The following is a 288358-nucleotide window of genomic DNA, read 5'->3' as shown; positions in this document are numbered from 1 at the left end:
TAAGATCGCTGACTGCTTCCAGGTGGACGGCCTTAGTTGCAAAGCAGACAAAAATGTTTAAATAGCATTTTGTTATGCGGTTACCCTTTCCCTTTTTGCTGGAAATCATGAAGGGTCCCGCAAAATCAAGGCCGCATACCTGGAAGGGGTAAAACGAAGTAACCCTATCTGCAGGTAGATTGCCCATCAGTGGCTTCATAGCTTCACCTCGAAGTCGTACGCATGTTACGCATTTATGAACAACGCTACGCGCTAAAGCCCGACCGCCTACTGGCCAGAATTCATCGCGTATGGAGCTAAGGAGCAACTGAGGGCCAGCATGTAGTAGACGTAGGTGTTCGCCTTCCATCAAGAGCCGTGTGAAGTGATGCTTACCGTCCAATAGGATCGGGTGCTTTTTTTCGTAATCGCAATCGGCATTTTGTAAGCGACCACCTGCTCTAATTACGCTGTCACCGTCAACAAAGGCAGCTAACTGCAACAGATATGATTTAGTTTTAAGCTTCTTTCCCTGTAAAAGTGTAGTTAATTCTGTAGCATAAGTTTGATTTTGTGATAGTTTTACTAAGTAGGTTAATGCGTTGTTTATTTCTTCTAATGTTAAGGTTCCTTTTGTTTTAGTTTTAGGGTTTTTACAGTTGTGAATAAAGCGAAAGATGTATGCTACAATTCGTTTTAATTTATTTGCCTTCGAATAGTTTTCAAATCTTATCAAGGGCGATTGCTCAATATTAATCATGGCAAATATTGAGTTATCGCTCTGCTCTTTCCTTTCAGGTAAATTGGTATATATAGAACCTATATTCTGTGGCCAGTTACTCTCATCATGTAATAAAAAGGATGGGCCATGCCACCATAAATTCAGTTCTGGCAATTGGCCAGGTTCGACTCCTCGCGAGGCCAAGTCCGCAGGGTTTAAGGCGGTTGGCACATGCCGCCAGGAATCTCTGGTAGTTAATTCATGTATATCATTAACACGATTCGATACAAAAGCCTTAAATAGTTTTGGTCTGTTGCGTATCTAGCCCAACGCCACGGAACTGTCAGTCCAGAAAACCTTGCGGTCCAGAGAACAGCGCAATGCATTGGTGACCTTGGCTGCTAGTCGCGCGCCTAGCAGCGCTCCCGATAATTCAAGTTTTGGGATCGTTAATAGTGCCCTAATTGGGGCCACGCGCGTTTTGGCACATACAAGATTAATAGTCACATTGCCAGCGCCATCTGTCGACCGCAAGTAGATACACGCCGCATAAGCGGCTTGAGAAGCATCCACAAAACAATGCATCTCAATTGAAGTTGGGCTAGAACACAAAACGTGTCTAGGTACCTTTAGGCTCGCCAGAACATGCACGTTTGATAAAAATTTAAGCCAGATTTTTTTTACGTCCATTGGTACTTCATCTTCCCAAGATAATTTAAGAATCCATAAATTTTGAAGTAATATTTTTAGCCTTATTGTGCATGCGCTGAGCAAGCCCAGTGGGTCAAATATTTTGCAAGTATTGGACAAAATTACCCGCTTTGTTATGGCACAAGTACTTTTGTCCAATTTTACTGAAAACTGTAGGTTATCATGATCAGGAAACCAAATTAAGCCTAAGACGCTGGCCTGTTTATTTAAATCTAATGACTGAGTTGAAGTACAGTCATCTTCGAAAATTTGTGGACAATTTGTTCGAAATTTGTGAATAGGAAAGCAAGCTGAGGCAAGCGTTTCTTTAACTATCTCGTAAATGTACCTTAGCTCGTTTTCACTCTCAGCGCCACTCAGGAAATCATCATAATAAAAATCATGTTTAATTATTTCTGACACTACTTTGTCGGGACATTCATTTGTCAACTGTACTATGCACCTCGCGCTTAAGAAAGGCGCTGAGCTGGTACCATAAGTCACCGTATTTAGCCTAAGTACATCAAGCGGTTTGGTTTTATCGTCCCTCCAAAGGATTAATTGTAGATGGCGCTGCGATTCGTCCAAGACAATCTGCCGGTACATTTTTTGTATGTCCCCGGACAAAACAAATTTATGTTGGCGAAACCTAATCAAGATATCGAATAATTCATCCTGTATAACGGGTCCTATATGCTGTATATCATTAAGGGATATTTGTGTGCTTGATTTAGCACTACAGTCAAAAACTACCCGCAATTTTGTAGTTTCGCTGTCACGAATAATTGGGTGGTGGGGGGCGTAATAACCGAAGTCGGGTTTATCAATTTTACTCAAGTGACCTAGTTCTTCGTACTCCTTGATAAAGTCGCAATACTGTTTTTTAAGTCCTTGATTTTTTTCCAATCTAGTTTCTAAGTTCAAGAATCGTTTTTTCGCCATATTAAAACTATCGCCAAGTGCGGTTTCCGGATTTTCACGTAACGGCATTTTAACTAAGAATCGACCGTTATCTAAACGCCGCGTATTATCTAAAAAGTGTTTTTCGCAAATATTATCCTCCTCGCTATTAGTGACGTTCGGTAATGAAATTTCTTCAAGTTCCCAAAACCGTGTGAGATCTTGTGAGATTTGTTTCGTAAAGCAACAACGCACAATCTCGTCCTCATCCGACTCAACGTCACCCGTGGGCCCCGCGACCAACCAGCCTAGTTTTGAAGATTGAAGAATAGGCTTGTTTGGTCCAAGTTCTATTTTCTCCGACGTTGTGATATTGAAGAAAAATTCAGCACTAAGTAGCAAATCGATTTCAGAAGGACGATAAAACCCAGGATCCGCCAGCTGAATGTCCGCAGGTATGTTCAATTCTGAGGTATCTACATAATTGTTAGGTAGGCTGTCTACAAGATGCTCCACGACGAAACAACGAATATTAACTTCATAAGGACTCGTTAACGAACTTACAGTGAGCTCACATCGATCTGAGACCGTAAATGATAATTTATTTAAGCCGTAATACACGCAAGCTGACTTTTTGTTATTGTCCGAACATCCTAACTTATTTTTCATGCGTTCAGTTAAGAAACATTTCTGCGAACCGGGATCTAACATAGCTCGAACAATGTGAGATTTGTTATTTTTGACATTCGTTATTTTAACTAAAGCTGTGCATAACAATATCTCCGGATCAGCTGACGCGTTCGCGGCGCACGCGCTGGCCGCGCTAATGACGGGCGCCGGACCAGCTGTTTTATTATCTGCCTGTAAGGATAATGATTTATTATAATTATGTAATAATGTGTTATGTTTTTCCTTACAGACCTGACACGAACCGAGCCGGCATTGTTCGACGTTATGGCCACGCCTCAAGCAGTTCAAGCAAAGATGTAACTTCAAGGCTTCGCTTGACCTACTTTCGACGTTCATGTCCTTGAACTTGACACACTCCGAGATCTTATGCGCGCCGTGGCACACTGGACACGTCGGCGGCGCCTTACTAGAGTGTGTTTGTTGTTTACGAGATGCAGTTGCAGCAGCGACAAACGCCTTACTAGCCTTAGGCTGTAGGTATTTATTTTCGGCTGGTTTATCGCTCCTGCAAGCTACCATTGTTTCGAGTACATCGGCCCGACTGCGCAAGAATTTCAAGAACTCGGATAATGCAGGTAAGTCTGTTAAATCAGCCTTATGTTCTTCCCACTTTCTTGACGTAGTGGGGTCGTTTACTCGCGACTAAGTAGATGATTACGTCATCCCATGAATCAGTCGGGCGGCCTAAAGATTTAAGGGCGCTTAAGTTTTTTGTGACGTGATCAATAAGAAATCGAATTGACCTATGAGACTCTCGAGTCTGCTGATCTATGTTAAATAATGCCTTCATGTGATTATTTATAAGTAGATTTTTATTATCAAATCGTTCGCATAGTAATTCCCATGCCGTTTTGTAGTTTTTAGCTGTAAATTCAAGTGATTTTATTACGACACTGGCGCTGCCCTCAAGAGAGGAGCGTAAATAATGATATTTATTTATGTCCGGAATGGACTCGTTCACATGGATCATGGCTTCGAAGGTGTCGCGAAACTCCAACCATTTTAAGTAGTTTCCATCAAAAGACGGCAGCGAAATGGTCGGTAAACGGATTTTACTAACAGGGCCCGTTTCGTAAGTCGATTGGGCTGTGCGTGCACCTTCGGAACCCCGGTCATCATTGTTCTGATGATAATCAATTATCTCTTGCGTGGCTGAGATGAGAGAAATGAACTGCGTTTCTATGGCATCCCTTTCTTCCATCTGTTCATCTAACTTAACACTATTCATTTCAATCTGTGTTTGAATTGAGTCAAATTCCGAAAATAACGTTTGTAATCTAGCCAAACGAAGAGACAATTCTTTAATTTGTAATGAAGTTATGTTTGAACGATCCATTTTTTGTATATTAGAAAGATAATCCTTATATCTCGTTACATGATATCTTAAAGTTTGAATCGAAATTCCTAACGGAGTTCTTGTTATTCTGGTTTTAGGTTACTGAAATTGTATTAAAGCAATAATTTGTTATAAATTTATTAACTAAATAAAAATAGCTTAAAGCAAGATATGAAGTGAAGAAGAAAGAATTAAGCCGAATAAATGCTGTTGCTATGCAAAGCTGATGCAACACAAAATGGACGCCGCTTATCGCACTGAGTAGATACACCTATTTAATGTTTGCAATTTACGTAGTTCATGAATGCAAGTAGGCTATCCTTAACTTTATGCACAAGAACGAATAAGCAGCTTTTTTAATAGCTATAGCACTGATTAATTAATATTTTATCACGAATTATGAGCACTTCAAGGTCTAGACAAAGCTGAGGGCTGAGCACTATATTCACACAAATTAAGGGGAATGGATGGATCACAGGTGTTAAGGAAAATATAGGATGGGCTACTTTCCTGAATAATTGCGATGACGATCACTGGATGCAGGTGCAATTGTTGCAATCCGTCTGGAATATTCCGCTCGCCCGTCGATGTCCCGTTAGATTGGAATGTGGACTTTGGTACCAAGTCCTGTCACGGTCGCCACTTGTCGGAGCTGATATTGATGAACAGCTCAGCTGAGGGGTTGACTTTTCAAGAAAACTCCTGCTTCACGTTAACTTATTTTAATTTGCTTATACAAAGGTTTAGGTATCAAGTAGGTACATATGAGACGGTAGTCGAGAGCCGTGTGTGGTATGCGCGGTTAGTGCTCGCCGCGGTCGTGACGTCATCATGCCCCTTGGCCCTCACCCCTCGGGGACTGGTTTGACCGCTGGTGCGTTAACAACATATAATGATGAATTTTAAATTACTCTCTATTACCACTACCGACGAATTGTCTGAAACGTTTTAAGCTTTTATAATATTTAATTTACTTATCCTCTTATTGAGCAGACCTTTGTTTTTGAAGTTATTATAAACATGTTGTTGAGTTTTTAAAATAAGATTACCTATTAATATTAGAAAGACTGCATTAATAAAATATCTTCATACTACCTAATTTAAGCCAGTTCTCGAAACAATCTTTAACGATTTTTTTTTGCAACACTTGATAATCGGAAAAATTGTAGCTAAGTCTTATCCTCGAAAGAATACACCTGAGTTTTCTCGGGTAGCCGGATCGAATAGTAACTGTTATAATAACTTATTTAATACTCCAAATCGATAACTGTATTGAATCAAAAAATAGCATACCTTCAGATCCACAGCACAGGCTTCGTCATCTTACAAAAAGCTCATCCACCTTAGGTTTCGTCAAAATTATTAATTCATTTAATTCATTTAAAACGTATTTTGGTTAATGGAAATTTTGGGGCGTAATCATAATACGCAACCCTGATAATATTACTGGCTGCATAGATCCATTTTCCCTTTGACACGAAACAGCTCTCATAAATTCCATTAACTCCAACAGTGTTCTATGGAGAAGGATAAATTGAGTCAGATAAATCACATTTCAGCTGACTCTACCGATCAATAAGGATTAGACCCTAATTAGTGCGCCAAGATGGGATGAATCGTGACTTGTAATGAACTTACATTAAATGTCAGACCAGTCATGTTGAAAAAAGATACTAAGCGCCGGCACCGCGATCATAAAACAGCCCTTATTCCTTTTATAATAAAACATATTAATATACCTATTACATACTTACTAAATAACTCAACCTTACAACTGATATAGTCCAGTTAAATAAACGTCTTTGTTTACCAAATTATAAGGTTGAAATTGCGTTACAAGAGATGTTAAGGTATAGCAAGTATGTTGACTGATATCGTTTAAAGGGTCGCGTAATTACAGAAGATTACATCGAGGCTAATAAGGAGAACATTATATTTGATTATATTAATGTCCCGCGCCGTTTAGGCTGGGCACTGTTTCAAGCCATGATCAGAAAATTTATTATTAACACTAAAATCCAAAATGCTAAGCGCAGGGATTTTCAATGTCGTAGGTACTTGCTGGCTTAGATAAAAAGTGTAAAAACGTGTTCACTTTTGTAAAAAGATGACGTCGTTTGTAAACGGCGGATTCTCACAATTTGCCTGCGACATATAAACTACATTATTTGCAGCACTGTATGTCCACAGGACAGGTATGCCCGAGATTCCCCTAAAGGATTTCTCTCGGTACGGTATACTGGTAATACAACTTCTCAAGCCCCAGGGAACCAAATGCACTGTAGGTACATTTGTTTTACATTGTAATGCGAAAGCGTTGAGATGTTTTTCTGAAAACACGTACCTACTGCTATTGAAAAAAAACCTTGGTAAAATAGGCGAGCGATTCTGTCAGAAGTCAGAACAGTTTTAAACATCTATATAGATATAAAACTCCCGTGAGACTCGAACATATTAAAATTATTTTAAACGGGTTACTCTTCCTCTAAAATTGGATCAAAACATGTCGAGCGTTTATTTGACTCAATAATATGTCAGATTAAACTTGAAATCAATATTGTTAATTTCAAATTAGCCTGGACCAGCAAAATTAATACAAGAAAGTTGTAAGGGATAGCTAGGGAGAGCACAAAGGGATAAACAGCCGGCTATCAGCAAGACATTATGACAATGAAATAAAAAAGTAAAACAGCATTAAAAAAAAGACACTAGGAGACCAATTGAAATACATTTTGATAACCAAATGATGCCATTTTGTTATGTATATGATCAATCAGCTGTAAACAGTGACAATTCTACATTTTCTACAACCAGAAATCGGGGGGCACGGCAGTGCCCCCGCCAAGTCGAGCGCGAAGCAAACACTGCCGTACCATCCTTTACTGGGACCATTTCGCCGCATTTTCAGGTCCCTATTTGAGAACCTCTGGATAAGACCAGAACGCAGAAATTTTCGTCATCCAGTAAGCTATAATCACGTACTTAAAATCCAAAATTTCAAGTCTGTAGGTCATTTAGTTCCGAAGTTAAGCGAAAGCAAAGTTTCGCATTTATGACACACACTCACTCACTTATGATCATCAGAATAGAACTAGTACTTCCCATAAACTCAGAGAGCTGAAATTTGGTACAGAGTTAGGGTTTAATGGCTACATAAAGGGAAAACTATAAAAACTAGGATAATCGAAGATCTGGAGTACCTGGTCTGGTAACCCTGATTAGAAAACACAAGACCCCAACCAAACTATTGGAGATCGACATACCGCCTTTACAAAAAATATTCAAATTGGTGGGCCGCTTCATTTGATGTCAAAAATCGAAGGTCTGAAGTATCTGATGAAGAACCCTCAGCTGTATTAAGGCTCCGTCAGACATAGGCGTTTTGCTTGGTGCAACATATGTACACACTGTTTCGGTCATCCGACACGCCTTGATGAGCCTTTGGGAAAGTAGTACCCAAGATGGAGCTGATGCTGAACCCTGGCTGTACCTAGTGGAACTCGGGCTTGGTGCAACATATGCACACACTGTTTTGGTCATCCGACACGCCTTGATGAGCCTTTGGGAGAGTAGTACCCAAGATGGAGCTGATGCTGAACCCTGGCTGTACCTAGTGGAACTCGGGTTGGGGCAACATAGGCCCACGCTATTTTGGTCATCCGTCACATCTTGATGAGCACTTGGGAGAGCAGTACCTGAAATAGAGCTGATGCTGAACGCTAGCTGTACCTAGTGGAACTCAGGTTTTGTGCAACATAGCCAACGCTATTTTGGTCATCCGTCATATCTTGATGAGCACTTGGGAGAGCAGTACCCAAGATAGAGCTAATGCTGAACCCTGGCTGTACCTACTGGAACTTAGGTTTGGTGTAACATAGGCCAACGCTAGTTTGGTCATCCATCACATCTTGATGAGCACTTGGGAGAGCAGTACCTGAAATAGAGCTGATGCTGAACCCTGGCTGTACCTAGTGGAACTTAGGTTTGGTGCAACATAGCCCCACGCTATTTTGGTCATCCGTTACATCTTGATGACCGCCTAGTGGAACTCTGCAACAGGCACACGACGACAAGTCGGTTAACCAAAACAAAGTGTGCCTATGTTGTACCAAACATGAGTTCCACTAGGTACAGCCAGGGTTCAGCATCAGCTCTGTCTAAGGTACTGCTCTCCCAAGTGTTCATTAAGATGTGACGGATGACCAAAATAGCGTGGGCTTATGTTGCACCAAACCTGAGTTCCACTAGGTACAACCAGGGTTCAGCATCAGCTCAGATCTATGTATACTAAAACCTTTACCAGAATGTAACAAACACTTTTCTGAAAACCGCATCAAAATCGGTTCAGCCAAACGCGAGATAATCACGAACAAACATACATAAGGGTCAAACTGAGAACCTTTATTTTAAGGCGGTTAAAAATACATCAACTTTGACATTTTTGGCAGTAATGCAGTCGGCAGCTATACTGCAGCAGGATTGCAGCATGCACTACTGCCGACTGAATTACTGAGGTAAATATCAAAAATTCGGTCAGCATCATCGTATTTGACATTTGCTGCAGTAATGCAGTCGGCAGTATTGTCGCAATATACTGCTGCAGGCTACAAAACGCTCGTGAAACTATTCAACGTCCATGATCATGCTTTCCAACGTCCAACGTTCAGTAATCGAGTGACCGCTTGCAACACTGGCTGTGTTGAGTGTGACTGCGCGGGCGTGATCAAAGCGGGTCGCGCGCGCAGCGCGCCGGCGGGCCGCTGCGTCCAAGCGCAGATCGCGAGCGCCACGCGCTCGCGTCACGCTCGCATCGTGCCCCGCTCACGCCGCGCTTTGAAAACGCTCTTGTGTGACGGAGCCTTTAGAGATATGGGAATAAAAAAACTACTCCTAAAAAAAAAAAGGCCAAATAAGAAAATCTAATAAATTAAATCAATATGCCCACGTTTCTACAAAAAGAAGTGAAATCCCACCAAAAACATTCTGTAAAAAACTAGCCAAGTCTCGATGGAGCTGCTTGTTTATCTCTAAAAAGTAATGAAATCTAGACAAAGTCGTGCCAAGTCTAAGGTTCCTTACTGCGATTTCTTTATTATTATAGTTAACGTTGTGTGACTTGGCCGTTGAAGGGTACACAAGGGTACAAAACCAGGTGCTCCATGACACCAAACATACAGTATAAAAAATTATATCCAGTACAGACGGACTTCTAATCATTGATAAAGTCCGTCTGTACGCCTATTTTATGTTAGATCGATGGTCGATTTGACGCTTCAAAAAGAAGTGTTTGTTTCAGGCTCGCCTATACATAAGTATTATTGAAATTACGCAGCTTTATCAAGCCTACAATTGACTGGTTATTGAATCAACGTTTTCCAAGTGGCAATTTTCCATCGTCAATGGATAGCGGTTCTGGCGACAGATTGGTGCAATGGTGTCATGGAGCACCTGGTATTGTACCCTTGTGTACCCTTCAACGGCCAAGTCACACAACGTTAACTATAATAATAAAGAAATCGCAGTAAGGAACCTTAGACTTGGCACGACTTTGTCTAGATTTCATTACTTTTTAGAGATAAACAAGCAGCTCCATCGAGACTTGGCTAGTTTTTTACAGAATGTTTTTGGTGGGATCGGATCTACCAAAAACCAGAATCGGATGTTTTTATTGACAGGTCATTATCCATAATAACCGCTTGATTATAAAGTTCGAATCGCTCTCCTGAAAATAAACATTTATTTAGTCGTATGGCACAAGTACATAATATAGGCAATAAATTAACAATTAAAATTACAACAAAACAAATTATTAAGTCAGATGTCAACATTCAGTGTGTTCAGCCATGCGGCCGCATGGGTTGTGAGATGAAGTAGGTCTTCCGGTGGTCCAGAGTATGAATGCAGAGGGCAGCGTTGGATAATGTATTCCATGGTTTGCGCCTCTTCACCACATTCACACAAGGCTGAGTCCTTCCATCCCCACCTGTGCAAGAGGTAGTTGCATCGGCCGTGTCCCGTTCTAAGTCTGTTCAAGCGACACCACTGCTGTCTAGGAAGATCAAAACCGGCAAGTCGATGTGCTGGGTTAACAACTCTCGAGTCTACATCTGCGGCGCACCATTCATTTTCCCAGGCTTCACAGACGTCAAATCCTTGCACATTCTGAGCATAAGGAGGGCGTCGGGACTTCAAGCGCTGATGTGGTGGGCAGCAGAACTCTCGGTGGATTGGTAAAGAGCTATTTGATCTGATTTTCTCAGCCTCTCTCGATAGCGCTTGCCTCCTACGCAAAATAAACATAGGAAATATAAACTGGATTAAACCTACATGTAGACCTCGACAGTAGGTACAGTTTCAACTTCGATTTATACCGATAGTTACTAATGGAATAAAAGTAAGTTATTTACCGGATTTTAAATACATCCCAACTTTCGAACTCCTAAAAGCTTTGGTATTGTTTGAGTAGAAATTTCCCGCCACCTCTTATGAATGAACCTTTATAAGTATGGACTATGGATAATAGGACAGGGCAGTGTATGTTTTATATATTATGTCACTGCTTTGTAGACATTGATAGCATCCTTTTTGATTAACATTACTATAATTATTAATAAAAATTTAATCAATAAGCTGTAGCTTGTAGAGTCTCTGCGGAAAGAGAAGGGTCGTGAATTATAATATAGGAACCAATACAAACTACGACTCTGCTCTTTCCGCACAGACTAACGGCCGTATTTGAACAATGCTTCTGAGACCACTGCGGTACAATAACGAGCTGTCAGTGTCAAGAGTGTCATTCCTTCAACCAAAAAAGTCACTTTTGACACTGACAGACCGGTACTTATCGTACCGCAGTGATCTCTTAGAAGCATTTTTCGAATTGGCCCGTAAGACTGTAAGTCTTTGGATTTTAATTATCATTTAGTGCTATTTCTGTTCACTGGGAGTCCATAATAGCAATCGCGTAGCCGGAATTCGGTTTCGACTCTCATGCATATTTATCACAATCGGTGGAGTAATGTAATGTGGAGCTGGATAGTTCTGTATTTTCTCCACTTTATACGGCACGACCGAGGTTTACCCATGAATTTTGACCACACACATACGAAATTCTAAGCCGTACTTGGGGTAATTTACGTTCATTATCATCTATGCATACAAACCATTTATGCATTATATTTATATAAAAGTTTATATAAATATAATGCATTATATTTATATTATATATAAGTTTATGTTAACACAGAGATGTGTTACTCAATTTGTCTATTGTGAGCCTAAAGGGGCCCACTGATTAACAGTCCGCCGGACGGTATCGGCCTGTCAGTTTTGTTCGGAACTGTCAAAATTTTGTTCTAACTGACAGGCCGATACAAAGAATATATACTAGGAGAAAAACGGTAACTCCATACAAAATGTCCCCAACCGTTTATACGTTTATACTAGTGGCGCCGTCGTTGTGTACCAAGAACTAAAGTTGACAACCGGTTTAGCCTGGCGGGTATTGGTAGGTAGTAATTCTGTTGATAAACATATTTGTTATCTTTATATCACGAAATATATGAAAGACGCAAATATTACCCCTTGTTTGTGGTATTATCAATTGATTTAAATAAAAGGCATATTTATGTTTATAATATTGTATTATTTTATTTATTAAAAAAATGTATTACGTATAGAAATATACACTGAAAATTAAACCCTGACAACTTAATAAAAAAATAGACATTAATAAAGCGCATTCACAAAGTTTTCAGTAGTTCACTTCCTAAGAAAGTTATGCCTGAACCTTCTATGTGTGCTTTGGCCTCCTAGAAAAAGTTGCCAGTAATCAAAATAAAAACATTTTTCTACAGCAACATTGCTCCCAACTAAGATTTAAATATTCACGATTTTTTTACATTATTAATCATAAAACGGGACTTAAAAAACTTAATACTTAACTACACGCGATTAAGTTTTATAATGAACTAGCTGTGCCCGCGGCTCCCCCCGCGTGGAATTCGGTCTGTGTCAGTAAGCGGCTAATTTCTAATCCTAATTTCCCCGCCCCTGGAGGCGAACTTGAAGTAAAGTTGACAGATGGATATGCTAGACCTAGAGGACTGTAGTCCAGATAAAATATTTTACAATTAGGCACCACTAAATAAAACCACACTCCAAAATCAATAGTTTTTTTCGCCCTTATTCAAATTTTACACGTGATTTAAACGACAGAGTAGTAGGTGTATATCGGAAGTTACAGTAAGGTATACGCGCGCGAGCGAAAGCGAAGCGGCCTGCCTGGCTAGAGCGCCACTCACCGTGGTCTTCTTCAGACTCCTGAGGAAGACCACGTGCCCCATGTAACCTCAATGGGTTGCGAGACTTTCGCGAATGAGTCGATTTTTTTCGGGAAGGCCTGGTAATGCATATAAAATGCGAGTCCCAAATCGTTTGACTCCGCAAACGACCAGCGCCGGATAAAGATATTTTGATGCCCTAAGCATTTCTAGACCATGGTGCCCGCTCTCTTGGTGCCTCCTGCTATAGGATCATCAAGATTACATTGATATTTTTTGGTAAATTGAGTGACGTTCATTGCCGCATTACAGCTGAGAATGGAAATCAGTCACATCATTTTATCACGAAAATTGACAGTGCCGCAGCAGTAACGTTGCAACTGAGTACCTAATGCTGCTGCAGTCGCCACCCGAATGTCACCTTTATCATATCTTAGAATGTTATCGAAAACGCGAGCGTAGCGAGCGCGAAAATTTTTCGATATTAAAAACGCAATTTGATAGACACTTGTACATTTTTACTTTTAGTATGGAAATCAGTCACATAATTTTATCACGAAAATTGACAGTGCTACAGCAGTAACGTTGCAACAGAGTAATGCTGCTGCAGTCGCCACCAATGTCAACTTTATCATATTATCTTAGAATGTTATCGAAAACGCTAGCGAAGCGAGCGCGAAAATTTTTCGATATAAAAAACGCAATTTGATAGACAGTTGTACCTACATTTTTACTTTTAGTATGGAAATCAGTCACATCATTTTATCACGAAAATTGACAGTGCTGCAGCAGTAACGTTGCAAAAGAGTAATGCTGCTGCTCCAGTCGCCGATATAAAAAACGCAATTTGATAGACAGTTGTACATTTTTACTTTTAGTCCCAAAGATGCAAGAAAGCAGAGCTTGGAATTGACCAAGTGAATTGAATTGGCGAAGTGTGAGCAAGGCAGAAGGCCCAACTGCGAAAGAGGAAAGCTTGGATTTGGATCCACGCCCAAGTGTAATTAAGGCAGAAGATCAACTTTGCCGTAAAGCAGAAGGCCTCGCATAAGACCTAACGCCGAACTGCAAAAGAGTGGCTTGAAATCAAATCTATGCATGTAATCACGACTCTTCTACTGCTCGCTCTTTGGCTTCACTCGAAAGCGCTACTTGATGGGATGCTTTTAGTTTTCGGCTTTCACGGGGCCCCTTATAACACTTTGACAGTTAGGTCTCAGGATCGCGGCTAAGGAGCATCTCGGTTTGGCCGCCAAATCTGGCGTGCAAGAGAGCAAAATTCGCTATAAAATCGGTAACCTATGTCGAAAAAATCGGTTGGCCGCAAGCCCGAAAGCAAGATTTTTTTTCCATGACTTTAAGGGCCTCCGCATAAGGTCAAATCGAAAGCCTTGGAGATGTTCTTACGTACCCTCACTCTCTTACTTGATCCCTACGACCCTTCGTTATTAGATGGGTACTTGTACACGTATAAAAGTTTCATGTAGGTACCTACTTCACGACGACTGCAATGCTGATGCAATCTGCGTGTTTTTTTGCCTGCGGTTTTGGTGCTCCCTAGACGTGGTGCCCTAAGCACGTGCTTATTTTGCTTATAAGGGTTCATCCGGCACTGCAAATGACAGAGGTCAATGTTTTTTTTTTCAAAGTACCCACCTTCGTGGCCATTATTAAGTGCTTAAAGGAGGCCATACGTATGAATATGGATTTGATATGGATGCGATACCTATAATTACGATTAGGTATAAGTCATGACGGAGAAAACTAATAATTTTAAATAATTATACACGCGTGTTGATATGTGTGTTTATTTAACCACTACGTAACTATGTAAACTCATTTTTATTTTTCTTGATAACTTAATGTTTACTCAGTTCCCCAAAAGATGGCACTGTGCAATGTGTGGCAATTAATTTATTGTCGTTTAATTTTGTTGTATTATTAAATCAACACAATTATTCAATTAAATATGTTGATATCCGTACCCCCTCTTCTAAACTTAGAGTTAATTTGGCAAAATCCTTCCTCGGTGGCTTACTCATGTCATAACGTATTAAATTCAGCGCCATCTGTTAGTTTACCAGGGTACTCCATAGTGGTAGCACATATTTGAAAAAAGTTTGACCCTCCTTCCTAAGTAGCGCCTTAAGATTCAGGGGCAAACTTAAGTCAATCGAGTGTTGTGGCTTTCCCCCCTTTTATGGGTTGAATTTTTATAGCCTATAACCTGGCCGGGGATTTTCTCGATAGATTAGTAGAGTTTTCATCAAAATCCGTTGAGCCGTTTTCACGTGATGCGCGGTCAAATAAACAGACAAACTGACAAAAATTCTAAAAACTGTTGGAACGTGTTCTGTTATTTAAGTATCCCCAGCCAACTTTTTTTTGAATATCTTTCATGTGCAGGCGTTCGACCCTCTTCAGCTTTATTATATGTATAGATATTTGCTTCCAACTGTCTTTATCAATGTTCATAAAATATATGGAGGGTAGGTACGTCTACCCACCATAATAAAAAATATATTTGTCAATGACTCTGTCCAACTGCTGTGGTTAAAGTTCATAACGAAAATTTTATTTATTAAATCTTTAATTAATAAATACAATGTAGCGGTACTACCACTTAAGACTCTGTAAGTCTGTACCTACATAGATTACAGCAATGCACATAGAAAATGTGCTAAATACGGAGCAACGGCTGTTGAAGATACATATTTGAGTGAAATTCACAGCTTTAGTGGGTTCAGAAGGAACCGCGTCATAACGCATCTGGAAAGCGTATTAATTAACCGTGAAGAAATGTATGAATACAAGTTGGAAATCTGTGTAAAATGCCGTGTGTATAGTGGAGTGTATCTGTGTATGTAAAGTGTAATAGGTAGGCATGCCTAAAGTTATTTGTATTATACTGAAAACTTTGTGAATGCGCTTTATTAATGTCTATTTTTTTATTAAGTTGTCAGGGTTTAATTTTCAGTGTATATTTCTATATGTAAAACATTTTTTTAATAAATAAAATAATACAATGTTATAAACATAAATATGCCTTTTATTTAAATCAATTGATAATACCACAAACAAGGGGTAATATTTGCATTTTTCATGTATTTCGTGATATGAAGATAACAAATATGTTTATCAACAAAATTACTACCTACCAATACCCGCCAGGCTAAACCGGTTGTCAACTTTAGTTCCATTGGTACACAACGACGGCGCCACTAGTATAAACGTATAAACGGTTGGGGACATTTTTAACCGGTTGTCAACTTTAGTTCCATTGGTACACAACGACGGCGCCACTAGTATAAACGTATAAACGGTTGGGGACATTTTTAACCGGTTGTCAACTTTAGTTCCATTGGTACACAACGACGGCGTCACTAGTATAAACGTATAAACGGTTGGGGACATTTTTTTGTATGGAGTTACTGTTCTTCTCCTAGTGAGTATTATATTGTTTGTTCTGAGCCGAGATTCTTAAAATGTACCTTTCCATAATGTTGTTTTGGAAAACAGCACTCACTGTTTTTACTGTGTTACTGGGATAACTTAAAAACTAAAGATCGTGCCAACACTGGTGTTTGAACAACTTCTCGATTTGCACACGTCCTCGATAGCTCGGTTGAGGATTCTACAAAGTAGTCTTTAAAGCTTAAACTAGATGTCACTACGTCTTGGCAGCATTTCAAGAGATACATTCTGTGAAAGCTATCTGTGGAATAGTAAGTAGGGAGCTATAATATTGTAAAGGTACCATAGGCATTCTAAAAAGAAGTCAGATTTTATTTATATTATGATATTTATGATGTAAATTTCTGAGGTCGAAGTACCTAACTTGTACTTATACTGTGGTTTGATTGCTGCGTCTTAATAACGCTGAGTGTTAAGTGATACATGTAATAATATACGAGTAATACACGAGTGTGTAAAATGATTAGTAGACATTAGTGCGATAAACATACAGCTATAGAGGCAATGCTATTTTTAATTATTTAAATACTGTGAAACGATATCCATACCCGATTTTATGAAAAGTGGCTATTTTATCGACTACTTATTACTACTATTTTTGAAGTGTTCTATTTTAATTTTACATCAATTCGGACGACACTAATATAAATACTCCTTCAGTTGCGTAAACTTTAAGTAAAAGGCTTGGCGGTAGACATCCTATAGGTAAATCAATAATGTTGGCGCCTACATATGTAGTTTAATCATGAGCGGTAATTTTCTTTTATTAGAGACACATTTTTCGTTTAAGTATAAATGCTTTCAATAATGATAACAGTTGTATTAACAGTTGATGCGTACTTAAATAACTTCACGGTGCTTAATATTCTCTACATTCAAATGTCACTGAATGTATAATTTATTTGGCTGCATAGCCGATTGAGTATACTAACGCAGGGTGGAGACACCCCCAGCTAGATGGACTGATGATCTAGCCAATGTAGCGTACATTGCATCCCTCACAAGCATCGTACCGGGTATTAGCTACACCGTTTCTACGTTTCGTTTTCTGGTAGAGTAAATCGGAGTCAATTGAACAATGGAACCATCGAACCGGGGATTAAAGCACCGCACGGTGGGCTGAAAATCGGCCTCCATAGAAATAGAAACCGAAGTCTTAAATTTGAACTTTTTTTTATTGATATAGCTTTTGTTAGGTTTTATTATGTACCAAAATTAATCTTAGCTAATTTGGTTGGAAAAATAATTAATTATATTTTTTTTTCAAAATCTTTGTATGGCGCGTATCAGAAAAATCGAGTTTTCTCCGAAAATAATAAGTTAACCGTAATATCCTGACAGATGATTTTAAAACCAATTATTATTGATTTTTCCACATAATTAGAATTTTCCTACGGGGTGCACTTTTTTTTTTAAAAATCGATATATTTTTTTATATATTTTTTTTTGTTTTAATACGGTTATACTCGTTATTTTGACTACAAAAAATTAATTTGAGTTTGATCGAACCAATAACTTACGCGTAGTGAATTTTTGTTCTAAGCAAATGTATGGAGCGTACGAGTAAAACGGTTTTTTTTTTAATTAAAGGTATACCGTAATATCCTTGCAGATGATTTAAGTACCAATTATTAAGGATATTTTAATATAACGCGAACTTTTCTACCGTATGCACTTATTTAATAAAAGATATAAAACTTATTTTTTCATGCTGAAATAGCTTTTTCTCATTGTTTTAATCAAATAAATAATAAACATACAAGAGTTACAAGTAGAAAACTGAAAATAAAACCATTACATCCTTTACATTATTACCCTTGTATCCTCTTTATTACATTATCTTTGTACTTAATGAAACAGTATTTAACAAATGACACATTGACAACTGATGAGTCTAAAATTAATGATCATTAATGAGGTCTGGTTACAATCGTTACTAGATACTATGAATGCAGTTTAATCATTAAGGTTTTAATCATTATGCTTATAATTAGACGTAGAACTAATTACAATAACAATGATATAGAATGGTGGTGTTCATTAGTACTTGCAATAAATAGGTAAGGGGTACATTTTATATTTTAGTTCATCTTGAGCTTCTTAACCGCTAACTTATACGACCATAAACCATGGACAGTCTTATTAGAATAGAATAGAATAGAATAGAAAAACGTTTATTGCAAAAACCATCTACATACAGCACCACACATATAAATTTAAAAAAAAAAAGAGGATCTTATACACTAAACAGTTTAAACTATTATTAGCTTAACTAACATGCAATAATAATCGTAGTATTGATGCTGCTATAGAGGCTACAAATGGACACCACTCAGCATATGCTCTAACATAATATATATGCTATAGCGCTGGTCTTCCGTGGAGCCCAGGGCAAGAAGATAGCTCAGAACAGTAAAGGCAGTGTCAAAATGTGATTCGGTACTTAATATTTAACACAAATTAGAAACTTATACATGAAGAAAAAGGAAAAGAAAAAAAAAAATTGAAATTTGATATGGAAGTGAGTGGGTTGGGAATATGTAAATATATATAAAAGAAGTCAGGCAAGGCATGTATTTAGTATAATATTAAATATAGTGGATCATATATACATAAAAAAGGGAACTCGAATAAATAAAGAATTAAAATAATATAAAATTTGTGAGTTGGTAGTTGTAAATCGGTTTATAGAAAAGGCAACGATCGACGGTTTTAACCAACAAAAAATATACATTATGCACAATATCACGCCGGAAGTAAGTAAAATATACCTATGAAATGATTTAACTAAGATGCATGGAACGCTAAGAACACGGCAGTTGCAAGCTGAAAAGATATTGTTTAAATTTAAGTTTAAAAGTGTGTAATGTTTTTGAGTTACGTATTGGAGGGGGTATGTTGTTCCAGCATTTCGTGGCAGAATAGCGAAAACTGCCACGAAACGCTGCACAACCGCCGTGCCTCGGACAGAGAAGTCGAATGGCATCTCTCATTGGGCGGGAGGAGAACGACAACTTGTTAAAAAGGTATTGGGGCTGCTGAAATTTTACTACACCGAAAAGTAGGGTCGCAAAATGCAACGATCGACGTGCTTCCATTTTCAAAATCTTACCACTGTTAAGATAAGGGGTGACATGAGTACGTGGAGGGATGGGGAAACAGAAACGGGCACAAGCATTCTGGATGCGTTGAAGGAGTGCCTTCGAACGAGCCAGTAAGCAACCATTAATCACAGTATCGACATAGTTGAGTTTGGATAATATTAAAGTGTCGCATAGTTTTATTCTAAGGTCGACACTGAGATATTGACGAACCTGGTATAGTACTTTCAATCTATAGTAGCAGTTTTTAGCGACATCGAGTACATTTTGTTCAAAACGCAAGCCCTCGTCTAAGAGTAGGCCAAGGTTACGTGCTGCAGAGACTCGTTCGAGGCGTTCCCTCCCGAGCATAACATTAATATCAAAGCTGGTGACTTTGTCAACTTGGCCTTTAGTGCCAAGCACTAGAAACTTTGACTTGTTGGGGTTAAGGACTAAGTCACACTGTCCAGACCAAATGTCGATACGATCAAGATCCTGATTCAACAGCTCCACAGCAGTTTGTGTCTCCCGGGGATGGAACGTTTTATAAATTTGTAGGTCATCTGCATACATGTGATAGTGACAGTTCTTTATACAACTCGCAATGTCTGCCACGTACAAAATAAACAAAACGGGACCCAGGATCGACCCCTGAGGGACTCCGCAGTTTACAGATTCATTTAAAGAGTAGTCTGTTAGTCCAGAATAATTACGAAGCCCAATTTTCTGCGAACGACCAGAGAGATAGCTATCAAACCATTTTACGGTTCCGACGTCGAAACCATAGTAAGCAAGTTTAGACAGCAATAGCGAAATATTTATAGTGTCGAAGGCACGGGAAAAGTCTAGGAGGACTAGGATAGATGCCTCTCCTTTATCCTGCGCTGTTAGTATGTCATCGATCACGTCCAGGAGTGCCGTGGCTGTGCTGCGCCCTTTCCGAAATCCAGACTGCTTATTTGGTAATATGTTATTTGCTTCTAAAAAATCTGTTAATTGCCGACATACCACTTTTTCTAGAATTTTCGACACGAAACACAGAATGCTAATAGGCCTGAGGTCCTTTAAGTTAGTAGGTTGAGGTGTTTTGGGTATAGGCCTAACTATCGCCGATTTCCAGTCATCTGGGAAAACACCAGTACAGATGGATTGGTTGATGATGCTTGTGATGATAAATAGGGTTCTAGGCAAGGTAAGTTCAACCATATCCAGCGTGATGTTGTCAGTGCCTACTGCATTGCTTGTAAAGGATTTAATGATCCTCAAAACGGTGCTTTCATCTACTGGTTTTAACATGAACTTCGCAGAACCAAATCGAAAATTACGAACTTGGACTTGTTTGTTATCCTAAAATCTCAAGGATCTAGTTTAAATCACGAAGCTTTGTTTGAAATAGTGCTAACTAAATCAAACCTTATCAGAAGAAGATCGTGACACCTTGAAATAATTTTGCCGAAGATTTACAAGAGCTGCTACTGACAGATGGAAGAAAAGCCAACGGAACACAGAAAAATTTAGAACAATGTATGGATCTTGGTTGAGATTTTAGGATAACAAACAAGTCCAAGTTCGTAATAAGCCTGTCCATGGTTTATGGTCGTATAAGTTAGCGGTTAAGAAGCTCAAGATGAACTAAAATATAAAATGTACTCCTTAGGTACCTATTTATTGCAAGTACTAATGAACACCACCATTCTATATCATTGTTATTGTAATTTGTTTTTACGTCTAATTATAAGCATAATGATTAAACTGCATTCATAGTATCTAGTAACGATTGTAGCCAGACCTCATTAATGATCATTAATTTTAGACTCATCAGTTGTCAATGTGTCATTTGTTAAATACTGTTTCATTAAGTACAAAGATAATGTAATAAAGAGGATACAAGGGTAATAATGTAAAGGATGTAATGGTTTTATTTTCAATTTTCTACTTGTAACTCTTGTATGTTTATTATTTATTTGATTAAAACAATGAGAAAAAGCTATTTCAGCATGAAAAAATAAGTTTTTTATTTTTTATTAAATAAGTGCATACGGTAGAAATGTTCGCGTTATGTCAAAATATCCTCAATAATTAGTACTTAAATCATCTGCAAGGATATTACGGTATACCTTTAATTTTTCAAAAAACAACCGTTTTACTCGTACGCTCCATTCATTTGCTTAGAACAAAAATTCACTACGCGTAAGTTATTGGTTCGATCAAACTCAAATTCATTTTTTGTAGTCAAAATAACGAGTATAACCGTATTAAAATAAAAAAAATACATAAAAAAAAATAAAAAATATATATCGATTTTTCAAAAAAAAAGTGCACCCGTAGTAAAATTCGAATTATGTGGAAAAATCAACAATAATTGGTTTTAAAATCATCTGTCAGGATATTACGGTTAACTTATTATTTTCGGAGAAAACTCGATTTTTCTGATACGCGCCATACATTAATTTTGAAAAAAAAAATATAATTAATTATTTTTCCAACCAAATTAGCTAAGATTAATTTTGGTACATAATAAAACCTAACAAAAGCTATTCCAATAAAAAAAGTTCAAATTTAAGACTTCGGTTTCTATTTCTATGGAGGCCGATTTTCAGCCCACCGTGCACCGTGGCATCATAGTATTACTAGGTAGATATTGGAATCAGTTAAGTATAAATCGAAGTTTTGATTGTCATTTGGAAGTAATTGTTAAAGGGGTGCTACAAATGAGTAGTAGGTAACAATCTTTGAATGTTTGTTGTGACTTGATGATGAGTAGACATTTGGCTGTTTATAAAAGTGAGATGAAATTTGTGAATTTCAGCTTACGTTAAATTACCTTTTAGGTTAAAAATAAATATATTTTAGACTAATGTATGTCAAAACTGACTTGTTAATATACCATTCGATTAACATTATGTTTGGTTATGTCGCCTTCGTAATGTTTCATACAATTTTATTGGCCCTTGCGCGTAACAGGCAACTGTATCGATCACGATACAATATTCTACGCTCAATTAAGGGTCAGTTCAAACTTGTTTTAACAAGGAATCGATTTAATATTGTTTTTAATTTTCTGATGATATCAAACCAAAAAGTTAAATGAAATAAAACTTACGATGATTTAGTCAATATTAAGATTCCAATCTCGTAACGTTTCTATTCTGATTTATAAGCGGTTATTCCAAATGTGGTTTGATTGATCCCGTTCTACTCTTCGCCGTCGCCATTCGAAAATCTTTCTGTTTTAGTGGTCATCGAAAATGTTACACTTAAGCCATTGCACTAAATTGCTGACTCTTGGGTCCGCTGCAATAACAATGTACCCGCTCGAAAACAGCTTTTGTTTAGATTATACATATTAAACTTACTTCGCTTAAGGAACTTCTGTTACTAACTGTACTTACCAACTGTCTTTGTTTTGCTTTTGGCGTTTGTTAAAACTTGCTTACTTTTCTTATCTTTTGTATGTATGGTAACATTGGTAACTCTTGTATTCACACAAAGACACAAATGTGCCACAGTATAGACAAAGACTAGAGCAAAGTCATAAAAGAGGATGAAAAAAGCAAAAGTAACAAAATGAAAAAAAAAAAAGAATTATATATATACATATAATAAACACGTCAACTTCGGTCCTAAAGGCACAGCTTCTTTAATTGCCCTTTAAATGAAAAATTACTTAAGTCCTGCAATCTCATTTTAATGTTGTTTCAGATACCTACCTACCTAATGATGTCACGGACAAATTTTAGTATTGTATCGCAGACAACGTTTTCATTTTATGCCCACTGACTAATTTAAAAAACGACTAATTGGCATAATGGAATTTTGCTTAACGTGCCAAAGAAACCATCTGCGAGTTGTGTTGTCTGCGAAACGAAAATCAGTGAAATTAAGAGTACGCTGGTTTCCTCGAGGAATCTAGTCGCCAGCACACGCGCTAATCTTGGAAATACACGGTCTGCTCAGCTGTGATAATAAAGGCAAACTTTCTGTACCAAGTATTCCATTATGTTGCTATCTCTATTTTGTCCATTGTCTACATGTTTTAGTAAAACGACTGCAATGAAAACTAACAAGAAGCAAAAAGATTACGAAATAATTGATTTCCATATGTAGTTGAAAAACTGGTTCTTGTAATTTGACTCACAAATTTTTACCATGAGCTACTAAACAAACTGTTCAATGTCAAAATTATTTACAAACATTAAGGCCTAACATTAAATTTACCTACAAAATGAAATACATCATAACATAAATAAAAGCTATTTTTGATCGGCTATGGTGACTGCTTACCATCAGGCGGGCCGTATGCTTGTTTGTCACCGACGTGGTATTAAAAAAAGAGTTGTAGTCAAAGTACATTCATAAACATATTACATGCACACATACACACACACATAAGAGTATTATTTCACATTTAAAATACAAGCAGCTAAAAAATCCGTTATCCTTTCCGATGGTACCTCATAATATTTATTAGGGTAGCTGATGTTCTTCGATGTTTATTCAATTATTTACGAGCATGAAATATGAAGAGTTGGACAAATGGACAATGCATTTTTCCAGCGATCTAAACAGGACATCACACCATTGATGCCCTAAGGACACCTAGCGAGTGTTCCCTAACACAGCCAGGCACAAATGAAGATAATTGATCATCTGCAGTTTCCCGGCTCGTCCTGGCACGAGTACGTCGTCCCCTGTTAAAGGAACTCATGAATATAGATGGCAGCACTGACAGCGTATTTCCTGTATTTACCTCGGGGGCGGTGACGTGTGGCTCTGTAAATGGTTACGGGCATAGGGCCCGTATTGGATTCCGATATTTTTTATCGCAATCGAATTTACAGTGGGATCGAGGGTGTGAACCGATCGGAATATTTCCCTTTTATTATTTCGGGTGTATAATTTTGAGATATCGGGCATTTTATGAACTTGGTCGATAAAATTAATAACACCATTCTGTATTAAAATTAATGGATATTTAATTTATTTTTAAATAAACATACTTTTGGTTTATTAGAATCACTTTATGTTGTCTCTTTAACTGTACTCCTTGAATTATATACTTAACTATAATACAAATGCGTGAATGTTTAATAGTTTTGATGAAGAACATTCGTTTTTAAAGCCTGTGTTATTACACGACTGCCCAAAAGGGGTGTATTGTTTTCAGGTTTCATGTTTTTACTATTGGTTAATATCAGGTAAATAGTCCTCTTTTATTAAATCACTTGCACGTTCTGCTATCATTATTGTCGGTCCATTTGTATTACCACTTGTTAACGTTGGCATTATACTAGCATCTATTACTCGAAGTTTACTAACACCGTATACTTTAAGCCGACTATCAACTACTGAAGTTTTATGAGAAGTACCCATTCGGGCAGTGCCTACAGGATGATAAATAGTCAACACCATATTAATAGCTATGCACTTCCAATACTCTTCACTGTCAAGGTCGAAACTATTACAAGCTGGCCATTTCAGTCTGCCCAAAAAGCCGTTGATGGATGTGAAAAATGAAGTCTTAACTATTTTAGTCAACATTCGAATACCATCAGATGTAGCCTGCAAATCTCTTGGGTCATCAAAATAGTTAGCGTAAATAAGAGGGGCATCCTTTGGATCACTTGTACTTAGAGAAATATTTCCTTTCGAATATGGATGCAAATTATGAAAAAGATACAAATAAAGAGCGTTATATTTACTATTTTCGACGATGGAATCAACTACCGCCGATTTGTAAAGACTTTTAAAATAAGGTTCTACTTTTTCGGATTTTTTAGGAAATACACCTACAAGGTTTTGAAATTGTGGAAATTTTGAATCTTTAGAACGGCCATACAGCGAAAGTACATTTTGTATTGTATTTGTTGCGAAGTAACCAGTGCTATTTTTTAGATAAGTTTGATACTGAAGCTCGTCATATGTCGAGTCTTCTTCTCCAGGTTGGTTTCCGAAGATTATAATTGGTATGTAAATATGATCTTGGAGATTTTGACCTACAGCCGGTAAATTTATAAGACTAGTGATTCCCTTGGATTTTAAGTGGTTTCTAGGACCAATACCAGACAACATCAGTAATTGAGGAGTATTAATTGCTCCAGCGCTCAATATTACTTCATGATTTGCATAAAAAGTAATTTCTTTTTTATTAATTTCTACCTTCACTCCTATAGCTTCTAAAGTTATTTCGTCTATTATTATTTTTGTAACTAAGGTATTTTTTAATAATTTGAAATTGTCTCTGTTCTGTATTGGATTTAAATAGGCCTTTGCTGTACTTTCTCTACGTCCGTTTACGGCTGTCCCTCCATAAGGGCCGGCTCCCAATACGTTTCGTTCATTAATATCGGCAACTGCCTTAAAACCAATTTCATCCCATGCACCTAATATTGCTTGCGTAAGCTCTTCAGATGTACTGTTAAAATAATTAATACCTAAAGGCCCATTTTGTCCATAAGCCTTTTTAACGGCAGGATTCCTCAATCCATTTATGTTCTGAAAAGATTCAGCTTTCTTGTAGTATTCACGAACAATTTTTGGATGCCACTCCTTATTTCCTCGGTCATACCATCTTTGGAAGTCAGCGTCGTTGCCTTTGACATAGATCATCACGTTCATGCTGCTACATCCCCCTAACATTTTTGCTCGTGGCCAATGCACTGTCTCATTCACATTGGCTTGACTAGTTTTTCCAGTATTAACTGTAGTATAGTTCCAATCGTATTCCGTATTTAGTAACTTGTTATATAATGCAGGGACCTGGAAACAAAAATACAAAAAATATTTAAAATCTTGTAAAACTAGAATTTCATATCTTCTCTTTAGTTATAAAACAACTTACAGTGCTCTCCACCGGTGGATCACCTCCAGCCTCGATGAGCAATATTTTCCATTGCTCCACCTCGCTGAGTCGGTTTGCGACTACACTGCCGGCTGATCCCGCGCCGATTATAATGAAGTCAAATTGCTCGAAATCTGGAAAAACCCACATTGCAGTCAGTTTACATTGTGTATTAGGTAAGGAAACGCTTGGAACACATCTTTTCATTAAAAAGTAATAAAAAAACTTGAAAAGCAGATTTAATTGAATCACAAACCTAGCTCATTAAAACAAATGTATCTTTGACAGAAGTCGACCACGACACGAGGTCTAAATCACGGCTAAAAGTGTATATACTCGTACACGTTTGTCAAACATTGTATTACCATGAACTATTGCGTTTGGTGGCCAGTCTTCGGTGATCTCGCAGTTGGCAGCAGCAACAATAGCAGCAAAGACTAATATTTTAAGAACTACCGCCATGTTGTACTGCATGTTATTGCTGGAACAAAAAGGTAACATGAGGTTTGTATTTATACCTACTGTACCTATAATGTAAATATAAATTACATCAGTAGGTACAATACTTATAGTTACAAACAAGACACATTAAAAAAATTAACTGTAATAAAACTAAACTAAGCCACAACTTAGTCAAACAACTCGTCCCGTGCCCTTCTAGACGCAAAGGTGCCCATCACGCTCGCCGCGTTGTCGCGCTGAATCGCGATAGACAACCTCTGTATCAGGAATAACCCGGAACGAGGGTCATGACCTCTCTCCCTCAAACACCGCCCCAATCCCAATTCGCTCAAAAAATATTACGTATTTACATTATATCTTTTACGGGTATATTATATAAATAAAAAACTGTAAAATAATTTCTACCGTCAATGAAAGCACTGTGTCATCGAGACGTTTTTATTAGAAGTGGGGTTTATTAGATATGCATTATAAAATATAACTTCTTTGAAGAAATAAATATTAGGTTGATAAACAACCAATAATACTTTTAAAAGTACCTAATACATTTTAGGTCGACTCATTATAACTAATAGAAACTCTATAAATATAAACCAATAATAAATACATTGCTACTTTTATATAAGTAATATTGGTAGTAAATAAGTCACTGGTAACTGAGGAGTTGTTAATAATAATGTAAACGCGCTCTAAAAGTTTATTAGGTAATAAGTAGTGTTACATTGTAATGTTCATGAAATGACTTACCGTAGAACTCTCACAATTATTAAAAAGATGAACAAAAACACACACATTAATATAACTTAATCTAAACTATTACTGTTTAGAGCACAACTATAAAATATCAACTTATATGGTTCTTAAAAAACAACGATTAAATGCAACATAAAGTAATATGATTGACGTGTTATTCCTACTTATTCACTAGTAATTATGCTCTTGAGAACCAAAAGATGCCGTGCCAGAAGTTAAAGGCGCCAATGCCAAGTGATTAAAGTTTAAGGTTACCCGGATTTAGCATATTGGGTATAATGCGTATGCATTTTAATTCATGGATAATTAGTGCCTACATAAAATAACACTTAAGTCCGCTTCATACGATCAAGTACCTATTAGACGTATGTTCTATAATGACCTTGACTTTGACTGTGGGCTCTGAGGATCATCTATTCATCCACTTTGAAATTGATATAGTAATAGGTGCCTACCTGCTACATTAAAGGCTGAATTATAATCAGTGATCGTAAATTTTCCAGCAATTTTGGTGCAGCATTGTTGGTTAAAAGCATATGTATGCCCTACTCTAGGTGGAATAGATAATTAGGGTTAATAACAGTAATATTAACCTTAGCCAATCCTCTCTCTAGAATTTTTTTTATGAACATCCTTTATTTTTACTATGCGGCACCAACATTGCTGGAAAATTAACGATCACTGATTATAATATGTACATATAAACAAAAAAAAACAAAGTCATAACGTGTTTGTTCTGGTTTTGACATTTTTCGCCCGTGCATCTTGCTTATTTATTGGTACGAACGTGCTGCGCTGCAAGTGGTGACATATCACTGTCAGTAACAAATTAAAAACCAACTGCTAATGTTCTATTGTCTCTCTGTCCAACAGTAACACAAACAGAAATCGCGATGTGACACGTATAAGTTTTTATCACATAGCTTGCGACCGTGACAGCTGTCATTTCCATAAAATGATTTATAATTTAAAAACGCAAAATAGGCAAAATATGGATTGAGATGACAGCTGTCACCGCAGCTCTGTTTTTGATATTTTATGATGTTAATTTCCTTTGTTAGTTATCCTCTCTTACTTTACTATTTTATTTAAGTATAGCCGATGAACTTGACTTGACTGATGAATATAATAAATTATCAATTAGACTTATATAACTTTCTCAAGCTAGCAATCGAAATGCAAATATCTTAGACGAACAAATCAAATTAAAAACAACAAAGATAAGCCCTAATAAGTTATGAATTCAGACTTGTTGTTGTTGTAAGAATTGTAAGTTTCCAACAACTTATATTTAGGTAGAAAGATTAAAATACAATAACGCTTTTATCGTAATTCAATATTATTCATAATCAACATTTAGTGCGATTAAGGTAATCAGGCGCTATGTCGGGAGTCGTGGAAGACAAGGGGAGAGGCCTTTGCCCAGCAGTGGGACACCTTAATAGGCTAGCAGAAAAAAAAAGGTAATTACAAATTAAATTTTCAAGCTGCGTATTATTATTTATCTGTCCCGATGAGCAGTTAAACTTTTTTTATAAGGGTAAAATTTTAATAATGGGGGTTTTCAGCAAACATTGTATCAAATAAAGTAATTTTGCCAGTCTGTGTTTACTTGAGCGCTCCATGAAAAGCAGTGAACCTTTTTTATTAGCAATGTACACATTTTTTATTAATATTAAAGAGCTTGTTAAGTGTCTGCGAAGTATTTTTTCCAAACTGTTTTAAATTCGGCCGTTGTGATGTTTATGTGTACAGTTTTAAATTGAACTTTTATTGGCTAGAGCTTTAGTGATATTTTAAATTAAAAACACAATTTCCAATAAATAAAAACCCATTGGAAATATTAACTCCTTAACTTAAACAATTTCACTTTAATAATTAAGGTTTAATTTTTTTTTAAGTTATTTTTATTCATTATTCGATAGCGTGACGGGACGTACGCTTTTGCCTTAAGTGTCATTTTGTATGGGATTTTGAGTTTCCAATACGTCCCGCTTGGCGTGCTGTTCAATATCCCATACAAAAATAGACGTACAAACGCTAACGCTCGTCACGCTATCGAATAAAATTTACACCTAAGGGTTCTCAAATTCCTATACAAAATGACACTTAACACAAACGCGAACGTCACGTCACTCACGTCACGCTATTGAATGAAATTACAAAAGGGGTACTGTTCGCAAGTTACCTTTACGATAACGAATTAAAAAGTTTTCCGTCGGTGCAGAGTAAATAATATTAGAAACAGTAACATAAGAGCGTTATGCAAGCTAAGGTTTTTTAAGTAAGGCTTTTTTATTTATGTTCACTTTCACCAGCTTACAACTTTGATTAAAATTATTGCTGTCTATAGTTATGTATTACGATTACACACCATTCATCATCATCATCATAGGCCTTTTCGTTTATAGCAGACGATTTATGGTGTAACACCGGAGAAACACCGTTTTTGGTGGCTGAATAGACCGATGCGAGACCGACATGGTCTACCACAGGTCTGACAAGAGAAGTTTGCCACACACCATTATTAACTAAAATATTTAGATGACTTATACGAAACAAATATCCACCAAGCCTTCCCGTACTATCGTTCGTTTTTTTTAACATTAGAAAAAGACTACGCGATCTTGACGTGTCTTTTAATTAAAAAACGCTTTTTAAAAATCAGAAACTATTACTTATGAAAGCAAATGAATGTAACTAATCGTATATGATTCATAATTGTTATATATTTGCCGTGACTTAAGTATTTTTAAAAAGTGTTTTTCAATAAAAAGACACATCAAGATTGTTTACCTTTTTTCTAATGCTAAAAAAACGAACTATAATGGTAGCACGTTGTGGACACGCCGCCTCAAGTTTTATTAATGTGTTTCTGGCTTGATTACGCACAACAAAATGTTCTAGTTTATCATTGATTTATGATATTTTTTATTTACTAATTGGCACGCGCTTTGGACCAACTTGAAAAAAAAAATGATGGCATAATTCCGTACTGATAAATACTGAGCACTGTTTCTCAAAGGTTGAAATTCAAACGCTGTATGTTAAGTACCTAATTCAGTTTATACTGCCTTCGTTACAGTAAGGCGAAACACGACTTTGAACGTCAACCAATGTTGCCATGCTGCGAAGGAGAGGGGGTCGATCGAGGAATTTATTTGCATATACAGGATGATTCAGGAGACGTGAGCAGGACTAACAATGCGCATTTAGTAAATTATAAGCAACTTTTTCGTATCAGTATTAGTGAGGTTAATTTTCTAGTCGTGTTGAAAAAAAAATTAATTTATTTATTTACGACATATATGGTCACCCTAAAATTAGAATACTAACTAAACTACCGATATTCTGTGTCAAATTGAATGTCATCACCGTCTGGTTACATTTGAAAACTCGTATTTCACTCAAGTTGTACAGTAGTTTATTTTCTTCGTAATCAAAATGCTGTCATTACGGTTAAGGAGGTTTTATGTTTATTAATTAGGTCTTGTTGGGTGACCATGATTGTCTCTCTTCAATCGGTCCCTCATTGCTGAGGATCGTGACTCCGTTTGATTCCGTCAACTAGTTGTCTCCATCGGTCCCGTTCTGTAGCTTGGTGGAGTGCGTCGCTGACAGGTATTTTTAGTTCCTCCGCTATTTGGTCCGACCATCGTTTGGGACTTCTACCCCTAGGCCTTTTTCCCTCTATTTTACCGGTCACGATAAGGCGTTCCAAATTGCTGGTATCCCTGCATGCAACATGGCCAAAGTACCGCAATATAATATATAACAAACAACATACAATACAAATTACACATTATTAGCGACACTGGGTAAAAATCATCACTTTGTCTGGCCAGTGATGATTTCTACCCAGTGCTTTGTCATGGGGCAGTCCAAGCGCTCAGCGAACATGCTCAGGATGGTGTTGGAGCTGCCGCGCACTCTGTTCAGCAGAGACGCTACTCTCTTCCTTCTGACGGCGTGGAAGCCATCAGTGCGCGCCTCTGCGAACATACTTGACGCACTACAGCGTCGCGGCAGCTTCATCAGCACCCTGAATATGTTATTGTACTGTACCCTGAGCGCATTGTATGTGCGTTGTGTATGACTCACCCACAGGCTGCCAGTGTAGAAGGTTTGGCAATAAGCCCTAAATAATGTTATTTTTACTTCCTTCGTACACTGAGCGAACCTGCGAGCAATCATGTTACCTCGCACAGACAAGGCCCTCCTCTCCCTCTCTATATCCGCATCATCTCGCAAGTCCGGCGTGACCATGTGCCCCAGATATTTAAACTGGTCCGCTACTTTTAGTGGAACGCCACCCAACACTACCGGAGGTACAACTGTAGGGTTATATTTATTCGATTTGAATATCATAACTTCACTCTTTTTTGAGTTGTATCTCAGGCCATGTTGTTCGGCATAGTTCTCACATTTATTAACCAGTTGCCTAATTGCATTGATTGAGGGCCCCAGCAGCACCATGTCATCAGCATAGCTAATGTTATTGATGCTGACACCGTCAATATGACATCCTACATGCGTGCTGCTGAGCTCCTCGATCAACTGGTTTACATAAAGGTTGAACAGAATCGGCGACGACAACCCCCCTTGTCTGACACCACACCCAAGCCTATACTCATCGGACATGGTGTTCACCCATCTCACCTGGTTGACCTGGTTGCCATACCAATATTTTAAAAGGGTAATACATTCTACTGGCACGGTAGTACGGCTTAGCTTTTCCCACAGTAGGTGGTAAGCAACCAGGTCAAAAGCCTTGGACAAGTCCAAGAAGCAGGCGTAGACCGGTGTTTTTCTGTCCTTATAGTATCCGATAGTCCGCTTAAGACACACAATTGCCGTTTCCGTGGATGATCCAGCTCGAAAACCAAATTGTGCGTCATGCAGCTTGACGTGTTTTTTAAGCTGTTCATTAAGCAGGCTATCGAGTACCTTTGAGGTTACAGTAGCTAAAGATATAGGCCTATAGTTTGTGATGTCGGACACGTCGCCCGTTCTGTTCTTGATAATGGGCACAACCACCGTTCTCATTAGACGATCCGGCAGATACGCATGTTGCAGACATAACGTAAAGAACATAGCCAACACTCGAGGAAGATGAACTCCAGCATATTTGAGGTGTTCAATGCTGAGACCATCGTGCCCCGGAGACTTACCGCGCTGCATGGCCTTTATGGCTCCTGCCACATCTTTGGCAGAGAATTTAATGGTACTGTCTCCCACAATGGTCTCACCATCGAAAATCCCCGCCTCCTGGCCATTTGCAAGAGGTGACTTTACAGTGAACACCTCCCTGAAGTTGTTGGCTATGTCCCTGGAATCGACTACGCCTCCGATGCTCACAGGGACTCCGGGCACTACGTTGAGTTTCTTGGTATTCTTCCAGAAGCCTTTAAAGTCCTTCGCAGCGTGGTTCATAGCGAGAATGTCCCTTTTTACCTGCTCTTGCCTGTCCTGACACCATTTAAGCTTGGACTTAAAGACCCGCCTACTCCGACACATGCCTTCGTAGACAGGTCCTGAGGACGGCCTCCCAGCCTCAACCCACCTTAAAAACGTTTGCCGAGCCTCCCTGTGAGCACAAGATACGTGTCTACTCCACCCTGCAATATATCCTCTCTTTTTCTTACATTTCTTTTTCTTACTCGACTGTTCGGCTGCTTTTATTAATATATCAATTATTTCATTATACATTTTGTCCAAAACTAATCTATGTTCTAATGTACTATATCCATACTAATATTATAAATGCGAAAGTGTGTCTAGTCTCTCTGTCTGTTACCTCTTCACGCGTAAACCGCTGAACGGATTTAGTTTAAAGGCATAGAGATAGCTTGAGTCCCGGGGAAGGACATAGGATAGTTTTCATGTCGGAAATCATCCCTAAAGAGAGTGAAAAGGGGGGTGGAATTGAGAGAGTTAATAAATTGCCTGATAATTGATGTAGGCAATTAAGCTTATCAAATTGAATGATTGCTATTACACTTTATCCAGGCGCTACACTTTAACTACTGTTACTGGTTCCACGCAGACAAAGTCGCGGGCAAAACCTAGTTAAATATAATCCCTAACAGAAGCTGGTTTTAAATTGAATGTTTATTAGCTACACTTTCGGTAATAATACGTATGTAGGTAATTTAAATAGGTAAGTACCTACGTATATTTTTTTGTAAGTATGTCGGGGTGAAATATAATATATTTGTTATGTACTGTAAGTTTTATAAAGAGATATTTACTCACGTTTGACTGCGATTTACCGGTCATGTAATATTTAGCCTCATGTAGCTGCGTCGTACGTTGGCTGAAAAACGAGACTTCCGTAAAATTGCCACATATAATATAATTTCAAATCAAAACAAATTGGGAATCAACACTCAATACATAATCACACTCCAATAATACATTGTTAAAATATTTCACATGTAGGTAATTAAATGTGACACACGTCAAGAAAGTAAAGTAAGTACTTACCTACTGAAACTAGAAAAACAAAAATGGTTGTTGCGTGCTTTATGATTGTTTACATTTAATTAATAAGCATACTTACCTAAATCTTACAATTGCGTTGTATTTAGAAACGACACCTCAATATCAATATAGGTAATATCAATTAATTATGAAAATTAATGCATCTAAGTCACATCACACGTCTGCGTTGCCGCTTTCATATTATTGAGATAGGAGACTGAAAATATGTATAAATCAAATTATTATCATAGCTTTAAATTCTAAATACAGGAGGTCAATTCGAACTTACATTCCGATATCAAAATGATGTCATTTTGTTATCATTCGTGCGTACATGGTATTGTTCGTAAATTAATGAAATCCAACAAACTAACTCACGTGATGGGCCCCGCAATCTATAATAAATTACCCCAAAATATAATTGAAGCGCCTAGTTTGTCCAGCTTTAAATACCGCCAAAAAACTGGCTGAGCGCCCGTTCTACAATCACGAGGAATTCTTATTGAATAATTATGAGTATTAATTATTATTTACCCACTGTAATGTTGACTTTTAACCGTAATAATTACCTAATTTGTTTTAACCATACTTATATTATTTATTGATTATTCTTAATGTTATTCCTTCCTTATTTTTCTTCCTTGACGTGTAAAATGACTTTTATGACGAAGATTTATTGGTACGAGCGTAATGCCCAGGCGAATGATAACAAAATTGTTGCATAATTTTGACATCGGAATGTCAGTTGGAATTACCCTCCTGCTTATTATGATTATTCGTGCGAAGGTCGGGTTTTTATCTTAAGTAAACTGCTCATAGTTATACCTACTTATTGTTCAAGGTAACGTGGATATTCAGAGAAATACGACAGTATATATCGCTACTCTTACCACTGAGTAACTATTTTAAAATACTAAATATAGGTAACGTTCTAAAATATAATACACAAACACTAACAACCGCGTGGGTTTCAAACCCTGCATTACACTACAATATATAGACAAATATAAGAAAGAAAACCGGACAAGTGCGAGTCGGACTCGCCCACCGAGGGTTCCGTACTTTTTAGTGTTTGTTGTTATAGCGGCAACAGCAATACATCATCTGTGAAAATTTCAACTGTCTAGCTATCACGGTTCGTGAGATACAGCCTGGTGACAGACGGACGGACAGCGGAGTCTTAGTAATAGAGTCCCGTTTTACCCTTTGGGTACGGAACCCTAAAAATAACATGTTTGTCCAGTACCTAATGTATATGCAAAGAGAATAGAGTGTATAGAAGCGGATTGACAAAGTAAATTATTTAGCCACTGTACATTTACTGCCATCTTTCGACAGAAAATAGAACGCCATTTGACTTTGATCATTATTCTTTCACTGATATGTGTTAATTTGTTAAATATTGAAATTAACGCCATCTACTCGACTATAGGCCAGAGGTTATGGTGCCATCGCTCGAAAAGATTGCACCATACCTTTTGCCGACTCTCGAGTAGATGGCGTTAATATTAATATTTAACAAGTTAATACATATCAGTGAAAGAATAATGATCAAAGTCAAATGGCATTCTAAAAGGTTTAATCTTCTGTCGAAAGATGGCAGCAAATTTACAGTGGCTACATAATTTACTTTGACAGTAACTCTCTATTTCAAATTCTCTTTGGTATAGGTATAGGCCCCGTGCATGAACTATAGGGGGCAGCATAGGAGCCGTCAGATTTTTGGCGCGAGGCGTAAATGTGTCGTTTATGCTTCCGATGTAGCCCACAAGATGGCAGAACCTACTATGCACAAGGAAACGTACCGACAAGAACGGTAGATGGTAGTACTTGCTTTGGCAATGTACATGTGCACATATGTTTCCGATTCAGGTCACAAGATGGCAGACCCTCCAACGCGCACGGTGCCTATACAATCCAAGCACGATATCCTCTTCTAAGATCAAAGATAAAACGTCCGTCTAAAAGTTAAGCTGGTGAGCAAAGCAAAGTTTAAAACCAGTTGTAAAAGAAAAGAATCCTTTTACACTCAGATAGAATAAAATACAGTACAGAAATCGCAGTACCGAATGCAGTGATTCTCGAGACGTGGTGAAAGAACGGACCGTTCAACGTGAATAAAGCAGCTTTGTTTAATGCAAACAATGCATTTTTGCGTGCAGTGGGTAAGTATATACGTTCAGAGCTATAACCGCGAAAATCGAAGTTCTTCAATTGCGGGCATTTTTCTCTGTCATTCTAATAACGTTTTAATGAGAGTAAAAGAGAAAGATCCCCGCAATTGGCGCATTTCCGTTTTCGCGGTAGGCCCCCTGATTAAATTCGGTTAGATGAAAAAAGATACGGCCGTTACGAGTATGCTTCAATCAAAATTTATAGGGTAAAGTGAGCATCAATAGCAGCGGATGAAACAAAGCACCAAAAGTATCTGACATCCCAGAGATTTATTGTGACAGTGCCTTCAAAATGGTAATACAAAATACATGTTTAAACACACATCTTCGCTTAAACTTAGCCCCTTAATTAGGTACGTCTCATGCTTTTAAAAGAATCAAAAGTAATTTTTTTAAAGTGTTAATTTACTCCATTTTTTAGGCTTAATATGGTTATCCTAACATAATGATTAACAAAGAAGTTTAAATAATTTAAAATGAACACTTTCCTCTTTGGTTATCAATCACCTGCCACAGTATTTATGAAGTAAACGTGTTTTGATTAGTAATTGTCACATGTCAAGGAAAATAAGAATCCCAGGTATTATATGACAGTAAGGTATTTAATGTGGGGTAACCACACTTCGGGACTCTAATTAATTGTATTGTTTTATTAGAAAATTAGCGATAACTAAATACCTACAGCTAATTTTAACACCGAGGTTAATGTAGTATACTACGAGTATTAGGCATTAACTAGCCACAATCAAGTGTTTTGTATTATCAATTTGAAGTCACTCTGTAGGTATATATTTTTTAAATTACCTAACTAATTAAACTCATAACTTGATACGGACGTCAATCTCTTCAAAGAAGTAAATCCCCAGTAAGTAAGTCCCCGGAATGAAATTTATGGTACGTTACTGCAAAGACATATGTAACTTCGTATAAGACGAATAAAGTCTAAGGAAAAAACGTGCCTCGGAATTCAAGTAAAAGTCATTCTCGAATAGATGGCGCACACACCTTTAGCCTATCCTCGGCTAGATGGCGTGACGACACCGTTTCATATTTAACAATTTTAACACATAGATATCAGTGAATGAACATGGATCAAAATGATATAAAAATAATAAAATCATTTATCCATATATATACATTTTTTGATAACTTTATACGTTTTCATTTTGAGTTTTAGTCGTGTGTCGATAGATGGCAGTAAATTTACAGTGACTACAAAATTTACAATGACAGGACCCCTCTATACTATCTATTCTTTTTGGTTACTGTAAACTTTAGACTCTTATTACCAATAACAAGGTTTAATACAACATAAATAAGTACACTCTTATATTTTTAACTATCAGGTTTTTGATCAGCGTTGCATACCTACCTACAGATAATGACTGGCTTCTAGTTACCAGAAGCTTGGGCCAAGCTCGGGATATTTGTTTACAACGGTGCTTTTTTTTGCAGATATTTAACGTTTGTTTTACTTTAGCAAATTTTCCCGAGCCGTGTACTGAGTCATAATATATTTTTAATATTATATGTAATCTTTTTTGCTCGCGAATTACCTTTCAGTTTTTCTTCAGCGCAGAGTAAATATTATTAGAAACAGTAATTAGATGGACATTTATTTTTCTAACTGTAATGCTGCTGCGGCCTTGACACGGGCGCTGCTCTGTCAGTTTTTATTACTTTGATAAACTGAGTGACGTTCGTAGACGCAGCCGCGATTAATAAGTTTAATCCATAATTACAATTATATTTTATAGTTTTTAGTGATTTTGAGTTGTGAATTTTTATTAAAACAACAGCTTATCGTGTAATAAGTCTCCTTGAGGTCAAATATTTAGGCTAAATAAATGTTTGAGTTTTTGTTTGATAAATAACATGTGTTATCGAACTCAAAGATCTTAATCCTTGTACTTTATAGATGCCGAGGCTTTATTAAACACTGACAACTGTTTCTCAACTTCTAAGCTTAGTAACTCAGTTTATGTACTTACTGCCTTCGTTACAGTAAAGCGAAACACGATTTCGAACTTCAACCAATGTTGCGTGGGAGAGGGGTCGATTGAGGAATTTATTTACATATATGTAGATTAACCAATTCCACGTTCCCTTATGAGGTGAAGGAACGACCTAGTTAATGTTTACTTTTCTTTGAGAGAATTATCTGAAGTTTATATTGAATCCCTTGAGAAGCTGATGAGCATAACTCGGGCAAACAATTGAAACTCGAAAATAGAACAAGGTGATGTTTTTGTAACGGTGCGTGTAACGAAACGTTACACTATCAACCTTCATGCTATTCTAAATTCCATTCAATGATTTTTATTTTCAGTTCGATCACACACTCCGATCGATAAACATCATTTTAATCTAACAAACTGTACTTCCAAAGTTCCTAAACACGACCGTTAAAGTGTGATTTTTTATTAGTGAAACGTAAACATAATACATAAGTGCGTGCAGTACAGTATAGTGCTCGTTTTGTGGCCCTGCACACCTTCCAGATATATATCTACATCATCACCAAGGTACAGTCACCTGCAATAATATATTACTCTTAGAAGGGTGCAAAAATATCTGACACGATCTTATTTGTGGAGCCATAAGAGCCTGTCACATATTTTTGCGGCCTTTCAAGAATAATATATTAGTACTATGAAGTATTTGAACAAATTAAATTATTTTTCAGAAAATATTTTAATTTGTTTTTATCAAGTAGAAACACTACTATATAAATTATAAACTGAAATAAATGTCATATACTAAGAAAAACCTCTAGCCTGGGGCACTGGTGGCCTTGGTCACTTTTTCTTAGTATATGACATTTATTTCAGTTTATAATAATATATTAGTGCAGGTGACTGTACATATTGTAAGTTATTTGATTTCTAACCTTCTGAATTACGAAAGTGTTTTTATACATACCTATCTGTTAACACGTAACCTGTATTGTTACAGGTGCCTTTATATTTAAATAATAAATACCCACTCGTCCTGGATCCTGTCTTTGGTTTACCTTCATCCCTGTGAGGCCCTCCATCTGCCCCCTCACAGTTTTAGTATCGCAACCCAAAAATGTCCAAAAGTTTGCGCCTTTTTCTATTACTTACCGTATTTGTTTTGCGAAAACTTTATAAAAATTTTATTGTGTGATATAAAGAAGTGCAAATCGAGGAGGAGTATTATTTGTTGCCACACAACCATTGGGCAGAAAGGAATTTGTCAGAGGCAGGATCAAAGTTAACAGAACGTAAACAATTCAGCTCAGGTAAATATTGGATACCGTATGTTTTCTTCGCGTCAAAGTATTTCAATGAAAGGTATTTTATTCCAACAGAAAACACTTAATAAATAACAAAATCAGTATAAAATGTAACCTAAAATAAAAACTAAGTACTACATATGAGTAACACTTAAAAAAATAAGTACATGGGTGACTTAGCTCAATGTCAAAGGTTATCTTTTTAAACCAGAGCGAAATATGAATTTTACTTCCAAAAGAAAATTTTGAATATTACTGGGAGATTTCCCAGTGCTACCGGAATTATTAAATTTATCTACAAAACTTGGAACATGAGTCTATTTTGTTGTCGCAGGTATTAAAGCAAAAGGCCAGAGTATCCCCAGTATAAGCAAGACTTTGCAGTCCGTCATAGCTAAGTAATTAAAAAGGTGGAGCAAGACTTACTTATCCTTTTGCCGCGTCTAAGGGATTTGGGGCTGGAGGTGAATACCTCTAAATGTGAGTTCTTCCCCTGTGGGCCAGAGTCTTCTTGTCTTTTCCCTCATTTCTCTTCTTTACTTCCTGGCCTCAGGCAGCTAGACACCAACTCTTTTTATTTATTGGGGGCTCCGATATTTCCGTCCGCAGTTCCTGAAGCGCTACGGGTGAGCAGAGATCTTCTTCAGCTCGCTAGCGAGCGTCTCAAAGAAATAAGTCCGCATATAGCTTTGGTCCTAATGCAAAAGTGCTTTGCCGTCCCGAAAATGACGTACCTGCTACGTACATCCCCAGTTTGGCAGTTCCCGGACGAAATAACTTCCTTCGACGACACCATTAAAGCCACGTTCGAGGCGGTTGTCAACGTCTCTCTCAGCGATGACCAATGGAGGCAGGCGGCTTTGCCGGTCCGGCATGGGGGCATAGGTGTGCGACGTATCCAGGACGTTAGTCTGCCGGCCTTCTTGGCGTCGGCCCATGGGGTGGCGGACCTTGTTGCTGATATTTTATCCTTGAACGGCGACAGGGCGAGCATACCTTTCGTGGCCGACGCGCTGAGGGAGTGGTTGGCTCTCAATCCTGGAGCAAACGTGCCGGAAAACCCGAAGGTTCAGCGGGCGTGGGATGACGTGGGGTGTAAGGACACGCTGAACGGACTTATTGGGAATGCTGTGGGCACGGATCACGCAAGACTTCTGGGTATCGCAGTCAGAATCCGGGGCATGGTTGCATGCGCTGCCTTCTCCACAATTAGGCACCCTGCTGGATAGTGACTCATTGCGGGTGTCCGTTGCTCTCCGCCTGGGCTGCAAGGTATGTGAACCACATATATGCATTTGCGGTACCATGGTGGGGGCCGACGGCCACCACGCTCTGAGTTGCCGGCGTTGTGCTGGCAGGCACCCGCGTCACCATGCCCTCAACGATATAGTTCAGAGGGCTCTCAGGTCGGCGGGCATTCCGTCGGTACTCGAGCCTCCAGGCCTTAGTCGCACGGATGGCAAAAGGCCTGATGGGCTAACGCTCGTACCGTGGGAGAGAGGGCGGTGCTTGGTGTGGGACGCTACGTGTGTCAGCACCTTCGCCGCCTCGCATATCAGTCGCACGGTGCGCGCGGCTGGAGCGGCGGCCGAGTCTCAGGCTGCAGTGAAGCGGCAGAAGTATGCCCCCCTGGGAGCAGGTTACATTTTTGTCCCTTTCGCGGTAGAAACGGCGGGCTGCTGGGGGGCGGACGCGAAAAACATGGTGCGCGACATAGGCCGTCGACTTAGGCAGAAGGGGGAGGACCCCCGCTCCGAGTCGTTTCTGGTGCAAAGGCTATCCATAGCCATTCAGCGCGGCAATGCCGCGAGTATTATGGGCACTTTTGCACTGGAAGCGTCTAGGAGCGGCAGCAATGTTTAGTTAGTAACTTGTGTGTGTTTAGTTTGTAAGTATGACTAACTGTATGTATGTTTTGATATAAATAAATCTTTCCTTTTTTTTATTAGTGGAATCAAAATTAAAAATTAACTTTATTTACCTACACTAAACCGCTGACTTATAATCTACGGAAACGTTCGTATTTGTCAATGTCATGCTACTTCTGTCAACATGAGACCGACTGAAAACGCATAACACTTTCGTGCGTTTCCGTGAAAACACGATGGCAAACAATTATGCACTACATCTATTCTGTACTCATTCTCTCGAGACGATCACTGGCCTGCACTCGGTAACCAACTGGAAATATAGTTCTCACAACAATATACCTTATAGCAATCGCTTGCCGAACGTAAGATGGGACCTCTGGAATTGTAACCGAAATAAGAGCATTCTTAGAATATACGTACAATGTTACGGATTTGAAGCTCACATTACATTGGGTCGCTCTAGAACCACGAGTCCGAGTATATTCACTCAAGTTTCATCAATAAGAATACATGAAGAGGTCGAACTTTGACCAAGTAGAGTCTTTTGTAAGAAACTTCCATGTTTTCCCTGAACGTCCAAGTTATGATAAACCTTCATACCTTTGTTCTTCTTATTGTTCAGTTAATAGGGTTGTTAACAGTTGTTGTCGATTCATTATAAGTAAAAGTTGAGTGGGTATTGCAAGTATTTGCTCGTTAGAGGAGTTTAGAAGAAACACGGAAGTTGTGTTATTTGTACTTTCAAAGAGTTACCTTTCTTTTATAAGTAAACCACCAGATTTTCACCAGATGAATTTTTTAAAAGACTTGAGACAAATTTCATATTAATTATAAAAGTTGATTAATTGTCGCTTATTACTATCTAATTTTTTAAAATTATAACTAATTAATTATTATGTAGGGTACTTATGTTGTAGGTACTCGTAGTTTCTTCCATTATAAACTTTGTGTATATTTTGAGATACACAGTATGTATCTGAACGAAAGGCAATTACTCAAACCCGTTAACGTTTAGGTCATACTGAGCAACTTTTACTATGGGACCAACCCCGAAAAGTAGATTAGAGTCTGTGCGGAAAGAGAAGAGTCATATAATGTATTTATTGCTTAGCTTGTATATTTCACGACTCTTCTCTTTCCGCATATACTCTATAAGTTGCTCGATTGAGTGCAGTGGTAGATAATCGATTTCTATAAGCGTCCCACCACGTCTAGTTGGTGACATATTGAAAAAAATCTATATTATCACAGAAACCCATTCAAACCCGAATAATACAATGTTTATTCTAACAGGCAAAAAATGACAATAAATCTTTGGATATCTGTATAGTGCGCCTCAATCTCGCTAACCGCCTCGTCGACACATTTCCGTCAAGAACAGCAAGTACCTACTTACATACATAATATAATAAGTCATTTACAACTATATTTATATTTAGCGGTAACCTTTACGATGATATTTTTGAACATCTAATTTGTAACAGGTCATTTACGCCCCTTGAGCTAAGCTGTTTTTGCAAGTTCATAGTGTAAAAATTGGGTCGTAAAGGCCACTTTTTAAGAGATCGAAATTTTAACTATACAGAACGATAGCGCTTGGAATTCTGAACAAAACTGTATATTCAAAAAAAAAAAAAATTCAAAATTATTTATTTGGTATCTAGGTGGATTTATACAATAATTTGTGGTGGATACCTCCTGTTAAGTATAGCAATACTTGTGTTAGGAGGTACCGCTCCTTCCAAACGGAGTGATTCAGGTTTAATACCAGATACATATTATAATTGGTACATAGTTGTTATTTTTACAATAACTATAACTATACCTATAGCTAATTCATATAAGTTTTTTTATTTATTATATTTTTACAATTCAATATTCAGAGATTTATAATAAATTTTACATACAGGGAAAAATATTGTTCAAGTTAGTTTGTTATAATTACAATTACAAATTCATAATTTAAATTTTTAATTTATAATTACAATCAAGAATTAATTCGTAGGTATACTTTATCCTTAAACTATTTTACTAACTCTAGTCTTACATAGGGTGTAAGTTTGTGTGTGTGTCTCTCTCGGTGTGTGTGTGTGTGTGTGTGTGTGTGTGTGTGTGTGTGTGTGTGTGTGTGTGTGTGTGTGTGTGTGTGTGTGTGTGTGTGTGTGTGTGTGTGTGTGTGTGTGTGTGTGTGTGTGTGTGTGTGTGTGTGTGTGTGTGTGTGCATTTATGTTTATCATTTAAGGCATTAAGCCTTAAGAAGCGATTCAGTCTCATCATAGGTAAGTGTCAGTAACCATTCTGTGATTTTTCTTTTACAATTTATCCGTTGCATTGGATAGATGTTGAGCGCTTTGTTAATTTTATTATACATCTGTGATGATATTGCATTAAATTGTCTTTTAGCAAATAAAGATTTTGTTGGCCATTTAGGGGCTACTGCGTGACTTCGCCTACGATTTAATAGGGATGGATTAAAATTTAATGTCTTATGCAGTTTTAGTACAGTGAGAAGCACATATAATTTCCTCATGCTCAGGATATCACTCTTTTTATATAAATCACTAGTTGGATATTTTCTAGGGAGTTTATGCATGACCTTAAGCAACGACCTCTGTCCTCTCTCAACCTGCAAGAATTTTGTTTTTGTAGCTCCACCCCAGGCGACAATACAATAGCTCATTACTGACTGCGCAAGTGCATTGTATAATTGTTCCAGCAATTTTTTGTCGGCTACATGCCGAAGGATTTTAAATAAATATCCATATAAGTTTTCTTATGCGGTTGTTAATGTACTCAATATGTGGATGCCAGCTCAGTCGCTGGTCTAATATGACCCCGAGTATATACTTTATTAAACCTTAAAATAAATATTATTTATTTTAAGGTTTAATAAAGTAAGTGTGAAGTAAAGGTTGTCTGAAAGAGATTACTTAAACTGTATGAGGTGTGTAATAAACATGTAGTACTTACCTATTGTATTGTATTGTCTGCATACTTATGCACCTTATCCAAAATAGGAGTGATTGGCGTAAAACACGAAAATAATTATTTACCTAATGGTTTTCTTCTGCGTCTCTCTGTTATATGTTCTTTTGATCTCTAGATTACTAATTCATTCTACCAAGGTGACTACCAACTCAGAGTCTAGCTCGCCCTAATTGCCCTTAGATCATGAAAAATGAAAAACCTACGTATATATTTTTTAAAATTGATTGATAGACAAACATAAAATAAATTAAATTGATCGTTAAATATGTATAAATTAAAATGATTAACGTAACATGATACTTATTTTATGTTAATGAGTAGTAACCCATCTGATCATTCTATTTAATGAGTTGTGTTCGATTACGATCAAATTCGCCTCCAGCTATTCACGCTGCCTGATTTGTCCATATTACGGCCTTGTATATAAAAGTGCGAGTCGGACTCGCGTTCCAAGGGTTCCGTACATTAAGTCCGACTCACGCTTGACTGCACATTTCTTATAGGTTTTCCGGTCATCTATAGATAAAGAACTATTATGTGTATTTTATTCAAAATTTTAGACCCAGTAGTTTCGGAGATAAAGGAGGAGAATGGTCATTATTTGGCTATTTTCTTAAATAAATTCTAACTTATGTATTTTAAAATTAAAAAAAATATATATATTTGAAATTCTTAAAATGAGCTCTTTCATTTGATATACCGGGTGTGGCCTGTAATATGAGCAAAAAATTAAACTGTAGACTGTACTCCTCATACTGACCAACATTTGTTCTGCGACTTTTAAAAATAAATTGTGGTTTGATTTTTAATACACTTTAAAGTTTATTTTAAGACGCAATGTATTGCGAATTTTGTCATGTTTAAGGCGTGACAAGCAACGTCAATCACAATGATATGGCGTGGCGATGGCGTCCATTGAAGATAATATTTATTTTGTATGAAAAATAGGGAGTCCAAATATTTCATAATTTTTAAAAGTTGTTGAACAAAAGTGTCACCGTTTGAGGAGTACAAACTATGTTTTAATTATTTGCTCGTGTTACATGCCACACCCGGTATAACACGATATAGTTTGATAAACTTTATTTTTTAACTTTCTCATTTACCCCCCAAAAGTGGGCCCCATGTTTAAAATTCATTTGTTTACGTTACATGTCCATCTTTGGGTCACTAATTTACATATGTGTACCAAATTTCAACTTAATTGGTCCAGTAGTTTCCGAGAAAATAGGCTGTGACAGACGGACAGACAGACGCACGAGTGATCCTAATTATAAGGGTTCCGTTTTTTCCTTTTAAGGTACGGAACCCTAAAAATAGTACTAATAACTAACAATAATATATTATGTTTTTTTATTTGCTGCAAGCCGAAGCTGTATGTTTCAATGGATAAGCGTAAAAACTTCCTCGGCGGGTACGCATGGCGAAGCGACATTTACAAATCGTCCCATTTCTCACACGCATCTGATTAAAGTTTTCGCCAAGATCTGTGGATGGGTTGTGTTTTCCTTACACGCCCCAAATGTCCAAGAAAGGGATGCCATAGACGGAATTTGGGCATCACGACGCAAATGACCTCTTTCAATCAGAAAATTCCAATCGTCATCTTTTGACATAATTACAATCTATAAGTTCTATAACAATCACGACAACAATACTTTATCATCAGTGCTCTAAACTAAATTATGTGAACATGCACTTGCACGGGTTTGTACCTACGGGTAGGTATATTAGTATAAACTGGGCAAAATACTCGATCGGAATTCGGATGTCGATGAAATATTTAAACCAAAGGCAAGCTCAGGACAATTTGAGGGACTATTTTAACTAATAAAGAACGCTACTGTAACGTCAGTCTACATATATATTACTTATAGAACGATCATTTTCTTTTCTCTACCAATTCAGAACCATTTTATATTACGTAATTATTTCCAATGACCAGTCCACAATCCACAACGCCGGTTTCATCCAAATTACTTTAATGAAATTGTATGACTATGCCATAAGCGCGACTTGAGTTTTAATATAGACTCTATATTTCAAATTCGTCGTACCTCGCTATTTATCAAGTGTAAAGTTAGTCAAAATATTTTATAATCAACTCGACAAAATCCCAAAAAACAGTACCTACCCGTGAAAAGATTTGAAATTCAACGCTAATAACCATAAGGTTCATGAGATCACGAGTTTATTGTCAGCTTTATTCATAAACTTGCCGATCGCGTCCCCTCAATCTAACCAGAATAAGTTTGGTCTTTGATTACTCACAGTTATAACGGATCTACAGCTCCAGTTATACACGGCTAAATTTGTGACAAAATGTGTCGTTTTCAAGAAAGGGACCCGATTTTTAAATACATATATTGATAATTCACGATACAGGGCTATAACCGCGAAAATCGAAGTTCGCAAATTGCGGGCATTTTTCTCTGTCACTCTAATTACGCCTTCATTGGAGTAAAAGAGAAAGATCCCCGCAATTTGCAAATTTCGGTTTTCGCGGTAGCCCCACAGGATTCTACCGCGCTAAGGTCTCTTTTAGCAAAGACGACCCAAATGTCTCGTGAATTACGTAGAGGGACGAAGGGCCGCTTACTGCCGTATTTGTTGCTGGAAGGGTTTTGGGACGGCTTACATTATTTGCCTACGTTATATAAAGGGACACAATATTGTCAAATATACTTACGGTCAACTAAACATGTATCTACACAATTTTTATAGTGATAAGTTTCGAAACTAATGCATTATAAGTACATGGCAAATAGTACAACTTTTACTCATAATACATCGTCCTATAAAATTTTATATTAGGAACTATAATATTACAAGTACATATAATGGATAATCTTTGTAGGTACCTACTTAACGTAGGTTACTTATTGGATTTAAGGAATTTATAATATAGATGCTTATTAGTGCTTACGATTGTGTAAATCTGAAATATTTTTATTCTCAAAATATTCGATTCGGCCCAAAAAACAAAAAGCGGCCAAATGCGAGTCGGACTCGCCCATGATGGGTTCCGTAGCAGCCAGTAACATAATAAAATTGCGGTTTACGATTAATGACGTATTAAAAAAAACTACTTACTAGATCTCGTTCAAACCAATTTTCGGTGGAAGTTTGCATGGTAATGTTACATTACCTAACAAAACCAAAAAAATATATGATGTACATTACTAATGTACATCATATATTTTTTTAGTTTTATCATTCTCTTATTTTAGAAGTTACGGGGTGGGGTGGGGTGGGGGGGGGGGGGGGCACATTTTACCACTTTGGAAGTGTCTCTCGCGAAAAATGTTATTAGAAACCTCAATATCATTTTTGAAGACCTATCCATACATAGATACCCCACACCCACACGGTATGGGTTTGATGAAAAATTTTTTTTTGAGTTTAGTTCTAAGTATGGGGAACCCCCAAATTTATTGTTTTTTTTTTTCTATTTTTGTGTTAATCTTAAAGCGGTTCACAGAATACATCTACTTATCAAGTTTCAACAGTACAGTTCTTATAGTTTCGGAAAAAAGTGGCTGTGACATACGGACGGACAGACAGACAGACAGACATGACGAATCCATAAGGGTTCCGTTTTTTTTTCATTTGGCTACGGAACCCTAAAAAGCGCCTATAAATTTTATACTAGCACAAGTTTTGTAATTAATGTAATTTTTATCCAAAGTCAGTTTGTTCCGCAGCGACTAAATAATTTAAGTGCATAATATATTTTGTTTAAAATAATGCATTGATACTAGATGATAAATAATTTACTGGTTACATAACTGGTAATTCGCTCTTCAGCTTAAGTAGAACATGTCTGGCAACGTCGCGCAACACATACAATTTAAGAACCAGCGACGTTGCCAGTCATATCCAGCGAAGTCGCGCAATTACATACCTACAAGCGAGACATGCAAAATATTTGATCAATATTTGCACCAAAATCGTCTGTCGACCACATCGTAGTACAGTCGAGTTCACAAAATCGTCTGTCGACCACATCGTAGTACAGTCGAGTTCATAAAATCGTCTGTCGACCACATCGTAGTACAGTCGAGTTCACAAAAATCGTTACAAGCCAACGTTCCAAAAAATTTTTACCCGCCTCTAAGACACTAACCTTTATATGGTTGATAAATAATTTTGCATACTGTGAAATATTTGACAAATATGAACTGTATGAACACAGCTGCCGCAGGATACTGGAAATCGGCTTTCATAGGAATAGAAACTCAATTTTTAGTGTTAGTTTTTTTATTGAAAGAGCTTATTTTGCCGCCACCATAGTTAAAGTTTATTATACCTGTGCGTACTTGCGTAGTGCAACCTATCCTTAGTTTTGCGAAAATTAGGAATAAGAATACAGTTTATTTGTATTCATATAAGTATCTGTCCGTATCTCCGCGATCTCTAAGGGTCTCCGTATAAAGTACAGTCAGATATGCTCTGTTTGTTTTAACAAGGAGTCGTTGTTATGATATCACTGTTATGTATGTTTTCAACTGAACTACTTAAGATATCCTCGAGATTCAGACAACACCGTTATTACTGCAGCAGTATTTGCAGCATTACTGCTGACTGCATTGCTGCCGCAAATATCAAAAAATCCGGCAGCAACATCGATTCATGATAATATGTCGGTTTAACAGTTGGCTGTAATGTAGTGCTGCAGTAAAGTTGGCGATCGGAACGGTACCTTTATAAACATTCTATGTCATTCCAAAGCCACAAAGCTTCATGTCTATTTTCAAGTATAAAATAAGTAAATAACATCGCATACAAAGTTCTTCCAAAAGGACCAAGTGCTGTGTCTATTTTCATCCGCACAGCTGCTCACGTTGGGCATGAAGTATTTTAGACCAGTCTACAAAGAAGTTCACATACAGGGTAATTTGAACGCTGACACCAGAATGATATTAGAATCATGTTATTTAGAATATTTAGTTATCGTGCGTCTCGCCCGCGCGAATACGTGTGCGGGACAAGTACGAGCTAAATGCACGTAAACTAAATGATTCAAATTATATCGTTCTCTCGTTCTGATGTCAGTCACTGACACTGACAGTCAGTGTATGTTCCAATTGGCTAGTTAAAGTGTTGATCTACAGCTTTATTAGCAACATTTCAATAAACGGCATTTTAATTTGAATGGAATACATTCATAAAGTCGCCATGCACTTTTGCTATTAGGTGTAAATACTATTGCAATCAGGCCTGATCAAAAACAAAAATGCTTGCCTGCTTTAGATACATACCATGCAGATTAGGTGTTTAAGACGAAAGTGGAGGACCGCGCGAAATCGCATTTTCATATGTTATTATGGAATAATATTAACATCAATAAATTGCTCTGATAATTAGATTAAGATTAATTACGATTCATAAGAGCTTGTTGCTAGCAACAAGCCTACATGAATAAAGTATATTTTGAGTTTGAGTTTGAGTTTGAGCATACAAACGGAGTCCTCATTTTCGTCTCTGGATATTAATATTATTGAAAATATTTTGACACAATTTGTTGTATGTCAAACACAGCTAGAGCTATGCCCCTACCTGCCCCTACGTTTAATTTTTTTCGAATTTTCAATTATTGTAAGAGTTAGGAGCATTTAAAAATTTGTATGAAATCTGGGTTTGGCTCCTAATTTTTACTATAATCAAATAATCGAAAATAGTCAAACGTAGGGGCATAGTTATGCCCTACCTATTGCCCCTAGGTTAATGTACATTAAATTATGCAAAAATATTTTCCATATTGTCAATATCCAGAGAGGAAAATGGGGACTACGTTTGTATGGAGAAACGACGGCCCCTTTCCTCTTAAGGCACTTTCTTCTATGTGAAAATAATCTATCTAAAATTGCTGTTAAACTTTTACTTACTCTAAAATTTGTGTAGTTTTCTAAAACAAAAAAAATGTATCTTATATAGTTACCGAAACTTAGGTATCAAAAGAGATAATTACTTACACTCTACTTATATTAAAATTTTAACTAAAGTTGTAAGTTTTGGCACAACATTTCCCAGTGAAGTTAGTGAGAAGTAACTAGAGTCAAAGTCTCTATACCGGGTGTGGCCTGTAATATGACCAAAAAATTAAACAGTAGGCTGTACTCCTCATACTGAGCAACATTTGTTCATCGACTTTTAAAAATAACTTGTGGTTTGATTTTTAATACACTTTAAAGTTTATTCTAAGACGCAATGTATTGCGAATTTTGTTATGTTTGAGGCGTGACAAGCAACGTCAATCACAATGATATGGCGTGGCGATGGTGTCCATGGAAGATAATATTTATTTTGTATGAAAAATAGGGAGTCTAAATACTTCATAATTTTTAAAAGTTGTTGAACAAAAGTGTCACCATTTGAGGACCTGTTTTAATTATTTGCTCGTGTTACAGGCCACACCGTGTATACCTACTGAAATTTCACTTGTTGATCGGGCTATATCGTTCATTATGTATAGGGCTCAAGCGACCGTGTATCGAGCAGTGACCGCAACTAAGTTTTCGGATTTTCAGTGCTGTGCGTGGTTTATTCCGGAAATGACTGAGCACAGTGAGTGGTTCCATGGGACATTTGGTAAAACTAGCTGCAACAAAACCTTTAAAATTACTACAGGTGTAAGTGTATCTGGAATAGTATTTTGCGAATGCGAAAACGCAAATAAAATAGCAACCAACACTGAGATGTCTGCTTCTTGTCACTTAAGGTGACGTTCGTGTAGCAATTGCAGCTTCATTACTAATGCGACATTACTGCTACGGCCTTGACGCGGGCCCTGTATCTTGAAACCACTTAATTATTTATTATATTCTGTTTTTAGTATTTGTTGTTATAGCGGCAACAGAAATACATCATCTGTGATAATTTCAATTGCCTAGCTATCACGGTTCGTGAGATACAGCCTGGTGACAGACAGACGGACAGCGGAGTCTTATTAATAGGGTCCCGTTTTTACCCTTTGGGTACGGAACCCTAAAAACAGTTATTCGGTGAATAACAATCTGAAAGAAAATACACATCAGCGTTTTCGAAAATATAAAGAGAAAGTTCTATAAGCACAAGGAATAATTTAATATTTTAGAGCACATTATGTACTACATATCATTAACATCATTAATAAAATAGCAATCCGCGCGCCTTACTGTGCGGCGTGCGGCGTCGGTACGCCCGGATTTAACTCCAGGGTTAATATTAGCGAGACCCAGCTGCCACGTGAGAATTTCTGCCACTAAATCCTTATAGTTATGTAGATTTGAATTCCATAAACCAACAGCGATAATAACATAGATTTACATTTCCGACATTGGAATGTCAAAACTAAGATTTATATTTAGGTAGGTATTAGAGTCTGGCTACTGAAATATTACACGAATGTTTGGCGGGAAATTCAAAAAATCTTGGGCTGGTCACACTTTGAAATTATACTAGTTAGTTTTGATACTAGAAAATATTTTTGATTTTATGTGCACACGTAAGGTACCTAAGGATATAAGTTAAATATACGTTGACGTGCACTCAAAGTCAGCTCACATAATTTCTACCACTATGTAAAGTACAGTCAACGATAAACACATATGTTAACACTTTCTCACCATATACCATTTTAACAAGGCGAAAAATGAAATGTAGTGTAAGTAAGACCTAGCTCGATAATACCGTAATATTAATCCATCACCAAAAAAATACATATGTACTATGCCAAATATGCTAAATGCTAAGTATCAAAATATTTATAGAGCACCAACCTCCTAATTTGTTTACATTTGTTAAGGAGTTGTAAACATTGCAGTTTTTCGTTATACAACGCTACACGTCGACTTCGCACATTGTCGTAATTATTTACGAGCTTAAATAATAGTTTGCGAACCTCACTCAGTATAGACATTATTAATATTATTTAAAATAAACCCATTATAAACCGCAAACAATTTGAATGAATGACATAAATTGACAACTGACGCTTAGCTTTTTTTTAAATCATAGACAATTGGTGATACAACAACGAAATATCTGTCAACAATTTTTGGCTAGCCAGACTCTATCTTTGATTAAATGTTTGATGGAAATTTTCTACTTTCTACTTAGTTATTCCTTTTCAGACGGCAAAGGGTTTAATATCTAAAACTTTCGCGTTTTCAACACATATTAACTCACATTTATAGACGCCACCACGACCAGTGATACCTGTGTCAAAACGTCGGTAAATAAAGGTGTTCGTGACTAGGCGCTGCGTATTTTGAGAGTTCGACTTTTTCTTGGATGGTGAAATAAAAAATCCGAAATTTAACGTGCTTACTCTTATAATTCTAAAAGCTTAATCTACGTGTCCATGATTCGAGGATATTGGGGTAGAGGGGGACAATATGTCGTGACGTAGGGTGACGAAGGCGTATATAGAGCTCCGTATTGGCCGCGATATGTGTGACGCGACATACGCAACTGAGTCGCTCCTACCAGAGATGTCGCTGTGGGTCTCGTACGGAACATGCCCCCGGCCTTGAAAGATCTGGCTTTCAAGAGGATTCTTGGCCTTCTCTCCTCTCTTCATCAGGCTGAGACACCAAGGGGCAGATTTTGGTGTAGGCGCGTCTTATGATGCCAGATGCGGTATGGATGTCTGCCACTCTTGACACACCGTCTCGCCCAGGGATAGTCTTGACGACGCGTCCTAGATGCCATTTTAGCGGAGGCAGGTTGTCGTCCTTTATGAGAACCAGTGTGTTCGGCTTCAGGTCTTCGCAGTGGCTTCTCCATTTGGATCGCGTCTGTAATTCGGAGACGTACTCCTTGGACCACCGGGTCCAAAAATGCTGCCGTATCTTCTCCACCATCTGGTACCGGTTGAGTCGATGAGCAGGCGCGTGCTGAAGGTCCTCTAAGGCGGGCGATGTCAAAGTGCGACCGACGAGAAAGTGCGCAGGGCTCAGAGGAAGGAAGTCGTGCGGATCCGATGACATGGCGTACAAAGGACGGGAATTCAGGACGGCTTCAATTTGGCTTAACGCCGTGCTAAATTCCTCGAATGTGAGGTGAGCGTTTCCAATAACACGGCGTATATGAAATTTGCAAGATTTTACTCCAGCTTCCCATAGGGAACCAAAATGGGGCGCGTAAGGTGGAATAAAATGAAATTTAATATTACAACTAGTAGCGTAATCTATGATGTCGGGACTACATTGAGACAAAAACTTGGCAAAATCGTGCATTAAACCCACAAAGTTCCTGCCATTATCCGAAAATATTTCGTTAGGCTTGCCGCGTCTAGCTATAAAGCGTTTGAGAGCTAGAAGGTAAGCATCGGTGGTCAGATCACTGACAAGCTCTAAGTGGATGGCTCGCGTAACAAAACATACAAACAAACAAATATATGCTTTAACAGTTTGAGCACCTCTGCCTTTGCGATTTAATATGAAAACTGGCCCTGCATAGTCCACACCACAAGTTAAGAAGGGATATGTAGGCGTAATTCTCTCCTCGGGTAAATTTCCCATGAAAGGAGTAAGGGTTTTCCCTCTTAATCGCTTGCAAACAACACAATCATAAAAGATCTTTCGCGCAAGATTCCTACCACCTAGTGGCCACCAAGCATCATGCAGTTCAAAAAGAAGGGCTTGAGGCGCAGCGTGTAAAAGTTTCTTATGTTCGTGGCGAAATAATAAAAGCGTAAAGTGATGTTTGCTTGTAATTAATATAGGGTGCCTTTTTTCATACGTAAAGTATTGCGAATAACCAATGCGACCGCCGACTCGCATGACACGATCTTCATCGATAAACAAATTTAATTTACTTAAATTATGCTTAGATTTAACTGTTTGTTTATTAGTCAATAGCTTGTACTCATCTGGGAACGATTCAAATTGAGACAGCCTGACTAATAAATTTGTTGATTCCCGCAGTTCCTCGACGCTAATACTGCCCGCACGCTTATTATTTTTATTGCGCGCGTTGTAAATAAAGCGTAAAACGTAAGATGCGGCGTGTATCATGCGCGAGAACTGAGAAAACCGTTCGAAAGGGAATAATGACACTTCAGTGGTAGCGGTAAGCGCTAATTCTACGTTAGATTTGACCTCCGGCAGTATGTCGTGCGTATCATTCGAACTCGGTAATTTTGGCATGTTTTTAGGGTCAAAGTTAGAATCCTGCAGAAATTCAGGTCCTTTCCACCATAAACTGGATCCAGCCAGGTCTTCCAATCGAACGCCTCTCGAAACTAAGTCAGCCGGGTTAACTTTACCGCTGACGTGGCGCCATGGAAGCCCTTTGGTCAGTTCATGGATCTCAGTCACCCGATTCTGCACGAAAGTTTTTAATAAATTAGGTGCCATGCGCAACCACCCTAAAACACAAGTCGAATCGGAGTAAAATATGACGTCATCAAATTTGCAGTGAAGACTATTTATGACCTTGTCATATAATTTAGCGCCTAGAAGTGCACTGCAAAGTTCTAATCGGGGCGTACTTAGGACTTTAATGGGAGATAATTTTCCTTTTGAACATAACAATCGTGAGCATACTTCATCATCATCATTTATTGTGCGAATATAAATGCAAGTGCCATAAGCAACCTGTGACGCGTCTGTAAAGATATGCATTTCTATGCGCGTATAATTATTGCTACCCATTACATAACGCGGCACACGGATAGTACTTATGGCAAGTGATAATGATTTAGTAAAATCATTCCAGGTGCGCATGACGTCAGAAGGGACTTCGTCGTCCCAATCAAGTTTAAGAAGCCATAAACGCTTGAGTAAGACCTTGGCTAGCATAATGGTTGGACTTAGTAAACCTAAAGGGTCATAAATTTGCGAAATATGTGATAAAATAATACGCTTGGTTACTTTGTCATTGGGTTTCATCAAATCAAGTTGCGAGTTAAAATAAAATTGATCATAGTAATTATTCCAACCTATGCCCAATGTCTTTGAATTGCAGTCTTTATCGAACGTTAGTTTAGTTTGCGCGTCAGACAGCAGTGCGAAATTAGACTCTAACGACGGCTCGCTAAAGTTAAATACCCACTTTCGTAACGGAAAACAACCTGATTGCAATGTTCGCGCGGTTTCATTGCATAATCGTAACAATTCAAGTTTATCCTGTGACCCAGTTATCATGTCGTCTACGTAAAAATCTTCGTTAATTATTCTTTTAACTTCGGGATCGGTGCATTCAGTGGCTAACTGTTTTAAACAACGGACACTTAAGAAAGCCGCCGACGCCATACCGTAAGTGACACGATTTAAACGATAAATTTGAATCGGTTCGTCGGGGCTGTCGCGCCAAAGGATCAGCTGAAGGTCGCGTTGATTTTCTGCCATCAGTACCTGACGATACATTTTAGCTACGTCCGCGCAGGCCACGTAACGATGCTGCCTAAAGCGTAAAAGAATCGACAGAAGGTCGCCCTGGATCGCGGGACCTACCATTTGAAGATCGTTCAGTGATGTACCACTACTAGATGCCGCACTAGCATCAAAGACTGCTCTTAATCGTGTAGTTGTGGATTCACGAAAAACTCCATGATGTGGCAAGAAGAAATGCGGTGAGTCATATGACGTAACTTTACTCATGTGCCCTAAATCGAGGTATTCATGCATAAAGTCAGTATATAATTTTTTACACGTTTCTGAACGCTGTAATCGTTTTTCCAGCGCCAGCAAACGACGTTCAGCTTGAGGATAAGTTTCTCCTAGCATTTCGGGTGGCTGCTTGAGTGGCATGCTAACACAGAACCTTCCTTCGCTGTCGCGCGTAGTGGTGCGAACGAAATGCTCCTCGCAAGCCTTCTCTTCGTCAGACAATGCGTCCCGAGTGGTAGGTACCTCCTCAATCTCCCAGAACCGCCGTAATAGCGAATCTGTTGTTTGCGTAAAATTACATTGGATGTGGCCTTCAATGCGTGCGTTTAAATTGATAGGACCTGCTACTACCCATCCAAATTCGGTGTTTAATAAGTAAGGACCGTTACGTAATTTTAATTTTTCCATTGTAAACAAATCCCAAAACTTTTCACCACCTATTAAGATATCGAAATCTTTGTATTCTAAAAATTGCGGATCTGCCAGTTGTATATTTTCTGGAATATCGAATTTTGCGCAATGTTCATATACAACTGGCATTGATGTGTTTATTTCCGATAAAACAAAACAATGTAAATTTGTTGTGTAGTCGCTAATGCGCGATTTTATTTGGACATTGCAGGTTTGCGTACACTGCGTCACAGTGCGACCTACACCGCTTATTTCGTGAGTGGACTGTACTAATTGTGCGCCTAATAAATCACGTAAGGATTCTTTTATAAAAGATCGTTGTGAGCCGTTATCAATAAGAGCGATAACAGTATGCGGTTTATTATTTTTATCAATCACGTCGATAAGCGCAGTTGACAACAAGACCGGCCTCAAGGTCGGCGGCTGCGAAGGAATTCGCTGACAATGCACATTGACCGACACGGCGGCGGCCGAACTAGATGCAGCGGCGGCCGAAGTGGATGCAGCGGGGGCCGTGACGTCAGCGGGGGCAGGGACGGGAGTGCACTCATCACTAGGAGGATGGATGATTGAATTATGTTTATTATTACACTTGCGACACGGACCGAATACGCATGACTCCACGGAATGACCCGCTCGTAGGCAGTTAGTGCATAACTTGTTGTCGGCAACAAACTTAAGTTTAGATTCGTAGTTAGTATCAAGAAATTTGACACAGGAATAAAGTGGATGATTCATTTTACACATAGGGCACGCGAATTTTGGTTTATGCTGTGATTTTTGTGGTTTGCTGTTGGTAGAAACATTGCAGTGCACTTTGTTATTATTGTAGTTATGAGTGGAGCTAGGAGTGATATGTTTTTTGTTCACTTCGTGCTTATCGCGTAAACTCGAACCTTGTGAATGTGATGCCTGCAATGTTTCTAACATATCTGCACGGTTTCGTAAAAATTGCAATAAATCATCCAATTTAATCTTCATCTGAGTGTCGCCGCTCGTAAGGCTACTTTTATGTTGTTCCCACTCGCGTTCAGTGGTTTTATCGAGCTTTGACACTAAGATGTAAATAATCAGAGTATCCCATGACGATGTAGGTTCGCCTAGGACTTTTAAAGCGCGTAAATTTTTTAGTGTTGTGTCAATTAACTTTCTAATAAGTATACGCGATTCTTTAGGCAACGACTGAAGAGTAAATAGTGCCTTGACGTGATTGTGGATTAATAACCTGTTGTTATTGTAGCGATTAAGAAGGAGATCCCATGCCACCGCGTAGTTACTTGACGTTAGTTCGAGCGCTTCTATTACTAACAAAGCACTACCAGTCAGCGATGATTTTAGGTAGTGGAACCTTTGGATGTCACAGAGATCCTTCGAATTGTGAACTAGTGATAAATAAATATCTCTAAATGCGAGCCAGTTTTCATACGTGCCGTCAAAAGAGGGAAGTGATAAAACTGGCAGTTTAATTGCCTTCATTGTTGTGTTTTGCGTAACAGTGGGACTTTTGCTTTCTGTACTATTAAATTGACTTAGAATAGACTCGGCGAGGGCCTGCGCTGTGAAATAACTATCCTCAAACTGTTCTCGTTGCGTTAACTGGTCATCGAGACTCGATTCGAACACATACGCTTCGATTTGAGTTTGAAGATCGTTAAATTCAGTGTACAGGGTCTCTGCTCCGTGTATGCGTAGTTTTAAATTTATTCTACAAGGCTCAGTTAAAGCGTCTAAATTATCGCTACAGCTTTGAATGTGGGTTGCGAACTTTGTGAGTCTAGCCTTTATGATGCCACGTTTTTTCACCAATTCGCGAACTTGAGGTTCAATCGCGGCATCGCAGATGGCCCTAGCTGGCGATTTATCGCGTGGTTTACTAGTATTTGGTACTACAATATCATCTAGCCCCATTTTGGTTAGGTTTAGTATAGAAAGCTGGAGTACTCACGTGTGGACTTTGGACCCTGATGCAACTCCGCGTTGTGTAGCGGCGAAAAGGAGTCCCAATACCGGTCACGCAAAGATTACTCGTCACGGGCTCACTGGAATTGATTAAGCACGGTATTAAGCAACTGAAGACAAAGGGTTAGGTATAGGGTGGCTGGATGTCCGTACCGAAATATGCGCGTTTGAAATCGTTGGATGTCCAGTTCTCGTATCCGCAGTTTCCCAAATTAGCGCGTCCTTGGGTGTCTTCGTGCTGCATACGCGCCTTCCGTCCAAGAAGAAATGTCGATGCGCTTTCTCTTCCAAAGGTGCTGCTTCTCAATGGCCTCTCAATTCGTACTCGACGATTGGCGAAGAAACCGTTGATTATATTTGGCGAAGAAGGACCAATATGTTCGTGACTAGGCGCTGCGTATTTTGAGAGTTCGACTTTTTCTTGGATGGTGAAATAAAAAATCCGAAATTTAACGTGCTTACTCTTATAATTCTAAAAGCTTAATCTACGTGTCCATGATTCGAGGATATTGGGGTAGAGGGGGACAATATGTCGTGACGTAGGGTGACGAAGGCGTATATAGAGCTCCGTATTGGCCGCGATATGTGTGACGCGACATACGCAACTGAGTCGCTCCTACCAGAGATGTCGCTGTGGGTCTCGTACGGAACAAAAGGTAATAAAATATATTAGTGATACCTGTGTCGAAACGTCGCGTCGGTAAATAAAGGTAATAAAATAAATTCGCGATAGACCCGTCTATAAATGTGAGTGAGTGTGGCAAAGTGTTTCTACGAAAAAGTATGAAAATGTTGGTGATTAAAATTATTATGGTTTATATTCCTAGAGAAAGACCCGGGTCTCTCGATCTTTTATTTTAGTATGTAATTCCTTCAATTACTTTTAAATAAATCTATAATATTATTGCTTTAATGTATCGTATTTATAATGATTAATGTATGTTTTTTGGAGCAAACATTTGTAAAATTTAAATACTTTATCTAAGCAATATTATTATATAAATCAAATTAAATAATATGAATTTTATGTAGGTACCTATTCATAAAAACATATAGAAAAATGTTTATTTTTGAGAAAATAAATAATTATTTTACCCGAATTAAGTATCAATACTAATCTTTTTTACGTGTTGGCTTCTTTTTTTCTTCTTGTTATAAAATATTTTGGCTTTAAACTGCGACATTCAAATAATAGTCGTACCTGAACAAAGATATTCGTGTTAATAAGGACCAGAGTTGTAAGCTATTGGAATAATATATTATGTAGTTGAAGGGTGGTTCTACTTCAATTGCAAATACTACAAAAGGCAAAAAGACAATTTAAAATGAATGAAAAAAAAAAATATTTACAAATTGTAGTAAAAGTATTAAATTTGATGATAACCAAAACAACAAAAAATTATGACTACACGGAAAATTGAACACTAGAATATATTTTAACTAATAGTTAATTGAAGCAGTAGTAAACATAATAAATATAAATTGGACCTAAATTGTTTGTCTGTGAAGACCGAGATTAAAACGGATGTTTGGTGTGTTTGTTGGTAATCGTGGCTTATATTTTACAAAATGTGGTATAGTACACCTATGTGTTACAAGTTACAAATTAAAGGACTATTATTAAATTATCTCACAGACTACGCTATTGATGATTTATTGATTAGAGATATTGATTAATTTAGTAATACAGCAATAACTATTGGGTTACCTAATGCGTGATAATGTGCAACGTTAAGCCATCATTGAATTAAATCCATTTGTAATAGTTTGTGCTGATCATAGTATATTTTTTGTGGGCAGAAACGTCACTGATTAAAAATCGGCATTACTTCATTATTTGTCAATTCACATGTTTTCAACGTTTAGTAAATTAATCTTAGCATTTTACTCGGAACATTTAATTTGAGACATCCATTCATACTTAATTTAGATTGTATAAGTCTCATTTATAAGAATATTAACCTCGTATATTTAATTTTACTCGTACAAAAACAAATTCGAACTCTGAAAGAAATAAAAGAAAGTTCCAAATGCTAAAGCACATAAATTGCCTTGGGTCTTACGGGCTTTTAGGTGAAGAAAAATGGTGGAAAAAATATGCGATTTGTATTTTTTTACTCGACTTTCAAACGAAGAGAATTTTGGCTAATCGCGCAATCACAGGGAGCCTGCCTAACTTGATAGAAACCAAGCCTAGTCTGTGGATTGCAAAAACTCACTTAAATCGAGTAATCGATGACAAATAGGTTCGCTCGCTCGATCTAATCGTTCCTTTCGAAACACTCCTTTGATGTTGAAATGACTTTTTCACGATACATCCGGGTCCCAAGATTCTTTTGATGTATAGAGACTCTTGTTAATTAAGATAAAAAGGATACGAGTATACCCTAATGTTATATGAGTCTACTGTATTTCAGCGCGCGTGTCTAATATCATTGAACGTAGTCGATTTTCGTATAAATCTGTGGTTTATATTGTCATTAATTCCCTGTGATACTTGATACGGTATTCATTATGAAAGGATTTCTTGTGTACCTAACACATCGGGTAGTTATACGATAATTTGGACGTAAACGTGGTTGCCTTTTACTCATAAGGCCGTATTCGAACAATGGTCAATGAACAATGACCGTGTCAAATGTGACATTTCTTCAACCAAAAACGTCACTTTTGACACTGACAAATCGGTATCGTGTCGTAGTGACATCTTAGAAGCATTGTTCGAATACGGCCGACATTGCTTGTTCTGGTTATACCTACACACGTTACTATTTATAGCATATGCATGACGATGGTGTTTATGATTATATTTGAGTTATTACCTATAATATTTATATCTGAGTGATATAAGTGTCGCCATGATCAGCCTAGATTAATAGGTACATTATTCTATGAATGTTTTTTTTTATTTAAAACTTTAAAAATACTTTTACTAAAATATACTCTAAGGAGGTGTGGTATAAATATCAGAAAAGCATTTAAAAAGGTCCGTTTTTATACAACTTATCTAAAAATTGCAATATTTGTCCCTCCGTCTTACGGCATCAGTTATCGGCCAAGCCTTTTGCAAACAGAAATCCATTAAAACCACCGCGAAATCTACATTATTTCACTCCGATCCCGCATTTCGTTTGTAAAAGGCTATTCCGGCCGATTTTCCTTTATTTAACCGGAGCAAAATGTCCGAGCACAATTGTTTAATTGAGAGAAACCAGTCTCGAATTATCTTAGGTCATTCGTTCGCCAGCTGTGTTATTTTTTTATTCGTTTTGGGGCCGCCTTTAATTGCTTCCGACGCCGTTGCTGACACCGGATCCATCTTGACTTTGAATAAACAATGCGGCACAGTTGTGGCACGTACTGATGTAGTGCACACCGAACTACACTGGATCATAGGATACCCACAAACGTAACGGTCATTAGACTCATTAGTACAGAAAGTTACAGTCTGTCCGTTTTGCTAAGATCAAGTACGCCATACTGCCGTCATAGTCTAAAAGGCAGTTTTTCGACATTTTGCCAAAATTGACTTTTTGTGATATTCGTAATATAGAGATCGAGATGCATCGACCACTTTGGCCCGTTTTCCGATAAGTGGCTTAGTTTTCGAGAAAAATATCGTAAAAAGACCGTATTTGCACTAATGTTCTAAGCTTGACAAAGCCAGGCTAAAACAACGTATATGCAGCTATACGTTTTTTTAAGCTCTGGTTTGCGTAAAATCTTATCCACCATGTCTAGCCTAAAATAACGTATAAGCCAAAAACTAGGCTAAAAATACGTAAAAGACGCTATACGCGTTTTAAGATTAGAATCTCTAGCAAAATTTTAGATCTGATACTAGTCTAAAAAATCGTATAATTTTTTTTTTGTTTAAATGTCTCATACGTTATTTAAGCCTAGTATCACTTAACTTTTTTACGTCACCATAATAGTCTTTAGAAACGTATAAATGTTATACGTTCTTCTTATTTTGTATGGACGTCGTATTAAACGCTATCAAACTTTTATAAAGGTTGAAAGTGCGTCTAACTAGTCTATAACGCAGTATATGCTCCAACTTTCGTCATCCTCTCCGCGCGCCGGAAGACACCCTTATGCTAAGTAAAAGCTGTCAACCGCAAGCGCAGGCTTGTGGCTGCCGGTATGCGAGCGGAGGTGGCATTTTGCGCGCGAAATATTGTCCGAATGCCAAAGTAAGTAAAATACTTTATTATTGCATTACCATCATATGCTATCGATAATATGTAGTGTTTACAATTAGTACCTTCGAGTATTATCATTTTTATCAAGGTATATACTTTAAAATTGCCTCGCAAATACTTACAGTCGACAGCAAATACGTCTTTCTAGCGTAGTTTGTGATGGTGAAATTGTTCATACGTACTTTTCTACAGCAAACGTTGTTTAAGTTTTATTTTTTCATTCGACGGTTTGACTGCTTTTATTTAAATCAAATCAAATTGATATTAGAGCTAATCGTATCGGGTTTAATTCCCTATAAGCCAAGTAGGTATTCGTTATTATGAAGAGTTTAAAAGTGAAATTTAATGAGAATTCTTATGGACAGAATAACATTTTCCGCCTATTTAGATAACCAGGACAAAGGACCATGGGCATCTTTGTATGGAACCTGGGTCCATCCAAAAACCAACTGAGAGTTATATATATATTAGGCCATTAAATACCTAAGTGGGTTTTATCTAGTTCATATCGCACCATGGGCCCCAAGCAATGCCTCAAGCGGAATTGAATTATTTTTATTGTAGTTTGTCAATATCTAACCACTCACTTGCTTTTGGTAGCCTCGTAAGTCACCTGACGTCACTCTTATTATCTAGGCAATAGATTTCGATAAGAAATATCGTAAATTAATTACTGCAAATTATATTACGTTTTATTTATCATAGTATTTATATATTACAGTATTATCTATTACGTTTTATAAAAAAACAATATGGATCTTAAAATAAGTTGGTGTGTTTGTGTATTAGGTAATAGTTGTATGTTAAAATAGTAAAAGGTATGAGTTTGTAATCTAATAGAAAAATAATTTTATTAAAATTTGAATCTGATTTTTAATTACAAGCGCTAAAAGGCGTTTTAGAATTAAATAAATGACAGAGTATGTGCACGAATTAATACGAGTTTAATTTTATTGCTAATGTAGACTACATAGCTCGCTAACGTCTTAAATAAATCAATAGTAATAGTCGTTTAAATAAGGTCCTACATAAATGCTTTGCATCTTATTATCCGATACATTTCTTAACCATAAGTAACTATTGTTGCTATAGCTAACAGGCTTTGAATGGGAGTCATATTGCTCCTTCCTTTTAAGTTTGCTGTTTATTAAATTAGTACGAGCATCTGCCTGTGCTAGCTCTAATCTATACTTTAATTCTAAAGGATAACTACCGTGATTATATAAGGGATTAACGTTACCATTTCTTAAGTTACTAGGAAGCATGCATAACTTACCGAAAACTAATTCATGAGGCGTATACTTCGTCTCCGTGTGCACGGTGTTGTTATACGTAAAGCACCAGTAAGGCAACCAGTCGCTCCAAGAATTCGGTTTATTTTCGCATTGTATCCTTAAATAAGCACCCATAGTTTTATGCGAATTCTCTAGAGCACCGATTGACTCATGGTGATACGCTGTAGAGGGCAAATGAGTAATTTTTAGTAAATCACATACCTCTTTCATAGTGCTACTGATGAACTCGGTTCCTCGATCGGTGGCTAATTCTAATGGAATTCCATACCTTAGTACAAAGTTCTCTACGAATGATCGAGCTACAGTAACTGTATCTTTGGATCGTAAAGGATACGCTTCTACGAACTTTGACAGTTCGCACTGTAGGGTCAGCACGTAACAATAACCATGTTCATCTTTTGGTAAAGGACCCACTGTGTCTAAATAAACTTTTTCTAAAGCGCTATTGGCAGTAGTTGTTATTTCCATTGGCTGTTTAGTCGGTGCACAATATTTTTTGTTTTTGGCATTGAGTACATTTTGACACAAAATCTCGTATATCTTTTTCCATACTAGGCCAATAATAGTGCTTTTTAATGTTATTAGACATTCTCCTAATCCCCGCGTGGCCACTTGTGGGAAGTAGGTGAAAGTCATTAATTATTACGCGTCTATCATGTAAATTATTTATTCTTTGTACATTACTTAACACACATATTCGCGGTCCGGACCAAACGTCATAGCTATTTATTTCTTGTATTAAGCCCGCAATAAAATCTTTATTAAATTCATTTCTTATTATGCATAACTCTTTTACATTTATTTTCTTGCAAATTGAATCCAAATCTCTCGCTAATTCGGCTCGCGACAGTAGCGATTGAGATGTTGAATTGAAATACACACATGATTTGCTGGGCACGTAACTAAAATATTTAGACGTCTCTTTCACGAAATTCTCTCTCATAGCTTTTTTGTAATCCCTACATGACGTAACACATAACTCAGTAAAATTGTCCGGTTTTTTAATGATATCCACAATTCTTGGGTGATCAGGCCTCGAATTAGTGGGTATATTAACAACCGAAGAACTTGTACTGTCTGTACCTTGCATACTCTCAATCTTTCGTCTTTGCGCTCGTGTCATCACATTTATAACTTGCTCATTCATTTGTTTCAAATCCTCTGACGTAATATTTATGCGAGACAGAGCGTCTGCCACGGAATTCTTAGAACCTTTCAAGTACTCGACCGTAAAATTATACTCCTCTAATTGTAATCGGAACTTTAGTAATCTACTGGTAGGGTCTTTCATAGTAAACAAATACACTAGTGGTCGGTGGTCCGTTTGTACTTTAAATTTTCTGCCGTATAAATAGGGTCTAAAATAGCGAATGCTCCACACTAGCGCTAATAACTCTTTTTCAACTGTAGGGTAATTTAATTCTGCCTTATTAAGACTTCGACTAGCGTAAGCTACAGGTCGACCATCACCGTTGCATAAAACTGATCCTAAAGCTTTTCCTGACGCATCACATTGTAAAAGAAATTGGTTTTCCTCCGAAAAATTTGGATATTGAAGTACTGGTGGTTTAACTAAAGCAGACTTTAATATTTGAAAAGATTGTTCACACTCTTGGGTCCATATAAATGGTACATCTTTACAGCACAACTTATTGAGCGGATATGCTTTATCTGCGAAATTGACAATGAATTTACGGTAGTAACTAGCAAATGCCACGAAACGTTTAACTTCGTCGGCGTTCTGAGGAGTAGGATAATTATTTAAAACTTTAGTTTTTTCGGGATCTGGTAAAATGCCCTTTTCTGAAACTACATGACCCAGATATAGTATTTCTTTTTGTAAAAATTGGCATTTGGCAGGGTTGAGTTTTAAATTTACTTTCCTTAATCTACTGAAAACGTCTAATAAGTTTTGATTGTGTATAGCTAAACTTCTTCCGAAAACAACTAGGTCATCCTGATATACTAGACACTGTTCGTAATTTAGGCCGGACATGGCCACGGTCATCATCCGTGAAAAAGCGTTAGGGGAGGTTTTACAGCCTTGGGGAAGTCTGGTCATTTGATACTGGTTTTTACTAGTTTGAAAAGCTGTAAGTGGGCGGCTTGATTTATCTAAATTTATTTGATAAAATCCCTGATACAAGTCTAGATGCGAAAAATATATAGAGCCTGATAAGGAGTCTAAAACCTCAGTTATATTAGGAAGTGGGAATTTATCGTCTTTTATTTGATTATTTAACTTTCTGTAGTCGATGACCACGCGCCATTTCTTCTGTTTCGAGGAATCTAATTTTTTGGGAACTAACAATAACGGACTCGACCACGCGCTTCTCGCCTCTTCAATTATTCCATCATCTAACATTCCTTTAATCTGCCTATCAATTTCAGCCTTTTGCGAGTAAGGTAATCTGTAAGGTTTTACATAAACTGGTGAACTACCCGGTTTTAATTCTATCGTCTGGTTATAAAGCATTGTGGTGGTTAATTTATCACCCGGTAGGAAAAAGACATCCGGATATTTTGCGCATATATTCTCAATGGATTTCTGTTCCTCTTCGTTTAATTTACTCAAATCTAATGCAGAAAACAACGACTTCACCCTTTCGGCATTCATAGTTGGCTTACTGAATTCACAAATAAAGAAATCGCTCAATCTACTCTTATTAATTGTAAAACGGCTTAAATTTACGTCGCTATCCCTTGTATTTAATATTTTAATGGGTATTTTACCCTGAATTGGTTTAACTATAGCGCTCGCAACATATATTCCCTCGCATAATTCCTGACTATTTACTACAAAATCCTCCGTAATACTAGTATCCATGTAATGTATTATTTCACTACGAGCGGGTATTGTTAAATAACTATTTGCCGATTCTGATGAGCTTCTAAACCCTATTTTAGCTAACTGTCCGTATTGCGATAGTAATCGTAAAGTGTTTGTTTCAAAATCAATATTGGCTTTATGCTTTGCAAAGAAATCTTGACCTAAAATACCATCTGCGCTACATGATAAATTCTCAAAAACAAAAAATGAATGTTCGAACTCACAGCCATTGTAATTTAATTTTAACATAACATATCCGTTAGATGTTACTTGTCCGCCTATACCTGTGACACATAATCTCTTATTATGGAACGGAATGTCCCAATTTTGTATGATTTCATACTTTATCGCGCATAAAGATGCTCCCGTATCCAATAGCCAATTGTAAGCGGTTTTCCCTATATTTAAGGTTACCCTATTTAAATCATTACACGTGTAAATAACATCAGTCTCGAAAAAAATGATTCAGCGATTCCGTATTTGGTGCACTCGGGTGTTGACCGGCCGAGCCATTCTCGGCGTGCCGTATCACGTGCAGGCTGCCACGAGCGGTGACCCCTCGGGCACGGGACCCGAAATACGAACCCCCTCGTGCCGGCCTGCCTCGTGACTTGTATCCACGGCTGCCTCCTCGCGAGTTGCCTTGTTGGGGTTGAGGATATCGACCATAGGAGTACTGTCGCGGACCCCTTTGATTACGATGTCGATGACCTCTGTACGAGTTGTGAGCAAAGCCTCTGTGGTACCTGTTAAATGAGTTTTGTGAGCGGTACATACCCATGACCTCCGGTTGGCTGGACTTTGTCGGCCTCGATACATCTTCGTCCTGCGCAGCCTGGATAGCATCCTTCAAGCTGCTGAAGTTCCGCGCCGCAATGATGGTGCTGAGCCTTGGATCCTTCAAACCATCTGTGAACTTTTTAATGCACATTTTTTCGTTCAGCGGCTTAAGCACATCATAACTCGACGAATTACCTTCTGCCTGAGTTATAGTCAACTCAGAAAAAAGTTTCTCTATTTCGGATCCATACTGATCTATACTACGCCAGCCCTGACTTATATTTTGAAGTCGGGAATGGATTGCTGTAAAAGATTTTTTCGGTAAAAGTGAGTTACGTAAATCCCTTATAAGTAGCTCTACGGTCGTATATGTATCTGACATACGTAATTTCGCACTTTCAGACAACCTTCCTTTTAACACAAATGTAATTAGCGACTTTTTACCTGGCTCGTTCAACATACCCGAATACATGTCAACAGCATCTATTAATCTCTTTGTTGTTTCCTCAGTACCATCCATAAGTGGTATAAGACTACACGCTGACTTTAAATCGAACTCCATGGTGTCAAATTCACTATATTCGCTATCGCTACTTGTATTTCCTTCTACCTCAGGCTTTGAACATAACTCTAATATTTCGTTATGCAAACTAGTAATATTAGCATACAATTTATTGGTCTCCTCAATAACTCCTGATTTTACGTCCTTTAGTTGGGAAAACTGTGCAATAAAATTATTACACCTATTGATAATATCATTAACTTTTGACAGTTGATTTTTTGTTATGTTACCTTCAAACCTTGATTTCCCTTTTTTAACTAAATATTTTCTTATTACGACTAACTCTTCGTAACATTTCAATAATTCATCTGCCATCACAAAATTATAACTACTAGTTTAATATACCTATTTTAACTTACATTGGCGTCACATTACTGTCCTTAGATTCCTTCATATGAAACTTTGTTCACTATATCACTTAGTAGCAATTGTTTTTCTGTCCGTTGAAACTCTATCACAAAAAAAAAAAATCCGATACACACACTTCACGATACCCGCTATCCGTTAACACTTCACTCAAACACTTATAGGAGCCGTACGAGCAGCACGCTGCAGTTCAGCTAGAGCGACCTCCTGGCGCATCCATTTCTTGTGGGTTTTCTTACACCTTCTGTACAGGGCGTAGCCTCCTCCAATGACGAATATGACGAGCATTATACCCAGGATAATATTAGTGGTACTTGCGTGGAATCGAAGTTCGTCGGTGCCCGCAGAAGCCTTATTGTCACCTCCGGCCGCAGTTTGTGCGATGATAACCTCTTCTTTTGATTTTGTAGCCCCCATGATGAAACTTTGGCTCAGCAACAGCATAACCACTTAACCGTGAGAAACAGCATTACGTTATTTAATTGTTCTATTAATCCTCCACTTGAGCTATGTTTACATTGTAATTAATTGAGCTCTCAATATCACTCGGTGACTGACCGCACGCGCGACACCGTATATGGCAGGATCGCCATGTAAGGTGAGGATTCGGAGTCGAGTAGAAACAAGTGTTCAGCTTCAATGATGATTTATTACTGCGCTAAATACATGAGTACATGGTCCTTATATATATCCTATGAACTACGTACATAACTATATCTAGTATACACTACAGTACGATGAAACTCTCGATGATTCGATGCCTATTGATAACAAACTAAAATAACTATTAGAGATGCCACGAATTCGGTAAAACATTATGTATTATTTTGAGTTACGTGTATGCGAAAACTGGTCACCTACAAAGATAAGTGGTTGCTAAGATTTAAGTCAGCAGCAAGCTGGGTTCTCCATACAAACGTAGTTACGCTCTCATTTTAAAACGATTAGCTAGATTGCTCTAAAACTTTGTACTCACTAAAGAATAAGGTATATCTATGCCTGTAATTAATGTGTAGCTTCAGATACCATAGTTAAAAAAATAAAAACTTATTTTTCCTCTATTTTATTAGTTTTGTTGGAATATAAACTAATTAGGTACTAGTATAGATATACCTCATGTTATTGTATGTGCAATTTATTACAATCCAACACGTTGTTTTAAAATGAGTACGAATCTCCGTTTTAATGGGAAGTAAAAATTCTGCTGAGCTTATTGCGGACTCTTTTAAGTTTCGTTGCACATGCTCATTAGAAGTACATGTAATGTCATTAGTAGAGTCAAGTAAATCTAGCCTATGATACAAATAAAATCAGCAAGACCGTACACTTTAAAAATTTGTTACATATTATGGGGTTAGTCCCACTAGTTAGGTATCTACCACCAAGTTGTTACCAGTGGTAACTACTGGGAATTTATTTCCCACCTTTCTCCCCAGTAGCTACCACCAACTCAGTTTTGTGGTAACTACTGGGAACTTTTTTCCAGTAGTTACCACTGGTAAAAGGTGGGATTGTTTTCCTAGTAGTTACCACCAACATTTTTTTACAGTACCTACAGTTTAAATGTCTTTTATTATATAAACAAAATACACTATACTACTAGGCTATTATTAAAAAAACGAGGTCCAGCGATTACTTTTTGGATTATAATCTTAATTACCATACAAAATTAACACATAAATCGGGTTATTCCCACTACTTACCATCAAGTTGTTACAGTTCAATAGTAATAAAAAGAGTATAAGTAGAATACTATAAAAATAGAGGCTTTATTGAACCCTAACAAAATTGTAGTGGTAACTACTGGGAAAAATATCCCACCTTTTACCAGTGGTAACTACTGGGAAATAAATCCCATTAGTTACCACTGGTAACAAGTTGATGGTAACTAGTGGGAATAACCCAACTTATGTGTTAATTTTGTATGGTACCTAATTAAGATTATAATCCAAAAAGTAATCGCTGGATCACGTTTTTTTGATAATAGCCTAGTAGTATGGCGTTTTTTGTTCGTATATAAATAAACATTTAAACTACGTGGCAGTTTTTTATTCTCATTTCTTCCATAAATACTAATCTATAAAACCGTATATTCGGTGTTTTTGGTGGTATACGTTTTTTAGGGTTCCGTACCCAAAGGGTAAAACGTGACCCTATTACTAAGACTTCGCTGTCCGTCCGTCCGTCCATCCGTCCGTCCGTCCGTCCGTCCGTCCGTCCGTCCGTCCGTCCGTCCGTCCGTCTGTCACCAGGCTGTATCTCACGAACCGTGATAGCTAGACAGTTGAAATTTTCACAGATGATGTATTTCTGTTGCCGCTATAACAACAAATATTAAAAACAGAATAAAATAAAGATTTAAATGGGGCTCCCATACAACAAACGTGATTTTTGACCAAAGTTAAGCAACGTCGGGAGTGGTCAGTACTTGGATGGGTGACCGTTTTTTTTTGTTTTTTTTTTTTATATGGTACGGAACCCTTCGTGCGCGAGTCCGACTCGCACTTGCCCGATTTTTTACACTAGCACGCTAGTCGAAAATCTGGACAAAATCTTAATTTTTCCTAGTATACTAACCAAAAAGGCCGAATAGCTGCTATAAGGTCTTTTAACTTAGGATTTCAAGTGCGAATTATACATTGTTGCTAAGCAAAAAGGCAGCATGTGACATATACGGCGTTTTTACCTAGTTTCTACTTCGTAACTAAGTTAGAACGCCGCATAACGCATGTTTACCGCCTTCTTGACTAGTACGACCTACACATTTTTAAGCTTAGTACTAATCTAAAGTGTTTTTTATAAAATTAAAAAAAACTGAACTATTTAGAAACATACTATAAATACCTAAAATAAGTACATATATATACCTACCACATACAAAAAGAAAAAATGGAAAAAGTTTTTCCGTTTCGTAGAAATTCAAGAAAGATGTTTGGGTTGGTTTTTTGCGATTATCTCGAAACTAGCTATTGTCGAAAAACTGCCTTTTAGACTAGGACGGCAGCATACTAAATGTACGGCGCACTTGGTCTTAGAAATTGGACAGGCTATACTATATATGTAGTTAAAAAAGTGATTTCGTGGCTGATTTACCCACAGTTCATAGCACGTTATTTGTCGCCTTTCGAGTTTGCGCATCTTACATCGTCTAAATTTTCCTATTTCTATTTCGATTATCGTGAAATGTTGTGACCCGGTTTAATAATAGCATTGTATTTTTTTGCGAATTAGTTTTTGGAAATGTTTAAAAATGGCGGAGCGAAGGGGTTGGGGTCATATGTCATTGATTACAAGTAGTTTGACTTGACTGAGGAGTTTCGAACGCACAATGCTCAAATCAACGGACTCCATGAAAATGTAAGTTACTTTTCCTTAATTACCTATTCATAAATCTCATCAGATTCAAATTAGGGTTCACACTTCAAACTCTTGCCGAACAGTATAGTGCTTAATGGGGTCAAATTTCTTTTCGTTGCCTTGTTTCTGACCACGTCACGCTTCTATTTTTGTCTTTTATCAAATAAAAAAAAGTTTGTGCTAGCTGTAAATTATAATTTTTCTTCTTCTTCGTCGCGGTATCCCGGCATTTTGCCACGGCTCATGGGAGCCTGGGGTCCGCTTGACAACTATTGTGATAAATTAAAAACTTAATTTCACCCCATACACTCAGTCACATTTTTGGTGACAACAAAACTAGAGTTATTTTTATTTGTCCTAACTATAATTATTTCTCTACTTGCAGGATCAGCATTGGGAAGAACAGCGACAGTCCCACTCAATCATCATTGGAGCTTGGCTTTTCAATTGATGCACTAGAACAAGGCACCCATGTAAGCCAAGACTTTGATATTTATAATGTAGTAGACATACAATTTCTTCTCAAACAACATGAAGACAATACAATCAAATATTACATCTGCACAAAAAAAGCGGAATCAGCCAGCGCAAGCAATTTAAAAATTATGATTCAAAGAGCCTGTGAGGATACTCGCACCTGCCATTTCACATGTAGTGATGACTGGAGCCAATGGCAATTAATAGGAACAGACTTATCAAATGATTCAAAGAGATACCTTAATCTCTATTGCACTGTCTCTATCACTTCTAATAGAAACAATGAAGTTACAAAGGGCCTTCATGAAGACGAACATCTTACCGACTTTCAATTAAGCGCCACTGACGGGAATGTTGCAGTACACAAAGCAGTCCTAGCTGCAAATAGTCCGATATTCAAGACTATGTTTGACGAAGAATGGAAGGAGACAACTGAAGGCTGCCTACAAGTGAAAGGTATTACTCTCCGGACACTTAACCATCTCAAAGACTACATGTATTTGGGAATTATGCCTAACAGTGAATACAATGACATTCGTTCACTTCTCTTAGTAGCACACTGCTACCTAATTGACACTTTAAAGAAAGAATGCATCATTAACCTTGCTCAAAGTGTGACCTCTGAGAACTTGTGCAAATTATTAGAATGTTCTACACTTAATCGGATCCCAGAATTAACATATGCAATACTTGAAGCTGTGCCAAAATATATGGTAAAAATTTGCCAGAAAAAAATGAAGGTCCCAAAAGCTAACCATTGACATAATTATAGACATAGAAAATCAGTTAATGATCGAAGATTAAGCATTATTGATTTGCTTAAATATTTGTATGATGAAGATGTTGATTTAATCCACCAAAGTAATATTAAACAATATTCTTAGATGACTATTGTTTAAGTAGAAAGAATATTTATTTTAGAGACAAGGAAATATACAAAGTTGTTTATATCTATTTTATGATACATAGATGGTGCTTATGGCAAATAGCACTTCATCTTCCAAAAATTAGAAAAAAAAATCGTGCAAGTAAACCATAGTAAATACTTTCAATGAAAACTATAGCGATCAAGATTGGTTAATCCATTTTTGAGTTTTAGCAAAAAGTCATCCCTTCTGTTTTTGTAAAAGTGCTGCTAAGGTACTTCCTTTTGCTCGTTACCACAGAATAAATAATAGTACTAGGTACAGAAGACTCACTCTCTAACAAAACGCGTCTGTTACGATCAGCACAGATATGGCCGCTAGGTGGCGACAGCGCCACGCGCGGCATATGGCAAACCCCAAAATTGGGGCCGAACGGATGTACTTTTAACGACCTGTAGCAAAGCGACGAAATCGCGGAGTGAGCCACGCCTGTCGTTACATAGGTACAGGATACCCACAAAATATCACCTGTTTTTGGCAGTCTATTATGAGTCATTGCAAAACACATTTTCACAAACACGCTTTGGCAGTGACATGTACTTAATTCGTAGGTACCTATATTTTGTCGCGTGTTTCACTCCAGTTGAGTTGAGATAATCACTATCTTCGCTAGAAAAATGGTAACGCACATAAGCTAGCTATTGATGTAATAGTTTCATGTAAGTATTCAACAATTTTATATACCTAAACCTGCCTGCTGTTCCTTTACCCAAACGTATTGTCCTCAGTCGACTGAATTTATATTGGTTGGTATAACAACTAAGCGAGAGCCAGACGAACTATTTCTGATCGCATTAGTATTTGAGGCCACTACACATTGGGGTTAAACGCGCGGTAAAACGTACGAAAATTCCGAACATCCGGGATTCAGCGGTTTTTCAATATTAATAAATAGTGCAGATATCTTTTAACATTTATGTCTCGCGTTTTGAGCACATATTTTATCATAATCATGTCCAACGCCATTTTTTTCATAGCGTTACGTCGGGTAGTTACATAAATTTACCCGTATCTCTGTTTTGACATTTTCATCATTCACCAGGACATCAGTCATCCGCGAACACCAGTGTAAACTGCTTCGCCGATACGTTGGAAATAAAGGTAAACAAAATAAATTCGCGATAGATTTTCGAATCTGTATCGACAAATTGTGATTTAATAACAGTGCAGAAAGCCAACATAGTTTACCACTGAAAATGTTCAGTCCAGGAAGTATTCCAATTATTAAAAACCGAAGGCAAAAAATATGCTTTGCGCCGACCTAAAAATTTCATTCAATTACATACTTTAATAAAATAATATTTTACGAGCTCTGCATAAATGTATGAAACCTAACCATAGAAATACAGCAAATATTTATGACAAAGTATGGTACATGAATGCATTATTTAAATATATTCAGTTGTGGTTACAAAATAACCACAAAAACTGCATTAAGTAATTACATACATAGGCATATCTATCATATTCAGTTTTGCCTGTGTTTTTACTTTGGTTATTTAACGATTATAATTAAACGCTTAATGTTTCATTACTTCTCAAAAACAAACGACGCATCATGAAATAACAATAAATTTAAAGAAAACATTCTTATACGAGCCCCTAATCTTAGTTTAAAAAAGGTAAATCCGTCTTTGATCCGTTACAACAAAGTACATATTTGCCTGTTTGCTTGTGATTTAAGGGGAGATGGCTGTCGATGTTTAAGCCGCTGAAACGCGTTCGTGTGGCCTCCGTCGTGATTTTAAAACGAAATTTTGAAGTCGTATTTAAGTTAACGGCTTTAACTCACTTTGTATCTGGCTCATAAACTCTTCTTAACCTTACACTTAGGTAAGTGTCAAAAAGCTTGTTAAGGTGCAGTGAGTTCAAGTCCTGCTCCGAATGCAGCTCGCTTAGCACTGAGCGGACGGCCATGCGTGACCGCGGGATGGCGAAATCATTGTTATTGACTTGTTATTTTTAATCTTACTACAGATATCCATAAATTTGGCAACCGTATAGTGATCTAAAAAATAAGGGCTACGATTTTTCAAAAACTGCTGGCCGAACGCACTGCACCTTAAAAGTGGTCATCAAAATATAATACTCTATTTTATTTACAATCTTTTTATTAACTTGCAATGTACCTACAATTATGTTTGTACGGGTCAAATCTTGCAAGTTAAATTTGACCCACTTCCTAACTTCCAATGAGGATGAAAATTTGCATACATATATATGTAAGTCGGATGACAATGCAATATTATGGTACCATCCAGCTGATCTGATGACGGAGACACGAGGTGGCCATAGGAACTTTGTGATAAAACAACGTAACCTAATTGTGTTTAGGGATTTTTGAATTGTCGCGATGAGTATTTATTAGTTGCCTGTGGAAAGAAAAGTACTGTCAGCGATAAAAGCTTGTACTAAAAATTAACTGTTCCTGAAAATTTTGTAAACACCAATCTCTTCGGCAAAAGGTAGTTAGAGCCACTTAGAGATTAATTGTTTGCCAAAAACTTATATACTTATAAACACACCAGCAGCACACTCACCTGTTGCTGTTCCGCCGCGAAAGTTATAAATGTTTTCTTTTGTTTGTTTGTTTTGTCTCAATTTTAATACTAATTCTAGATAAATGTAAGTTATTGTAATACTTAACCCTATAGGTATATGGACTTCATGTTCGAAATAATAGTACATTACTACAGAGGCCGGGACGAAAGGGGTTGCCGGCCGAAGACATGCGAGGCCGGATAGGTCTGAGCGCGGGCAACCCCATTTCCCGCCGAGGTATGTATAGTGCTTTTCTCAAACATGCAATGAAATAAATAAAATAAAAAATCCACGAAACCCAAGTTTTATTTATAGAAAAAACTAAAAGTAAACTACACCCAAAATATAACCAACACGTACCTATATCATTATCACGCGTATGTTTTACACGAGTCGTGTATTTTTACTACCCGTATATTTTCATGTATCTTTGATTTTTTCGCCTTGTATCCGTCTGACTGTCGTTTTCGTCACATAAGTTTACATAGTCTTTCATGTTGATATCATGTTTCACATATACATCGTTGCTTTATGCATGGAGTAAATAAGTATAATTTCCGCAGTGTTGACGAATTTGTAGTTACATTCATTTAAAATATGCCACAAAACTGTTTCTAATAAACTCATTTTTCTTAGTTTCTCAAATAATAAAATTGCCATAAGCAACCATATACATACTTCGTCTTTGACTTGGCGGTAGAGGCAGCAAGTTATTAAAATCAATTCTGCTTACGCTGCCAATTCCAACACCTACGATTACAATTAATATTAATTTCATTATTTCGTCGATACTCATATTAAAGTCAAAAAATCAACAACGCACCATAAATCCAATAAAACAGAATGAATATTTTTCAACTTTACCTCCATAACAATTTAAAAAATATAACTACGCGTGTTTGAGTAGACCTTTTTACCGCTAACGTTTAGATGAAATATTTTAAATGTTTTTATTTGTGTAGTTAAATTTATAATTTAAAATTATAAAATTATAGAATGTATTATTTATTAAGTTCATGTTGATTTTATACTAATAAAACTGCAAATTATAGCAAACATTGTTTTTTGTTTTTTTTTGTATAGGCGTAGTGGCAGAGTGTCATTACGAACCATAAAGCAAATACTGCCTCTAGTTTTTTTTAATGGATGAATGCCACGATGCTGTGTCACAAATATCTGTGAAATGAAAATTAAAAAAGAGGACTTTGCCGGCCTAGGCCTGCAAGATGTGTATGAAATTCCATTAACGACCTTTTGTCCTAGCCGCACCTGAAACGTCATACTTCGCAGCCTATTATAAGGAACATAACATCAATATTTCATTGCATGTTTGAGAAAAAGTATTTTATTTCATAAATGTAGGCAAGAATTTAGATTGGGCTTCTTCACACTTTAAATTAAACACGTAAAACGTCAGTTGCTATACAAAATAGCACTCTGTTTCTTCGTTATAAGGAAAAGGATTAAAATGCACTGTTAAGAACTTAGGCGGCACATACTACAGGTGTAAAGGATATCTAAAATCTTTTGGAGTGCAGCCAAAAACCGAGCTTTCTCCTTGTTGATAGCGTGTCTAAGTTACGTGGTCTTTCTGGTTATTTACAGACAGTTTGGCTACTTTGGTTCGATAAGCTTTAGAGATTTTGTTTTAACATCCATATTGATTCATTATTATTTAAATTGCGTTTGAGATAATTTTAGTCTATTTATAAACATTCTAATACTATTATTAGGCTAGCCTTCAAAGAGACATTTTTAGGGTACCATACCTCAAAATGAAGAAACGAAACTCTTGTATATTGTATCACTCGTGCGTCGGTCTACGGCGTTTAGTACACTATGTATGTACCTTTATACAAATATCTATCTCATACGCAATGTCTATTTAGTTCTATTTTGTTTCTCTATTCATTTCAGAATATATTTCTAACCATCTAGCGCAACATCTACCAAACAACCCGTATAATGTCATTGGGAAGCCAGGCAAACATAAGTACTATGAACATCTACGTCGGCACACATATCTCACGAACTGGTTCCAAGTCGTATGTTACTCCTAAAAGCTCGGCATCGAAAAGGCGTCCATATAAATGGGAGAACCGGCTTTGCCCATCCCAATCGGTGTATGTATTGTATCGGGAAGCTTGAACGATTTTTACAAGTTTTAACAGATTCTCTATCCAAAGGGGCACATCTAGAACCGTAAAACATAATAGCAATTATACATGCAACGGCGCAGTTTCTCACATTACAACTGCTTATTAGAATTTCATCTATTAAATTTGGGGTTTTTTTATTTTTTTTTATTTATTTATTGAGAAGGGGTTCTGAAGATGCTCGTTTACGTTTTCCTAATGAGAACACGATACAGATTTTTGACACCTTTGTATGTTTCTATACAAATACAAATACAAATACAAATACAAATATTTATTAATAACACCAAAGTTACAGGTCAAAATGTCTAAATAGGTACAATTTCAATGTCGCAGTATATCATTTCATATAGTACAGATTTAATTTATATTAATTAATCATTTACATTTCGTATAAAAACAATAATTACATTAAGTATATGTTAATACAACGTATGAGTATTAATAAGTTATAACCTATAACCTATTACCTATGTATACGGTAATTTAAAAAACTCCTCGACGTCATACAAAGATAAGGTTAGTAGCCACTTTCGCAGTCTACATTTAAATACATCGGTGGAGGCTGCATCTCTGACCGCTGCGGGTAGTCTGTTATAAACGGACGGACCCATAATGTATGGAGAACTATAATATCAGTATGTGGTAAATTAATGACTACGACTATGGTCTGTTTAACTTAACTGTGTTTATAAAGTCGCTAACTCTTAGTGTGCTAATGTTAATTACTTTGGTTACAAATGTGTAAGTGTGTATAGATAGACATAGAGAAATGTAGTAAGAATAGAGTGCTTACTCGAATCACTCCATACATCAGTTTTGGTAGCAAAACGACTATTATTATCGCAGTCGACATCTAGCATTGAGTAGCGGAATTATCAGTACCGCTACTCGATACTGGAATTCTCTAGTGTCGCGACTCACGAAAATTGTATTGAGCAACAATTTACAACTATTATTAAAAGCAGAAGTCGTTTAAAATAGAGTTCCGGTTAATCCGGTTATAATATTAGCTGAAAATTGTTGAGCATTAGACTTTTCGGTCGGTGCTACATCTATTGTCAAGTAGCAGTACTGATAATTCCGCTACTCGATGCTATATGTCGACTACGAAAGTAATAGTCTTTCTGGTATTAAAACTGAAGTATGGAGTGAGCACTCTATGTACTTTTTGTTCTCTATCGTATAGATCAATTATATCATTTTGGCGGGTCTGACACATACGAAATTCCTAACGTAGAACATGCTCGTTTCGAAGAGCTTATACCTATTTTTAACGTATGTATATCCAAAATAAGACGAAGTTTTATAACGTGCACATTTTTTGTTTCAATTCAACTGTTTTATGCGTTTGCCATTTTAAGCAATTGAATGTAAAATAAGCAACTTTGGGTTTTTATTATTTAATAAGTATGATGACATAGGTATAGGTAGGTACGTGCTTGCGGCGTGCTTGAATAAAAACCCTAAAAAGCGGTGTAGGTATAGGTTTTTAGGGTTCCGTACCCAAAAGGTAAAACGGGACCCTATTACTAAGACTTCGCTGTCCGTCCGTCCGTCCGTCCGTCTGTCTGTCACCAGGCTGTATCTCATCAGAACCGTGATAGCTAGACAGTAGAAATTTTCACAGATGATGTATTTCTGTTGCCGCTATAACAACAAATACTAAAAACAGAATAAAATAAAGATTTAAACGGGGCTCCCATACAACAAACGTGATTTTTGACCAAAGTTAAGCAACGTCGGGCGTGGTCAGTACTTGGATGGGTGACCGTTTTTTTTTTTGCATTTTTTTCCCGTTTTTTTTTTCATTATGGTACGGAACCCTTCGTGCGCGAGTCCGACTCGCACTTGCCCGGTTTTTGAAAGGTCGACAACGAGCATGTAACAGTCGCAGGCGTCCATAGGATACAGTGGCCGCTTAACATCAGGTGAACTATATGCTTATTTTCCACTAACTTGGTAAAACAAGAATAAGAATAAAGATCATTTATAACTAATGGTTACAGACATACTAGAGGTCTCCGTACTAGGCAACGCCAGTAATATCGAATTTAATTATAATTTAAATATCAGAACTAGTTATATTTACCTAAGTCTAACATTTAGTAAGAAACTACTTACTGCTAGTACTATCTAAACTACAAAGTAAGGTGAAATAATATAAAATCATTTATTTACAAACAAGATATATACAGTGGTATTACTAAAATAAATTAATAACTAGCTTAAATCTAAAATAGGCCCTTGAGGCATTGTACCAAGAATGTTGGCGGCATTTCCTCGCTGTATCGCAATGCTGATACGTTGTGCGAGGTACCCGCCTGCTCTTCGGTCACCAGTTACGTCAACCAGACGCTTCACGATTTCTGCGAACAACAAAGTAAGGTTACAACAATATTGATACTAAATTTTATCAATTATGTCTTCTGTCCTGTCTAACAAAAATATATGATCAAAAATCTTTTATGTCTTTTCTTATAATTTGATATCGAGACAGACCAAAGGACTTGTGTTCGTTAAACAATATGAAATCGAAGAAGCAGCGAAGATCGGAAAGCTTCTACTGGTAAAGTCAACTCTAAACATAAAGCAAATGAATCCAATAGACAAGACAAGTCTCGAGTGGATAAATGGTATTACTATTCAAGGGCCGTAAATTAAATAAGTGACCCAGATCTTTCTTCCCACTACTTTCTTCGAGACTGTTGTATAAGTTAGGTTTCGATGTTAGTTGTAGTCAGTTATTATTCCTCTTTTATCGTTTTCAATATTTTATTCTATTCGTTTTGTGATGTAAACAGCCGAGAATATATTTTTAATCAAAATAAACCAACGTAAATCATGGTATTGTATAAAAAATATAGTAAACCGCAAACGTAGAAGATAAGAAACCAATACAGAAAAAGTTGAGATATATAATAATATTTATAAAAGACACAGATTAAAAACGGGTGAATTTTATTTAAAATAAGACAATGTATCTTGGGAGTTAGCAGAGCTGCTGGGTAAACACGGACGTTAACGTTACTGACAACGTCTTAGACCTACTTGTACTAGTTATTTAAGTTCCAAGCTGGTTTTACCATGTAGGGAAAAGCGAAAGCTCGCTCACAACTGGGGAAGTACAACTTAATTGCCATTTCCATTACCGTAGTCTTATTGCGTCTCAACGCTTGATCACTAATTTCAAATTAGATTTACCTACACCTTAATAAAAGTAAGAATTAATATTTTATGCAGAACGGCGGCATTTAGACCGAGACTTAGCTCGATCAATAACGCGACGACGACGTGAAAGTATGTGCTCCATTGGGTCTAAGTTCATCTTTTTTTGCCACGCACTTTAAGTATAATTATGATACACAATAAAATTATAATTTCGCGTGTCCACCCTAAAACCTTACCAGTTCTTCGACTTATTACAACTAGGTAAGTCTTAAATACGTGCTTGAACATTGCCAACACTATTCTAAGATTCTTGGCTCCAAGTCTTAGGTACCACTAAGGAAACTGTATTAAGGTCACAGACATGTATCACGTAAACGTCATATACCCAAAGTGTACTTTGTGCGTTTTGCAAAGCGTATTGGTGTAGGTATTCCCATTTGTCCTCTGGGACAGATGGGAATTATTTATATGAATGCACATGTTCCCATCTGTGGCCAGCGGGACAAATGGGAATACACCGCATATTCCATACTTTTACCGTAGGTAGTTAGTACTGTTAGTAGGTACCCATCGTACACGCTTTGATTAGTTTGGGGCTAAGTCGATATGTGTAAGATAGTCCCCAAATATTAATTAATGAATTGCAGTTAAATTTGCCTTAGTCATTTTTAGGGTTCCGTACCCAAAGGGTAAAACGGGACCCTATTACTAAGACTTCGCTGTCCGTCCGTCCGTCCGTCCGTCCGTCCGTCCGTCCGTCCGTCCGTCTGTCACCAGGCTGTATCTCACGAACCGTGATAGCTAGACAGTTGAAATTTTCACAGATGATGTATTTCTGTTGCCGCTATAACAACAAATACTAAAAACAGAATAAAATAAAGATTTAAATGGGGCTCCCATACAACAAACGTGATTTTTGACCAAAGTTAAGCAACGTCGGGAGTGGTCAGTACTTGGATGGGTGACCGTTTTTTTTTTTGCTTTTTTTTTTGTTTTTTTTTTATATGGTACGGAACCCTTCGTGCGCGAGTCCGACTCGCACTTGCCCGATTTTTTATGACTGTTTTTAAATGAATGACAATATATTTGTAAATAGTTTTTAGATTTAACTAAAACTTAAACATAAAAAAATGAGTTATGCACAAATAACATGAGAGTATCTTACGTTTGTTCCTGACGAAATATTAAATCATCATAATATACGTATAAAGAGCAACGGCATTTGATTATTTCTAGGTGGACCGTGCGCTTGTTGGCTATCGTATAAAATGTGGTACGTACATACGACATCTACGTACTCTGTCTCTGTAAGCATATATATCTGTGGTCTAGATCCCCGTCAGGTCCCTGTACAACAAACTTGCTAAGCCGAGGTATCAAAACTGATGCGTTTTTGTACATTCGTGTCACGCGCGGCGACATGCGCCATGTAGAATAAGCTAACAAGCTAACACTTTATTCGCATTCTGAAATAATAAAGCGAATGTGCTGCGTTCAAGACGCGAGGCTGTCGGAGAGATAATTCAGGCGATGTATTCAATGCGTCGTGAAAAGTGCGTGGAAAGATTTTTTTTCATGTAATAAGGTTTATAAAGACATAGTTTTCGAATCTGGGTAGGTGGGCATTTTCACTTAAAATTGTACGATTTACTTTTCTTTCGGATATACATTAACTTTTGGGTTATTTCTACTCAGAACGACTAGGACTATCGATTTACAAAAAAAAAATGTGTCCGAAAAAATTACTGTTTTGTGACGTGTGTTTCAAAGTTGCTATTAGCATATTTTTATATACATTTTGTATGTACCGTCACAAAACTAATAATCCAAAATGTGTATGAAAAACTGGGGACACTTTTACCTTTGTTTCATTCAATAGTACTCGTGATCCTGAGTCTAAATAACTCAAATGTTGATGATTTTTCGAAATAAAGTAAATGGTACCATTTGTTCTAAAAACACCCAGGTATGAAATAAAAATGAGAACGGTTGGCAGATGGAGCGATACGTGTTGGTTATAGAGCGGCTGACGTGATAATATATGGTCATAGGTCATACTTGTGGCATTTGGCTCAAAAACCTGGATGAGCAGGATGACTAGAGCTGATGCAGAACTGCAGAACCGCGGGGCGAACGAAGTGGCGTGAGAATAAAGATACCTTTGCTCAGTGGGTACGAGTCGGAGCTGTAAAAACAAGAAAGAGAAAAATAGGGCTATAACCCCTATAACTATCAAAAAGCATAGGAGATACAGTGTCGAATTAACATGTTAATGCTGTAAACTATGCGGTAAATGCACAAATTTTTAGTTAATACTAAAACAAAACTAGCACGGCACGATACCTACCTACCAAATAGGTAGCCTAAAAATAAGGAAAATTAAAAGAGGAGAGTTAGACCAAGAAAAGTCTGCTGCGATTTTGATAGCCCACGCAGTGTAAGTGTTATTTTAAACGTCAAACTTCTATGAAATTATAACGTATAAATAACACTTGCACTGCGTGGGCTATCAAAATTACTGCAGACTATTCTTGGTCTAACTCTAGTTGTATTATCTTATCGCTTCCCTGTGCCTTGATTCGAACTATAAGATACGTCAAAAATTAGCTAAAGATACGATATGGATACCAAACGTGTCGTTTTTGTTTGAAGAAACGTGACTTTTGACACGGACATATCCGATCCATATCGTACCTTAGCAAACATTTGACGTAACTTAAAGTTCGAATCAGTCCGCTGGTTGCATTCTAAAATATTCCGTTGTTCGCTCAGTAACTTATTACTAGCGCAAGCATCCATCAAAAGATTGCAGCCAGTTTTTACGGAAGCGACTTCCAGAACCTCTACTGAAGAAACTGGTAAATATATAAAAAACTCACCGACTGGGATCAGGTTGAGAACCCGTAGGTACACCTTATTTCTGGGCTAGCCATGCTCCACCTAACCGAGATAATTATTATGTTGTGCCTTAATTACTTACAATGTAATAACATAAATCAAAACAAAATAATTACACCTTTAAAGTTAATTGCACGGTAATTACAAGGCTTTAATACCGTAATTATACCTAAATCTTGCTTCATTTATGTAGGTAAGGAAAGATTTACGATTGTGACCTCAGGGTGTTTTGGCAAACGGGGAAAGAGTCAAGGTCGGTATATAGGTAGGTATAGAGGGTGTTTTTGATGGATAACTTCGGCATAGTGTTTTCACATAAAAAGAAAATACTTAGTAATTATTTCAGATTTTAGGATTATGTTGCTTGTAAACTCTTGTGTAGGGTGTAGGTATATAGAGGGTGGCTAAAAAATAACTGCATTCCCGTTGTCGGGGAGGTTATGTGATTATACTGAGCAACTTTTACTATGGGACTAATGGGACCAACACCGAAATCGCGAAAAAAGAATTTGGCTGTTCCATACATTTTGCCTGGTCCATTTTCTATGGGAGGGTAATTTTTTTTTCGCGATTTCGGGGTTGGTCCCATAGTAAAAGTTGCTCAGTATAATCCAAAACCTTGCTGGCAACGGGCATGCAGTTATTTTTTAGCCACCGAGTATTTAAGCTACTGAATAAAATTTTTATACAAATAATAGATTGCATTCGCAGCACACGAAAATGTTATCTCAATTAAGTTGTATATGAGAGAAACTTAAACTTAAAACTTAACAGATTACTTTCAGGTTTATTCTACTATTACTTTCGGATAGATATAAAAAAATATATGTCAATACTTTTTACAGTAAGCATATAATAATATGTAGATATTAAAAAAAAATATTTTGAATTTTGCTAAACTGCTTATCATAAAGACTGTTCGCCTTTCGGTAATGGCTTTAAAAGTGCAAATACCGGGAATTCTTTCTTCCAAATTATCCGAATCCTGCAAAAAACACAATGTATTCGCAAATGATTTCCAGTGTTTCCTTTTGAGTTATCATTTAAATTTGGCACCACGCCAACGTCGATGTATCTCGCTCCCCCATCAATGGCATAGAGAAAAAAGTACATAGAGTGCTCACTCCATACTTCAGTTTTAGTACCAAAAAGACTATTATTTTCGTAGTCGACATGATGCTAGCATCGAGTAGCGGAATTATCAGTACTGGTACTTGACAATAGATGTTGCACCGACCGAAAAGTCTAATGCTCAACAATTTTCAGCTAATATTACAACCGGATTTACCGGAACTCTATTTTCAATTCCTTCTGCTTTTAATATTAGTTGTAAATTGGTGTTCAATACAATTTCATGAGGCGCGACACTAGAGAATTCAGTATCAAGTAGCGGTATTGATAATTCCGCTACTCGATGCTAGATGTCGACTGCGAAAATAATAGTACCGTTTTGGTATCAAAACTGATGTATGGAGTGAGTACTCTATTCTTACTATATTTCTCTATGTCAATGGTTTACGCATCATAAACCTTTTGTATTACGTGGCTGAGGAAAATCGAGAATGACCTGTTCATTATATTGGCATGGGGTCAACCGCGTTTTGTAGGTTTATTATTATCTTTTGCTGGAGAAACCCCTTAGGTACTAAACCTCTATTGTAGCCCAGTGGAAACTATTGTATATGTATTCGTTGGAGCAGAAATTTGAATGCTTTGGGTGTCGAGTTTCACTGTCGAATTTGGTCACTAGGATTGACATATTAAGGATGACTCACGCTAGACCGGGCCGAGGCCAGACCGGAGCTTCCGGCGCTTAATTTTCTATGGAAAGCACCACGTGATGATCGATCTTCGTTAGATATTAGTCTCGAAGCGGCCGTCTCTGCTCGGCTTGCACAAAAATAGAATCGATCACAACAGAAGATTTGTTCTCTTAACTTTGGTGGTGACATGCATGCGCGGGTTTTTTCTGGCCGATTTGAATGCGGAATTGACAAATGACATTAGATCGACCCACTTTGGCATACCATTGTTCTTAATACAACCAACGGTCGATCAACGACCGCCAGCGGCTGCCGCCAGGTTGCGATCCCCTTTAGGGATGTACCTAACGCAACACTCGCACATATATTAGGAAGGCAAGGTGATCTAGGTCTAGGCAAAACGAAATTTCAATTAATATAAATGAAATTTTAATAATAAAGACTCCTTTTCAAGAATGAACTTTGTATAACCTTCTTCCAATCTTCCTGATCTGGGTTACGAGGTTAAAAAGTTTCTCTAGGTTACCCAGTTCATAGTTTTATGCTTTCTTGTATTAACTTATGTAAATTGTTCATCAGCTACAATGAACAGCGTACCCACAAAGACAATCAGGGAAAATTTGACGAATGTACAAAGGCAAATCTATTTAATAAAAGGATCTTTAATTAAGTAGTACGCATAAACAAAGGATTGGCAAGAGAAATGGCGATGTTAGAAATAATACCTGTTGTATGCAAATTACATTAGCGACGCAAAGTTACGTGGAAAGCCACGTTGGATTGTTACTGTTTTGAATGTAGAGAATGAATGCAATTTTATAATTGGCATTGTTTTCTGTGAACCTTTTAAAAACGTTGTAAATACGTGTAATGCCATGTCTTGCACACGTCACGGTGGCTGTTATACCTCGTGTTAAAGAATAATCCAATATATTTTCACACTCTCAAGTAAAACGCTGTCGCTAAGCATTTCAACCGGCAGACGGACAAAGCCTTTGTCTTATTCCATGAGTTCAAATAACACATTTTGGAGTAGCGAATTGCTATTTAATGGAAATACCTAATAAACTAGGAGTATAAGTATGTAGGTGAATACCATTCAGTTGGTTTCATTGGCAGGAATTTTTTTTACTATTAAAACAAGAAACTCCATTAAATATTATTCAGCATTTTTCTTTTTAGTTATAGCAGAACATAAGCCTAGCTTATTCTGATAAAATTTATATGACAAACTCGTGGACAAAACCTAGTGCTTAATATAATGAAAACTATTATGTATTGAAACATATTAATCTAGTCGTTAGTAAATAATATCTGGAGTGGTGGACTATTTGTGTAACGGATACACTACATAATTCCGAAATATTTTATGCCGAATTTTAAAATATCGAATATTATTATTCCGATTTTTAAGTGCTCGACCCATCAAAATTCCGATTGTCGCAATTACCGAACGATTAAAATCAAGAAGTTTTATATTTCCGAATAGTAAAACTGACGTTTTTTTTAAATTCCGAACATCATAATTCCGAATAAAACAATTCCGATAGGGAGAAACACCGAATTTAACATTTACGATTTTTGATATCACGAATTCCGAATTGTCATAATTCCGAAATTTTGAATTCCGATTTGACGTGATTCCTATTTTATTAATTCCGAATAACGATATTCCGAATTTGTTGTTAATAAATAAAGGTACCTACCTACGTTTCTACGGGGGGTAGCAGTTCTAACGTAACCTAAACCTACTTTTTTTAAAACAGTTATTTACTGTAGGGGTCGCAGTTCTAACCTAACCTATACCTACTTTTCTGTAAGCAGTAAGTTTCTAGGGGAGGGAGGGTCGCAGTTCTAACCTAACCTACACCTACTTTTATAGTAGCAGTTGGTTTCTGTAAAGGTCGCAGTTCTAACCTAACCTAACCCACTTTTCTAGTAGCAGTTGGTTTCTGTGAAGGTCGCAGTTCTAACCTAACCCACTTTTCTAGTAGCAGTTGGTTTCTGAGAAGGTCGCAGTTCTATCCTAACCCACTGTTCTAGTAGCAGTTGGTTTCTGTAAAGGTCGCAGTTCTCACCTAACCTAACCTACTTTTCTAGTAGCGGTTGGCATCTGTGAAGGTCACAGTTCTAACCTAACCTAATCCACTTTTCTAGTTGCAGTTGGTTTCTGTAAAGGTCGCAGTTCTAACCTAACCTAACCCACTTTTCTGGTAGCAGTTGGTTTCTGTGAAGGTCGCTGTTCTAACCTAACCTAACCCATTTTTATAGTAGGAGTTGGTTTCTGTGGAGGTCGCAGTTCTAACCTAACTTAACCCACTTTTCTAGTAGCAGTTGATTTCCGTAAAGGTCGCAGTTCTAACTTAAGCCACTTTTCTAGTAGCAGTTGGCTTCTGTGAAGGTCGCAGTTCTAACCTAACCTAAACTAACCCACTTTTCTAGTAGCAGTTGGTTTTTTGTAAAGGCCGCAGTTCTTACCTAACCTAACCCACTTTTCTAGTAGCAGTTGGTTTCTGTGAAGGTTGCAGTTCTAACCTCACCTAACCCACTTTTCTAGTAGAAGTTGGTTTCTGTAAAGATCGCAGTTCTAACCTAACCTAACCCACTTTTCTAGTAGCAGTTGGTTTCTGTGAAGGTCGCAGTTCTAACCTCACCTAACCCACTTTCCTAGTAGAAGTTGGTTTCTGTAAAGATCGCAGTTCTAACCTAACTCACTTTTCTAGTAGCAGTAGGTTTCTGTGAAGGTCGCAGTTCTAACCTAACCTAACCCACTTTTCTGGTAGCAGTTGGTTTCTGTGAAGGTCGCAGTTCTAACCTAACCTAACCCATTTTTCTAGTAGGAGTTGGTTTCTGTGAAGGTCGCAGTTCTAACCTAACTTAACCCACTTTTCTAGTAGCAGTTGGAGTCCGTAAAGGTCGTAGTTCTAACCTAAGCCACTTTTCTAGTAGCAGTTGGCTTCTGTGAAGGTTGCAGTTCTATACTAACCCACTTTTCTAGTAGCAGTTGGTTTCTGTAAAGGTAGCAGTTCTATCATGTCCAAATGATTTAAATGCATTTTTTTTGCAGATAAATTTTAAAAACGGCTGACCTTTTAATTACTTCCCTTTTGAAAATTACGAATTTCATTATTCTGAGTTTACAAAAGATCGAATTTCTGAATTCCGAATTATTTTATTTCCGATCGGTCAATGATTTTTCGGAATAGACAAATTAGGAAAAAAAATTCGGATTTTTAAAAAATCTGAACTTTAAGCTTTCGTTCATATGACAATCGGATTTTAAGAGCGCTATTACATTTCGGCGTTGAGCGAGTTTAGGTATTTTACGCGCTGCGGCAGGCCGTGCGAGCTCAGTATGCCGATCCCTTCTACCACACTCGCACTACAATGATGGATTAAACATTCTTGATCCTTCGCGAAGCATATTGAAATCAACCATAACAACACTAACTGTACTTAACTTTTAAAGTTCTAAAACTGTTATTTGGTAAGTACGAAAATACTAAATGCAGTGCAAATGTACATAGGGGCTGTTCATAAATTACGTCATCTATTTTTGACGATTTTTGACCTTCCCCACCCCTCAAATCATCCAAAAATCAAGCTTCGGATGAATCTGTTTCCTCCTACGTCATGTTACCATCATCCGATGTCCAGACCCCCCCCCCCCCCCCCCCCCCACTCCTCCCATTTGAAACGACGTAATTTATGAATAGCCCCATACTCGTACTTATGAAGGTATATTACTCGAAAGAAATTATAGGTACCTACTCGCTTATTTACATGTTTCGTCATTGCATTTGGTACCTATACTATAGGTTGTAAAGTTTGTATCAACGAGGGTTTAAAAACGAACTGGTACTGAGGATCTGATGATGATTAAGGTGGTCACGGATACCAATCAACCATGTAGTAACATGATTAGGCTCGTTTGATTCGTCTCAACAAGATCTTTGACACTGAAGATACACAGGGTCTGATGATGGAACTGGAAGGTGGCCACGGGTACCAGTCTATCATGTAACTAAACAACTTCGTGTTTGGGCTCGTTTGATTCGTCTCAACAAGATCTTTGACACTAGGTGATACTCAGAGTCTGATGATGGAGCTGGAAGGTGGTCACCGGTACCAATCAACCATGCAACTAAACCACTTCGTGTTTAGGCTCGTTTTATTCGTTTCAACAAGATCTTTGACACAAGATAGTACTCAGGGTCTGATGTTGGAGCCGGAAGGTGGTCACCGGTACCAATCAACCATGCAACTAAACCACTTCGTGTTTGGCTTCGTTCGATTCGTCGCAACAAGATCTTTGACACAAGGTAGTACTCAGGGTCTGATGATGGAGCGCGAAGGTGGCGACGGGTACCTGTCTATCATCATCAGCTCCATCATCAGACCCTGAGTAGTATCTTGTGTCAAACATCTTATTGCGACGAATCAAACGAGCCCAAACACGAAGTAGTTCAGTTACATGGTAGACTGGTACCCGTGGCCACAGTCCAGCTCCATCATCAGACTCTGAGTACTAACTTGTGTCAAAGATCTTGTTGCGACGAATCGAACGAAGCCAAACACGAAGTGGTTTAGTTGCATGGTTGATTGGTACCTGTGACCACCTTCCGGATCCATCATCAGACCCTCAGTACTACCTTGTGTCAAACATCTTGTTGCGACAAATCGAACGAAGCCAAACACGAAGTGGTTTAGTTGCATGGTTGATTGGTACCGGTCACCACCTTCCGGATCCATCATCAGACCCTCAGTACTACCTTGTGTCAAAGATCTTGTTGCGACAAATCAAACGAGCCCAAACACGAAGTGGTTCAGTTGGGTCTCTATTGGTTCCCATAATTTTTTTGTTCCGATTTATTCAGTCCATAACGTTTTCCATCATAATTTTTATTAGTCATATTGTCAATAGTCATAAATTTTAACAATATAAATTGCAGTTCCGATTTTTGCAGGTCACTATTATTGTTAGTCATAAAATTTGTTACTCATAATCTTCAAAGTCCAGAAGGTATACCACTACATAATATTGAAGGCAATAAACTTGCTTACAATAATCGTTGTAAGGTCTTTTATTGCAGGTTATAATGATAAGTAGGGGATCTATTGAATTCTCTAAATTTTAAGTTCCTATTTTTTTTAGACCATATCGTTTTCCATCACAATTTTTATTAGTCATATTGTCAATAGTTATAAAATTAAACAAAACAAATTGCATGCTTGTCTACCTACCTGGGGATTTTTTTTATTTGGCTTACTGATTTCCCCTCCATTTCTTATTTTTCATGTAGTTTATTAAGCCATTTCATCCCGCCAACGAGTCGACGGAGCCCCGCTTCGCGGGGCTCCTATTTCCGCTCTGAGGGACACAAGGTAACTAACGAACCTACCTGAGGAATCAGATGTTTTATTGTTTGGTTTACTGATTTCCCGCCATTTCTTATTTTTCATGTAGTTTATTAAGCCATTTCATCCCGCCAACGAGTCGACGGAGCCCCGCTTCGCGGGGCTCCTATTTCCGCTCTGAGGGACACAAGGTAACTAACGAACCTACCTGAGGAATCAGATGTTTTATTGTTCGGTTTACTGATTTCCCGCCATTTCTTATTTTTCATGTAGTTTATTAAGCCATTTCATCCCGCCAAAGAGTCGACGGAGCCCCGCTTAGCGGGGCTCCTATTTCCGCTCTAAGGGACACAAGGTAACTAACGAACCTACCTGAGGAAACAGATTTCATTTTTCTTTATATGAAGGATGTCATTAAAATGGCCCTTTGTTTGACATAATTATTGAAAGTCATAATGTTTAATATTATATCCTCTAATATCCTAAATATTAGAATATTAGAGGATATCATTTTATGACTATCGAAATTCGAAACAGTAAGTTTATGGGAAACAAAGAGACGACATTAAAACGATATGATTAACGACCATTAGTCCGATAAAATATATGCCTTAAAATATTTCTTAATAATTATTGATATACCTTTGAATGTTATACTCAACAATTTTATAACTTTTGTGATTATAGCGTTTACTATTATAGATGTTTAACATTAGAACTATGAAACGTTATACTTAACAAAAATTATGACTATTGATGTTTATGTCCATAAATTATATGGATATCAATTTCTGACTATCGAAATTCGAAACAATAAGTTTATGGGAAACAAAGGGATCCCGGTTCAGTTACATGGTAGACTGGTACCCGTGGCCACCTTCCAGCTCCATCATCAGATCCTGAGTACTATCTTGTGTCCAAGGTCTTGTTGAGACGAATCAAACGAGCCTAAACACGAAGTGGTTTAGTTGCATGGTTGATTGGTACCGGTGACCACCTTCCGGCTCCAACATCAGACCCTGAGTACTATCTTGTGTCAAAGATCTTATAGAAACGAATAAAACGAGCCTAAACACGAAGTGGTTTAGTGGCATGGTTGATTGGTACCGGTGACCACCTGCCGGCTCCATCATCAGACCCTGAGTACTATCTTGTGTCAAAGATCTTGTTGAGACGAATCAAACGAGCCTAAACACGAAGTGGTTTAGTTGCATGGTTGATTGGTACCGGTGACCACCTTCCGGCTCCATCATCAGACCCTGAGTATTATCTTGTGCCAAAGATCTTGTTGAGACGAATCAAACGAGCCCAAACACGAAGTGGTTTAGTTGCATGGTTGATTGGTACCGGTGACCACCTGCCGGCTCCATCATCAGACCCTGAGTACTATCTTGTGTCAAAGATCTTGTTGAGACGAATCAAACGAGCCTAAACACGAAGTGGTTTAGTTGCATGGTTGATTGGTACCGGTGACCACCTTCCGGCTCCATCATCAGACCCTGAGTATTATCTTGTGCCAAAGATCTTGTTGAGACGAATCAAACGAGCCCAAACACGAAGTGGTTTAGTTGCATGGTTGATTGGTACCGGTGACCACCTTCCGACTCCATCATCAGACCCTGAGTACTATCTTAAGTCAAAGATCTTGTTGAGACGAATAAAACGAGCCTAAACACGAAGTGGTTTAGTTGCATTGTTGATTGGTACTGGTGACCACCTTCCGGCTCCATCATCAGACCCTGAGTACTATCTTAAGTCAAAGATCTTGTTGAGCCGAATCAAACGAGCCCAAACACGAAGTGGTTTAGTTGCATGGTTGATTGGTACCGGTGACCACCTTCCGGCTCCATCATCAGACCCTGAGTACTATCTTGTGTCAAAGATCTTGTTGAGATGAATAAAACGAGCCTAAACACGAAGTGGTTTAGTTGCATGGTTGATTGGTACCGGTGACCACCTTCCGGCTCCATCATCAGACCCTGAGTACTATCTTGAGTCAAATAAATACATATAGAATGTCAGGTCGTTTCAAATATTTTTAATCCTGTCCGGTAGTTTATTAAACTGTACCATTATAAATTATAATACTATAAAAACAGTGCTAGGATCAAAGTCTCTCGTTGCGGTTTACACGCACACAGTATAGCGTTTTACACGGCGCCCGCCGCACACAATGATAAAAAACCTCGTCGTCGCCGTTGAAAATGTGCGGAGCCGACCGACACACGTCCTGCCTCTACAAGCTCTGCCGCGGCACTGAGCTGGCGCAGCGCGCGTCATCGGTAATATAGAGTAGTTTTCAAAAAATTGCCAAAAAATTATAGTAGAATTTCATAAACACTAATGTATACCAACAGTATAAGCAAACGTTGCAGATTGCTTGAGTATGAAAATGACTTCGATATTAAGTAGATTTTCGTAGGAATTGACACTTGTTTCGGAGAGAAAATCGAGTTCGTTTTACTTTGATTTTCTCTTTCTCAAAGGTATGTAGGAAAAATATAGTTTGATATGCCTAAAGTACAGGGTATTAGTAATACAAAATAGCCAGGTTTAGCAGAGTAAAATTCTCAACATTTCCAAATAAGAGCTCGCCATTCAGTGCTTCACGGGGTTTTTCGGAAACGACCATCAGAAAAAAAATCATTACTAATTTAATAAGTCCTTTTTCTAATATTTACAACGATATTTATAAAGATAAGAAGACGCTTTTACTGGAACAAGTACTCATTGTTTCTAATAATGAGCGCAAAGTCCTGAATTTCGTCGACTAGTATCATCAATTTTGCATTATTTCGACTTTTCTTGTAAGAGCGCTCAGTATTCGGAAATAGCGCAGTCGTGATTTTCTTCTTTCGTGGGTTTCAAAGTCGTGATTTCGATATTTCGGACGTATAAAAAATCGTGATCATGAAAATCGAGGTTATGAAAGTCGGAAAAACATATTTCGGAATATTTGGGTGTTCCCCTGTGTAACATAATTTTGTAGCTATTAGTAGGTAGGTATACTTTTTATAAAGATCAGACGATTCGCCTGATGGTTAGGCAATTACCTACCGTCGCTATGGACACCCGTACCACCATCATTCTGCTTTGATAATTAATACCGACTGAATTAATAGGTAAACAACATTTAATGAAGCCATGTATTAAACACCAAATTCTCAGTAATATTAAATTCAAACCACATTTCATACTTGCTTTGCTATACATTTCTCAGAGCACCAAATAGTATACGCTCCTCGAGCGCATATTTCCTACACAAAATTGTGCAGTCATAACTGGTGCGAAATCAGACTTATTCGTCTAGCATTAGCAACAGGAAAATAGTGGAACATTTGTCAAAATATAAATTTTCAGCCTTTTCTTATAACATTTTCTTATAGGAGGTTGAAATGAAGTGGTGCGTAATTAAATTAGGACGTTATGTGAAAATTTAAAAAAGCAAATTGGGGTTTTTATTTGAATGTTTCAATCAATGCCTTAGCATGAGTGCGCCGCGACAGTATTGCACACGCGACAGACTAACTGGCGCTTTCCTCCTCCTCCTTTAAACATTGTTAATGTATGCTGAAACGCAAACAAAACTTGGCTACTAAAATATTCAGTAGGTGTTTTTCTCACTGTTTTTTCGTCGATAATACCTACAATCTCCTCCTCAATTTCTGAGGAATACCTAACTACTAGCGGAATTTAGTTACTAATGATGTTACCAGCCAGCCTAAAATAGGTACTGTTGATTGTAGTTCTGCTGTTTATTTTCTAGCACATTTAGACACCATACTTCCATTTTTGTTACTACTGAAGCAATGGAAAGCGTTAAGTTTGTGCCGATGTAAAAAAATAATATAAACATGATACTTGTATAAGGTAGATAATGAAGGTATCGAATCGTGTGTGTTATAATTTTGCTAGCTAACATAATAAAGATGCAGTTAATTTTGCTAGCTAACATAGTAAATGTTATAGACAAATATTTACGATACAGCCGTGCTTTCATAAAGTTTTGCAGAAAAACCGTCGTACGTGTTCAGAACTCAAGCCAACAAATAAAATTAAGTTGATTTTAAAACATTGCATGCTGCGAACTTTTGTACAATATTGGGTTTAAAAATCGTTTAAAACTGCATTTTATAACAAGCAAAGAATTTTTGCAGGCCTAAAATAGTAGGTAACTTCTCCAATGTCCAATTGTATTTAATATTTTTGAACATTGACATAGAGGCAATTTGTTTGTAATAACAGGTTATGAATTTGATCTGGATTTGTAATGGATATGGTCAGAGTCAAAAGTAACGTTACTGATTGAAGAAATGTCACTTTTGAAATTGACAGATCATATGACAAATCTAGATCAAATTCATAACTTGTTGGTTTCTATTCTTGTTCAACTTCAAATTGGCATCTCGAGTATTTTTTTGTTTTTTGCTCACGTTATTTAAAATGTAAGTAAGTTAATTGTTTAAAAAGCAGTGAACTAATGTGGAAGTCAGTATGCATCTAATGAAGAATTAATCTTGAAACGCGTTTAACAATTCTTCAGTCAACTCTCGGCAATCTATTCGAGGCTAATTCCAGCAATCACTTTGACGCATCTCACTCGCACTTATTTATAGGTATGAAAATAATAAGAGGTTTTTAAAATGTGATGCCAATGCCGCTCGTACCACCCGTACCTACCTTTGGTTTTAAGTAGGTTGGTAGGTAGGAAATATTTAAAACCATAACACCCTAACACATAACGTTAGGGTGTTAATATGGTTTTAAATATTTCCAAAGTCCGTTAGTAGAACTTCTGTATATGAATGGGTGTTAAGGGGCCCACTGATTAACAGCCCGCCGGACGGTATCGGCCTGTCAGTTGTTCGGAACTGTCAACATTTTGTTCTAACTGACAGGCCGATACCGTCCGGCGGACTGTTAGTCAGTGCGCCCCTTTATGGATCTTCTCAGCAGAATATAAATCAGAATTTTGCGTCTCTAACCGGAGCTTTAAACAAAGGTTTATTATTACTCATGGTTTATTAAATTACTTCGTCTGCTAAAATACTTGCCTTTATTTCCAAAACGAATCGGTAAATTACAATGAAAATGTTCATCTAAATTAGAACTGATGTTCGATAAAATGTTGTTTAAAGCTCGTTGATTTAAACGCTAAACGAAAAACGTATGTTGGTGTAGCATTACGGCAAAGACGAACTAATAATAATAACTGTCAATTCCAGTAATTGATTGCGTTCCTTGTCATTGTTGTCATATTTCAACGTTATTTCAAAATTCGTTGAAATTATATTTTCTACTTTTTTTTTTTTTCCTTTTTAATCATTTATTTACAATATATATACAGTGGTACTACTAAACGAAATTAATAACTAGCTTAAATCTAAAATAGGCCCTTGAGGCATTGTACCAAGGATGCTGGCGGCATTTCCTCGCTGTATCGCAATGCTGATACGTTGTGCGAGGTAGCCGCCAGCTCTTCGGTCACCAGTTACGTCAACGTCATTTTCTACTTAGTTACCAAAATTGATCTTACCGCTGTCGCAACTAGCATTAAAAGCAATTATTCAAAATTTAAACAACATTGAAAGTATGAAAAATCGAAGCAATAATTAATAATAATTTTCTGTAGTTACAAACTATCAATAACTAATTTACTCGTTTGAAAAATACAACACATTATTTTCCAGGCATTATAGGCATTAAACTAGAGGCGTGTGGTACTCTGGTGAATTACTACTGTTCAAAGCGACCTACAAGTAAAATACATTACCAGACTTTATTAACTACTTGTCTACGGTTAAGGAAATAATCTAAAAGATATCGTTTTCGTGGCTGAAATTGTGAAAATGCCGTCCATTAGTACATTATCAATTAATTGTGTTATTAGGTGAATATTGTAAATGGAATACGGGAGATAAATTAAACGGAAATGGGTCAAACAGATCACTGTGTTATGTCTTTCCTGTAGACATACACAAGAGTTAAAAGGGCTATAAAGGTTAATTTTCTTATTTAACCCTTATCCACGTGAAAAGGTCCTCCTTTTATTTAGAGAACTATGATAAAATCATGCTTACATGCCCACAAGCTGTTAACTATTGCCCACAGGAGAGCAAAATGTACTGTTCGCGATAACACACTAGTTTTAACCTTTATAGCCCTTAACTCTTGTGTATGTCTACAGGAAAGACATAACACAGTGATCTGTTTGACCCAAATACGAGTAGTACCTACTAAATTAATTGGTACCGAATTAAACAATACGTAAGGTTTATAGACACAAGTTAAGAATTCGTTACATTCGTCGCCTAGCATACCCATCTCGTACAAGCTTTGCTTAGTTTGGGGCTAGATTGATCTGTGTAAGATGTCCCCTAATATTTATTTTATATTTATTTATTTTACTAATTTAAGTGTCAAATTGTACTGGAAACCATGGTAACTCCAGGTTTAACCGGTCAACCCCGCGTTAGTGAACGGTGCAATTGGCCCTTAGTCTGTCGTAGCTAACTTTGCACAGACTTGAACAGAACAAAGTGAGGGTGTCATTATAAACGTCATATTTTCATAGATATTTCTTGAGAAATTACTTTGACATGATACTTGGGTATACCTATCTCACAGCCGTATTCGTACAATGAGATAGGTACGTCAGTGTCAAACAAGTGTCAAAAGTGACGTTTTTGTTTGAAGAAACCTCAATTTTGATATCTAGTATTTGACGTACCTCATTGTTCGAATACGGCTGTTGGAGTTTACTTTGTTAAGATATTCCATAGCTTTTGATTTAGCTGTATTTAGGGGATAGTTTTGTATTTCATCAATTTAATTATTAAGTACTATTTTTACAGTAAATCTAATTGTTTTCAGTTGATTTAATTTTATTAGTACAAAGACTGTGAGTCAGTAAGTGTAAAACGAAGATAAGACTATTCATGTCTAGTGAAACGGAATGACCTTAACCACAGATTACATCAAAGTGTAACAGACTCCACTCTGTGAGAAATAACGTTTAGGTTAATATATAAATAATTAACTGTAAGAAATGTCATATACGAAAGAAAAAGTAAGCCAGGCCTCCAGTGCCCGAGGTGGGAATCGAACTTGCGTCCTCTGCCAGCGCGGCCGACATCAGTTTTTTTTATAGCAATAATGGCATTCCTAATACTCGTCCTATCTGTACCCCTAGTGTACATTTCATTTGATAGCGTGACGTGAAGTACACGTTTGCGTTAAGTGTCATTTTGTATGGTATTTTCATACAAAAATCTCTCATACAAAATATCTCATACAAAAATAGACATAGGTATAACGCAATCGCGAACACTCGTCATGCTATCGAATATAGGGGTTCAGGCCTCCAGTGCCCAAGGCTGGAATCGAACCAGCGTCCTCTGTAATCGCGGCAGGCATCTGTTTTTTTTAGCAATAATGGCATACCTAATACTTATACTATCTGTGCTATAAGTTTACGGTCACGCTCACGGAGCGTTCTCTAGGAAAGCCACTAACCGAATTGGTGCCAAAATTCAAGCTTCACGGCTCACATCGAATCTTGCAGTGAATAGTGTCACGTTTACGTCATTTGTACCGCTGCACATGATCTGGCTCTTGGAAAAGGTTGGTCTTTTACCAGAATGTCGGTTCAACGAACGATATTTGCAACATGTTCAGCAAGACAGCTTTAATAAATGATTAAATATACCTACGAGTATATGCAACATTTCCGACTAAGTATACGGCAACTTTAGTTAACGTTATTAAATTGTAGGTACACGAATTGTCTTTATCTATGTAGGTATTTTGTTTTTTTAGAATATTGTCAGCTCAAATACACTGTAGACAACAAACAGAAGATCGAAGTCGAAGATCGAGGTTATAATTAAATTTGGAAAAAATCGAGCTACATTAAACATGACCAGCAACATGCTTAGGGAAAAGGTCAAACCTACAAGAGTTTGTTAATACAGACAAGTAGGCCCGAGAATACGATGGCAATTTTTTTAAGTGCATATTTTTGATAATTTTAATAAAGGTTTGCGTTTGTGTGTGTGCCAAAGGAGGGTATTTTGAAAGATAGATAATATTGAATAATTTCACGGTTTAGACTCACTTGTTTTTAGCCACTCGCGTGACATGTTTCGGAGAGCCTAGGTCTCTTTTCTCAAGCACTAACAGTACTAAAAACAAGTGAGTCTAATAAGCCGTAAAATTATTCAATGTTATTATGTCTCACAACAGTTTAAATTAGATAGATAATACTTTTTTTCCAGTTAAATGATTGTAATTTAAATTTTTAAAATCATTTTGGAGATGTATAAGTAAGATTTTTTTTCCTTAAAACCTTTTGTCCTCGTATTTTTGGGCCAGCCTGTGTATGCAAACTTGCAAAGCAAGCAATTCAATAAAAAAATCTTGCATTCAGACCCTTTTTGCTAAACTACGTCAGATCCATTGAAATTTAATTCGATTTCTGCAGATTTTTTTTAAACGGAGTAAGTACACAAACATATACTACATAATTATTTCAAAAATCGAGCTAAAATCTGAAAATCGAGTCTAAATTTATCATCTCAACGGACTTCTCAAATAGGGCTGCCTAGTTTGACGGCTAGGAAAAAATAGAGGCATTGTACTGTCCCGGCACTGAGCCAAATGGTTCCAAGCTCAGGTGTCTCTTTATAATGGACGTCCGTTAATGGTTCGTGTTCGACACAGCGCTGCGGCAAAGTTCTAAATTAAAAATTTTAACTTGACACCTGGGATAACTCGAGCCACTAGCTTTTTTCTGTGCCTGGAAAATTGCTTTTCTACCTTTTCATAGATTAGATACGACATTCCATAATTAATATTTTTTTAATGTAACTGTGTTTCTCGTGTTTCATTTTCTATGTGCAATAAAGAATTAATACATACATACATAATTATATTGTAGATTGTACTTGATTGTAGGTACTATATGGGTGTGGTGGACCCATTGTTGAATTGCTGTTTCTACTCTTCTACTAACTATTAGTACTGAGCTAAGCCGCGGACAGGTTTAAAAAGTAAGAAACCTTAAAATGTAGGTAAATAATAAATTGGGGTGAATCTTAATATTATGTATGTAGGTGTTAATTGATATATTTTAATTTATCATCATAAGTGTTTAATTAGTCTTGATGACAATGGAATAGATAATGAGGAATATCAGAAAGCTTTCATAATAATTACTTGAAAAAAAAAAACTGCTTTGATGTTCAATTCCCATAGTTCACCCTTTATTTTTATACGATAGTTATCGAGATATCAGTTTATAAGTAAATTGTTACATTCATCACCATTCTCCCAAACTCATCAAAAGATAGGTACTTCATAAGAATTTAAAAATGTTAACAAAATATGTAGGGGAGCCGGGGGTTTAGTGTAACAAGGAGAAGTAGTAACGCTCAATTTTGACGGGGAATTAAAAACATTTTTTTTTTTTTTTGCTGAATGACTTTCTTATAACTCGAGGAATAACGTAAACACCGCCATTGCCCCGCCAGACATCGAAGCGAGTGGATGTGCATACGAGCTCTGTTTCGACCAGGTATTGAAAAAAAAAAATACGGGGTAAGTTGTAACAACTCCCAGTTTTTCAAAAACTGTCTGGTGTAAAAGATGCGTAAACATTTAAAATTATTTTGTAATCGTAATTAATGCTTAGATAAATACTTTACAAACCATGAGGGTTCTCAGAATCATAAAATTATACATATTTTAGACAATACAGGCCTTTTTCCTAAAACTGTTACAACAAGCCCCCCGCTCCTCTACCTGTCATTTTATTCTCCTTACACACACTCTAGTATGAGCAATTGAGCAGGCACTTTATATTTAAATCATGTTGTTATATAATATTTATATCCGAGGAGAGTCTTTTCAAAAAGGCTTATTTCTCTATGGATACCATCCAAAAATAAGCCCTTTGAAAAGACACTCCTCATCTTAGGTACCTACGTTTCTGAACACACCCCAGAACTTCAAATTATACGTTCCAAGTTCTCACCAATTTGTGTTAACTGATGTTAGACGTTGTTGTTGTAAACAAAGGTCCCAAACATATAGATACCGTACGTAGAAATTATATTTATTATGGACATGGCAGTAAACATTCAAATTATATTTCGGTCCCGTCGTTTATTGCCAAATCTTGCCGCAAAAGGTCGGCCCGAATTATGCCTTTCATGAATATTTTCACTATTGGCTCTCTGTGCACGTTCTCTCATAAATGGTAAGCCAGAAATTTTTAAAATTGGACATCACCTGTGTATTTTTAAATTAAGAACATTATTTTGTTCTTCTAATGGTGTTTTAATGTGTGTTTCGAGTGTGAGAAGTGGTAGGTCTCACGGAGATGACGACGAGCTTGACTGTGTTGACAAAGACTGGTGGGAGACTTAACAGGTTAGGGATACGTGGGAGTATAAGAGAGAGGCCTTTGTTCACCAGTAAAACACTACTAAATAAATAAATAATACCTAATTAGGTTAGTTCTAAATTGTTAGGGTGCATTGAAATAACTGTGGCAATTCAGCGGAGAAAAGGGTTGATTTATTACGACTACATTGGCCATTTTGATATATCTGATGGCCAATGTACATTATATAAATTTAATGAACCTTATAGTATCAAAAAGCTATGCCAGTCCTTCTTGTCAATCAGCCCGACGACGGTTGTCTGGTAGATAATGCTGTTATTCATTAGGTCCACCATTTGTACATTATGTTTCTATTTTTTAAATAAAAACGAGTACTTACCAGACATTTTCAAGTAGGTATGAGCATTATCAGATTTATTAGTTTCAAGTAACTAAATACACACTATACGGACCAACGTAAATCATGGTATTGTATAAAAAATATAGTAAACCGCAAACCTAGAAGATAAGAACCAATACAGAAAAAAGTTAAGATATACATATAATGTATCTTGGGAGTTAGCAGAGCTGCTGGGTAAACACGGTCGCCACATTGCCGCCCGCAGGTGACCCGGAGCGGTCAAGCGCGACCCTTCATTTAATGATTTTTATTACTATTCCCTTCCTGTAAGAAAGGACCGGGAAATTTACCTGCCCGTGGAAATCCCGGTCACGTAGAATCACGATATTGAACGTTTATTGGGTAACACATTAAAAGTTACGACGCTTGGGTGCGTAAATTTTAATTTCTTTATATTGACCGAGAATTTTGTTTGATAAAGGATAAGGCCAGATGTGTTATTATTGCCTAAACAAACCGTATGTAAGATTGGGTAGTAATACTCGTATTTATTTATCTGAATGGCCGCTTTGCCTAGTTGGTAGTAACTTTGCCTATTATACGAAGCTGGAAGGCTCTGTGATTGAATATCGATAAAAGCTTTAATATGTGTGAAAAGCAGGATTTCGATTAAGGGATGCGAAGGTCGCGATATCGCGTGTGTCAGTGAAGGATGGCAATTTTCGGGACTACCTACTTGCCATGCCAAGCGGACTTACAGGCAGGTAAAGTTTTATAATAATATATGTAATCACACACTCGGATTAAAACAAGTGAATTTTTAATTTTTACGAATATATCACCTTTTTATTAATTAAATAAATCTTAAGACGAAACAGGAGCTGAGTTTTAAATATTTTAGGTAAATATACCCGTCTCGCTAACGGAACCACCTAAAAGTAGTGCGATAAAGACAAGGCGAAAAATCCTGCGTAAAAATCTCAAAAATCGAGGTTTCGTACACCTCTGTTTCCTCCTCCAAAACTTAACCAATCGTAACCAAATTTGGAAATCTAAATGATTATGAAATTATCTGTGTCGGACCGTTTTGCTTTTTTGGCTAATTGATATCAGTTTTGAATGCCACGCCTCTCATTGCGGCGTAGTCAATTAGGCCATTTTGGCCATTTTTGAAGAGCTCTAGCGCCTTAAAAAACAAAAATATCAAAAAAAACAAAACGGTCCGACACAGATATTGACAATATTAATCTGTGTTGAAAAAATCATTGCTCTAGCTTCAAAAACCACGGAGGAAAACGAGGAGTACGTTTGTATGGAGAAATGACCACTCCCGTTGGCTCTTAACCTTCAATATGTGTTAGCACATAATTAGGTTACGTTAGCATACAAAATCCTCGCACATTACACCTAAAGTAACAAAAAACATGAATATCACCACTTCATTTCGCTGACTTCCTACATTTACATATTTAAATTAAAACACCCTGTTACCGTGTTATTCAAAACAATGTGGGGAGGGTTGCCCTTAATTAAACGTAAACAAATGGCTGAAGTAAAAAACATTTTGGCTAATAATAACGTGAAGAGCCTCTTTGCGTACATATGTTTTTTATACCACGTCGCGTTAGTAGCAAACAAGCATACGGGCCGCCTGATGATAAGCGGTCACCGTAGCCTATGGACATACATATGGCGCATGATGCGCATTGTGGCTGAAGTAAAAACAGCTGATAATAAGTAGCGTTGAAAATGTCAGAAATAATCAAATGTTTTTTTCGGGAATTTATGAAATTTTCGTTTTTTTCGGATTTTTAAAGAAAAAGAAACAATATGTCATTAAAGTAAATGACACGACTGTGACAACTGAACTGAACTGACACCGATCCGATGTCAAGGGCAAAGTAAGTCTATATAATCAAAATAATCATTCACCTACGTCACGAGCCTTTTGGCGTATAAATATACATAACATAATCATAACCTCAACGTGTAATAAGACTAATAAGTATAAGAGAAGCTATCAAATAATAATTTGTAACTTAATTTTACTTACCTCACCACCATATGCAAGAATGAAGACCTCTCCTCAGGGTCCTCGACGATGATCGGTAGCTCACGAAGATGATGCTGGTTCGCTAAAAATTTAACCGGGGCCCGTTTTCAAAAGCTTGTAACTTGTAATACAAGTGGAAGTCCCTTTCTAACAAAAGCTGTCAAAAAGTGAAATCCGCTTGTATTACAAGTTACAAGCTCTTGAGAAACGGACCCCAGATAGTCGGTCGATCCTGAGGGGCTACCGCGAAAACCGAAATTCGTAAATTGCGGGGATCTTTCTCTTTTACTCCAATGAAGGCGAAATTAGAGTGACAGAGAAAAATGCCCGCAATTTGCGAACTTTGATTTTCGCGGTTATAGCCCTGTTGTCCCAAGCTAAAACTTTTGGCTTGTACCATCGCCCGCACTGTTAACTGTACATCGGTGGACCTTAAAACAGTCCGCCGGACGGTATCGGCCTGTCAGTTATTCGGAATTGTCAAAATTTTGTTCTAACTGACAGGCCGATACCGTCCGGCGGACTGTTAATCAGTGGGCCCCTTTATGCCTTTTGTAATAAAGTCCACCGATGTATAGTTAGGAGTGTTGCTGTTTGTACTCGCCACTCTAAAACCTTTTTGTCCAGCGGTATACAATGGACAAATCCCTACTATACAGTCTCACTGCCTAAAGTCTGGCAAGCTGGTATATTAGGGATTATTAGATGCGGAATTTTAACTAAAGCATGCAATTTATACCTCTATGAAATAAATTTGTGGTAAGTGATAACTGATTGGTTGTGAGATTTATAGTGATAACTATGCAGATATCAGTTTTAACGTCAACGCATACGCATCATTGTGACTAGCACCATGCCTTGTATTGGCTCTTTCATTCAACCGTAAATCGTTGCCTTGGCATCTAGCTAATGTCATGCCTTTAGATATTCACAGCACTTTCATTAGTGAAATGTTGGATTCGAGTCGATTTCGAAATTTGAATTGATTATATGATTTTATACTCGTTTACTGTTAAAAAAATATTATGCAATTTTGTTGAAATTTGTACTACCTGCCACATGTGGCTGTGGATGACGTGTTGTTAATAACTTTTTAAATTGATTACATTTCAGCATCCTTTGATCTCTTTTCTACAGTTGAATAGGTACAAAATCCTTAAAAACGTTTGCATTCGCTATTGAAATTTAAGCGATTATCACTGGTAGCGAAATATAATAATACATATTATAATAAAGCAAAAATTCATTTTTACACCCATTCCCTGAACTGCAATAAATCAAGACGGTGCGTACCCTGAGTTACGTATGAACGTAGGTCTAGCGTTAAATTTTTGAACCATTTAAATTTTATCTTCACTTGCTTCCAGAAGTTTGGGGAGTTATCTTGTATTTTTATTATACAATTAGTTTAGTGGGGTTACTTTGATAGATTTAAAACGGCCATAGAATTACCATTATTCATTATTTACTGAAAATGTTCCTGTAACTAGTTAGATTACTATATATTCATATTCACCTACTGTAAAAAATCTCGCATAAATATATATAATGGCTTAAAAACTAGAATTTTAAAGTCGCCCCTACATTTGAAAGTCACCCCGGTCAATGGTACCTAAATAAAGTTTGTTAGATATACATTTTGTTTAATTCTTTCTCCTCCTAATAGCTTTCCTTCAGCAAGGTTCAGACACCGTAATGATTAATTTATATTCGATTTACTTATTTTCTTTGTTATCATGGCTGTACCAATTTTGAACAAGCCGGAACTTTCCATCTCATTTAAAATCCATCTCTTTTTGCCCTTTAAAAACTGCATATGTTACAATAAATGTCAGAAATCCGGGCAGCAACGTTGATTTTGACATTTAAGGCAATAATGCCGCACTGCAATGCTGGTTCAGTCTGGAATCCGAACAGTTTACCTTTAAGTTAGTTCTGTTTGAAGTTTTCTATACACGATCGTCCATGACAAAGCAGTAGGTAATACGCGTTGGTTCGAATGATGCGGTCTGACATTGGCTGATAAGCGAACCGGTTTGTTATCAGCCGATGTCAGATCGCATCATTCGTAACAAGAGACGGTGAGCGGAGGTAGCACTCTAAGTTTGCTTATTTCTCTATGATTTTTATAAGGCTTTCATCATAGAACTTTGAAGAAATATAAGGTTTGAATATGCCATAGGGATATAGCAAGTACATTAAGCTTTAAAGTATTTTACAATTACGAATATACACAGTAAAAACGCATAACATTAACTCACACTAAAAAGTGATTGACCTCCCAATCTTAGTAAAGCATACATTTCATGAAGTATTTAACGATCAATTTACGTTACACATTTATCCACTTTCCTTGTTTCTGTGCTCTATCAGCCATTTTGTGACGTGATTAGAACGTACAATGCGTCACTACCGTTGCAGCAGTAACCCTGCAGCAGCAAAACTGCTGCTGTCGCCATCTGAAAGTAACCTTAATAGTAAAAATAAAACAAAATACTTTGTGCATATAATTTAATGTTTAATCGATGTAACACATAAAAAGTTTTCTGTACAGACCTTAATTATTTTCTTAAAATATCAAATAATGTATTCTAAACAGTAATTTAAATGTCAGTCATTTTTTTTTTAAATAGAGCCTTTGTGCACCACATGACGATACGTTTTACAAATAACTGGTACTTTACTATATTTTCATAGAACTGATATTTTTAGTAGGGATGTAAAGTAAACCCAAGTTACAAATAAATTAATTAAATTAAAGGTGACAGTCCATTTCTAACGACAGCAGCACTACCATTCATTTTACTATGGAAATTGACAATAACACCGACGCGTTCGTACTAGTAGTGCAGCTGCGGTCAGAAATGGAATGTTACCCTTAGTGTGTCCACTACCTAAAGAGCTGACTTTTCATTTAGATATGAATTATATCGAGCATCTTAAAAAACGCGTTTTCCTTTTTTTAACAATGTAAGATAATGATTTAAATATTTTAAATAGATAATACCTGTCCAAATCGACCTTGGAGTCAATTTAGTTGAAGAGCCCTGGCGTTTGTAAATAAGAGCATTTGAGGACTGTTGAAATTTTTTTTATGATGTAAATGCGTACTCTGTTTCAAGCCTTTATGTTTCTATGGAACAAATGGAAAGCATTATCTAAACCGATTCATGTATTCACGTGGCACAGTTGGCTAAATACAGGATGTTTTTTTAATGTCTGACCATAGACACTCCGCGAGGTAATTAAATAAACAGATGTCGTATGGCGGAGCATTAAAAAAACTGTCTTTACTGAGACGACTACATTAAACGTATTACTTGTATTTACTTAGATAGAATATACATGTGAAGAGCGGTGGGAGTATAGGATATGACCAAACGGCGACCATCATAAAGGCTAGTAAAAAAATATAATATCTAATTTCGATATTATATTTTGTGATAATATTCTCAGTTAACCGTAACCACTTCAAATTAAATAGCAGAATCTAATTTCGGATGTGTCTGCATCTAACAACATACTGATACAGTCTACATAAACATAAAAACCAGTTAAACGCATAAACTCTTGGTTAATATAATCAAATCCATTTGCTAGCAAACAATTTCGGGCCGGGAATTTCAATTTCTTATGAGTAGGGTCGATACAATATTATAAGCAAAGCTTCGCCATACCTAGTAGAACCGTATTAACCGGTCGAGTACATTTCCATACAAATTGATAACCTCGGGCACGATAGGGAAAGGTTAGTAAGGAAATATTCAAGGGGGTGAAGTGGTTGACGCTTTGTGGCTAATAATTGTATTTACTTGAGTTTGTATCGATCAAATGTCATCCCAAACCCAGGAACCGATACTGATTTTATTTCTTGTTCTGAAATAGTTTTGAATTTGATCTGTCAACTGTCAAAAGTGACATTTCTGGACCAGGCAGCAGACAGATGAAATCCATAAAAGTTGCAGAATAAGAAATTTATATCAGAACCCGGCTCCTGGCCGTTGCTCCTTAGTGCACAAAAGTTCTTTAGTATGTCATCCGCGCCTGACTGTGACAGGTTCCACATTTTGGCTACGCTTGAGAATTCTAGCATAAAAGTACAATAAAATGCAGTCTCCTTATTTCGGTTGGGTCTCCTTAATCCGATCGTTTTGCCCAATTATTCTTACACACGTCTGCAGGGTGTTTGACGGTGACTTTCAATAATCGATAAAGTTATACACTAAAGATAAAGAAAATTAGAAACAAACCCGCAACAAAATTCTTAGGCAAAGTAATTTGAAAAAAAAAAAAAAAAGATAACAAAATGTGAAACGAATCAGGAATGACCGTAGCTTTAAGTTATTTATTAAAACACTTTCACGCCTGATATTTCTGCGGCGAAGCGTATCATTGAATATTTACCTTATCTGCTTGCAAGAAAATTTTGTTTCTGAAAACAACAATATTTAAATAGGCGCGCCAAAGTTTTAATTGAAAATTGGCGAAGTTTGTTATTGAACGTAAAATAGAAGGTAGTCGAGTAATACATATTTAATGTCATCGATCAGTAAAGTGTAAATGTATATGTATCATCAATAAACTCAATTCACAACTACAACTTCAAATCCTCAACTAAGTATAAGAATTAATTTCACAACAAGTAAACTCTCCATATTGATTATTTAACTAGACAGAATTCTCTCAGACATAATGTATTTCATATTCCTAAAATCTAATAGAATTCTGTAGCGTTCATTACGAAAGATCTTCTATTAATATCACAGTATCACAGTGTTAAAAGTAGGACATTGTTCATAATCCACTAAGTCCTATATTCACTTCACTACATTGCACTAAAAACAATAAGTTCTAGATACGTCCGTACCTTGGTGTTCTTGTTGTCACCCAAAGTAGTACTGGGCGTTGGAATATCGATATAAACTCCTGGTGTTAGGGTCCGTCTCGTTTTGCACTTGGACGCGAGGCAGTGTTTTGACCGCTACACCGCGACCTAACGTGCCGTGGGGCATAGTTCGGAGCGGTATTTCTATGGGGAATTCGGCAACCTGCCCGTACATGTTAGTGCTGACGTGAGGGTAGGTATTGGGCACAGGTCGGCCGACGTACCGATTGATTTTCGGACTGAGAGCGACGTCGGTGAATTGCATTTCTGGCTTCAAGCCAGAATCAACGGTATCGACCGGGACAGATAAACTGGTGATGTTGATGTCGTTATCGACCTCTGATATGCTGTCGTTGAAGCCGTTGGGGATCTCAGTGCTGGCGGAGACGTCGGGGCCCTTGGGGCGGTCGCGGCTTCTCTTGCGGATCACGCACCGCGCTACCACTGCGATGATGCACAGAAACATGGCTCCGGCCACTCCAGCAATGATATACGCATACATTGTGGTGAATATATCTGAAAAGTAAATCTTGATCATTTTCTGTTTGACACATGCTAACTAAGAAATACGCTGCTTCAATTAACTTTACAAAGGAAAAAGTAATGAACTAACACAATGTTATTAATTGGCTAAAATTTACTTTATAAAGGCAAAACAATAAATTGGAACCTATCTGCGTTTACTTAAGTTTCCCATCTAAACAGAGAGCTGCATAGCATTGTCTGTTCTCTTTACAGGAACAACATAAATATCAAGATTTTCTTAAGCGACGTTTAAAATAGTCGACTTTCTCTGCGCTGAGCGTAATGCATTATTTATAGCCACTTTTAAGTTAGAAACTGTTTATTTTTTACCACTAATGTCAGTTTCATACCAGCTTATGCTGCGCTGAATGCGAAATATTCATTTCCGCTATACCAAGTGTTTTAATCGTGATTTCACGTAATTTCATTTAACGTTAGATACCAAATAGCAACTAACCCATCAAGTGGCATTTTTGAGTTGTTGGAATTTCGATTTTTAATCAAATTTCAAATTTAATTGGCATATTTTCCGGGAGCCGGTTCCCTGCCACCAAAGGGTCGTACGTTTGTTTAAATAAAAATGACTTGTATAAAAAAATAAAAAAAAACAATCATCATTAAAGTGTTTTCACATTTCTTGCTACCCACGTATAATATGAAAGAGTTTGAAGGACTAATACAATCTGTTACATCGAAACCTCTTAAAATAATTAAAATTAACGGCAACATTTTATAATTTCCGACGGTCTATTTTAGTGCAAATTTACAGATCACGTGTCTTATCCGCTAAGTGAAGCATAAAAATTCGACTCATAGTCGCTATACATCGGGGTTTCTTTAAAAGTTTAGGGAAAACGCTAATTTCAGTGACTTTCACTTTTACGATGTACCTTTTCATATATAAATAAATAAAAAGTTGTTCGCGGTAAACGTGGAATGTTGAGTAAATATGGTGTAGAATGCAACGAAAGCCCACTTGCACCATTCCACTAGCCCGGGATTAAGCGGTTAAACCGTTAACCTAGTGTCAAATTGTACTGGTAACCATGGTAACGCCAGGTTTAACCGGTTAACCCCGCGTTAGTGGAATGGTGCAAGTGGGCCTAAGTGTTGTAGCTTGCAGCGTAGAACTAATAAAATAGCGTTGTTGAATTTCGGCAAACGTGGCATGATGTGGAATTTAAGGAAGGTACCTACCTAATCTATGACATTCGTGATTCCTCAAATTCTTTCCCACCCACAGCTTTTTATTGAACATAAGCACAATCCCGGAAGCGTTAAATCTAAGCCCAATCACGAGATAGGAATTAATTTCTTACTCTTCTGAATAAAAACATCTTATTGAAAAAAATTATAATTCAAAACTCGTGTTCAATTCAAATATGTAGGAGTCTTGAAAAAAAGCTTATTTTTTTGTTATTCTAGTCCCGGTCTACCCTACTTCATGAGCCAATTAATTATTTTACCCTAAATACACTCTTCCTAATTATAAAATGTCAGCCCCGATATTAAGATTTCAGAAAATGAAGCTCATTAGATTCTAATAAATCATTAAACTGATCTCAAACAACAGACACGACTGTTTGAACTTGGAAATCACTTGAAATGATGAATAATTGCCATGATGGTGCTATTTAATTGATAAATATTGGTTTTATAATTTTACGGCACTTTCAAATATCATATTGCGGTGTACGATTGAAATTTGAAACATAATACCTATTACGAGGTTTTATTTTCATTTGTTCTTTATTACAATTAATACATATTTAATTGTACCTAATGGGACCTATTGCACACTTTTCTGGTCGTAATGAAAACTTTTATTTTTACCCGACTGCCGAAGGAGGCTTATATTTTTCGAGCATATAACAAAATAAGTATGTAAGGTGTATTCGGGTAATACCGAATGTCGGATAATTCCGAAATTCAGATGAAAATCACCCTTAATTCCATCATAATAAAAGTCTCTTTTCGGAATTATCCGACAGTTTTCGACATTCGGAATTACCCGAGTAAACCTTACTAACATAATAATAAAGCTAGCTAATTTATATTTAGATATGGAAAACTAGCTTGTAACACTGACAGCCGAGTTAAAGCGTTCGGCATCTCGTATACCGTGAGGTTTTTGAACTACACGAAGTATCATTTTTGATATTTAGCAGTATTTCTTTGGTGACGAAGAACAAGCCTTGTTAAATAACACTTTAAACTCTCGCGTTTTGTACACATATTTAATTACACAAACGGGTCTACCGCGATATAATTTCATTGTTTTTACCTTTAATTCCGACGTTTCAGCTGAGTTGCACCAGCTGTGGTCACGGAAAGACCACAACTGGGAAGATCTTTCCGTGACCACAGCTGGTGCAACTCAGCTGAAACGTCGGAATTAAAGGTAAAAACAATGAAATTATATCGCGGTAGACCCGTTTGTGTAATTAAATATAAGCCTTGTTAATTTTCTGAGTTATAGAGGTCAAATGTCACTTTCTAAATTTAATTCCATATTAGGAAAGCCTTACCATCATTGGTACCATCTCTCTCAGGTCTAGGTGAAGGTGCGGGTTCGCTTCTGACGATGCTAGTGACATTGGCAGCAGTGGCTACGGAAGGGCGAGGAGGCACGGCTGCGACCGCCGGCGCGGGCGGAACTGCGGACTCCCCCCACCATCGGTCGTTGGATTCATCTGCAATTGTGATTGTATGAGACTGGGGTTGCAAACTATGTAGTGGATCGATCGACTATATTGTGTTCAGCCCTGATTAGGAAGCCGGCGATGCCGGATTAGCAAATGTGCTAAGCGAATAGTATTGCTGGCTGTACATAAAACACAATTCTTCATAAGCCAATTTACTCCATTTGAATAGTTACTTATTTAATTTATTGAATAATATATTACGGGCTACGAACTTTGATATAATATATCAATTTACAGTAGGTTAATATATTCACATTTGAATCCTATTATTAATAAAACAGAGTTACTACAGGTCAATGCATTTTAACACAATCTCAATTTACAAGTGCTGTAATGAATTCGGATTTAGCGAATGAATGTTCGTGGTCTCAACATTTTGTAGACAATCTAAAGCACAGTTCTGTTACTACTGAGGGCCCGATTCGGATTTTGAAATAGACATCTATTAGACATCTTTTAGACATCACCAAGATAGGATAACGATATGTTTAAGATCTAACTGTCAAATTTGACATTTGCGCGATTCTGGAGATACTGTTGAACGATTTCCACAGGATATGACTTAGAGATCCAATTCACATCTAATAGATATCTTACTCTATCTAACGTAAAAGTGACATTGGTTGCCCGAATCGCGCTTCAAAAGAGAACTAGTTGATATCTAAACTATAACGTATCTAGAATGGATCTAGTACGTGTCGTCTCTTGTGAATATCTTGAAGTTCGAATACGGCAGTGAGTGCTTTCCTATATACAGCCAGCGACGTCGGGTGAAGTGGCGCGACGTTGCATGACTTGGCTCGACATATGTGGCGACATGGCGCGTAGTTTCTAATATTTATGGCCCGATTCCAGAGTTGGGCAAAAATTAACTTAAATAAGAATAAGAATAATAACAGAAATTTTATTCTTATTCAAATCGATTTGAATTAGAATAATTCTTGCACTAGTTATTTTAGAATAAAATTAAGGGAAATAAATCATGTGACTTTTATTTTAAATGCGGAATAAAAACCAGAATAATTATTCTAGAAGTGGGACTATTCTAACTAAGGTTTTATTCAATTAAAATGTTATTTAGAATTAAGTTAATTTAGACTGGAGGAAACCGGCCTGTTTCGAAAAAAGTCGTCGACATCTCTTCTAAATACCTAAAACTGGTATGGTTGTGTTCCTCGTGATCTCTAGGATACGAATTGACCGGTTTTAGTTTATGGAGGGGGGGACGGGTCGAAAAAAAGGGGGGCAAAGATGGCGGCCGACCATCATTGATATTTGTTCACATCTTGAGTCCTATGGGACCGATCGGTTCGTGTGATGTGTCGTTTGAAAGAGTATTAAACGTGCTATTATTGTTTCATAATAACCGTAGTCATAACTGTAGTCGTTAACAAAATATTTTAAATTTTTTGATTTTTTACCGTGCATGGATGGCATAAGTACTGATTATATATGCGTCTAACTTAATAAATTACAACTATACCGCAATTATTTTATTACAAAATATACGACACATTTCATTAGCTTACCAAAAACATAAGTTTTATTGGTGTATGATAGTATATAACCAAGTAATACCGAATTTTGTTCAGCATGGGTCACTACGCACGGTCACGTAAATGGCGGGCGACCGACGTCAACTTTTCATTATTTCTCGGGTTCTAATTTATTTATCAATTGCTGATAGGTACCATTTGAAAGGTTATTAAACGTACTATAATTGGTTTCAAATAACTGTAGTCATAACTTTAGTAATTTACAAAATATTTTAAAATATATGATTTTTTTACCGTGCATGGATGGCATAAGTACTGATAACATATGCGTCTAACTCAAAAAATTATAACTTTACTCCAATAATGTTCGTACAAAATGGACGTGAAATTTAATTAGCTTTCCAAAAATATAAGTTTTATTGGTGTATGATATTATATAACCAAGTAATTACGAATTTTGTTCAGCATGGGTCACTAAGCGCTGTCACGTAAATGGCGGGCGACCGGCGTCAACTTTTCATTGTTTCTCGGGTTCTATTTTATTGATTAGTTGGTAATAGATACCATTTGAAAGAATATTATACGTACTATAACTGGTTTCAATAACTGTAGTCATAACTTTAGTCATTTTCAAAATAATTGAAAACATATGATTTTTTACCGTGGATGCACATGAGTACTGCTAAAACATGCTTCTAACTCAATAAATTATAACTTTACCGTAATTAATGTAATTACAAAATATACGAGACATTTCATAAGCTTTCCAAAAACATAAGTTTTATTGGTGTATGACATTATATAAGCAAGTAATAATGAATTTTGTTCAGCATGGGTCACTGCGCACCGTCATATAAATCCCAACAAACAATTAGGCAACACTTAGCACCTATTTTCTTACCTAAAGACATAGCCTTGCTCTAGAATAGCTACATATTTAGTCTTAGTTTACAGTTTGCAGGCTCTGGTGACATAAAAGTGTTTAAAAGGTTCATAGTCTATAGATTTAAGATCTACAGTAGCTGTTTAGGGCGCTATAATGCATGTTAAGCTGCTAGTGTTATAGCTTATAGCTCAAAGTGAATTGAACAACCTTAACATCTATATGAGTAATAAACTAATAATCTGCAATTTGCACTTAAGGTTCTAAACGTGTGATAAAGTCTTCTACTTATAGCTTTTTATATTGCAATCGTTACTTAACTCTCTTGTATGGCTTACAGTCGAACAGAGATGTTATGAGTCGGACGAGCGTTATTTAAATATCGTAGTACTCTCTAATCTCATAACTGTCAATACAGTCATATTTATAAGCTAAAACTACAATGCCAAACGTCAATGAATCAATAGGTAAGCAAAACCTATAACACTGTGACTGTGAAATAAAATAGTAAATAAATGTAGATATTTTACTATATTGGCCTAATGTTACTATTACTATACTTAAAACCGGACTTCACGGATAGTTATTGTTCACTGTTTCCAAAATTAACCAAATAACAACACAGATATTAAGTACTTTATATGCAGTGGTCTTGCAATCATGAAAGCTACGAACTTAAGGATGTTATGAGTTATGAACCTAGAACTGGGCTTTTGTCAAAACATATTTAAGTTTCCTGTGATAAAAGACAAAACGAATAAACCATCATTTATATCGATATTTCATAACAGAACCTCACATTTTGGATAGGTACCTACATTATAAAATGTACTGTCAAACAATAATAGATTGCTACTGGTCTACCAGGCGCTCGCCGCTTGCTTGCTTGGCGAAATTGGTCCTGGCTTACATATATGTTTATAATTGTACGGTAACTAAACAATATTTATGGAAAGTTAATAAAAAGTTTGTTGATTTTATTCTAAAAATTTCACGCTATATTTACTACAATATCTCTTTCTCAAATTATTACAGTCACTAAGCGAACCTCTTAGGTAAAAATTAAACATTTTCTTTAATTGTTTTAAAATTGTTAATTTTGGGCCTCAGATTTCAAACAATCGAGTATTCACAGAAAATTTAATATGCTTGCAAATGGTATCCACCAAGTATCAGAAAAATAGGACCGGAAATATAATGAAAACTCAACGATGGCCGGGCTCTATTTACGTGACGGTGCACAGTACCCATGCTGAACAAAATTCATGATTACTTACTTAGTTATACAACATTATACAGCAATAAAACTTATATTTTTGGATAGCTCATAAAACTTCCCGTATATTTTGAAAACATTTATTGCGGTAATGTTATAATCTATTGAGTTAGAAGCATGTTTTACCAGTACTTATGTCCATGCACGGTAAAAATCATATATTTTCAATTATTTTGTAAATGACCTACAGTTATGACTACAGTCATTTGAACCCAATTATAGTACGTTTAATAACCATACATCGTTATCGCGGGAGCAAATATAAATTTATTAAAGAAGTGGTAAAACAGACTGCCCGTTTAGTAAAAACAGACCTTTCTGCCTACACATTATAAGCCTCCAAGAAGTTCATCATACATAGCACGAAGTTTTTGTTGCATAATGTTCATAAATCTTGCTTTACACTCTGTTAGTAAATAATGACCCGGAATCGACATATCAAATAAATATTCATGATTTATTTTGTACAACATTATTTAATTTTTGTTGATCTTAAGTGATTTTCGTAATATACGACATAAATTTTCTCTATGTTTTCTACTCTTAATCTGCGGCGTCGTGCAGTAAATATCCATTTTAATTGGCTAAATGATCTTTCGACTGCTACTGTTGTAATGGGTGCGTTTTTAAAACGACGGAAGTAATCAAATGTAGAACGATATATCGTTGAATCTAGTACTATCTCCTTCTCCGATATCAGTTCACACATTTTTTTCATAACTTCATATCCGGCATTTTTCTGCAAAACCACTTTGAACTTTTTTAAAATCTGTTTTCCATCTTTATTCAAAATTAATTTGGATATATGTTTGTATGTATTTTGTACTATGGTCAAACTTTCACTAAGAGATAGATTTTGGCACTGCAGTTTATTTATAGCATCTGGTATTACTTGCAGATACTTTGCTATGAAATTTACATCTTTTCGAACTTTTGCACTGAGTAAAGATTTTTTTGCTTTGACGATGCACTGTGCGTCTGAATTACGAAATGTGTCTATAACGCTTTTTATTTCATCAAAATACTTGTTGTAGTAAGTGGTAGCCTCGATCCATGTTCCCCAGCGAATAATTGTTGGGTTTGGAGGCAAAGGAATTCCATTAAACATTTCTCTTAATGCTTTTACTCTTTTCGGAGATTTGCGAAATACTTTCTTTACATTTGAAATTAATAGGTTAACTTCTGGAAAAAGAACACGAACTTGATCGGCAACTCTGTTAAGAGCATGGGCTAAACATGTAACATGGACAATGTTCGGAAAAAGTGTTTTCAAATTTCTGCCAGCTTTCAACATATACCCCACACCATCAGTCAATAACAACAACACCTTGTCATGCTTATTGTGACCAGGGCCCCACAAATCATCCAGGGCATTTTTTACAGTATTAGTTATACTGATATTGTTCGTTTCATTTAAACATTTGCTTGACAGCACGTGTGGAGTTCCAACATCATCTTCAAGCATAGCACCTACTATAACGTTAGCGATTTGACGACCTATAGCATCTGTGGTTTCATCAACACTTACATATATATACGCGTCTTTTAATTCGTCTCTAATTATATCCATCTCTTTGTCGTATAATTCATTCACGCAAGTCTGCCTCAGCAAACATTCTGAAGGGACCTGAACAGTTTTTTCAAATTTTCCAGATACACAATCTTCAATGAAATTTTTAAATACAGGGTTCTCTATTTGAGACCACGGTATGTTACAGCTTACTAGAAATTTTGTCAGTTCCAACCTAAAATCTTTTTTGAGAGAAGTGTGTCTTTCAGAGTTAAAATGACGTTTCACGGAAGATTTAGTTTTACAAAAACTAATATTGCACTTCGAGCAAAATAGATTTGTATCGCGAGCCTCTAGCTCAGGATAATCCTGTATAAACAACCCCACAAATTCATCACATGTTATTTTCCTTCGAGGCATTTTAAAGGCAACTTCTATTTGATTATGTTGTTACAAATAAAGATCAGTCAAGATTGACAAATGTCTAAATTGACTGATAAGGTTGCGTACCTAATAGGTAATCTTTTTAAGTACCAATCAAGTCAAGTATGGAGGTAAGATAGCATTGATATTCAATAAAATAATTATACATTTTAAGGTCGTAGGTATAAACGTTTCTCTATACGAATGTCATTTCTGTTTTTGACTGTTTTTTATAATCTTTCAGTATTGTCAAATCGTATTTGCTCCCGCGATAACGATGTATGTTAATAACCTTTTAAATGGTACCTATCACCAATTTATCAATAAATTAGAACCCGAGAAATAATGAAAAGTTGACGTCGGTCGCCCGCCATTTACGTGACCGTGCGTAGTGACCCATGCTGAACAAAATTCGTTATTACTTGGTTATATAATATTATACACCAATAAAACTTTTCTGGACAGCTAATAAAATTTCTCGTATATATTGTAATAACGTTAATTGCGGTAAAGTTATAATTTATTGAGTTAGACGCATGTTTTGTCAGTACTTATTTCATCCATGCACGGTAAAAAATCATATTTTTTAAAATATTTTGTAAACGACTACAATTATGACTACGGTTATTATGAAACAATAATAGCACGTTTAACACTCTTTCAAATGACACCTCACATGAACCGATCGGTCCCATAGGACTCAAGATGTGAACAAATATCAATGCTGGTCGGCCTACCACTTTCTCCCCCTTTTTTTCGACACGTCCCCCCCTCCATAAACTAAAACCGGTCAATTGGTATTCTAGAGACCACGAGGAACACATCCATACCAGTTTTAGGTATTTAGAAGAGATGTCGACGAAAATCGTGAAGGAGAGGACTTTTGTTTAATTTTCCTATAGTCTAATTTTTGTAGTTGGTTATATTTTGTAAGTTGATTTTCACCCTTCTATTTAAAAGTCGGATTGATTTGATATTTGTCACTTTAGTTTAGGTATTGTACACATTGAAGAGTTCGGCTATACACTATCTAGTTCTATCATCCGATCAGGGTGCTTAGCCAACATGCCAAACGTTGACGCTCCGTAGAGTTGCGCATAGTCTTTCTCTATCACTCTTACATATTAGTGCGATGGAGAGACAGATAGCGTTTTGTTGTCGTAGCACTCGTAGCGCAAACGATTGGGTGCCTAGCTAAGATGCCAATTTTTGTTTTTAATTTAATAACCAAATCATTAGGTACAATTTAGCTGTTTTTAGCGCTTTCTGTCTCTATCACTCTTACATATTAGTGCGATAGAGAGACAGAGATAGCGCTTCGTTATCGTAGCGCAAACGATTGGCATGTTGGCTACGCACCCAAGGTGCCTAGCCAAGATGTCAATTTTTGTTTTTAATTTAATAACCAAATCATTAGGTAAATTTAGCTGTTCAGGAGCCTAGGCAAGATGCCAATTGGTTGTGCTCCGACAACGAAGCACTTTCTGTCTCTATCACTCTTACATATTAGTGCGATAGAGAGACAGAGATACCGTTTCGTTCTCGTAGCGCAAACGATTGGCATATTGGCTACGCACCCAAGGTGCCTAGCCAAGATGTCAATTTTTGTTTTTAATTTAATAACCAAATCTTTGGGTACAATTTAGCTGTTCAGGGGACCTAGCCAATATGCCAATCGCTTGGGCTCCGACAACGAAGCGCTTTCTGTCTCTATCACTCTTACATATTAGTGCGATAGAGAGATGGAGAATTTACCAAATGATTTGGTTATTAAAATAAAAATAAAAATTGGCATCTTGGCTAGGCACCTTGAGTGCGTAGCCAACATGCCAATGGTTTGCGCTACGACAACGAAACGCTACATCCGTCGCTCTATCGCACTAGTATGTAAGAGTGATAGAGACAAAGCACTTCGTTGTCGGAGCGCAAACGATTGGCATCTTGGTTATGCCCCTAGACCAGCTAAATTGAACCTAATGATTTGGTTAGTAAATTAAAAATAATACGGTTACTGAAACTATGCGATATGTGACAGTCAATTTGAAAGATTTTATTCCATAAAATAGGTATAAATTAGACAAGAGACTAACCACTATTACATCTACCTAACTATACGTAATTAGTACCTATACGGTACCCGGACTACATTTTTATTCGTGGAATATTATTTCGAATAAAAATCATGATTATATTTATTTGATTAAGAATAAGTTATTCTCATTAAATTTTTCTCATACGAATTATTCCCGACCAAAATTATTTGAATATTTTTGACGGGAATAAAATCGAGATGATTTTATTCCTACGAATTCTTATTCAAATAATGATTTTATTCTTGAATGCCCAACACTGCCCGATTCAATCAATGCTTATAAAAGTCACAGCGGTACGTTATCGATCTGTCAGTGTCAAAAGTGACATTTCTTCAAACAAAAAACGTCACATTTGACATTGACAGATGGGTATCGTACCTACCGCTGATTTCTTATACTTAAGCATTGTTCGCATCGGGCCGTTATCAGCAGCGGGCGTTATCGGCAGGCGGGTTGATACCCGCCCGCCGATAACGCACTGCACCGCACTGATGTGCGCGTATGTATATTATAAGTACCTGCCGTATTCGAACTTCAAGATATTCACAAGAGACGACACGTACTAGATCCATTCTAGATACGTTATAGTTTAGATATCAACTAGTTCTCTTTTGCAGCGCAATTCGGGCAACCAATGTCACTTTTACGTTAGATAGAGTAAGATATCTATTAGATGTGAATTGGATCTCTAAGTCATATCCTGTGGAAATCGTTCAAGAGTATCTCCAGAATCGCGCAAATGTCAAATTTGACAGGTTAGATCTTAAACATATCGTTATCGTATCTTGGTGATGTCTAAAAGACGGCTATTTCAAAATCCGAATCGGGTCCTACGACGAAAAATATGTACCTATTACAGCGCGATTATAAAATCGTGTCGCAAAAATTGAAATCGTAGTGCGCGCTTGGCCTAATACAAAGATACCGTTTAAGATACCGTTAGTTTTAATTGTAATTTAATTTTAAGTTGTATAATTTATCTTTTAATTATTTTTTTTGATTTGATTTGTTATAATATTTGACATGTATTAACAAAATGTACAAACAAGTAGATACCGTTATTAAACTTATTAATAAAAACTGTAGTACAATACGTAGTACCATTGACCGGGGTGACTTTCAAATGCAGGGGCGACTTTAAAATTCTAGTAAGCTTTTAAGACATAATATATATTTATGCGAGATTTTTTACAGTAGGTGAAAATGAATATACATATATTAATCTAACTAGTTACAGGAACATCATCAAAGTAACCCCAAATTTTCCAAAGTCACCCCGGTCTACAGCATACAAAAGTGTTTATGTTCGAGTTATTATTTTATCGTTATCCGACAGTAGATGATGTCATATTTTGTGTAGACGACAAACAAAACATGTAATTTATCAGGAATACCAAGTTCTCGCATCTTCACAAAATAGGGTTTAAAACGATAGTCAGATTTAAAAATCTTCTCGAAAATGTAGCTTGTTTGTATGTTCCATCAGTGACGCATTTAATACAAATATACTGGTGATGTTGGTTTGATGGTATTGGTGGTAATGATTTTTTTATCAGACCATCTAACTTAAAAATTGTAAAACAAAATTTAGAACTTTTTCCATCGTTTAACAACTTGACCAATAGATCACTCAGGCAATATCAAATGACGCTACCTCCATGCAAGTTAAAAATAAGGCAAAAAAGTGCATATTACGAGTATATGTGTATTAGAATTTTCAATAATATTCCCGCATCTATTAAGACACTTCCAGATGCCGAGTTTAAAAATACATTCAAAAACATATTATGTAACGCATGCTTCTACACGCTTGACGAATATTTTAGTTATAAGTTTTAGTATACAGGGTGGAAAGGCACGACGATCCTTCCCGGAAGTATTAGGTCGTTTAAGTGATACAGAGACTATTGGTAATGGTAAGAATCGTTAATTGAGTAAAAAATAAAAATTGCAAAAATACTACTTTTTAACTGTGGTGATAACCCTATAGCATGTGCACATGACGGCTAGATTAAGGATCTCCGTCGGGAAAGCTCGGGACTTTACACTTTTTTCCGATCGTTGACAGTATCGCCAGGGGTGCGAAACTCCTGACTTCGGTCAAACTCGGCTCCGCTCGGCTCAGCATTGCTCCGAGCAATTATTAGGGTTGGCACCACTTGACTTCCTTTTGCGTGCACGACCACAGATAAGATATTCACTTGATTTTTGACAACCCTAAATAGCCGAAAGGGATAGTGCCATATATTAGAAAGGGCCATCATGATTCGACCCTGAACCGCTGTCAAACTTCGTTTTTGTAGGAAGTTTCCTTTCTGTACGGTAGTACTATTAATTATTCTGTGGTATCGCAATGATGTATGAATGACGCATAAATGTCAAATAAATCAAATGCATGCAAAAATATTACAAACAATTTTATTACTTTCTTAGATAATTACTTTTTTCCAATATTTAATACTATCTTCTTTTCACATACGGTGTTCAAATGTACCTCCGTGTATTACAACGCCGCCGCAGCCCGTACCCGAGTATGTCGATGCACATGCGATATAGTGTATGCTCTTCGTCATTTATCCTCCGCAGAAAGCACCAATTAGCCTTTGTCTCATTTCGTCCGCAGTTTCACATTCCGTTTGGTTTGGTACACCATATCTTTTACACAGCCCCACAAATTTAAATAGCCACGAGCATCTAACATTTTTATTTGAAGAATATGACATTCAATAAGTATAGTTCAATGAAAATTTAATTTCAAACATCAGACGTCTTGTCTATTTCCTACCACGCAAGAAGGTTTGTTAGTTTGGTATTGAAGAAGTATTTATTCTTGATTTATTCTTAGTATTTCATTTTTGCAAGTTCATTTGGTGCAACTAACACAACCTACATGTAATTTTTTATTATTTTAAATAGTTTCCAACTTCGAGCAACACCGGCTTCCGACACATCGGAAGGGAGGAGCCCAAGCGATATCTCACCGTACAAATCTTTCTGCCATTTTTCGCGGGGGGAAAGGTGCACACAGTCGCACTTCTCACACACTTACATACAAAATCCAATCTGTAATGACGACACAAATACATAGAAAATGACACACGTCAAAGACAAATCTTGCAAATCTCGATCTCTTTTTGTGTACTGAGATGGTAACATAGGATTGCATCATAAATATTTATCCGATTTAAAGACATTGTTAAGTAATTTGAGACGGAACTAAAAACGACGGGAGAGTGATAAATTTAAACGAACGTATTCTGAGAACGAGAAAACCAAACGCTCGAAAGTAATAAATTAATAAAACAAAGAAACATAAAAACAATACGATTTATGTTTCTAGTTAGGGTCTAAGGAAGTAAAACAAATGCAAAATGGACAAGTGTGCGATAAGACAGTTCAAGGAAAATAATAAAGAAATTTACTAACCCTTAAAGTTGAATACGACCTAATATGAAGCCTATCGCTGACATATACAAGCGATTATACAATGCAGGCAACTACTCTGGTTCTTTCAAATCATTGCAGAATAAGTCTACACGTGCAACACAACGGGTTGCCACTCAAAAGGCGACATCGCCACTTCCACGAACTCCGGCGCCGCCGAAGGAGCGAGCGAGACAGCGCAGTGCGAAGGAGCGAGACGGAGCATTTGCTAGGAGGGGCTGCAAAGACACTGGACCAGAGACGAGCGAAAATCTTCCCTGTTACATTGTATTTAGGTTAAGATAATATGTAAATAATAAAGTTGTAGTAATTAAGTTTGGTTAAGGTTGTCGCAGGAAGTTGAGGACATTTATTCGAAAGACGCAGAAGAGATAGGTTGTCTGACTTAATTCACCATTTTGACGATCAACAAGTATCTCAATACTATACCAAATAGAGAGTTGTAGAGTCAGTGTCGAGTGGCAGACGAGCAGCTAATACAAAGCTAAGTACTCTGTTAATGTGAGGTGACAAATCGGATATAAATACCAATCAATTTATCTCACCATATTTTCATAGCATTGTAGAGCAAGGCCGTAGGGCTTTGTAGAATAGTCTTTGTAGAAACTTATCCGATTAGTCACTGAAGATTGACCTCATTGTGTGTACTACTATACTGTGTTGGCCTGACGTATTGGTTGAGAAGAAATAAAGTAGTAATTACGTTCTTCTCTATAGACCGCGGGTTATTTCGCTGTCACTTCGCTTCACCCCTTGTTATTGCCGAAACATATCAACCAATACTAGGCTAATATATTCTGATTGTGTATTTGTCTTATGGAAGTTTAGCTATACTCTCGTTCAACCTTAATAAAGACAGCGTATGTTAGTTGGCTAGGTTAGCTATATTGGTAATATAGATCTGATTAGGGTTCTTTATAAGTAACTTTGTTAACTTTAGTTTGAAAAGAGACCAAAAGAATAAACTGAAGGGGTTTCTTAGGCGGTTCTTCCTCTTTACAGTGTCCACCTTTCCGAATCGCTGGTACAAATAAATATCTATAAATTTGACTTGCTTTTAATTCAGTGTTTCCTCTCATACTCTAGTTTGGCCCTAAGCCTTCATAGTTACCTTGTAGTTAGGTTGGACAGACAAGAAGGTATTTAGTTAGAAACTGAGGTAATATCCATCATACCTTACATACCTGGCTTTAATAAGCGACTAGAACCGATTTCAGGTAGAAAAGCTTTGATGTGTATTGGTAGTTTTGACGCGGCTAGAGGAAATAAACGACGACGCCAATCGGCCTGACTGTTGACGGCCTCTAGCCGTCGATTGGGCTCATTATAACTTACGAAATATCTAATTTCTGTCACTCGTTTTGATCAAGGGTTTATTTGCTATTAAATTACGGGGAATAAGCCGTTACCATTGTGACCGCAGGTCTAGGGACTAGATTAATTACTAGTACACATCGAGGTTATACGACTTGCGTAGAGCAACCTGTGTCTACCTTATACGAGGCGCCGAGGGTTAGCTTAGTGGCCACTCCCAAGTAATACTAAAGGTATACCGCTTAACACCAAATAAATCCGACATCACATAGTGCACCTGTGCACCTGCTAACCCTCCATACGAAATGCTAGCTAGCTTACACACATAGTAGACACAGGCCTCTACGTGGGTAGCGCAAACGGAATCAGTCCTAGAAGCTTTGGTATCTCAGAGACTGCCGTGCTCAGTACTTTTCACTTACGCTCAGGAAGAACTGTTCCGCGCCTCCACTGGCGTCGGACGCGATACCGGTCGAGAATTAATTACTTTCGTCCCAGACGAACACGAATTATAGTGGTTCAGGCTCGTTCCGTGAGGAAGTGGCTCTGAGGTGTGTGGCCAAGGTTATTGTTTGTCCAAGCTTTATTTTACAGGCCCACAATACCACTTCACGTGGTGCCGCATGACGCAGGATTCTAGACTTTGTGTCAAGATACTATAAAAACAAATAGACACAACTAGAAGGACTTGATTAGTTACTCAAACTTACTATAAAATAAATAAACACAACGTAGCCATTTAAACTAAAATTGACGATCACTTTTAAAGAAATACAATTTAAAGCAAATACATTAAGAAGAGAGATTTCGATTGAGGCAAGTCATTAATACCAGTAACTTTAGTCTAAAGATTGGAGAGGGGTATCTACAATATAGTTTTCTCTAATTCAGATTTAAAAGGTTGAACGAGGGTACATCTGAGCGTATTATAATTACTTACAGTCCCTACAGATAATTAATTTTAATATAGCGCTTGGGTTTTTCGTTCCTTGAACCGTCTAATCGTAGCAAGATGTCAGGGCGTGGTAGTAAAGTTCGTGGCGCAAAACGTAGCGCAGTGTTAACGAATAGAAGCGAACCAAGTAAACAACGACGAATTGAAACCGACAATGACGAGGGACAGCAGGCTAGTGTAGATTTGTTTGCTTTACAGCAGCGTAGTTTTGAGTCTCTTTTAACTAGGTTTGACGAGCTAGTAAAGCGTGTGGACTCTATGTCGTCAACCGCAAGTGGGAGTAGTGAGAGTGCAGTCTCGCGGACCGAATCCGAGGCGGCGCAGAACATAGAGGCGGACGGGAACGCGTGCAGTAATAAGAGGACTAGCGTTTATGTGATGCCACCGTTCGCGAAGCCCAGCTTTAATGGAAATAACGACCCAAACCCGATGAAATTTATTGAAAAATTACGTAGATACGTTAATTCGATTAACGCGCAAGATAGGGTCTTAGATGTAGTGACCGAGTGCCTGACGGGGTCCGCGCGTACCGTCTTGGGATTAGATAGTAAAAATTGGCGAAATTTCGAAGATTTTGAGATGGATTTTAAAAATAGATACTGGACCAAACAACATCAAGAGGCTGCGAAAATTAGACTTATCAAAGGAAGGTTCGATGCTAAAGGAAAACTGAGTATGGGGGAACATTTCGCGGAACAAGTCGATACGGTTAGTGCATTAACTATACCGTTAGAGGAGAGTGACTTAGTAGGGTATATTATGCGTCACTATCCCAGGGATGTACAACAAATGTGGTACACATATACACGGGTAGGGAAAGTTAGCGTACGGGCAGCGACGGACTTCTTGTTCGATTACGACCAGAATATTAGTTCCGATAGTGTTAATAGTAGTGTGGCAGGCCAGGGAACTAGTAGGGACAATTTTTCGCATAGACAATCGTTTAATAGGAGAGGAATAGGACATACGCGTGGTAATACACCCTTAGTCGCAATACTAGAGGGAAGGCAAGATGGCGAAAATCAAAGGTCGTATAGAGGCAGGTGGCGCGGACGAGGTAGAAATAATTATAACAGGCGCAATTTCCCGGCAATCAAATGGGAACCGGCTTCTTCGTCGTCAACAAGTAGGCCTAGTTTTTCACAGGAGTCTTCAACTCCAGGAATCGCGGGAAATAATCAATCCACATGCACAGGGGTAGGTTCGGATCAGGGAAACGGGACTCAGTCGAACAAATAAGTCCCGTTTGTAAGACTGCTGTAGATAGAGAGGTAAAACGGGACGCGGTAGTCAGTAAAATAGGAGTAGCTTATAAGTTAATGAATCGCTGGGGCTGGCGTGCGGGTCAAGGTTTAGGCAAGCTAGGAGATGGGGACAGAAAACCGATAGGTTGTAATGCGCGTTTAGGGTTAGATAAATTTAGGACGTTAGAATGCGTAGGTAGACTTTTTAGCGATAAGAACGAGCGTGCTATGTTATGTGAAGAATGGGGTAGACCGTGCGTTGCGTGTTATAACAGGAAAGGGGAATTATATACCATACTTGACGACTTAGATGAAAGTATAGACGAACAAGAGGGGAACGTAGATCCGACGTTGCCAAGATTACCTGAGGTAGAAATTAAAGTAGGTAGTCGTGTGATAAAGGCACTGATAGACACAGGGAGTCAGATAACGGCTATTTCCGGTGAATTATATGTTAATTTGAGATCGGAGCTAGGACCATTACCCGAAGTACCTATACCCGCGATACATCTTACGGGAGCTTTTGGGTCTAGAAGCGAAAATGTTAGGAGTCTTTATCTAATTACTGTAGAAATTGCAAAAACACAAGTCGAGACTCCCGCGCTAGTACTACAAAAGATACGACGGTCAGTTATTTTAGGCTGGGATTGGTTAAGGAGAGTGAAAGGGACTATTGATTGTGAGGATCAAAGTTTAACAATAAAACATTTAGGAGTGACGGCGAATGCGACGTTCAACGATCAGACTGAAGAAGATCGTCTAGCTAAAGTCATGTATTCCTTGGAGGCCTTGGCCGAGCCATCAGGAACACAAACGAACGATGTTAGGACGTTTGGCGAAGGTGCAGGTTCCGAACTAATTGATAGGTATGTAGCGATTATGGACGTCGATGAACAGCATAGGACCTTACTGTTGCGGACATTGAAGAAACACCAAAATGTATTTTCACAAAAGTTAGGGCTGACAAATAAATATACGCACGAGATTAAAATGCTAGATGGGACCCCATTTATAAAGCGTAGTTACCCGATACCGTTTGCACATAGGGAATTAGTAAAGGCAAAAATAGACGAATTAGAGAGTTTAGGCGTTATCAAACGTGAGGCCACTGCGTATTGTAGTCCACTTATAGTGTGAATCAAGCGATCTGAGCTAGTTTACTCAAAGAGTCTCAAGAATACAATACCATTGAGTGGTAAACCACAAATTAGGATAATCCCCTCGTAGTAAAAGCAGATTATAACCGCCTTGAAATGTTAGTATAGATTAACGACTCTATTTCTTTAAACAATAGACTACAAAATACACTAACTAAATAATGGCTAACCCGACTTTTTTTGCATTTAACAACCATCGACACCTGTCGTGGCTAAGATGCATGTGACTTTCCAAAAGATTGAATATGATATTATCTTTTTAGACCATTTTAACCCCCATTCAACAAGAAATAAGGTTTAGAATTCAATATACATGCAATGTACTTCTAACTTATTTTGTAAGTAAATTGGTTGGCGCCTACGAGAACAAAAGCAGATAATAGGATTGTAATAGAACAATGCCATTGTTAGTACAGGTAAGTGAACAAGCTCAGTTGAAAGAATTTTATCTATACCTATACGAAGAAGAAGGACGGCTCCGTTAGATTGTTACTAGATGCGCGAGAACTTAACAAAAGGATGTTAGGGGACGCGGAGGCACCACCAATTACATCAGAGATTCTACAATCGTTCCACGGGGTAAATTACATTAGTTTGATTGATCTCAATAATGCATACTTCCAAATACCGATTCATAAAGACTCAACCAAGTATACTGGTTTCACGTTCATGGGCAAAAGTTATACATACGCCGTATTGCCTCAAGGTTTGAAGACATCAGTAGCTAGCTTCTCTCGAGCAATGGACATAATATTGGGCGGAGTTAGGGCATTTTGTGTGAATTATCTAGACGATTTAATTGTATATACGATTGGGGACTTTGATTTACATCTATCACATATTGATCAGGTTCTTGAGAAGCTACATGACGCAAATATGACTTGTAATATAGAGAAATGTAAATTCCTGCAAGTGGAGGTAAAGCTGCTAGGGCATATAGTTAGCACTAAAGGGATTCAGATGGACCCAGACAAGACAAAAGCTATCCAGGACTTCCCCGTTCCTAAAAACGTGAAGCAAGTTAGGGCGTTTCTAGGACTAATAAATTACTTTAGAAGGTTTATAGAACGGTACGGAGAGGAGACTAGGCCATTGTGTGATCTTCTTAAAGGGGAAATCAAATTCAAATGGACGCATGTAGAAAATGAATGTTTTGAACGCGTTAAAACGCTGTTTTTAAAATCAGTGATGTTGGTGCATCCTGATATAAATAAGACTTATTATCTACAAACGGATAGTAGCGCCATAGGTATTGCGGGGTGCGCATATCAACTGTCGGATACAGGTGAGAAACAAGTGATAGGGTTTTGTAGCAAAGGGCTCACCGAAGCGGAAATGAGATGGACAGTCACGGAACAAGAATTGTGGGCTATTATATACAGTTTATCTAAATTCGAGACTTATTTACGGGGAGCAAAATTAGTAATACGAACCGATCATAAAAGTCTTACGTTTCTAAATTCATGCAAGTTACTGAGTGCACGCATGATTCGTTGGGTACACTACATAGGACATTTTGACTACAGCATAGAATACGTAAAGGGTAGTGACAACGTAATTGCTGATGTTCTATCACGTCATATACAGGGGGTTACGGATATCAACACCGCGAAAGTTCAGCACCCAGAAATAAACTTATTTGAAACTACGAATTCGCGGATAATTAGGCAACAGCTAGCGGAAATAGGGCGACACCAGGTAGAAGACGGGGATCTGAAAATAATAATAGATAGTCTGTCTAACAAAGAAAACATAGCTAATAGGGACAAGGTAGGTCGGTACTATGAGTTGGAAGACAATGTCCTCTATCACGTAAATCCTAAGTCAGGGGGACGCGTGCCAGTTGTCCCAAAGAAATTACAAACGGATTTGATAATAAATATCCACGAAGAAATAGGCCATTATGGCAGGTTCAAGGTTTTAGCGTTGATGAAGAAAAGATATTACTTCCCCGGTATGTCGCGCGAAATAGCAAATGTCTTGCGTCAATGCGACGTCTGTCAAAAATCTAAACATGCGTTAGATAATCATTCTGGGCCATGTAAGCCAGTGATTGTTAAAGAAGTAGGAGAAATAGTCTTTGGGGACTTTTATGGGCCACTACCTCCAGGGCGGTTTGGTAAAACATATATTTTTGTGATGCAGGATGCATTTAGCAAGTACATACAGCTATACCCATTAAGAAAGGCAACAGGTAGTGGCGCATTAGGCTGCGTGAAGAAGTTTCACAAATTGATCAAAATAGGACGAATCATAACGGATAATGGATCACAGTTCATTTCAAATACTTGGGAGAAAGGGATAGCACAGTTAGGTATACAACTAGGGCATACCTCAGTACGTAATCCAAGGATGTTTAGGACGTATTGCAGTAAATCACACAAATCATGGGTTGACGTAGTCTCACAGATCGAAGATTGCTATAACCATGTTATCCAGGTCTCAACCGGGTTTACTCCATTAGAGATACTACGCAGAGAGGACACAAAGCTCTCTAGTGATTTGACAATAGGTCACCAGGTCACGAGACCTATCGGTATGGCAATTAGTGAAATTCGCGAAAGGGCTAGGGAAAATTTAGCAAAGGCGGCAGAAGATAGGAAACAGTCATATGATAGAACACATCGGCTGATACAATTTAATATTGGGGATTATGTAAAGCTTAAGGCTTTTCCCAAATCTGAAGCTGACAAAAAGTTAACTAAAAAGTTTTCACAATTATATAGAGGACCGTTCAGGATAGGAGCTATACCGTATGATAATGTCTATACGTTGGTTTGTCCGGATACAGGTGAATTTAAAGGAAATTACAATGCCGTATACCTTTTCCGTTATTATACAGATCGTACCAGTAGTAGAGATTAACAGGTTGACGGTCAGTGGGTCAGAGCAGGTAGAAATGGAGAAGACAATAGATATAGCGCCGGCGCTAAGTAGTTATTGTTCGGGTTTATGACACACTTAGCATAGTAGAACCGCAGTAAATGGTGTGCTTAAAGCTATTGTATAGGAAATAATAGTTGAGAGTTTTTCGTTCGGCGGTGTATAAATTCCAATAGGTTTATGATAGGGTTACGGGAGTAGGTTAAGTAGCTAGTTAACCGTATTTTGTTGTAGACGACCAAAAGAATGGTTATACGTTTTGATCGACCACAAGAGAGGGGGGTGAGATGGTAACATAGGATTGCATCATAAATATTTATCCGATTTAAAGACATTGTTAAGTAATTTGAGACGGAACTAAAAACGACGGGAGAGTGATAAATTTAAACGAACGTATTCTGAGAACGAGAAAACCAAACGCTCGAAAGTAATAAATTAATAAAACAAAGAAACATAAAAACAATACGATTTATGTTTCTAGTTAGGGTCTAAGGAAGTAAAACAAATGCAAAATGGACAAGTGTGCGATAAGACAGTTCAAGGAAAATAATAAAGAAATTTACTAACCCTTAAAGTTGAATACGACCTAATATGAAGCCTATCGCTGACATATACAAGCGATTATACAATGCAGGCAACTACTCTGGTTCTTTCAAATCATTGCAGAATAAGTCTACACGTGCAACACAACGGGTTGCCACTCAAAAGGCGACATCGCCACTTCCACGAACTCCGGCGCCGCCGAAGGAGCGAGCGAGACAGCGCAGTGCGAAGGAGCGAGACGGAGCATTTGCTAGGAGGGGCTGCAAAGACACTGGACCAGAGACGAGCGAAAATCTTCCCTGTTACATTGTATTTAGGTTAAGATAATATGTAAATAATAAAGTTGTAGTAATTAAGTTTGGTTAAGGTTGTCGCAGGAAGTTGAGGACATTTATTCGAAAGACGCAGAAGAGATAGGTTGTCTGACTTAATTCACCATTTTGACGATCAACAAGTATCTCAATACTATACCAAATAGAGAGTTGTAGAGTCAGTGTCGAGTGGCAGACGAGCAGCTAATACAAAGCTAAGTACTCTGTTAATGTGAGGTGACAAATCGGATATAAATACCAATCAATTTATCTCACCATATTTTCATAGCATTGTAGAGCAAGGCCGTAGGGCTTTGTAGAATAGTCTTTGTAGAAACTTATCCGATTAGTCACTGAAGATTGACCTCATTGTGTGTACTACTATACTGTGTTGGCCTGACGTATTGGTTGAGAAGAAATAAAGTAGTAATTACGTTCTTCTCTATAGACCGCGGGTTATTTCGCTGTCACTTCGCTTCACCCCTTGTTATTGCCGAAACATATCAACCAATACTAGGCTAATATATTCTGATTGTGTATTTGTCTTATGGAAGTTTAGCTATACTCTCGTTCAACCTTAATAAAGACAGCGTATGTTAGTTGGCTAGGTTAGCTATATTGGTAATATAGATCTGATTAGGGTTCTTTATAAGTAACTTTGTTAACTTTAGTTTGAAAAGAGACCAAAAGAATAAACTGAAGGGGTTTCTTAGGCGGTTCTTCCTCTTTACAGTGTCCACCTTTCCGAATCGCTGGTACAAATAAATATCTATAAATTTGACTTGCTTTTAATTCAGTGTTTCCTCTCATACTCTAGTTTGGCCCTAAGCCTTCATAGTTACCTTGTAGTTAGGTTGGACAGACAAGAAGGTATTTAGTTAGAAACTGAGGTAATATCCATCATACCTTACATACCTGGCTTTAATAAGCGACTAGAACCGATTTCAGGTAGAAAAGCTTTGATGTGTATTGGTAGTTTTGACGCGGCTAGAGGAAATAAACGACGACGCCAATCGGCCTGACTGTTGACGGCCTCTAGCCGTCGATTGGGCTCATTATAACTTACGAAATATCTAATTTCTGTCACTCGTTTTGATCAAGGGTTTATTTGCTATTAAATTACGGGGAATAAGCCGTTACCATTGTGACCGCAGGTCTAGGGACTAGATTAATTACTAGTACACATCGAGGTTATACGACTTGCGTAGAGCAACCTGTGTCTACCTTATACGAGGCGCCGAGGGTTAGCTTAGTGGCCACTCCCAAGTAATACTAAAGGTATACCGCTTAACACCAAATAAATCCGACATCACATAGTGCACCTGTGCACCTGCTAACCCTCCATACGAAATGCTAGCTAGCTTACACACATAGTAGACACAGGCCTCTACGTGGGTAGCGCAAACGGAATCAGTCCTAGAAGCTTTGGTATCTCAGAGACTGCCGTGCTCAGTACTTTTCACTTACGCTCAGGAAGAACTGTTCCGCGCCTCCACTGGCGTCGGACGCGATACCGGTCGAGAATTAATTACTTTCGTCCCAGACGAACACGAATTATAGTGGTTCAGGCTCGTTCCGTGAGGAAGTGGCTCTGAGGTGTGTGGCCAAGGTTATTGTTTGTCCAAGCTTTATTTTACAGGCCCACAATACCACTTCAGTACGGACGAGTGACAAGTGTCACAACACGCACACTAACACATTTTCGTTGAAGTATGTTATTGTATTCTGAGAGATGAGAAGTCGGATTTGTCGCTCGACCGATCCGCAATTTGTACTGAGCGAGCAAAATCGATAAATCCAACAATTACATGAGACTAAAATATAATAATTGTGTTTGAATGTAATTAAACGTATGATATGTTAAAAAAAATATTACATGTGAAATGTAACACTTTCTTTTTGTAAATTTGATGTCCCCGACCTCTTTTTATAACAATAAACCGAGCAAACAGGCATTTTTGTGCAGCAGTGTTCACGCGCGCGTCTGGACTTGGTCTAGTGAAAAATCCAAGTGCAACTAGTTTTATTACCCGCGCTAGATTAGATTGACGCGCTAATCTTGTAGCTCGGCAGAGGGGAAATAGTGCGAATGCCGGCTCCCTTCCGTGTTGCTCGAAGGTTTCCAATTATTCGAAAATAATTTTGTGAAACGTGTTAAGAAACTAAAACCTTTTTATCAGTCAAGGAAACCAGAGATATTTATAAGACGATTGCGTACTTTTGAGTGGTTGTCAATGTCACCATTTGAACTGTCGTTGTAAACAATGTTGTGGTTAGTATTATTAATATTAAGGAATAACATAACTATTTCATTCAAGTATTGAACAAGTGGAACCACTAAGAAAGCGAAAATCTTGCAATGATTCTTACCGTGCTGTAAGCAGACCTAAAAATGGTTAGATGGCAACAAATTAGCATAATTTCCTGTCGAATACTGATTGTTTACAAGTAAGTTCATTGACCCTGTCACCTGTTAGGGTTAGAACAAAGTAGTTTTTTGCGTGGATGTTTAAAAGGTCATAATTTAGAAACGGTTGCCCATATTAACATAGTTTCTATGGAGAAAATATAGAGCTTAGGCTAAACTATCTCCCATTTCCGGAAAGGATCGTCGTGCCTTTCCACCCTGTATAATTACCCATATAATTTTATACCTATATAGAACCGTTGACATTCGACAATTGTAATTTGAAATTTAATGTACTTAATAATAATATGCATGACTTGCAACATTTACTATTTAGATATTAAAGAATTACATTAGCATAATATGCTTAGTACTTAAGATCTTGCATGCACGCAGTTAATGTTCACATACATGGCTTTGTCATGTCATGGAAAAACAATTTTCACATGCCATATGGCAGAACGTATTAAGGGTCAACATTGTAAATTTATAACATCCACTGTACTGTACCATATGTTCTTGTGAATAAACGTTCATTCATTCATTCATTCATAAACGTTCATTCATTCATTCATTCATTCATTCAATATTTTACCTAATGTAACTATTCAACGGACAATTATTACAAACTAGCCATTATCTAATCAGTCTCCATTATGTATTTTTGGACCTCATTACTTAGTTCCCGATAAACCTTAAGAAAAACAGCAAGTATCTTAAGTAACCTGGTAAACTATAAACTCATTGATGTTTTACAGACAGCAATCCAGTAAATCGCTTCAGGTCGAAGCGAGGAGTTTTACGGTGAGGCAATAAAGGTGTGCTACCCGCAATAAACTCTGCGGATGAAATTACTCGGGTCTGTATTGTCTTCAGTGGCTGTAGTCGTTTCGAAGTTTGTAATGTATGGTTTTACGATGAGGCAACATCTACTGCTATTTGTGGAATTATGTAGTTGCAAAACATTATCAAACATAATAACTCCACGGCCGACTTCGGCCACGGCAACTGCTGTCAACTCCGTTGCTCTCATAAGGGAGCACAATGAGTTATCGTTATTAAAAAATAATTATGAAACCTGGTTTAAGTACATTGATTGAATTTAATAAATAATACAGGTGCTTATCCTGATGGACTAATATAGGATTTGAATGGAACCTGATATTGGTTTATCATTATAATTATATCCTGCTAACAAACAGTCCCGGGTTCAAATCCTATAGTAGCCTAAGGACATTTATTTGTGGGTTTATCACGGATATTAAACCCCGGCTCGTACCAATGAGTTTTTCGGAACTTATTTTTTATATATATTTACCAGTTGCTTTTCGGTGAAAGAAAGCATCGTGAGGAAACCGGACTAATCCTAATAAGGCCTAGTTTCCTCTCCGGTTTGGAAGGTCAGATGGCAGTCGCTTTCGTAAAAACTAGTGCCTACGTCAATTCATGGGATTAGTTGTCAAGCGGACCCAGGCATGGGCCGTGGCAAAATAACGGGGCCGGGATAACGCGAGGAAGAAGAAGAAGAATAAATTTTGTTCCTAGGTTATGGATGTCTCCTATGTGATATTTATTTATTATTTGATTATAATTCTTGATAACGTCAAACGCTAAATCTTTGTTACGAGTAACAATAGGTACATTTTTACGTTTTCTCCTGGCAAGGTTTCAAATTTTTCTGCACCGTAGTAAACAACTACACTAGGTACCTACTTAAATACGTGCCGAGACCACGTAAAACTCCAGACGAGGTTCTCACTCAACCTCTCACGTGTAGCGGAATGTGTGGAAGCCAGACGCAAGTTGCCAATTTAATCAACATATGACTTTGACATAAGTATATAAGAGTGGCTTTAGATGGAGGAATTCAGTGTATTTACTTCGCTAACTAGGCCACGTTCGTAATTATCACTTCTGTTCTGATTATCAAGAAAATAGGAGTTCGGCTCAGTTCCAAACTACAAAGGTATGCTTTAAGCACAGGTTTATATATATTTCGGATAAAAAAGATCAATTCCAGCAAAGCGTCGAGTCGCTCACTTTAACTGTTGTCTTTTCGGCTAATGATATACCTATCATTTCCAAGGTTCCAGTTTATAATACAATGAGAAGCATGTATGTAATCTGTACTCATCTCTCAGACGACGCAAGCACTTTAGCATTCTCTTTGAGCTTATGTTCCAAGTTCGGGGTACATTTATATTGTTTAACTAACGGCCCGTTTTATAACATAAATATAGGTAACAGCATAACAGGATCATATCAGATACCTTAACCCTTTAATTCGCAATGTTAAGTATGCCCAACATTAGAATCAAAAAAATATTGCAACGTAATTTTCACTTAAACTCAGTACTTTTTTTAATGAAATGATACTTTAAAACCTAACGCATCTTCGACGAGTGAGATTATTGCCCAGGCGCACGTATTTTGACAGTTAATGGCAAAATGGTGCCACGACAGCAATTGACCTCAGGACGCAAGTTAATTAAAAAATATTTATACCTGTAATGTCGATTGAAATACTATTACAATGTGTTCTTGAGGGTGTGTGCTTTGTGTTTTTATGTTTTTATAACACAATAGAAGCCTAATTAACACAGGACTGGGTTCCCATTATGCGTGTTGAGAATGCTCAACATTGCGAGATTCTTAGAAATATACTTAGTGTAACGCATGTTGAGCATTCTTAACACTGCTACGCTATGAATAAAGTACATTCTTGTTAGTCTGTTAAGTAATTTTAACAGTGCGAAGATAAGGTTAATATAAAGGAAGATGCAACATCCACGACTTGATGAATTCAAAGGTGGTGGACAGCCAAGATGACCGTTTTGCAGCGAGCTCTTCCCATCCCAACGTGCAGGATCGATATCACACACGTTTAGGTGACGCTTGAGCATGTCCGCCGTGCTTCCGTTTGCCCTCTGCTAATTCTGAGTAGAATATAGCTTTAGGCAGGCGGCGATCGTCCATCCGAAGAACATGCCCACACCACCTCAGCTGACGCTGCATCAATAGTGCCTCCATGCCGTACATCCCGGAACGACGCAGAACCTCAGAGTTTGGAATACGGTCCTGCCATTTAATTCTGAGTACCTAAACATTAGACATCTTAGGTGGTGCGTGTCTAGTCTTTTGATATCTGGCTTGTACAGGTATCGTGTCTCTGCGCCATACAGGACTGGGATTATTACGGCCTTATAGATGCTTATCTTAGTCTCAAACTTGATATCATGGGAGCGGCTTTGGCGATGCGAGATGGTATTTCTGAAGCCAGGGTGTTGTCATGTCGTATAGGGATCCCAAGATATTTAAAATAACACTTCATCTAGTGGTTTCCCATCTAGATTCAGTGGTTTTGAATCAGATTCAACTCCACAGGGTGGTTGTTGCGGATTTGTGTCTTGGAAATACTTATTACCAGCCCGAATTGTTGGCAAGAGCGGTTTAATGCATCAACGTAGCTTTGGAGATGCGCCATACTGCCAGACATAAGGCATACGTCGTCAGCATAGAGTATCTCTAATGTGGAGACTCGTCGCACTTTAGACTTCGCCCTGAACCTTTAAGACACCTTTCTCAGGCCCCTCACATTTAGTTGTCTCCACTGCGAAGCATGTATATGGCAAATAGTTAGTGTGGGTGCCATGACACATCCCTGCTTCACTCAAACTCAAAGAGTTCGTTTTCCTGTTGAACCTGCTCTTTCATACCATCGTGGAATTGGCGAATGAGGTTTACAAACTTCTTTGGATATCCAGATTTTATAGATAAAAGTAAACTAGTGGCTCTGTGAGCTGTAGACCTCGCGAGCTGAGCTTAAAACTGAGTAAATGTATGGCTTCGTTGTTTAGAAGAATTTAGAGAATCTAATTTGACAATTAAAACCCTAACTATCGAACCTGCTTACAAAATTCAGGAATTGGTTTAGAAATGCGACCAGTAGAGTAGAACAGATGGACATACGAAACAATTTTTGGGTAACAGGCCAATTCAAACGTACACTGATATCAGAATGACGTCTAACTGATGTCATTTAGTTATCGTGCATTTCGCTGGTTCTACTCCGTACATGTATTGGCGCAAGCGAGACGCACGATGACTACTAAATGACATGATAAAAATATCATTCCGATGTCAGTGTACGGTCGGTGCCCCAACTTAAGTATCCACGTCGCCATACTAATTGTATAGAAAAGTGGATAGAGTTAGACCAAGAAAAGTCTGCAGAGATTTTGACAGCACACGCAGTGCCAATGTTATTTGTGCCAGTGTCAAAATCTCTGCAGACTTTTCTTGGTCTAACTCTACTTATGTTAGGGAACCAACATTACCTTTTAATTAGCCTGTAAACTGCAACTGAGAAGCTTCGTGCGCGTTTGGTTTGCCAGTCTTTTCAGTCTTTGTTCCTCCTCGAGTCGCAATAGAAGGAGTTTCATGCTTTTAATTTTAGTCGAGTAAGAATTTAAATATCTAACTAATCTAAATTCTAAAGAGAATAGATTGTATAGGGGACGTGCATGAACTATAGGGGGCAGCACAGGAGCCGTCAGATCTTTGGCGCGAAGCGTAGATGTGTAGTTTATGATTCCGATGTAGCCCACAAGATGGCAGAACCTACTATGCACAAGAAAACGTACCTACGAGAACGGTTGATGGTAGCACTTGCTTTGGCAATGTACATGTGCACATATGTTTCCGATTCAGGCCACAAGATGGCAGGCCCTCCAACGCGCACGGTCCCTATATGGGGCGTGCGTGAACTATAGGGGGCGGCATAGGAGCCGTCAGATTTTTGGCGTGAGGCGTAAATGTGACGTTTATGCTTCCGATGTAGCCCACAAGATGACAGAACCTATACTATGCACAAAGACATATGTAACTTCGTATAAGACGGATAAAGACTAAGGAAAAAACGTGCCTCGGAATTCAAGTAAAAGTCATTCTCGAATAGATCCCGCACACACCTTTAGCCTATCCTCGGCTAGATGGCGTGACGACACCGTTTCATATTTAACAATTTGAACACATAGCTATCAGTGAATGAACATGGATCAAAATGATATAAAAATAATAAAATCATTTATCCATATATATACATTTTTTGATAACTATATACGTTTTCATTTTGAGTTTTAGTCGTGTGTCGAAAGATGGCAGTAAATTTACAGTGACTACAAAATTTACAATAACAGGACCCCTCTATACTATCTATTCTTTTTGCTATGCATAAGGAAACGTACCTACAAGAACGGTAGATGGTAGAACTTGCTTTGGCAATGTACATGTTTCCGATTCAGACCACAAGATGGCAGACCCTCCAACGCGCACGGTCCCTATAGTAGAGAGTTATTGTCGTACTAAATTTTGTAGTCACTGTAAATCAGTGCTGTAAATTTACTGCCATCTTTCGATACAGGATTAAAAAGAAAATGAATAAAAAATATCAATAAATGTATGGATAAATGATTTTTTTTATTTTTAGAACGCCATATGATTTTGACCCATGTTCTTTTACTGATATGAGTAAAAATTGTTAAATATAAAATGGTGTCGCCATCTAGACGAGCATAGAGGCCAAAGGTATGGCGCCGTATATTCAAGAATCAAATTTTCTTTAAAGCGCAAAAAGCCATCATCTCTTGCAAAAATTAAACGAATACGCTTAGCCCGCGCTTGATAAATAAAAAATACGATTTTTTTCATTTTTTCAAAATAAAATAATAAAATAAAAAACAACAATTGATACGAAATTTAAGTATAAAAAAATACAAAAAGTTGTGTAGCAGCATACAATTACTGGGGATGGAACCAGGGACCTCCCGATGCAAACAAAAAAAAGCGAACGTTTGCAAAATACGCCATGATAGTTCTTACTAAAGCTACTCATTCTCAAGTAAAAACAAAATATCTAAATACTGCCAAAACCAGCGATACAAATTTTCTGAATTTTTGGACATTTAATCTATAAACATATATCAAAAAGAAAAAACTCTTATGATATCGATACGATTATTTGTTCAAGCGCTAGGTATCACGACTCCGCCATTTTAAAAAAATTCCAAAAACCGGATTGACAAAAAAATTTTATTTAGTCATAGAATCTGGTCACAAAATTTCATGAAAATCGGTTAAGAATTGCGACCTGTAGAGGAGAACATCCGGAAATACAAAACTAAATATCTAAATACCGCCTAAACCAGCGATAATTTTTTTCTGCATTTTTTGCTGTTAACTCTGTAAACATGTCTCAAAAAGAAAAAACTCTTATGATATCGATACGACTATTTGTTTAGGCGACAGGTATCACGACCCCGCCATTTTAAAAAAATTCCAAAAACCGGATTGACAAAAAATTTTTATTTAGTCATAGAATCTGGTCACAAATTTTCATAAGAATCGGTTAAGAATTGCGACCTGTAGAGGAGAACATCCGGAAATACAAACCTAAATATCTAAATACCGCCTAAACCAGCGCTAATTTTTTTCTGCATTTTTTGCTATTAACTCTGTAAACATGTCTCAAAAAGAAAAAACTCTTATGATATCAATACGTCTATTTGTTTAGGCGACAGGTATCACGACTCCGCCATTTTTAAAAATTTCCAAAAACCGGATTGACAAAAAAAAATTATTTAGTCATAGAATCTGGTCACAAAATTTCATGAGAATCAGTTAAGAATTGCGACCTGTAGAGGAGAACATCCGGACATACGAAAGCAAATTGCTCGAGTCAAAACGTAGACCTTCGCTACGCTTCGGTCAATAATGTTTGGTTGTTGTATCGGCGACAAGCAGGAGCTACTTTTCAGTAGCTTGTCTTTCCAGACTATGCTTCTGAATAAATTAAGACTACAACACAACTAGCAATGGAGCTGCTAAAAAGAAACTAGAAAAGTGCGAGGCGGACTCGCCCACGAGGGTTCCGTACTTTTTAGTATTTGTTGTTACAGCGGCAACAGAAATACATCATCTGCGAAATTTTCAACTGTGTAGCTATAGCTACCACGGTTCATGACTTTCATGAGATACGAGTACAGCCTGGTGACAGACTGTGGTGGAGTCTTAGTAATAGGGTTCCGTTTTTACCCTTTGGGTATGGAAACCTATAAACAGGGCTGGGCCCTGTTTTTTGGAAGCTTCAAGATCCAATACCTCCACATCTTGTAGTTCAGTATATAAAATCAGTGTACACCTTGAACGTATTGCAAAATAGGATACACGAAGATATTCAAAATTGATATTATGTCTCGCCTAGTAGCAAAAACAAATGGTTTCTACTCTTTTCATGACGCTCAATAGAAACTTTTTATTAAAAACTATAATATTTTTATTTCTTCATTATCTCTAAATCATGCGCAATGTTGAGAGTACTCAACATTGGTTGCCAATAGTGATATTGTGAAAGTTGGGCAATGTTGTGTATTCTTAACATATGTTTTCTAGAAGATCATATACAAAATATTTTTTTTATTATTTTTCTGTACTTTATATTACCCCTAAGAACTCATTTTTGTGCTTAAAAGCAGAAAAAAATAGAAATTTTTTTTTGAGCATTAAAGGGTTAACGAAACTTCGGTTGAATTAAACATGTAGGTATATTTATAATGCGACGGGTTAAAACGTTGTGATAAGTTACTATAGGTATTATAATTATTCAATATTAATAATAGCAGATAAAAAGTATCTGCCACCCTGGAATACTTTTACAACTAGAGATCTGCGCAGTTCGCTTTCAAACTCGAAGTAATTAACAATGGAGCCGCCATTAACAGGCGTTCCCCTCTGTCGAAAATAGGCGGCCAATGGTCAACCACATGTCAACCATCCCATATAACCATTCCAGTCGCAGAATCACAAAGTGGTAACTAAATGTCAGATGTGTCGTAACAGAGTCCACACAATGTGTCTAGAATTGTTTCGAAACAAAGTGTCGTCGCCGTGTCTACACTTTTCCGTAACAAGGTGTCGACACATTTGTGTGCACTTTGCGTATGGTTTGCGACTAAATCTGACAGCAAATTTGTGACAGCAAATGTCAATATAAAATACCTCTTGAAAACCAAGGTTTGTCAAACTACTATTAGTGTCTCGTGTGCTCGTAATTCTAGTAAGTCATCATGGGCAATGCAAATGATAATAATCGACCGAAACCATATAAACACCCAACACCCGTCAACCTTTTACAGGAAAGTTTTTAAAGAAATGCAATAAGCTACTTAGGTCAGGCAACGAATGCTCCAAAAGTTGTAGAGGGAAATGCTCGGAACACAATTTTTGACTCCGTAACTCGGTTTGACAAGTTAGGAGGTGAACATATCAAAAGTCCCCGGCCGTAGCCCTTGAGCGGGGGGGAGAGAGGGGGCTTTGAAGGTCCCATTTTCCCGTTTTTCGATTATATCTCGGAAACTATGCATCTCAGCGACATGGCCACTTATACAAAATGAAAGTTAATTTAATTTGTTACAAGTTTATTCAGTCAATTTTTTCGATATGTTGAATAGTTTTTGAGATATCCGCTCTTGAAAGTTTATTTAGGGCTCTCAATTTTATCTTGATATATCTATATCAGTGAAGGTGCTAGGCCGTGTTTGGTATCGTTTTCGTATAAATCTGGGGTGCTGAATCCATTTAAGATATCACATTGACACCATTCCACAAAATAAAAATAAATCTTTTTAGGGTTCCGTACCTCAAAAGGAAAAAACGGAACCCTTATAGGATCACTCGTGCGTCTGTATGTATGTCCGTCTGAATACACAAAATAGTTCTTTACCTATAGATGACAGGAAAACCTATTAGAAATGTGCAGTCAAGCGCGAGTCGGACTTAATGTACGGAACCCTTAATACGCGAGTCCGACTCGCACTTGGCCGGTTTTTTTGAAACTCTTCTTGACGCTTAACCGCTGAACCGATTTCGTTGAAATTTGGTATAGAAATAGTTTGCGTCCCGGAACAGGACATAGGATAGATCTTATAACCAAAATCATCTTTTGAAGGTGTGAAAAGTGGCGTGGAAATTTGTACGGGAAATCAATAACCGCTGAACCGATTTATATGAAATTTCGGATGGTCTACATCTTTGATTTAGTTAAAAATGATGAAAAAACATGACTTCAAACCTAAACTTAAACAGTATTAACTTCAAGAAGTCAATTCTGAATTCCCCCCTACACCTCATTTCACACCTTTAAAGGATGATTTTTGAGATAACTTATTATATCCTGTCTCGGGACTCAAAATATATGTGTACCAAATTTAAATTAAAACTGTTCAGCAGTTTAAGCGTGAAGAGGAGTTTAAAAGAAAGTATTTTAATAAGTTTATATGTTTTTACTTCGGAATGGTGTCAATGTGATACCTTAACTAAATTTGGTACTGCGAATTTATACGAAAACGATACCAAAACATGGCCTCGTCCTCGTAGCTTTACTGTTGTAGAAGTCAAAATAAAATTGAGAGCCCTAAATTCTTATTACTTGGCCAAACTTGTGTAGAAGGAAAAGGTAAAATAAAAGTCTTCGGCAGGAATATAAGACACAAATATATGTCGGAGAATGGCTGAAATGTGCCATCTATCGCCTTCAAGAGGCGTTTTGTCATGCAAACCTTGACAAATAGAGCAAACTAGGGTGTTACGTACACTTGAGTGGCGTTCGACGCAGTTCCGCCAAGACGTCATAGAGTGCGCTCTTAAAACAATTGAAGTCCAGAACAATTGAAGTTATGCTGTCAATCAATCTTCAGAAGGAGAACGATGAGAACGAACGGGGGAAGATGACGTCTGTGGCGGCTCCTGGGTCTAATCCACTAGTTTGCTTAAGATAAGAAACGTAACGCGTGCTGTGATTTGTAATGAGTCTTGTGCAGTAAAGATTGTGAGTTGAACATCGTATTTCATTGAAGGCCCTCGTCATCCACGATTGAAGGTTCTGATGTGCTGCCGATAGTTTGATACACAATAACTTAAGTAAATTTGTTCTAATTTAAATGAAATTGGGTAAACGTGTAGTTGAGGGCATTGTATTTTAGTCATTAAATTATGAGCAGGCTCGATCAAGGTGTTATTGAGTTAGAAGAGCTTAAAAGGCTAGAAAGCTATTTGTGAGGGGTCTTGCTTTTCTGGTCATCTTATTTGCAAGAAAGTATGGTCGAGTTTGGTATCAAATGAAAGTGCTCGGAAATAGATATTTGACATTTGACAAGAAAGATAACGGCTTACCACAGATACAGTTTATTTTAATCTCTATGGTGTTGTGATGGGCTCCGCAGACCTTGCAATAAATCACATGCGGTTTTCGATCCTTTGCCGACTAAGTAGTAGGTTCATTAAATTGATCTAACTTTTTGGCGAACCGCGAGTTCTCAGTTCGGGGCGAACTACTAGTTTAAATCAAACTTACTAAACATTTTAACCATGAGATAACGGAGATGATACACGCGTCTTGGGTGAGAGGCCATTGTGTGCGTGCTGCCAAGTATCTTTCAAACGGATAAACTAATTTCATCGCTGTTTTCTGTGATCCTAGCTAACATTTTGAGGTAATGATTAAAATGGCAAATAGATCTGGATCAAGGTATCAATGAAATCAAATAAGAAAATCTATTAGTGGGAACACTAAACTTTTAGGGAATACTAAACGTTTAAGTAAAGAATAGGTGCTCAGATAATGTTCATAAAATCAGTTAAATATGGAAAACCATTTATTTTCGAGAACTCAATACAAGATGTGTTTCAACTGAGGGGAATCTCTGTGGTGAGGTTCATTTAAAAGCTAGTTTGTATTGTATCTTTATGGTGATATTATTTTCACGCTGTTTGGATTATGGTGATATTATTTTCACGCTGTTGCATTTTAAGTCTCTTAATGAATTGTTCGAAATGTATCTCTACCCCATTTCCGTTGAAATATGGCCTGATTGAATATCGTGATGCTACTGATGCTAAACTTGTTCATTCACAACAATGATCTATGTGCGTGTTATTGAAAGAGTTGAGTTGAGTTGCCTGTCAGTATCCAAAAGTTATGGAGGAACTTACTTTGGTCAGGTAGGCCGAGCAATGAGCTTAGATACCTCAGATTGTTGTATTCTGTCCGCAGATGTATGCAGTGATGCATACAATGTCAGGATGCCGTGGTGGTGCAGATGATCTGCTGCGCTCTACAGTCTCTTTTGGGAGAAGAAGATCTCATCTTCGCTCTAGTCTACCAGTGAAAATCATAAAGGGGGATGGATAACGTACGGAGGGACCCGTACAATGTCAGATTGGCCGTGTCGGAGAATGGCTGAAATGTGCCATCTATCGCCTTCAAGAGGCGTTTTGTCATGCAAACCTTGACAAATAGAGCAAACTAGGGTGTTACGTACACTTGAGTGGCGTTCGACGCAGTTCCGCCAAGACGTCATAGAGTGCGCTCTTAAAACAATTGAAGTCCAGAACAATTGAAGTTATGCTGTCAATCAATCTTCAGAAGGAGAACGATGAGAACGAACGGGGGAAGATGACGTCTGTGGCGGCTCCTGGGTCTAATCCACTAGTTTGCTTAAGATAAGAAACGTAACGCGTGCTGTGATTTGTAATGAGTCTTGTGCAGTAAAGATTGTGAGTTGAACATCGTATTTCATTGAAGGCCCTCGTCATCCACGATTGAAGGTTCTGATGTGCTGCCGATAGTATGGTACGCCCACAATTCCCGACATATATATATTTTTTGCGTTACTATTTCATTCATCAAATATAAACATACCTTGATTATACTATTCTAGTGAGATCCTCATAGATAAACAAAAACATTTACTTAAAAAATTACATGGTCGAAATGTCACGGAACTTGTGAGAGTAATAATAATATGTGAAAAATATAAACTTTTATGACAAAAAAAATCTGGACACAATTTAAGAATCACCCAATTGCGTCGAGGAATCATCTGTATTTTTGCTTGTTTCATTACCTCCTCGCTTCTTTTTTGTCCTTTGTATTCTGTAGCAATTTGTTAGATCTGAAAATAAAGATAACTTGCGTCGTCACGGATGTCGATTTATAGGTTTTAGGGAGTGCAGAATTCGAAAACGATGATCATTTTATAATCCAAGATGGCGGCTACGTATTTTGTCATAAAAGTGGAATCCAAAATAGTCATCATTTTCGAAATCTGCGCCCCCTAAAACCTATAAAACGACATCCATGACGACTTTTATGACATAGTGCATGGCCGCCATCTTGGAATCCAAAATAGTCATCATTTTCGAAATCTGCGCCCCCTAAAACCTATAAAACGATATCCATGACGACTTTTATGACATAGTGCATTGCCGCCATTTTTAAATTGAAAATGTTATCATTTTCGAAATCTGCGCCCCCCAAAACCTATAAAACGACACCCATGACGACTTTTATGACATAGTGCATGGCCGCCATTTTGGATTCCAAAATGGTCATCATTTTCGAAAGCGGGGCCCCCTAAAACCTATAAAACGACATACATGACGACTTTTATGACATAGTGCATGGCCGCCATCTTGGAATCCAAAATGGTCATCATTTTCGAAATCTGCGCCCCCTAAAACCTATAAAACGACACCCATGACGACTTTTATGACATAGTGCATGGCCGCCATTTTGGAATCCAAAATGGTTATCATTTTCTAAATCTGCGCCCCCCAAAACCTATAAAACGACACCCATGACGACTTTTATGACATAGTGCATGGCCGCCATTTTAGATTTCAAAATGGTCATCATTTTCTAAATCGGGGCCCCCTAAAACCTATAAAACGACATCCATGACGACTTTTATGACATAGTGCATGGCCGCCATCTTGGAATCCAAAATGGTTATCATTTTCGAAATCTGCGCCCCCTAAAACCTATAAAACGACACCCATGACGACTTTTATGGCATAGTGCATGGCCGCCATTTTGGATTCCAAAATGGTCATCATTTTCAAAATTGGGGCCCCCTAAAACGTATAAAACGACATCAATGACGACTTTTATGACACAGTGCATGGCTGCCATTTCGGATTCCAAAATGGTCATTATTTTCGAAATCGGCACTCCCTAAAACCTATATATCGACACCCATCTCGACTTTTATGACAAAGTGTTTTGCTACCATCTGCATGCAAGACATTTCTATTATTTTTACGTACAAAAATGGACCCCTGTCAACTTTCAATCCAGATTTAATCGATAATTTATTCGATTAATATTCAGATTAATTCAATTTCAATCTATGTTAGGTCGACTAAACTAATCGCGATTAAAATTTGAGAATTAACTTTTTTTATTCCATTAATTAGTCGAATAAACAGTTAATCGATTAATGCCCATCTCTGACCACGGCATTTTTACACTTTGAGAATATCTATCTGAAAACAAATCAACACAAGGAGCCATTTTGCAAATCCAGTAACATACCAGTAACTTTGTTATTACTTTTGACAGCGCGTGTCATGTGTCAACACAGAGTCGACACAAAGTCGAAACATTGCAACTACTTTGTGACTGCAATATTTCTCAGCCTTAAACCATATTTATACATCATAATTAACAAGTTTCGTAGTATGTAAAGCGTTATTTCTGTTATTTAAGTATAGTATACGCATCGAAGTACTAAAAATGCTTCAAATAATATAGTTATGAACACAGGCACTGAGAAGTAAACAATTTCATTTCCGGCTAAACTAAAACAATGTGGTGGCGCGTTGATTATATTACACTTAGTTTATCAAATCACTCGAGCAGTTTAATTCCCCATAATAATTTAAGTCATATTGTAATATAAATGCAAACAATATATAATTACGTCTTGTAATCCGTTTTAGAGATGGCGTATTAATGTCACTTATTTTTATTTAAGTATTTTTCCATCTGACAGTTTCCATTTGACAGGAACAAAATGAACGAATGAACGAATGATTTTGGCATAAAGTAGTCGCAAACCCGAAACAATGTGTGCACACGGCGACCACACTTTATGTCACTTTGTGTCATGTGTCGACCCTTCCCCATTTCTGGTAACTGTGTCGACACGGCGACGACTCTGCGACTGGAATTGTGACCGAAACAGACGGTGTCGACACAAGATGTGTCAACACCGCGTCGTAACGGCGACTGGAAATGGTTGTATGGGATATGTATGGACTGACGTTTATCTGACATGACGTACCTATACATTTGATGTGCCCCTCCCCCGCAAAAAACGGCAGACTATTTTGTACCGAAAATTTTAGACATGGCGTCTCCGTTGGTTATATCCTCTAAGCTTTCAAAAGTATTTTTTGCAGTCCAACTGTTCCACATATAGAGACATAAATATCTATAGTTTTTGTTTAGCTGTTAGAGAATGGTACAGACTTTTGACGCGTAATCTGATCCGCTATTTTTGATGCATATCCGCTATTTTTGGTGGTAACCTAATAGTTTTGCAGACTGTACCTATGATTTGCAGACGCGCAAAGATGAGCGTTGTCACAAGAACTAAGAACTAAGTAACTTATAGGGATAAGAATACTAATAAGCTAATAGGGATTAGCTATAAGGATATAAAGGATAACTTATAAGGATATTAAGCTAATAGAGACGGCTTTGTAAAAGCGTTGTCAACTGTAGATATCTTAGTTACTGACGCTAAGCCGTCGTCGTAGGTCTCGTTAGTCAATTTGTGTGCTCTTCAAATGTGACTAGAGAACTATTATATAATCCTGTGCCATTATTAGTATGACGCAACATCTTACACATCGAAGTACGAACTTAGATTATGTATAACTAAGAAACGTAATTGTTAAAGGATGGTGACCATTTTTCAAATTCAGCTAATTTTAGTTTGATGTACCTACCTATATTTTCTTCGCGAAAACCATCTAAGACGGTTAAACTTGTCTCTATAGGTAGTCTTATAAACGACAGATTTAGAGTTAGACCAAGATAAGTCTGCAACGATTTTGATAGCACACGCAGTGCAATGTGTCATTTTAGAAGTCAAACTTCTATGAAATTATGACGTATTAAATAAGACTTGCACTGCGTATGCTATCAAAATAGTTGCAGACTTATCTTGGTCTAACTCTAGTGTTATAAACACTTACTTACCTACGAGTAAGTTACCCATCTCTATAAGGTAACCTCTGATCCCAATGTTATTATTGTATGTAAATCAATTGTGACGTGTGCCTACTAAGATTTTGAAGTACGTAACGTAATATACGTTAATTACATACATATAAAAATGTACCTCTCATATTTATAAATCTACAGAATAACAGCTAAAATGCATTTACAAAATTCTAACCACAACTGAAAAGATAAATAATCTTTTACACCAATAAAATAGTCGCAATCACAAGTTTTTCACATGCCTACATGATAATAATTCGCCAAATTTTAACCACAACCACTAAAGTGAAATAGACTTTATACAATATAAAATTAGTCTATTTTAGTGCTTAGGGCGCCTGTACACGGTGCCGCCTCCGCGCCGACACCGCACCGCCGCCGGACCTCCGCGCTTACACGAGACGCGTAAAGACCGCGTCCGCGCCGGCGGCGGCGGTGCGGCGGCGGGTTTTACGCGTCTCGTGTACATAGCGCGGAGGTGCGGCGGCGGTGCGGTGTCAACGCGGAGGTGGTACCGTGTACACGAGCCCGTGCGGTGGCAGTGCGGTGTCGGCGCGGAGGCGGCACCACACCGCCGCCGCACCTCCGCGCTATGTACACGAGACGCGTAAAGCTCGCCTCCGCGCCGACACCGCTCCGCCTCCGCGCCGACACCGCACCGCCGCCGCGCCGCCGCAGCGCCGCCGCCGCGCCGCCGCCGCGCCGCCGCCGTGCCGCCGCCGCACCTTCGCAATATGTATGCGGCAGCGCGGCGGCGGCGCGGCAGCGGGCTTTACGCGTCTCGTGTACATAGCGCGGAAGTGCGGCGGCGGTGTGGTGTCGGCGCGGAGGCGGTACCGTGTACACGAGCCCGTGCGACGGCAGTGCGGTGTTGGCGCGGAGGCGGCACCGTGTACACGCGCCCTTGCCTACTCTAAGCCCCGCGTCAACACTTCGTCACGTCAGGGCAAAAGTGGATTAAATGATAAAAGGCTCCCAAGGAACCGCGTGACTCCTCATAATCTTGCTTTATTAGCTTTAAGTTCTGCCTTTCGGCACATTATATTATTAAGGAAAATATGCTTAAGAGCGGTAAGTACTAGGTTTTTAAATTAGTCATGTATTTTGTTGTTATCAATATATAACAGGGTGTTATTTTATTTATAGTTAGGTACGATACAATCGTTGGTTTTCTACTCAGTTGGTAACCGGTTATGACGAAATTGACGAACTCAACTTTTGGGATACATTTTCATACATATTTATTATGTAAATTAAGAATTAAAATCATAACATATTTAAAAGTAAAAAATGGCTGTAAATATTTTGCTAATATTAAAACATTAATCGAATTAGTACCTATACAAAAATGAATTTGAATAATTTGATGATTATATATTTAGTAATATTTGTAATCTGCAATTTCCACTACACAAAATAACGAGAAATAAGTAACATAATACACTAATACTACCAACCTATAATTGTAGTATTTTCCTAAATTAACTTCTTCCAAGTTTTAACCGCACAACTTTTAACTTAAAATTCCTCACGGCCCAGTGATTTTGTCTACGCGGCCTAAAACGACGCCGTCAAAAATAATTAAAAGACCACTCACCGACATCGTCGTGTTCGAGCTCCGATGCGTCGTGAGCAACCTCGTCTTCCTCGGGAGCACTCTCGTACCGCTCCTTCAAAACCGTTCGGGGCACTGCAACCAAAAAACCTCTTTAACCAACCTTTTATAAGACTCAAATTTCATTAAAGATTAAGCTCACAAGTGGACTCCTTGACACTTAAACTGAACGTTAATTTTAGACTCGGGGTGAAATGGGGTTTGTAGTATCGTTATTTTTTGTATTTTAAGAGCACGCCTATATGTTTTACGAGGAAGAAGGAATATAAACAATTTTGGGAAGACGTGACGTTGTTATACGCTGCTGGTTTTATTATTATAATGAAATCTCACGTTTAGAGTTATTTTGGGTACCGTGAACATCTCAATGTCACGTTATATCACGGAATTTATTCTCGTGACGGGTACAATGTGTAGGTACGACGTACGTGGTTTTAAAATTGACTTACGAAAGCTGTTTTTTTAGCTTGTTAATTTCATTGACTTCAGTCAAATATTGATTTTACTACCCGATTGACTAAGGAGGGTTATATTTTTTGAGTGTGTGTATGTACAGGAGAGACGGATTTACGAAAGTTCGTCTAGTATGAGCTCAATTATTCAGGTTGAGAAACGACTAACCCGACAGATTTTAAAGGCCGATGTTTGAGGGAAAACCGACATCACGCCGCCCGGTCGGTCGACCTAAGACTGTATCGATGGGCGGATGTGGTGGACACTGATCTGCGCGAGCTCCAGGTTGAAGACTGGCGAGAAACTGCACATGACCAGGCTCAGTGGCGAGCAGTCGTGTTGGAGGCCAAGACACACTTTGGGTCGCTGCGCCAGAGGAGTAAGTAAGTAGCTATGACCTCAGGAAAACGTGGTTAGAATCTGTCGGGTTACTCGTTCCCAGTGTTCCAACCTTGTATGTATCAATGACCGATTGTCTAATTATTTGGCACTGCCTACACTGTTTAAAGGATTACAATGTATGAGGTGTCATTAGATTCATCTCAGTTGTGAGAGTAACATTGTATTGTATATCGAGAAAAGATGGTAGGTACTATCGGCCAAAGCCAGAGTCGACCACCTTAAAGGCGCATTTTGTTTGAAGAGGGAACATCTGCCCGAGGCTCGTCAGCTTTCGTCCACCAATGAAATTTGGGGGCGGGCTACTAGAATTTCTCTTGAAGTTTTTTGTAAAAAAAAGTGTACGGGTATCGGTCATCTGTTTGAAATGCAACGTCTGGTCATGTCCTTTAGGACCCCAGCAGGTAAACGCAGTTATTCGATGCCAGATTGACAGGCCAACGAAAAACTCCCACGCTATAGTGAACGTCCCTAATATTTTGGAGTCCTGGACTAGTACCAACTGTTGGAACAGGAAGCTCAAAATATGTTGGTCCCCGTATGCATGGTGTTGACAGCTTTGTGGACTAGGAAATAAGTTATACCGCCACTCCAAAGGTGCGCAAAAGGACACTTGTAAACTACTTTTAATATTACCGGCCATATTCCAATACAATCGAGCTTCAGTTTAGACGACAATATTTGAACGCTCTTACTGCCTTAACTATAAAGTCGAGTTTATTTATACAGTGTGTGTCTGACCATGGGGCTTTAAATCCAAAGCTCGATTCTACTCGCTAATCTGAGCTACTTTTACTATTGCACCAACCCCGAAATTCCGAAAAATTTTACTTTTTCATTTTGGCCTCAAATCAAGGCCTGGATTTAAAGCCCCATGGTCAGACACACCATGTATTTTACCAGTTTGTCCGCGTCAGATATTTTTAATTCGACCGCATTCAATACTACTCAAACGTAATAACATTTAACTGATAGGCATTGTTTTACATTCTCAAAGCTAAATAGCCGACAAGTCAATAAAACATTTGTTGTGCATCGGGTGCAGCGACGGTTGAGCATGCTACAGTTCGTTTTCAAATGCAGTCCAAGAATTTTGACCAGCAACTCTAAATTTTTTATATAAACATAACGTGCCTAACAATACGGTACAATTTACAATGGATAGGAAATTGAAAGGAGTAGCTTTTTTTTTATACTGTATAAGTAAACCACCACGAAACATCTGATCGTCATCATGATCTGGCTAGTAACACTCACTTAAAATTGCGTGCATTCTAATGACCCAACTCAAATTCCTTACCTCGCAGTTTCGGTTCTAAAATTAATAATCTTTGTTTCTCATTGGTCAACAAATTAGGGGCGGGTCAAGTCCAAAATCAACGTTTGCAAGCGACACTGTTTTGAAACTGGTCGACTCTGGCTTTGGCCGATAGTACCTACAGCTGTGCTTTTGTTCGTTATTGCTCGAATTGGATTAACCTTTCATTCGTGTGGTGGTAAGAAATCGTGGGTTCAAACCTCAGTTTTGCTGTAGTGTATAAAGCAGAAAAAAATATCTAAAAAAAAAGATCACCAAAAACTTTATCAAGGAGGTTAAAAAAATCCACCTGAGAATATTTATATGTCGATGATCTTGTGCCATTATTTTACAAAAGTAATTATTGAAAAGTCTGTGAAATATCCATTGCAAATTAGACGTAAACACATCTCAAATTGAAAAAGCATTGTCACGTGCATGTATGTACTCCTAACTTTACCAAAAAGGGCGTTCTTTATCAATGAAGGAAATAAACAACCAGTCACAAATAAAGCCAATATATTAAAAATAATGTTCACACCTTATATATAAACTCGATAAGAATGTCGTTAGCTAGTTGTGTGTTAGGGTCAGCGACATCTAGCGTGAGATTTGGTAAACCTTTTTGTATGAAACCTATTCTATAGAAGTACGGACGCGAACATGCCGCTCACCAAGAACTACAGTTCTTAACCCAATTAGAACTATGTACATAAAACAGAATAAACTTAACACATCATATTTAACAGAAATCTCAACTTTAACATGAGCTACTTACATGAATATCTAACAAAAACATTTAATCAGCCAATGGCAAAACACAAATTCTTGAAGTGGGTCTTTTTATAAGACTATTCTTACATCTAAGAGTAACTACCCGCGTTACCCTGTCCAAACCTGGATGCGTTTCAACCACTTGGCCAAGAAGCCATCTAGCCGGTGGCAAATCAGGCTCTTTTACCAGAACTACATCGCCTACCTTGGGTTCTGGAGTTTGCTGAGTCCACTTGTGTCTTTGTAGGAACTGGTTTAAATACTCTTGAGACCAGCGCCGCCAGAAATCCTGCATCATACGTTGACATAACTGCCATCTACGTAATGACGAGACCGGCACTTGATCATAACGCTGATCTGGTGCCACTACAAGAGGTTCTCCTATCAGGAAATGACCCGGTGTTAATGGTAGCGATTCCCCGTTGTCATCAATGCGCCACAGTGGCCTCGAATTTAAGCACGCCTCAATCTGCGATAGGATCGTACTTATCTCTTCAAAAGTGAGTGTAGCATTCCCAATAACGCGTTTGAGATGGAATTTACAGGATTTTATTCCTGCCTCCCAAAGTCCTCCAAAGTTGGGTGCGTAAGGAGGTATAAAATGCCATTGAGTTCCGTTAGAGGCCATCCAGTCAGCTAGCTCAGGAACTAAACTTGACTTTTCCGCATTAAACAGATACTGGAGTTCCTTAGCTGCACCCACGAAATTAGACCCGTTATCACTGTAGAGGTCGCTACAGTAACCTCGCCTCGCTACAAACCTCTTGAAGGCAGCAAGGAAGCCAGCTGTTGACAGTTCACTAACTGCCTCTATGTGCACGGCTTTGGTAGCCATGCATACAAATAGGCAAATATACCCTTTGTATGATTTGTTTCCCCTACCTTTTGAAACACGTATATTGATGGGCCCGGCGTAATCTACTCCACTACGAACAAACGGCCTTGCCATATTAACCCTAGGCGAGGGTAGCTGCCCCATCAATTGGTTCCGAATGTTGGCTGCGTTCCGAACACATGGAATACATTTCCTGACATGTTTTTTAGCTAAGTTCTTAAGGCCTGGTATACAAAACTTGGACCTAATGTAGTTGACCATCAGCGGTGCTCCTCCATGCAACGTTTTAAAATGCGCATCTTGAAGAATTAGCTGAGTCAACCAAGCTGATTTCGGCAACAACATTGGATGTTTCTGATCATATGCTATGTCTGCACTCTGGAGCCGCCCACCAACGCGAATTATTCCAAAAGCATCGACTTGTGGAGTAAACGAGGTAAGTTGGCTTTTCTTCTTTAGTTTACCTTTTTTCATTTCTTCTATTTCTTGAGCATAAGCTTGTTCCTGACTCTTTTTTACCATAATTGCTAAAGCTTCATCTAATTCACTTTTCAGCAGGTAGGTATGATTTTTTCTTTTATTTTTCAGGAATCTTCGGCAGTACGCAACAACTCTCAACAACTTGTTGAGTGAAGAATACTTCGACCACATAGGATCTTCACCGTCCGATTCAGATACCACAGTTTCCAGGTGAGTATGTACTTTTCTTTCTTCTAGCTGTGTATTCATTGTTTTTGATACTCCGTAGTTAATCACTTCTTGTTTCAGCCAAGCAGGCCCAGATAACCAGAGTTCAAAGTTACTCAATTCAGATGCTGAGATCCCTCTTGAAGCACAATCAGCCGGATTGTGTTCTGATTTTACGTGTGACCATTGACTTCGACTGGTGGTCGTCAAGATCTCTGAACATCTGTTCCCTATAAAAGTCTTCCATCTGCTTGGGTGACTGCTCAACCACGCCAATACCACTTCAGAGTCTGTCCACGCATGAATATTAGATTTTTCCAAATCTAACACATTTGAAACTTCAACCAATAATTTGGCTAATAATACCGCTCCACATAATTCCAGTCGAGGAGTTGAAACCTGCTTAATTGGCGAAACCTTTGTTTTGCATGTCACCAGACTGACGTGTATTGACCCTTCTGCGTCAATAACGCGTAAATACACCACCGCGGCATATGCAGCATTTGACGCGTCACTAAAACCATGCAGTTCAACCAACCTGACATTAGATTGGTGATTTGTCCAGCGAGGAAGTCTGAATCTGGTGAGCTGTGACAATTCTTCCCTATAGCACAACCATTCTTCAAGCAACGGAGACGGTAGCTCTTGATCCCACTCGATGCCTGCCAACCAAAGCTTTTGAATGAACATTTTTGCTTTAACTATGCTTGGAGCTATCCATCCAAGAGGATCATATAGTTTCGCAATGTCTGATGTAACCTTTCTTTTAGTTACAGGTGCTGTTGGTGGAGGTAGCTGAACTGTATAAGCAAATTCGTCCCGATTTCGATCCCAGGTAAGTCCTAATATTTTATTTACCGCTTCTTGCTTCATCTCTATTTTCTTATGCTCTTCTTTCCCTGCTGTGCTTTCTCGAATTTCTTCTAACATAGCTTTACTATTGCTTGACCATTTTTGAAGTTCAAAGCCTCCTTTGTTTAATAGCGTCTTCATCTGGTGGTAGATCTCTATTGCCTCTTGCTCGCTTTGACAACCTGACATCAGGTCGTCCATATAGAAATCCTCACGTACCCGACTAGCTGCAAGAGGGAAATCTGCACCTTCATCCAAGGCGACTTGAATCAGACTTTTGACAGCAAGGTAAGGTGCTGATGAGACCCCAAAAGTAACTCTGTTTAACTTGTATTCTTTGACTTTTTGGGTATTATTCTCCCTCCACAGGATGCGTTGGTACTTTGTGTCTCTTTCATCGACTAGTATTTGCCGGTACATCTTGACGATGTCGGCAATGAAGACAACTGGATGCATTCGCCAACGCATGATTATGTGCCTCAACTCTGACTGCAAGGTAGGACCCACCATAAGGTCACTGTTTAAGGACACCCCATTCGTGCCCTTGCAAGAAGCGTCAAAAACTATACGAACCTTAGTAGTTTCCCGTTCCTCACGCACAACAGCATGGAAAGGTAAGTACAGTCCCTTTTCCTTAGATTCTTGCTCTGATAAAGGTTCCATGTGATTTAAATCCCGATATTCATGGAACACTTTTGTGTATTCTGTTTGCAGGCGCTCATCGGTGTGAAGCTTCCTTTCCAGAGAATGAAATCTTCGCAATGCTATCTCTCTGGACCCACCATCTACACAGGCTGGTTGCTCATCCCTGAACGGTAATCTAACAACGTATCGGCCGTTCTCATCCCGTGTAGTAGTTGCCTCATATATCTCCTCACATCTTTGTTCTTCAGGTGTTAAAATCCGTTCTTTGTTGCTAGGTTCTGATTCAAGTTCCCAAAAGGACCTCAGCAACTGTTCCACCTGAATGTGCATGCTAACCAGCTTGCAGGAGATGTTGGCCTGTAAACCTGCTTCACCACTTAAAATCCATCCCAGAGACGTCTTTTGTGCCACCGTAGTCTCCTGGGGAGATTTGAATAAACCTGGTTGAATGATCCGAGCATAGACCTTTGCTCCCAACAACATATCTATTTTATTTGGAGTGTGATAGTCAGGATCTGCGAGCTCGACACTTTGTAACTCAGGCCATGAGGTAATAGACACTTTCGCAGATGGTTGGTTCGAAGTAACTTTGTCAACTACGTATGCTGTGACCTCAATAGCGTTGCTAGTGTTAGAGCGTGATGCGATTGTAACTTGAACCCTAGACTTCAGCTCTGTAATCAGCTCTCCTCTTAATCCTGACACTGAAACCTTAGCTGGAGTTTGTTTTAACCCGAGTAACTGAACTGCAGCTGAGGTGATAAATGAGACTTCTGAGCCCGGATCTATTAGTGCTCTTAATAGATGATATTCTTCTTGTTCCCATGTTTTTGCTTTTACCACCGCGGTAGCCAGTAACCCTTGCTGTGAGACTTCATTCACGAAGTGATTTGAAACACTGGTTCCCGGTGTAGGTTCTCCCATTGGCTTTGTGACTTGTTGTGTATGAACTTGTGCCACAGCTTGACCAGCTGATGGCTCCTTACCTTCATTAGCTTTCGTATCTCCCTTTTGATGTAACAGCGAGTGATGTCGCCTGTTACAAATTTGACAGTTAGTTGTCAGTTTGCAGTATCTGGCAGAGTGATTATTACCCAAACAGTTGAAACACATCCCGTTGGTTTGAACAAAATTACGCTTAACATCGACATCTAAAGCATTGAAATCTTTGCAATGTATTATACGGTGGTCACCTTTACAATAATTACATGAGACATTGTTAGTGACAAGCAAATTATTAACCTTTTGCACTTGATTGCCCTTGACCTGACTGAAACCCTTGTAATTGTTATTCACATATTTAGGTTTTGGGGCAAATCCCGGTTTTGGGGCAAATCCCGATTTTGGCTCCAAAAATTCCAAAGAATGGTATCGCGTTTGCAAAAAGTCCTTAAATTGTTCCAGTGTCGGTAACTGTTCAGACAGAGATACAGATTCGCTTACTTTACATTCCCAGTTTTTCCGACTTTCTGGATCCAATTTATGACTGACAATGTAAATGATAATAATATCCCAAGTGCTTGTATCAATTTTGAGACTAGACAATGCGTTCAACGTTTCTGTGGTACAATCTAACATATGCTTAATGTCAGTGGCAGACTCAGTCAGAAGAGTCTTTTGTCCAAAAAACCTCTTTAAAATGCAATTCGCTAAATATTGCTTGTTATTATAGCGACTCTCTAACTGGGTCCAACACTGGTCATAACTTTCACTAGTAATGGGTATGTGTCTAAGAAGCTGCTCCGCTTCGCCTGTCAAATGCGCCTTGAGGTAGTGAAGTTTCTGGATGTCATCGATGTCCTGATTTTTGTGGATGAGTGAAATGAACAAATCCCGGAATCCCATCCACTCCTCATACTTTCCCGAAAAAGTAGGAATCGTGATCTTAGGGAGCTTCACATGACTCGATTTTGACGTTGATGGAGTAGTTGACAACATGGGACTAGTATTGCTGGGTGTTGCCGTTAACTTGCTCATAGCGTTCTTAAGTCCGCATTTGTAATCCATGTATAACTCGTTGGTCGCATCATACACATCGTCCTTCATGTATGCAGTGTCTTGTAGCACATCTTGCTCTGGCAACATCAGTATCTGCATATGCATACGTGAAAACTGTTCCCATAGTTGCTCTAAGTTTTCGAGTCTAGTTTCTACGTATGAGATGGTAATCCGCTCCTTCGGTGACTTTTTGTAGTTATTGAATGCCTTATTAATGCGAACACTTTGATCCAGTTGTAAGTTAATACTGGCTTCCAACTTATTACTCATCTTGAAAAATTACAAGTCCCAACAAAACTAATCATGAATTTTCAAAGTCCCAATTTAGTTGCTCGTAAATCTGCTAAGTCCCCAGTATAGCAAATCTTGAAAAAATCACAAGTGTTTTTTGCTCTCAAATTTTCTAAGTGTTTGGCTGATGTACCTCGATATGAAATCGGGCATAGGTTCCCCGTAGGTTCACTTTTCCTTAAATTATTCTAAGTCCTAAACACTTTGAAAATTTCTACTTCAGTCTTATGATTTTTACAAAGTCCAAATTTGACACTTGACAGTTCTACTTTCCAAATAATGACACTTTGCACAGATAAAACATAAATGTACTCACAGTTTAAAATCTTCTTACACATTTACGTCACTAGTACTTGAACCTCAGTTGAATCTTCCCGCCAAGTTGATCACCGTGACGTCACTCAGGGTCACGGCGCTGCTGACTCCGTCGACTGCTCCAATCCGCTGCCGCCCTCGGAGACTGCACCCTCGACAACAATCCGTTGCCACTTGGTGCAGGAAGCACTACTAAAGCCCACAGTACATCCCGGTTCGCTAAGGACCAATATATGTACTCCTAACTTTACCAAAAAGGGCGTTCTTTATCAATGAAGGAAATAAACAACCAGTCACAAATAAAGCCAATATATTAAAAATAATGTTCACACCTTATATATAAACTCGATAAGAATGTCGTTAGCTAGTTGTGTGTTAGGGTCAGCGACATCTAGCGTGAGATTTGGTAAACCTTTTTGTATGAAACCTATTCTATAGAAGTACGGACGCGAACAGTGCATTTATCTTAAAAGATTTATCTACAGTTTTCTTCCGATTTGTATTTTTCAACTTGGCTAGACTTTAGAACTACCGAAGCGCTGCAAGTGATGTCGTGAATCGTGATCAATGGTCCGCTTCGCGGCAGAAGAAAGCCTAGACATTCAGTTATATAAATCTAAGACGCCTATTGTGAATCGATCATCTTTGTAGACTGAGTTCTATTATAATCAGAGCTATTGTAAGGATCTGTCAGAGTTCCAAGTTGGTATTATTCGCGTGACTATTCAAATTCGGTGAATGTCGCTGATATTCGGTGGATTTGTATACTTAGTGATGTCGGACATGTGTTTATGAATACATAACTTAATACATGTTTATAAATATTATAGTATTCCGTGATGAAATAAGGGATTCGTAGATAGGTACTGTTTTAGCACGAAGGGTGTCGTGTAGGTGCTGAAAATCTGAAACTAAAATGACAGACTACAGAGTACGATCAAGGAACTTGATAAATATAAAAATATAGGTATACCAAGAGTAGGTATGCCTATCCAAGCTAACAACAAAAATATTAATAGATTCATAATACCATTAGAATTTGAACGAATATTTGCTCTCGATAAATCATCTTAATAAAAGTTTAACATGAAGCGATGTAGAGGTTCTTTATTTTTTAACATCGATACCGTTTCCCAGGCTTTATCATACAATTCTCCGGAAACTCGAGCAAAGTAAACGAAGGCTTAGATTGTTTCATCGGAATATATTGAAGCTTTTTGGCATAAGTAGGTACCTAGATTTCATATTAATATAGAACATCATAATAAAATAATAAAGCAAACAGATCGACTATAATGTATGGTTCAGAAACATTTAAACAGCAGATTGACGTTATTAAAGCTTATACAAGCTTAAATATTATTATACCTAATCAGCGTTTTTTATGTTTTGAACTTTTGATATTAAAATAAGAATCAAACACAAAGAAAGAATAATTGATGTAATGAAATTCTTATATTATCTTTAATATCTGGTAGACCGAGCTTTGCTCGGAAAACATATTAAAAAAAACTCAAAAATGCGCGTTTTCCCAGAGATAAGACCTAGCTAGATCGATTTTTCGCCCCCGAAAACCCTTTCGAAATCGTTAGAGCCGTGTGCGAGGTCCCCGAAATATATATATACATATAAATAAATAAATATATAAGTATTGCTCGTTTAAAGGTATAAGATATACATGTATGTACCTACTAGATAGCTGTAATTTAGTATTATATCTACTTATAGTACCTACGTGCCTATGTGCGTGATGTGGTGGACATGAACCCCATCATCGAACCCCCGCGAAGGTACGAGACCCGTACTGCCCTCCTAAGCTAAAAGGCAGTTTTTCGACATTTTGCCAAAATTGACTTTTTGTGATATTCGTAATGTAGAGATCGAGATGCATCGACCACTTTGGCCCGTTTTCCGATAAGTGGCTTAGTTTTCGAGAAAAATATCGTAAAAAGACCGTATTTGCACTAATTTTCTAAGCGTTCCTAGTCTAAAAAGCGACTATTTGACAAAGCCAGGCTAAAACAACGTATATGCAGCTATACGTTTTTTTACGCTCTGGTTTGCGTAAAATATTATCCACCATGTCTAGCCTAAAATAACGTATAAGCCAAAAACTAGGCTAAAAATACGTAAAAGACGCTATACGCGCTTTAAGATTAGGATCTTTAGCAAAATTTTATATCTGATACTAGTCTAAAAAATCGTATAGTATTTTTTTTTGCTTAAATGTCTCATACGTCATTTAAGCCTAGTATCACTTAACTTTTTTACGTCACCATAATAGTCTTTAGAAACGTATAAATGTTATACGTTCTTCTTATTTTGTATGGACGTCGTATTAAACGCAAACAAACTTTTATAATGGTTGAAAGTGCGTCTAACTAGTCTATAACGCAGTATATGCTCCAACCTTCGTCATGCTCCCCGCGCGCCGAAAGACACCCTTATGCTAAGTAAAAGCCGTCAGCCGCAAGCGCAGGCTTGTGGCTGCCGGTATGCGAGTGGAGGTGGCATTTTGCGCGCGAAATATTGAACGAACGCCAAAGTAAGAAAAATACTTTATTATTGCATTACCATCATATGTTATCAATAATATGTAGTGTTTACAATCAGTACCTTCGAGTATTATCATTTTTATCAAGGTATATACTTTAAAATTGCCTCGCAAATACTTACGCTCGACAGCAAATACGTCTTTCTAGCGTAGTTTGTGATGATGAAATTGTTCATACGTACTTTTCTACAGCAAACGTTGTTTAAGTTTTATTTTTTCATTCGACGGTTTGACTGCTTTTATTTAAATAAAATCAAATTTATATTAGAGCTAATTGTATCGGGTTTAATTCCCTATAAGCCAAGTAGGTATTTGACATTACGAAGAGTTTAAATCTTATTGAAAAATGTTTTAAAGGGAAATTTAATGAGAATTCTTACGGACAGAATAACATTTTCCGCCTAAGTATTTAGATAACCAGGACAAAGGACCATGTGCATCTTTGTATGGAACCTGGGTCCATCCAAAAACCAACTGAGAGTTATATATATATTAGGCCATTAAATACCTAAGTGGGTTTTATAAAAAAACAATATGTATCTTAAAATAAGTTGGTATGTTTGTGTATTAGGTAATAGTTGTATGTTAAAATAGTAAAAGCTATGAGTTTGTAATCTAATAGAAAAATAATTTTATTAAAATTTGAATCTGATTTTTAATTAGGTACAACCGCTAAAATGCGTTTTAGAATTAAATAAATGACAGAGTATGTGCAGGAATTAATACGGGTTTAATTTTATTGCTAATGTAGACTACACAACTCGCTAACGTCTTACCGTGGGATGAAACTCTCGATGATTCGATGCCTATTGATAACAAACTAAAATAACTATTAGAGATGCCACGAATTCGGTAAAATATTATGTATTATTGTGAGTTACGTGTATGCGAAAACTGGTCACCTACAAAGATAGATAGATGGTTGCTAAGATTTAAGTCAGCAGCAAGCTGCGATCTCCATACAATAGTTATTTGTACAACAAGAGATCAAAGTTTGATATTTCTTCGAGTGCTTATTTTGAGTCCCGTGCAAGCGAAAGATTCTATAATAGATTCACGAGCGTAGCGAGTGAATCTAATTTAGAATCTTGAGCGTAGTAACGGATTCAAAAGCGCACGAGATGTAAATAACTTTGATCTCGTGTAGTACACAAAATTTTTCACCCTAAGCAGTGAGAACATACCTAGAGGGACAGAGATAATAGAACCCAAGTATATCGAACTTGTATTAGACCCCGCATGTTGAAATGACATTTGACTATAAAGGTAACTTGAATGACATTTTGTCTCACTCAGTGAGCAAAATGCGATTTTGCTCACTCATTTTGTCTCACTCAGTGAGCAAAATGCGATTTTGCTCACTGAGTGAGACAAAGTTACTTAGTGAGCAAAATCGCATTTTGTTCACTGTTTTTAAGAAGCAAAGTACCCTTGTTCGAGCTGCTGAGGTGAAAACGTAGTTACGCTCTCATTTTAAAACGATTAGGTAGATTGCTCTAAAACTTTGTACTCACTAAAGGATAAGGTATATCTATGCCTGTAATGAATGTGTAGCTTCAGATACCATAATAAAAATAATACAGCGAATATAAGTTTTTCATACAAAACTTATTTTTCCTCTATTTCATTAGTTTTGTTGGAATATAAACTAATTAGGTACTGGTATACAGGGTGATTCAGGAGACGTAAGCAGGACTAAAACTGCGCATATCGTTCATTATAAGCAACTGTTTCGTATCAGTATTAGTGAGGTTAACGTTTTCTAGTCGTGTTGAAAAAATTTTTTTTTACGACATTCATGGTCACCCTAAAATTAGAATACTAAACTACCGATATTCTGTGTCAAATTGAATGTCATTACTGTCATCACGGTCTGGTTACTTTTGAAAACTCGTATCTCACTCAAGTTTGACAGTTTATTTTCTTCGTAATCAAAATGCCATTACGGTTAAAGAGGTTTTATGTTTATTAATTAGGTCCTGTAGGGTGACCATGATTGTTGAGAATTAAATTTGCCCTCACCAAAAAGTTAAAAAATAGGAAAAAGTGTTGTTGTTTCTCCTAAATACGATGGTGATCGATTAATCCTGCACACTCGGTAACTGATAATTATCAGATAATTATCAGGATTAATCCTGCTCACGTCTCATGAATCATCCTGTAGATATACCTTATGTTATTGTATGTGCAATTTATTACAATCCAACACGTTGTTTTAAAATGAGTACGAATCTCCGTTTTTATGGGAAGTAATAATTCGGCTGAGCTTATTGCGGACTCTTTTAAGTTTCGTTGCTCATGCTCATTAGAAGTACATGTAATGTCATTAGTAGAGTCGAGTAAATCTAGCCTATGATACAAATAAAATCAGAAAGACTGTACACATTAAAAATTTGTACATATTATGGGGTTATTCCCACCAGTTAGGTATCTACCACCAAGTTGTTAACTACTGGGAATTTATTTCCCACCTTTCTTCCCAGTAGCTACCACCAACTCAGTTTTGTGGTAATTACTGGGAAGTTTTTTTCCAGTAGTTACCACTGGTAAATGGTGGGATTTTTTCCCTAGTAGTTACCACCAACATTTTTTTACAGTACTATTTAAATGTCTTTTATTATATGAACAAAAAACACTATACTTAAGCTTTTATTAAAAAAACGAGGTCCAGCGATTACTTTTTGGATTATAATCTTAATTACCATACAAAATTAACATATAAATCGGGTTATTCCCACTAGTTACCATCAAGTTGTTATAGTTAAATAGTAATAAAAACAGTATAAGTAGAATACTATAAAAATAGAGGCTTTATTGAACCCTAACAAAATTGTAGTAACTACTGGGAAACAAATCCCATTAGTTACCACTGGTAACAACTTGATGGTAACTAGTGGGAATAACGCAATTTATGTGTTAATTTTGTATGGTAATTAAGATTATAATCCAAAAAGTAATCGCTGGATCTCGTTTTTTTAATAACAGCCTAGTAGTATGGCGTTTTTTGTTCGTATATAAATAAACATTTAAACTACGTGTCTATTTTTTATTCCCATTTCTTCCATAAATACTAATCTATAAAACCGTATATTCGGTGTTTTTGGTGGTATACGTTTTTTTACACTAGCACGCTAGTCGAAAATCTGGACAAAATTTTAATTTTTCCTAGTATACTAACCAAAAAGGCCGAATAGCTGCTATAAGGTCTTTTAACTTAGGATTTCAAGTGGGAATTATTCATTGTTACTAAGCAAAAAGGCAGCATGTGACATATACGGCGTTTTTACCTAGTTTCTACTTCGTAACTAAGTTAGAACGCCGCATAACGCATGTTTACCGCCTTCTTGACTAGTACGACCTACACATTTTTAAGCTTAATACTAATCTAAAGTGTTTTTTATAAAATTAAAAAAAACTGAGCTGTTTAGAAACATACTATAAATACCTAAAATAAGTACATATATATACCTACCACATACAAAAAGAAAAAATGGAAAAAGTTTTTCCGTTTCGTAGAAATTCAAGAAAGATGTTTGGGTTGGTTTTTTGCGATTATCTCGAAACTAGCTTTTGTCGAAAAACTGCCTTTTAAACTAGGACGGCAGCGTAGTGCGCGCGCGGGACTGCTGCGACTCGAGCCGCATAGACTAGCTAAGTCCAAAAAACTCACCCACGTCATGGGCCGTAAGGTGTACAAGCATCTACCGCGGGAAATTATAACAGCACAAAGTGCTTCACTTTTTAAATCTAAAACTTAAAAAATGGCTTCTCGAGCAGACGTTTTACGACCACAAGGAGCTATTTAATTAATTAATAATGTAAGTTAAACCTATGGTTTAAAATTTTATTTTGGGATGAAATCTCATTTTATGTAGTTACACACTATAATCTAGTATTGACATGTAATTTTTATTAATATATAATATAATCGTTAATAATGTGCTAAAATAAAAAGAAGTGTGGTAACTCCCTTTGGTAAATACACTTTACACGGGCAATATTAGGCAATATTACAAAGCTTAACTGGAAGAAATTGTCAACACATCTGTTGAAATTGAGTTAATTCATACCTAACTATAAAGTCTGCCACAATATTTCATTCCTTTCTCATACGATTTTATTACTCGAAATTCAGTCAGACTGAAATATTTTTATTAAATCCTCGACTGAAACAGACGTGAATTGAGATTTAAATACTATGGGATGTTCCAACGATACAAAATAACTCTTGAAAGTACATAACATGAATAATGCTTGTTTACGAAATATTTTTGTTAATTTTACTTTTTTAAGCAAACATTTTGGTATAAAATTACAGCAACCATATCTGAGCACAAGCATTTGTAATATACATTTACGCTCAGTAAAAATATGCACATTTATATTTTATTTACTTCTGCTTATAAATAAAAATCCATTTGTGTTTGAAGCCTACATACATTCAATTTGTAAAATCAATTGAGTTTTTCGCCTACATACTATTCAATTTGTAAAATCAATTGAGTTTTTCGTTAAACTGTACGTTATTGTTCTATTTTTTAAATTTCTTTTACCGATATTTTCTTTTCAGAAAATACTTAGACACAGTCTCAGCTTAAGACCCGGTCATACAAAGGGTACCGACCTGTATTAGTTAGAAAAGTCGTGCCGGTTTGGTGGATTTGTTTTATTTTTGCCGTTCTTCTATGCTTAAGATTTTCCAATCTTCACATAACATAATAAGGTCAATACAGATAAATCTGTCTGACCTTCACATTGGGACCTGTTTACGCATTATTTAGGGGTTAGTGCGAGTTCATACATTATGCTACTTGGTACTTATTAGTGGCAAATTTAAGAAACTCGCACAAAGCACTAATGAATGTATAAACAGGCTCTCGTATGAAAGCTAGTTACTCATACCCCGCAGCCACACTTAACGGACTTAACCATATTAACCTTATATAAGAATTTCCAGTTTTATTAACGGAGTACCAACTAAAATTTATAATATGAATCATAATCACCTTCCAACGGTGTCTCAAGAGTTCCCTATAATAAACTATGGGCCTCAATATTGATAATAATATGTCTGCTCGAAATAACGTTTTATTCACTTAATGGTGTTTTAGTTGAAAGCACTCAATGTATGTTTGGAAAGATATTAAAAAAAAAAAGTACTGGAAAAATATTTGAGACTTCAATTCCTGTTTATATTTGTTAAATATTATAACTATTTATAACAGATGTGACGAATCACTAAACAGAAAAATTTGCATAGCACCCAAGCGCTCGACGAAAATAGAATCCCGACATAAAATGACGGGATATCGCTCTAACTATGTTAAACTTATAAAAGGTTTTCAATAGAAGGCTGGTTTCCCATTTATGCAGATCATTACATGAGTTTGCATTTTGGAGAATAACAAGTAGGGGAAAGGGACGGAACGTTTTATCAGGATATTTCCATTCAATAAATCCAAGATCTGAGAGCTGTTTGCAAAGTTTATGGCTTACACGTAACTTTAGAAGTTTTATGATGTAAACGACCACCAGACATCTCGATCGCTTATAATAAAGGGTTTTGAGTGAAGTTGACAAGATTTATTTTTATGGGTAGAAAGATAATAGATTTATCACTATCACGATCTATCACGGCTCATGAGATACAGCCTGGTGACAGACAGACAGACACACAGACGGACAGTGGAGTCTTAGTAATAGGGTCCCGTTTTTACCGTGTGGGTACGGAACCGTAAAAATACGCAAGTAAGAATAAGTCATCATCATCTCAGCCATAAGACGTCCACTGCTGAACATAGGCCTCCCCCTTGGACCTCCATACGTGCCGGTTGGAAGCGACCCGCATCCAGCGTCTTCCGGCGACCTTAACAAGATCGTCTGTCCATCTTGTGGGTGGACGTCCTACGCTGCGCTTGCTAGTCCGTGGTCTCCACTCGAGCACTTTTCGACCCCATCGGCCATCTTCTCTGCGTGCAATGTGGCCTGCCCATTGCCACTTCAGCTTGCTAATCCGGTGGGCTATGTCGGTGACTTTAGTTCGTCTACGGATCTCCTCATTTCTGATTCGATCACGTAGAGAAACTCCGAGCATAGCCCTCTCCATAGCTCGTTGAGCGACTTTGAGTTTTGAGATGAGGCCGATAGTGAAAGACCACGTTTCGGAGCCGTAAGTCATCACTGGTAACACACACTGATTAAAGACTTTCGTCTTGAGGCACTGAGGTATGTCGGACGAAAAGACATTACGTAGTTTCCCGAACGCTGCCCAACCGAGTTGGATTCGGCGGTTGACCTCTTTCTCGAAGTTGGACCTACCTAATTGGACTACTTGTCCTAGGTAGATGTACGAGTCAACAACTTCGAGTACCGAGTTCCCAACAGAGACTGGGATGGGCACAACATTGGCATTTGACATAAGTTTCGTCTTGTCCATGTTCATTTTCAAGCCCACCCGTTGTGAAACTCGGTTGAGGTCATCGAGCATCATGCTGAGTTCCTCCATCGACTTTGCCATGACTACGATATCGTCGGCAAACCGAAGGTGAGTGATGTATTCGCCGTTGATGTTGATGCCAAGTCCTTCCCATTCCAGGAGCTTGAAGGCGTCTTCCATTACGGCAGTAAACAGTTTCGGAGAGATAACGTCTCCCTGCCTTACGCCTCTTCGCAATGGAATCGCCCTCGTGCTCTGCTCCTGTACTCGGACCGACATGGTGGCGTTACTATACAAACACTTCAATACTTCGATGTACCGATAGTCAATATGGCATCGCTGAAGAGACTCAAGCACCGCCCATGTTTCCACCGAATCGAAGGCTTTCTCATAGTCTACAAACGCTAAGCATAATGGCAAGTTATACTCTTCGGTCTTCTGTATAACTTGCCGCAGCGTATGGATGTGGTCTATGGTACTATAGCCTTTTCGGAAACCGGCTTGTTCGGGAGGCTGGAAGTCATCAAGTCTGTGTTCGAGACGGTTCGTGATGACCCTTGAAAACAGCTTATAGACATGGCTCAGAAGCGTGATGGGTCTGTAGTTCTTCAATAGGTTGTTATCACCTTTTTTGAAGAACAGCACGACCTCGCCTCTATTCCATGTTACAGGCGTTATGCCCTCGGACAAGACGGAATTAAAGAGCTTCTGGAGGACTTTAAGTACCGGTGTTCCACCCGCTCTCAGAAGCTCTGAAGTGATTCCGTCTTTGCCCGGCGCCTTGTTGTTCTTAAGCTGCTTCAGGGCCATCCTAATCTCGTACAGACTGATGTCCGGGATATCTTCGGTATAACGTCGGGACAGCTTGGCTCTTGGATCTCCTACCAAGCTGTCAACGGGCTTTGCGATCGAAGTGTATAACTGTCCATAGAGACCTCTCGATCTCACCTAAAACATCCGCTTTGCTCGACGCTATGCTGCCATCTTCCCGTTTCAGCTTTGTCAGCTGGCTTTGCCCAATAGACTTGTCCTTTGCGAACACTTTGGAGCCTTGGTTTCGCTCAATAGTCTTTTTAATACGGTTAGTATTAAAAAGACGCAGATCATGTCGCAAGGACTTAGATATACGTCTATTGAGCTGCCTATATGACTCCGCGTCATCGGGAGACTGCAACTGTAGCGAGCGTCGTTCAGCCATGAGGTTTAAGGTTTGCTCGGTCAATTTCTGAGGTATATCTTTACGGCGGAGTCTAAAAAACTTAGACCCTACTGTGTGGACAGTTTCCACTAGCCCGTCGTTGATTTCGTCCACTGAAGCCAAGTTCTCTAGGCAAGCAAAGCGGTTAGAGAGCTCGAGTTGAAAGCTTTCGGGGTTTTGAACATGGGCTCGAGTAGGTCGGAGCGTAGACTTCATCAGGCTGGACCTTTCAAGTTTAATATTGATATTCAGTGTGCCTCTTACGATTCGGTGATCACTACCGGTCTTTACCCTGTTGATCACAGAGACATCACTGAATATCCGTTTCTTGTCGGTCATGATGAAGTCTATCTCGTTTCTCGTGGAACCGTCAGGACTCATCCAGGTCCATTTCCTGTGAGGCGGCTTCTGGAAGAAAGAGTTCATCATGAAGAGTTCCTCTCTCTCCAGAAAGTCGGCCAGCCTCTGACCCCTAGGGTTCCGTTGCCCATACCCAAATTGCCCCACTCTTAACTCATCCCCGCTTCTCTTGCCCAACTTTGCGTTGAAGTCCCCCATAACAACAGTAAAGTAGGTTTTAGAAGTATGTATGGCCCTACTTACGTCCTCATACATAGCTTCTACTTCATCATCGGAGTGTGACGAGGTCGGTGCGTATACCTGAATGACCTTCAGCGAATATCTTTTGGATATTCTGAGTATTAGGTATACCACCCTGCTCGACACACTGTCGAAGAATAAGTACCGGCAATGATTGTCCAGCATGTTATTACTTCGTGGATTACCAGAGTAATAGTTTTACTTTAATTACAAATGCAAAAATAATACCGTCCTTGAGAAGGCACTCAGGTCACTCATCTACCCTTGAACTCCTTTTATGTTTAACAAGCACCAACCTAAAGAAAACAAAATAATAAAAGATCGAGGAAATACGACGCTTTTGTCAGAATTACGACAAAACTCTCAATGAGATGAAAATAAGGAAAAGGAAGGATGATAAATTAGTTTTCAACTATCAGTCAAAGTAATGGTTTCCAATTCCGGTCTGATTATTTTATGAATAAGTCGATAACGATGTGATGTTACACATTAACATTAATTCATGATCAAAGTTTACTTATTGTCCTGTTTATCCTTGTTTATCTTAGCAACAAAGATTTAAGATTAGATTAGATTAAGATTAAAGATTAGATTTAGATTTAAGCTACTTAATAATTTCGTTTAGTACTACCACTGTATATATATTGTATGTAAATAAATGATTTAAAAGCAAGAACTAGAGGTGCCCAAAGTCTGCTCTGCTATCTACTCCTAAGCATTGCCGTTAACATAGGTACGTATGTATTTCGTATTATTTTTATATTGTTATACTTACTCACATTGTAAAACCCTAACCTAAGAAGACCCAAGATAAATAAAGAACACTATAAAAAGAGGACGATGAAGACCACGTACCTCATGGACGAAAACTATTGAGAAGGATATGGAAAGCTTTAACTTGCGTAAGGATGACGCTCAGAATAGAACAGGTCGCGTAGCCAACCTGCCAATCGCTAACGCTCCGTAGCGATCGAACCGCAACTGTCACTGTCGCGCTTATTAGGAAGAGTGATAGAGAGACACAAAGCGTTTCGTTGTCGAAGCGATGGCGATTGTCACCTTGGCTAGTCCGGCTGCCTGGATACTCAAAATAAGGAAAGCCGATCACGTATAACGGAAAAAGGCGAGGAGGAAGAAGAAGACTACTCACCGCAAGTATAAACGACCTTGAGGTAGGTCCTGCTGCCCATTCGGCATGGCTTCCCAAACATGTTGCTGTCGGCCGACAGCACGCACCTTCTCTTCCCGTGGCATTCTCGCATCGCCGTCTCCGTCGCGTAAGGCTCCAGGCAAGCTGTTGAAAAGTAGAAGGCAATTAACTTCTATTGGCTTTACCAGTGACATATTAAGACAAGCGCCATCGTGCGCCAAAGAGAGAGAGCGCCTTTTAGGCTCGCATTGAAATTTTATAACTTATCCCTTAGAACTTAGAAGACCATTGCGCAAAGAAATTCAGGGCCCGATTCGGATTTTGAAATAGACATCTATTAGACATCTTTTAGACGTCACCAAGATACGATAACGATATGTTTAAGATCTAACCTGTCAAATTTGACATTTGCGTGATTCTGGAGATACTGTTGAACGATTTCCACAGGATATGACTTAGAGATCCAATTCACATCTAATAGATATCTTACTCTATCTAACGTAAAAGTGACATTGGTTGCCCGAATTGCGCTGCAAAAGAGAACTAGTTGATATCTAAACTATAGCGTATCTAGAATGGATCTAGTACGTGTCGTCTCTTGTGAATATCTTGAAGTTCGAATACGGCAGTCAGTAATTTTACCTGGCACAATTACGAAAAGTCAGGAAAATTTATTATTGCGGAATTTAGTTATATAATTTATTATGGTAAAGAGAAGCTAACATTTCTTGAACAGTCTGTTGTTTCTTACCTTTGTTAACACCCTTGTATAATTTGCATTTTGTTGCATTTAGTTCCTGGAAGTGAATGAAGTGAACATAATGGTTAAATTTATTTTTTCTACTCGTCGACTGTAATTCTTGAATTAAGATTTCGTATACCAAACTGCAATTGGGTATTTTTAATGTATGGGCTCCATGGGCTCCCAACTCAACTATAATATTCATTTCGATATGGTTTAGTCAACTATAATGAAATTGACCAATTACAGCTCGCCGCGATCAAGAGGACGAAACAAAACCATAGCTCAAATTAATTATTTATTTTAGGTTGTATAGTAGAAACAATTTCTTCATATGTCAGAAACGCGCATGTGACACCCTTATTTATAGCAACATCCATAGACTACGAAAACCACTTAGCGTTGCTTGTTAGTCTCTATAGGCTACAGTGGCTAAAATCCAGCAAGTACCAGGGCCTCATGAGTTACGAGAAGGTGTCGTTGACCAACCCGCCGTGTATAAGTATGAAGGTATCGCGGCTGCTCGCGTATCTTAGCAGTATACTTTTGCTTTGGTTTGTTTGTATGATTCTACTAGTTTAAAGTATTATTTTTGTTGACTCGTAGAAAAAGTATTGTATACAATAGCGATATAATCAAGCTTTTCAATCTCGTACCTCACTTAGGCTAAAAAGACTTAAAAAGAACAGCCGGCACAGACTGGATGGCGACAGCACAAGACAGGGACAAATGGGCAGCAATGGAGGAGGCCTTTACCCACTAGGGATTCAGTAGTAACAACACATATTATAAGTCATAGTTTTATTTTAATTTTTTTATGTAAACACGTTACAATGAATAAAGGGCTTTTTTATTTTTTATTTTTATTTTATTTTTTACCTCACTTAGGCAACTCAGCAAGCTTCGTTGCCTAAACACGGTACTCGACTGAAAAGCTCTCTATTATATCACGATTGTATAAAATACTAAGTTAATAAACTGTTATAGTGTTATTTAAATGATATTTAATATGTTGTCAAGAACTCAGAAAATACAAGTAAAAGGCATTTTATTACTTATATTGAATACATAGCCAAGTTTTTGGTAAAAATAGGTTTACATGACTTATTTAATATTTTTATATTTTTGGGATTACAAGAGTTGTTTCCATTTAAGATATTATATTTCACGATGCATTGCCGAATATTATGCTCGTATCGATATGTTTCTGAATATTAAATAATGTTTGCAATTAAGATGTTTGTTTGATTGCTTAAACGTCAAATTGTGATAAATGTTTACAGTTATTAAAATATAAGGTGCAGCGGGACCATTTCGACTGCGGGGTAATTTCAACAAATCGAAATATTGTCCATGTTTTACATTATTAACTAGAGTGCCAGATAGCGAAAAAGATGTGTTGTGTGTGACTCTAGTTAATAATGTAAAACATGGAAGATATACAGGGTGTCCCTAGCCATTGGACAAAGCCGAAATGTACATATGCATTAGGGTATTTAGAACCAGTATACAAAGTATCATAACAATCGGTGTAGCGGTTACGAAGAAATTAACAAATTACGATTTTTGTACTTTGGAGCAACCTGTATGTGTTAGTAGCTCCTGAGGTAATAAATAGTAAGAAACCTTCTTTGACCGTTTTGATTATCTTTTTTATTTATGACATTAAAAGATTCTGACTTTAGACAAATGTCATCATTGCCGCACATTTTCAAACAAATTGTCAAAAGCCCTGCCAATGATTAATACAGTATGTTTCTTTTTGTTGTCGATTATTGGAAATAACTTTTGTTTGATAATTATTTTTTTTATCTTTTATTTATTTATTTTATTTTTAAACTTTATTGCACATACAAAAAGTACAACAGGCGGACTTAATGCCGTTATAGGCTTTCTCTATCTTTTGTTCTAATTAAAAACATATTACCGTTAGAGCATTTCTGAGAAGTAACCCTACGTGGGATTTCAGGGTTTGTCCAATGGCTAAGGTCACCCTGTATATCGATTAGTTGAAATTAACCCGCAGTCGAAATGGTCCCCCTGTACCTTAGATGATAATCTCTAATTGTGACGTCCCACGGTCAAAGGTACCTTATGGCGGGTATGGAGTTATGCATACCTTAGTAATCTACAATAAATAAGCTATCGATAACACAAAAGATCAACCTTCTAGGTTGCGTAGTTACAGAGATATGATTTTATGAAAATAATGTTGTGAAATTAGCAACTTTACGATAGAGAAGTTTTAAGTTTAGCCGCCTAAAAAACTATGTTCCTGAAGTAAGTTACATAGTTGACTACAAATAATAATACCTTATATATGTGAGATTAAAAAAATATTGCGACTTGTTCTGTAATGCAAATAGAAACTTTTGATATCGACTGATTTATGTGTATACTAGCCAATCTCTTGAAAATAAAGTTTTATTTCATTTTCACGATTGATTGCAATGAGCTCTCAAGATTTAAATTCTATCTATTAGAAAACGACACTGACAGACAGTTTAAGCAAAAAACAATACCGATTTAGAGGTGAAAATGTATTTTCTGACTTTTTCATACAAAATCACAAAATTGAATATTTTTACTTTTAATGTGACACACAATCAATTTTTCAGAGCACATATGAAAGAAATTCTGTCATTCAAATGAAATAAATCCTAAAACCCCAACTAAATACTATATTTAACCCCTTATGCCACTTTAAACTTACATAACAATAACAGTATTTGCTCCATACATTTACGAAAAGGTACCTTATGGAAATAAATCTAATAATACATCACTACAAAATATCAATCATATTACAGTTTATCTTTTATGAATAGAAAATATTAATTTACATTAAACTGCCCCAAATTTAATTAGTTCTTCGTCATAATAATCTTAAAAAAGACCAATAATTTGTATGTAATGAAAAGGTACCTTGTGATTAAGTTACATGATGAGGCATGATGATGATGGAACAGTTAGGATAAACTAATAATATTTTGGGGTTAAGATGGTATAAATCGTCTATTTCTTATCAATAATATATTTCGGTTGCTATTGAAGATAAGCGGCATTGAGGTTCAATGACCTCAGATATTCCATAAGGTAATGCGTCGGGTATTGGCATTTTTCAGCAAACCAATGGCTGATTTACTGCATGCGACCAAACCAAATGAAGATTATTCTAGTTAAGAAAGACTTGACGAGAGTAACTTTGGTATAATAGCAGGCTACTTGGATTTGTGATGTCGGTCTATGTACGGTTATAATATTTGCGAGGCGCCCCAACCAGAACTGAAATTATCAAATTAGTTTTGCAGAATGCTAATACAGTTCTCTACCAAACTTCTTTTCCCGTATTGACTAGTTTTTTTGGGAATTTTCAATCTTTTTTCCATAAGGTACCTTTTCTACTAAACTCTGAGACGACATTACTAGGCTTATAACTAACTTATAACAAAAATAAAAACAGGTAAACAAACGTTACGCATTAAGGTTTCAGATCACACAATAAAAAAAAATTGAGCATTTTTTCACCTCTTTACAAAACATTTCATATCTCCGAAACTAGAAACCCTCATAAGGTACCTTTTCCCGTGGAACGTCACAATTTATGTTGACAGTTAATTATTTGTTTTGATTACTGATATTATGAATAAAGATAGTTGTTAAATAGAGGGTATATTCAATCACGTTGGCAGTTGACAGTAATGAAAAATGTTGATGGCACGATTAAAATAAAACCGGGTTTCCCCCGAATAGGGTAGCAGGTAGGTAGGACTTCCGGTTCGAGCGCCATCTTGATAGTCACTCCTCGTAATTAATTCCATTGATTTTTGCTCATTAATATTGTTTAAAGTGTAATAATCGATAGCTTATTATACAGTAAATATTTGGCCTTGCCAAGATAAGGGCTAAAATTTTTTTGAATAGTGTAGAAAGAATTCTTATTTTATACCAAAATATATACACGATTCTGGTTTTCGTCATTATTTTTCCAATAACATGATTTTCGTAAGCCGACTTATTCATAAGATGTATGGCTTATAAAATAAATAAGATTAAAAAAAAATGATTTTCGGTTCGCAAATCACGCAAAAGAAGATAATTTGAATGTGCTGAGTTTCCAAACATCTGATTTGTTGCCAACTTTAACAATTGGTCGTGACAGCTTCGAATATCCAATAGAATAAATAAAACGCCCACACATATATGTGTCTTTTTCATGATTTAGGAGACAAACGAGCAGACGAACTGCCTGGTGGTAAGCGATTGCCGTCGCCGATGGACTTCCGCAGCATAGAGGGGTAGTAAATGCGTTGTCGGTGTTAAAATAAAAGTGCTCTGTTCTTGAATGTTTCAAGGTCGTATCGGTCCGGAAATACCGCAGGCGAGGCGACGGTTCATTTCACAGTATAGCTGTGCGAGGGAGGAAGTTTCTGAATAGAGTATTTAAGACCAAGTTCGGCCTGGCCAGCGACATAAGGGCTCACGCTAGACAACGGCCATAATGTTTATTTGGGGTCGCCGTCATCGAAAACGATAAGGAGGACTATATATATATAACACTTTAAACTCTCGCGTTTTGTACACATATTTAATTACACAAACGGGTCTACCGCGATATAATTTCATTGTTTTTACCTTTAATTCCGACGTTTCAGCTGAGTTGCACCAGCTGTGGTCACGGAATTAAAGGTAAAAACAATGAAATTATATCGCGGTAGACCCGTTTGTGTAATTAAGTGGTGAAGATAGAAGAATAGTAAAGTGGTCTTGACATAATACTCTTTATAAATCTACTATGGTTAGGATTCTATGATAAGGATGCAAGGGTGTTGAACAAAAGTGAGAATACAACAGACTGTTCATCAAATGTCAGTTTCACTATTAAAACACGTTAGATATTCGCAACAGACTGACTTTATTCAACGAGTAACGGTACTTATAAGTTTCACACACATTGTGGATAGATGGCGCTAGTAGTAAGGAACATACATTTAATTACAATTTTTGATACTATGCCAATACCCCCACTTATCAAAATAAGCTAAACATCCTCAATAACTCACAAGGATAAACATTCTTAAGAAATTAAGAAACCAAAAAAACCACCACCACTACAAAATAAACAACCCCATACATAGGTATATAGGTAAACCTACAAAGAAACAATACCAAGCATTTTCATAAACTTGTAGTGTTTAAGAGAACACAAACCCTTGGTCAATAAATCAGCTGGCATTTCCTCAGTAGGAATGTACTTAATATTAACATAATTACTTTTAACAACATCTCTGATATAGTGATAGCGTACATCTATATGTTTAGATCTATTGTGACTTTGATGACTAGATGCTAACTTCAAAGCACTCTGGTTGTCACAATGCAAATTAATTGTATGAAACTTTCCTGTAATTTCATGTAATAAATTTCTTAAGTAAACGGCCTCTCTGGAAGCTTCAGAGAGAGCAGTGTATTCTGATTCTGTACTAGAAAGGCTAACAGTCTTCTGTTTCCTGCTTTGCCACGAAACAGCTGACCCCGACATAACAAAACAGAAACCAGTATAAGACTTTCTATCTATGGAATCACTTGCCCAATCACTGTCAACAAAACCTTGCAAATCACTATTATTATTACTATATCTCAAACAATAGGTTTTTGTTAACTGCAAGTACCTTAAAATGCGTTTTGCATAATTGTAATGTTCACTATTATAACAATTATTGAACTGACTTAGGTAGCTTACCGAATATGCTATGTCCGGCCTTGTCAAAACTGCCAAGTACATCAAACTTCCTATTAACTTTTGGTAAGGAACATTAGGTAAACTTCCTTCAGTTTTTTCTAAATTTAACTTGGGTTCAATGGGAGTAGTTTGCGTTTTACACTCTGACATCTGAAATTTAGACACTAACTGTTCAATATATTGCTGTTGATCCACAGTTATCACACTTTTATTTTTATCTAAATTTATTCTCATGCCAAGATACTGTCTTACAGGGCCTAGGTCCTTTAACTTGAACTCTGAACTTAATACATTTTTCAATTTTTCTGTTTCAGTGTCATTGTTTGAGAAAATTAGAAAATCATCTACATAGAGCCCGACAATTATCTTTACTTTCCCATTAGTTTTTGCAAACAAACATGGTTCATATTGACTGTTTTTAAAGCCTAATTTACAAAGACATTCTTTGACTCTCTCATACCATGCTAGAGAAGACTGCTTCAGCCCGTAAATAGCCCGCTTTAGTTTCAACACATTTCCCCCACTTTTGTTTGCAAAACCTTCAGGAATTGACATATATATGTTTTCCTTCAGAAAACCATTTAAGAAAGCGGTTGTAACATCTAAATGCGTTATACTCATTCCTAACTTTACACTAAGAGCAAATAATAGTCTCAGAGTTGAATGACGCACTACAGGAGAAAAAGTGTCCGTATAGTCAACACCAGGCTTCTGCGTAAAGCCTTTGGCCACGAGCCGCGCACGATAACGCACATTATTGTCCACATCACTTTTTTTATTGAACACCCACCGACACTTCACTACAGACACGTTACCAGGGTTCTCGACGAGCTCCCACGCATCATTGTCCTCGAACGACTGTAACTCTTCAGCTATGGCACGTCTCCACTGCTCCTTCTCAGGCCCTTCGAGAGCCTCTGAGTATGAGATTTCCTCTGATGATGGAACAGTACTGGGAACGCACATGTTGCTAAAGCCATACCTGTCAGGCTGTTTTCTCAGACGCTTACTTCTCAGCTCAGGTGTTGATGTATTCTGGACTGGTTGTTCTGGCTCCTCATTTGACAGAGGTTCGGTTAATGTCTCATTACCATCAGCGTATACTGAAGAATCTGAAGAGAGTACAGAATGATCCGCATCTGGATCATCAGGATGCGAATCCCCCACTGAAACACTGCTCTTCTCCTCCACACTGTTTGTCAGTGCCTCTTCATTAGGTATCCAAATAGCCAAATCTTCACAGGTGTCGCTACTATCCATTTCACCTTCCATCACAATGACATCTCTGCTGGTAACAATGGTCTTCTTTGAAGGATTATACAATCTGTATCCTTTCACATTCTCTCCATACCCAACCAAGATATGCTGTGCAGCTTTCTTATCCCACTTCAAGCGTTTCTCCTTCGGGATATGTACCATTGCTTTACTACCAAACAATCTAATGTGACTTAAATCAGGTTTTGAACCATACCATAGTTCAAACGGAGTTTTCTCTAAACCTGATACAATGGACCTGTTTTTCAGATAAACTGCGGTGCTGGCCGCCTCTGCCCAAAATGTCTTGTCCAACTTTGCATCATAAAGAAGACACCTAGCTTTCTCGACCACGGAGCGGTTGGCTCGTTCTGGGATTGAGTTTTGTTCTGGAGTGTAAGCATTTGTAGTTTGATGTATAATGCCAGCAGCAGCAAGGTAGGTTTTAAACTCACGGTTGCAATATTCCAGACCTTGATCAGTATGAAATATCTTGATCTTCTTCCCTTGCTGATTCTCTACTAGTGCTTTAAATTCTTTAAATTTACTAAAAGCCTCGTTCTTTTGTTTAAGAAAGTAAATGAAGGTCATTCTGCTGTAATCATCAATGAACAGCATGAAGTATCTGTTACCATTTAAAGAATTAACCTCCATGGGTCCACACAGGTCACTGTGTATTCTGTGACATGTCTCTGTGCTCCTGGTACCAACATGAGTAAAAGGTAACCTCGTTTGTTTCCCTTCACAACAGGTTTCACATTGCGCCTTAGTTATGTCCAAAGATCCTTCATATGACACACCATCAACAATGCCATTTCTCATTTTGTTTAAATCTTGGCTATTAATGTGAGCCAGACGTTTATGCCAAAGCTGTCCTGTAACTACTGGAGCTGCCAACAAACAACTTTGTTTCTGTAGCCGCAGCTTGTATACACCATTAATTAGATCGGCTATGGCAACCAAAGCATTGTTTTTGTCACAAATATAACAATGTTTTTTATCAAAAGTGACACTGTTGCCATTCTTGGTGAGCTCGCTTACCGATAACAAGTTTGTTGTCAAACTAGGCACGCATAACGCATCCTTCACGGTTATTTGACATTCCAAATCCGAAACAATTTCCACGTCTCCGGAACAAACTACTGGCACTCTTTCATCATTTGCCACAATGATTTCTGGTAAACACGGCGTAAAGTTTGCATTTTTCACCCAATCTTTGTTCACCACAAAATGCCCGCTCGCACCTGAGTCCACGTAAAAATCTTCCTTACTGAACTTCCTAGTGAGGAAAACAACACTAAATACGCATTTACTAGCGTTTTTCTTCGACATCGGGCATTGATTTCGATAATGTCCGCCGGATTTGCATCTAAAGCAAATAACCTCTTTAACCTCTTTTGTTGTTGTATCTGTCACTGTCTTCTTGTTTGACATTGACTGCCCGCCATTATTTTTCGGCTTAGTGTTGCTAGAGTGATATTTATTTCTTGCTACAAATGCCGCACTGCTGCCAACTTCAGAATCTTTCGTTACTTCCATGTCAAGTAACTTTGACTTAATGACATCTGCAGTTATCGAAATACCCGAATGTTCAATTGCCATAATCATGGGTGAATAACGGTCAGACAAACCTGCTAACAACAATGATCCTACCCATTCATCGGTTATTGTAAATCCTGTGCCGTTTAACCTTTGAGCTGTTTCGACCATTTGTGTGACATAGTTAGACATCGAGTCACAGTTTTCAAGTCTTATATTAATCAAATGTCGAAGCAAGGTTATCTTTCTTGAGAAACCAGAGTCGTCAAACATGGTCTTCAACTTAGTCCATAATTCCGCTGAGCTCTGTGTGTTCTTGATATGCACGTACAATGCTGGATCAATAGTTAATATTAACTTTGCCTTCGTTTTTGCATCTTCTGTTGGCTTATTTTCAAATCCCTCCGGGGGGTTGATGTACTTGTCAGTTCCATCGAGCACCAACAAGCTTTGGGCCGCAAAACTCCACTCGTCGTAATTCTCCCTGCCTTTCAACTTAGGCACACTGGCAATATAGTTCGTAGTCATGTTTCCACGAATAAACGTTCACTTTTATCTATTTTACACTAAAATAACTGATAAAAACTGGAAACGCCCATAACCTATTAAAACACGTTAGATATTCGCAACAGACTGACTTTATTCAACGAGTAACGGTACTTATAAGTTTCACACACATTGTGGATAGATGGCGCTAGTAGTAAGGAACATACATTTAATTACAATTTTTGATACTATGCCAATATTCACTTTACAGCAATAAATCATACAACTAAAATCCATAATAATAAGAATTTCAATTTCCAAGAGCCATTAAAGTAAGCCAAGTGTAAATAATACCGTATTGTTGATGAATTTAATTAGTTTTGGTATTTGCCCTAAATGAAATGGAATACCTCTCAAGTTTAGACACTTGGGAAGCTCGATAAGAGAACAGATTCTGAATATTTGCGACTGTAAATAGATTTATCTACACACATATCATAAACTCTCTATGATGCCTTCAAAATCCGTAAATAATGGCCCACATTACGATAAACTGTTTTGTTACAGCAAATTTCTTATCTGTGAAAATGTGGTAATAGCTTCATTACTATATCAAAATCGATTTGGTAATGAAATTCAAATTTCGAACATCTCTGAAAAAAAAGCAATTTGATTTGACCCCTATTCTAATATCAGTCGAGATGACGTTTTATTCGAAATTAAAAGTCAATTGCATACAATATTGACAAATCTCGCTTGTAAGTTGGTATCGGACGATATGGTAATCGACCCCGACTCTAGTTTGTCTCTGAATTAAAAAAAAACTACGGATGCGTGACATGCGTGAAAAAAGTTTTCATTTGCCGCCATTTGACGTACAGTTTATCTTTTAATTAGTTTGTAGTAAAAAATAATTTGTTTTGTTGTTTTTAAAGTAACTATAACAAAAGTTTCGTGTAAAATGTGCGATAAAGATATTTCGGAGACGCCATATCTCATATCCGCGAGTTCCGCCAGAGAGGAAAGTGCCCCAATGTCGGTTGTAATATGAGGTTAGTGAATATATCATAGAAAGTTTATAATATGTGTGTAGATAAAGCAGTGTATGTAACTGTACATAATGAGGCATTAAAACACTCGTGTGATACTATTATGAAACGAATGAAATGAGTTTCATAATAGTATCAACCCACACTCGTATTTTAATGCCTTTCATTATGTAGCAGTCACATAAACTACTATTACGGTACATATAGTGCTACTTTACCGCACGGTAATTGGTAATAGGGAATATTACGCGAAACTCTGCGTAGGAGGCGCCACTACCACTATCCGTCACAATCTGGGGGTCTACCGCACAACAAGAAAATCGAAATTTCGTTATTTAACCTCTCTATCACTCTTGCATATTCGAGCGATTAAGAGGCAGATAACTAAATGTCGATTTTCGCGTTTCCCGGTAGGCCCTTGTTAACAAACCGCCTTGATGCATCAATGTCATATTTTATTGTCTGTGAAAACTTGTCAAAAACAGTTTAAGGCACAGTATGTATAAGTTACTCTATGGTTTACTAGAGGAGCTAGTGCTGCACTCTGGCGGCAGAACATTGCAGTAATACTCCCTATTAGCAGTTTACGTGGCACTATGTCGAAAATTTAAAGTGCCAAATGTACCCACTATAAAACGTTACGAGTACGATACACGTGTAACTAAATAGGTAACTCGCAACTCGTGTCTCCCTTCGGTCGTGTTTTAATTTATTGCCACTCGTTACGAATTTTCTACTTTTCACACTTGTATCGTAATGTACTAGAAAATAGTTACTAATATTTTTATATAAATAGGTAGGTACTTACCTACTTTTGCGAATTCTATAAAAGAAGTTATCCCAACTAAGGATGAACACGAGTTTGATCTCGGCACTATATTTTTTATGCTGTACCGCCGCGAAGTCTTTTAACTTGACAATTTAATATAATGTTTATGCATTAAGTTGCATGTTTTAGAAAAATGGTAACGCTTTTAAAGTTCATAATACGATTAACAAAAAATACGAATACCTAGCAATATTGAGGCGTTCTATGGTAATTTCATCGATTCGACACTTTAGCTCGATAGCTCGAAAAATATTACAAACATAGGTCTAAAACGCACCGTTAAATTTATGGAATTATTTTTGCACCAAAGGTATAAGTAAACATAAAAATTGTTTCAAAAAATGCTTACTTAATGTTCTTTTTGAAAAAAAAAGCAATCATTAACAATATAACAATGATATCTGCGATCCCAGACACGCACGGCCGTCCGCCCAGTAAGTACCTATTCAACGAGCTGCTTTTGGAGAAGCACCTGGGTGCGTAGCCAACGTGCAATCATTAACACTCCATAGCGAACGAAACGCAACTGTCACGTCGCACTAGTGGGGAAGAGTGATAGAGAGAGATGACTACGATACGCTACGAAGCGTTAACGATTGGCACGTTGGCTACGCACCCTAAACTCACTGCACCATAATGTATTTATAAATGTGTTTTTTCATAACTATACCATTACTTAAAACCCGTTGATATGGTGGATATGAGAAAACCAAGAGCGTATAAGAAATTGAGAGGAAAAATAAAAATCAATCGAAACCAACCCCTTTCAAAATCAAACGTTCAGCAGGGGCCTTGGGGGGATAGCCTGGGGGCCGTCCCCCCAAAAAGGTGAGAGGAAGGAAGCACAATTCCTTTAAAGCAATATTATGAGGTAAAATTAAGCATCATTTTCGCATGGTTATATTATGGACGAGAAATTAATTTACAGTATATTTTTCAACTTATTGATGCTACCACATTACTACTGCAATCGGAAAGTTCACACCCTTTATCAAATTTACTTAAACTGACAGTAATATCGCTCATTCTCTCTTATGCATAGTACTGTAATGCTACGGTACGGTAGTGTCAATCCGAAAGTAACTTTTTAATGTCACCTAACTAAAATTACTGTAGGTACACATCAAATATTCTTTCCTGTCTTTTCGTCATTGTGCCAGGTTAAATGACATAATATCTTTCGCAAGGGTTTTCTAAGGAATAATTTATTTATTAAATTGCAAATAAAACTACGAGCGAAAATTCTCTGTATAATAAGTTCAAAAAAGCTATTAAAAATCCGATAAGAAAATAAAACAAGAAAAACACAGCGCCCGGAACCGGTATTTAAAAAAATAACGGAAATAGCCCAATATTTTGAATTATTTTACGCTTTTTACGTAAGATTGAATAATGTATTTGGGTAACATAACTTCCTATTACTTATTAGATTGCCCCGTTAAAAATGAAATAATAAAATAAAGAACGAAAAATAACGTAATAATACCGGAGAAAATATAGGTACCCCTGACTCAGAGAGAGGTGACCCCCCTTGCAAAGAGGGGGGGTTGTACCAACCTCATTTAAATAAAGTAAAATTGTGTTTTTTTGCACTCTGTCTTTTACCAAACAAATAAATGCGTGAGCATCGAACATTTCTGTACCTATATATAATAAGTCACAAAGTTTCGACACAAACCTTTTTATGGTTGGTTATAAACTTTTTGCTAGCAACATGGTGTTACAAGAATTGGAGCCTAAGTACTTACTTTCCTCCTTCATCCCTCTCGGCTGCGGACATTGTATGGAGTCATACTCGGTCCGCCCATACTGAGCAGAGTAAATAGCTACTCTTGAGTGCGGATTGCAACTGAGGTGCAACACGTCATTCTCGCAACCCACTTTACTGCGAAACTCATCTGCAAAAAACAAATTTTATTCAGCAAATGTAGAATTTTTGCGTTCCAATTTTTCCCCTTATGCGTTGACCGATATTATAATTTTAATATTGTTGTTTTAATGAAATGAAATGTTTTTTTTTTTTTATTTCAGGCAACTAGTGGCCCATAGATAATACCTTAATAACTAGCATGTATACATATAAAATAAATCTTAAAAAGAAACACATTATGGCTACGATGCATCAGGTAGGTAGGTAGGCAACCTCGTAGTAGGCCTGATTAGAACTTTAAGATACGTCAAAAATATGCTATAAAGTTACGACATGGATTGGATATGTCAGTGGCAAGTGACGTATCATGTGACATATCAAGTGACATATCAAACAAAAACGTCACTTTTCTCCGTCTGCATATACATTTGTTTGCAGGGGGTCACTTAACTCTGCAGCTTACTGTACATGAGTAGGTACCTACATATTAATATTGATATGCATAATTATTTGTGAATACTTTTTTAATAAAATAAGGAACTGAACAGAAAATGAAAGGCTTATTCGTATTAATGTACTTATGGTTTTAATTTACGTTTCGCAATAGTAAAGGTGCATCTGAATACGGTTTCTGAGCATTTATTTTAAAAATTGGTTTTATATTTTATTAATGTTAAGAAGAATACGCATTAAATACGAAGGTAATAATATATCTTCCTTCAGTACTTATTTTAATCATTATTACGTCTGTGAATAAAACAAAAATAAATTATGATAGTTACAGTGAACGGAAATATAGTTAACTTAATACGCGTAAAAATTAGACAGTAGGTAAATAAGCTAATTCACAAGTTTTGTTTTAATGACATATTATTTTTATTTTACAAGTATAGTACAGACAGTCCAGTCTCTACCGTTATTCCCTAAAGGATATTGTCTTTATATGTTAAACTAAAACTATTACAGTGTAGCTGATAATTTTGGAGTGTGGTATATCTACTCTCCGCTACTATTGATGTTCTATGATGCAAAAATGTGTCCTCCCCCCTACATAGAAATTTATTTGCAGTGGGAGTCAACTATCTCATCAGTAACTAGTACAGTCTGTACAGAGTTAGATAATGTTTTTTAGCAGGTTGGTTTTATCTGATTTATACACACAATACTTACAGGTTTTTTTGGTATAAATGTGGTTTCAACGAAAGCTGAAACCACATTTATACCAAACCACCACCACCATTTTTACCATTTGAGCTGGTTTGCTTAAATTTGCATTGAGATAAAGGTTACCCTTAGGCACATATAAACATCTACGATTCCATAAATACAAAATCCCAAGAAAAATACGGAATAATATTTAATTATGACTTACAAGGACGGCACTTGTAGGCGACTTCGACGAACCTCCTGGACCCCGGGCAAGGGTCCACTCCGAAGGCTTTCGGGCTGGTGTGGAATTTGCACTGTCGCTTCTTCTGACACGCTTCTACTACCGTCTGTAACAATGAATACTAAACACATCGGTTAGTTTGTCCGTTATTGCAGAGGTATCTACACGCACGAAGCGCTTTGCTTCTACTTTCCTTATGCGCGCTGCCAAGGAATGGAATTCCTTGCCGGCGTCTATATTTCCGTGTTCTTATAACCCGGCAACCTTCAAATCAAGAGTGAACAGGCACCTTCTGGGCGAGCTCGCTCCATCGTAGGCCACGTCTACGCCTCGGCTAGTCTGTGGCCATGAGTAAGCCCATTCATAATAAAAAAAAAAACCTAACGGGCATTTAGTTTAGTTAAATATATAATGGTGAACGAGCCAGGTACAAGTCTTGTCAATCAGTTCCTCTCGGGCAATAACTGGTAAAATATTTCAGAATGTTGAACCATGTAACAGAATCAAGGTTGGATACAGTTCCTTGGTGAAACAGCAGCGGTAACGAAAGTAGAAAAAGTTACCTACAATAGGTAAAGTCCTAGTTTTATTTATTTAAAGCTTTCATTCATTTTATTTACATATCATGATACCCGTATCGGGTGTGGCAATGCATTTATTTTGATAGATACCTAAAATTTAGACAAATCGAAAAACGTTGAAATGCGAACTCAAAAATAGCTATAAAAGTCGCGAACCTAGTTTAAATTATTCGGACAAAAATCAGGAATTTTAATATTTCGACATTCACGTGGTATAGAATTCCACTCAGAAGCTTGTTATATCTGCGCATATATTTGTATTGTATTTGTGTTTTTGGCTCGAGTGAGCATACAAAGTAAATGAATGTCGGTACCTATTGATCTAGAAATTCGACTTAAATATTATTGGAAATACTTACACAATACTCGTCTCCTTGAATATAAAGCTGACTTCGACTTCGACATAAACTTAGGTATCTACTAAGGTAAGTTGTACAGTTTGAATAAGTACGCAATATCTTTACTCGACAAAATAACTTAGTAATACAATTAGGTAATATTATTTGAAACCAACATTATTAAATACCAGTTTTATACATAAACTTCGACATCTTCATAGCTTTGTTCCGGCTTTTAGCCACGGCTCATGCCTCGGGTCGGGTTAGAAGCTAACCCCAAGAATTGGCGTAGGCACTAGTTTTTAAGAAAGCGCTTGCCTTCTGACCTACCATCCTAGGTGGAAAACTAGGTTTTATTGGTGTTAATCCGGTTTTTTCACGATGATTTTCTTCACCGAAAAGCGACTGTTAATTAATATCAAATGATATACCGTAGGTACATAAGTTCCTTAAATTAATTAGTACGAGCAGACTAGAGGTTTGAACCTCACCAGATTTACACAAACTATCAAACAATATTATTTTCATTAGGGTACCGAACCTGATAGTGTTGGTCTCGTCTGATTGGATTTCATCAAAACTCAGACAAGCCTGGAACCTGGAACTTGCAATATTATTGCAAGGGAAGTTGCTGCATAATAAGTGTTGTTCAATCAATGGAAAACTAGTAAATCGTTTCTATTCAAAAACACACTTAGGAAGCGCATTTCACATTTGGCAGTAGACAGATGGTTTTTGTATAGAAAATTCAGTAATTTTGTACCTGTTAACCATTTGGACGCCAATGACCGATATATCCGCACCGCATGTCTAACGCCAAAGGCGGATTAATCGGTCACAGACCACCGAGCAACATAAACCTACGTGCATATGCACAAAGTTCAATTTCAATTTTGACACTTCGGTGACGTGGTGTCTGGCCACGCAGCCTCACTCATGTTTGACATCGAATATTTTCTGGAGAAATAACAATATTAAGTCCTTAAAAAAGAAGTTGTTTTTAAAGGGTTAGTGACGCACGTGTGACAGCCCTATAGTTACAAGCGCCTATAGGCTACAGTAGCCACTTGCTACAAGGCAGGCTGTGTTCGCCATAGATGTGGTTACTGTAAAATGTATGTAGGTAACATAGAAACTAATAGGTATTTAAGTATTTTACAAAATACTAGGTATATTTTTTGGTTTTTTGGTCACATCGTTTAACAAAGGGTTGAAAATCGAAGTCGTTAATCATTTTATGCACACTAATCCACGTGTGTATCAACTTTTTGTTTAAAACGTTTGTTTATACATTTATTTTATACAATAGTATCGGATTTATCCTGCAGGATATTTAGAATGCGGTGCGAGTTCGCCATGTTTCACTACTTTAGTTTCTTGCCTTTTTCCCACGCCTTTGTGAGCATTGACAGCTTCATTCTTTGGAAAACTTTGACAAAATACAGGTATATTTATTTAAGGAAAGAGCGTAATGTCCCGTAAAACCATAAGGTGCTGATTGAATATGGTTTAACTTTGTTTAGGTATAAATAAATATGAGACAGTCTCACACAACTCGACCTTGACCCACAGCTCAATATTTAACGCTTGTGTTGTAGAAACTAGACGACGATACGAATATATTTATATATAAATACTTACATACATAGGTGACATCCATAACTTAGGAACAAATATTCATGATAAACTTATATTTTATCAGTCACACAATATTATCCCAAAAAACCAGCCAAGTGCGAGTCGGACTCGCGTTTCTAGGGTTCCGTACATAATTCCGACTCACGCTTGGCTGCACATTTCTAATATAGACTTTCCTGTCATCTATAGGTAAAGAACTATTTTGTGTATTTTTTTCAAAATTTTAGTTCCAGTAGTTTCGGAGATAAAGGGGGGGAATGGTCATTTTATGGCTATATTCTTAAATAACTTCGAACCTACTTCTATGTATTTTAAAATTATAAAAAAATATGTCCATCTTTGGGTCACTAATTTACATATGTGTACCAAATTTCAACTTAATTGGTCCAGTAGTTTCCGAGAAAATAGGCTGTGACAGATGGACAGACAGACAGACGTACGAGTGATCCTATAAGGGTTCCGTTTTTTCTTTTTGAGGTACGGACCCTAAAAACATTTTATGTTCTTGTATTATGTACCTTAAATCTCTATATAAGTAAGAACATTAATTAAGTTATACTTTGATAAACGGTAAAAAAAGATGAGCAAAATGTGCACATATTCTTCTTCCTTATCTATTGTCCCCCAAATACTTATCATAAGTATCCGTTCAAATGAACTCTCTCACAAAAATAAAATCACAGAAGCAAAACTAAATTGTATAAATCGAAACAGCATTCCTTCAATTCCTGATGTTGTTGATTTGTAGCATATTAGGGATTCAAGCTCAGCTTTGGCTATAAATCAGGAGCAAAAAGACTGCTGCTCTAGACAAAATTTGGTATTTAGATAAAATTAATATAAGCTATCGCTAACAAATTTTAATGCTACTGGTATACTCGAAATTAGCGAATATAATAACGCAATCAGTTAGTAAACAGCAAATTTGTAGCTTGTTGTTATACCCTAATATTCTAATAAATAAGTTTTGCCAGAAAAGCTAACAATGTGCTATGATGGAGAGCTAACTAGCACTATTATTTTAGCTATATTATTAAGCCCTATTTCAAAAAATTCAGGCGCGTAATATGATCACTAAATTACAGTTATTAACCGTGTAACATCTTTCTGGACCATTTTTAAATAGAACTTTAATGAAATTATTCCTGCACCATTTTTAATCTGCGATATTTGACCGTTAAAAATCACAAAATGGAAAATAAATTCTTCATTCGCGTACGGTCTTCAGTTTGGGAACCACTTTTGTAGGATTCTTATTGCGGCAAGTAAAATAAAAGCGTTAAACCATAGCAGTAAATGGATTCATGGGCGATCAAACTCGAGTCGTGGTGAATTACGAGAGGCTACCTAACGTTTTATGGGCCATATGTCTGATGCAATGAATAATGCAAAATACGTTCAAGCTTACGCTCCTAACCGATGCCACCATGCTACAGCAAGTGACGTTGTGCGATCTAACCCCATACGTGACATGCAGATCTACACAATGCAATAGTAACAGTTTCTTTCATAGCGAGTAATCGATTATTTGAAGTAGAAAGGCAGGTGTCCAGCTAACGTAAGGTTGTGCTCCTGATACTGATTTTCTGTACAAAATCAGTTCCGGAACCAGGAATTCCCGGTTCATGCAATACAAAATCAGTTCCGGGATCATTCCCTAAGACGGATATCTACTTGATGAGCACACGTCACTTTTTAACATCGCGTGACTGAAAGGGACAGACATTGTCATCATCACGCAATCACATCCGCAACCCCTAAAAGCCCGCTAGAGCGAAACATAACTAAGTTCTACAATTCTACATTCTATTAATACGAAATACAAATTTAGGTTCTGTTTGAAGACACTATTACTCATACAAATGAAGTTTATGCGGCACCTCGTTTAAGTTACGTAGATATGCGCCTGCATCTCAATGGATTCCCATTTTGTCATCCATTTCAACCGAATTGACCCGAATTCGGAACGCAGTGACAGCCATTTTAACCGACTTGAACTCAGATTTTATTTACCTATGTATACTGCACAGTGCTTGAACACTTCACGCTGTTAAAAATTAATGCTTGCAATTAGTGCAATACTTCATTCAATCCAATAAGAATACTATTTAATATCCAACGCTAGACTTCCCGATTCCGATTTCACTCCTGATTGAATTTAAAAAAGTTTATTTTACTACAGCTGAAAATATAGCTTACACTTGCGCTATTTTACTTTATTTGAACCAATTGATGGAAGTAGGTAGTTTATTTTAATGTCACATATATTGCGATTATAAAATAAAACCTGTACGGAGAAACTGCGTTATTCGTTGCTTGTGATTATTTTCATATACAGAAGTGTACCTACCTATGTACATTGAGAGAAATTCTTTGCATAGCCGGGCCAGCAAGCTACGCTTGGTTAGGTTTTGTTGCTTCTTTGTTGATGGAAAAGTTATTTCTAAATTAGTCGTGTGCATATATTATCTAGTCGTTAGGTACCTATATTATGTTAAATCACAAACTTGCACAATCCACTGAAGATGTATTGAATAAAATATTTTTTTTTATATTACTTGCAACTAATATGGAACAATGTTACAAACCTCATCCTTAAATCATGATTCTTGCTGAAGTGACGATTGAGACTTGGGACGCGCCACAATATCGATAAGATTTGTGCTCATGTTATTATGACATATAATAATAGTCGCGAGTTCGAGTCCTCATTTTTAGCATCTCAGTTATTTGTTCTTATTATTCAAAACTTTAGTAGGTACTTTTTAAATGTTTAAACCTTCTGCAAGTTCAGCTCATTATCAAAAAAGACTTAAACTTTTTGTCCCAAAATGATTTTTATGTTAAAAAAGGCTCTAGAGACTTTTAAGCACATAAATAGTTTCGTAAAACTGAGTCTTTATTTTCTAATTTACTCATAAGACTGGAGATATTGCTTGTTACCGACTTCATTTGCGCACATTACAAAACTTTTAATTTACCTGCAGCGCTGCGGGCCAAGAGCAACTAGTATCTCCCACCACCTCCACCGCTACCGGCTGGTACTCCGCCAGCTCCGAGGCGCAGGATCCCTGGGATGCCGAAGCCCCATACTGAGCCACTTGGATACTGATGGTGGTACCCCGAGGACATATGAGGGACACCATTTCTTCGTCGCAGGCGGCTTTCTGGTGTGTTCGAAGCGTGCCAAGAAGCAGTTCTGTGGGCAATATGATTGATATGAATGACAAGAGATTATAATAGTTACGCGAACAGCTGAAACCTGTATAGTATTTTTATCAGATTTATATTCACGATAATATTAATTTTATTTCTGGGAAAATTCGGTTTTGAATGATTCGGCACAGGCAAATTTAATCTAACGCAAATTGTCTTAACATAAAAAGCACCTGATAAATTTACTTACAAACTTAATCATTTCTAACAAGTCACTCGCCTGACGAACGAAATAACCATCCCCCTTAAAGCAGTTTAAAATAAACTACTGACTAAGATTTTGTAGGCGCACGAAAAGCAAATAAAAATTGACAGCAAACACACTTATTTATTTCACTTTCTTGTCTGTTTAGCAACTTTTTGCATTACAAATATAACTGCAAAAGGGAACATATTGTAGTAAGATTGACAAAGCTACAGATTTGCTTTAAGATTTGCATGTAAGGTAGTAGTACAATTACCCCTAATGGCAGCTGCCGACTGAAGTGTCACTTTGATATAGTACGAGTAGGTATACAAAGACGGAATGTTCCGCGTAGAGAGTGAAGTAGGCGTCGAACATACGGAAATGTGTAGCGCCGAACGCAGGTCTCGCCATTTAGAGAGCGGCAGCAGAATTAATACATGTAAAAGTTGAAGTATGGAATTTGTAAGATTAAAATGGCACTAACTTATAATACACCTAAGTATGTAACCTCTACTATTCTTACAAAGTATATTGCAAATTACGAGATTTAATTAAAAGATTTTTTTGTATACTCTTTTGTGTTTCTAATTCCCTTCCGGCAACTTTTTCAAACGAGCATCACACTTCATTATTAATCAAAAATTCAAATAAATAAGTACTCATATTTTATTTACAGTGCGAACGATTGCAAAGTGTGATATCACTCCGTATGTTCTGCACCATAATTACACCCAAATGAGTCATGTACTAAAGCATGTCGAGATTGGCAGTTTCTGCCACGTTGCCGGCAACATCAACTATACCTACTGGCTTTTGTTATGTAGGTTTCCATAACGTTCTCTAATTATATCAAGTACATTTTAGGATTTTTCATTTTATTTATTTCATAAAATATAAATTTGAATTTGGCTTAGTAGGTAAAATGTACTCGTAAGTATTAACCTTACTAGCATAGGTTCTGTAAACTTGGTAATTAAGAGACCTATTTTCAGACAAATGCAGTTATCTAGACACGCGGTAGCGTGTCCAGCCAAGTTAAAAGAAAAAGGAACTGGCGACGCAGCAACCGTGTGTAATATTACACGAACCATTTCGAGCTACTTTTGACCCATTCACAACTTGAAACCTACTTAACCTACACACATCAAATTTGGCACATGTATTCAAGTACCTTAGCTTGTCCAAAATAGAAAATTTCATAAACGTAGCTTAAACAGTTATTGATAAATTAACGTTTAAAAACCGGCATTTTTGTGACTGACTGACTGACATATAGATCATAAACCTAACCCACTTCTAGATGACCTAGAAACATGAAATTTGGCATCAAGGTAGACTGTTAGGTGTATATAGAGGAAAAAATCTGAAAACTGGAAATTATTGATATTTCGATGGAAAAAAAAAATTAATACTTATAGACCAAAGACCTAACCCACTTCTAGATCACTTAGAAACTTGATATTTGGCATCAAGGTAGACTATTAGGTGCATATAGAGGGAAAAACCTGAAAACTGGAAATTATAGATATTTCGATGGAAAAAAAAATAATACTCATAGACCAAAAACCTAACTCACTTCTAGATCACTTAGAAACTTGATATTTGGCATCAAGGTAGACTATTAGGTGCATGGAAAAATCTGAAAACTGGAAATTATAGATATTTCGATGGAAAAAAAAATTAATACTTATAGACCAAAAACCTAACCCACTTCTAGATCACTTAGAAACTTGATATTTGGCATCAACAAATATTCTTAATATTGAACTTGGCTCTCATTTCACATTTATGTTTTTGTTGGGTTGACAGTTTACTGTAAATAAAAACTGTATGGGCAGTACGCTTGTTTGCCACCGACGTGTTACATAAAAAAACGATGCTAATGTGACAGAGCATTATCAGTTAATAAGCTACATGTGTCACAAATACCAATTTTATAAAAATATTTCAAATACTGTTTAACTCTGGTCATGCTACAGAGTATTTTTAAATTGATTGAGGCCCTGATAAAAACGAACAGTTTTTAAGAATGATTTATATTGTTGTTATTTTTTAATGTGTTTTGTTGTAACTTTTATATCTTGTCTTGCCTATTTTTTTTATTGGGTTTATTTTCGTAATTTCTTAGTATTTTAATCATTATTTATTTTGAAATTGCACAAAGTAGCACACTAAACACGTAAATAGCCAAGATGACTTAATAGTTAAGTAGACCGATTACTTAACACACCTATACTATGAGTATCCCTATCGATTTACGATATAAATTTCAACCTGTATAACCAATTAAATTTTGTGGCGGTTTAAAGTTTGTGCTCAATCAAAGTGGTTTTCGAACTATCAGGGTTCTAAGAACAGTTTACTAGATCAAGCTATAAGATTAAGATTGTTTATTATTACGGGATATTTACGACCATACACAACGGGAATTAATCTCGTGTTTACATTATCCAGTGGTTTATTACAAACACCGTTAATCCCGATACACGTGGGGGATTGTAATACTCAATGCTTTTATGGCACCGCTTTTGTAAATATTTATTCAAACGCATTAACTACATTTTAGGATGTTTTTTGTAAATGCTCGGGAGCGTCCATTTTGTTTGATATTACTGATTTTACAGAGCATTTTTTAGATCCATTATGACAGAAAAAAAGCTGTTATTCTGCGAAACTTTAGAAGAAAATTCGCGTTTGTACGGAGCAACGGTTAGGTAGACAATTTCGTGGAATGCTCCAAACTGACCATATTTTCGATACGAGAAAATCAAGAAAATTACACAACACTTGAACATGAATTTTATGGTACAACACTAATAACCAATAAGTAAGGTGTACTTAAGTATATTATAGCAGTAATTATGTATATTTATTTGAAGTACATAGTATGTTGTTTACCATAAATTATTTATGTTTAATATTCAATTTTTCGTACTTTGTAAATATTTATTGCACCAATCAATAATTACTCCTTTATCTCCGTTTGGCCCGAAGGTTAACTGGAAGAGAATGCCCTCTAGCATTAAGTTTGCCTTTTGTATAATTTTACTGAGCAATAATGTTTAAATAAATAAATATATAAGTATAATATTATAATGTATTTGACAATATTTTAATAGATTTAACGCTCTGATGAGACAAGAATGTTATAAATTGTACAGAAAACATCTGAAATTATTCCACAAAATACGTTCGTGAGTTATTTTCATTTAGAGAAAAACATTACAATGTAGGTAATAGAATTTATTCTTCACTTTTTATACAGATAGAAGATCAATTTGATGTTCATAATTATAGGATCACGTTATTTCGTTACTTCTTCTATATCTTCTTTATTTATTGTGTTACTAACTAACATCGTGAAAGATAAAAAACTAAAACTAGGTAAGTACTAAAAATTGTTAAATTCTAAAAGTAGTATGTCCTAACTTAAAAATTCTACAAAAACTTGAGCACCTCGATCGACTTACCAAAGCAGAGCTACCGGCACTATCTCGAGATAAAACATTTACAAGCGCAACTGTTCAGAGCTTAGGGCACAAGAGCCGCTTAAACAACGGGTCATTAAGGGGAAGTGATCTATTTATAGCGTGCGCTCGTATTTCATAGCCGACGAGAGGCGTAATAGGGCGCACGTGGTGCGGACGATTTTGTGCGAGACACGGGACATGAGCGGCAGCGGGAGCGGATTCTATTACGTTAGTGGCCTTAGTCAATTTATATACCTAGTAAGAAAAACTACACTTTTTTTAATATGCAAAGATTTTTCCAATTAGGTGTTAGGGCTACAAAACTAAAATAAAAAAATAACTTGGACCATATATCTAGGAAAATATTTAATACGAGTAGGTATTCGTTTTATTTAAACATGAACGACAAATCAATTTACCTTCAATGCTTCGTAATAACTTTTTCAGTACAATAATGATTTTATTTACAGTTTTATTTCTATTAATTATTAGTTACAGTATGTATATGTTAATTATTAATATTTAAATTAAAACAAGTTTTGTAAAAATATAATATATATAACATGGAATGTCATGTAATTTATGTTTCTGGTAGGTAATTTAATTAATCAAAGTGATGGCAAATTAAATATATAGTAACTTATAATATAGCTCAATTTGCTTATTATAAGGGTGCAACATTGAACCATACCAACACTTTGAAATTGGTTGTTGAAGTACCAGCTCTAAAACGAGGATGGATCCACAGAGATAGCAACAGAAGCCACTTGACTTTTATCGAGGTCTGAACTTTCAGTTTTTTTACGTCCTGGCACATTCGCCTGTTTACACATGTATGTTTGGTTTCCGTTCCTCCGGTTTAATAACGTTGTCGGCGTGATGTCTATCGCTTAGGTTTACAAAATATTTACTACTCCAAATATTTGCTTGCTTTTACAGTTTCATATTTTTCACCGTTTAATAAATACCCCGAGCCTGATTCTAGTTTCACAATTTGTTACGGGTTATTTATTTTGATACGACCTTGAAGATCTGTCACGCTGATTGGTGCATGCGAAGCGAAGTGTATTTTGTGTATGAGATGCGCGCTAATCACCAACAAGATCGTCAAGGTCAACACCAGTTCAAAACCATAACAAAGTGTTAAATGCGAATCGACCTCAGTCCATGTGGCAGTGTAAAGTAACGACTATACTTTACAGACGGACTTGACGAAACTATAATGGATCCGTTTTTGCCATACTGGCTACGGATCTCTAAAAAAGGCGCGAAATGTATAATGTAGGTAGGTATATGGGAATCCAACCATTAGCGCCTACAATTCCAAAAGTAACCGTCTTTTTCTACTCCCAGACTAGAGAGAAATTGGAAATCTAGGTACGTCACGGTAAAATTTGAACGTCAATTTTCAATTTGTTTACATCAATTATGATACTTTTAGATATACTTAGTATAAATAAACGTACAGATATACACCAAGAGCAAATCAATATTTTTTTTCAGGTATTAAAAACCTTCATGAACTCGAAATATAAATACAAATTGGGCCACTCCTAAAACAAAAGAACGTTACTTTTTAACACCAAACGTTCAGATTCTTGTACCAAAACCGCGAGCATCTGTCTCGTGGTTAACATGTAGCCCTTAAGGGGAAACTCCATAATGAGAGGTGAGCTTGATGAAGACACGGTTAGCGGACCATTTATCTTTGTCACATAAATATAGGGTGACAGTTTTGTAGCGCCATTTCGGATCCAATACGGAAACGCTTTTAAAACGCAGGATGGGCTTCGATTAGAAGAGAAATGTTTGCTGAATGTATTAAGTCTGTGTTGTAAGTGTATGTTGTGAATGTGCCAATTACTTCTAATATTTGTAAATCAATGAATGAAGGAGGGTTTTAGCTTAGGTACTTTATCAAACGTTAATTTTTGTCAGTAGGTAAGTAGGTATTAAGAATAATTGGACTCATTAACTACCTTGGTGGCTAACACTGTTACGCTGATTCAATTATTGTACCATAACATAGTCGTTTGGACCAAGCCAAAGCGAAATGAAACCTGTGTCCCCACAGGGATGTTTACCGGCTCGCATTTCGGGTGAAAACCTATTTTGGGGCTAGTTGCTTTTGTTTAGTAATTGACGCATTATATTTCTAATTTCCTGACAATAATGCATAACAACAAAGGTCGACAAATATGAGATTATTAGTTGAGTGTTAAATATATATATCTCTATTATAGAGATGCATTTAGTAACATAAGGCAGGCAATCCCTGTTTAAGGCAATCACACTGCGAACTGCTTCGAACTTCGGAGAGGCGTCCAGTGCTGCGGTTTTTAACTTTAAACTGTAAAATATTTATTTGTGTGCAAAATCCACATGGTAATTATAACACACTGGCTCCACCTCTCCGTGCGAATCGCACGACGGTTCGCGCTTTCGGATGGAGATCGGTCAAACAGATCACTGTGTTATGTCTTTCCTGTAGACATACACAAGAGTTAAGGGCTATAAAGGTTAATTTTCTTATTTAACCCTTATCCACGTGAAAAGGTCCTCCTTTTCTTTAGAGAACTATGATAAAATCATTGCTTACATGCCCACAAGCTGTTGACTATTGCCCACAGGAGAGAAAAATGTGCTGTTCGCGATAACACACTAGTTTTCTCTCCTGTGGGCAATAGTTAACAGCTTGTGGGCATGTAAGTAATGATTTTATCATAGTTCTTTAAATAAAAGGAGGACATTTTCACGTGGATAAGGGTTAAATAAGAAAATTAACCTTTATAGCCCTTAACTCTTGTGTATGTCTACAGGAAAGACATAACACAGTGATCTGTTTGACCCAGATGCGGTGCGGGCCGCAGTATATGCCACACCCAGTTCCGTAGCACCGTACAGATTTTTGTACATAAACGCGGTTCGTCGTGCCCCGCAGCTCTGGATGGAGATACGGAACGGTTTCGTCGTCGCTGCACGCGAATTCATCGCTCCGCAGACCGCAACGAAATGCAGCAGCAGTGTGATAAGCGCCTAAAGAGGTATACCATGCGCAATATCTTATAACGCATGAAAGTAATTTGGTCAGTGCGGTCTTGTAATAAAAAGAAAATGACAACATGTGCGCGCATGCTTGAGATAACTTATTTAAGCGGTGTACAACGTACCTACTCCTTCCTGATATACCCGTAATTTGATAATCTCGGACAAAATAGAGTTATTTTTTGGAGGATGGTCTAATATAGGTAAGACTATTTTACTGAGAATGTTAAGCAATATGTCGCGGTACAGCTAAAATAAGTTCTAAAGTGGTTATAATAGCTATTTGATGCCTAGTCTTACAAATCTGCCACTCTGTCTTTGTGCATGATATTTATGGTCTCTTTCTATCATTATGCATTAGCGAGCTCCTAAATACTTATGTAGAAGAAAATTTTAAACAAACATTTTTATTACGATGGACAAAAGAGCTCCCCTTTTCTAAAGCACTCATCCCTGTAGAGTGGATAAAAATATCTGACACAACTATATTGGGCGAGCGTTAGGACGCCTCAAATAATGTTGAGAACATTGTAGTTTATATTTAGATTGCCAGTAGTCATTAAATGATAAAATCAAGAGTCTTAATTTAAAACTTTTTATAAATGGGCTTTTCTAGGTCTAGACTGACAAATCTAATCTTTTCCTTTTTTCGAACTACCTACTAAACCATGTATACGTACTATGAAGTAGGTACTATGCAGAGACTTCACTTTCCTGTATATCGAATGTAGTTTTGTAGTTAATTACATTAATATTTATTTAATTGAAATTGTGTACAAAATTTGGTTGTGGATAACTATTTTCCAGAAGAAGAGATTTCTAGTGTTTTATCTCGTGCATGCATGGAGTTAAATTAGTATTATTTTTTAACTACAGTCAAATGGATTAGCATCAATAAATAAAGTATTGTTTTCAATTATTCTTAAATAAATAAAAAAAACAACGGGTTGCACTCCGGGAGTGCCGGCAGAAGTGAAAACTCAATGACAATGTAACAGTTTTTCGATCAGGTCACGTGTCCGTCTTACGAAGCGTCTTACGTCTTACGCTGTCGCGAGTTTAACATTTTTTCCCCATCACAAAAAGTGCACAGCGCCGCTAAAGAAGTTTTCAGTTCAAAAAAAAATAGGTACGTTTAACTATTACCTATATACTTTAACGGTTAGCTGATGGGTTGTTTAAACGCCAGTTTAAATCAACAATAACTCCCGAGCAGTACCGATTAATAGGTAAGTTATTAATTAAATCATAACATGTGTCGCATATTTTACGAGGAACATCGCTCGTCTGAATTTCAATCAGAGGTAATTAATGTTTTAATTGGTTGTATCCGTTATCCGACAAATAGACGCGCGGTTTAATAATGATTTAATTTGTGAAAATGCTTGTGATGCATTGCAATATCGACGAGAAAAAAATACCAACCGATAGTGACAGTAGGTATGTAAATGATGTCAAACTTTTGAACAAAATATTTTGGTAATAAATTATTAGAGTGGATAGCGGCAGCCGTACGACCCCAATTTCATAGAAAAACCGCAAATCGATGTACAGGTTAGCCATTTGGCACACGTATACTAGAGGTCAAAAAAATTTTTTGAGCCGCAGTTCCTAAAAAAATTTCCCTTAGGAGGGGAGTGCCGAGTCATATTTTTTTTGTACGGGAAAAAAAATATTTTTTTTTTAGAAACCTATCGTGTGTGGCCTAACCTATATGAAAGGGCTTTTTGAGGCGATTCTAAAAATATACGACATCATTACATTTCAGTCATTTTTTTTAATTAAAACAAAAATAATTTTCAAATCATACCTACATACCTAGTTTGGGCTCCCCCAGATACAATATGGCTGATTTTTTTTTTGCACAATATACCACTAACGATACGTGATATCCTCACATCTAATCCCAAACAACCAATTAAAAAAATAATTTCATTTATTATTATTATTTTTTTTTTTCAATATTACATAGTGTTACAGTCCTACTTCAGTAAGTACCTATTTTACGAGACTTATGGAACTGTACTGCAGATTCGTTTTTCATACAAAACTATACCAGCTGATGAAAAGGCGCAGTAAAAGGGATAAAGAGGTATTTTCCGTTGGATATATGGATACTACGTATAATTTTATGATTAAATATGCACCGTATCTGCAGTACAGTTCCATTAAGTCTCGTAAAATAGGTACTGAAGTACGACTGTAACACTTAGTAAAATTGAAAAACTAATTGAATCTATTTTCAATATTGCTTTATTAGGGTTAGATATGAGGATATCACGTATTATTTGTGGTATATTGTACAAAACAAAATCAGCCATATCGTATCTGGAGGAGCCCAAACTTGGTATGTTATGAAAATTATTTTTATTATATTTTTTTTAATGGCTGAAATGTAATGATGTGCTATATTTTTATAATCGCCTCAAAAAGTCCTTTCATATGATACCACACACGATAGGTTTCTGGAAAAAAAAAATTTTTTTCCATACTATAAAAACAATGACTCAGCAAGTCAGCACTCCCCTCCTATGGGAATTATTTTAAGGAACTGTGGGTCAAAAAAATTGTGTTGACCTCTAGTATGTGTGTGCCAAACGGTTAACCTGTAAATCGTTTGCGGTATTTTAAAGTGAACGGGTTAAACTAGGATGAGAGAGGGAGTAGTACTTATGTTAATTTGAAAACGCGCTATTTTGATTAAAAATGGTTTTAATACTCTTACTTTCGTTCCTAGACGTCCCAACATATTCTAAAAACGTTAATTATGTTTTTGTACATTTGTTTATATTTATTTTATTCGAATACCTACTTACTATCTGTAAGAAGTTTATGTCTAAATTGTTTGACTACTATCCGTTTTTAAGCTTCAAAGATTTTCTAGGAATAATTTAAGCTCAAACTCTAAAGTTTTACTAGTTGCCGTCGAAAAAAGTCCCACTATCTACCTTTTGGCTCCAGCATTAAAAGTATGGAATTATTGTACTCTTTGATTTCTATACGACTATTCGGGACAAAGTGAGTTCAAATCACAATATTTGAAATAAATTATATTTTTTCAAGCGAGACTCGATGCTTTTGATATCGACATTTATTTATCTGTAACAAATATTTAATCCGTAACTTCCGAAAGGTTTTCTTTTTCATTTTTACTATTATGGTCCTTACAGGGAAAACATAGTATTAATAGTGTTTTATTTTGTTGTCCCTGTCACACAATGCTAAATAACGTTGTAAAACATCCATTATGGGAGCACCATTGTTCAGAGTACGGTTTCAATAGCAGACCCTGCGTAGCAAAAAAATTTACAAATTCAACTTGCGATATTTTATTAAAAGTTAATAAATGTTATAAATCAATTATACATTTACATTTCTCTTTCGTCGCCCGCGATCGGTAAAATCAGTTTAATTCCCAAGGTTGAAAAGTTGACTTTCATAACTGTTTTCATCTAGAATGCACTTGACTAACCACAACCAGGTCACATCGTCGCGGTTTTTCCTTTTAATATTTATACTGGCACCGTGTTGAGCGAGAGTCACACAGATTTCCCCGGTTATGCCTCGCCTGTGGCCCGTTAATTAGTTTTATGTTTTACGCGATTTTCATACGCAAAAAGCTAAATCTGGTCGTTATTGATATCTACTGACTACAGTAAAACTTTCGTTATTTGAGGTAAACGTCCCAATATTAGACACGCAAATTCTTATGATTGATTATCTATTTGTTACCTAATGCAACAATGTCGTGTAAAGATTAAATATTTAGGTAACTTAATCATTGCTTATTATTTATGTTGACACGTACATTTATAAATAATAATAATTTGTACCTAACTGGTTATTCCAAAATCTAAATTCTAATCCAGGACGGAATTGTCTTCAATTGATCCTATAAGAGGGATTCTGTGAGGTTGCATGGTCTTGTGCAAAAGTGACTCTCTGTTCGTCGTTCTGTTATTTTGTTATCAAAGTGAATCAAAGAACAAATTTTAATATTAATTACTAATTCTATGCATACTAAAATAAAGGTTCAATGTTTCTCTATGTAACTTACCCAACTAGGTACTCGGGTAGTTAAGTTTAAGCGGTGGTCTGAATTTCTGCGTCGAACTACTTAACAATTTAAATTTTATCATAAGCAGTGTTTTTAAGTTTTCGCAATGTGCATATAGATATGTAGTTTAAAATGAATGCAAGGAAATTTGTGTGGCATTTGTTATAAAACATATTCAGAAAAATAAATCATGATATCTTAAGTGTCACATAAACAATGGTGGTAGTCAGGGGCATCATTACCTACACAAAATAAATTACACACTAAAAAAGAATCCATGCAAGCCTTATTGCCTTCTCTTGTGAGTTTCTTGGCTTGATTTTCTACTTAGCTACTATTTAAACTGTGAAATCGCTGCAAGCCTGATAAAAGACTCGTTGATCTATGCGGACGGAGCCATTATAAGAATGTTAGCATAATATGGCACCGTGTTTTAGCAGCAGCGCAATATACGATACAGCAATATAATCTCAGTTTATTTTACACACTATTAACTTCCATATTGCGAAGAAACTGTCACCGACAGATAGTCCACCGTTTTCTGTACAAAATTTTAAAGAAAACTGGAACGCTTGGAGTTAAAAGCATCTGTTTAAGTGAGGCACCTGTGATATCCTTTCGGAATACGATGCTCGAATTTCAAGCCAGAAAACGAAATGTTTTCTCGGTTATTTTGACGCTGGTTCGAGTTTCATGGTTATATCCAGTACATACGCATATTAAATCACATTTACAACCGGGTTTTTCGCGAATTTATTTTGTTACCTTTATATACCGACGTTTCGACACAGGTTTCACTGGTCGTGGTGGTGGTGTTAATATCTGTTCAAAACGCGAAAGTTTTAAATGTTATATGTCCAGTACAGTATTTAATTCTGAAATTACCGAGTCTTTTTAGTAGAGTAGGTATGTTACAAACATTTGCCAAATAAATATCACAGTTTATTGAAGATATGAATGCTAAGCGAACCCTGAGAATAAGTTTAAAGATCCTCAGCACAAAGGTGAAAAGATGAGGAGAGTTTGAGATCAATGTAAAATATTGATAAATAAGCAAGTAAGTTTTCTTTCAAGCGGATGTTACGTAAGCATTTGCTAAAACAAGAGTTCGAATAATATCCATCATTATTATATTTATAATAGGTATGTATTTTCTAAATATGTGATAGTTTATATATATTTTATTTATTTATGTCTGGCAAGAGTGTACCGACTAAGAAGAACTTACTGAAATAAGATTTTAAACTGAAGCCTAAGTCCGTTAAAAGTTATTACAAATCCTCTTAAAGTCAAAGTTTTTCTATTCACTCGTATAAAGTTTAGGATAAAATCTTCGATGGGTCACTATTTCCTTAATGTTTTCACATTTGCTCTGATCGAAGCACACTGATAGGCAGAAGACATGAATCGCGGAAGGTGAACTTTGACCAATACTTAGGCCCACTTGCACCATTCCATTAACCTGGGGTTAACCGGTTAAACCTGGAGTTACCATGGTTACCAGTACAATTTGACACTGGGTTAACAGTTTAACCACTTAACCCCGGGTTAGTGGGATGGTGCAAGTAGGCACTAGAGGAATATTAGGAGAAGTACCTAATTGGGGCTGGCCCGTGCTATTTGCTGCCGCTAAAGGATTCGTATTATCGATGTTCGTGATCGTAATTGCATTGATTTTTCGTATTTTTAAAGTATAATGCCTTTTTTTCCAAGAAAACACCCTCTATAAGTACGAGCGAGATCAATTTGTCACATTTTTTAAAGTTTGAATCGACCTTCAGAGGTCGTATTTAATTTGAACTGGTTTTGATACGAACATGACGATCGTCTTAGAGATTGGCGCCATCTCACGCACAACTTTCACATCATTTCCCATGCACCCATCAGTGTGAGCGATATTTAAGGTGGTATTAAAATAATATCAAAACCGTAAAAAGTCGTTAAATCTGGATCAGGCTCCCAGTTTCAATATCTTTGTTTTGCGCAAGAATACTGTGTATACGTTTAAAAAATGTAAAAATCATGCTAGCATAATAGGCACTTTTGCACCAGGAACGCCAGGGAGCGAATTTTTCTATAACTTTAATTATATGTGACGTTCCATGAAAAAAGGTACCTTATGGCGGCAGGCGCTTACGTCGCATAGCGCCGCAATAATATTGGAGCGGCGTTAATAATAGCGTAAGCGCCAACTGTCATAAGGTACCTTTACCCGTGGGACGTCACATATGTAGTTTTAATTTTTATTTGTATGCTTTAGTAGTCATTTAATTTATTTTGTAATTTTTACCTATGATAATAAATAATGTCATGATTTGTTTTTTTTTAGTTGTAAGGTCTTTATTAAGAGTTTTATATTTACCAAAAATACTTATACTACCCACTGCGTAGAAGGAAAATCGCTTCCAAAAATTCCACCGTCAAAGAGTACGACATCGCTTGTACAGTACAATGCATGCTTTGAAGTGAACCATAGTAAATTATTTATATTCCGAGGAATCACTCAAAGAGATCGTTTTACGGCCGCCAGAGAGAAAAAAGCCCGACGGAGACACGAGGGATGGCTCGACATTAATGTCAGTGGAATGTATTGCCCGCACGTCCCGTCAAAACGTTTTTATTACTAGCAGGACAAAGGCGTGAGCGCAAGCGTGAATGAATCACAGAGCACACCCTGTCTACGCTAAAGTTTAGGCATTGAAAGCGGATTGGCAAATGCTTTAGGCAACGGTGTACGCACGATACAGGCGACAAAAGTCACTCTCATCTTTATTCTATGCTATTGAGAAATAACAGTACACCTAGTGTAAATTTCATACGATGGCGTGACGTGACGTAATACGCGTTTGCGCTAAGTGTCATTTTTATATGGGATTTTGAGTTTCCAAAACGTCCCGCTTGGCGCGCTGTTCAACATCCAATACAGAAATAGACATAACGCAAACTCGAACGCACGTCACGCTATTGAATGAAATTAACACTAGGGGTTCTGAGCATTTCAAAATATCAAAGTGTACTTACATATCAAAACCATCATTACTTAGGAACCTACAAAAATTTGCTAGGTACGCTTATCAACACTCTCACGCTTAGTTAACTTTGTATCTGAATCTCTAAGGGCCACTTGCACCATTCAATAACCCCGGGTTAACCGGTTAAACCTGGAGTTACCATGGTTACCAGTACCTACCTACAATTTGACACTGGGTTAACGGTTTAGCCCCGGGTTAGTGCGATGGTGCAAGTGGCCCTAATTGTATTTAAATTCTAATGCTCGATAAATCGCTACCTCTTTTAAATTGTACTAAAATATTCCCCTACGTCTTACATGGTCAATACTAGAAAACGGCCCCGAACGACTGATTTATTGCCATTTCGTTGAAAAACATAAAAGACACAGCTGCAGACATATCTTCAATTAACAACGCAACGGAGCAACGCCGTTTTGTCGACTAAATAGTGTTTAGTTTTAAGTTTATAAAATACATATGTATGTTAGTCTGTAAGGTATTTGTAATATGGACCTTGTTGCCTGAATTAAATTTCTAAATTCATAAATAAATAAATAAATAAAATATTTTCAATTAATAGCTTATTTTAGTACGTAAACGTCTTTAACATTGTGCTGCGGTTGTTAAATTTAAAAATGGTTAAGAAACAGTAACACGCCCGCTACCAAAAGTTAATGACCTGTTTACACAGGTCTGATGCATTTGACAGAAGCAGCGACGGAATACAATATCTTAACCCTCTGCGACTGATGTGCGGTCTATACCGCCAAATATTTTTTTTGTTGCTATGTCGGCGTACGGCTCGATATAGTTCTGTCTCGCTTATTACCTTCCTCAAACGACTCGCGGCATCGGACAGTGATGCCCGAGCGGCAATGTGTTGCATGCATCGGGAGATATGAGCTGCGGGTGTCCCACAGACGGGAGCACAGCAATAAGTCCTGGGTCTATCAGACGTCACCTCACAAAAATAGTAATGTTTCTATAGTGTCTGAGAGACCTCACCACATAAATAATTATATTTTACATAGTTGATCGACGAAAATCCTTTAAAATAAGTACCAACTTCAGGACTGATTAGTGCCTTATTCTGTCTTTAGATTTTCCCTATTTTTTTTTTAAGTATAAATATAATGTTCAAAAGAAGGAAAATTAATGAAGTTACTTGAAGTTGTTGATTGTTAAGTTTTTTTTTAATTTTTTTTTGTTAGCCTAAGTACAAATTGTAAGAAACTGTGATCTCATTAAAATGTATAATATATTTCTTATGTATTTTATTTTAAACGTATTTTACAATTGTATTTATTAAATTATAAATGGATTGATTGTTATATAAAACAATAGTTACCATTTTGCCATTAGTTTATTTTTAATGAATTATCGAAAATGAGGTCTGATAGACACCACATCAGTAGAATCTCTCTAAAAAAGTCACCACAGTTGCAGAGGGTTAATATCTGGAAAACCGAGCTTTGCTCGGATAACATATAAAAACTCAAAATGCTCGTTTTCCCAGAGATAAAACCTAGCTAGATCGATTTTTTGCCCCTGAAAACCCCCATATAGCAAATTTTATCGATATCGTTAGAGCCGTTTCCGAGATCCTCTATACGTCCGGCGGCCTGTTAGTCAGTGGTCGGCTTCAGACTGTGACCACTTCTCACACTTACAAAACTCATCTTGATTAGGCCTAGGTATATGCCACTGGGTATTAGATCCTTTAGAATCCTTAAGCCAATAATTTGAAGCTTGAGTTCACTTTTTCCAATTTTAGACAGTCTTTCTTCTTTTCTACACTTCATGATTTAGATACCTACACAAAATCTTTCTGTTAGTAAAACATTTCTTTACCCTCGATTTAAATATAAACTTGAAAAGTCATCTAGAAGTTTAAGGACTTTAAGGTACCTAAGTACTTACGAATAAACCTCGGACTTTCGGTCGCCCCCGCACGTTTCATTTATAACATAACCAATATGATATGTGATCGAACAAGCCCAATAGCTCGTTAATTCATATTAATTAATAGTAATTAATTGATGTAATATAATTAATCTATCTATTAACGAGCTATTGTCTGACCACATCGGTTAATATTCTTGTGATGATTATTACATATACACATGCACAATAGATTTCCAAAATCTCTTTACATTGTGGCCCTACGGCATTGACAATTGAAATGACGAAGAACGTACAAATATTTGATATTTGATATTTATTCAGGGATAATTTTCCAGCATTACAGCAAACGCCAATGCGCTGTAAAATTAAATAATATATGTTATAGGGAAGCTATAGTAATAATTATATGATAAAATGACAATGATTAAGCTATAGTGATGATGACAAATACAGCATACTGGCCCGGATACTCTTCCCTCTGTTTTTCTTAAAAAGTGCAGTAGCGTGCTTGTCCATGACCTGGCTTTTATAATGAATTTATCCCTCAAGAATGGAACCCTACCTCGAGACTGGAAGGAAGCACATATCACTCCCATATATAAAAAAGGTGATAAGTTTGTTGCTGCTAACTATCGTCCAATCAGCCTCACAAGTATAGTCTGCAAAACTATGGAAAAAATTATAGTCACTGAATTGCGAAATTTCATAAGTAGGGAGAATGTAATTATCAATGAGCAGCATGGCTTCATACCGAAAAGATCCACAGTGACGAATCTTCTTGTGTGTCTTGAGAAGTGGACACGTGACTGGGACAATCGTCAGCCTACGGACGTCATATACCTAGACTACGAAAAGGCATTTGATCGTGTACCTATTCGAAGGCTTATTGCTAAATTGGAGCACTTTGGAATTCGTGGTCAGCTCCTTGAATGGATATCGGACTTTCTAACCCACAGGATATTTAAAGTAAGAGTAGGGAAAACTCTATCGAATGCACACAACGTCTATAGTGGTGTTCCTCAGGGATCAGTCCTTGGACCAATCCTGTTTGGCATATTTATAACAGATCTGAAGAGTGTAGTACATTCGGAACTGTCAATATTTGCTGATGATACCAAAGTTATGGGTAATCCATTAGTAACTCATAATATTATCCAAAGTGATTTAGATCGCATAATTCAGTGGACTAAAGACTGGCTCATATCACTAAATGCTGACAAGTGCACAGTTCTACACATAGGGAAAACAAACCCTAAACTAAATTACCACATTGACTCTGTTCCCCTACAAGCTGTAGCTAGTCAAAGAGACCTGGGCATCACTGTTTCACATAACTTGAAATGGGACACACATATCACCAAAATCACCAAGAGAGCAAATTCTATGCTGTATATGATCCGGAAAGCATTCCATGTTATTACTAAGGAACTATTTATTAGAATATACAAGTCATATCTTCGTCCTTTACTTGAGTATGCTTTTCAGATATGGTCCCCCTACTTTAAAAAGGATATCACATTACTGGAAAAAGTTCAGCGAAGAGCAACTAAAATGGTTGCTTCATTGAAAGACATACCATATGAAGAACGGCTTCAAGAATTAGGTCTTACAACATTGGAGGACAGAAGGAAGCGAGGCGATCTTATTGAGACTTACAAAATCTTGTCCGGTCACTACAATGTTCCAAATATTAAAGACCTATACACATCGAGTCAGAATGTAAGGTTGAGAGGACACTCTAAAAAACTTGTCAAACCTCCGTGTGCTAGTAACCCTAGAAAACACTTCTTGCCGAATCGTGTGGTAAATGTGTGGAACTCTCTACCAGAAACTGTTGTTAGTGCACCGTCGGTCAACACTTTTAAAAATAGACTGGATACACATTTTAGAACTTTAAAAAGTGCAAAATAAAATACATGTGCTTCGATATACACGCATCAGCTCTAAGAGCTGCTAGTGTATCAAATAAAATAAAAAAATAAATAAAAAATAATAATAAATAATAATACATTAAAATTTTCATTCCAAACAACCAACCTTAATCACACAGGCTGTTTGTAACAGCAATCGCCTTTAACTAAGGGAGTGAACTGTAGAGATTCAACAGTAACGTGTGTACACCATCAGAATACAAATCACTAGGTACCTCTTGTCAGTCAACTAAGTCGTGAGAACGATCTGCCTTATGATTTGCTGTTTGCATGTATATTGGATTCAAATGCGGCACCATGCAAACTAGTTTTATGTGTTAATATTAGATGGTGAGTGTACATATTCTAGTTTTCATTGCACCTTTGACTTTGGCACATTCTAAATCCCTACAGATATTATACATGCGAAAGTTACTCTGTCTTTCTGTTAGTACCTCTTCACGCCTAAACAGCAGAACCAATTAAGATGTATGGAGATAGTTTGAGAAACTGGAAAGGACATATGATTGTTTTTATCAATAATAATCATCATCATCATCATTCCTCGCAGACGAAATCGCAGGCAGAAGCTAGTGATTATAAAACGACATATTCGACTACGTAATGCGTGTTAACGAAAGCTACGATATTAACCATTAAATTATGTCTTATCATTCGCCCGAAACCAGATTCTGATTGAATACTCTCTCTGATTTGTTACTATTTTGATCTTGTTTTGATATGACCTTGAAGATCTCTCATGCTAATAATTAATATGGTACTTGTTCGTCATGAAATACGCGTACGCGGCGGGTGAAATGCACGGGTGGCTCATTCTGACATAACAATTTGTTAATACACATAACATAACAATAATTGGTGCGAACGAATGAAATAAAACTCGTGAGTGAGAAGGCGATCATCAAGGTCGTACCAAAATAAGATCAAAACCATAACAAATTGTTGTCAGAATGAGCCATCCGTGCATTTCACTCGCCGCGTACGCGTATTTCATTACGAACAAGTACCATATCATATAACAGGTCAATACATATATGTACTAGCGAAATGCAAGCGCGAATGATAACAAAATTACATAATTTAGCTACATATAGCTGATTTGCAAATATTGCCTGTTTAACCGTAGGTACAATTAATAAACTAGATTCAGAAAGATCAAAATTACATACAAAATATTGCCAACTAAGCAACTCAGATACCACACGTTAGCACTACGAAGTTCGTTAGGGTGACTTTAGATGTTTGTTCAAAGTGAGACCAGAGGTATTGTTTGTACCTACGACCGGGTTAGTGGAAAACTTTGGTTCAATCACACCCTGCTCAAAGCTTTATGGTACACTTAGGTTGGGAGTTAAGTAAGTTTATATTCTGACGAGTAGCGTGTTAGGTTCCAAGAAAACTTACAACTTTGTGTTTAACATCAGATATAAAACTTACTTCAGTCGCTGAAGTAGTTTTTACTAATAGCAATGATTAAAAATGGCCGGTACAAAATATGAACAATCATCGCTAAAATCACTATGCCTATACATGTATACACCTATACGTACACCCCACTACTGGGCATAGGCCTACTTTCAGTTTTTAGTTGTTTTCATTTGTGAAAGGGTTTTAGCTACAAGTGCGCAAAAATAAGACGCCTTTATAGCTGTCTAGAAGAATGATTAAAGAAATACAGTTTAACAATCACCTTCTCATAATTAAAACTTAAGAACACTATTTGAATTATATATTTCGATTCAACGAATCGGCTTTCTCATAAAGGCCTCCGTCAATTAACAGGTATATGAGTACTCTTGCATACATAATCACTACACCTTATAAAATAAAGTCCCCCGCCGCGTCTGTCTGTTTGTGTGTACGTATGTTCGCAATAAATTCGAAAACTGCTGAACAGATTTTCACGCGGTTTTCACCTTTCAATAGAGTGTAGAAGGTGTAGGCAGTGGCGTAGCGTGAACTAATCAAGCCGTGGGCGAAGTCGCATCTGCGAGACCCTTTTCTTTCAATGTGCCCGATCGAAGGGGCCTCGCGCAAGGCCGTGGGCGACAGCCCACTTCGCCCACGCCTAGCTACCTACGCCACTGGGTTTAGGTGTATATTTTGTTAAGGTTTTGTGTAACCCGTGCGAAGCCAGAGCAGGTCGCTAGTAATGATTATGTAATAATGTGGCCTGTTTTAACATTTACCAGATTCACGAAGACCTCTACACTAATCCTAACGTTCTTCAAGATTGGGGATTTGTATAGTTGACTATTTCAATGACACGCTCTGCGACCCAAACGGCTTGATGGATTTTGACCAGCGAAATGCCAAAAGAATCTTCTGTCTTAGTAGTCTTAAGCGCCATCCCACTAACCCGGGGTTAACTGGTTAAACCGTTAACCCAGTGTCATATTATACTGGTAACCATGGTAACTCCAGGTTTAATCGGTTAACCCCGGGTTAGTGAATGATGCAAGTGGCCCTTAGTGGAAGTTAGGTTCTACTCCATATACTTACTTAATATGTATTATGTATAATCATAATCTGTTTTTTTTCTAGGGTCTATCGCTTCACTTGTTTACTTGTTTTTTTGCCTTTTTTATGAACATTTTTAGCCCGGTCTTAAGTATTAAGCTAAAACAACATTAACACGTTTGTAAACAAGGGGACCGAAAAAACTGTAGCGGACAGATTTAACGAAAACGACAAGAAAGGCCTGCCAGTGACAGGGTGAGACGGGGGCGAGAAAAATTGACAATAGTATTTTGTCTTGCCGCTGTCAACGATTTAATGATACTTTTTGTTTATTTGGAAAAAACATTTTTATTTGCTTTTAGTCTGAATGAAGCGGAAGCTGTGTGAAAAATATGGACAAACAATTGAAAGTAACAAACAATATTTACTGATAAGGATAATTTTCCGGTTAAGGCTATTCACTACTTTGTGGTTTTTTTCGATTCGATTGTACATCAGTACGGTTACCATCACTTTGTCACTGACGTAAACGCCGTCGAGAACGTAATTTACTTTCTATACATCCCGTTTGCACTAATATGCGAGTGCGAGCGAGATGTATAGAAAGTAAATTACGTTCTCGACGGCGTTTATGTCAGTGACAAACTGATGGTAACCGTACAGGTCATATCGAGTTAAGTTTTGTAATAGGTATAGGTTAGGTATCGCAAGTTGAAGTTTACCCGATGACATACTGTTCGTTCACTCGATAGAAAGTGACAAAATCCACGGAAGCATACCGCGTCCTAAATACTACAATTTTATTTTAATTTGACCAAACTGTTATAAACTTGTCGACGACCACACCTAACCATAAACAAAATACAATGCTGCATGACTAAACATTGTTATCAATTAACATTGTAACCGCATGAAAGCGGTTTAAATGGTTTATTACCGTAACATGGGGGGAGTAGGGACAAAACTGACATTCAAACCTCGATAACATTTTATTTTTACGTTTCATGCAAACTTAATTTTATTAATAAATGTTCCGGCCGTTTGTATTTTAGTTTTTTTATGATATTAGGTAGTTCCATTTCATAACTTTAACGATAAACACAAAATCCCTCCTCACTCCGTAGTCCCTCGTAGTTGGGGTGAGATGGGATTTCATACAAAAGGTGATTTTGAAACGTTGAATCGATTTTTATTATTGTGAATATTACTATAGCTCCATTTGTTATACATTTTTTAGGTAGCAGTAGCCTTTAAAAACCATCTCACCCCCCTGTCACCCTTCTCTCCCCATTCATAACCCGACTCTCCTCGCAATCCCTACTCACCCCATTTTACGGTATATCGCAATGTAAAATATTGCACGTCACTATCGCGTGTTGAAAATCGGCTTCCTCAATCAGAAACTTCCTACTAACCTGGCCGCCATATATTCTCATTGCTTACGCGTACGTAAACGAGTCCAGTTCTCGAGCGAATCAGTGAAGCGTGACCTCAAGATCCGTGACGGCTATACTTATACGAATAACGCACTTACTGGTTTTCTAGACACCTAGACTCGCCTGTGCGATTGGAATGCCGCCTGCATACTATAAATCAAAGCAAAGCATTACAAAGGCACCCATAACTAAAAAACCCATTTCTAACATTATAATGCACCATACGTCTCACTAATATTAAGTACTTAGAAATGTAGACGTCATTAAGCTAGAAAAAGGTCGCTTTATAAGCGAGATTTAAATGTACAAAATCTGTATTATTTGAAAATAATGAGTACCTACCTATAAAATATTAGTTAGTATTGTCAAAACCAAAACAATGACACATCCAAGATATACGTAGGTACACACAATTATACATTTATCATAGGATAGAAAACTGAGGACATATAGACGTCACTAAATCGGGCACATCACGACATTAAAGCTTCGTGAATATGTCCCAAGAGACTCCGGAACAACATTCAATACAATACCATTCTTTCGGCACGAATGGTCGCCAATGCCTCCCAACTCTCAAGACACCGCTTGCTTGTTCAAATTTACGTATTTCGTTATTTTTTTAGAAGATTGAAGGAACATGATCAGGATGAAGAATACGGACTTTCACGATACGTACAGACCCGAATAAAGGTCAAAATTAAACTGAGAAACAAACTAGATAGTAAGAACCAGAGTTAACAATTTATGTATAGGCATCCATCAAACAGGTCCAAAACTACAAAATTATTACTTAAATGGAAGAAAGATAATCCGTCGTAGTATATTCCATCATGACATTTTAGGTGCTAAAGGAAAGCCAAGTTTAACCAACATTTCTAGCACAAAAGGATTTAATAAATAGAAACACCGCCTCTTAGCCGCTCTTTCTATGTGCACTATGCAAGTCGCAGGTGGCAGATCGTGACATGACGGTATATCACAGACTCCCGGCGTTGTAACATCGCCCACACTGTTAACTGTACATCGGTGGACCTTATGCCTTTGGCAACAAGGTCCACCTATGTTAGGAGGGTGCTGTTTGTATGTATAGAGGACGACTCCCGCTACACCGCAGCCCGCGTTACTACTAAATAGGTACATAATGTACAAAATTCTCACTATCTAATACAACGAATGTTTTACAATGGAAGGTCACAAATCATGTTTTCTTTCTCATAAGGCCTTCAGTTTTGGCAATGACGATGTATCTCTGAGGTTTACATGATCATCAGGCCAATTCAAACGTACATTGATATCTGAAGGATAATTGAATCAGGTTATTTATTAGTTACCGTGCATTTCGCTCGCGTGCACTTATCCGTACATGTATTGGCGCGGGCGAAACGCACGATAACTAGGTAAATAATAGTGTCCGACCGAAGGTTCGGTTTCGGTTTCGGTTTCGGCCAGTTTCGGCCAAAAAATCATGGTTCGGCTGTAGTTTCGGTTTCGGCCAAAAAACGGCCGAACCTTTCGGCCGGGCCGAAACTTACGAAATGGTACTTCGGACGAAGACCAAAAGTTGGGGAATAAGTAGGACAACAATATTAATACATATCTACACATACTGATTCATGTATAGGTACAAAAATTAATTGGTTTATTATAAAACACAATTCCACTAATGAGAGCGCCACTGGACGGTCGACGCAGTCTTAAGAGGCTGTCAATACCTATAACGCGCACAGTCTAATTGTATCGGAGTGAATGAGATAGCACTGTCGCACGTAGTCGTTGGCCGGGTATCAGCTCGGCCCGAGTCGAACGATGTCTTTTTCGCTCTTATTTAGTCATTTTTCTATCTACCTCTAATGGCAAATTTTAAGCGAGACTAAAGGCTACGCTCAACTAGGGCCGCAAAGTTGATTTTTCAGATAGTCAGCTGTTTAGCTTCGCAAAATATTAACTATTGTAATATTTTGCGAAGCTAAACAGCTGACTATTGATTAAAACGAAGAAAAAACCCTTAAAAGTGTCTCCAGTACAGTTTTTCATACGAATGCTCGACCTTAGCCTCACTTTTTACCTCAATTTACCATTGGTTTGTGTTCCACATGTCCTCAGCTTAGCCTTTGGCCTCGCTGCGCCATGCTCGGCCTGCGGTATCGCTTTTTAATACAATGGACATTGGTTGGAGTCTGTGCTTAACTACTTATCCTGAAGCCTGAAGCACGGCTTTACTCCGCATGAAAGTTCGCCTTACTGGGGCACTTCGGACTTTTAGGCCCAGGTGTAGATCGGTACCCGGCCTTGCGATATTGTTAACAAAAAATATCGCGCTCGCTGCGCTCGCGTTTTTGGTTGATTTTTTGGTTGACCCTGTATCTACATGTTAGCTAGACTGGTGAATGAATAGAGTTAGACCAAGAAAATTCTGCAATGATTTTGATAGCATACGCAGTGCTACTAGTGCAAATGTTATTTATACCTACGTCATAATTTCATAGAAGTTTTGACGTTTAAAGTAACACTTGCACTGCATGTGTTATCAAAATCGTTGCAGAATTATCTTGGTCTAACTCTAGTAATTTTCTTAAAAAACTGCTTAAGTAACATCTATTTCAAGGACATTGGGTGTTGACAGCCCCATAATATGTGTGTAAAAGCGGTTTTATGACATTTTTTCAACGATTTTAACAAGTCTACAAAAGTTTCGGTTTCGGTTTCGGTTTCGGCCGAAACTAGAGCCAAAGCCGAACATTCGGTTTCGGTTTCGGTTTCGGCAAATAAACATGTTTCGGTCGGACACTAGTAAATAACGTGATTCTGATATCATTCTGATGTCAGTGTATGTTGGAATTGGTCTGCAGATTTAGATTTTTTTATATTATTTCTGCCCGATGAACCTGTCGCAATATATATATATATATATATAATGTCCTTCCTGTATTTTTGAGCTATGCAATTGCAAGCTATCCGAATACTTCCGCAAACAACTTATCTAACCGTAACTCCTCAAACCGACCAAAATCCAAGAGAAGGTACTTCGCATTAGCAAGCACGTTCAGGGCTATATTTATTAGATAATTAGAGCCGATTGCGATATTTATACAAATACGAATTGGTTGATTGCCCGGGTGAGAGTTCCATAAGCTTCATTGGGCGTACACGATGTATCCATTAACGATTGCACACAGAAATACGAACAATAGGTTCCCATTAGGTTCTCCATCGTAATGGAGAATGAAACCAAACTAGTAGGTGACAATATGCTGGGCATGTTAACTGTTAACTGGCAAACTAATTATATGAAATACTTCGCTTCGTAATGATACTAAGCTTCGTCTGTCCATGACTTCATCTGCATAAAATGATGAGTGATTCATGAGCCCTTTTATTATATTAAAATTCGCTTGATTAGGTATATAACAGTCAAATATAAACATAACAAAAAGCATTCTTATAAGAAAAGTCCAAAACATACTTATAGGTAAGCTCCGTGTAAAGTTTTCCTTCTTGTTAGACGCTACTTTCGACATTATTTAACGAATGTCCCAAGGGTTCGTGCATTATTTAAAAAGAATTAAAACAATGTTCATCTTTCAGAAATAATTTTACCAAAATTAGATAAGGTATACTTAGGTATATTTTAATAAGTACGGGACTGTACTATGTAACTAGTCAGGAAAAAACTAGTTCCTTATATACAAGTACTAACTACTGTCCGTCCACCCATAGTTCATCCTTGAAATGTCAGAGTCGGGTTTTGTATAAGCTGAGCCTAGAGATTATACGAACTCGTCACGTGCGCGATTTCAGAGTGTTCTAGCCTTTTCGTATCAAATTGTGCTGCTGCTGCGGCCTCAGGCGACCAGCATAAGTGAGACATATAAATCCATGACAAGTATATGCAATCAAAGAAGCCTTTTATACCTACTCAATCACCTAACACAACGCTTGTGAGCGATACAGGGCCAGTTCTTGACCGCATAGATGCCCACTATATAAGGTCTCTTGGGAAACATCAAATATAAATAGTCTATGAACTGCCGGACTACGGTGTGTGGCACGTACTTACCTACATGGACGTGGGATTTGGAAAAACCCGAGAACTCGATCAGCAACAGATTTTTCGTTGCACGAAAGGTAACATGATTTTTGTATTAGGCTGCCTCACCCCACGGAACGTTTTTAGTTCGCTGAATTGTGAGGGTAAAATCGTTCCTTGCTCTCAGGAGCACAGTGAAAGATATTCAATACCAATTTAGAACTTTACTAGAGTTCTTTGAACCTTTTTGCATTGCTCGTTTTAGGGTTTTATTAGATCAGCAGTGTAAATTTAATTCGATAGCGTGACGCAACGTACGCGTTTGCGTTAAGTGTCATTTTGCATGGGATTTTGTGTTTCCAAAACGTCCCGATTGGCGCGCTGCTGTTGAAAATCCCATACAATAAAAACTTTTTACAAAAAAAAGCAAACCGACTTCAAAAAGGATGAAATAAAATCATAACTATAACAAATTGTAGATAAATCTTAGTACTGTTCAATGACTCTCGGATCCTTATGATTTCGAACACACCAGTTTTGAACTGTTTATCTGATTTTAATGATCGATGTTGAGATTCTGAAGTAACCCTGAGTTCAGTGATGTACCTTTGAGAATTATTTCAATTAAATGAGATCTATATTTAGAAATAATGAATGATAATAATAATAATATACAAATTATGTCGTTAGCATACATTTCTGTTGAATAAGTACAAACTTAATTAATGTACATAACAAGAATTAAAGACCAAGTTATATTTAGGTACTAGGTATTTTAGGTGTGAAAGAACTCGCATGGTTACTAGGCCACACACCTCCTGGGATGGAGCAAACTCCGATTATACGCTTTTAGGACCAAATGAAGGTATTAAAATGATTTCCAGCTTGCTGGGAATTAATTCCCCAAATCGCTTTTTTTTCTAATTTGACTGGCCTATACGTCGTGTGTCTTTCTTACTGTTTTTAAAAACGTACCCTAAGAAATCACTTTGATCTTTGGAGGGTAAAGCTGTAAAAGTGAACAAGGAAAACTGTAAAAATAACCATATCCCTTCAACTACATAAAGTATGTTTAAAGGTCGATATCGGTTTAAATGGACTGTAGATCCCGACAAAGTGTTATATTGTCACTAGGTTCTCAGTTGACGCAAATAACGCTATGTTTATTCTAGAGACGTCGCTAGCTAATGCCAGTTTGCTTGGGAAATAAGAAAGAAATTTGTATACCTACCTGACAATTACTTAGATATATATCTGCCTCTCTACGTAAGTGTAACAGAGAGGTACATAACGAAATTTCGATTTCCTGCTGGTCATGCCAGTTTGAAATATATAGTTTTATCAATAAGTATTATAATAGCATGTTAGTTTTAGTTTTTGTCTGTTTTTGTTCGGTAGATACATAATTATTTTCTGGACTAACTTTTATTTAACCACCCGCTATTGTGATTAACTTTTTTTTCTCGATGAATATTGCCGGGAAAAGTTAATTTACTAGTAGCTACAGTAGTATACAGCTTAGGAACTCTTAATAAATTGCATATTATTGCATAGTATATCAACAACCGTCAAACTTCTAAATTCTATCCTTCTATCCTTGCTAAGTTTGCATTCACTCTTCAGTGGCAATAGAAGAGGTAGTGAGTGTAGTGACACAACTATTCCAAGTTTACGCGAAAGTAATCGCGAGCAGAGCCTATAGTCTGTATCTTTAGGTATTTAAATAAAAGCAAACAAAATCTACCCTCAAATAACTCCTGAAGCCAGGTGAGGGTAGATGAAAACATTACATGATCAAATAATGTAGGTTAAAGTCAGGTCGTTCAGTGGCAGATCCAGGCGGTTTTGTATTTGGTTGGTTAACCAATAAATGCTAACTACCCGAAAATTTACAAATTATTTGTTTACTTTTCTTTTACGACCTAAAGATTCAGAGAGAGTTCTAAAGTCTATTTTAATTATTTCTCTTTAGCAATTCAAACTCTGTTATAAAAATAAATACATACTCGTTTTTCTTCCTTATTGCAACACATCTCCTCCTAGATACATCCACCGAACTGGTTTCAGTTCTGACGATGCCTGTTGACACATTTAATTTTCAGTTCACCGAGTGATGGCGCGTGTATTTCACCGCTGACAATTTATTTACAAGAACATCGTCGAAAGTAATTTTGGCAATCACATACGCGTAGGATGTGGAGGAAGTTTATCAATGTAGGTATCGCAATGTGATTTTGTAATAAAAAAATCGAGGGTAGAACACGACACAGTGCATCGATAACAAATCAAAACAAAATTTTATGCAAAAACTTAAATAATCAAAATTAGCAAGAGTTCTAATTCTTGTTTTTATATAAGTACCTGACATTTAAATGACAGTTCGAAAAAACATTTTCCATAATTTCAATATCCAGGGAGGAAAATGGGAACTACAATTGCATGGAGAAGACGTCGTCCACTAATAAGTTATTTAAAATACGAAACATCTAGTTGAGTGTTATAACACTTATAACATTATACATTTATACTGACTTAAGTAATTTTGATGTCAATTTATTCACTATCGTTTGAAATTTCTAGAAGAATTTCACATTTGATTTTTAGTAAATCACCCCCATCATTTAAATGAGGGGACGCAACATAAGTAATAAGCAACTTACAAAAAGAAGTGAAATCTCGCCAAAAACATTTTCATATAGTTACAATGTTGCCAAGACGAGACCATATGGCTCGCACTGCCAAAAAGTTATCAGATCTCATGTAGAGCCAAGCTTCTAACTCTACACGCCTTAACTTCACAAATTCTACAACTTAGTCAAAATATGTGGCTCGGATATTTAACACAACAATTATTCAACAGCCTCAAAAACGAATCCTCGAATGACAAATTTGCACACGGACTGAAAGAACTTTTAATAGAAAAGTCGCTATATTCTGTTAAAGAATAATATGTCATCATTTTATATTGATTTTATACCTATTTTATTATTGTGACATTTAATTTTATAGGAATTCTGACATTGCCATTAATATTTTTAGCTATTTAAGACTATTAAGATCATTGACATTTAATATATTTTTATTTTATTTTTCATTTGATAATCTGATTAAGCTATTTATAACTTAGTATTTTTTGTAAATATAGTTTGTTTTGGTTTTCTTGTTTTGACATTTCGACAATATCTAGGTTGGCCCTAGCTAAGTATACTTACATTGACATTTTCTTTTTTTTTGTGACATTGTTTTATTTATTAATTTTATATTCTTTTATGTTTTAATTATCTGTTTTTAATGTTAATGTTAAGTTGACGATCTTTGAGTGAAAGCCTTAGTTTTATCCGTTTGTGTAAAATACTGTGTCTTTTTCTTTAAGAAATAAATATATCTAATCTAATCTAATCTATCATATTTTTTTATTGAAAAACAGATAGACATAGGTGTGATAGGTACCTACTGATTGCGAATAAGAATAAATGGTTAAAACCTAACAAATACTTCGCTATCTTATTTTCCGTAACATCGCCCTCAAAATATTTAACGTAAGTGAGGAAATAGATTGAACGTTAATCCGTTTACCACATCTACATTATTGATCAGAGAAAAATAAGCCATAATACAAGGTATTACAGTCGTGAATACAATGATGGGATGGCAGTTTCAATTTGAACAGACTCACCAAGATTATCCGCTCGGTACAATGGGAAAATTGCTATCCACAGTAGGACGAGAAGGCCTGTTTTCCGCGCCATTGCTGCCCGCACGTCTGCGGCCACGTTAGACTGGTCCATTCAATTCACACATGTTTGACAGATACACTTAAACCGCATGTTGACTGCATCACTGGTGCACAAAACTAGTATTCGAGGCTGAATACATGGCACTGATTGGCGACTGATCTGTAACAAAATATAATGGTGATTAGAACGTGCTTGACTGCTTGAACTATATAAAAATTAAGCTTGGTTATTCAGAAGGTTGGTAGAAGTCTGGACACGTAGTTTGAGGATAAAATAACTATAGAGTGTTATGAATGATTTGTGGCTGCAAACCGCAGGTTTCTGGGCTTATTGCATTAAACTCCGTAAAAAATAGAAGGCAGAAAGAACCTAAATGCGTGTCTGCCATCAGCTTACGTCTGATTTAGAACTTTATGGGGATGAAAATTATATTATTTTAATCGCAGTAGTCTCATCATTTTAGTAATAAACAAATGATTTTTAAGGGTACCGTTTGAATTATTCAATGTACAAGGATAAGCAATAATATAAGTTAATGGCGTCAATGCATTCTCTTTACATGGAAAAGTCTCGTTACAACTTTTTACATCATATAAAATATTGTAACAATAAATATTGCTTCAAAGTTTATTATCCCTTTTGCCGGTATTGTAACGTACCTGTTACTAATAACAGATAAAAAAGGGTTTTACTGATAAACATACCTTAGGTACCTAGCAACGGTGAAAATGTTTTGTGCCTCTTGAATACACCTAAATTATTAATTGAGAGTAAGTTGATGGCTTTGCCTAAAAGTTGACATCATATTATAATATTAATTATTAATAGATCCAGACCAATGATTTTCTAGATTCTATATTTTAAAGAAACAAATAAATTGTTGGGTACGGCAAATACCTTAATCGCTGATACTTAGGGCATACTGAAAATAAGTCGTCTCATGTATCAGAATCCAGAAACTTTCAGTATGGCCCACGTAATGCTGTTTGAAGTTTTCTAGTTAATTAAATTAAAAACTTTTGCTAATAACCGTACCTGTATTGGAAAATAATTATAACCACGATAAGATAGGCATCTCAGCAATATAATTTTAAAAGTACGGCCGGAAGTTTGAAAGCGGACTTTCTCATAATGGGCCTATAATTAGAATTTTAAGAACGTTTCCGTTCCAAACCAAACAAATACGAATTCAGTAATTTTGGGTGCTGGTTCAAAGTCATATTTCTGAGACATAAAACAGTTTACAGGGTAAAAATTAAATATAATGCGGCCCGCCCCAATTGCCTTCATTTATTCCGAAATTCCACTCAAGCAAGTTGTCCTTTACGCCTGGGGATAGAATGACGCTGGTGGGTGGAGGTTTTTAAATTGAAATAATTTATAGACTGATGTAAATCTTAGTCTTACGCTTTGGTAATTTTTATTTTAGCATTTTGCTGTTGGGTTTATACGTAGATGTAGTCACAAAATGAAATTTCAGTTCCGTAAACACTACAGCTACGTTACTACCTAGCTTAGCTTGCACGAAATCTATTTAAATACCACAGCATTAAAGAAGAGCATGCATGTTGACTTGTAAATGATTATGAAAATAAGGCCAAGAATATATTGAATATCCACATATAATTATTAGTGAACACCGTGTATAAGTATAGTTGTTAAGCTGACACGCAAGTAAAATGCGGGGTTTGGATCTGTTAGATGTCCGGATTGCAACTGCAGCCATATTACATAGGTAGGTACTACACATCGGTAACTCGTGGCATTTAGGTAGCACTTAAAAGATTAGTTTAATTAATTCCTTTTTTAGTGGTTTCTTTTTCTCGACTCATATAGGAAGAACATTGTCACATCACTAGTCTGTTAGAAACTGTCAAGGGTCACGAGTTACCGATGTGTAGTAGGTACTGTTGCGGAATTATTGCAGTGGCTTATTGCGGCAGTAATCCGGCTAAAAACGTCACTCATTTTATCACAAAAATTGACAGCGACAGGGCTCGCGTCAATGGCGCAGCAGTAATCAACGTCGCAACAGAATTATAGCTGTTATTGCTACCCAAGTGTCACCTTTCGGCCTTTCATGTACCTAAAGCAAAACGTTGGCCTTGACCTCTCCTCGATTAGCACATTATGATGTAGGCGATAATGAAGCGTTCTTAATAAATTAATACTGTTTTGTAAAAAAAAATATCAACATTTGGTTTGCTAAATATTTTAAAACTTACATAATCAAAGTCGGTAGTTTTACACAGGTTGAAATCTGAGATCAGAAATAACCAAACAAAAAAAAGAATTTAATGGTAAATATTGGTCACCCGAAGACAAAGCCGATCACAGTTTTGAATCCTGGCTCTTACGTAGCTTGTGCCAACGGGTTTCCTGGAATCCACTTACGAAATACATTTTCACCGGTGGCTCTAACGGTAAAGGAAAACATTGTGATAAAATCTAACTAAGTAATCCCAATAAAGCTTAGTTTCTCCTCTGGGTCAAACAGCACTCGCTTTGGTAAAAAAACAGCTAATATTAAAGAGGAGAACATGAAGAAGTTATACGGCTAAGGTTAAAAGGCTAGTGCGATAAGGACAAGGCGTAAAAATCTCTAAAGACGAGGTTTCGTACTTGACTGTTTCCTCCTCCAAAACTTAACTAAATGTAACGAAACTTTGAGATCTAAATGGTAATGAAATTATCTGTGTCGGACTGTTTTGCTATTTACTCTTTTTAGGCTAATTGATGTCAGTTTTGAATACCATGCTTCTCTTTGCGGCCTAGTAAATTAGGCCGTTTTTGCGAAATCAAAAAAAGCAAAACAGTCCGACACAGATATTAATAATAATAATCTGTGTTGAAAAAACCATTACCCTAGCTTCAAAAACCACGGAGGAAACAGTCGAGTACGTTTGTATGGAGAAATGACCACTCCTGTTGCCTCTTAAGTTATCCCACTTGACGGGAAGTACTAATTAGTGTCATTAACACTTGACCTTTTCTGCGGAGATAAACTGTCAATATTTGGAGCTACGCCTACACTAAGCGTGTACGTTTTAGCGTAGGTTTAGGCTAATGAAATAATATTATACCGTAAAATGGGGTGAGTAGGTGCAAAACTGACATTCAAACCTCGATAACATTTTATTTTTAGATATGCAAACTGAATGGTGTATATAATTAGTGTTCCGGACGTTTGTATTTTAGTTTTTATTTTATTTTGGGTAGTTCCATTTCATAAGTTTGACGATAAAGAGGAAAACCCACCTCACCACGCAATGCCTCGTATTTGGGGTGAGAGGGGTTTTCATACAAAGGTGATTTTAGAAGATTGTTGGATGGATTTTTTTTTATTATGAGTATTACTATAGCTCCATTTTAAATTGGAATACATTACTTTTGTAGCAGTAGCCTTAAAATCCCACCTCACCCCCCTTTCATCCCTTCTCTCCGCATTCATAACCCAACTCTCCCCGCGAACCCTACTCACCCCATTTTACGGTATAGACATGTAAATAATTCTAGAAAATAGGTATGTAAGTATTCATTTTATTAACACATTCAGGCCCAAGAACGCGACTGTCGGGTACACAGTTCGTAGCGACTACGCGCTACATACGGCGAAACCGTGGCTACGCGCTACGAGCGTAACCCGTTGCACTTAGTGGCAATGAATGTGTTAATAATAAATTAATAATTTATCACTTCCAGATAAATTATTATTCGCAACGTTACCCAGATGTAGCGTCTTTAAGTTTTGCTCCAGATTTGCGAGATACCTAAATTATTCATTGAATTTCGCCGACGAAATCATAAACTGTACCCTTGAGCAGTCATCATAAAGGTTATTCGTGAAACATAAATAACACCGAGAAGCGGGACTTCTTTTATGGAAGTACAAGTTTTCGGCTAAACCATATAAAAAAAAATATGAATTTTATTTTAAATTTGGGTCCAAATTAAAACCTAACTCTAATCCGAAATTTATTTCGTAATAACGTCTGCAACCGATACCACAATGCTTAGAAATGAATTAAGTTGAAAAAAAAACTTAGCATACCAATTTTTATATGCAACAAACAATAATAGGTGAATGCCAAATTTATTACTTAAAGAGGAACTATATTTGTAATGCACACAAAATAAAACACTCACTTGTCAGTGCGAATCAAATCCGTGTCATCCATCCGAGTTGAATTATTAAAATATAAACACCCAATGCGTCCATCCCTAATTAACACCTCCAAACATAATCAGTCGCTTTACAATCAACACCGCGCAAACACTGATATACTGCTGCTATATTTTGTATTTCGAATCTTAATTAAAACTCAAAACTCACTTAACGGTTATTAATGTTAACTGGCACATAAGTATCACCGGCACTTGTATTCCATGTTTGAATGAGGTTCGTAAAGTTACTATGAATGTTGCACGCGCGAATGAATGGGTGTCGAAATCACGTACGCGTCCCGATGCGTCGGCGGTTGGCGGGCGACTGGCCCATTCAGATGACTGTATTTCAGAGCTTTCGCCAGATTCTCTGCGCAGAACGGTTATCATATAACGCGGACTGTCGCTGAAATATTGCTGAAATGGTATTAACCGGTATAGGATACGTGCACCGAGGTTTTAAAATGGATAAATTGATACAGTTAAAATCCTAGCTGAGTTTAGCTATATAACACAAGTAGGTATATGACTTTAAAAGGCAATAAAACATTGGATACATACAAAACACTGTAATTGAAATCTAGGAATAGGTAATATCTTAATACTACATATATTATACACCATTATATCCAATATTTTGTTTCCTATAATAAAAAAATGCTATGATTATTAGTAGGTATTACCAATATCTGGGAGAAGCTTTGGTCGGAAAACATAAAAAATCAAAAAACGTGCGTTTTCCTAGAGGTAAGACCTAGCTAGATCGATTTTTCACCCCCGAACAGTTTCCGAAATCCTCCAAATGTATATATATAAATAAATTGCTCGTTTAAAAGTATAAGATTGTAGTAAGAAATATAAGCAGTAGGGTAACAAACTAACAATAAATAGAGTATTTATTCAATACATTATTTTGGGTTAAATTGACTAACTGCCGTATTCGAACTTCAAGATATTCACAAGAGACGACACGTACTAGATCCATTCTAGATACGTTATAGTTTAGATTTCAACTAGTTCTCTTTTGCAGCGCAATTCTGGCAACTAATGTCACTTTTAAGATAGATCGTGTTAGATATCTATTAGATGTGAATTAGATCTCTAAGTAATATCTTGTGGAAATCGTTCAAGAGTATCTCCAGAATCGCGGATATGTCAAGTTTGACAGGTTAGAACTTAAACATATCGTTATCGTATCTTGGCGATGTCTAAAAGATTTCTAATAGATGTCTATTACAAAATCATTACTTAATACAGACAGTATTTAATGATTTATGATTTTATCATTGATTTATTAGCACAATTAAAATAATTATAAAATAAACAATTTCTGCTTAGCTTTATAAAAACATTAACATTTATTTACGCATGTAATATAAAGAATATAATATTACAAATAATGTGATAATACTGTTTTTCTAGTGTTTGCTGTGCCGCATCTGCGGTCGATCGTCCCAGTCCTCGGCGCGCGCTTCCTTTGATTAATTTAAATTACTATACAGAGTTGGCGCCACTTTGCATAATCTCCTAAACGTGTAAACGGTGCTTATTGTCGAAATAAAACAATTACTGGCAAAACTCGATTGTGGCATTTCAGAGTTTCATTTGGAAGTTCTTGGAAAAGATCTCTAAATTTATCTAAGTCTCTACATAGATTTACCTACTTAAAATAAAATTGAATAGGGAATACATTTTGTTTATTTCTGGGAGGACATTACCTCCAGAATAAATTAATCTTAAGCTATGCTGTAAATCGAAGTAGCGTCACTGAACGCTACAGAGCACTCTAGAGACGGTTATTCTAACCGCTAGGTAATTTGCACACCGCACAAGTGAGTTACGGCCCGATTCGAACTTCAAGACACCTCAATTAATAGATCTAGAAACGATATGGATTAGATATGTCAGTGTCAGATGTGACGTTTCTTCAAACACCACTTTTGACACTGACACATCTAATCCATATCGTTTCTACATCTATTAAACGACGTATCTTAAAGTTCGAATCGGGCAGTCAATCGCAATGACGAACCCTTTATTTTTGAGTGGCATTAACGTGAGACACTTCATTCGGTTCTTGACTGTTTATCTGATTTCATTTATTGTCTTTTACTAACCTTAGTTTTACTACCTTAACTTAACGGAATTCAGTTCTTGGGAACCCTTTACGTTTCCATCACTAAATAATTTTGTGTATTTTTAGACATTTAGAAACTAATCGCGTTATTCATAAACGCGTTATTGGCTTATCTTCTAAATATATAAACGTGAAAGACCTGACTGACTGACTGACTGACTCAAATCAACGCACAGCCCAAACCGCTGGGACTAGAAAGTTCAAATTTGGCAACTAGATTCCTTATAAGGTCTAGGTGTCCACTAAGAAAGGATTTTTCAATATTCATCCCCTAAAGGAGTGAAATGGGGGTCCAAAGTTTGTACGGGGAAACAAGATAAGTTAGACTATTTTATTCCAAATTTCACAGGAGTATTCCTAAAGATAAATAAGTAAACACGTATTTCAGGTTTTTTGAAAATTGAACCCCTAAGAGGGGGAAAAGTCCCCAATAGGGTTGATATCTCAAAATATCAATATGGGTATCGTTTTCATGGTATTTTGAGACGCTAATAACAAAAATGGCATCAAAATTAAAATTAACGTAGCCGAAGTGAACAATCATCCCCTGGTGGGGGTGCAATGGGGTTGAAATTTCAAAATATAAATATGGGTATCATTTCCATGGTTTTGTGGGACGCTAATTACAAAAATTACAAAAATGGGATCAAAATTAAAATATAACGTAGCCGACGTGAACTATGGCCTCTGGTGGGATGCTAATTACGAAGATAGCGTAGACGGTTGTAACATACACGCTGATTTACAGCCACACGTGATCCAGACTTTTGAGAATGCAATCCCTTAAAGTAAATTTTTTGAGCTACAAAATTATAAGATTACAAATACCTTCTCTTAAATATATAATCTAAATATATAAACGTGAAAGACCTGAATGACTGACTGACTGACTGACTTAAATCAACGCACAGCCCAAACCGCTGGGACTAGAAAGTTCAAATTTGGCAACTAGATTCCTTATAAGGTCTAGGTGTCCACTAAGAAAGGATTTTTCAATATTCATCCCCTAAAGGAGTGAAATGGGGGTCCAAAGTTTGTACGGGGAAACAAGATAAGTTAGACTATTTTATTCCAAATTTCACAGGAGTATTCCTAAAGATAAATAAGTAAACACGTGTTTCAGGTTTTTTGAAAATTGAACCCCTAAGAGGGGGAAAAGTCCCCAATAGGGTTGATATCTCAAAATATCAATATGGGTATCGTTTTCATGGTATTTTGAGACGCTAATAACAAAAATGGCATCAAAATTAAAATTAACGTAGCCGAAGTGAACAATCATCCCCTGGTGGGGGTGCAATGGGGTTGAAATTTCAAAATATCAATATGGGTATCATTTCCATGGTTTTGTGGGATTAGTTAGACTATTTTATTCCAAATTTCACAGGAGTATTCCTAAAGATAAATGAGTAAACACGTGTTTCTGGTTTTTTGAAAATTGAACCCCTAAGAGAGGGAAAAGTTCCCAATAGGGTTGATATCTCAAAATATCAATATGGGTATCGATTTCATAGTATTTTGAGCCGCTAATAGCAAAAATGGCATCAAAATTAAAATTAACGTAGCCGAAGTGAACAATCATCCCCCTGGTGGGGGTGCAATGGGGTTGAAATTTCAAAATATATCAATATAGGTATCATTTCCATGGTTTTGTGGGACGCTAATTACAAAAATTACAAAAATGGGATCAAAATTAAAATATAACGTAGCCGACGTGAACTATGGCCCCTGGTGGGGAATGCTAATTACGAAGATAGCATAGACGGTTGTAACATACACGCTGATTTACAGCCACACGTGATCCAGACTTTTGAGAATTCAATCCCTTAAAGTAAATTTTTTGAGCTACACAATTATAAGATTACAAATACCTTCTAATAATTGAACAGTACACAAACATCGTTTTTAAAATAATTATCATCTTAAACGGTTTGTTTACATTCAAAATATCTAAAACCATTAAAGTACATAGATTATTAAAAAAACTCTACTGCGCGTGCGAAGCCGCGGGCAAAAGCTAGTTGACTTATGTATTTGTACTCTCTAGACTCGGTCACGCTTATTACAGTATACCCTCTCAGGTACGCAGACCACTCGAACTCGAGTACTGGGGCGGACCTTAAAACGAATTTTCCTCGGCAAAGCAACTAGGAAATTAGATGAAAGTGGCTTGCTCCCGGTTAGAGCGTGCTTTGACTTTATCGCTAGAAAGTTTATACATGCAACAGTTGACTTTATCCTTGATATTGGAACTTTGATAATATTATTACCGTAATTTTGCTCTTATAGCGAGCGATAATTAATTAAGGCTTAGGACTTTTCGTAGCATACCGTGGTTCTAAAATCCTTGGAGCCGCCATAATATGTGAAATTTTCGAAGTTAAAGTCAAAGTCAAAAAGTATGAAGTTATTTTAAAGGCTTAGGAGTTTTTGAAGCATACCGTGGTTCTAGATTCTATGGAATTTTTAGTTGTGAAATAATATATATTAAAGTAAATAAAGGACAATTAATATAAATAGTAGGTATAATGTAATATATTAATTTACAATGCATTTTATAACGGTGATATAAAAAACCTAGAAAATATACTTAACGTTAATTTCAGCAGATGAAACGCGTCTAAATAAAAATCGTTCGAACGGCCATTTTTTATTGGTGACTTTGGCTTTTCACGTGCTAACGTGCTTCTCTACGTTAAACTTTTTTAATTTCATATTAGTATCACACGGCGAACAATATATGTGTGACTTATCTTCGCTTACCGTTAGTTCTTCGTAAGGTTTTATCGAACATTTGTTTTTGTCGCTGTAGAATATACATCTCAGTAACGATGTGACAGTATGTATAAATCATTATATTTAATATGACATCATACTTTTTGACTTTGACTTAATAGTGTGTGTGTGTGTGTGTGTGTGTGTGTGTGTGTGTGTGTGTGTGTGTGCGTGCGTGCGTGCGTGCGTGCTTGCGTACGTGCGTGCGTGCGTGCGAGCGTGCGTGCGTGTGCGTGTGCGTGTGCGTGTGCGTGTGCGTGTGCGTGTGTGTGTGTGTGTGTGATGTTTTCCCAGTCACACGTCATATAAGGTTATTTAAGCAGCCAATGTGGGAGCACCATTAGAGCCTCTTTTAGGTATTGTTATCCAAAGTAGGTAAATACTTATTAATAAAAATTGTATTCTTTAAGCTAGCTCAATCTATGTCAATGTGTAAGAGTACCTATGTGTAATTTATATAAATTTGTTTGACATTTCCTGCAACCCGAACAACACGTACACATACAGTATGCATATGACAAATTCTAATGCGGAAGGTGGCTAGTTGAATCCATCTTCAAATTAAAAGGCAATCACATTTATTGTGTTTGCACTTACATCCACGCTGGATGTGTCGGATGTCACCGGATATATCCATAAATGACAGCGATGGTATTAAACCGTTTTGCATGAATCATTTCATTGGCGTCACCGGAAATTAACAGCTCACCCAATCATGTAATGGTTTTTATATTATGGAGTACCTACTTTATCATCTGCTGTATTATCTATGATTGTTTCGGACATACTTGATTACTAGCTTTTGCCCGCGACTTCGTCTGCGCGGAACTTAGAGCATTTAATTACTGGAGTCGCCTTTAAGAGCCTACCCCTCTGCCGAAAAACTTGCACAATTGTGCAAACTTTTGTATGAATTGACATGACTATTTGTACGTTACGTACAAATCATGTAGAAATAGCAATACATTTGACGTCCCCTCTCCCCCGCAAAAATCGGCAGACTGTTTTGTACAAAAAATGACAGCCATGACGTCTCCAGTTACTAAATGCTCTAAGACGAGGCGTGGAATAAGTTAATTTGGGGAGCTTAGTTTTATCTTATCTGCTTTTTATTGATTTACATTAAACTTCAAGGGGTCAGTTCTGGAATAAACTTTATATGCCCTTCCTCGGGAGGTAACAGATAGACAGACATACACACTTTCGATTTATAGTATTAAGTATGGATATTGACGTTGTTTTCATATTTATACACTCATTACCCTTATTGGAATTGAATTGATGAACGGAACAGGCATAACATGTAATTAGATATGCACATACTGTATATTATTTCACACGGACATGCAATATTTAATTTTAATCAAAAACAAAAATATATAGCTATATGTAGCTGTATTATAAAATAACTGTATTGGCAATTTATTTGTAGTAGTAGTAGTAAAACACTTTATTGTCCAAAAATCAAAACAAAACAGGGAAAATAAGATTCGTTATTAGTACAAAGGTGAACTTATCCCTTTAAGGGATCTCTTCCAGTTAACCTTCGAGCAAATTTGTCTCGTTTCACTTTGTGGTTTCTAGGGGTATTTGAACTTATAATTTTATAAATAGCCAGTCCTTTATAATTATATCGGTGGTGGCGAGATATGCCGCTTTTATTCAGATCTCGTAGTGTTTAACCGTTAACGATTTATGACATAACTTTACAAACTCTAACTCTATTATAGCCTAATCTCATTCTAGTAGTACGGTTCGGTCTGTTAGAAATTTTCGCACATCACAGTCATAAGTGGTCTCGTTTCACTTTGTGGTTACTAGGGGCACAATTCGAACTTATAATTTTATAAATAGCCAGTCCTTTATATATCGGTGGTAGCGAGATATGCCGCTTTTATTCAGATCTCGTAGTGTTTAACCGTTAACGATTTATGACATAACTTTACAAACTCTAACTCTATTATAACCTTATCTCTTTCTAGTAGTACGGTTCGGTCTGTTAGAAATTTTCGCACATCACAGTCATAAGTGGTCTCGTTTCACTTTGTGGTTTCTAGGGGCACAATTCGAACTTATAATTTTATAAATAGCCAGTCCTTTGTATATCGGTGGTGGCGAGATATGCCGCTTTTATTCAGATCTCGTAGTGTTTAACCGTTAACGATTTATAACAAAACTTTAATAACTCTATTATACCCTAATCTCATTCTAGTAGTAGGTACGGTTCCTTAGAGTTTTGTTGCACATCATACAAGATACTGATTGGTAATGAGTAAAATTTGCCCCTTTTTGTGGAGATACGTAAATGCGGTGCCTGTGTAGTCTATTGTAGAAAATAAAACAAATTTCTATTTAGAAATAAGATCCGAGAGTGCAAATAGTAAAATTGCAGTTTACCGAGCTGCGATTTTATTGTATTATTCACAACCGCGATTTGCGGCACGGGCAAATTAAATGTATTTTATAGTTTTGTACGAATGAATTTACGATAAGTTCAATATGGTTCTCTGGCTTACCGAGTATTCACTGCATTATTATCGTGAAATCACGATGATAACTGTAATAGCACAAGCTATTTCGGTTAAAAAGTATTTTTGTTTTTAAACAGCAGACGCTAATGGGTCTGCTGTACCCAGTGGGTTACATTATCCCGTTCAGCAATAACCACGACACGTTGTCGTTTTGCCACTACGAAGCATTTTCACTACGTACATACCGGGAAACCCATTTTATCGGTTACGACGTAGCGCTACGATCGTAGCTCAGATTAATAATAAATAGGTAACGTGTTATGGACTCTCGGCTCGATTCTGAAAATGAATTAGATTTCTACTAGACTTCAACAAGTTATGATACGGATAATTTAAAGATATTTGTAAGATAGATATGTCAAATTTGACGTTTCCGCTATTCTGGAGGTCCTCTTGAACGATTTCGACAAGTTATGACTTAGATATCCAAGTCACATCTAGTCGATATCTAATGTAGATCTAGTTGATCTCTAAATCGTCTCAAGATCTTGTGATTATCTCGAAATCGTTATAGGCCTGTCTAACTTCAAGATACGTCAATTAATAGATCTAGAAACGATATGGATTAGATATGTCAGACGTCAGTGTCAGATGTGACGTTTCTTCAAACAAAAACGTCACTTTTGACACTGACACATCTAATCCATATCGTATCGTTATCCAATAGATCTATTAATTCACGTATCTTAAAGTTCGAAGCGGGCAGTAACTTGTTCGTTAGGTATTTCACGGCGATGCCATTCTTAGTAACTTCATCTGAAAGTTTGTTGCATCGGTTCGTCATTTCACCCGTCCGTCAGCGCTTTGCGCTCACGAGCGACGGACGTATGAATTGCACGGGTTTCACGAGCGACGAACGTATGAATCGCACGGGTTTCACGAGCGGCAAACGTATGAATCGCACGGGTTTCACGAGCGACGAACGTCTTGCTCATGGGTTTGTTAGACCCGGTACCGATCGTTTACGGATGTAAAAGATTGTTACTTCTGGGCCCACTGGACCGATGAGCGACTAATTAGCTGTGCGTTTCAAAAGTGTTCGCTTAATCAATAAACGCTCTTTTACCTATATAAGTTTTATATTTAAAGGACGATCGAATAATGTGTCTCACGTTGATATTTACTTACTGATTTTATTTACTTTATTGATAGAGGTAGGTAGATACAGGTGCATCAAACAGAGACAAGAGTGGACGTAAAAGGAGGTCAAAAAGCAGTCGCCGACCGCTAGATTTTTTTTTTACTTCTCAACTAAGTAATGACTTACAAAATATACCTTAGTTACTGAGTAAAATGGCTGTGACATACGGACAGACGGATAGACGGACGGACGTACATGACGAAACCGAAACGGTTCAGTTTTTGTCATTTTCGCTACGGATCTCTTACAAAAGTTGTACTTGATAACATCATTATTTATTTGATACCAAGCTAACAAGAAAAGATTTAACTAGATAAAGTTTCCGAGAATACCTAGAAAAAAGACTTAGGAAAGTGCACCTTCGTTAATAAAATAATAAGAGGGTGAAACTGTACAATTTGAAGCAAAGCAATATTGACGATAGTAAAAACATGATAAAGAAATAATAAGTATTTTTTTTTTACTTAACATACATTTTATGGTGCAGTGAGTTCAGGTCATTCTCCGAACGCAGGTCGATAAGGACAGTAAGGACTTGATTATTGTTATGTACTTATAACAAAAAAAAGTAATCGATGAGTTCGATCAAAAATTGTCATGTTAATCGCTTTTGTACAGAAATAGATTCTCAAATACATAGAAAACATTCATAATTAAAACTCACATCATCGTCACTGAAATCAAAAACAACCTTTATAAGTAATTATTATACATTGATATATGTAATTATGATAGGGGTCAAACCTAGATAGGTGCCATTAATTTAGATTTTGACTGGAGGGTATTTTACGCAATTATATGAAAACAATAAACATACGAGTAATGTAACATTAGAATGTCACCCTCTTAATCATAACACTTAGCAAACCCCCTTTTTTTCTTTTTAACAAGCACAAATTACAAAATGACAGCTAGGTACAATAATTATCAACAGCTCGGAAGATCTTTATAAATAACGCCATAAATCTTTATCTACCCGATTTTGTTAATAAATAGACCAAATAATTTTATCCCCGTTTAGTTGGTTTAATAACCAGGCCTTAAGATTAACTGAATTAAATATAACTTATGAACTTTATGAAATATTCCATAAGAAGACGAGATACGAGAATAGTAAAGTCTTTATCTGTGTCGTTTAAAGATGGATTGCGTTGAGTTAAAAGAATCATCGCAAGATGGCGTGATATGCGCTATCTTTCTTCCAGTTGGACGGAACGGGTCCGTCCGTATCAGCGACCACTAACTTACCAAATGGCTGACAGATTTCCGATAGGTAGATATTATATGGTGTTATTAGGATTCCGTGCCAAAGGGAATCGTAAACACACTACATAAAAAATAAAAATCCAAAAAGTTCATCGTAACTATATAGCTTAGATCCGTCTTGTTATATATAAAAATTACTATGAAAATATAGTAAGGACATTGACAATTATTGTATTGTAGATACAGTTTTCAACATAGTGTTATTTATTAAAATAAAGTATTCAGTAATGTCTCAAACTTTTAATAAAAACTTTGGAACATTCGAGTTAGAAAATTACAAAAATCCGTCACTGTCTTGTACAGATAATCCTTTTGTGCGTATTATTGGCTAGTGCCAAGTCGCCGCTCTATCTCAGGTTTGTTAGCCTCCGAGTCTGACGCTATGTAATTATATATTTTCAGCAACGACGTCGTTACTATACCGATTGAGCTGGAAATGGAAATGGCTTTATCTTTTGAACATTTTACACGAGGGATGATAAATAAAAGAAATGATATACACTATATACAGTGTAGTTTATAACTGCCCAACTGTTTCTAGCTGAAATCATAAGACATAACGATACCGATATCTCTAAAGTTGGCGATTCCATACTGGCTGGACTTTTATGCTTTAGCATGTAGGTACATATTTTATTTTAAAATTAGGATATCATTATCTACGTCTACCATTTCTAGCGCACTTTCTATCTATATCATAATTACCCACGCAAGACAATGAGGCCTTTCATAACAAAGGATTTTCACGAGATTTAATTGAAAAAAATAACACTTACAAAAGAAAAAAAAAATTATACATCTAAATATTGTACCTAATTAGTCACAGGGGGTTTCGGGGGGTTTTCGGGGCGAAGCTAGGTCTTATCTCCGGGAAAACGCGCAGTTTTGAGTTTTTATATGTTTTCCGAGCAAAACGTGTTTTATGTGTAAAGGTTGTTTGGTAGAGATAGCTCTTTAGAGATTAGACCGCATGTTGCATGCTTAATATGGTGTATAGGTACTGTTTCTTTTGTTACCTATAGTGTGCAATAATAGTAGATTGTTTCACAAGGGAGCAAAATTACAAAAAGAAAATCTGAATATTTTTTTTCACCTCAGCAGCTCGAACAAGGGTACTTTGCTTCTTAAAAACAGTGAGCAAAATGCGATTTTGCTCACTGAATCATTTTGTCTCACTCAGTGAGAAAAATCGCATTTTGCTCACTGAGTGAGACAAAATGACATTCAAGTGACCTTTATAGTCAAATGTCATTTCAACATGCGGGGTCTAATACAAGTTCGATATACTTGGGTTCTATTATCTCTGTCCCTCTAGGTATGTTCTCACTGCTTAGGGTGAAAAATTTTGTGTACTACACGAGATCAAAGTTATTTACATCTCGTGCGCTTTTGAATCCCTTACTACGCTCAAGATTCTAAATTAGATTCACTCGCTACGCTCGTGAATCTATTATAGAATCTTTCGCTTGCACGGGACTCAAAATAAGCACTCGAAGAAATATCAAACTTTGATCTCTTGTTGTACAAATAACTATTTTTACATATTAGGGCGTTTATTTAATCCTCAGCGTAGTGATGGATTCAAGTGTTACCACCCAAGCTGAAAATATTTTTGCTAATTTTACACAAATAAATCTTACTAGTTGTCACAACACCACATGCTAATTAACCAAGGATAACCAAGGATACCGTCCTGAGCCCCTAACGAGGTAAAATATTAAAACCGTATTAATTGTAATCGCAGCAGCGATTTATGGCGACCTGAGCCGTAAATCTATGTGATTACATAAAATGTTGAATGTAGTTAATCTCTTCCTCGTTTAGATTAAGTACCGGTGTATTTATTATCTGTGACATTTCTGATCCCACTGCTTTGTAAAATTTCCACCATTATATTATGGGGATAAATCACAACCACATATATAAATCTTTTCTTACTACTCGTAATAGTCTTGTATTAATGCTTACGAGTACAATATGTCACAATACAATACTTGTTCATTATTGCATACCCATTAGGTATGCTAGGTGACTATTGAATGGCGAGCAGGATTTTATGACAAAAGGAACGATGACACTGTCAATTTCTTTGAGAAATTGAGTAAAGGGTCGAAACAGCATTGCGGTAATGACAGCAATGCAATCTATTAATATCAATCAATCTCTAATAAGGATATTGACAGTGTTAACGCTGAAACAGTAGCCATCCGAATGTCATTTTTAGCATTTTCTATATGTATAAGTAAAATTGATTTATTATTCATTATTATAATTGAAAAATATTCATGCACTACGTATAAACTTTCAGAAGTAAAACGATTTGATAAAAGAAATTGTTATAGTTTTTTACTATAGCTATAAAACCAAAACTATTTACGCGTAGAAGTACAGAAATGTCGTATATTTTTATTTTATTTCTTGTGAATGCAAAATTTTACAACTGGTTATATAGTTTAAGTTATGGATTTGGTAAGTATAGCAGATTTCTGAATTGAAATAATGGATTTTTTCGTTCTTACGAACATTCAATTAAAAGTCTGTGATAATCATGTATAGCATAATAAACACTTACGGTATTATTTAAAACCTATTTAATTTTAAAAATTGCGTTGTGGTGCGGTGTGTTGATATTTTTCATTTTATTCGGTCAGTCGAACTAATGGCTAACGTAAAAATCTATTTTTTCGTCTGTGCGTAAAATGAAGTCGAAATTTATAACCTCAATTTAATTTTAGAAGCTCCTCGAACTTATTTCGCCTTTACTCCATTTTTGTTTTTTTTTTCTCAAGCGATTTGGGTATTATTTTGTTTGAAAGTATACTTACATAGTAACAAACCCCCATATCAAAGTTAACCAACGTCCTCTTAAGCTTACCTACTGTAGAACAACGGCCGAATTTTGTAAAATTGTTCAAAATTATGTATTAATTTAAAATGAGAATAATAATAAAAGTCGATAGCAATTTGCGGGCGTGTATATAATGTTTCACAGGTTTGATAGTTGTTAGAGTAGATTTTTTTATTAATTTCTGATTATAGTTTTTTTACGTGCAGGATCCAATTTTCATTGCTATCAAAATGCCTATTGGTGTCGTCCAATTTTGGGCGCCATCTCAAATATAAATAAATAAAATAAATATTATAGGATTTTATCACACAAATTGACTTAGTCCCACGGTAAGCTCAATAAGGCTTGTGTTATGGGCTAGGTACCCATACCTAGACAACGATATGTGTAATGTGTGTAATATATAAATCGGGAAAAGGATGGTACGGCCGTGCGTCTTTGCTTTGCTGGACTTGGCGGGGGCACTGCCGTGCCCCCAGATATTAATAAAAATGTACATTGTGCAACGAGGGGGGTAATCGAGAGACCGACACTCGACAGCCGCAGGCTGGAGGGAGTTAAAGACTCTAGTTCACAATACGGTGACATTTCAAACATTCGTCCGCCATATTGTCTTGTTTTGGCAGGTTAGGATTCGAAGGCACAGACCCACCCGGATTCAGCCATAATCGAAAATTGTGTAAAAAATAATTTAAACGGCTATTGAATTAATAAAATTAAATATTTTTAAACATACACATAAATAAAAAATAATTTATAATCGTCAGTATTTTCAATGTAAAACTCATTTAAACCTACTTTTTTCGTATAAATTAGTGACATAATTAATAAAAAAAAAAGCCATAACTCACTCGTGAGTTATAGTAGAAGAGCCGGCCGCAAAATTTTTAACCGACTTGATACCACGATGAAATGCACAATGGTTTCCCAGAAAAGTTATGCTAAGTCCGAATTCGATAGTCTGCCACGGCGGAACTTGCCGAAAGTACGAAAAAGAAGGCCACTTCCGGTGCGAAAAAAGGGGCTGATTTAACCCATCTGATACCGAGATAGTAGTTATGGCAGCAGTTAGAAATTTACATGTAGACACAGAAAAGCGAAGTCTGCCACTATTTTTTTTGCCGGAAGTGCTTGGCAGACGCTCTCAAAGGTGACCATCGGGACCCCTAAATTAACCCATCTGATACCACCATGAAACCAATGCCAGTCGGTAGGTATGAACTCTCATGTCAGGAATATATAAGTCTGCCAAGGCTTTTCCTGCCGAAACACCATGGCAGACGAGATTATGTAAGCAAGGTCGCCATCGGTTACCCTACACTAACCCATCTGATACCACCATGAAACCAATTCCATTCGGTAGGTATGAACCCCCATTTTAGGAATAAATAAGTCTGCCAAGGTTTTTCCTGCCGAAACACCTTGGCAGACGAGATTATAAGCAAGATGACCATCGGTTACCGTACACTAACCCATCTGATACCGCCATGAAACCAATTCCAATCGGTAGGTATGAGCCCTCATTTCATGAATATATAAGTCTGCCAAGGCTTTTCCTGCCGAAACTCCTTGACAGACGAGATTATGTAAGCAACATCCGCATCCGTGGGACCGGTATACGTGATTACTGTAGGCTTATTTATTACTTTATGCTTTTACATATTTGTATATTATTATGTTATTAATGAAATATGTTTATAATTTATTAAACCTATACCTAATACATTGGGAATTCATTACCTGCTTACGGCAGTAGTAGGGAGTAGTGGGTGAGTTCTGGCTCACTTAGCCAGGCCAACAGTCCCTCCCCCTTTTTTTCCCTTGTTGAGGCCCTGCAACCTTACCTTGAACCCAACCTAATATCATTGTAGCTCGAATCTAACCTAATCTATTTTTATTGCTTTTAGAAAATATTCTAATAACAATTATCTACTTTTGCAAAGTTAAATGTTGAATTCTTTATTTCGCAAAATGGAATTTTAATGTGACTATAATGTATGTGCAATCTACTTAGAAACTGGGTTTAGAAATATAAAAACACACATTTTATATAGGATAATAAGTTTATTCAAGTAATATTCTGAACATATGAGATATAGTAACATCATTACTTATTCTGTGTACAGTGGAGAAAACATGCAAGTTGACATTTTTCGTTTTAAAATAAAGATAAACTAAACAGTATTTGCCACAAACCGATGTTAAAAAACTTTGCAGTTGTTGGTTGGTATAATACCATCTCTTACAATTTCTCTTCATTAACATTTTATGATACCTTCCTGTTTTTATTTACTTAATTTAATTTTTTACTTTTTATGTGATCGGTACTTCATTTATTTTAGATTTTGGGCTAATATTAGTTTGTTAACCGACTTCCAAATCTCAAAGAAGGAGGTTATCAATTCGGTTGTATGTTTTTTTTATTTTTTATTTTTTTTATGTTTGTTACTCTATATCTCCGTCATTCCTGGACCGATTTTGAAAATTAGTTTTTTGATTGTATGTATATGCATACAGATTGGTTCCGTTTTTGTCAAAACCCAGTTCTGATGATGGGATCCATGAGGAATCGAGGGAACTCCTCAAATTTTAAACGCATACATATAGTGATTTTTGGGTTTTTATCATCAAATTAAGCATACACATTCAAAAAAGTGACATTTGATGAAGTGCAACTGCTGATGATGATCAGAACGGAACTCTTCAACGACGCATAGTTCACGTTTGGCGATTTGTCGTCTTCGTTATGTTTGTTAAGCAAGTCAAGTTTTTAAGCCACATTTTTGTCAAGCTCGAGTTCTGATGATGGGATCCATGAGGAATCGAGGGAACTCCTCAAAACTTAAAGGCATGCGTATAGACATTTTTGTATTTTCATCAGAAAATCAAGGATTTTCATTAAAACTGGCGCATTTGATGAAGTGGAACTGCTGATGATGACCAGAACAGAACTCTTCAACCACGCATAGTTCACGTTTGGCGATTTTTCCTCTTCGTTATGTTTGTTAAGCAAGTCAAGTTTTAAAGCCACATTTTTGTCAAGCTCGAGTTCTAATGATGGGATCCATAAGGAATCGAGGGAACTCCTCAAATATTAAAGGCATAAGTATAGATTTTTTTTGTATTTTCATCATAAAATCAAGCATTTACATTAAAAACTGTCGCATTTGATGAAGTGGAACTGCTGATGATGACCAGAACAAAACTCTTCAACGACGCATAGTACACGTTTGGTGATTTCTAATTTCGATTTTGACTTGGACTGCGACCCGGACTTGGACCCAGAACCGGACTCATACCCGGATCCGGTTCGGACCCGGACTCGGACCCGGACTTGGAATCGAACTCGGACCCGGACCCGGACTCGGACTCGGACACGGACTCGGACTAGGACCCGGACTCGGACTCGGACCCGGACTCGGAACCGGACTCGGAACCGGACTCGGACTCGGACCCGGACACGGACTCGGACACGGATTCGGACCCGGACTCGGACTCAGACTCGGACCCGGACTCGGACCCGGACCTTGACCCGGAAAACCACTATAATATATATTATATTATAATTATTATTATTACACGTAAATTTGTTCACGAAGAAACCGTGTACCGACTCTTCATGCCATTATATTTTTAATTTGCTGTTATTCTCTACAAATCGACACTAAAAGTATCAAAATATCAAAATATGGAGTTCCGTTTGAGAAAGAAGCAAAACAATTTTGTCTTTGACAGTAATTGAATTATTGTGTGATTTTGAAAGCTAGACAATTCAAGATTTATATTTTTACTCACAAAGACAACACAGAAATTCAATCTCAAATGTAAACCTTCGAACAATTTCCATACATTGACGACATCACTCAAAATTCTTCTTCAAGTCAGATGCCCGCTGGGGCTGCACCGGAGCACACGTATAATTCTTCAAATAAAAATGACAGCTTGATTTGACATTAAATCATATACGCACACGAGAAAGTATACCAGTAGATAAATTGTATTTCAAAAAATAGGGTACATAAATATCAGCTCGCGTCTCCTTTAAATTTGATTTGCTGTTATTTACGGGTCATAATGGTTGAAAACCTCAGTAAACTATCTTAAAACAATACGATTACAGTCGAATTTAAGTATTATGTTCCTTCAAATCAAAACTCGCTTAAAATGAAAAAAGTTTAAAGACTCATCCTTTACTGATTGGGATTAATTTTCATTTTGCGTCATTTTAAAAACGTATTTGACTTCTGTACGTCAATTAATTTTGATGACAATTGTAATCTTGTAATATATTATAGAACTTTTATCTTAAAATATTGCCTATTAACAGGAAGCGTTATGTAATTCGTATAAGTAATACCTGAAAGTCTTGTACCTAGATCTGTAATACCATGGATTGCGACGAATAAATGATTATGATTATGCCGTTCGTTCCGTCTATATGTATAATGCGTGTACGTGCTGTTCTCTGAAAATCTTCAAGAAAAAATAACGGCTAGACCAGCACGAAGTACTAGCGAGTTTTTGCGGCTTTGGAGACCGAGATAAAGCTTACAGGCCAATACCGCTCTGGCCTGGTTATTGTTATGTATACCTATGTATTGAATGTTTTTAAAAAAAAATTACTATAAAAAGCAATGTTTTATTTCGATTAGGTCTACATTTTGTGCATATTGTATATCTGAAGTATTTTCGTACTAAACTTGAAACTTTCGTTGAAACTAAATAAAATAATTATTCCTAATATACAGTCACCTGCAATTTATGTTACACAACACACAACGAAGGCCGCAAAAATATCTGACACGATCTTATTTGTAGAACCATAAGAGCATGTCATATATTTTTGCGGCCTTCGAAGAGTAGGTACCGGTCATTATCACCAACTTTGCCCGCATTTAAAAAAAACACGAATTTCTCAAAAAAAAAAACAAATCGTAATTACTTTTTTTGCTCAGCACGTCCATTGTGATCAAACGCATCAGTTTATTTGAAGAAAAAATATTTTTATCGTGTTTTTACCCATTTTTTTGCGTTTTAGAGGGTGGGCAAAGATATCCGGAGTTTTTGCCAACATTGCCCACGTCAATTTGGTATTCAAATACAGCTCGTATGATGATGATGTCTAAGGATCACTGGTTTTGGGCAATCCTACCATTCCCTGTTAATAACTTAGCGATAAGTGTAAAAACTTTTAAATAAATTTGCTGGGCAATGTTGCCTACCCGTTTTTGCTCATTTCCATATAAGGCTCGCCTAAGCATTTTACAAAGGCTAGGGTTGTCACTTTTGAGAAAATCTGTTACAATAGTTTAATGGCCAAAAATATGATTTTTGCTGTGTTTTTCATTTGTTAACGGGATAAAACATCTAAGTAAAGGATAATAAGACAAATTAAATACAGTATATATTTATAAACTTACTTTAGTGTACAAACATAACCTTATTTTACATGCGAAGTTGGGTAAATTAGATGAAAGTGACAACCCTAATCCGTTTTTGGTGGTGGGCAATGTTGGTATGGATGCCAAATCACCGGATTACTTTGCCCACCGCTAAAACTCGCTAAAAATTACAAATTAAAGATATCTTATTGATACTGTTTTAACACCCCCTGGCACTGATTAAAATAACCGACTTGGTTTCACATTACATCTCAAAACTTTTTGAAGTGAAAATTTCTTTAGCGGCGTGTAATAGTGCCCTTGCGGCCTATTTGCTGAATAAATGTTGAAGTTTGAAGTTTGCATGCCAAGTTTCGTGCTTTCTGCCGGATGGGACAGGATTTAGGATGGGTCAGACCAGGACCGCATTTTTGCAGGTTCATCTTTTATTAGCCAGACTCTACCTCCATACTAAATCGAGCTAAGGAGTCGCACTATAAAGAAATATTGAACATTTTCTTTCAAGTTGATATACAGGGTGTCCATGCATTAGGGTATTTATATTCAATATTCAATAATTTATTCATAAAATCAATACAATTTTACACGTCAATGGTATTTAGAACCAGTATACAAAGTATCATAACAAATTACGATTTTTTTACTTTGGAGCAACCTGTATGTGTTAGTAGCTCCTGAGGTAATAAATAGTATGACTAGATTTTGTCCTGTGCGCGGGGCCCGAGGGCCCCGCGGTCTTCTTGTAATTTGTTGTTGGTGCTGTTGTTTTTGTTGTAGTAGTAGTAGTAGTAGTTTGTTTTCCAAAGGGAAAAAGAAATAAAGTTCTACTTTTGCTAGGACGAAAAGATCCGCGTGAAAGCACTACATTCCCGCAGCTCGGCCTGGCCTCGCGTGCTTGGGAACTCGTAAGGGACGCTCCGGGCCTTCGGCCCTACGCGGAGCTCGACCTTCGTCCTTCGCTGGGTTTCGAAGCTCAGCGTCGGGCCTTCGGCCCGCCGCTTCGCTTATTAAAACAGTTGGGAGGGTTGGTTTTGCTTCGGGGCTTAAGCGGGAAGTTGGAGCTTAAACACGACCCAATAGGAAAAGTGTCTTAGACAAGCGAAACGGCGGGCCGAAGGCCGAAGGCCGTAGGCCAACTTCCCCCTCTCGTGTGACGCTTCGGGCCTTCGGCCCTACGCGGAGCTCGGCCTTCGGCCTTCGCGAGCCTCGACGCTTCGCCGTCTGGCCTTCGGCCCGCCGGCTTCGCTTATCAAGACAGTTGATTTTGTAGAACGCTTGGGGGAACTGCATTCACGCAGCTCGGCCTTCGGCCTCGCGTTTTGGGAGTCGGGGTGGAGGCTCCGGGCCTTCGGCCCTCCGCCGGGGTCGGCCTTCGGCCTCCCGGCCTGAAGCTCGCCCTTCGGGCTTGCTTAACACACTTTTTGTATAGGATTTTGCTTTGTTCGTCATTCCCGCAGCTCGGCCTTCGGCCTCGCCCAAAATTACTGGGGGCGGGGCACGCTTGGATATTCGGGGTGAAGCTCCGGGCCTGACGGCCCTACGCGGGGTCGGCCTTCGGCCTCCCGGCCTGAAGCTCGCCCTTCGGGCTCGCTTAACCTACTTGGAAATTTGAATTTTGCCCTTGTCGCCCGCCATTTTGGATTTTTCCAAAAAATTTTTTTACATGGTAATGCTGGGCCCCCTAGCTCGCCGCATGCCAAATCTCAGCGCACTCGGACCAACTTGAAAAATTAAAAAAAAAGTCGGCCATTTTGAAATTTTTTAAATGCAGTTTGATTTGTTTCGGGGCCCTCTATGACATTTGGTCGAGCACCCCCCCACCTACCTCGCACCGTTTAAAAGTTGCCATACAAAATTAAAATGACCATTATTTCCGCCATCTTGGATTTTATCCAAAAATTTTTTTTTTCATAGGAATCTAGAGGCTTCTATCTCTTGCCATGCCAAATCTCAGCGCGCTCGGACCAACTTGAAAAAAAAAAAAAAAAAAAGTCAGCCCGTTTGAAAATTTTTAAATGCAGTTTATTTTGTCTCGGGGCCCTCTATGACATTTGGTCGAGCACCCCCCACCTATCTCGCACCGTTTAAAAGTTGCCATACAAAATAAAAGGGGCCATTTTTTCCGCCATCTTGGATTTTTTCGAAATTTTTTTTCCCATGCGAATCTAGAGGACCCCGAGATTCCGTGACCAAAATTTCAGCGCGCTAGGACAAACTTGAAAAAATTAAAAAAAAAAGTCAGCCATTTTGAAAAAAAAATGGCGGCGTCAAAAACTGCCAGGGTCCCTCTATGACATTTGGTCGAGCACCCCCCACCTACCTCCCACCGTTTGGCCGGGCCGTCGAACATTTTTCTGACCGGAAGCGGTAGGCCAAAAGTCGGAATTTTCTGAAGTCACGAGACCGCCCTCTATACGACCGTACCAAAGTCTAACACCCCACGAACCTCCTTCTGGGAGAACAATCATGTCAATTAATCAGTCGTGTTGCAGCTTTAAATAAGATTATTAATTATTAATTATTAAATTATTAAATTAAATTAAATTAATTAAAACTTTCTTCGACCGTTTTGATTATCTTTTTTATTTATGACATTAATAAGATTCTGACTTTTGACAAATGTCATCATTGCCGCACATTTTCAAACAAATTGTCAAAAGCACTGCCAATGATTAATACAGTATGTTTCTTTTTGTTGTCGATTATTGGAATTAACTTTTGTTTGATAATTTAATGTTTTATCTTTTGTTCTAATTAAAAAGAAATTACCGTTAGAGCATTTCTGAGAAGTAACCCTATGTGGGATTTCAGGGTTTGTCCAATGGCTAAGGTCACCCTGTATTTAAAAACGTAAACGTTAAAGTTTTTGGGATATATGTATACTTAGTAGACTATTTATACTAGGACTATGGAGGAGATTACTGTTTACTAGCTTTTGACTTAACTCCTGGCCCCTGTTTCACCAACGTGACAGGTGCGACGAATTGTAAAATCACTGTTGCTGACGTCACAGGCATCCATGAACTACGGTTACCGCTTACCATCGGGCGGGCCGTATTCCTGTTTGCCACCATCATTGTATTATTAAAAAAAAACTTTATGATATCGGAAAAAAAACAGATATTTCTCTTGCTAAGTTTATGACAATTGTCACAGAAACACTGCAATTGTCACGAAATTCCGACATATAACTCATTACCTGTCAAGAATTACCTACAATTCTTCTAGATCTTTGACAATTGTCAGAAACTTCACAGGAGAAATATCTGTTTTTTCCGATATAATTAAGTTTTTTTTTAATAATACAATGATGGTGGCAAACAGGAATACGGCCCGCCCGATGGTAAGTGGTAATCGTAGCCCATGGATGCCTGTGACGTCAGCGATAGTGATTTTACAATTCGTCGCACCTGTCACCGATGTGAAATTGGGGCCTGGCCTCTATTTCACTACGGTGGCAGGTGCGACACTTGTCGACATCACAGTTGGTACTGACGTTACAGGCCTCCATAGGCTACGGTAACCGCTTACCATCAGACGGGCGGTGTGCTTGTTTGCCACCAACATGTTAATAAAATAAAAACTCCATTATATCGCCAAATACTAAGTACTTATTTTGCGAAGCTAATGACAATTGTCACAAGAAACACGACAATTGTCGGTAATTCTTGACAGCAAATGAGTTCTGTGTAACACTATATGAGTAAAATGAATATAGGCGTGGAATCGAATGTATTTGCAGCCAACAAAATGCCAATGTTTGTTCAGCTACCTGTTCACCTGTTAAAATTGCTTATTATCAATTTAGATCCGGATTTTAAACCTGGCTGACATCGGATAGGGTTACATATCAGAATACCGAAAACTGATTTACCTAATGTTGAATCACCTATGCTTGATTCACCTATTTTTAAATGACCTATCGATCATTTTACCTAAACATTGACTGACCTAAGTTTATAATACCTAAGCTCAAATAACCTAATGGACGAAACACCTAATGCACGATATACCTAATGTACGTTTTACCTACTGCACGTTTCACCTAAAGCTATTATACCTAATGAACGAATCACCTATAGCTGATATACCTAATGGACGATACACCTAAAGCTGATATACCTAATGAACGATGTACCTAAACTTGATTTACCTAATAGTCGAAATACCTAAAACTGTTAAACCTATCGCACGAAATACCTAAAGTTGATATACTTCCTGAACGAATTACCTAATGTCGATATGCCTAATGCACGGAATACCTAAAGTCTATATACCTAGTACAAAATTCATATCATTTTGCGGAATGATCCAAGTGGCAACCAACTCCACCCAATAAATCGTATGATTTCCCAACCTTAAAGTAGAAACTGTTTGTTTGGATAACAACTTAAAAATACACTTTTTGAAACGCTACTTTTTAGGTAGTAGACTGATTTCGTAAGTCTAATACAAAATTAGTTATCTTATCTTATCAAAAACTTAATTTTTGTAAGTCAACATCATGACGATGAAATAAAAGTCGGTTTTGGCACTGTTTGGTCGCAGTTAACCTAACACGCTCCTCCTCGCTTTGCTCGTCGTCGCACCTATCTCGACTCTGGCAAATGACTAGACCTTATATTATAATAAAAAATGGTAAGCCAATTGAATGATTTGGCTAAAAAAATTATACCAAATGTTGTATGTACTAATAATATTCTACTAAACAATAATTATATTTTTGATTTTAGGTACATATTTCGTTCATTAAGTCCATCAACTTCAGGTATTTCGTGCTTTAGGTGTATCAAATTTAGGTATTTCGTTCATTAGGTATGTTAACTTTAGGTAATGCGATCATTAGGTATACCGACTTTAGGTAATTCGTGCAGTAGGTATGTTAACTTTAGGCAATTCGATCATTAGGTATACCGAGTTTAGGTATTTCGTGCATTAGGTATATCAACATTAGGTGTTTCGTGTATTAGGTATATTAGCTTTAGGTATTTCGAGTATTAGGTGTTTCAACTCAATGTAAATCGAGCATAGGTATTCTGAGCTTAGGTAAACCAATTGTAGGTGAAACGTGCAATAGGTAATTCGTTCATTAGGTGTTATGAGCTTAGGTTAATTGATCATTAGGTATTTAAAAAAATAGGTGAAACGAGCTTAGGTGATTCAACATTAGGTAAATCGATTTTCGGTATTCTGATATGTAACCTCGGATAGCCATTTATATTGATGTCAATGGTGTTGGTGAATATTTTAATTCATTCGGGCGAAAACCGGAAGGTTGGTTGGGTATCATAAAATGTTCATGGAGAGAAATTGTAAAGGCCCCAGTACACAATGGGCCATTGCCGGCCACTCCAAGGGACGCAGCCATGCGGTAGAATGAGATAGCAATATCATTTGCTCCCTCTAACGCATAAATGCGTCCCTTGGAATGGCCGGCGATGGCCCATTGTGTACTGGGGCCTTAAGATATGGTATTGTAATCAACAACTGCAAAGTTTTTTTTACATCGGTTTGTGGCAAATACTGTTTAGTTTATCTTTATTTTAAAACGAAAAATGTCAACTTGCATGTTTTCTCCACTGTACACAGAATAAGTAATGATGTTACTATATCTCATATGTTCAGAATATTACTTGAATAAACTTATTATCCTATATAAAATGTGTGTTTTTATATTTCTAAACCCAGTTTCTAAGTAGATTGCACATACATTATAGTCACATTAAAATTCCATTTTGCGAAATAAAGAATTCAACATTTAACTTTGCAAAAGTAGATAATTGTTATTAGAATATTTTCTAAAAGCAATAAAAATAGATTAGGTTAGATTCGAGCTACAATGATATTAGGTTGGGTTCAAGGTAAGGTTGCAGGGCCTCAACAAGGGAAAAAAAGGGGGAGGGACTGTTGGCCTGGCTAAGTGAGCCAGAACTCACCCACTACTCCCTACTACTGCCGTAAGCAGGTAATGAATTCCCAATGTATTAGGTATAGGTTTAATAAATTATAAATATATTTCATTAATAACATAATAATATACAAATATGTAAAAGCATAAAGTAATAAATAAGCCTACAGTAATCACGTATACCGGTCCCACGGATGCGGATGTTGCTTACATAATCTCGTCTGTCAAGGAGTTTCGGCAGGAAAGGCCTTGGCAGACTTAAAAATTTCCGAAATGAGGGTTCATACCTACCGACTGGAATTGGTTTCATGGAGGTATCAGATGGGTTAATGTAGGGTAACTGATGTACACCTTGCTAACATAATCTCGTCTGCCAAGGTGTTTCGGCAGGAAAAGCCTTGGCAGACTTATATATTCATGAAATGAGGGTTCATACCTACCGACTGGAATTGGTTTCATGGCGGTATCAGATGGGTTAGTGTACGGTAACCGATGGTCATCTTGCTTATAATCTCGTCTGCCAAGGTGTTTCGGCAGGAAAAACCTTGGCAGACTTATATATTCCTAAAATGGGGGTTCATACCTACCGAATGGAATTGGTTTCATGGTGGTATCAGATGGGTTAGTGTAGGGTAACCGATGGCGACCTTGCTTACATAATCTCGTCTGCCATGGTGTTTCGGCAGGAAAAGCCTTGGCAGACTTATATATTCCTGACATGAGAGTTCATACCTACCGACTGGCATTGGTTTCATGGTGGTATCAGATGGGTTAATTTAGGGGTCCCGATGGTCACCTTTGAGAGCGTCTGCCAAGCACTTCCGGCAAAAAAAATAGTGGCAGACTTCGCTTTTCTGTGTCTACATGTAAATTTCTAACTGCTGCCATAACTACTATCTCGGTATCAGATGGGTTAAATCAGCCCCTTTTTTCGCACCGGAAGTGGCCTTCTTTTTCGTACTTTCGGCAAGTTCCGCCGTGGCAGACTATCGAATTCGGACTTAGCATAACTTTTCTGGGAAACCATTGTGCATTTCATCGTGGTATCAAGTCGGTTAGAAATTTTGCGGCCGGCTCTTCTACCATTATAGCTTTTTTTTTCAGAATATATAACAATATAGGCCTTTGTCCTTCAGTACACCTGCATGAAATAAGATCTTTTTCGAGCAAGTGTGATGAAAAATATATAGAAAATACCCATGACTCAGGAACAAATATTTGTGCTCATCATACAAATAAATGCCCTTACAGATAGTGGATAATTGTTTTCCATCGTTCTTTCTCGGAAACATTCGTATTTATCATGCTACTTCAGTCAAACTCGCGGCTCGATTCGGAAAATGAATAAGATTTCTACTAGACTTCAACAAGTTACGATACGGATAATTTAAAGATATTTGTAAGATAGATATGTCAATTTGACCTTTCCGCGATTCTGGAGGTCCTGAACGATTTCGACAAGTTATGAATTAGATATTGAAGTCACATCTAGTCGATATCTAATGTAGATCTAGTTGATCTCTAAATCGTCTCAAGATCTTGTGATTATCTCGAAATCCGAATAGGCCTGTCAGTACTTTTTGTACCGAGACTGACTGAAATAGCAAGACACGTTCGTTCGTTTCCGTGAAAATACGATGGTAAAATTAATGCTCTATTACTGTACCAGTATTTGAACCCGGGATAGGTCGTCGAAGCAGTGGTTACTATGGTTAAAATTAACTATGATTAACTAATAGAGAATAACCATTTGGTATTAAGTTAGCCATTTGTACATTATTGTAAATATTTTGTGCAATATTAATTAATAGTATTACTTAATTCATTTTTCAGAGATTGTTCATCGCACTCTGTGCATTCACTGCATCATGCACAGCAGTAAGGCTCCACACGCTCTTTCAACTTAAAGATAGTGGCTCTACCAGACGTTACGATTCAAATAATATACAAGGCTTTCTCCACGTTGGTAACGATTACTCAGTATTCCTCAGAGCTCCTGCCGATAACGATAGACATTTAATCTACGAGCTGTACGAAACTAATAATATACCTAACACTCCAACATCCTATCGCTACAAGCCGTCACTGCTAGCCGTATCGCAAATACCTATAGAATATATAAAAGAACAGTTGCGTACATACAGAGACGAGTTACGTAATGCCACTTATATGGACGACTCTACAGTGCCAGGAACTCGGGTGATGACTTTGAGAGAATGGCAGATTGCGAAGGCGTTGAGATTACGGGAAGAAAATGGGACAAACACGCCTTTGCGAAGCGAACCACTGGTCTTAAGAATGCTCAATTGACTGTAACCGAAAGACACATTTATAAATAGAAAAATATTTGCGTCAGCTTAATAAATGCTACTACTATGTACCTACTATTATTTATTAATTTAATGCACAAAATAAAACACATCGTACTAAAGGCGAATACTTGTAGGCAGTGCAACAGCATGTTGAATAAAATTGAAGCATTCACTGCCAGCGCGCGCTATGCGTTACGAGCGTAGCCGATTACGTGGTTTACCCGCTTAGGAGCGAAAAGCGCATACGAAGTATACTAACAGAGAACTTGCCTAGCGTTTCACTAGTCACTCTATTAACCGGAAAATCTGTTCTGTAGTTTTTGAGTTTATCATGAACATAAAGACAGACGCAGCGGACTTTGTTTATAAGGTGTATTGACGCCGCATGGATGAAATTAGCACAAAACATCAAGATGCCGCTTACCTTTATATTTGTATGTTAGTTGTCACAAATGTTCCTAAATTGCAACGCCAGATATTAGACAGCCATGTCAGCTAAGAATAAATAGACGATGTAGTTTTCTCAGAATGATAATAATTGCAATTTTACTCGCCTCGTCCAAAATAACCAAACTAAGAAGGACTGAATAACTCAAACAGTAATTAAAATAAATAACAAATAAATCTAGTTTAGTTGAACTTTATTTTCAAACCTTATTGACATCTTCGTTTTATGATTTCTATAAAAAAAAGTTGTACAATAGGTATTGACTGTGCTGCCTTTGTACGCGGCCTCTCGGACATTGAGGTAAAAAGTACTTTCAGCCAGCACCCCTGCACTTAATTGCATTTTTTAAAGATCTTATTTTAATTGAATTTTATACTTTCTCGAGCCTGATAATGGCACAGATCGCTGCTGCACGTTAAAAATGTACCGGAAGCAGTATTTGAACATAAAAAAACTGTTAGTGATTAATTGATTATATTCAGCGTGGAACATTTCTAGAGACTGAGCTGAAAAAATAGTGCATGGTATGTAATTGATCTACAATCGAGTTATTATAATCTTAAAGCTGGATTAAAAAGTAAAACAAAATCATTAAAATAAAATGCCTTCTGGCTAAATGCGCTGATACCCACATTCTATTGTATATTATAACATCTATATGTACGTGCATTTTTAGCAAATAAAATTTTGAATTTGAATTTGAATTTGAATTTAAAATATTTTTATATCAGTGACAACCCTATAAAGTTATTTGCATATTAAATTGACACATGTCACGTCAATCAATGGGATCTACCTTGCTAGGGTTAAACATATAGATTTTTGCACTAATGTTTAACAAACTGTATCTCAAAAACGGTTAGAAATATTAACGTGATTAATAAGTGAAAAATAAAGTACAAAGCTTAAACAATTCCCCTTTTGCGTAAAAGTCCTTCGTTCTGTTCCAACGGATATAATACACAGCCTCCGGTTATCTGTCTTGTAAGTACCTGTTTTGTTTGATCTTATACTCTCTGGGCCCGATTCGGATTTTGAAATAGACATCTATTAGACATCTTTTAGACATCACCAAAATACGATTGTCCCGGAATCCAGGACAATTTACACTTCGATAGCTATAAAATTCGGGAGCAACGAAAAAGCCGGGCTTCACACAGAGCATTTAATGACAACTGATCTAAAAACAAAAGGTAAAAACAAAATACCTTAAAGACATAGACAACAAAATGTATAAAAAGTATAAATAGCATATAAAACCTTATTACTCGTATATTAGTCCTCGACAACGATAACGATATGTTTAAGATCTAACCTGTCAAATTTGACATTTGCGCGATTCTGGAGATACTGGGCCACTCGGATTTTGAAATAGACATATATTAGAAATCTTTTAGTTATCACCAAGATACGATAACGATATGTTTAAGATCTAACCTGTCAAATTTGACATTTGCGCGATTCTGGAGATACTGTTGAACGATTTCCACAGGATATGACTTAGAGATCCAATTCACATCTAATATATACCTTACTCTATCTAACGTAAAAGTGACATTGGTTGCCCGAATTGCGCTGCAAAAGAGAACTAGTTGATATCTAAACTATAACGTATCTAGAATGGATCTAGTACGTGTTGTCTCTTGTGAATATCTTGAAGTTCGAATACGGCAGTCTATTTCCTGCATGCGCCAATTAATAATACATATCATATTTTCACCTTGATTATACACACTTAGGTATATAATAAGGAGCGAGATACACGTGTGAGTGATAACAAAAGGCATTTTATGAGAAGGACGGATCCGGCCTTCGGTTATATGTCTTATAAGTGCCTGTTTGGTTGATCTTAAGTATTTTCTGCATGCGCCAAATAAAACCTATCATATTTCCACAATTATATTATACATATAACTATACCTCTATGTAAGTTATACTCAAACAAAAGGACCACAAAAAATACTTCCATATTTAGTTCTATACCTACGAAGAAACTGTTATATTTGATTAGTTTTCGCATTCCATTCATCTTTGTCATATTGGTTATTAAACATGAGCTTGTCTCTTTCTCTTTCGGTGAGCACGTGCAGAGTTTTCGCTTGCCCAGGCGGGGCCTAAGGCAACTTGTACAATTTGTCACAAGGTAAGCGCTTCAATTTTGAAACGCCTATAATATATCTTGAGTTATAATAAATCATTGTATTTCCACCCATGGTATAATAATATACTTCGCCTGGTACTCTATTCCCGTCTTTTCTAGGTCACCTAACTGACACAAGCCTACGTCATCATGCGACAGCGCTATATGATAATATGCGATAGCGCTATATATAGCGGCCATGTTATTGTGACGCAGGCCTGTGTCACTCTGGGAATAGAAGACCATGTTTTATTAGACCATGTTTCCACCCATCGAAATGATACGACATATGGTTGTCACCTACGGTGATAGAAGTACACCTTAATATCCAGTACTTGGATAGGCGATCATCCATCATTGATCCCGTCGACATCGGATCACTGTTCCGTTGGCTATAGCAACGGTACCCCAACCGTATAATTAAATATATACTCTCTGGACATTGGCCGAGATCCCGAGTAGAAAGAAGGATCTCAGGAATGTTCCAATAAGTATGGTAGATTATTTGATTAGATGAACATAAAAACAAAAACATAAAAAGTTTTTGGCAAAAATTTCATTTTTGGTACAAGCTTTTATCTCTGACTGTACTTTTCTTTCCACAGGCAACTAATACTCATCGAAACAATTCTAAAAACCCCAAACACAATTAGGTTTCGTTGTTTTATCACAGAGTTCCTATGGCCACCTCCGGTCTCCATCATTAGATCAGCTCGATGACACCATAATATTGCATTGTCATCCGATTTATACAATGAATTAAATATTTCAGCTCAATCGGAAACCGGGAAGTGGATCAAATTTAACTTGCAAGATTTGATTACAGTGGTCAGGTGAAAGTAAATAAAAGCTTGTAATAAGTTTTTGGCAAAAATGTCATTTTTGGTACAAGCTTTTATCGCTGACTGTATTTTTCATACGACAGACAACTAATACTCATCGAGACAATTCTAAAAACCCCTAACACAATTAGGTTGCGTTGTTTCATCACAGAGTTCCTATGGCCACCTCCTGTCTCCATCATCAGATCAGCTCGATGGTACCATAATATTGCATTGTCATCCGATTTATACATGCATGCAAAATTTCAGCTCAATCGGAAACCGGGAAGTGGATCAAATTTAACTTGCAAGATTTGATTACAGACAGACAGACAACGATCAGGGTGAAACTAAATAAAAGCTTGTAAAATACTAAAATGGTTGTCTGTAAAGTCGGTTTACGGACGATAATTTTGCGTGATAAAAACATATGTTCAAAGTTATATTAATTCTAATATATCGTCAATAAATAGGATCATACTGTATGAGTCGTTCACAATGACGATAAGATTAAAGTGACACTAGTGACATGACATACTCTTTAATTACCATGTATCTACATATCTACATACAGGCTGTTCCGAAGTATTAAATCGTAAATCAGTAATTTCTCCGTTAATACTATGGCGTTTGGAATGAGACTCTGTACATAGGTTAGAAATACCCTAATCGACAAGTCCTATTCATCTATGTCCAGAGGGTAGAGACACGATAATTATGTAAGTCTTGTGGCGGCTCTAGCTAGCCTCTATTATGTACCTAACCTCTTTCTAGTATATCTGGCCGCTGCGATATTATTTTTATGATTGATGTCAATGTCACGTTGGTCGATCAACTATTTCTTGCTATTATTCTGTCCAGCCAGGAGACAATAGTAGCATAGTTTCTTAGTAGAGCTGATGTACCATGTTCTACAAACGTGCTTAGTAGATATCCCATTATTGAAAGGCCTTATAACTACCAAAAAATTCAAGTTTGGTTCATTTAGATATCAAATAACTAGTATTTTAAGAGTGACCCATGAGACCGTAACTATGGCAACTAGTGACAGAGAAAAGCTGCTTCACCCACGTACATAAAATTGTTATCATTTTTAGTATTTCCTGAATGTTAAAATATGATTGATTGATATTTTTTATTGAATGTTTCAACGTAATTTAGTTTCCACAGCCGTGGCAAAAAAATCGTAGAAATTCGCTTACTAAGTAAGTTTACAATTCCTATAAATATATTTTACTACGAGTACGAGATATTATCTTGAGAAAGTATGTAGGTACATGAAGGGGTATACATACCTACTGAAATATTTATTATATCGTTGCTTACATGAGGTTATATATGAATGTAGGTAACTTGATCTAACTATTAGATAAATGTCACAGCTCGCATATAATATATAAAAAACATTTCATTTGATTACGTATAGTTAGTACCTATTTTTCCAGTTGACTTGACCCGTGGTAGGTAGGGCTGCTGTCTTCATTACTCTGTAATTTATTGCCTTTGGCAAGGAAGGGTTCATCAACCAAAACATCTCGTAAAAAAACGCTTCTGAGCAGAATGGAGATTTGCTTACCCGTTACTTTTATTATTTTGTACGTATAACTTAGGATTTATTGGCAATTCGTTATCAATACTTTTTTAGTATTTCATCTCACTAATTTCACTTTATTAAGTAGTATAGGAACCTAATCGCATAACTATATGTTGTTCATTTTAGTTATTTGCGTACGAAAGCTGCCACCATGCTATTTATAATTTCAAAACGTAAAATTGGACTTTATTGACAGCAGTTAAAATCACAAAAGTAGATTGTAAGCATAAATAAAGCATTTTGAGTAATTTAAAAAGGTTTAAAAATGCTAAAACCGGATGGCGGCACGCGGCATCAAAAAAGAACATGCCTAATACGCTTTTATTCAGTATGCTTTAATTATACTTTTGTATAAAAAAAAACAGCGCTCATGAAAGTTGGATTTTAATTGACAGATTTTATACGTTTAAAGCCAAAATGGAGAAATAGTAAAAACGCGTTGTTGTATGGAGGCTGCCAATCTTGAATATTTACTAGTCTCTGTTTTCACTGAACAACTAGTTAATGGTAATTTGTACCTACATCTAATAGGTATTAGGTAGGATCCCAAAATTTAATTGCCACAAAAAATTCGTGGCCAAATATTTGATTGAGACGGTTTTCATATTATACGAGTGTCCTACGAAGTGCCATCTGAAATGAACTGAAAATTGGGCCACTGAAAACGAGTTCACCATTTAATGGCATAAAACTTAGCAAGTTGCGCCCGGCCGAGGTTATCGCTTAGTAAATTAAGCGTGCCCAGATAATACTCGACTACGAGGACTCTCTACTTAATAAATTAAGTTGTTATAACCAACATTGATTACTGTGGAAACTTAGAAATATCTCTCTAGTTTACAATAGCGTCTAGTGGAGTTTCATAATCATAATCATAATCATGTATTACAAGATGTTCTATTATTTTAGTCAGTACATACATGGACCACTAGGGCGTCGCAACATTTAAAAACCATAATTAATCTAAAACTAAGTTGTACACAAACTGTACAAAGTAAAATATATGTATAGATATATAATTTCACTATACATAGAAGAATTCAAAAACAACCCAACACCGAAAAACTAAATGCACGCTAACGAGATCGACAGCACGAAACTGCACTCACAGAGTCTGACATTTTCGTTCGCTGGTTCCACTTTTATTCAAGAGGAAGAAAAATGATTGTTACGCTTTTTATTCAATAGATTCCCCTCGCGCGAGATCCAAGCGTTTAGTAGACAAATACCTAGCGTCTCACAAAATATTTTTCTCTCCCTTTGTTTTTGATGAGTTCTCTGCCATTTATTTTGGAGCGATTCCATTTGATATTGTTTTGGGAATGGCTTTTCGCGAATTAACCCCGAGCTTCTGACTCGATAGTAATTTGTTTTTTTTTTGCATCGTTGATCAATAACTGCTTGCAGCATTTATGTATTATAGAGTAAGTAGTTTTTAAGTTTAAGATTATTTTTCACATCACGGTGTGAGAAAGTCCCACAGACATGTTATCAAACCTGACCGTAATCCATACGTCACCACTAAAGAGTTAGGTTAGTATGTTCGAAAACTGTATGTAGAGTTTGTTCGGAAAGGGAAGAGTCGTTCAATGTATTGGGCCTCATTTATTCCACGACTCTTCCCTTTCCGCACAGACTCTATCTTTTATTTCGCCATGAGATATTTATTACATACAAAAAATATTATTATACGATATATATGTTTATTCTTTATGAAATAAATAAAATGTTATATAATACAATATTTCACTAAAAATATTTTCAATAATTTGACTGAATGGAACTCTTTGCCACGTTGGTTGTTGGTAACAGAAAAAAAGAAATTTAAAAAGTTAAACCGGCGCCCTCCATTTGCACTCAAAATTTAATTGTATCAAAATAATTAATCTTAAATTGTAACCGTAAGAGTGTTTTTGTATGAAATCAGTTATTGTGATTCGTTTTCGCAATGAATTTTATCATCGCTGATATAGTGCCGAATTAACAATTTCAAATTCATAACTTATGTAACAAATATTTGTTTTATTGTGATTTTTTTCGCAAATGTATTTAAAAAACGTCGTTTATGGTACGTGCTAAAGTGTTATTTTATTTACTCGTCCCTTGTCTTTTATTCGCCTACGGCTCATAAAAGACATCTCGGGACTCATAAGTAATGACACACTTCGCATTCGCCATGAAAATGTACTATTATAATCCAAAGGCGAATACGAATACCTACTCTAGTGTCTTGATTGTTGTTCTTTTACACATACTAGGCACTGCTGCATAACACTTGTAAAACTTGTTATTCATTATTTTAGCTTATAATTATATGTACGTAATATCCTTTAGAGAGAGAAATTAAATACTACAAGCTTTTGATTTTTGATCTACGCTATGACTGACAGTTTGACAGCAGTTTGTTTATTTATCACATCGTGACGTCATCAAGATCACGTGACAGCTTGGAGCATTTAGACCCGAAATTTAACACTATAGATGGTCAAGCAAATCTCGTCAGTAGAAAAAGACGCGAGATCCAAATTTTATATGAGACGATATATACCCCTTCGCGCCTACATTTTTCAAATTTGCCGCCTTTTTCTACTGACAAGATCTGCTTGACCATCTATAGTGTTAAATTTCGGGCCTAAATGCTCCAAGCTGTCACGTGATCTTGATGACGTCACGATGTGATAAATAAACAAACTGTAATATATATAATTAAACTCGATTATTTATTTAAAATTAATGAATATATTTTGTAATATATTTTTTGTAATAATTACGTGTCTATCTATAAAATGTAACAGTTCTATATAAAATTGTCGACATCCCTATTGAGTGGAAAAACCAAGCAGGGCTCGGAACCGGTATTGAAATACCTGTTAATATCGTTCCAAATCCGTTATATTATTTCGTTCATCAAAAAACCGGTTAATTGATAGAACGCGAACTAAAAAAATACGTTCTCTCTCCTAACCGGTAAGAAGAGGGAACGGAACTTTATGGTTCGCAGGGAACGATATAATACCGGTCACTCTTGACTTTCGGAGACTCTCGGTTAAACTCGTTGTCATACGTGAAAGAGATAGCAATACTTACTCGTTCTATCTCGCTTAGATATTTTCAAATTAACCGGTTAATTTCGTTCCACAAAAACGGAAGGCGAACGAATTAGGCATAAATCAGTATCTTAATAGAACAGTTCTTTAACCGGTAACCGCAAACGGAAACGAAATCCTTTTCGTTCCCGGGTGAATGAACGAAACCAGTTTGATAAATAAAACGGTTTCCGAGCCCTGAAACCAAGGAATAACCTTTTAACTACCTATGTCGAAAACATTCGTACCCCCGGATGAAATTAGCAGTAAACTGAATAAGTGAAAATGCGCTGCTCGATTACTTTTTCTTTCAACTTGAGCTGCTAGTCACACCGTTGTGCATTTTTGAGATTTTTAACCTTGGATAGTTTTTAACTATACTACGAATACATACTATACATAGATACTTCAAACCATGATTTCATATATTATAATTAATACATGAACCTAATATGCATAGTTGGCGCTCATTACTAATAAATAATGCTTAAAAATGGAGGCCAAAACTCTCCGAAAAAAGCTCGAAAAGATCGTGAGCTTCACTGTAAAAAAATATACAATACAGGTTTTGAAACGTGTCACCTCTGGAGTTCATAGGCTATGGTGAACGCATTTATACCCAATAATTTATTATATTTTTATACCCGTATCCACATTAGTATAAAAATATTTAGACGAAGATACCTGCGCCAAAGAAAGCCATCGTTATTTTTATTTTTTATTTTTCTTAATTTTAATATGTACTCGCAGTATTGTCTATTGGTACTATAACGAACATGGACGCAAAATTTGAATCCATTCACACATGTAAAATTAAGAAATTTTATTATTTTAATCTTTATTGCACAATACATGAAGGTACAAATGGCGGAATTAATGCCTTAAGGCACTCTCTACCAGTCAACCAATGGGTCAAACCAGAAAGATTAAGTAGGTGCTGTGTCTTTAAAGTAAATGAATTTGTAAACAAGACAAATTTTGAGAGTTAGGCAAGCTTAAGAACCGGGCCTTCTTTGCGCAGGTACCTTATTATAAAAGTGTAACAGTACGGCTACCACCAGTTTTGACGTTGGATAGTGAATAGAATCAGGCGTTACTTTGCGGAAATCCATACTAATTAAAACCAAAATATTACTTTGCTAATCCGCGAAAAGATAACGTGCTAGTCAATCAGTGCTAACCCGTTATACTTACTTGCGTTACGTTACTACGAATACGAATTTTTCCATCTCACTCACACTTGCACGGTAGGGGGAGTGGTCAAGGTATAAATATGGCCGACCATTCTAGACAGGTCATTCCGTTGCCGGGCGTCAGACCGTCAACAACTCCTGAGGATGCCTCGTAGAGAGGCGAAACACGTGTCGAGGTTTATTCTTTTGGTGGTGGTTTGTTATATTTATTTTTGCGGTGGGAGGGTGGGAATATTAATTGCATATAAAAATACGCAAGTAAGTATAACGGGTTAGCACTGATTGACTAGCACGTTATCTTTTCGCGGATTAGCAAAGTAATATTTTGGTTTTAATTAGTTTTGACGTTGACATAACGCTCACGTCTACGTAATAAACTTTCTGTACATCTCGCTTGCACTAATATGCCAGTACGAACGAGATGCATAGAAAGTAAGTTACGTAGACGTGAGCGAATATGCCAATGTCAAAACTAGTGGTAGCCGTACTAGACGGTGTTCACAGCGGCCATCTAGTTTTCCAACAACACGTTACTCTGTTGTTTTTCACGGGGGAACCATTAAAAGTCTGAAGCCGTGTATGCGCCAACTCCATTAACAACTCTGTTTCCACTAATAAGCAAGATGGAATGACGCGCAAAAGGTTACTGTCCGCGAAATATGCCAGCAATTAACATGCCAACTGACATTTGTGTGAGTAAAGATCCCATCCGGATTCAGACTGCATAAGCGTAATTACTGCAGTATTGCGGCTCGAAAAATCTGCTGACTGCATTCTATAGGAAACGTCAAGTTATATTACGTTGTTGCATAATTTTTTTCCCACTTCAAAATTTTCTTGATATTTTCAGTAGCCTCGGGAATATTCTAAAATAAATGTAGTATATAGTAGAATGTTCTCGAATCTTTCACGTAGGGTATATAAGCGAGGGCTTGTTACAGGGATTTAGTTAAAATCGATAAAATGGACCAACAACATCTTCGAGTGATTTACTTATACGAACACCAATTGGGAACCAATTCGAGGGAAACAGCAAATAAGATCAATACTGCTTTTGGCCCAAACACTACTACCGATCGCACAGTACGAAATTGGTTCCAGCGCTTTAATGAAGGAGACACAAGTCTAAAAAACATTCCTCATACTGGTCGCCCCGTCACGTTTGACGAAGAAGCATTGCGGCGCGAGCTTGAGTTGCATCCGGATTCCACCACCAAGGATTTAGAGAAAACTCTTAAATATCACTACAGTACCATAGATGGGTCGATGGGTTACCGTAAAGTTTTGTCAAGATGGACGCCTCATGCTTTGACCGATGCTCAACGTGCATTACGAGTCAACATTTGTGAAAGTCTGCTGTTGCGCCCCCAAAGAAAGAGCTTCCTGGAGTCGATCATCACTGGAAACGAGTCCTGGGTCTTGTACGAGAACGTTACACGAAAAGCCTTTTGGATGCCTTCCGATAAACGGCCACCAACACAGCCGAAAAGCAGTCCGCATGGCCAGAAACTTCTCCTGTCAGTTTTTTGGGATTCACAAGGAATGTTGTTGTGGGAGTTACTGGACGACCATCAGACTATCAATGCCGAAGCCTACGTGAATAAACTACAGAAGTTGGCGAACGCTGTTAAAGAAAAAAGGCCAAAACGACTCGAAGTATCATTACTTCATGATAATGCAAGACCACATACGGCGAAAACGACCTGTAAATTTCTAGAGGAGCTCGGTTTGACAACAATACCTCATCCACCTTATAGCCTTGGTCTAGCATCTTCCGACTATCATCTTTATCGGGCTTTGAAACAGCATCTTCGTAAAAAGAAATTCGAAAATTCCGGCGACCTAAAAAATTACCTTGCCAACTTCTTTGTCTCTCAGCCACTTTCATTCTGGGCTAAGGGTATTGAAACTTTGCCTAGCAGATGGTTACATGTTCTAGATAATGATGATGATTATATTGTCGATTAATTGTTTCAATAAATAATTATTACAAAAAAAATAGTTTTATTCCAAAGTGGGAAAATAATTATGCAACAACCTAATACATGTCTTGATAAGATGACCTTTTGACCTTTCCTGCAGCAATGTAGCCGGCAGCATTACTGCCGCATTATTGCGGCGCAACATTGCTGCCACAAGTTTGTGTGTGGTAGAATATGTTTCTTTGCATCTCGATCTCTTTCTCCATATGCATATTACCCACCCCACCTGTTTGAGCTTTAACCGATAATTTTGTATGGTTGATAACAAATAAAGAACATTTAGTTATATGAGACGACTTATTTTTTCTAAGTGGCCAGTCCAGGAATTTTTAGTATGCCCTAAGTGGCCTAAGTAATACGGGTTGAATGCAGTTTGTACATATTCTTACCTAGAGACAAAGTTACGGGATAAAATGGGGTAAATAAATAAGTGGGTAAGTAAATAGTTAACATAAATTTTCAAATTGCACAAGATAAAAGTAAATGCTTAGGTACATACCCAAATAATTTAAAAAAGATTTGGTTATCAATTCGATAAAATATAACGTATTTTTTTGAAATCTTAATCTGAAAAATGCTCGTAATCTGAAATCTCGGGTAGTTACTAATAACATGGAAACGCACTAGGTCTTGAGTAGACGATTTAATCTGAGCTGGATACACGACAATGCATAAACCGACGCTACCGTTCCTTTCGCGGGAACCCATCTTGACAGCGTGTGTGGGCTGACAGCTACGCTGTCAGTACGCTGTCAGTTAGGGCACGTTCAAAACCCCGCTAACAGATTCGGCCATCTGACCATAACCGTCGCCCACGACGGTTTCTTCCACCTGTGCCGCGCTGAACATCACCACCAGTCTCTTCGCAGCTCAGCTCAGCAGCGGGACTCACTATAGCTCACTAGCACTTCTGAAATGATGCATGACTGGCGTTGCTTGATCAACGAACCACAGAACAGAATAGGTAAGCACCACACTGCTCTATTAACGAAAATAAGGAACGGGCTCACATCTGACGTCATTGTTGTAGATGTAGATGATGCGTGCTCCACGCAGGGCCAGCACAGGAGACATTGCGCTCGCTCGGCTCGCTGGGCCTCGGCCGAACAACAAGCGCACAGTTCCACGTCCATGGCTGCCTCCAATGCAGCACATGATCTCTCAATTCTATAATCCATATAATACTTGAAACGTTCCCTTTTACAACAAGGTACACTATGCCTTCAAAACAAACCATGTCTTTCGTAGACCAACCTAAACGGTGAAACATTAGGTATTACAATTTCGACATTTGCACCTTCTTTTTCACATTTCACAGTGATCTGATTTTCTAATTATGTCAATTTTGTATATTAAAACTCAAATTACGTCAAACATAATTATGGGTCATCTAACTTTACTTGTACTTTATATTACATTTTGCCTTACCAGCATCAACTTTGTTACCATTCCTCGATGTTCATCTCAAGCCATTCAAGCCATAGGCATGAGGGAGTTCGCAGACTTCATCACCGCACAACGAATGCGGAAGGCGCCGTTATCCACGTCTCTCAGGTCTTGCATGTAGAGTAGACACTGAACATCTCCGCCCGAAAGCGCAGTAACCATAAACATCAGTGTGCTGAACTGAAAACAGACGTCACCGCAAGAAGCGTCGTGACAACAGGCATCACCGCCCAATGGCGTGTGAAAACATACGTCACCGCAAGAAGCGTCGTGACAACAGGCATCACCGCCCAACGGCGTGTGAAAACATACGTCACCGCAAGGAGCGTCGTCACAAGAGGCATCACCGCCCAACGGCGTGTGAAAACATACGTCACCGCAAGAAGCGTCGTGACAACAACCATCACCGCTCAACGGCGTGTGAAAACATACGTCACCGCAAGAAGCGTCGTGACAACAGGCATCACCGCCCAACGGCGTCTGAAAACATACGTCACCGCAAGGAGCGTCGTCACAAGAGGCATCACCGCCCAACGGCGTGTGAAAACATACGTCACCGCAAGAAGCGTCGTGACAACCACCATCACCGCTCAACGGCGTGTGAAAACATACGTCACCGCAAGAAGCGTCGTGAGAACAGGCATCACCGCCCAACGGCGTGTGAAAACATACGTCACCGCAAGAAGCGTCGTCACAAGAGGCATCACCGCCCAACGGCGTGTGAAAACATACGTCACCGCAAGAAGCGTCGTGGCAACAACCATCACCGCTCAACGGCGTGTGAAAACATACGTCACCGCAAGAAGCGTCGTGACAACAACCATCACCGCTCAACGGCGTGTGAAAACATACGTCACCGCAAGAAGCGTCGTGACAACAACCATCACCGCTCAACGGCGTGTGAAAACATACGTCACCGCAAGAAGCGTCGTGACAACAGGCATCACCGCCCAGAGGCGTCGTTGAAAACAAGCACCAGCGCACATAGGCGTCATTGAAACAGGCGTCACCGCAAGAAGCGTCGTGACTACAGGCATCACCGCACCGAGGCGTCGTGACTACAGGCATCACCGCACCGAGGCGTCGTGACTACAGGCATCACCGCATACAAGCGTCGTGACTACAGGCATCACCGCACTCAGGCGTCGTGACTACAGGCATCACCGCACACAGGCGTCGTGACTACAGACATCACCGCACACAGGCGTCGTGATAACAGACATCACCGCACTAAGGCGTCGTAAAAACAAATATCACCCCACAGGTGTCGTGAGTACAGGCACCGCCACACAGAGGCGTCACGAAACCAAGATCACCGCACTGAGGCGTCGTGAGAACAGGTATAACCGCACATAGGCGTCATTGAAACAGGCGTCACCGCACACAGGCGTCGTGAAAACAAGTTTACTTCATCCTCTTGCCAGTCTCACGTGTAGACGGCTTACTGTTCAGCTCATCTCACTGCCAACCGCAATCATGTCATCGCGCTCAGGCCACCGAGTAGCCTCATTTCACATTATGCCGCATCAGCCATGTCAACATTTCTCGCTGGCAGCAACTCGTCAAACACATGATATACTTGCTTATGTTCTTCTGAAAACATACTAAAGGCAGTAAATTGGTTCATGCAAACATGTAGCACCAATGGCTTTATGCAGCTTCATGCTGTTTCATACCACTCAACCATGTAACCATGTTACATTACATTATATGCTTATTAGGTCTACTCATCTTTCTAAATACTCACATTTTAGCAACTTCCAAAATACAAAAACATTTATTCGTACTTCAATTTAATTATTTTACTCAGTTTAACTTTGCATTCAAATTGTTTTACTTGATTAACATGTCAATCATAAACTCAGGATTACTCTAGCCACATAATCTCAGGGCTAGAAAACTTAATAAACAAACACCTCATTTTTATATTATCTTGGGAAATATACAAATAGCAGTTAATATTTTTTTTCATGTTAGCATACTACTCATGATGTAAAACATTGCAGTTTTATTACCATCATTCATTACTTCCATACATTATTAACATTATCATCCCTTACTCATAATTCAGGTAATAGACTTCACAATGATTTGTAAATTGTTTGTCATAATCAGACTATTGAGCACTCACCTACCCGTATATGGCTACCACCAGCCTCGACACCGACACTCCAGCCGGCACAAATACCCCCCATACACCTCGCCTGCACTAACATGCGAGTACGAGCGAGATGCACAGAAAGCAAGACACCAAACGCGAGCGCCATTCTATTCTAGTGGTCAATTTTGCCCTTAGTTCACCTTGTGTATACTTTGCACAATAACCCACCAGGCAGCACCACGCTTGTGTCAGTTGCATAGACCCATTTTCCATCACAAATACTATCTGTGAACATAATGTAAGAACACACACACTCACAAAAGTAATACTTTGATAACAGTAAATCACCATACTTTACATACTGCACTAAAACTGTGCATGAATAAAACCCTTATGCATATCATCAATCCTCGCTGCTAGTAAAAGTCATTTGAGATGTGTTAACAACATTTGACCTGATAGTGGTCAATTTTGTCCTTACTTCCTCTTGTGTAAACCAACCAACTATAAGAAATATTAGCATCACACTTGTATTAGTTGTGCAGGTCAATATTCCATCACATTTACCATCTGTGAAAATAATGTAAGCACACACTCACAACACAAAAATCATACTTAGAAAACAGTTCATCTCCACAACGTTACATACCCTGTGGCAATTATTGTATATGAATAAAACATCTCATTATTCTTTTTGGCTTGTAAAACTCATTTGAGGTACTCAGGTAGTAGTTACTTGTCATTACTTTTTCTTGTGTGAACCAACCAGCTATAAGAAATATTAGCATCACACTTGTATTAGTTGTGCCAGTCCATATTCCATCACATTTACTATCTGTGAACATAATGTAAGCACACACACACACAAAACACTAAAATAATGCTTAGAAAACAGTTCATCTCCACAACTTTACATACCCCGTTGTTAGGAATAAAGTTGCTACTCAGCTGATACTACCCCGGTGAGGCCCGGTCAGCTTTAGCAATATTGCACTTATATTACCTCTTTGAACATTAAAAATTCATTCAATACAAGTGATTGCTTGTCTTCATCATAATTAATATTGAATTCAGCATTTTTTTCAAGATACCAAGTACATTGATTGTACGCTACAATTAAGAATTTCAAGTTTAAAGCCGCCAAGACTGGTTCCATGACATGTAATATAATTTTGATCACTTATATACTTTCTCAACGGCACAAACTAGACTATGTGCATAATCTCAAAGAATACAATAACACACTTCACAGGTTTTAGGTAAACATTCACTACAACATATTGAAATGTACTTACACCTTTCAATTTAAATATCTCACAGTATTTTATTACCTGTATTGCTATCATAAACAAACCACTTTGCTGTATTGTAGGCCAACATCATACTGGAAAGGGATATCAGTCATATTATTTGTTGCATCCAAAGGTATACCGGTGTTAGAGATGTTCACTTTGTTCATATAGGCCTGCCGTAGCAAACTGACATTAACCACCAATTTGTTGCATCATCAAATACCTACATTCCTTGGAGTTGGAGTGATCATTTCTGTTCTGCAAATTAAACACAAGCACACCACAGCCACACTAAGCCTAGTGTGGTATTATATTAACAATGCATGTTATGCATGCATTTATGTAACAATAAAGTATGTGAGTTCCATACAAATAACACACCAAGGCAATCAATACCATACCAAATGATATACAATGCACATTCTTTCACAGGACTTAATGCCCAAACAGTAAAGAACAAACTCCCATATCATTTTATGCGTTAGGTTATGCGTAAGTGCGTAATACATTTTACTCACACAAAACGTTCAGTCGGTTTAGCAATTCAACATACCTGCATTCAGGAATGGCAAAAACCATTGCCAAATATTTTATAAATGCTAATAATGTTTCATTTGACTCTGGTAATCGTGATCGAGTCTTGCTGACTCGCCTCGTTCACGTAACTTACCGGCAGACGATAATACTGTACTTACGTATTTTTTCTCATTTATTTGATTTGTAACAATTCACACATTTGCTAAATAGGCATTTGTGCAATACATTTAAACACTTCGCGACCCAAAACCCAGTGCATTTTATCAAAATAGATACGCGTCCATTTTGTACGTAATGATGCTACTTCCAACACTACGATTTCGTTGGAGAATCAACTTATTTGGCCGAAATATTTTGTGAGCATGAATATTAAATATCTCGCTTCTGAACTAATAACATGGAAACGCACTAGGTCTTGAGTAGACGATTTAATCTGAGCTGGATACACGACAATGCATAAACCGACGCTACCGTTCCTTTCGCGGGAACCCATCTTGACAGCGTGTGTGGGCTGACAGCTACGCTGTCAGTACGCTGTCAGTTAGGGCACGTTCAAAACCCCGCTAACATTACCTACTTAAAAGGATACATCACAAACTCTATAAATTATTACTGAGTACCAGCCGTATTCGAACAATGAGATACGTCAAATACTAGATACTGAAACGATATGGATCGGATATGTCAGTGTCAAACAAGTGTCAAAAGTGACGTTTCTTCAACCAAAAACGTCACCTTTGACACTTGTTTGACACTGACATATCCAATCTATATCGTTTCCATATCTATTGTTTGACGTATCTTAAAGTTCGAATATGGCTGTTAGTCTTTGATCCGTGAGATTTAATAAGATAGTATAAGTTCTTGTTACATTTTTTTTTTTCGTTTTGAACACACTTTATTACTAGTTAGTATTTTCTTACTTACTGGGCTTGCAAGTTCCTTAAACTGAACAATATTTTTCAAAAAGATGTAAAGGCCTACGTAGAAAGTTACGACTTCAGTACGTTACCGGGAAACCGGGAGTTAGCGGGAAATGGGCAATGTCACTGTAAATGTCCTTGATAATTGGAGTTGCTGACGTTACCGCATAGCTGTAGCGATTGGGACGTTCAAATCCCGTCACCCAATTTATCAAGGAAAATGACAGTGGCATCGCCTATATCTCGCATTCTCGACAGAAAAATTGGCATGTTATAAATTTCTGTCTGTCTATTTGCGCTCGTAGCTAAGCAAGAGAGCAATGAAAATGAGTGTACCTTCAGATTGTAGAGTCAAAATCTAACTTCATTTCTCTGTACTAGTTACAAACGGGCAAACAAAACGCGCTTTTGGTATCTGACTGTTCGTTTATATGTATTTATAGAGTTAGACCAAGAAAAGTCTGCAGCGATTTTGACAGCGATTTGATTGAAGTTTGACGTTTAAAATAACACTTGCACTGCGTGGACTATCAAAATAGCTGCAGATTTTTTTTGGCCTAACTCTATACATTGAGATATTCTTTGCAATCAGCATTTGACACCAGATGTCTAGATATCAGGAACATCTAAGAATAAATTCATATTGAACCCATATTGTCGTGATATCGTCCAACATTCATAAAAGTGCAGCTTTCGGTTTCAATAAGAAATAATGAATACAGGGAAAAGGCAAACAATCGGAAAATATACAGAACTTTATGGCAGAAATACAGGGTTCGTAAAAGGTAATAATGCGGAAATACTCTGCCATTTGGGTCATTGATCACGAAAACGTGTTACCGGCCTGTAAAAACATCTGTGTTGGATTTCGTTAATTCGAGAGCTTCTGATAAACTGCGGTACACAGGTCCCTGAGGTGTGATGCGTCGCATGCTTTCTGTGGTTGACTTTGTATTCTCATTAGAGGGGCGACCTTGGGACTAAACAGGATAACGTGACACCAAGATACATAATATCTATGCGTACTGGAAGATCCTCTTTGTTTTCCTGAGTCTGGTCTTTCGACTCGCCTGTACCATTCGATTACAATGACACCCTTACAACATCAGTAATCAGATAAATGTCTTTTGTTTTTCAAATGATCAACCCTTATGCTATCTCTTCCTGTTGACGTCCATGTAGAATATGAAACAGCTAACATTAAAGTCCACGGGAAGAAGTTCGTTAATTGATTTTATTTAAGATCAACTCTACCTATGATAAAACTACTATTCACTCGGTAAATATATTAAGTAGATTTAAAGATGTATTCCTAGTGGCAAGGTATCCATTCTAGAGCTTTGCGAGGATGCTACTGTATTGACGGTGAGTATCCTACATGTTTCTCTTGAATGTGAAGTTCGGATGGAAACTGCAGCTGCAATACTATTGATATTATGACGCTCATTTTATAAAGAAAATTGACAGATACATCGGCGGCATCAACACCGAAGCAGTAACGTCGCATGTAGCTACAGTACTTAATTTAGCTGCAGTTGAGTCAACTGTTACCTCTTCTCGTACAACTACTGAACTACAGGTGGTAGTTAGTGGTGACTCTGTATCTTTAGGTATTTAAATAAAAGTAAACAAATAATTTGTACATTTTCGGGTAGTTGTATGATTTATTGGTTAACCAACCAAATACAAAAACCGCCTGGATCTGTCACTGAACGGTTTGACTTTAACCTACATTATTTGATCATGTGATGTTTTCATCTACCCTCAACTGGCTTAAGGAGCCATTTGAGGGTAGATTTTGTTTACTTTTAATTTAAATACCTAAAGATACAGACTATAGGGCTCGCGGTCGTGGCTGGTTTTCATGTACCACGTTCAGTTTCCGTGTTACACGACCCCCGATTTGTGGCCCATTCGGCACGTGTAATAAGACTCCGTGTAATTAAGATCCGTGTACTCGGATTCATGGATCTTAATTACACACTGGTTCGCGACCCGTCCTTGTCGTATAGGCGATCTGAGGCTTTATCTATAAGAGAGACGAATTGAATTATTCGTGAATAATAGTAGGTTGTAATTAAATATTGATATACCTACCTATATATACTTAAGAAGTAGTGAAGTAGTAGTAAATAGGACGCAGTTCCGGAGTCATATTATATTGGGACGGACAAGGTTTATTTATACATATTTGAATTAAAGTCGATCTGAGTAATCTTTCTATTTGAGCACGAGCATTGTTCTGTTTTGTACATAGGTACTCAACATGTACACAAAAGTAAATAAATATTATATGATCTAAATACAGAATATTTAGATCATATAATATTTATTCTCTATCTATCTACAGAACGATCTAAATACAGAATATTTAGATCATATAATATTTATTTACTTTTTAGGGTTCCGTACCTCAAAAGCAAAAAACGGAACCCTTATAGGATCACTCGTGCGTCTGTCTGTCTGTCACAGCCTATTTTCTCGGAAACTACAAGACCAATTAATTTGAAATTTGGGCACACATATGTAAATTAGTGACCCTAAGACGGGCACGTAACGTAAACAATTAAATTTTAAACATGGGGCCACTTTTGGGGGGTAAATGAGAAATTAAAAAAATAAAGTTTTACAAACTTTATTTTAAAATAAATATGTTAGAAGTTATTTAAGAAAATAACCAAAAAATGTCCATTCCCCCCATTATCTCCGAAACTACTTGGTCAAAAATTTTGAAAAACATACACAAAATAATTATTTACCTATAGATGACAGGAAAACCTATTAGAAATGTGCAGTCAAGCGTGAGTGGGACTTAATATACGGAACCCTTGGAACACGAGTCCAACTCGCACTTGGCCGGTTTTTTTCTCGTAAATTCTCTATACTAATTCTCTATGCTTAGTAAAAATAAGTAAAAAAAAACCGGGCAAGTGCGAGTCGGACTCGCGCACGAAGGGTTCCGTACCATAATGCAAAAAAAAACGGGAAAAAATGCAAAAAGAAAACGGTCACCCATCCAAGTACTGACCACGCCCGACGTTGCTTAACTTTGGTCAAAAATCACGTTTGCTGTATGGGAGCCCCACTTAAATCTTTATTTTATTCTGTTTTTAGTATTTGTTGTTATAGCGGCAACAGAAATACATCATCTGTGAAAATTTCAACTGTCTAGCTATCACGGTTCGTGAGATACAGCCTGGTGACAGACGGACGGACGGACGGACGGACGGACGGACGGACGGACAGCGAAGTCTTAGTAATAGGGTCCCGTTTTACCCTTTGGGTACGGAACCCTAAAAACATATTTTATTCGTAAAAAATGAATGTTGCCAAGACGTTGACCCACCACAGCACTATATTTAAATTAACTCGTTTGAGTGCAAAAACACCCAGGTAACAAGTATCTATTCCTGCCCTAATCACCGAAAGCGAACTCACGATTTATAGGCGCCGTGAGAATTTAGTGGTGTTGAGCATGAAACGTGGCCATTTGTCTTTCAGTTAATATCCAGTGCTCCAATGTTCTCCGACCCAATTCAATTAGAAGGGCAATCGTTTGAAAAATTCACAGACTAGACAATGATAATATTATATTAGCCAATAAAAATTAAAAATTAATTTTAAAATGTAAGAAATGTTACTGGACGAATTATTGAATAAATAAATGAATGAATGAACATAAATACAAGGCATACAGATACAGCGCATGCATTTATACTACATTCTGCTATTTGGGATGTGAAACCTAAAAATGGTATACATGCAAAACAAAAGGCCCTAATTATTCTTTGTACACAAACACAACTTTAATATTCACACATACATTATGTCATGACATTACATTTTACGAATATTACATTAACCTTTACCAGGCGAAGGGATATATTCCTCCCACATCTTATATCGGTTACCGTAGTCAGGTTTTAACTCCAAACCTCCTACAAAATATTTTGTCAATCCCTGAAAATAGTATTTTATGATCTTCATTCACAACACGCTTCTAAATCGCGTAATGTATCTTTGGCAGCCGTTTGAATTCACTTGAACCCTAATTTCAGTAAACTACGGAGAAATTCGAACACTTTCCTTAATTTCTATGAAACAGAAGTACATAGGTCGAACAATTTTTGATATTTTGTAGATTTTGAGTGTTGAAAGGTAATGTAATCGTAAACATTCATGCATTATTGTGTATGACCAGAATTAGGATGTGGGTTGACATTATCCCATGGCCTTATTAGAGTTTAACTGTGCGGGAGCTATTTATGGCCCGGTAAATTGTCTTGTCATGTCATAAAAACTCACGTAAGTAATAAAACTGTTTTTGTGTTCAACCTAGAGCGATTCAGTGATTGATATAATGTTTCGTAGCAGATTTGGAGTTAAACCTTGACTATGATAACCGATATAAGATGTGGGAGGAATATATCCCTTCGCCTGATCAAGAATATAATAAGACAAAATCGAGTATGACAGTTAATTACTTAGACAGGCGATGGGATAACCGTAACCCACATTTTTATTTCTGGTTTAAAGGAACATCTCCGACTTTCGTAAATACATTTTTTACAAGGCGTTCAATACGGTTGTAACAGTATATACAGTACGTATAAAGACACGCTAGTTCTTAGTGGCCTGGTAAAGGGTTAAAACTTTAAGCTAAAGAATTCGTCTAGACTATAAAAACTGCAACTACCTACATGCAGTTTGTTTTTTAAATTGATATATGGTAGTGTCTTTATCGTCGCTGAAATTTTATTACATATTCTGATACCCTTTATATATGCACTTTTCTTTCTGACTAGGATATTGTGTGATACTTATGTATTTTGCTTTAATGATTCTGAGACTCTTTTAAACATTTTTATTAATAAAAAATATAATTTTGTAACTACTATATTATTGGTATTGTATAAGTTCTGATAAATGCAAACTATGTGTTTATCAACTTCATAATAATGCCACTAGTTAACATGTTTTGTAACAAGTAAAACGTGGTTCCGGTTAAAATCTATTGCTTTTTTTGCTTATATTACTTTCTTGTTCGTAATTTTGATCTGATCCGTTTGGCTTTCTGACAATCCAGGCAAAAGCGTTAAAAGTTACTGTGATGTGTTAATTATTTAAACACAAATTAATCAATGTAGTTTATTTATTAATAAGACACTATATCTCAAAGTACACGGCCGCCATCATTGGTATAGACAAACCACCATAAAGAGAGTAAACATAAAGGGGTGGACATACACCACAGTTACGTCTGTTTTATTATTTCACAGTGGCACGTGATGTTTATTAATTAGCAGGTATCTCATGTAGGCTGTGTGTTGGTACAGCGGTGGGATTAGAACAACATGCGGTTACCCCGTTTTGGCCCAATCACGGCTGGGTTAGATTTAACTGAAATTAATTTCAAACGCGTACGAGTACAATATGCGTATTCAAATGAAATCTATTTACCACTAATCGATGTTTAAACGATTATGTCATTGGAGCAAGCAAAAGCCTATTAAATTATTAACGAATTTGATCAATTTATTTTAAGCTATAACTTCTAGTAATATAAATATGTTATAATAAATGTTAGATTTATTATTTCATACACGGTAGTTTTATAATTTTATTACAGTTTATTGTCGCAAATAAGGAATCTCAAGCAGTTTTATCTCTTACGACACCGACGTTCTTTGAGGGGTGAGTCGTCGTACTAAATGTATGGGAGGGTTTGAAGTTAATGTTTGGGATATTTCTGCTTTTATTTAAACAAGTTATTAATGTAATTTTACTAATTGGGTGACGCACTTTCGATATCAATTTGAAGTTTTCTGATATCTGTTATATTTACGGATTTATCGCCTAGCTACACTTAACGATTACACCCTGTAGGTATACTTTGATAGTTTATTTGTTTTGGCATGTATGTAATATAGCCACTTTATGAATGAATTTATTAATAATGTGTCCATACAATTTTGCAGCCGATGTACACATATCATTCTGGCTAAGCATCAATTTTATTTCATACTAGCGACCCACCCCGGCTTCGCATGGGTTAACAAATTACCTATATACACCTTAACCTTCTTCATGAATCACTCTATTGATAGGTGAAAATCGCATGACAATCGGTTCAGTAGTTTTTGAGTTTATTGCGAGCATACAAACAAACACATGTAAACAGACAGACGCGGCAAGGGAATTTGTTTTATAAGGTGTAGTGACTATTGCGCTGAGCCAAAAATCTAATCCATACCAACAAACCGCATTACAAAAATCCTATAATTATGAACCCGGAATTTCTCCGTAATAATCAGATACGCCGGCGGTATCTACTCACGTTGATTAAAATAAAATTGCCGGATAATTTAATGAAGCTCTAATAAAACTCGACGAGACTTATTGCCCGGCCACACCTCGCGAATTCCCGATATTGCTAAAAGAACGACCCGTCATTACGTTCCCTTTGTTTTATACCCCCGGATATTATTTCCGGTCATGCTATGCCTTGAATTATTATTTTATCGTGGTGATAAAAATAATTGAAGACTTCGCACCGCATTAAATACAAGCTTTTGTATAGGTAAGAAGTATTTCAGAAGTAGGCCATGTTATTGAAAATTTGATTAAATAGGTACATAAAATTCGTTGAGAGGTATAATTTGCCCCACCATTGTAACAATAGTAGGTAATTGAGATTGCAAACCCAATTTAAATTTATTTCGCGGGAAATATTATTTATTATTTAATTTGTAAACCTTGTAGCATACCTATTTATATCGTATTTTTGTATCGGTTTTGAATAGATCCAAATTGGCCAAATGGCTTCAGCCAAATTGGCTTTCAATGTGTTTTCTTAATTAGATATATAAAATTGTACCAATATATGTTTACCACGACGCTGTTATGTCATAATAATATGTGACGTTCCACGGAAAAAGGTACCTTATGGCGGCTGACGCTTACGTCGCATAGCGCCGCAATAATATATTGGAGCGGCATTAATAATAGCGTATGCGCCAACCGCCATAAGGTACCTTTACCCGTGGGACGTCACATATATATAGGTTTCACACAATACTTACTACTGATTGGATTGAGTTTATTATTTTTAAATAGCAACGTTTGACATACACATGCAAAAATGAAACTATGTAGGTATGTACCAACTCATTACAGTACCTACACGAAAACCAGCTTTTTTATAGGCATATTTGTTTTTAGGCGGCAATAATCAATATAATCATCCTATATTTGACATTTCGCTTGCTCACATAGATTGTACAGAATTTCGCAATTGATTTATACATCTAAAAGGATGAATATGTGATAAGAGGGCTTCGTCTTCGACAGGTGAATAGACAGTTCCTATTTATAGGCGTTCTAGGCACGTGCCAGACGGCAACACGTTTTCGATACGTCCGGATTGAAGATGTGAAAATCCCTTTAAGATGGGACTGAATGTCAGCTCAGTTCGTTTACTATGTTTGATTTTGGCTTTACACTCGGTATCTATCCTATTATATAGGCGAATAATATTTTTTTCTTGTATACGAGTATTTTTTTTAAATGGCTACCTATGATCAAAATTTTTTACCAGTAGGTATTCAATGCCTGTTAAAAGTAATCGTAGGATATGGTGACTACTGTCATTTTTTCAAACTAGTTGGTGGCTCCCTAAGGCGCATATGGTTGAAATATATTCGGTGTCCTCGGGTGAAGTCTCGGTAGCTTACTTGGCAGCGCATGGGCTACTGATCCAGTGTCGCGAGTTCGTGTCTCGCCTGAGACAGTGAATGTTTCCTAACCTCGGTTGGTGAAGATAATCCAAACCCATATTTAAAACTGACCACAAGATCGGCGGCTTCTTGAGCCCTCAAAAATAGAGCAAATGCATTGTAGACGACGAAGGCTTAAGCCCGTAATAGATTTAATAAAAAATAAGTTCAAAAACTAAAATCCGACTACTGCAAATCGCGCTCTAAAAAGTATGAAACAAGATAGAATTCTTATCTGAAATTATCATATAGGAAAATTATAAGAGTTATCATTTTTTTATATATTTACAGAGATATTCAAAGGATCGCCGTGGACGTATGCCACGATTATAAACTTTAAGGTAAAGTGGCATACGACCACGGCTATCCTCTGAATCTCTGTAAATATATAAAAAAATGATAACTCTTATAATTTTCCTATATGATAATTTCAGATAAGAATTCTATCTTGTTTCATACTTTTTAGAGCGCGATTTGCAGTAGTCGGGTTTTAGTTTTTGACCTTATTTTTTATTTAATTAAGTTTGGGGTCAGGATTTCGTTACTTACTAATAATATTTGAAGTCACTTTATATTACTTTTGCGAGGGTGTCCTCAGTACAGAAATGCACGCAGAGCGCCGCTTATATCGGGCTACGCCCGATAACCTTTGGCATGAAGGCGCCTTCGGCGCCTGGCTTTGGAACGCGTACAGCGAGCCTCGTACGTCGGGCTACGCCCGACTCTTTTAGTATGAGGGCGCCTTCGGCGCCCGGCTTTGGAAGGCGTACATCGTGCCTCGTACGTCGGGCAACGCCCGACTCTTTTAGTATGCGCGCGCCGAAGGCGCCCGGCTTTGGAACGCGTACAGCGAGCCTAGTACGTCGGGCTACGCCCGACTCTTTTAGTATGAGGGCGCCGAAGGCGCCCGGCTTTGGAACGCGTACATCGTGCTTCGTACGTCGGGCTACGCCCGACTCTTTTAGTATGAGGGCGCCGAAGGCGCCCGGCTTTGGAACGCGTACAGCGAGCCTCGTACGTCGGGCTATGCCCGACTCTTTTAGTATAAGGGCGCCGAAGGCGCTCGGCTTTGGAACGCGTACATCGTGCCTCGTACGTCGGGCTACGCCCGACTCTTTTAGTATGAGCGCGCCGAAGGCGTCCGGCTTTGGAACGCGTACAGCGAGCCTAGTACGTCGGGCTACGCCCGACTCTTTTAGTATGAGGGCGCCGAAGGCGCCCGGCTTTGAAACGCGTACATCGTGCTTCGTACGTCGGGCTACGCCCGACTCTTTTAGTATGAGGGCGCCGAAGGCGCCCGGCTTTGGAACGCGTACATCAAGCCTCGTACGTTGGGCTACGCCCGACTCTTTTAGTATGAGGGTGCCGAAGGCGCCCGGCTTTGGACCGCGTACAGCGCGCCACGTACATCGGGCTACGCCTGACCCTTTTAGTGTCGCCTTTTGGACCGAGTCCGGTGCGTCACATAGGTACGTTTCAGTATGCTTTGCCTGACCACTGCGAATTTTAACGAGGTGAATATACTAAGATTACTAAGCAACTTTTACCACGGGACCAAACCCGATCTCGTAAAAAAATTTGCTGATCTGGACTTCTATACCTATTCACGTTATAAAATATTGCAGATCATTAAAAAACACCATGTATATAGCGGCCAAACAAATTTCTTTTGAAAAATCCTTCTTGTATCGCCGTAGTCGCGTCACACGCGGATAGATAGAATCCAGAGCGATTGTGGATTCGTAGTTCGAATTACCTACCAGATAAATTACTGTTTTATCGGGTGCATGCAAGCAAAGCCGGGTGCAAAAGCTAACAATATGTATATATTTGAAATATGCTAATTGAGCTCTTTCAAATGATATACAACACGTCATTATTACTTATTTTTATTTTTTTGGTTCGTGACTTTATGACCTCTAGAGGGCGCCGTGTTAATTTTTTTGTGACGTCATATAGCCTATAACCAGCGGACGATTAAGACGATTCGAACGACACGTCGTTTGTCAAATTTCAATGAGTACTTTAGAAGTTATGAGGGAACAGATGAACATACATACATACCCACAAACATACCGGTCAAAATCATAACCCTCCTTTTGCGTTGCCGTAGTCGGGTAAAAAAGTACTGCCGTGAGTTTCATCTCTTTGCTAGTTTATTATCGGTTTTATACTTTTAAAATACTTTTTACTTGTATAGTAAATACTAAAATCATTATTGATATTCATGACTTTGATAGATTGATAAAATTAACTAGGTACGACTCAATAAATTTTATTTTCAGAGGACCACTGGAACCGAGGTATTGCTAATAATAATTCATAAGAACCAATAACGCTTAGGGAACATCTATCGGGCCGTTATTGGGTGACCAGGTGCTGTTAAGTGTTGTAGGAACTGCAATAAACGAAAAAGTCACCTTCGTTCCACGAGTTTTATACGATCTACTGGAAACTAACTACTTTTATGTGATGGTTAATTAGTTGCTTCATGTATTTTATTATCTCTGAAAATTAAATATTAATGATGTTTGAAGTTGGTGGAATTACTTAGGTTAGATAGATACATCTTCAAGTTGTATATTAGGGCTTTACTTGACTCGAATGATAAGGGATAGGAATAATAAATACGTGATTATTGTTTCAATTGAATATAGAAATATTTTACGAAATGCGACTGTAAACATTGTAAGCAACAACAAAAAAATGGTTTACCAGATTGTGTTACGTGTAGCCCTGTCATGTTTATTAGGTGTTTTTGCTTGTATAATGTACCTAGACCACATGGAAATTATAATGCTAAGCTAAGTGTTTTTATTTACGGAAGCAAGAAAACTAAACATTAAAATCTAAATGTAAAATATATTAACCGGAATCTAAATATACCTAACATCGTAGATACCTATTCATTCTTGTTCCGTAGGGTCCATTACATTTTTAGATTTATTTAATATAGGTATTTTTTTAAATGAATAATTCCATTAAAAATATATATATCCGAGTTAGGAAGTTAATGAATAAAGTACGAGTATTTACCTACATTAAATAACGTAAGTAACAACGTGACGTAAATAAACAATCATCTTAAATTCTGCAAAATCGATACAATTATCCTGTTTATGTCGAATTTACAGAAAACAAAATTAAGACAACTTGAGAATACTATTTATCACATAGATCAAGACAGTATACATCGTAATAATATATTTAAAGGAAAAAATAACGTCTGTATAAACAAAATCTCTTCTGTATTCCAAAATTAAATCGGAACGTAACTTAAAAAGGGCGTTAATTATACACCGAAAAGCATGAGCAAAAAGTTGAGGGTGAACTAAATATATCACAAAATCTGATGCTTGATTTTTTTCTCTGAACAAAATGGAAGAAATAATTAAGAGGGGAGACGAAGCGCTTCAGACTGTAATAAAACACCGAGCGTTGACTGACGAGACTCGGTACGACAGCCATATATAATTTGGACAGTTAGGAATTTTTAAGCTGCTCTTTAACGATCTAAAGCACCTGTGACATGGATTTTTATAACCGACTTGTCTTAATTTTGACGTAAAACAGCCTGTCGTTTGAAACATGTTGCGTTGAGGCGATGAAATTAAATGATATCCTTAATTCTGTAACTCTTTTTTAAAATACACGAAATGGGATTTATGAGTTTTATGACGATCTTTAACTTTAGCATTCAAGTGTTGATGTTCGTGATTTTTTTCGTGTTCGTGAATTGATGTCTGTGGTAGTGGATGGCGAGCCAGGAGCATAATATCGTCAGTCATCGCCTCCCGGTTGATACTTTGTCAGATGATAGTTTAGATGCTATCATGAATTAAAAAAATTGTCAACCGGGTGTATCGTGATGGAAAGATCGTCAGCTATTCAGATGAACATGTAAAAAAACTATTTTTTTGCAGTCATTGCCTCCCGTTTGGGTGGCTGCCGTTCCTCAACCTACAAACAGAGAGGCAGCTGACGTCCACGAGGGCTCATTACACATCGCTCTTAACCACTTTACGAGGTTTTCACCCGGAATGCAATTGGGTATTCAAATCTGTTCCTGGCCCACGATCTACAATGTATAGGTACACTGGTACAATGTACAATATAATAAAATATTCTGAATAGAATAAAGGGCACGTTTCGATTTATAACAGAATCAATGTTATATTGAAGGATGAGTTTCTAAATAGAGCTAACATGTAGGAGATATTGCCATGATGAAGATTCCGTTTAAACTATAACTAAGGGCTGTTATTTTCCTGAATTTTCAAGTTAGAGTAAGATGTGTAGGTACTTATATTTCGTTTTTTTATTCCAATATTAACATTAATCGTTATGGTTTTAGACTAAATATTTCAATTTTACGCTATACATTAAATACTATCTTCTCTAACTATAACACGAAAACATTAACAATTACTTCATACTTAAGTGGGTTCATATCCTAACCTAAGTTATATCCTAAGTCCTTATTACCAAGGCTGCAACCATTTAATGCCTAATACTTTCCCCGTAAAAGAAGGTACCCAAGGGCTAAAATTAAACCCCAGTTCCACTTCATCCGGAGTTTAACGGTGAACTTAAATGACTGTTAATGGACACACTTTGCAGCAATATTCACGCCTCCAGCACTTAGCCTAAAACACTTAGGTGCGGCGAATATTAAGTTTTAACTCGAGCCATATATTATCTTGGTTTAGATAAAAATGAGTGTGAAGTTCGAAGCGCTTGTTTCAGGCCTTTTATGTAATATTTTTTTAAAGATTATTTAGACTAGATCATTGCATGATCAATATAGGTAGGTAGGTAGGTATTTCTACGCATGTCTACGCATAGGCCATACACTCGCCTGAAATAATATGTTACTCTTCGAAGGCCGCAAAAATAAGTATGTGACACGCTCTTATGACTCTTCAAATAAGATCGTGTCAGATATTTTTGCGGCCTTCGTTGTGTAACATAATATATTATTGCAGGTGACTGTACCTACTAAATTTACTTATCTATTTATTTAGCTCTGCTTAATTAAAACTTTGAATGAATTTTATAGAAGCCTCGTCTGCCAACAAACCACAGAAGAAGAATGAATTCTAATTAGATGTAACTAAGCACGATTCGTGAATAAACTTTTGTTTTTTTTATACCTATCATTCTGATGTAAAATGTGCATTCGAATTGAATCGAGGCCACTCTTGGTCTTATCAATCAACGCTATTCAGTCCTGTTAAGTTAATAATTATATTTATTTAGCTGTAAAATTTTACAATATTTCGCACTACACGCATCTTTATATTTATTCGTATATGCTTAAAGCAAAACGGCTATTATTTTATGAAAGTAATACTCATAGGGTAATTCAGGCCTTATTGACCTTAGTTAATTGTGTTTTATGACTATCAAATAATAATATTGTAGGCTTTACGTATGATATCTAAATAGCAAGTAGTCACGCAAAATTAATCCCAACACTAGAACAAGCATCTTGACCTCAATCAGTTGCATGGGGCAATTGATTAATCACTCAAACATTAATCATTCCAGTATACCATAGTGACCGCGAACACATTTGCCCCTAATCTTTCATTCACGCCGATTAATATAAAGCTTTATCTAAAGAAAAATAGAGTCGTATTTCCTACGTAAGCTTGGCATGACGTGGTTTAATTTCGCTGCGGTTACTTTACTCATGAATTGGCATGAGAGGATGATTCCTTTCTTTTTGTTACCAGCATTGGTTTTCTATTTTTAACACGGCTAAGACCTAGTTAGTAAATTTGTGATCAACGATTATAATTACACAACTACCTATATGTAGGTATAGTCAAGGTAATACTAATATCAGATAATTTATTTACCTGACCTTCACCTGCCCAAACCGACGTTCACCTGATATGACTCTATTTACCACAACCAACCAGAAATTAGGTTCCGGTTTCCTTAACTTTCGGCAACAGAAGAAAGAAGAAACAACCTTTGTTTTTCTGCGTCTTTATGTATTACCGCGTCGTCATAGCCGGGAAGCGTGATGTTGTTTTTGATTTTATTCTACCTAGTTATTGTTAACGGCATAACAAAGGTTTCATTATCTGTATCTTGTTTCTTTTGGTGTTGGTTAGATGAGTAAACAGGCTTCGCCCATAGTAGATATTAAATAACCGTTTCTTGGTAGCAAACTGAATGAAGTCATATACCTATACCTATGTATTATCATATACAGGAGTACATACGAGGAGGTACGTAGGACGAGGAGTCCTAAGTACGTTTAAAAATACTGAATGAATATGAAATCAGCAAACCTCTGATAAAAATATCTTAATTTTTGAAACGAAGGAAAAATAAATTAAAAATCCGCGCCTCAAAGTAGCCGATATGGTCTGCCTCTCTAAAAGATGTAGTTGCTGATATAACAGTAGTAAAATAAACTGGTAGTTATTAAACTGTGTGTTGTGTTAATAAGCCTTATTCATAAACCAGTTAAATAGTTATTCGCATATTAAGTTTGTTTACCTTTCTAGTTACAAATGTCAACATGATTATACATCTTCATTGCTAAATCCACAATAATAAGCAAGCTTCGGTGACTCCGTGATCCATTTAAGCACGCCTCAAGGGACATTACTTTCTCGACTTAATGGTGTAAATATTTCTAGTAAACAAAAAGGTAAGTAATCTCGTGAAAAGCCGTCATGATTGTAGCTCGTAAATAAGCAGACATTTGAGAAGCTTTTGTTGAAAAATTATGCTGGCGGCTATCGGAAGCAAAAATTAATATCTTTATTATGATCCTGATTTATTTTACTTGACTTGTGTTTAAAATTGACTAGAATATGTTTTGAATTGATGCTGATAATAGTGGATAGCCGGTATTAATAAACTTTCATCAATAATAGGTATTTTTTTGATATATTCCGTTATATTTTTTTTGTATTTGTATTGTCGCTTCGAATTAAGTTGGAGCAGAATTAGAAGATTTCAATATTTATTCAAGTGACAAGCAGTACATTAACGTGCCTTGGATTTTTCTAAGATTATTTTGACGCTGTACAAACGCGGTACCAGTTATCTTGGCTCGGTTTTTCGGTGGGTGTTCTCTTAAATAATTTTACAAAGTGATATCTCCTTAGTAATGGCAAGCTGGTAAACTTTTTCCATAAATTAACTTCAAAATTGGACTTTTCAACTTCCGTTCCCGAAGTGATTTGAACTTTTATAAGGAAATTAAATATATAACACAATAATTATTCTTTAGATGTTTAAACGGTTGTAAATGGAACTTTCTTTGTCAGACCCAAAATGTACTAAATAATAAATTCATTTTGTCTTTATTATAGTGCATCTTAAATCAGTACCTACTTAAAATGTATTGGTAAATTAAAATTTTATTACTTACTGATATTTTGTATATTATATATACTCGTACATTGTTTATATCTTCATTTTTAGGGTAGGTAAAGCCGGTAAAGGGTAAAAAACTCTTTAGGGTTCCGTACTCAAAGGGTAAAAACGGAACCCTATTACTAAGATTCCTCTGTCCGTCTATCTGTCTGTCTGTCTGTCTGTCTGTCTGTCCGTCTGTCTGTCTGTCCGTCTGTCTGTCACCAGGCTGTATCTCATGAACCGTGATAGCTAGGCAGTTGAAATTTCACAGATGATTTATTTCTATTGCCGCTATAACAACAAATACTAAAAACAGCATGTAATAAATAGGTATTTAAGGAGGGCTCCCATACAACAAACGTGATTTTTTTGCTATTTTTGCGTAATGGTACGGAACCCTTCGTGCGCGAGTCCGACTCGCATTTGGCCGGTTTTTGAAGTGAAAACTTCTTTAGCGGCGCTGAGCATTTTTTGAGGTCGGGAAAAAATTATAAACTCGAGACAGCGTAACGCGTAACGCGCTGACGTCATGTGTGAGGGACAATGTTATTCACCAAAGAACTTTAGTCATAACATAACGTATCATAATCAGGTCAATTATTTAAAACTGAACTTTTATATTAAGCAATAAAGCTCTAATCTTGTACGGGCTGAAATACGAGGATCTCACAGTTACATAAATTTATATCACTCCAATATAATTAAATAAAGCTACATCTTGATGAAATCGCTAATAAAAGTGAACTCTAGTACTGGTGAATAAATCTCAAAATATCATGACCAAATATATTTAGATGCGAGGTCTGCAAGGTAACTTTACAATTTCTATTCGAATTTTAAACAATTAACGCTACAAATTTACGCTCACTGGCCAGCAATTTCGGAACTAAAGTTTTTCAATAGAAAGGAGGATGGGTCAATTATACGTAGTGCTGCAGACATTTTGGACTAGTCATTGAGTTTTCACTTCTGTCGGCACTCCCGGAGTGCAACCCGTTGTTTCTTTTTTTCTGTCGGTCTGTCAGTCAGTCTGTCAACTCAAGAACCTTTTCCTCAGGAACATGTGAAGCTATTGAGTTGAAATTAATAATATCGATTTCCCAGGTCCGGCGTCCCATTGAAGCTGTGTCAAAACAATCACATAACACGTGAATCTTTTTTAGAACGCAAATAAGTCGATAATTAGGGAAAGTTTTGGCCAATTTCTCTGGCCCAATCTCCAAGTGGCAATTGTAGACATCAAAAATCTTAATTGGTCTATCTCGCTGATTACTGAAGCTTAGTACCTATTGTTAAGAATGCAAAATGTATTTAATGTTAAATCCGGAGTTAGGAATCTGCAATTAAAATTGAATATAATACCTTTAAGAATTGCGATCAACGTTCGTTATCCTTTCTTATTATATAATGCATGCTAAAAGTTTCCTAATACCGGAGGGTTTAAATTCCAGGTAGGGACGAAAATCTCAATCAAACTTTGAAGCTTCTGAAAAGTATTTTGAACTCACAGCTTGAAACTTTGAGAACGTGACAAGTAGTTGAAATATTAACGTCGGCAATATTTTTCCCTGGGGCGTATTTTAAACTTAAATAATATATTTTCTTTGATATTAATTTCATAATATCTCTTTCGCTCTTATATATTGGTGCTCTTCTTCCTCCTCGGTCCCTCATTGCTGAGGATCGCAACCATGTAGGTATGCTCTCCACAGTGTGTGATCATAGGCCATATGGATCACGCACTACACGTTGGCGCCAACCACCCTCTTCACAACATTAGAACATCTCGTGGGTGCTTTTCCTCGCGCTCGCTTGCCCTCTTTTTGGCCGAAGATAATCTGCCTTTTTAGGTCATGCTTTTTAGACCGCATGATATGACCAAGGAAGCTGAGTGCGGGTTCTTCACATATTGTAGAGAGCCGTGTGGAGATTTTCAACTCCTCTAGGATAGACTTATTGGTTCTCATCTTCTCATAGCCGTCCAGGGTATGCGTAGTAGTCTTCGCTGGTGCTAGATTAACGTAAATTAATCAAATCAATATTTTTAATATTGAATTATTTTTCAATGAACCTACCAATTGATCTAAACTTGTTAGAAGTTTATAATTTCAGGGTTATCTTTATTGCATTCTTTCACAACATTATTGCACTGAAAATTGAAGCAGCTTCTCATCTTCGAAATGAAAATGTAAATTTTTCATATCAGATTCCATGCCGCAATAGTGGATACTGCATACAGAAAATAATCAAAACACACAGATTGAGGATATGTACAGCGACGTGTGGTCAATGCTTTGAACTATATCTTCCGGGGCTCATTTCTCGATCGATAGTAGTCGAATATTATTAGTGTGTAGTCATGGCAACCCATACGGTTTGACAGTTCATGGACTAATAATATTAGCAAAGATATATGTAACTCCGTATAAGATAAATAAAGTCTAAGAAAAAAACGTGCCTCGGAAATCAAGAAAAAGTCATTCTCGAATAGATAGCGCCATTACCTTTGGCCTATTCTCGGCTAGATGGCGTAGACACCGTTTGATATTTAACAATTTTAACACATATCAGTGAAAGAACATGGGTCAGTATGGAACAATAATAATTAAAAATCATTTATCCGTATACACATTTTGATTAATCTATACATTTTAAATTTTATTTTAAGTTTTAATCGTGTGTCGATAGATGGCAGTAAATTAGTGTCCGACCGAAACATGTTTTTTTGCCGAAACCGAAACCGAAACCGAATGTTCGGCTTTGGCTCTAGTTTCGGCCGAAACCGAAACCGAAACCGAAACTTTTGTAGACTTGTTAAAATCGTTGAAAAAATGTCATAAAACCGCTTTTACACACATATTATGGGGCTGTCAACACCCAATGTCCTTGAAATTGATGTTACTTAAGCAGTTTTTTAAGAAAATTACTAGAGTTAGACCAAGATAATTCTGCAACGATTTTGATAACACACGCAGTGCAAGTGTTATTTTAAACGTCAAAACTTCTACGAAATTATGACGTATAAATAACATTTGCACTAGTTGCACTGCATATGCTATCAAAATCATTGCAGAATTTTCTGTTGACAATATCGCAAGGCCGTGTACCGATCTTCACCTGGGCCTAAAAGTCCGAAGTTCCCCAGTAAGGCGAACTTTCATGCGAAGTCAAAGCCGTGCTTCAGGATAAGTAGTTGAGCACAGACTCCAACCAATGTCCATTGTATTAAAAAGCGAGACCGCAGGCCGAGCAAGGCGCAGCGAGGCCAAAGGCTAAGCTGAAGTATAGAGGACATGTGGAACACAAACCAATGGTAAATTGAAGTAAAAAGTGAGGCTAAGGTCGAGCATTCGTATAAAAAAACTGTACTGGGGACAATTTTAAGGGTTTTTTGTTCGTTTTAATCAATAGTCAGCTGTTCAGCCTTGCAAAATATTAACTATTGAGAAAATCAACTTTGCGGCACTAGTTGAGCCCTATAGCCTCGCTTAAAATTTGCCATTAGAGGTAGATAGGAAAATTACTGAATAAGTGAGTGAATAAGAGCGAAAAAGACATCGTTCGACTCAGGCCGAGCTGATACTCAGCCAACACCTGAAGATTGAAATTAAAAACGCAAACTTATTTCCCTGTACCGAACAACAGAACATATTGTATGCAGAATTAACTGTAGGGGGCCCCGAACCTTGCACTGCCTGCCGACATGCTTAATGCATGCTTTACTCTCGGGGTTAGAAGGTCAGTCTGATGGCAGTCGCTTTCGTAAAATCTAGTGCCTACGCCAATTCTTGCATGGGATTAGTTGTCAATTGCACCCCAGGCTCCCATTCCCATTGCCACGGCTCGGCAAAAATTCCGGGATTACGCGAGGAACATGATGAGTTTTCTTATTATTCTCTTGCCCAGGGCCCAGTAACATGCGTCAGTGCTATCTCATTCACTCCGATACAATTAGACAGTGTGCGCGTTATAGGTATTGACAGCCTCTTAAGACTGCGTCGACCGTCCAGTATATGTAATAAACCAATTAATTTCTGTACCTATACATGAATCAGTATATGTACCTAGGTATTAATATCGTTGTCCTACTTATTCCCCAACTTTTGGTCTCTGTCCCAAGTACCATTTCGTAAGTTTCGGCCCGGCCGAAAGGTTCGGCCGTTTTTTGGCCGAAACCGAAACTACAGCCGAAACATGAATTTTTGGCCGAAACTGGCCGAAACCGAAACCGAAACCGAACCTTCGGTCGGACACTACAGTAAATGTACCGTGACTACAAAATTTACTATGGCAATAGCCCTCTATACTATCTATTCTCTTTGATATTAGTCTAATACCGTCTGAGAAACAGGCCCCAGACACAATGAATGTAATACGAAAATGCAAATGTGTAATGTATGCACGAAGTACGAGGAATCGTATTCGTATAGGAGCCAATTATGAAGAGGAATAGTATTATTGGACTGCTTGCCAGTACCTATCTACACGGTGGC

The 288358-nt window shown here is 37.2% G+C and overlaps 2 protein-coding genes and 3 long non-coding RNA genes across 7 annotated transcripts; 2 read left to right on the top strand and 3 right to left on the bottom strand.

Moving 5' to 3' along the window:
• Positions 1-17496: 17496 nt before the first annotated feature.
• On the bottom strand, positions 17497-21764 carry LOC134791870 (uncharacterized). The gene is made up of 2 exons (XR_010144354.1): positions 21331-21764; positions 17497-17873 (listed from the first exon to the last, which is right to left on the bottom strand). It is a non-coding gene; the product is annotated as an uncharacterized LOC134791870 (long non-coding RNA).
• Positions 20820-21164, top strand: LOC134791869 (uncharacterized). The gene is made up of 2 exons (XR_010144353.1): positions 20820-20881; positions 20969-21164. It is a non-coding gene; the product is annotated as an uncharacterized LOC134791869 (long non-coding RNA).
• Positions 21765-24321: 2557 nt separating the features above from the next.
• LOC134791472 (ecdysone oxidase-like) lies at positions 24322-33497 on the bottom strand. Its single transcript, XM_063762504.1, has 4 exons — positions 33467-33497; positions 26362-26477; positions 25997-26130; positions 24322-25914 (listed from the first exon to the last, which is right to left on the bottom strand). Exons 2-4 carry the CDS (start codon positions 26468-26470, stop codon positions 24337-24339), a joined length of 1821 nt encoding a protein of 606 aa, XP_063618574.1. The 5' UTR covers positions 26471-26477; positions 33467-33497; the 3' UTR covers positions 24322-24336.
• Positions 33498-107400: 73903 nt separating this feature from the next.
• Positions 107401-225319, bottom strand: LOC134791691 (protein eva-1-like). 3 transcript variants are annotated; one of them, XM_063762794.1, is made up of 9 exons: positions 224803-225319; positions 220600-220819; positions 191157-191374; positions 185601-185739; positions 184107-184256; positions 170717-170860; positions 150215-150307; positions 111375-111539; positions 107402-108837 (listed from the first exon to the last, which is right to left on the bottom strand). In XM_063762794.1, exons 2-9 carry the CDS (start codon positions 220709-220711, stop codon positions 108320-108322), a joined length of 1539 nt encoding a protein of 512 aa, XP_063618864.1. In that variant the 5' UTR covers positions 220712-220819; positions 224803-225319; the 3' UTR covers positions 107402-108319. The 3 variants fall into 3 exon arrangements, with proteins under 3 accessions (XP_063618865.1, XP_063618864.1, XP_063618862.1); XM_063762792.1 differs by having other exon boundaries at positions 107403-108837; positions 224807-225319; XM_063762795.1 differs by lacking the exons at positions 220600-220819; positions 224803-225319 and adding an exon at positions 195049-195263 and having other exon boundaries at positions 107401-108837.
• Positions 225320-272558: 47239 nt separating this feature from the next.
• On the top strand, positions 272559-273296 carry LOC134791868 (uncharacterized). Its single transcript, XR_010144352.1, has 2 exons — positions 272559-273013; positions 273046-273296. It is a non-coding gene; the product is annotated as an uncharacterized LOC134791868 (long non-coding RNA).
• The last annotated feature ends 15062 nt before the right edge of the window (positions 273297-288358 follow it).

Source organism: Cydia splendana, chromosome 6 (assembly GCF_910591565.1).
Source record: "Cydia splendana chromosome 6, ilCydSple1.2, whole genome shotgun sequence".
Taxonomy (NCBI): domain Eukaryota; kingdom Metazoa; phylum Arthropoda; class Insecta; order Lepidoptera; family Tortricidae; genus Cydia; species Cydia splendana.
Note: the sequence above shows the minus strand (reverse complement) of the source record. Positions and strands in the feature narration are given on the sequence as shown.

Excerpts from the sequence above, each read along its gene's own strand:
- LOC134791472 (XM_063762504.1), bottom strand. The coding sequence starts at position 26,470 with ATGCAGTACAACATGGCGGTAGTTCTTAAAATATTAGTCTTTGCTGCT. Across the intron at positions 26,131-26,361 it reads ACCAAACGCAATAGTTCATG|ATTTCGAGCAATTTGACTTC; the intron begins GTAATACAATGT and ends GGGTTTTTCCAG. Across the intron at positions 25,915-25,996 it reads ATCCACCGGTGGAGAGCACT|GTCCCTGCATTATATAACAA; the intron begins GTAAGTTGTTTT and ends TTTTGTTTCCAG.
- LOC134791691 (XM_063762794.1), bottom strand. The coding sequence starts at position 220,711 with ATGGACCAGTCTAACGTGGCCGCAGACGTGCGGGCAGCAATGGCGCGG. Across the intron at positions 150,308-170,716 it reads CAAGGTCGTTTATACTTGCG|TGCCCCGAACGGTTTTGAAG; the intron begins GTGAGTAGTCTT and ends TTTTGGTTGCAG. Across the intron at positions 108,838-111,374 it reads GAGAGATGGTACCAATGATG|ATATATTCACCACAATGTAT; the intron begins GTAAGGCTTTCC and ends TTTACTTTTCAG.